General features: G+C 39.3%; 6 protein-coding genes and 1 long non-coding RNA gene across 37 annotated transcripts in view; 3 read left to right on the forward strand and 4 right to left on the reverse strand.

The window, feature by feature from the left end:
- Nucleotides 1-11,061: 11,061 nt before the first annotated feature.
- Nucleotides 11,062-61,109, reverse strand: MSANTD1 (Myb/SANT DNA binding domain containing 1). Of its 10 annotated transcripts, none has more exons than XM_080590604.1 (5): nucleotides 60,794-61,109; nucleotides 46,649-46,741; nucleotides 32,613-32,877; nucleotides 22,058-22,342; nucleotides 11,062-12,099 (listed from the first exon to the last, which is right to left on the reverse strand). In XM_080590604.1, exons 1-5 carry the CDS (start codon nucleotides 60,993-60,995, stop codon nucleotides 11,859-11,861), a joined length of 1,086 nt encoding a protein of 361 aa, XP_080446730.1. In that variant the 5' UTR covers nucleotides 60,996-61,109; the 3' UTR covers nucleotides 11,062-11,858. The 10 variants fall into 10 exon arrangements, with proteins under 10 accessions (XP_080446730.1, XP_080446735.1, XP_080446734.1 ...); XM_080590609.1 differs by lacking the exon at nucleotides 60,794-61,109 and adding an exon at nucleotides 57,806-59,991; XM_080590608.1 differs by lacking the exon at nucleotides 60,794-61,109 and adding an exon at nucleotides 51,176-51,256.
- Nucleotides 61,110-63,344: 2,235 nt separating this feature from the next.
- On the forward strand, nucleotides 63,345-69,888 carry LOC308194550. Its single transcript, XR_013950658.1, has 2 exons — nucleotides 63,345-64,010; nucleotides 64,320-69,888. It is a non-coding gene; the product is annotated as an uncharacterized lncRNA (long non-coding RNA).
- A 24-nt stretch (nucleotides 69,889-69,912) lies between these two features.
- Nucleotides 69,913-153,015, reverse strand: HTT (huntingtin). Of its 3 annotated transcripts, XM_080590564.1 has the most exons (67): nucleotides 152,751-153,014; nucleotides 147,140-147,223; nucleotides 146,556-146,676; nucleotides 143,030-143,089; nucleotides 141,909-141,988; nucleotides 141,348-141,486; nucleotides 140,998-141,139; nucleotides 139,372-139,550; nucleotides 138,680-138,884; nucleotides 137,796-137,843; nucleotides 134,571-134,651; nucleotides 133,769-134,133; nucleotides 131,836-131,959; nucleotides 131,439-131,557; nucleotides 130,403-130,514; nucleotides 129,880-130,020; nucleotides 128,902-129,060; nucleotides 128,717-128,814; nucleotides 127,050-127,189; nucleotides 126,226-126,289; nucleotides 125,732-125,832; nucleotides 124,160-124,306; nucleotides 123,112-123,232; nucleotides 122,843-122,919; nucleotides 120,527-120,678; nucleotides 118,503-118,705; nucleotides 117,224-117,350; nucleotides 116,376-116,503; nucleotides 115,439-115,549; nucleotides 114,795-114,872; nucleotides 113,937-114,160; nucleotides 113,273-113,351; nucleotides 112,978-113,139; nucleotides 111,983-112,038; nucleotides 111,073-111,221; nucleotides 110,387-110,523; nucleotides 108,298-108,414; nucleotides 105,835-105,957; nucleotides 105,002-105,240; nucleotides 102,771-102,913; nucleotides 98,959-99,166; nucleotides 97,621-97,762; nucleotides 96,484-96,663; nucleotides 95,320-95,496; nucleotides 95,006-95,082; nucleotides 93,657-93,795; nucleotides 93,019-93,141; nucleotides 90,082-90,295; nucleotides 89,733-89,878; nucleotides 89,017-89,194; nucleotides 88,643-88,738; nucleotides 87,622-87,809; nucleotides 86,310-86,436; nucleotides 85,067-85,167; nucleotides 84,226-84,380; nucleotides 83,729-83,868; nucleotides 83,466-83,548; nucleotides 82,458-82,588; nucleotides 82,131-82,260; nucleotides 81,248-81,403; nucleotides 79,569-79,759; nucleotides 78,668-78,782; nucleotides 78,219-78,432; nucleotides 77,975-78,080; nucleotides 76,496-76,658; nucleotides 75,673-75,833; nucleotides 69,913-74,934 (listed from the first exon to the last, which is right to left on the reverse strand). In XM_080590564.1, exons 1-67 carry the CDS (start codon nucleotides 152,849-152,851, stop codon nucleotides 74,721-74,723), a joined length of 9,291 nt encoding a protein of 3,096 aa, XP_080446690.1. In that variant the 5' UTR covers nucleotides 152,852-153,014; the 3' UTR covers nucleotides 69,913-74,720. The 3 variants fall into 3 exon arrangements, with proteins under 3 accessions (XP_080446690.1, XP_080446691.1, XP_080446692.1); XM_080590565.1 differs by lacking the exon at nucleotides 137,796-137,843; XM_080590566.1 differs by lacking the exons at nucleotides 69,913-74,934; nucleotides 75,673-75,833; nucleotides 76,496-76,658; ... (7 more) ...; nucleotides 83,466-83,548; nucleotides 83,729-83,868 and having other exon boundaries at nucleotides 84,286-84,396; nucleotides 152,751-153,015.
- Nucleotides 153,016-155,786: 2,771 nt separating this feature from the next.
- Nucleotides 155,787-193,156, reverse strand: GRK4 (G protein-coupled receptor kinase 4). Of its 2 annotated transcripts, none has more exons than XR_013950649.1 (16): nucleotides 192,825-193,156; nucleotides 182,656-182,742; nucleotides 181,887-181,999; nucleotides 177,817-177,894; nucleotides 176,804-176,904; nucleotides 175,362-175,454; nucleotides 173,943-174,006; nucleotides 173,071-173,211; nucleotides 171,878-172,068; nucleotides 168,383-168,420; nucleotides 165,599-165,688; nucleotides 164,975-165,183; nucleotides 163,916-164,061; nucleotides 163,175-163,312; nucleotides 162,165-162,287; nucleotides 155,787-160,507 (listed from the first exon to the last, which is right to left on the reverse strand). XR_013950649.1 is itself a non-coding variant. In XM_080590597.1 (16 exons), exons 1-16 carry the CDS (start codon nucleotides 192,874-192,876, stop codon nucleotides 160,454-160,456), a joined length of 1,710 nt encoding a protein of 569 aa, XP_080446723.1. In that variant the 5' UTR covers nucleotides 192,877-193,135; the 3' UTR covers nucleotides 155,787-160,453. The 2 variants fall into 2 exon arrangements, 1 of the variants encoding a protein (XP_080446723.1); XM_080590597.1 differs by having other exon boundaries at nucleotides 163,924-164,061; nucleotides 192,825-193,135.
- A 199-nt stretch (nucleotides 193,157-193,355) lies between these two features.
- Nucleotides 193,356-216,370, forward strand: NOP14 (NOP14 nucleolar protein). Its single transcript, XM_080590573.1, has 18 exons — nucleotides 193,356-193,837; nucleotides 195,939-196,073; nucleotides 197,324-197,465; nucleotides 198,037-198,179; nucleotides 198,594-198,731; nucleotides 200,268-200,390; nucleotides 201,616-201,747; nucleotides 203,047-203,383; nucleotides 204,684-204,814; nucleotides 205,069-205,154; nucleotides 206,641-206,776; nucleotides 208,584-208,685; nucleotides 209,309-209,462; nucleotides 212,194-212,353; nucleotides 213,068-213,215; nucleotides 214,187-214,305; nucleotides 215,561-215,716; nucleotides 216,064-216,370. Exons 1-18 carry the CDS (start codon nucleotides 193,640-193,642, stop codon nucleotides 216,161-216,163), a joined length of 2,640 nt encoding a protein of 879 aa, XP_080446699.1. The 5' UTR covers nucleotides 193,356-193,639; the 3' UTR covers nucleotides 216,164-216,370.
- Nucleotides 216,371-221,751: 5,381 nt separating this feature from the next.
- On the forward strand, nucleotides 221,752-246,331 carry MFSD10 (major facilitator superfamily domain containing 10). Of its 5 annotated transcripts, XM_080590602.1 has the most exons (14): nucleotides 222,215-222,353; nucleotides 222,628-222,729; nucleotides 224,887-225,076; nucleotides 226,826-226,922; nucleotides 229,244-229,347; nucleotides 230,304-230,462; nucleotides 232,352-232,540; nucleotides 236,814-236,922; nucleotides 237,906-238,017; nucleotides 239,315-239,423; nucleotides 241,139-241,229; nucleotides 242,922-242,969; nucleotides 244,068-244,157; nucleotides 245,457-246,331. In XM_080590602.1, exons 3-14 carry the CDS (start codon nucleotides 224,906-224,908, stop codon nucleotides 245,561-245,563), a joined length of 1,386 nt encoding a protein of 461 aa, XP_080446728.1. In that variant the 5' UTR covers nucleotides 222,215-222,353; nucleotides 222,628-222,729; nucleotides 224,887-224,905; the 3' UTR covers nucleotides 245,564-246,331. The 5 variants fall into 5 exon arrangements, with proteins under 5 accessions (XP_080446726.1, XP_080446725.1, XP_080446724.1 ...); XM_080590600.1 differs by lacking the exons at nucleotides 222,628-222,729; nucleotides 245,457-246,331 and adding an exon at nucleotides 244,745-245,438 and having other exon boundaries at nucleotides 221,752-222,353; XM_080590599.1 differs by lacking the exon at nucleotides 222,628-222,729 and having other exon boundaries at nucleotides 221,753-222,353; nucleotides 245,546-246,331.
- A 2,465-nt stretch (nucleotides 246,332-248,796) lies between these two features.
- ADD1 (adducin 1) overlaps nucleotides 248,797-264,407 on the reverse strand; it is a 59,555-nt gene continuing 43,944 nt past the window's right edge. For 4 of the 15 annotated variants that reach the window (XM_080590582.1, XM_080590574.1, XM_080590584.1 and 1 more), the window contains exons 11-16: nucleotides 263,561-263,662; nucleotides 261,906-261,995; nucleotides 260,970-261,062; nucleotides 255,200-255,356; nucleotides 253,096-253,191; nucleotides 248,797-249,269 (exon numbers count right to left, since the gene is read on the reverse strand). In XM_080590582.1, the coding sequence (XP_080446708.1) occupies nucleotides 248,917-249,269; nucleotides 253,096-253,191; nucleotides 255,200-255,356; nucleotides 260,970-261,062; nucleotides 261,906-261,995; nucleotides 263,561-263,662 (891 nt within the window). In that variant the 3' untranslated portion in view covers nucleotides 248,797-248,916. Of the gene's footprint in view, nucleotides 249,270-252,327; nucleotides 252,362-253,095; nucleotides 253,192-253,259; nucleotides 254,192-255,199; nucleotides 255,357-260,969; nucleotides 261,063-261,905; nucleotides 261,996-263,560; nucleotides 263,663-264,407 lie in introns of those variants that run through there. The other 11 variants (XM_080590576.1, XM_080590588.1, XM_080590578.1 and 8 more) reach the window with 7 other exon arrangements.

Raw genomic sequence — 264,407 nt, forward strand, 5'->3', positions numbered from 1 at the left:
TAATTTTCTAGGCTTTTGGAAACCATCCGAAGGGAGCAGGATACAGCTGGCAAGTTCTCAACGTGCACTGCCATCAGCTCTTCTTTTGGGAAAGACTGGAAAAGTGTTACTGAAACAGGGGAAATGGGAAGAGGGAAAGATGATACAAAGACAGGCGAACATCAGTTATGAGGCTCCCAAGGAATATAAGGTCTAGGAGAAGGGAAGAATTAACCAAATGTGATTGCCTTTCCTACAAAACCTGAGAAGTTTTTATTATCTTTATATGCTTTAGAAAAATTGTGATCTTAAATTGTGAAAAAGGACCTGTAGAAATACTTTGAACATAGGGGATTTATTCATTTCAATGGCTATCTCTAGGCAAAGAAATCTTGAAGTGGAGCTGAACCTATCAGTCACAAGGAGAAGGACAGCGCTCGTCTTTTCTTTCAGAGTTTTTTCCCCAGAACAGGACATATAACCTACAACTCAATGCCACTGGCTTGTCTGTAAGAAAACTTTTAAGTTTTAAAACTGTTGCTTGATGGTTTAACTTCAGTATTTTCTTTAATTTTTATCCAATCTAAGAAATTTTTTCTTAGTATCCCCTGCCATTTCTCAAATGATTACAGCGTACTGGAGATTTAGGGGAAAAATAAAACCACAGGCCAAAAGAAAAGGGAAAAATAAGGGATCCTGCTCTTCCAATCCTACCCCCATCTTCTCATTCTGCTGTTATTTTCCTTGTAAATCCATCCCAAACAGATTTCTACCAACAAGAAATATTTCAGTTCAAGCTAGATCCCAGTTTTGTTCTCACAACAAGTTTAATAAGAAAAGCTTCCAAAGAGGAAAATAATTGAATAAAATAAGCATTATTTCTTTTCTTCATCCTCTCAGAATACATTGCGGCAGGTTAGAGTAAAATTACATGACAGATCTGTTAACTTCTCCAGACTTACTATGTCATATAAAACTAATTATTCATCCTTTAGGGAAGCCAAAAACTCAAAACATAAAAAGGAAAATTAACTGATTTTAACGCTCAGATAAAGGCCGGTACAACAGTTTTCAAAATATTCTTTAGAGATCTAAAGTTGCCCAAATAAGTGATAGTTACTTATCCCGTTGACTAGGAAGATTTCACAAGGAAAACAGTTGCCTTCTAATTTTGTAAACCGTGCTGGTTTGTCATCCCTTAATAACTCAATTATTTCCAGCTTCCATGTGAGGTTGTCAAGTCTATATGTCTTTTGCAATTATTTCTGACTTTCATGCTACCTTAACAGATCTAGCATCGACTTAGCCCACCTGCTTCTCTGCAGAAGGGAAGATCAGTGACCCATGTAGTTCAGACTGACATTGGAAGCATTTGTAACAAATGAAAATGTGTTTGAAAGTGACAGCTAGAAATAAATGGGAATTGTAACTGTCTGCAGAGGTGTTTGCAGGTATCCCATTACGCTTTTGTTTCAGTTAATACAAAGAATCAAAATCTGCTTTATTTTTCAAAGAAGAGGGATACTAAGTGGTGTCACCCTTTACTAAGTATAAAGTAATTACTTCATGGCAGCATTGGATTACCTCCTCAGCAGGTACTGAAGTTGGTCTGTTCACAATAGCAAACAGAACCAATAGGACTTTGGTAGTAGCACAGACGTGTGTAATAAATCTGACTTTGTAGAAGGATTCTGTATCCGAGCAGAATTTCCTACATGAGTATTGCTCAGCAGGGAAGAAATGAACATCCAGACCGACAAGGAGACAGGTGTGCTCACACAGCCTGCCTGTGGTCAGGAGCACCCGACTCGTCGTGAATGAATTTAGTGATTTTCCTCAGCATGGGTGGAAATGATGAATAAGCTGAAAACAATTCTGTGTTAGAATGTAGAAAAAGGTGATTAATGGCCCCTCAAATGTCTGCACAAGGTCTTGGCTACAACTTGTCTTACTGCTTTTGCTGCTGTTGGAGACAATACAGGAAGGAGGAGTGTGAAACAAAGTAATAAGGATCTGTGCCTTAAAGACTTTGGCTTGTAAGCCTAAGTAGCTTACTGTTGGGTGTACAGATATCTCTGTCTAACCAAGGGTGGCTGTCACAAAACTACTTGTCAGATTTGCTTTGGAGAGATTTACGATGCATACTTTAATGAAGTATTCTTATTGCTGTTACATACACCAGATGAGAAGTCAGAAAATGAAAACTTAGTCCAGCATCTGATTAAAAGTCTATGAGTTTAATTACCATTGTTTAATTACCTTGGTTAAACGAACGAGTGTTGGTTATGCTGAAAATGTTTTATTTTAATCATACAGAAATATCCTTGCACAAATGTCAGTTTTCTTCATTTAATGTTTTCAACATGTTCAAAATAATAAAACTGGATATAAATGTCAGCATTAAATGTTCTTTCATTATATAAACTTCATTCTGATTTTCCTGGCTAAATTTTGTTCTTAACATCAGGGAAGATTGTATATCATGTACATTATAGTTAGCTTTGTGTTGACAAGTTAATATGCAGTTGGGAGCTAAATCTTCATTAAGAGCTGATTTTCTAAATTCAAAAAGCTAGTCCTTCTTCAGTCAACCTTCAGAGTCTGATTCAGAGGATCAGTGAAGATCGTGTTTCCCACACTGAGAATTGCAAGACAAATACAGCCATCAATATCTACCTTGTTTTACTAGTCAATCCAATCTTTAAAGATGACTTTTCCTTTCTTCTAAATAGTCTTCCCCCTAGCGGGAGACACTCCTGCCAGTGGGGAGATGAAGAAACTATTCTTATATAAATGCATTTTGGTTTGGATGATGGTGTTTCCCACCCTAGTATACTGATGTAAAAAAGTCTACTAGGAGCTGTGAAGACGTAGAACTAATCAGGGACACTGATCTTGTTAAATCTTGACTGGCCAGTAGAGGCTATATCCGCTCAAATCCTATTTAGATATAAAAGGATTGATCTATATACCGTGTGCATCTACTTGGCTTTGTAATTGTGTCCTTACCTAGAATGTTATTTAATGAAAGATTACAATACAGTTAAAATACAGCCATTTGTGGGTGGAAGATTCTTGTGTGTACTTACTCAGATATGTGAATGATACGATTTGCAAAACTGAAAGTTTACTAAGTAAACAGTCTGCAACATCTTCCTCTGTGTGAAAACAGGCACAGCAAGACCATGGTAATGAGGGCTCCTTTGGACAGCGCTGCAGTATAAATGAAGTCATTCGGTATTTTTAGAAAATGCATGTCACTACAATAGAACGTGCTGTGTTCGTTTTCCTAAATTTGTGAACATAAATCAAATTAAGCATTTTGTTGTAAACAAGAGTTGAAAATACAAATCATTTCTTGTTGAGCTCCAGTTTACCTCCTTCACCTACGACAAGGTATGAGTAAAGTTGATGTCACGTTAAAGCTGCAGTGCTGATGAGCAACCCTAGGATACACATAACCAAAACATCTACTGCAAGCAAACATACATAACATACTTCTGCCAAGAGCTGGAGACCCAGAAATTGGTTTTGGTACTACTGGTGTCAGTGGAAGCATACAAACCTCTATCCCACTGTTACCTGTGGGCAAATGGACAGCATGTCCTCAGCAGTCCCTGAGGAATACCTTGTTGAGCCAGAATGGTTTTAAACTCTTAATTTCATACTGCATCACAGACACTTTTTCTTCCAATATCAAAACACATACAAAAATAAAAAATCATTTTCAAGTATTTATTCTTTTTTCCAATGGGATATCTCTGAATACAGAAGATAAGAAATTTGTGTTTGATTGTTTTTTTCTTTAAGCCTTGGAGCTTTATTCTTACAATTCAGAATTAAGCTGCCATGGCCTTGCTGCTCCAGTTAAGCAGTGTCTTCTCTCCTCTTGGGCCAATTTAAGCAGAGTATCTTTTGTCCCATTGGGCTCAAAAATGTGTGTTATGCAGTGGCTAAGTTTACATGTTCTGAAGAGGCATTGTGTATTTTTATTTCTGTAAGGAAAATGGATATCTCAGGGAAGGATTCCTTGTGGTTTTAAGTACCATGACAAAGAAAAGGCAATATCATCTCAGACAACAACAGCTTCTCAAAAGAGTGAGCAGGGCTACATCATGACTATGCAGGTGACTTATCAGGACTCTGATGGCTAAATTTATTACTAAGCACGTTTTTCTAAGCAATGAGGCAGCACAAATCTCAGTATAAAAGTGTCACTTTTATCCCCAAAGCTCAGGAAAACATGCAAGTGTTCTCCAAGCTCTTACACGTTACCATGAAAAGAATCGAAAATGTGAGCCTAAGGCACTTGAAGAGGTGACATTAGTAATAAAGTCTCTTTGCACATTCCTGTTTAACATAACCCCCTGATAAAAGACCTTGACTCCACAAAAAAAAAAAAAAGACCCATGATGCAGCATCAAAGTGAGGAGGGATCCTCTCCTCCTCGTTAACCCTGGAATGAAAGAACACATTTAACCGTCTCTGCACTTGGAATGTGACAAAATCAAGTCCAGGAATTTTCCAATTTCTCATCCAAGCTTTTAATGTCCAAACTTGGAGGACCAACAGGAGGTCCCTTGGGACCAAGTTCACACCATCTGCAGAATCCTTGACAGAGGCACTGCTCCCCTTGTGGGGGTCTCTTCTCCTGAGGGTCAGGTGAAAAGGCATGACATGACTGGTGACACTTAGGGCTGCCCTGCCTCTCAGATCTGACTTACTTCAGGCTGACTTCAACCTTTCCCACCTCACAATTAGATTCTGAATAGTTTTTAAGATTAGAAGACATCTGTTCCTTCTGAGCAAAAATCATGATTATGAGTATAGAAACTCATTAAGATACATCTACATAAGGTAGAACAATTTCTTTTTGCTCCACCAGAACTTCGGTTTCATTTAATATTATCCTCCCAGTTAATGTAAGTGACTTTTTGGAGTTGACAGAAATTGATTTCACTGTTTGTTAAGAGATTTGGCCTTGATAGCAAGTGTGGTAGTCTCCTCGGTACCCGCAGCATGGCGTCTTAAGTTTCTTCTCAGAACTAGGTTAAGGTTTTCCCTCCTACAAAAATTTCTATTCCACTGTAAAACTTGATTACTATACTTATGTATCTGATGGATTCATTCTTTGAACCAGTGACATTCAACTTCCTCCTTCACCTTTTTAAAGGATACAACATTTGTGGTGGTCATCGCATGTCGATCCAGGTGGTTCGTGCTGAAATCGAGATTATAGTTTATCCTCCACAACCAGCCTTTCCTTGATAATTGGCTCACTCCAAGATCTCACTCTAGCATAACATCCTAATTTAATCTGAAATAGAAAATTGACCTATGCTTTTTTTTCTTTTTTCATAAACCGTATTTCTCCTAAGACTAATTCTGACCACACACCTGACACATCAAGTCAAAATCACCAGACCTAGCTATGTCTCCTGCTAAGAGATTCAGAGGCATTGCTATAGAGACAGACGATTGACTATAAGAACTATCAGAAAGGAATATTCTTCTAGCACTGAAGAACAGTGCACTGATGTTCAGGCAACTTAAACTTTCATCACACACCCTGCCATTCCTCTTGTTTCAGCACATTGGCTACCTGTCTTCAGCTGAAGACCAGTACACATCGGTAAACAAACTACAGAGCATATGGAATGTTGCATGGAGTCATTCTTTGCACAAACATACACACAGACAGACATTCAAAGAGAAGGAAAGTCTTCTTAAGAATAAAACTCTTCAAGGTATGTTGTACTTTTTTAAACCACCTTCCTATTCTGGTTTCCAAAGTTCCTGGGATTCTGAGTTAAGTCAATGAACTGGTGTAGGCGCAAACTGTCTAGGTAAATCAACACATGTGGGGAGCTGCATGCTTTTACAGGTATTACTGAGACAAAATTATTTGCTCTCCACTGCATATGTAGTATGACCATATGCACAGACAACACATCTCCAAGGAGTCCAGCAATTGTCCTGCTATATATTTAAATTAACGCATCTAAATTAAGTTCGTGGCTCATTCACATGAGAATGCGTAAACCAAATCACCAGAAGTTCCTGCCAGCAAAGACATGTGAGTGAAGTACAGGGTTTCTGGTGTAATCTGTATTATGCAGTTTCGCCTGTGGTGAAATTCAGTCATAGTTTTTACTGCCTGTTATCCAACATGAACCAGCCCTAAACAGGCTGACATCCCTGCATGCAGGTGGGATGTATGGATTTAAGCTCTGTGTGGACAGCTTTATTTTTTGTAATAGATTTACCAGTGGTGTATTTCATCTTCGTCTAGTGAAGTACCAAGTTAAGCTAACTGAAGAAGAAGTATTTAAAATCTACTCCTATCAGTTTAAAGAAAGTATACCATTAGGGTTAACACCTGGTTCACGTGAACAAGGTTTTATGTGTCGATAAAGGAAACTGTATTTGATTTAATTATATTGAAGTAAAGATAAATTAATTATCATTAAATGGGGAGGGGAGGCATGGGACATGGGACAAATGAGGATCATGGAGAGTTTTTGAAGTAGTTTTAATTAATTTTCTAAATATATTTACTTTCTAGTTCATAAAAAATTATATTCCTATAGCTTCCCTCCATGAAACAAGCCTACTTCAAGCTGTGATAAGTGCTTCTCAACATTTAAGTATGTAGAAAATTTTATACCTTTAATTTTATGCACCAACTCATTTTTTCTTACAATACACAGCAACTCAGAACTTACCCGAGATAAAAAGATATGATCAGAAAGTCAGACTTTCACTGAAAATCTTACAAATGCATTTAAAAATCCAAATTCAGATACATATTTTTTAGCATTTTAAACATTTTAAGAATTAGTTGCCAAATTCTTAGAACCTGACGTTAGAAGCAAAATTCGAGACAACAGAAGTTAAAGAGAATTAAAACAGTGATTGATTTCCAGATGACTGAAAGCAATTTCTTTAAAAGATATTTTGGCATGTGCTGCTTTCTATTTCTTTAAAAAATGTTTTAAAGCTGGACAACAGATTTGGAATGCAAGCAACACCTTTCTCTACATAGCAAACATTTGACAAAGATACAGCCTTCAAACCAGGATCAAACTGAAATCTCATTTGTAGTAATTAGGCAGCTCTAGATAACTGGATGGTGTTTGCTGCAGATAACCGGTCTGTTTTTCAAAGAAAATACCTGAAATTATTTATCCTCGTTTAAAATGTCTTTCAGTAAGACACTTTAAAATAACACATAGGAAAATGAAATACTTCCAACCTGAAAAATTATGCATAAAAACAGCATTTCACCCCAAAGTGGCAAAGTAATTTAAATGTTTCTGTTAAAACACTTTAAAAGATCAATACAAAAGTTTAATGATGTAGTCTCAAGCTTGCACACACAGGAAGTATGCTACCCATAAAATCAGGGGAAATAGATTAGCAATCTAGAGACCAGATGGTTAGTATTTACTTGCTGACATAACACCACCAAATGTTCCTAAATTTCTTTTTCAAATTTGCCTTCCACATTACATTATCAGCATAGGAACTGATCCTTGAAACATATACACACACAGTTCATTAAATTTATTCATATGAGTAGTGCCATTGACCTTACTACTAGAGACTTAGTAAGGACTAGTGACAGGCTGACAACTTAGGGTACGTCTTCATAGACACATAAGCTCTTTTTGCCTATATTGAATTGGGCAGACAGTCTGGAAAAATAATTTTAAAAATTCTGTGCATGTGTTTTTCTGCTGGTTTTGTACTTTGCAAAAGAGATAGCCATTTATGGAGAAAATGATAAAGACATTCCATGTCCATAAATATATTGCATGTTTTGGTGGAAAACTATTAAACTTGGCAAGGTCTGAAATAAACTGCCCCTCCAATGTGAAATCAAGGATTAAAAAATATTTCAGTTAATTACAAAATATTTTAAACAGCAAAAGTTTCTGCCAAAGTGTGAAAATACTGTTTAATTATAATGGAATCTTCTTACAAATAATTTAACCCCTCTGGTTTGTGAACAATATATTTGCTTCCAAATATTCATCCAGAGATCATGAGAAAAAAACGTCCATACTTACTGTATGCTATTTTTGAGTTGTCTAACTCATCTGTAGATGTCTACTCAAAATACACAGTTTCACCGTTAGCTCTGTTTTTAAATCGAGTGTTTAAATCTAGTGTTCCCTCTCTTCCTCATAATTAGTAGTTTTATTTGGAGGCATTTACTTTGCCCCTTTACCCGACATATTTCATCCATGATGAAACATTCCACCTTTCATCACATCCCCCTTCTACTCAATTCCTCGCATGCTTCCCAATGTCTCTTTTTCTCATCTGTCTCCTCAGGTTCCTCTTCATTCTATTTTTACATCACATACAAAGTAACCTGCCTCCAGGCAGTCTATTTCCTCCCCTATTTATTTTTTCTATTTACACCATCTGAATGTGTATATGTAACGCACGCGCTTCGTTTAGTGAAAGTGATATCGTACTGCGCTGACCCCAGTACTGCCCTAAAAATAACAAATTCATTTTCCATGTGCTACAGCTTACTTGTTGATCACACTTCTAGAAACCATGAGGGAGTTCCTTTAATGTCATAGTTACAATGCTAGACTTGAGTAACCCCTTATATGCTCTCCTTGAAAACTTTTTACACTCTCATCTCCCTACTCCCGACATACAGATCCAGAAGCAGTGTCTCGCTTTTGCAAAAGTGGGAATTCTAACAAGCTTTTTAATTCCAGGCAGGTCTTTCAAGTTATAATTGGTCTGAACTTCTCAAATATTCAGATATTTTTACCTGCAGCTAACTGTCCCATATATCCCATATAGATGAGAAGTCTGTGCCTACCTTCAAAAACAAAACCAGAGAAATTACATGGCCCAATTTTTCATGTAAATGTTCAGTCATAACTAAAATAAAACAAGCAGCAGCAAAAATAAACTATGTAAGTAGGGAATTCTTAACTTGCTATCAGAAAAAGCATTAGAAAAAATTTACTGTACATGAAACTAGTCAGATTTATGTGCAGCACCGCTATATTCACTCTCTGGACAGAAACAGGGCTAGAATACAGATAGTCTGCAAAAGATGGAAATAGAGTCTTTTGTTAAAAGATTAAAAAAAAAAAAATGATTAAAAATGGTGCTTTGTACAAAAATAAAACCTCACAGCCTCCAACAAATAACATTTCTTTTAGTTCAGTTAAGGTAGGACTCTTCAGAGTCTCATCTAGAATCCTGTATATCATTCAGGTCATTCATTTCCAAAAAGGATGACATCAAAGAGAAAAAAATAGCAAAACAGTCATCAAAATAATCCCTACCACACAAAAGAAAAGAGCATTATTCTTCTGAAGAAAGTCTGCATGTAATTTGACCGCTGTCTCTCAGGATTAATCACTGAAGAAGCAGCAAAATCTGTGTACATACAAGAATAGGTATAAATTGACCTGGAATAATCTTAGAAACAGTCTTCTAAATTGCAGTTTACCCATCTGTAAGGCAGTTCTTTCATAATTCTGGAGGCAAGACTCATTCTAAGATACAGCTCCACACATCTACAGAAGGGATTGTATGACATGGCTGCTCATGGTAGCAAGCAAAGAATCAGATTTCCCGCATTCCTGTGTTCCTACAGCTCTGGAATTGTAATTCTTATAGCATGCAGGGAGAGGGGCACAGTACAAAGTTCAAATATGCTGCCACTGGCATTGCTGATTAATTGGATTTAATGGTTATATGGTTAGTGTAAATAATATCAGTAAATACTATTATTTCCCATGGAGTCAAGGGAGAGTTTCTTTACATCATATTGTAAACCAGATAAAGTGTCAGAAAACACCACAGAATTCAGACTACCTGAGTCTACAACGTGTCTACATCTGGAATATGCAAAAGCACAAAACATATTTTCCCTCCATCTCACATTCATGTACTCTCGCTAGACTGATCATCCGTATGACACTAGGAACAGCCCTTCTTTTAGAAGTTGTGGAGGCAGATGCATAGTAAGGTTTCATGATTCTCTTTCAGAGCCAACTCATTCAATTTTAGGTACAAAAAAAATATTCGGAGTTTCACTTTTACTAAATGTAAGCTGTATAATTTCACCGTCTTAGCAGAATCAGGCCATGCACTTGCCCTTTTTTCTAGTCACCCAGTCACTGTAGTAGAGTGTGAAGGAGAATTATTTCATTTATCTTTGAGCAGCCACCATTTTCTGCAGGTTCTGTCTTCTACTATGTTTGCATTAGCCTTGTATGAATTAAACTCAGTAGAAATAGACTACGTTTATATACAATAATCATGTTTTAGAGCTGCATCATACTTATCTTCATACCTACAGCAGCCTTTAAGACATATTTCCATATATTATTAATTTTTTTGGTGAGTACAGCCTTTATCCTGTTCACCAAACAGAATTACAGATTAAAAATTTGGGTCTGAGTTTTAAAATAGTTTAGATAACATTAGGTTAGCTAACAATAAGTTAAAATATATAGAAAAATGCAAACGACTTCAAAAATAATGTTTCAAAAGAAGACATTATTTGATAGCGAAAATGGAAGATGGCCTTAGTTCCTAGCACTGACATTAATTTTATACTTCTATATCTGAATCTAACCTTAGGTATTCAGCCTTGCAAATACAGTGAAAGCAGAAGAAATATGCTTTTAAAGGAAAAAGCAAAAAGAAACATATATAGGAATTCAGCTGAAGAATTTTTGAAAGTATGTTAAATGTTATTTCAATATTACCTTTCACTAAAGGAACACTTTCTAGTACTTCATCTTAAAGACTTCAGTACAATCCTTTATGCCTTCAGCTCCCTCTTGTGGTGTATCAATGTTGATCTGCCTTACAGCCACACCTTAAACATCTACTTGTGTTACCAGATTTGCACCACCAGCAAATACTGGTGTAGAGGTGTTGAATGATCTTCATGACTTCCATCTATATATTTTGGGCACCAGCACAGGATATCTTTGTGCTGCGATTAATAATTAAAACCTTTGACTGTGATTATCTCTCCCAGTATTTTTCACTCTCCCAAAGCATACTGTCTAACCCAGCAATAATAAATGTTTCTTCTTTTCCTTTATTTCATTTGATATATATATATATATATGTATATACACACAGTACAATATTTTTTTTTGTGATAGAGAATAAATGAGAGTTTTCATTGCTGGTTGTTCATTAAGTCAACAGATTCCAGTTAATAATGAAAAAAATTAAACATTTAATATCAAAAGCAACTTCAAGTATCTTCTATACATTTTAGTATTCAGTATATAGTAAGGATTTGTTCGTTTGCTTATGAAAACTGTATTTGAATAGACTATTTTTACCCTCATACTTTAGAGTACTATTCATACCAGGCATGGAGTTTAAAAGGATGCATCTCGTCGTCCCAAGTAGCTCTTCACAAGAACCATAGGTCACTTGAACAATCACTGTCCATGTTTCAAAACAAGGTTTAATCATCAGCAAAGTGAAGATGCAATTAGCATTTCTAGGAACACATTACTCTGTTCCCCTACAACAGGTCAGGGTACAGTCCTTGATGTGAAGAAATATACAACACATCTGTTTTAAAACAACACCTGACCTAGGCATAATAGTACCAAAGTTCCCAGAGCTTCATCCCTTATCCTTTCTGTATAAAAATAATTCAACTTAGGCATATATTGCACTATTTTTTTTTCATGCCAGATAGCCCTCACACTGCATTCTTTTCTCTTTGCTTATCTAAGATTACACTAAGGTTTTATTTTCCATGGAAAACCAGGGAAAAGGGCAACAGACACACATAAGGTGTGTAGCAAGGGGATGTCTATAATATCAATAATAATCTCAGAGGCATTCACAAGGGGAAACTACACGTTGGATTTGGAAATCATTTTCTCCAGTAGATTCATCATTCTCTCCTGTAGCTGTAAGCTTTGAACTTGAATGATGTTTTGTTGATCCAGAATCCTGCGCACTTCTCTACAGGTTTCTTCCATAGCTCTGCTTAATTTCTTCTGTTCTTCCAGCATGGCCTCCATTAATTTTAGCTTCTTCTTTTGAAAGCTGCAGCTTTGCATTTTTCTTTTCTTAACTGGTCTTTCTTCAGTTCTGAAATAGGAGTATTTGTTAACAATTAAATTAGTATTTATGGAAAAAAACTATGTTAGGACATAAAATTCTGTACTACATTCTTGGTAAAGTTATACCTAAGTTCAGGGAGGGAGGGAGGGAGGAAGAAAGGAGGAAAGGAGGAGGGAAGGAAGGAAGGAAGGAAGGAAGGAAGGAAGGAAGGAAGGAAGGAAGGAAGGAAGGAAGGAAGGAAGGAAGGAAGGAAGGAAGGAAGGAAGGAAGGAAGGAAGGAAGGAAGGAAGGAAGGAAGGAAGGAAGGAAGGAAGGAAGGAAGGAAGGAAGGAAGGAAGGAAGGAAGGAAGGAAGGAAGGAAGGAAGGAAGGAAGGAAGGAAGGAAGGAAGGAAGGAAGGAAGGAAGGAAGGAAGGAAGGAAGGAAGGAAGGAAGGAAGGAAGGAAAAATTTCTCAAATATGTTTGCTCTCAGGTGCATGCCAAAACAGAAGTATTTACTACAGTATATTGCACAGTGCTATTGACTGTAAAAACATGTTTTAAAATCCCATTATTTTTAACAAGAATTTTCCCCACAGAAAACCAGTAATAGTACTTTGTTTTTGTCTTGATGTTTCTTACGTATCGAGTCTACAAGTTGTGCTGGGAGAGGGGTTTTGCCCATCTGGTCATTATATTTATTATACTTTAAACTTCAATTCTAAAGCTGCAATAAACATTCCACCCAGGGAAGGCACTGCACTGTACTGTTTTGTGTAGTGGTAAGTTACAATTCTAGTTTTTCAAAGCATCATATCAGCAGGACTGATACTGTTACTGCATGCTAGTCTCAGAATTTGTCCTTGCAGGGAGAGACAGCAGTTGCAGTGACTGCTTATTTATATACTACATCATAAAACATTATAAACAACGTGAAAGTTGAGCAGGATACAGCTTTCAAGACTCCTTCATTTCTTACAGGTCACAGATTGATGACATTTCATATTTACCTTTAGAGAAAATTGCCAATTGCAGTTCAAGATTTTTTTTATTCAAATGTATTTGTCACAAATACAAGACATTATGGGTACCTTCTTCTCATTCTTAGGTTAACTACAAGTTCTATCAGTTAGGATAGAACCATACCTCCCTTCAAACCCCTAGCATTTTAACAGGTATTTCAAGCACATTACAACTCCCTGCCTATAGTTTTCCCTTCATCATAATATACAGGCAAGACTTTGTATTCAACATAGCAATTAATTGATATTTGGAGTTTAAAAAAAAAAAAAAAAGAAAAAAAACAAGCAAATAAATGTTCTTCTGAAATTCAAAAAGTATATTGGTAGCCTTTGGAGAAAACCAGATTCCCAGACCCTAAGGCTGTCATGTTGATATTCCTCTAGCAAAATGTCTCTAAGCTATCTCAGGTGATAAAATTTAATACATGCTTGTCTACCTTTTATGTCCTTATCTGAAATCTGTAGAACTGCCACATGCAATTTGGTTCACATTAGGAGAATTTTCTCTATACTGCATCATACTGAGTTTCTGTTTTGGAAAATAGAGAGAAACCTAGCAATAAAGACTCTCAAGATGGATAGTTCACATGGCCATCCTAACTTGGGGTGACAGTGCAACAAAGGAATACAAAACCAGCCTACACGGCATGCACGTCAGAACACACACACAAAATCCATTTCTCTTAACATGTAAGGTAAGAAAGAAGCGTACTAGACTGTGAAAGGGGAAGAAAGGCAAATACAAGGCAAACATGCGAGTGAACTACACATCTGAAAAACTTTCAATTACTAATGGGTAGCTTCTTTTCTAACTTAGAGTGACAGTCCATGCATTCATTCACACTTTTTGTAACTCAAACTGGAGCCCCCAACGTCAAAGTTATCTGATGATGGGTCTCAAAGTCCCTTTACACAAACAGCAATCTCAGCTGTGTTCTGCCAAACACAGCATTCTTTCTAGGTGAAATCCAATAATTAGATAGCACAGTTGTGACTAGCATGCCATATCAATACCTTGCAGATTTCAAGGTAACCTTGACCAAGGACATCAGCCTAACTCTTGAGGAACGTGCTTTTACTACTGTGAAGAAGTGGAGTGAGGAAGGAGGTCACTCAGCTGTGGCAGATTTGTGTCATAATTTCCATGTAAGTTCTTACCCTGATTGACAGGCTTTGTACAACAGTGACAGTGACATTCAGATCTCTCAGCAAGAAAAAAATAAACAACCCTAAACACCTGAAAGACTTGATGCAAATATAACAAAACGACACTCTCCTTGACATTTAAGTGTGTAACGACCCCCAAACAGTGGAGTCTAAGGAAAGAAACAAGTGGATCAAATTAAATGCTATTAAAATCTTAGAGAAAAAAAAATAGAGTTGTTTTGAGGGAAACTGTTTCAATACTGTTTTGTGATTTTAATGTGATGTCCCTTTGTGCACAGGTAAGAAAGAGCAACAATCTTTCTTTACAAATGTACATTGACATGGTGACCAAAGACCATTGGCTTTCAGATTATCCAAGTATTCAAAGTTACTTGTACAACTCAAAGGGTTTTGTCACTATTACACTGCTACCACGGTCCTGAGGAAAAGGAGAAACCATCATCTTTATGTTTGTTAAACAATTTCAAAAGGTATACAAAGTGAACTCACCTCATATTTGATTTTGGGTATCAAATAAATGCATGCTGCTCTGCTCAAACTGTGGGCCAAGATGATCAATGAGGTTATCACAGTCAGACAATCCAGCAAGAATGGGTCTTGGCTAACAACAAATTGTTTGCTCCCATTAATCTAAAGGCCAAAATGATTTGAATTGTGCTTCTTAAGGAGGCTGAACTGGTAGAAAAGGTCTATGGCAGTGTGAGAACAACATTAAATCTGTTATTCCAAGGTTCCCATCACTGCTTTCACATTCACAAGCAATGCATACTTTTTGGCAGCTGGAGCAACAAACCAATCCACTTGCCAGAAAAGTCACCTTTTGAATTTTAAGTCCTCTGTGAAGAGAAGTTAATTACTGAAACCTGATGGGTCTCTCTATTCTCTTCCTTACACAGTATTACAAAGTAGTTGTGTTAAAACTTATCCATCTGAAACGGGTAAGAGCTGGCTTCCAGAGCCACAAGAGGGCTTGTGTCTTGTCAAAGCAAGCTTTCGTGAGAATGGTCCTTAATAAGGAATGAAAGAGAAAATCTGGGGCATGTAGAGGGTAATGGGCTGCACTGAGTATTGCATCGTCATTCTTGGTGGTTGTGACTGCCATTTTGTCTTTTTATTTCAATCAGCACAAGAAAGACAGAAAGACAGAGAAAGGCAAAGAAAGAGAAAGACAGAAAGACAAAGATAGAATGACAGAAACAAACAAACAAAAAAAAAAGATGGAATGTTTTGAATTGAAAGATTTAAAATACACTTTATTTTTAAGAGAAGAAAATAAAATCTTTGAAGGGTTGTCCTAGAGACTGTACAGTAATGCAGGATGTTTTATGATGACTCACAAGTCCCTAATAAGGACAAGGTTTATAATTCTCTCTCTTGCAGAATAGCTCTTGAAGGAGAGCTCTTGAGAATAGGGTCTCCAATAAATAAATAAGTAAATAAATAAAATATAAAAGGAAAGAAGGATCCAAAGAATCTAATTTACGAGCAAAGGACCCTCAGTGACATGAAACAACATAAAATGTGCAGTGATTCCTGAATATCTGAATCTTGAAAAGTTTCTTCAGATACCAAGCCATCTTTCTTGAGAAGTTCTAGGTCTCCTAGGTAGGGCCAGAGAGACCTCTCCAACTTTTTCTAACAGGAAGTCAAGAGGGAAGCAGGGATAGGAATATGACACACAGGGTTCAACAGTGAGTATCCCATCAACATCAATAACCTCGAGTAGTTTCATCTAGGAGTACATCTAGTTTGGTAGTCTCAAAGCACCAGCATAAGAAACAATCAATATTTCATGTAGCAAACATCAGTTGGTTGCTGATTCTCCACGTTGCATTCCTGTGCAACCAACACCTCCATGACGATGGGAATGCAACAGATCCTGACAGCATCCTTCTACCAAAGAAGCATCTCCACTCATTGCCAAGCCTTGAGAGACTTCTCAAGGCAGATTTTGATCTGAAGGGAAGAGTGGTCTGGGAAATCCAGGACCTCAAATACAACTTGGTGGTACTTTTGGACCTCCAGTGTTTATGACAGGGAGCCTCCAGAGAAAAGCTCTAGCATTAGGACTGTGTTCCAAGCTGAACCTTGCAAAGCTATTTCCACACTATGGCCTAAAACAAAAAGGCAGGATTCAAAGAAATGAAGGGAAGTAATGTTTTCCCTCTTGTCTATGAGGCTGAACAAGAAATGACAGTGTGTGTAGGGGACCATGAGGAACAAAGCAAAACATCCAGGTATAACTAGGCAAGACATTTCCAGTCTCAAATGCATGTACTGTATACATATCTAAAATCATTTTAATTCACTGTCCAATTACAAAGTTCCTTGATTGATTGCCTACACTCACCCAATGAGGCTCATTTCAGCAATATGTGCGAAAAAATAATGAAACAGCAGTTAAACACAAAGAATAATCAGTCTACTACATGTGTTAACTCTACACAACCACAATAACAACTCTTCTTTTCTGACTACTTCATGGCAAATGAACTACCATCAGTTTCTGAAATTTATGCATCTCTAGAACTAACTACTGTTTGTGACTTGGTTGTGGATTTTTGTTTGTTTGTTTTGTTGATGTTGAGTTTGTTTGTTTGTAGCTATGAACAAGTCTGAGTAGACCACCCTGCCCCCTATCTTTATGAAACTAACAGAACTAACAATTATCTGGAACTAAATATGAGATGACAGAAAGATCTTCAGAGTTTGAGGACTGAGAATCAGAGCAATCTGGATCTTCTGGTAGACTAGGCTCATTCAAATACAGCCAAATGCATTCAGGAATTTACAAGACTCGACCTTGAAGTGTAGATAACAACCACAAAAAATGGCTTGGAGGCTGGGCAAAGCATCGTAGTATGATAACAAGTCTGCATAATGAGTTAAGATGCACTATATAATGTGCATAGCCTAAAGCTCGAACTTCTTTGTAGAAGCTGCCCATTCAGTTTTTAAATAACTATGGCATGATTTTAGAAAGATTAAAGGACTTGACAAAACTGTTATTTCCTGAATTAGCATCCTTACCAAGTTTTAATGCACTTCAATTAAACAATACATATCCTGGTTAATTCCTGTTACCTATTCTTACTCTTTTGGTGTGTGTAAGCAATGTGTACCAATTTATTCAATTTACCTTTTAAAAATGAAAGAATAGCAAAGATGGTATCATGGTACATGACTACATCTAGATAGAAAGCAAAAAATACTAAAAAGATCTCAAATATAGTGGAAAGAAAGATAAATAGAAGTAACATCTGAAAGTTTATCTCACTATATTCAAATTAGAAAAAAAGACACTGTTTTAAGCAAGAGATAAATCTCTGGACCAGTTTATTACAGAGAAGAGTGAATTCTCCATCTTCTAAATATATCAGATCTGGACTGGATATCTCGTGAAAAATTTCCAAGAGTCAAACAAATCCTAGGAACAGAGAAGTGGAGGAGAGCAGAGACAGGGGCTTCAGAGTGCAGTAGTCCTCTGCTGAAGGGAACCATGCCACAGAATGCTCTCCGTAACATTCTGGGTTCCACATCAGAATAACTGAATTCAGATACATCGACGGTGTTCAACAGGAAGTCAGACTAGATGGCTTTGTGGTTTTATTATAGTCTATTAATCTACGGAAGTAACTTCTTTTCACCCCCATTTTCAGTTTGATAGAAATGGCAGAACTGATGAGGTCTGAACCACATTCACAATCTGCATAATTATGTTTTGTCATTATTTTAACAATGAAGAAACAAGACTATAAATTATTCCACAGGGTGAAAAAACCACTGTTTTCAATTAGATAAAAAGTCATTTATAGCATTGTTATGAATTCTGAATTTAAAAGTTTAAGCTGCAGTACAAGATTCCATCACATCACATTATATTATCCAACAATAACTCTACAATTGTCAGATGTTTTATGGACACTGCAATACAATATAAGCTTTCTTAAAGCCCAAGAGCGGTGTTCATGCAATACTGAACAAATAGCAGGCATCCCATTAAAGGAAATAGGAATTCCAAATGTTTTTCCTCATCTGTGAATTGCCACAGAAATAAGAATTAATTTGATCCCACATTAATTGTATTGTCACTAACTAGGAAAAACAAGTTTTTCTAAGAAGCTCCCAGACTCCAATAAAATGTAAAGGAACCTAGCTTCAGCTATTTTTAGCTTGAGAGTGTGTATGTATTGATAGAAGTGTAAATTTTGACATTTTTCTCTGTCATAAAGGCTAAATATTAAATCCAATATTTTTTTTTTAAGTTGTAACTTATACAGCCAAGAATCCTCCTGCTATGATCAAGGATACCATGGAAAAACAGAAAGCTCATGCTTAAAAGCTGTGTTCAAGAGTTCAAGGGAATAACAGTAAAATTTTCAGAAGCCTAAAAGTTGGCTTAAAAAATAAAACATACCCTTTGAGGTTTTTTCACTGATCTATTGTTGCCATAACATCACGATTTTTATTACTGGAGAAAAAAAATCCCACAGCATAAGCTTACTTTGCACACTTAACTGATCTGTGTATAGTCTGCTTCATAGACAAATAAGGACTAAATAGTCATAAAATATATAGATGAAAAACACACCGATATTTTACATATAGATATATGTGTATGTTTTTCAAACTGAGTGTTTTATATAGCCATAAAATAATAAAGTTGAGAGGGAGACTGGGGACCTGAAACATTCTTTTGATTTCAAATCCCAATGTTGTCTTTAGTAAATTTTTTGAATATGTTAGATCAACCATGTACTGTTTAGAGTCAAGGACATTTACAAAAAAAAAAAAGCCAAGAGGGACCCAAATTTTGTATGCAAATTCTTTTTGCTCTTGTTGGTTATTTCAAAGTGTTTTTCACATACGGGATGACATACTAATTGCTTAAGCTGAAAATTGCTTCTCATTTCATAATTTTCCATTAGTAACCCTAAAAGAATTATCTTCCCTGTCTTACAATGGCAGCTTTAAGTGATTTTAACCCATCTGATACCATTAGCAAGTGCTGTATTTCCTTCTGGCCAAAAAAAAAAGGAGTCCATATTCTTTTCTAATTCATCAGACTTAACTAAACAGGTCAAAGCTGTACAAGCTTTGTAAAACCCCCTGTGAATATTTTAATACCACTTTTCTTCCTCCCAGGTACATGTCCCATTAATATCACAAGTACCTGCACATTTTTAATCTGGTCACGATGTTCACCTGAAATGTTATACTAATCTCTCAAGTGGTATGTACGGCTCAACTTTTTTTTTCTTTAAACACAGCTCAACATTTTTTTCCTTAAACACGGAAGAGCTGAATTTTAACTTGTGAATATGTACATATCTTGTTTTTAAGTGATATGCACAGTATTCCATTGCACAAACAAATTTTATAGTAGAGAATAAGACTGTGAGAGCACAACTACATTAGCAAGTTAGGGAGCAACGTATTATGGAGGTCCTACCACAGTGATGGTCAACCTGTCCTTCCCTGCAGCTCATGAAGCCAGTTGTGCAGCCATCCTTACCAAGCATCAGCAGCACTGCAGCCTGAGCTACAGCAAGGACAGAGCATCATGACCTGCCATGTAGACTTGCAGCCAGCTGAAAACCTGTCTGCACCATTAAAAGCTAGATTTCAATGACCTATAGTTCCTAACTTGGCTAAGTTCAAATATTTTTCTTACTAAAAAAAAAAAAAGAACTAAAAAACAAACAAAAAAACCCACTGAACCCAAAGCTGGCTAAAACACATTATAGCCTAAATTTTCCAGATCTTATCACTTTTATCACTGCGGAGAGAAGGCAGAGTAGTTTAAGTCTGCTAAGATGAAAGCCCAACTGTAAATGAAAGCATCTACATGAGAGTGGGACTCTGCAAACTGTAAGCACAATGAATGCAGAGTTGTGGTTGATTAGCTTGACTTCTGAGATGGCTTGTCTACACTCTGTAATGAGACCTGGTGTGGTGACCTCTGCCTTCCCCTCACAGCCACCCACAGTACAAAACCGATGTTGTCTAGGAATTGTCCCTAACCTGAAGAAACTTAACATCTTGCAATTAAAAAAAAATACAACCTTATGTTATCAAATAATTGCCATCATTTTAGCTGGGATAGAGTTAACTTTCTTCACAGAGGCTTGTATGATGCCATGTTTGGGGTTTCTGATGCAAACAGCAGCAACAGCAGGGCGAAGGTCCAGTTGCTGCAGAGCAGGGCTCACCCCAAGCCAAAGCCTTCCCCACCCCTGAGCTGCCCCACCAGCAAGGGGCTGGGGGCAGCCCAGGGGCTGGGGGGGACACACCAGGGCAGCTGGCCCAGGCTGGCCCAAGGGTGTCCTGCACTGCAGGGTGACATGCTCGGCAATGGAGCCAGGGGAGAGGAGGGGAAGGGGGGATGCTCAGGGCAATGGTGTTTGTCTTCCCAAGGAGCTGTTCACTGTTAGGCCTGCTGGTGGGCAGCAGCCAACCAATTCCTTGGTTTGCTTGGTTCTGCTGTCCCTGGTAAGCTGCCTTCACCTCAAGCCATGAGCTCTCACGCTTGGACTTTTCTGATTTTCTCCCCCATCCCACCTGGGGACATGGAGCCAGCGGCTGGTGGTGCTCAGCTGCCTGCTGGGGCTAAACCACGATAACAGCCTAGTGAATAAAATATGCCCCATAGCTGTGAAAAAGCAACCTCTTAACTATTAAAAAAAAATATTGCTGGAAATCAAATTATGAATTGGGGGAGCAGAAAGTTCTTGCATAAGAAACATGATCTTGGCATTTGCAGATCCTAAATCATGAGAGATCATTTATCAGGGATATCAACCCCTTACAATGATCTATGACGAAAAAAATAAACTGTTGCTTGTGAACAAAAAAACTTCAACAGCTCAGAAATTACACACCATAATATATTTTCAATTGCCAAAAAAATAGTTTTAAAAATAATCAACCATTCAAAGACCACTGCTTAAATGACTGAATGCATTTATCCTAGTTTTACTCATCTAAGAGTAGGCCTGGAAACAATAATCCAGACTTGCTGGGTTGGTTCTTCTTCCAGCTTAACACCTTCTCAGTTGCATGACTGACAGATAATTTTACTGTTATAGTTAAAGGCTCACAGATTTATGAAAAAGATCTCCAGGATCAACTTTTTTGCTGCCATAAAACTGCAATCAACTCTTATTTCACACTACTCTGGATGAAAAATGAGACTAGTAAAATCTAAAGTTTGTATCCAGTGTACGACCCTGACTTTTGTTAAAATGCTGTCTTCCAAACTACTCCAATCTTATCAAAAAAGGCAACACGTTTGCACTCTCAAACTAGCATTTACTTTGAAAAAGTGACATTCTCAATTGTATTTAAAATGGTTGCATTTTGGTGTCCACAGCAATATTTAGTTTGCTACTTTTCTCCACTTTAACAATAGCTGAAGCCAGGGAAATTTCACTTACTCATACCAAAATAAAACTAGAGCAAGCCAAGAGTCATCTAAGCAGTATGTTATATCTCTTATTGCATTCTCAGTACTGTCTTGAACATGCCTGTACTCCTATTACAAACACTCTACCTCATGTGAGCAGTGACATGCATGCTGAATTTTGGCAATATTACATGACATGGCAGTCCTCCTACCGCCTTCCAATCTCTCACAAAGGAAGAAAGAAAATGCCCTAATTCAGCAGAAATGCTGACACTGGGAAATATATCTCACTTGTGATTTACAAGAAAGATACAACAGCCATTAGAGGAAAATGTTCCAGGATTTCCCGTTTAGATATCTGATCCGGGTTCATTCTCTGAAATACAAGAAAGGGGAAAAAATTAGATACTACCTCAGCTTGTAAGAAAGTAAGCTTGATGAGCTCTCTGAATGTTCATCTTCAAAGCACTCTTCCCTTCCTTCGTACGTAAACTGGTTATATGGCAAATACAGAGGCGTTGACTTAGCTGATGGAGACTGTGAGGCCTCCGTCTGTGATGTAGAAGGACCTGGTTGCTGATTTTCATGCATTTTCACATCGCTGTGGTCTGTCACTTTGGATAAAATCCTATCAATGGTTTTGTAGTAAGGCCAGTCAGGTGCAACGGTTTCACTGTCAGTCATGCATTTTAATTTCCTGTAAAAAAGGCATAAAACATTAGAGCTTGTTTTCCTTTAAAAGTAACTTTCATACAGATCTTCTATCTCAAAACATTTGTTCTGGTCATGTTTGGGAGTCGAACTGAATGTTTTTAATGAGAACAAAATCAGACACTTTTTTTCTTTTAATCTCCAAGGAAGCTGTTAAGTTTCTTTTCCTAGTTTTAACCTGTGATTAAAAGACGAATTTCGTTTGGGGTTTACATGCAACACAAATAAAGGACATGACAGCTTCTAATGAAAACAGCACTGCATTGATCATGGAATACTTTTTCTTCTCCTTGCAGAGTGCCAGAGTAACCGATCTGACAGCAGCCCCTGGCAGTGTACTAGGACAGCCAGGGCAGGGAACACAGCACAATCAAACTACGGTCAGCACTGGCCTTCCATGTGTTGAAGAATGAATATTTTCCATTAGGAATACAAATGTCTATAAATATCATTCATATTCTTTTCCTGACATTGTCTATAAGCTCTGGATTGGCCTTGTGAAGATTCTAGTAACAACCATAAGATGTAAATGTCTGCTCATCTGTTACAGGGTAAAGATCAGTATAGGAAGAAATATAGTTCCATTTATGTACACACACACACGGAAAAAAAAATAAAAAGCAGGCAGTTAATATTGCATTATAAACAGCATGCACAAAAACATTACAAGGAAGGACTATCAGCCATGACCTTGTCCTTCACTTGCACCTTATTATGAGATCTGTCATTCAGTCCTAACACAAAGTTCACCACTAACCCATTTGGCATCCATTGTTATTCTATTTGCTTTTACTGAAAAATACAAAACTAAGGTGAATAGATGCAACTCAGAAACACTCCTTTACCCAGCTAACATCCCAAACTTTATTCTCATTTGCCTTTCCTGGTTAGGGTCTTGTTACTCTAAATGAAAGTGCAGCAAAGAAAGAAAACAGGAACGTCAAGATCAATGACAACTGCTCCACTTTCATAAACCAGATTTCATTTAAATGAACAACAACAAAAGCCAAACAAACAAACAAATCTGATTCTCTTCACTAGGAAAAGGTTTCAATTTACAGGAAAAAAAAAAAAAAAGATAAAAACTATTCCTGGACACCTGGCCCATCCCTTTTTCTTGAAGCCTTCCAGGTTTTTCCTCCTTTGAATCCATCCTGCCCACACCGGTCCACACAAAAGATAGAATTAAATAACATGTAAACATGATAAAAATGGTGCCAAACTTAAAGGTGGGAACTTAAACTTCTTCCTTTTAAACACCTCCCAGCCCAGGGTAAGGGGAAATCCACTAGTGAGAAAAAAAGGCAGAAATATTTGCGTAGATTTTGAAGCTATTTAAGGATTCTTCTTTTTTTCTTGTCCTTGCAAGGTCTGATGAGCTTTGCCAGCTATTTGGGAAGGCACATCAGAGTCCTGCATAGCAAAACCTCCACAGCTGTCTGTATTTTTATGCCCTATATGCATTCAAAATTTTAATTTCATACATGTTTCACAACCTGCTGCTGCAATTTCATAGTCAGAGAATATCTAGTACAACCTACAAATACGTCTATATCCATCAAGCCCAGACATAAAATAGCTAAATTCAGGGCAGACAGCAACCATCACTTGATATTGATTATTTTTAGTTTAATTGTTTAGGCTATTCACATGAAGAGCAAATCAATTATACCACTATGAGCTACTAGCCAGGTCTACATTTCACATTTGTTTGTCCATGTTGTGAAACACTAAATATATTCAAACAATTTATTTTAAAACATTACCATCCCCAGCTGTTCATTGCAATGCATTCCCCATGGTCTTGCCCTATGGGCAAGACAGAAAACCATGTGTGAGCATTTCTCCACCATGTCAGAGCAAAGTCCAACAGCTGCATTAAGACTTCACCAGACAAGGTTTGAGCCTTCAGAACTGCAAAACATTGTGCCAAAAAAAGACAAGAAATGCTCAGGCATGGTATTCTGCCTACTTTGCTCTTGGGGCAGACAGATGTCTTGTGTTTAGCCTAGTGTCAGTCAGGTCCCCCATGTCCTCATCTGCAGAGCTGCTGCCCGGCCAGTCTGTGTTGAGTTTCATGAGGTCCGTGTCAGCCCATTTCTCCAGCTTACCTAGAAACCTCTGAAGGGCAGCCTTGCCCTTTCTTGTGAGGGCTGTACCCTGCAGTTTGATCATTTGCAAAACCATGAGCATGCATTCCAATATCTGTTCCTTCAGGCTGTTAAACAGGACATTTCCCAGCATAGACCTTTGTGATCCTCTACCTAGAATGAGCCTCTTGGTAGAATACAAGCCATTAACCATCACACTTTGAGCCCAGTGATCCAGTCAGATTGTCATCCAGGTAGTAGTCCACCCCTTTGGAGTACACTATGGAAGCCAAAAGGGCCAGCTGTACTCTGGGGTGCATCAGACATAGCACTGCTAGCCAGCTGAGGGAAGGGATTGTCCCACTCTGCACTGATGCATCCTCACCTCAAGCACTGTGTGCAGTTTAAGACCACCAGTATAAAAAGGATATAAACTATCAGAGAGCATCCAAAGGAGGGCTACAAAGGTGGTGAAGGGTCTAAAGGGGAGGATGTATGAGGAGCAGCTGAGGTCCCTTGGTTTGTTCAGCCCAGAGCAGAGCAGGCCGAGGGGAGGCCTCATGGCGGCCTGCAGCTCCCTCACGAGGGGAGCGGAGGGGCAGGCGCTGAGCTCTGCTCTCTGGGGACAGCGACAGGACCCGAGGGCACGGCATGGAGCTGGGACAGGGCAGGGTCAGGCTGGGTGTTAGGGAAAGGTTCTGCACCCAGAGGGTGGTCGGGCACTGGGACAGGCTCCACAGGGACGTGGTCACAGCACCAAGCTGATGGAGCTCAAGAAGCATTTGGACAATGCTGTCAGACATAGGATCTGATTTTAGGATGGTTCTGTGTGGAGACGGGAGATGGACTTGATGATCCTTGTGGGTCCCTTCCAACTCAGGATATTCTATGATTCTACAATCCCAGCTTGGTTACAAGGATGATCTTGAAAACTATGTCAAAAAGCTTACTCCTGTCAAGCTAAACAACATCCATTGCTCTACTATCATGCACAGATCTAGCCATTTAATCACAGAAGGCAAGTGAGTCAGTCAGATACAATTCACTCTGAGTAAATCCATCCTGGCTGTTTCCAGTCACCGCATTCTCCCTCGTGTGACTGTACATTGCTTCCAAGATGACTTGCTCTGTGATCTTCCCAGGAGTTGAAAAGAAGCTGATCAACTTTTAATTCCTCTTGCCCTTGCTGAAGATGGGTTCTACAGCAGCCTCTCTTCATCCACCATGCATCTCCCTCAATCTTCATAAATTTTCAGAGATGATCCCTGACTCAATAGTTTTCCACTAGTTGTATTTCCACTGCTCCTTGAACCCTGCTCCAGGCACAAGAGCCTGGGAGACCTGGGCAGTGAGGACCCAGCCAGAGGGTACTGAGCATCCTCAGCCTTAACACAGGCATCTGTGGTCAGTAGATAACCCACCCCTTTCAGCAGCAGGTCCACATCTTCCATGTTTATACTTTAACTGCTAATGAAGTAGTAGAAATGTACCAGTAAGCAACTTTTATTAAGAGAATATTTAGTCTAAACCCCAAATAAAGACAGCTCCATGTAGGATTATCTTACTATTAATTAGAGTGCCCTGATGACCATTCGGAATACGTTACATTTCAAGTATTAATTTATCACTAGAATGGCACTAAAAATAGTCTTCCATTATCATTATTATATCATCCTGAGCTAAATGCTGTCGTCTTTACTTTAGCAAAAGTTTTCAGGAACAAGTATTTTCCCAAATAGGACAATACCTTTTTTATGTTTGAGGTCAGCTGTGCACCTAGACCCCATTTTTGCTAACACTCTCATGATTTTGAAGGAAGAGCTGTAGTTTATCATCTGCCCGTACAGCTTTAGGGTTGGAGCTGTATAAAACTAGATATTTCTATGGCTCTGAATGAATTGTATGGATACAAATTCTTCCACTTCTGACAACTTACCATAGCTCTGGGCTAAAATAAATAAATAAGTGATCACCACCAGGAGATTGGCAGGGGAATTTTGTTAGCTTAAAAGCAGCACCAGCAGCAACCATCTACCTGTATGGAGTCTGGCTCATTCTTAAAGAAAAAAAGAAATGATTAAATAGATGGAGAGATGAGAAGATAATGAGAAAGGGAGTGTCTACTTTGGAAAAGAACTAGGAATGCTGCAGGTGGAGGAAAACAGTGAGAACATTCACTGCTACAGTAGTGATGTTTTAGCTTTCTGGTAAAAAACAAATAGATAACTTGGCAATATTAAGATTAAGTTTCAGGATTCACTGATTATTTTTAAATAAACAAGAAAACCTAGAGAAACAGTTGAGAGTTTCTGCCTGCATTAATGTAAGTAAAACCCTGGTAGAACTGAAGTCTAAGGCAAAGATGAGTTTACTGCTCTCAGTCAGTAATTACCATAAATCATCACAGCAGGTCTCAGTTGCATCCAAAACGTAAATTTGCTTTTCTCTTTGTTTTGGTGTTGGTTTGTTTTGTGTTTTTTTTGGTTTTGCTTTTTTTAATGAAAAATGAAGAAGCTAGAATGAAACAGGGCAAGAGTAAGGTTGGGACGCAAGATTTCGGAAATGAGAAAGGAAGACAAGCCAAACATTCAACTCTTTGAAAATATATACTGGGCAAATCGCTGCCTGAGTGAGCGAGCCAGGCAGAAAAATTAGGTAGGAAACAGGGGTAAGTGAGAAAGTCAACAGAGCTTGCAAAATAAATTCCTGCTGAGTTTATCTAGACCTGTCACTGTTTCACAAGGCTCTATTAAAATCCAACTGAGAGCAGAAGCAACTGAGAGCCCTCTCCAAAAACTCAGGCATCAAAGTTTCCAGTGGACAAATATCTGAAGTATGAAAAACAGTGTTGCTCAGTTAGTCTAAAAGGTGGTTGCACATCTTATCACAGAGAAGTGAATAAATTAATGTTTTTTGAAGTCCTACTGCTAAAATGAACGGTCTGAGACACCAGCTGAGTAATTTGTGCTGCCATTGACCTTTCTTCAGACTTTATTCTCTGTGCCTATTACCAACCTTCTAAAATAAAATTATTGTATTATATTCTAGAGAGTTTTTAAAAATCATTATTTCATCAGTAAAAAAAAGAAAATGTAATCTATAACTTGCCTTTTTTCTTCTTTTCGCTTTGCTCAACACAATACTGCTTTTTTATTATTACAGTATTTGATATTACTACTTGCCTTAAGGAATGGATATAAGATTCATCTCCTGGGGTTTCTGAGAAAAGCTTTCAAAATAAATAATAAATAACAACTGTTCATGAACCAATCAACGGGGAGGGAAAGAAAGATGTATGAAAGTACAGTACTTAAGTTATGCATCTGCTTTGAATTATTAAAATTAAAGAGAAAGCTGGTAAAATATTCAAATTTAACTTTCTGCAGTAATTTGGATGCACTTATATTTCATCGTCTGGTGTAGCAGAGGTCAAATATTCCACTTGCTTAATGTCATAGAGTATAGCAATGAATTACACAAGCAACAGTGTTTAATTGCTATCATGTACACATGAAAATAAAAAATTAGACTAATCTTTTATTCAAATCATGAGACTGATTCAAATTTACCAATCATTAACATTAATTGACTGTGATTCAAATCAAACAGAAACAGCTGCATCCTGTTTCCTAGGTTTTGGGGAGGGTGTTGTTTTTGAAAATAATAAATTGGCATTCACACTGTTCTTATTTTTAAACATCAGAGGGAATCGGTCAGAACTGAGGACCACTGTGTTAGCTTTGCAAACCCTGTTTTATTTTTGAAAGCCAGTGCATGTTATGTCAGTAGTAATATTACAACATATGCAGTGAATTAATATCACTATATTAGCAGAGACAGGAAAGTGCTTTCTTTCAGAAGAACTAATTACAGGGTTATGTGTACTGAATGCCCCAAGTATCCTACAAACCTAAAAAACTGAACTGCAAGAGATGGCATACTAATCTCAGCAAAACTTTTGATACCCAGCACATCAGAAAGATAACTTTGGATTGCAGCAGGTTTGACTCAGCTTTTCATTCTTCCACCAGAGATAAATAGGGATGTTCATGCAGCTCGTTACCCAGGCGTCTTTAAAACTGAACTTTAAAAACCTGGTGGCTGCTCTATCCACAGCAAATATTTCAGGTTCCAGTTCAGTTCCTAAATGCAGAATCTTACCCAAATGCACCTGCAACAAATTTTTTCCTTCCACCTGTGCAAAATTTTCCACTCAGACAAGTTAAGTAATTTCCACGGTGGATTAAATCGCCCTTTAACAGACTGAAACTGCAGTAGGAATTACTTCAGGATATGGTATATTTTTTCCTGAATAGTTTCTTCCAAATGCTCTTGGACCACGGCAATGAAAAGGAATACAGGAGCTGCTCCCAGATCATCATCCCGCTGCCTCACTTCTGACCAAAGTCAGTACTAAATACTTCAAAAACATGTTGATGGACAGGTTTTTTGGGTGACATAACGATATTTCCTTCTTTTTCCATTGACTGCTAGTAATATCCTGAAACCCACTGTCTTTTATGACCCTAATTTGAAGACAAACAATGTCTGTATTTTTATTTAATAAATCTAATCTTTAGTAAGAATAATAATAATAAAACAACCTACCACTCTTGGTCTCAGTGATTTTCAGTGGTAATGAGTTCCACATGCTTATTATGCAGTGTAATACAAATTTGTATGGCTTGAACTAGTTTTACATTTCTTGCCTTACAATTTCAACAAATAACTTCTTGTGTTATGGCAAAAGGAATATCTGCTTTACATTCTCAAAAATAGTGCAGTATGTTTTCATGCACCCCTAGAACTCCTCCTAGTTCTTTGCTTTCTTTTCCAAGTGAGTCACAGACTTTTCCATTTCTCTCAATAAAGAAAGCTTTCCACATCTTATCCTAATCATGTTTTCTAAACATCTTCTCATTCTCTTGTCACCTTGTTGAAATATAGGGCAGTCTGAAATAAACATGAGAATTCAGGGAGGAAATAATGACATAAAATAGATTTATATAAAGGCATTTGAACATTTTTACAATGTTTTTACCACAGATGTGGAGGAATGGGATATGATCATCCTAAAATTGCTTTTGTGACAGAAGCTCACATGCACTGAACTACACCTGAACTAACTTTATCTGGCAGCACAGCATTCCACATAGGATCAAAAAATGTACCCACAAACCCAGGAGAACACCTGGGCTACTAGCCCAGCCTGAGCTCCAGGCCACCATAACCATGAATAAATTTGCATTAGCTGCAGCAACTGCAGTAACTGCTGGATAAGAAATGCTCCTCCCCTGCCTATGTATATGTTTGTCTGGCTTTGACTTCTTCTGCACCATGAGTAATGGCTTTCATTGGGCAATATAAGCAAAACAATATAGAACTGGATTTCAAAATGCTATGGGATCCTCAGATAGGAAAGCACATTATAAATGTGTTCACCATTATAAATGTGTTCCTTATAAATGTGTTTACTATTTTAGATCCTTTAATATTTCAGATCATTAATACTTTTTTCAAGAGATGTTCCAGGATGTGACATGCCAGCAGCGACACTTACCACTGAACTTTGCTAACTGAACTAGGAAAAATATTCAAGCACTGCTTTTCCTTTTACAGCCAATATATACATATATGTGTATATGCTTATGTATGTGTTATGCATGTTTATGTTTATGTGCATATGTATGTATCATAGTTTGTAGGACAAAAAATTTATTTTCCCTTATGAAATCATGGCTCACCACTAACTAACACTATTACCTGATTAAATATTCTAATCTGGTTAATTTCTGACTATCAAAGTAGAGACCATAGCACCTTTGTGACACTACAGAATTGTGTAAAAAAGTAAGAGGTCCTGAAGGAGTGGGAAGAAATAATCACTTGGGTGCAGAACACCCCCTCAGCCCTGCTACTGGTGCTCACATGTCACACTTGATAAATCTACGTAATCATTACAAAATATTGTCCCGAAATAGATCATTTTACCCACTTTCAGGATTTTCTTTTTCGCTTTATGCCACAGCGCAGCAGTGATGCATGGAAATACACTAAGGTAAAGCATCTTCAAGTATCCTCCAGGCACCAAAATGTGGATTAAAACTCAGATGCTTCAAAGCAAAGCCAGCAGTCAGTGGCAACTAACATCATTTAGTTTCATCACGTTTCCTACCCTCACACGCCAACAAAAAGCCTCCAGAAAACTATGAGTTGTAAGTCACAGTTTGTGTTTGTCCCTATTCTTTCTATCACCTCGTCTTGAAAGCAAAGCACACAAGCGTGCTTTGGATGGGAACAAACAATAAGGAAGATGCATTTCAAATCCAAGAGTACAAAATGAAACAGCACAGGGATAGTGCAAGGCAGTTTTCTAACTCTCATAAATTTGCATCTTAATCAACAAGCAAGGAGCTGCAATGCACTGCACTGCACTATAGAAAAGCAGCATGACAACATGCAACAGAAGCAATCTCTGAAGTTCACAGAAACATCATAAGAATTTTTTAAAAGTGCTGTGTTTCCACACACACACACACACTGTATGGTTGTGAGTGATTTTATTTCTTCCCTTCCCCCACTGCAACTTTAAAGCAAAAACATTAATTAGAAAAACTGAGACAGTCTGACTGATGACAACATTGAAAATTTGGAACAAAGGCTGACAGAAATAACCTATTACACTTGGCAATTATGGCACTTAAATATTGTGCGGTGTTGCTAGACACCTGTAAAATCTCGGTGCTGTGAGATGTATTTCTCAGCAGGGAGGACTGCAGATTTAGCAGACTAAGCAAAGGCCTGGAAGCCAACAACTCAGGACTTCTAATTCTTCATCTGAGTGTGAATTGCTGGGTGATGCAGGGCAAAAATTTAACTTACTTCCAGCTTCCTCATTTACAGTCTGGGTGAAAAAAAAAACTGCAAGGACTGCAACAGGGTTAGCGAAACATTTTGGAGACATTTGCTACAAAACATGGATTTAATGTTATGGAAAATGATGTTAAAGATTACGCTTGTGGATCTTACAAATGTAGAAGAAGGACATTCAAAGTTAAGGGGTTTACAGGATTTTCCCTAGTTTTCTACATGATGAGCAGTCTCTGCATTAAATACAGGAGGGCTGCCTCAGAGAAAAAAGCAAGCAGTTTTAACATGGTTGCCTGCTGTAATAACCTTTTTTATTATTAATACGAGCTTTGAGGAGAGATTAAATAAAAGAGTCACATATTTGATTTTCTTGCATTACAAGCACATAGAAAAAATCACCACTCAGGATTTCCAGTACGAGGCAGTTTGTGCCTCACAGAGATAAGAAAGAAAAAAAAAAAAAAAAAGAAGAAGAAAAAAAAAAGAAAATTAAAATAGAGAGATGCAAATATTCCTGTTTAGTTCTGATTTCTTTTTCCCCTAGAAAAAAAAAAAAAAAAAAAAAGCATCTCGCATTTTTAAAGGCAACTTCCCCTCCTGAGTGACACTGCCTGCTCTTTATCATCTCCTTGTAGCCACCTCTGCCCTCCCCCCAACTCTTTGGGAGCGGTATTGACGGTGCACATCGATTCCCTCGCTGCAGATATGATCGTTCTTTCACTGGTGCTGCTTATAATTATAGCAATGTGTGCCACTCGGCAAGAAGGCATTCAATTATTCTTGGCCCCGTGAAGTGTAACCCTTCAACTCACAGTAACAAAATCCAGGAGCTTCATTCCCCCAAAAACATTATTTTGTATTAAAAAAAAAATAATAATAAAACACCAAAAAAAAGAAAACTTTGCCTTGCAATGCCGATCCTCACTGGTCACTTCAAACTGCAGGAGTTTCCCTGCAAGGAGCTGCTGCCAAGCTCACACAATCAGTCCCCTCAGCAAAGAGAAGAAAAAAAAAAAAAAAATCTGTTTTCCCACTAAATGCATTTCTATCCCTCTACACCATAACAATGCTAGTTAATTATAAAGAAACAAAGTTGTCCCGGAGTTTGAAATGAAATGGGGGAAAAATTAACAATGACGTAACAGCACTGGCAAGAGAGAATTTTAAAAGCGATATGAACAATCTTTAATCTTTTATCTACAGATTTCCTGAAGGATACTTCCTTCTGAAAAGCAAACACCACTGCGTTGCCCCTGCTAAAATCTCTTAAAATAAAAAGAATTAACTGAAGCTTACCTGTACTGGAATGTCATATTTGTAATTTTTATCTTTATTTCCTCTCCGTGGCGAATTTCTCCAGTCATTTCAAAGAGTTTGTTAGCCATTTTCTCATAAACTTTGGCATTCCTTTTAGTTTGTTTCAGTTCATCAAAAAATTCTTCCCAGACCAGCATTAAACCTCTCATTTCTGCATCAGTCCAGTTTCTGGCCCTTCTGTGTTTCTCAGTCTGAGAAGAGACAATGTAACTGGGAATTTCTGCTGCAGCCATTGCTGACTGACCTAAAAGGGTTTTAAAAGAGGACACTTAATATAGATTGAGTTTTTAGCTTAGGTTTTTGTAGTGCAAGACATGCATATGTGGATAAAGAATTTGAATGACAACAGAACATATGAAACCTTTTTGCAACAGCTTGAAGCTTGAGTGCACAAAATGGGGCCTACATCTGACAGGCAGGAATTTAGTTAAAAGCTTTTAAACAGAGAAACGTCATTTTGATGTCACGTTTCCATAGCAACAGAGCAACTGCATAAGCTACAACAACAAAAACCTTTTAACTGAAAGCCAAAGAATCAGGACAAAGTTGACAGGCCATCAATATTAAAGCTTTTAAACACTTTAGGTTTAACAAAAAAAAAAAAAAAAAAAAAAAAGGAAAAGATCTATGCAGCCTTTGAGAAGCCACTTTTAAGTTTCTACTTCTTTTTTAGCTTTCCCTTACCTTTTAGGCAGACAATCTGCTAGCAGGGGGTCATGGTCGCCTGAACGAGCTTTTAAGTTGCGCCTTGACAGACTCTCTAGGAGGTTGCAAGGGCTGAGGCCATGTACACAAAAAAAAAAAAAAAAAAAAAGCTTTTTTTTTTTTGCAAAGATATTCTGAAAAAAAAAAAAAAAAGCTTCAGCCAGCTTCATGGAAACTATACATCTCCAAGCTAATAAATGTTGAAGCAGGCAGCCTCATTAAAAAGGTGCCCGCATCTGTTTTTAAGCACATGCACAAAATGCTATTTAAGTGTTTAAATACGGAGGGAAATGCATGTGCAATTTTAACAGAAAGGCACTTTTTTTTTTTCCCTGAGATGTTTTGCTGCTGATAAGCACATACTGCAGTCCTGTCAGTATGAATTTGCCTTTGTAGGTATGTATTACTGTATGTGTATTTTGTATTCCTAGTAATTTAGATGCTATTTATGCAGCCTGTGTTCTGCCTTAGGACTGCAGCAGAAGCATTTCACCTGCTTTATGGAGAACCTAAAAGGATTATTCAATGAGTTAAAAAAAGGCTGCAGGATCCTGAGAACTGTGAATAAATTGCTTTGCTGTAAAACAAGCATTTTGAGCTGATTTTTATATAGGGCTACATTCTGCCAGCAGTTACACCAGAGGAGCACCACTTACTTATTCATCGTATTAAACATTGTGCAACACGAGCAGTGGGCCAAATCCTGCCCCCACTCACATTCGTGCAAGCTGACAATCCTTCACAAAGCGGTGAGATGCATGAAATGTATTAATTCGAGCAGTACGAGCAGCTAGAGAGAAAGATGTTAATTCCCTGCAGTCCAAATATAACTGCGTTACGTAAAATATAAATAAATAAAACACGGACCTTTCTTATTATTTTCTGTTTCAGCATATAACAGCAATAACGACCTCACTGCAGGGCACTTCCTGAAGATTAATGGCAGGCAGGGGTTAATGGCCTGAGGCTCACCCAGTCAGTCGTTAATCCCCAGGAAATGTTCTGTGCCTCAATCCTTAATGCTTAAGTATCCTATAAATTGTAAGTCTTCTCATAACCACATCCTTGATCTTAACAATAGTTTAAAAATGCACAGCTTGGTTTGCATCCTGGAGATGGCAAGGAGAGCACATAATGTTCCTAAAAGGTACACCGATAAAATTTGTAGTATCGTTGCCTTTCCTTTTTATTTATTCTGCTGTTTATCACAAAAAGGCACAAAAGCATACCACAGAACAAGGTGTGGGGGGGAACTGTGTACAGTTCACTGTACACGGGAACTTCCACTGATCCAACCCTGAACAAGTCTCCGTTAGAAATATACCTGCTGAGTCACTGGCTTCCTCAAAAAGAAAAAAAAAAAAAAGAAGAAAGAAAAAAGGAAAAAAAAAAAACCCTAGCTTCCAAATAACTACTTTTAACTAGTAATATGACAGCCTAGCAACTATTACCTTTAAAAATGTGTAAATAGCAGCATATGTTGTGTGGATGATCTTGCATGGTTTGTCTCTTGGGTGGCCAGCTGGGAGACATCACATGATCGGGGGACAGATGGTGGTCAGAAGAGGATCAGCTGGTGACACGTTCATTTTATTAATTTATTGTTTTGTTTTGAAATTCCCATCACTTAACCTTGGGCTCCATGCATCTATATTAATAAAAACACACCAAATTCTGTTGACTGCGTCTGCAGCCAGCGGCAGGGGATCACCAGGACAAGTTTAAGGAAGAAATAGGGTGTCTGAGAGAGAAACACCGCCGGCTTCTTGTTACAGAGCTGGGTCTGGTTTGGGACCGTTGTACACTATTTGCAAAGGCCTTTCAGCCTTTAGTAATCTAGTTTTGTTTGCCCCCTCTAGCTTTTAAACCCCATGGATTCCAAAAACATCGATTAACACTGCTGAAACCTATAGCATGTTATACATATTGGGAAGGAAAAAATAAAGATATGCACGGTCTCTGCTTTAAAGATTTTTTCAAATCCAGTTTCTAGCACAACCACCAGGACAGGGTGGGAGAGAACCTGCCCATCTGCAACGAGTTCTTCCCGTGATGGTCCACAAACATTCCTCTTCTCAGCCCCATGTGCCCAGCACATGTGCGACTGCTCCTTCCACACCTCCCCATCTGCCAGGGCCGTGCCCGGCCCCCAAACCCTGCAGAAATGAGGCCGCCGTTGCCCTCTCCAACAAGCATCTCCTGCTTCTCTATATGCTGGTTCCTATTACGGTAATTGACAGATTGATATAGTGGCATAGTGCTATTTAACATTTGTTAAATAAAAGAAATGCTTTCTAATAATGCCTCCCTTATTCCCCTCCCCTCAGCACCAGAAGGGGATCTAAGTTTCCAGGACTCAAGTTTTTACCCCCTCCTCTGAGAAAGTCATTGATATTAATTATAGAGACTCTGCATGCCTCCTCTGCCTCGCCGAAGCACACATGTTGAGGGGTTGATAAAGTGGCTGTTTGCATATGTGAAGCTGAAAGCAAGAAAAGCTTTATTTTTATCTTTTTTTATCCCCAAAATCATCCCTACAGGCCTCACCAGAGCCAGGAGGAGAAAAAATACCTCTCCAGACTGTGCCTGCCTGCTGATGTTCTGCAGATCTGCACGATCCCTGGGAGATGCTAACCTCCTATCCTGACCACCAAGTCAGGAGGAGCCCCAAGGCAGGACAGGCAAACATCTGGGAGAAGAGACCCCTGTGATGGGGGAGAGCTCTCTCCCTCCCCAGAACTGAGGGATTTGGAGGAGAAGCTCCACTAGCAAGTTTAACCCACCAGCCAGGTAAGATTAGTCATCTACCTCAAGATTGGCTGGTCACCAAATGCAGAAAACTGCTGGCAGGATGAGCTGCACCTCCGCCAAACCCAAGGCAGAGACGCACCGAGCGCCAGCACCCCTCACGTGCCCCACCTGGACGTCTCCGCTGATGGCAGAGTCCTCCAGCATCAGCCTCCTGGGGACTGAGGACCAGCCTGGCTTTAAGTGCCCTACAAACAGCTGAAGCTGTTACTGTTCTCCTCAGTAAGGATGTATTTCCTCTTGGAAGCCACTGAAATACGTACTGGAGTTCCTGAGTCCTCCTCTGTAGATAATTTCCATCTGTAGGAGAAAGCTTTCTTTACTCTCCTGCTCAGCCCAGTCCCTCCTCTGATGGGTGCTGCACTGACAAGTCTAGAAGATATTCCTACAAACACCCACCTCAGTGGACTTGAGGATGTCCCTCATGCCCCTCCTTTCAACACACTCCTGTTCCTAAGAACTCAGCAGAGCATGAATTTAATGATCCTCTCACAAACCTGTGCTTTATATCATCTCTCTAAACACCCTACCTTTTTTGCAATTATTATATATTAGCTTGAATAATAGCTCTCACAGCTCTCCCACCTTTCATGGTAATCTAAAAGACAACGTTGGAGAATATTGGGACTCCAAGCGTAAAGGTGCAAGTACAATCTGTGACAGGTCAGACAGACGCTTTGTTAACTGTGATCCTAGTGTGAGAGCACTCAGCCACCATCTCCCCCCTCTGCTCCCCTGTTTTCTGCTAAGTGATCACAAAAGCGTTTCAGAAAAAAAAAAAAAAAAAGGAAGAGGTGAGGAAGAACAATCTTTCCAGTGTGAACAAAGCCAGGTATCCATCCCTGGGAGGGATGGACTCAAGTAGCTAGCTGATTGCCACAATGCTAAGAAGAAATCAAACAGCGGACTTGTGACGATACGGAGAGGTGGCTCTTGGTAGAGCCTGTAGGAGCAGCACTTCCAGTAGTATCTTAGCTCAGAAGTAGGGGCTGAAAACAATCACAGACTGCTAACTCTTGGTCAAAAGCATCGTTCTTCTAGTTGGAATAAACCTCTTAGCCAGACCTCTCAAATCTTAGATAATTTTACCACCACATTAACAAACCGCAAGCAGGCAGAAGGGTTTCTAATTTGCAGATATAGATCTAATGAAGTTCTCCTATAGATGTTTCTATCACAGAGATCAGACAAACTCCTCTAATCCTAACATATCTGTTGACTATACTTCAAGTGATCTGTGCTAACTGACTGCATATACAGCCTTCAGCTTTGCAAGTGTGGACTAATGCATGCCAAATAAAACTTCCTTTCGCCAAGTTCTGGGGTAAGGGTTTTTTCCCTTGCATTTGCGGGGAGGTAACAGTTATAGTCAGTCAATTACCAGGGCTCAACCCACAAATTCTAAGTCATTAAACAGTGATTACACAAGAGCGTGTCTGATCCTGCTGTTAGGGATTGTGGTAGCAGAAGTCAGGCAGCACCCCGTGGCAAGTAAGAATTTATTCCATTACAGCCCAAGACATTTCTACAACTTATTTCTGAAATCCAGATGGATGGCTGCCTCTACAGAGGTGCTGACAAAGGTAGCTGCCTATCTGGGTTTCAGAAATGGAAGTACATTTCTTTGGGTTCACGTAAGTCCTTGGCCAAGACTGGTCCCGGTTTTAGCACCACTGGAAGAAAACACCATTTCAGGCCATTTAGGCTCAGAGCCTCTGAGCAGTGATGCTGGAAGGAGAAGATCCCTGTAAAAGGCCATCAGAAATGGATTGAATCTGTTTGCACCCTACTGAAAGCAAGGTTGCCCAAGGCACAGGCTCGTCCCTGCTCCATGCAACCCTCCAGTCCGGGCCAGCAGGAGAGCAACACACATGGGCAACAAAACCTTGAAGCAGGATGGTCACTGCAGAGCATATGTTCATCCTCTGGTTACTTCAGTGCAGACACACGATAACTGTTTAAAAGGGTATAAAAGTACGCATCTGTTTAAAAACAAAGGCATTTGGTGTTTGCATTGCAGTGGGATACTGCATTTTAAGCTCAAAAAAAGCTGTCTGCACATGTTGGGAGGGTGACGCCTTCCCCACATTTTGCCATTCTCAGGGCTAAAATGCCCATCTTTAGAGATGCTTACTGAAAATTATGTCCTTAGTGTCTCTGATCACTGCACACCGCAATTTGCAGAAAGGGATAAATGTAACGAGAGAAGAAATGCTCTTCCACTGCTTCTGCCAAGCTTGGCCAGAGGGGACAGGCAGGGACAGGCGATCACGGAGGATAAACTACCTTCTTTTCACCTCCATTAAAACAGCAGGTCCATGGAAGGAAAGCCATTGCTCTGGAGAGTGCTGGAAACCAGGTAGGGAAGAGCCTTGCAGGCAGCTGTGTGAGGTTTGGGATCTCACGAGGTCCATGCTCCCTTCACTCAGGCCTTGGGTTATGGTCACCTTGGGTTATGGAGTCATGTGGGTTTGTAAGGGATCAGAACCTTAAGAAAAACATAAGGCTTGTGAACACAAAGCCATTAGGTCGGTGTTGTAAAGCTACACACAAACCACAGCTTATGCTGTCCTAATACCTGTCAAGGAAGTTTAATAGGGGAACAACATGATGCTGTTTGTGAAGGAAGCAAAAAGCTATCCAAACTTCATGGGGTCACGTTACGAAGACAAAAATAATTTATTCAGACTGAGGAATTACAGTACATGTTTCACAGTCCCTTTCACCAGAGGGTCTACAAGCTAACTAGGACACACCACAAGGGAAACAAAAGAGTAGGAACAGGATAGACGAGGAGGGACAAGTGAGAGCAGTCTGTTACAGAGCAAAGGCCACCACATGGTTGAATAGCTTTTACGTACATCTGAAATAAATGTTTAACGCCCGCAAAGAAGTCTGACAACAGAAATGGAGAAAGCTGGCTGAGGGGAAGGCATACAGGGCTGAGGAATGCAAGCCTGCTTCACAGAGCAGACTTTGATGATTTAAAACTTACAACAAAAGAACAGGAAAAATGAACATTTCAAAGCAAATGCCTTTTGGCATTTGGGTCTGTGTGGCAGGTTTCCCTGATGGCAGTCCGGCAGGATCATGGTCTGAGAAGGTACAGAGGATGAGGAGGAAGCTGGAGAGGTCTCTGATTTTGTTTTGATAGGCCACATCTCGTTTGAATTTCTCTGCAATCAGAACATTTCCCAAAAACATTTTGATCTTGCTGAACTGGCAGATTCTGACCAAAAATAATCTCCTTTGCCTATTTTAGTTGTAACCATGGAAGCCAGCTTTGCACCGATCTTCAGTCAGAGACAGAAGGATGGAGCGAGGCAACAGAGGTGAACACAGAGAAGGTGGGAAATGGGGCTTCAGCAGGGCTTTTGCGGTGAGACCAGTCAGACCAGGAAGCATTAGCACAGACAAGGGGGAGAACTGGAATTACGTGGAGATTTAAAAGAAACAACTCAGACTGAAGGGAACCCAAGGATCTCACTGCTTGGGGAAACCATGGTATGTTGGTAGTAATTAGATGAAAAATTACATTACTAAAATTTTGTTTTCTTTTTAAAGTTTAGCAGGGACACAAACACATTTCAGACTCTATAAGGGAAAAAATTCCCATATATATATATATACACACACACACAGTGTACAACTGTATATATATATATATACACACATAGTACACAACCTGGAAAAATGTCCAGGTTGTATACTAAAAACAACTACTCCCAAAATACCTGTCACTGACAACATACAGAGGCAGATGCCAGACGAGATGGATTAACAGTCATGCATGTTCCTAAATTTTCATGCATAGAAGGAGAGACAGACAATATTCTTTAAAATTTAGTTATATAGTACAGGGAGCAAAGACATCAGTTCTGTGTGTGTGTCATACTCCCAGTTCAATTTATAGCAAGCAGAGCATTTCCAAGGTTTGCTTACTCTTAAAAAACCATTTGCAAGTTCTTAGCATATGGAGCAACCCTGCAATATGTAGTAACAGACACGCTCCTTTTCTGAAAAGGAAGCAACAAATCAGATTACAAAGAATAAAATCACATAGTTCCCAATTTCCTGAATCTCCCTTGAAAGAAAAGATGTTGGTCCTTCTTATATGCAAGGGTTAGTCAATAAGGCCTCCGGACCATGTTTGGTTTCTAGCACATTTTAGCAAGCTACGTGCTGGCAACTGTCTAGTGCATTAAAAACTGCTCCTAAAATACTATGCAAATATTTTTATTTCAGAAGTAAATTCCTATGAAAACTTGTTCTAAACAGTTCAACTTAGACGTAGACCTTAATCTACCTCAGTTTTGATCTGAGATGTTTTTCAGAGGGGAGAAAAAGAAAAAAAAAAAAAAAAAGCCCTGTTACACAGAAGTCTGTCCTCTGCCTTGTGCTGAGTGACATTTCTGCAGCTCAGCGGAAGAGCAGCCACGCCATGAAAAAGCAGACGATGGCAGTAGGTTTGATCGTGGCTCTGCTGCCCACAGCCTCTTATCTGCCCCAGCAAGACTTAATGCTGCAGTTGTAATCCCTTGTTAACAAGCACAAAAGGCAGCAATAGTTAAATAAATACTTTCGGAGGTTATCAGTCCCTTAGAGAGATGCTCATCCCCCGCCTTCAAACAGATGAGACTTGGCCAAGTGCGTTCGGGACTTGCACAGGATTCCAGCTAAGCAGGCTTTTGGTCGCGAGCACTACAGCTGTGTTGAATAAATGGGTTCTAGCTTGCTGCTCTTCCAGACAGGAGGGCGGTTTGGGCCCTTTTCCAGCAACCACTGGCCTTGGAGAAACTGCAGAGCAAGTTGCTGGCAATCTCCTGCCAGAAGCCCAGCCTCGCTGCTCAGGGCTTGCTACCGGCTTGGCAGCCTGCTGCATCCACCTAGCTGCCGTCTGCATCCCCTCGCCGTCCTCCTGACTCCCTGCCAAAGCCTGCGATGGGAGCGGAGCACAGGGAGGATCTCAGCCCCAGGTTCTGAAAATAAAAAGCATAAAATCACAGATGTATGCCAAGTTGAGGAACACAGGAGTGTCTCCAGCTCTCCTGTGTTGCTGCTTGGGGACCGCGGGCTATCCGTAGTTATTTTCCCCTCGCAAAGTTTTGCTCAGCTACCCAGCCCTGCAGAGGAAGGTTTATGGGATTAAAAAATAAAATCTTTCAGATAAAATATTTAGGGCACAGGAGATTTCCATATCAGCTCATAAAAGATTTAAATGCTAAAATGTAAGTGGTGTTTTGGGTATTATTGCAAGGCAGCTTCAGGAATGGAAATCCTAGGAAAATGTTTCAACCCATAAAGCTCAGACAATACTCATAAAATACGTTCTGATCCAAGAGCTGCCAAAAAGATAAGTAAAACCAAACTCACCAGCACCACCGTGATAGCCAAAGAGCTTGTTGGCTGAGGTGGCTGCTAGTGGAAGCGGAGATCTCACAAGAGTTAGCTGCCATTCCTGGGACAGACCGACAAGCAGTGCCAGTCATCTCAAAGGCTCATGCTGTCCTGGCACAGGGAATGCATCTGGATTTCAAGGGACCCAACTGGACGCATCGTGGGAAGGCCTTGACTTTACGCCCAGCACTACGCTCTGTTTCAGGAGAGTTTAGTTCCCCGTCAAGGAGCTACATGGAGAAGCTGTTATGCCTGGTGGAAACACCCGGGGTTTCCAGCAGGAGCACGTGTTTCCATGTCATCCCACAGGACATGCAGCCACATGGCCTGTGAAGTCAGCCCTGTACGGCCTGCATTTGCAAATGCCTCCCCCAGGGGTGACTTCTGCCTTATTTCAGATGATCTATGCAAATTCTTCAGCTCCCAACACAATGAGAAGCATCTCCAAGACAAACACAATACTGGGAACTTAAATACTAGCTCTGACATCGCGTGATAGGCAGGATGATGAGACATCTCAACGCAGAAATATTTATCACAATACGCATGTGATGGCCCTTTTAAGCAGCTTACCAGTGTTTAGAGTCTTATGAGCAGCTCCATTAGGAGAATACATTAAAATCAGTCAGATATTTTCTCTGGGGCATTCCAGTCTCACTCCCTGGACATCCTGGAGCAGTCACGTCACCCTTTTGCACCCAGCCGTGCCCTCCAGCCAACCTTCTGCCCAGGGACACCATGCCTCCTCTTGCTGCCTTCTCCGTAAGCCTGGACTGCAATTGCTTGCATGTTCCCCATTGACTCCTGGCTTTTTCCAGCTGTTTTCCTTCTTTGTGGCTCTCTGCTCTTTACCACATACGGCTCCATTCCAATCACTCTCCAGTCACCAGGGCTCAGTTTATATTCCAGTCTTAACATGCTCCTCCGATTTGTGTATCAGCTTCTATTGTTTCAGCTATCACTAAACAAAGGACGGCGCACTCACTTCCTCCCTTGGCCTCAGTGAAATGCTGCCAGCAAACCCATCAGCCCATGGATCAAAGAAATATTTTCTAGCAGTTGCACCCAGGAGTATTCTGGCCAGTCTTACCGCTTAGAGTCTGAGGACGTCATTCTGTCTCCTTCCATAACCCTCCTGAACAAACGCACACCCACAAACCGCTTCTGCATGCAAAGTTTTCTACCTCCTACACCAGCTGTCCAATGCCACCAGTGATTTTAAAATCCTCCCTGGTGGTTTTCAATCAACACAGTATTCACTGTTGTAAACTAGAGGATATGCCTTGAGTAAGTATAGATCTGCATGGGGAAAAAGAACACGATTCGCTTGCATATAAATACCCACTGTGATTTGGGTATTCAGAGGCAGAGGCAAGCAAAGCTGATACCGCTAAAAGCAGTGATGAAGGACCTACCACCACTCATTCCTCTGCTGAGCAGATCAAGCAAGTGAATCAGCAGGATTACTTTAAATTATGGACTAAATGGACGCTGTTGTCTGTATCAGATTAGTGAGCACTCGGATGACGTTCCAGGCAGCAAAGCTACTCCAAATACTATTGTGAACAGTAAAAAAACTGAGGTGCTAGAGCCAGCTTTCAGTAGTGCAAAGTCTCCCTATTTTCAGCCAGGCTCCACAGGAGTTGTTCACACCCAGCACAAATGAGAAGCCTCACCCAGATGTTTCAAGGGAGGGGAACCTAAACCGTATGGAACCCAAAACCGCACAGATGTAGGAGACATACAGTCTGAAGACGCAAGTGCAGACAAGTTGTCCGAAGGGATTCTGTGGCAGATGTGAATGGCACTGGGGGATTCTTATTTTGTTTCATCCCTAAACATTCAGTTGACAGATTTCTGCATAGCCAGAAGGAGCTCTTTTGGATCCTCATCTTCTAAGCAAATCTTCAATTGCTCAGAAGGCTGGGATTATTTGGTTATATAAAATAGCTTTAATGACTGTAGGGCCAGAGATACTTTTAACCAAAACAGTAACGAACCACCATCTGATAGCAGAGATGCAAGACTAAACAATTTAGAGAAAACCAATCCAACTCACAAGGCAATATCTCATTCTCTTAAATTATAAAAGTGGCCAGTGTTTTTCATTCACTGTGCAAACAGAAAAATAATAGCGCATTTCCCACGGGAGGCACTCTTGTGCAGCTGTTTACTAGAAGTAATCAGCCAGCTCAAAAGGACTTAAGGAAGTCAGTCTCCTTCTCCCCCCACCTCGCAGTAAAAGTGGATAGTAAAAACTACTTGGACTGTCTTTAGCTCCTATTTTGCTGGGGATTTAAAAAGAGCTCGACAGCCTGATCTGTAAACCTCCCCAACTAAGGGCAGGCCAAGCATGGACAGCTTCTTGTCAGCATCTCACAAGCCGTATAAATGAAAATATTCGTCTCTTCTAACTTACAGCAGCTTGAACCTAACAGTGATGGTTTTCATGCTTGAACATATTGCTTATGCTGTCTTTTTCCCCATACTGTCTTTAATGCTCCATAGCAATATTCCGGTGGCTGAAGCCTCTCAAGCAGACCAAAAATGCATAATAGGCAGCAATCTAAAATATTCAATCCAAATGTTGTGGTTTCCTCCAGTTGCAACATCTTCCCTTTCTGCACCCAGTGTTTCATGACACCTGGACAGGCAGATTATATTAAAGCTCATGCCTAACTTTTCAAATGATTTCTCATCAAGTCTCAGTGGGAAATAATTGAAGATTTAACTAATCATTCCTTGAGGCCTCTTAGAGAATATTTTATCATTTTTCGTGAATATATTACGAAGAACTTCAATGAAGTGCTCATCCAGCAGGACCACTGAAAACGAGCTGGAGTGGCTGGATGACCCATCACGCACCTAGATGAGGACTTGGGACATCCTTGGTACATGGGAAAACACAAACCCCATCTATTTCTTCCATCTGTAAAAACCAGTCCAGTAAAAACACAATAGTAAATGTTTTCCAAAATACTATGCTGCCTTTCTGAATCAAACCAGCAAGTCTGACACGAGCTGTTCTGTGTGACATGAAATACTCCTGACTAACTCTCTGATCTTCACTGTCACCTGAAACCTGGAGGACACCACATTGCCCTGCCAAAATGCAGCCACCATAACTCACGTTGATCCCTGCTATAACCTGCTGCCACAACAACCAAACTCTTTCATCAACCAATCTGCAGCTCCTTTCTTTCCTGACCTCTGATCCATACAGCGCCTCTCTGGGTATCGTACAGAGCTATCAGATAACTACAGCTGACGTCCAGACTCCCCCCAGCCCCCGGGTAAAAGCCATAACGCTGGGTCATGTCAGACCCCGAGACAAAAAAAAATTAACATGTTTTTTCTGCAGTGTCTAGTAGGGTTAAGGAATCGTTTAACCAGAGACAAAAGCCAAAAGAAAGGTCCAAAAAAGGTTTTGAAGTAACAGAAAATACCCCCAGGAATGTCAGAACCAGACGGTTTTTTCAGTAATATAATTCAGAGCCCTGAAAGCAGAATCAGATATAACCTTACTAGTGTTTCCTTTGGCAGAAATAAATATTTTCAGCTCCCTCCTGCAGATTCTTCTGGTGTGAGGTAAAAGAAAATCCGTAAGACTGGTCACGATCAATATTGGGAATATCTGGGGAGTATTTCATACATCTCATTACTATAAACATATTATAAACATTTTGCTCTATTCTACTCTGCCTCCATCCATCGCTTTTATCTCATGAATGAGAACTGCTGCAGGCAGGCAACACATGCAAGTTCCTGTCTCAGCATTTAAGATACTGCAGGTGTTATGAGTTACTGGTCTTAAAGTTTCTGGAGTCACTTCCACTTTTAAGATAATTCAGATATTTCCCACTACTTTTGACATGTTTCAATATGGGAAAGCAAAATCAGCTTCATTTTAGCTTACTAACAGGTCATAATATTGACATTGCAATGCACACAGAAATGTTCAAAATCAGTTCTCTTTCATTCCCAAATGCCCAACTCTGTATGAAACCATGGTAAAACAGTGAGTAAATTTCTGATTAAGGTTTTAGTTTACATTTGCCTAGCGTTAATTATCATCAGAGAGCCAACATCTGTGCCACTGCCTATTTATTTGTGGGCACACAAACATATACATATATACACACACACACATTTTGAGTGTATATACATCTAGACATAAATATATTATTTTACCTGGCTGCTTTCTAACTGGAAAACAAGTCATGGATGTGGAGAGAAGGGGACAGCTGAAGGAGGAACGGGCCATTGCCTCACAGCACAGCCCATGGAAAACATGCTACATGCAGAACAGCCCTCAGGAGGCAAAAGAGCATTATATTTTCCCTCCAAAAATTCAGAAGCATGTTGCATGTCCCTACAGACTCTGCACCATCTTAGGACAAATCTGAGACTGTCAAAAATCAAAAATATTTTTGTGTGCCACAAGTTGATCTTCTACATGGCGTAGTTTTGCATAAGAATCACTAAAACGAGAAAATATTTTATCTCTAAGTAATATTCTTGTCAGCAAATCTAGCACATAGAAGGTTGGGGAGACAAAGAGGCTGAGTTCCAATACCGGACTGTAGGAAGGCATGTCTACCACATGACACAAAAATGCTGGAATGTCAAGACCGTGAAGAAATGTTAAAAGCCAGTAGTTTTTAACTACTCACTCTACCAGCTAACATCTCTGATACAGTCCAGTCATGCAGCAACCTCAGAGCTAGTGTGTCAAAAGGAAGCAAACGGGGTTTAAGGACAAAACACCAGTCACTTAAACATTATAAAAACATGAATCAGCAATCACCACAGAAAGCAGTTATTAGGATGTGGACTCCCCTATTCGCAAAGTACAAGCCTGTGAAGCGACTCCTTGCAAGGGACTGCAACAGTGACAGCCTTGACCTCCTCCAGCTGAAGAGGAGGCAACACAGCAATTTCTCCACACTTGGAAATAATTGCCCAAAAAAATACTCTCCCCTGTTCCTTTGCCCTGCTTTTCAGAGGTGGAGCAGAGCAGAGGTACAGGCTCAGGGAAACAGGAGCGCACACCTGCACATTTATAGCTTGGAGGTTTTTATGTTATGGAAGAAAACCTTCAGTACCTGCTGTCCTAGGAACAGAAGATCCTCCATGAGCCTTGAAGTCAATGCAGGACTCCTCGCAGCAGATCACTGACCCGCAGCAGAACTTTGTATCTGGGGGAGAGAAAGTTTGGCAGAACAAGGTGCCATGTGGGGAGGGAAACGAGGAGCAGAGCGAGAAAACACTTCTGACCAACCAAGGAGGAAGGTCAGCCACACTTAGCCAAGGCTATTTTGTAAAGGTCTAGACGAGGAGGGTTCGGTTTAGTTTGCAAACACTAGCCTTTCAAACAGAGTGGACAAATATATTCCCTATACTATGTAGTCCCACCACAAATGACTTGAGTAGGGCCTTAAGCCTTCAACAACCTCATCCCTGCATGCTGAAAGCTACCCACCCACCTTAAGCCAAAATGATAGAACAAACATCATCATCTACACATCTTACTGCTGCCAGCAAAAGTTCTCTCTCTAAAATAGATCCCAACACCACCCAATCCACCAATGGACATAATTTTTCCTGACCTTTCTCTGATGTGCCAAACTCTTCCATTAGTGAGTTAATGTTCAATGGTCAGCATGTTGTCCTTCAAAGGATAACAAATCATTTTGTAAATGCGGTGGGTCCTGGAGGTACTGTTATCTCTAATTTACACAAGGAGAACCCAGAGACAGCAAGAGAAAAATTTTCAAAAGCTTTTAAATGACTGTGAAACTGAAGTAATTTTCAAAAGAGAATTGGGCACTCTAGATCTGAAGTCAACCTTGCACGTCCTTCAGTCACATCTCAAAATTAAACACATTCTTAATTCACTTTAAGGCAAGATCCTCAAAGCAACATAGGTACCTAAAGAGCATCATAACAGGAAATTATTTCCAAGTCTAAGATTCAGAATTAGCCGTGACTTCTCCCCTCCTCCAATAAAATAACTGATAAGGTGCCTAAGACTCCACAGGAACACAGACTTTTCAGCAACAGAAGGTATTTGGGTACCTCAAGTTTTCTTCCTCCTTGCTGAGATCCCACCATTTTGGCTGAGCTGAACCTCTTAGCACTTATGCACGTGGAAGCCCACTTGAGATTGGGAAGCCGTGAGCGTGGCTAACGCTCCTTACCACGTCTCCAGCATCGGTTCGAGAGAGCAGCTGCTCCGATTTTCATTTAAAGACATGGCTGGAGGAAGAGGGAGTGGTTGGGGTGGCATAAAAACAGCACCCGCCGCTATGGCAAGGTGGTTGCAACCTCTCCCTGCTGAGAGAGGCGCTGGGTTTGGACTCTGCCTCCAGGGCCGGTTTTGATTTTTATCCAGTGCTGTTTTAACGCAAAGTGTGTAGTAAGCAGCCCGTGGAATGGTGCCAGATACCTGCTCCCCACCTCCGTTCAGGGGAGGTCCCTAGCGGTAGGCCGCAGTCAGGCTCCCACTTGCTTCTCCTCTCTGGCTCTGCGAATCCTCTCAGCGCCATGGCACAACTTCAATAGGAAGGGCTGAGAGGTTGCCTACAGCCTGGGAAGGGACAGGTGGATTTGAATATCCCTTAGGAGAAGGAGGACCCAAACCCGAGTTCGACCACTTCTGAGAGAAGAATTAAAACCATTACTTTATTATACGAAAACCACCACACCAGTTATTTGTATCTTAAGCAGCGAGCACAAGGCTGTGAGCCGAGGCCTCAGCAACAGGGCAGGTTTGACTCCCCCGGCCGGGTTTGGAGCTCGCAGTGTGGGAGCTGCTCGCGGGATGCAGCATGAGAGCTGGCATGGGGAACTGGGGGAAGAAGGGCACCCCAGAGCCCTAGCAGGCACCAGTGCAGAGAATTCAAAGGAGAAGTAATGGGAACAAGCACGGGTGCACCAGGAACTCAGGGGGTACTGTCCGGAGGGTGGAAGCTGTTAGACAGCAACACGGAGACAAGATAGAGGTGCTGACTCAAGTGCCAACAGCCTGACAAATGGAAATCGGTGACTAAGGCAGTCAGTCTTGGCTGTACAGCTCCTGCAGGAGCTCCGAGGATGCCAAATCTTCTACATGAGGCAGGCAGATTTGGGCACGTTGAGGAGGTGAAGCTGGAGTTTTTGTCAAAGGAAAGGAGAGGGCACACCACAGCCTAAGACACATCGCACCAAGTTTTAGGGGGTGCATGGCAAGGCAGTGCTCTTAAAGCAAGGGAACACTGCTGGGCAGTCAGGTCGGACACCTCGTTTTTGTATTCTGAATTAAACTCAGGCTTTTCTCTTGCATAAACCTGGTGGGACAGATGTCCAAATGCTGTAAGTCAGTGTCACCCTCTTGAAATCACCAGAGTCCTAACCTATGATTTAGGATCAAAATATCAAACTAAAATCTCTTCTATCACCACCAAAGTACTTTTAACCCTGAATTTTCAAGTGTTTAAGATGAGGTTAAAAACAGCCTAAGCTCCCTGACTGTTAAGTAGATCAAAAGTCTGCAGTCCAATAAGCTGTTGAAAGTTTCTATAGTTTTACCCTAGTCTATCTTTCTGCACCCTCTTCAGCCTCCAACTAAAAGAGTTTTGCTGCAAAAAGTTAACTAAAGGATTTCTTACAGGAATTTTTAGAGTAGCTGTTAACCAATGTGTTTTTATCACAAACTAGCACTGTAAAGTAACAGCTCATTTTAAGTTTGATTGGTATAAAATAGTATGTTTGTAATTAAAGAGCATGTATATACTTGTGTTTTTAAATACTCTGACCATGTTTTTCTTCAATTTTGTTGTTTCTTCCAATTCTTTAAACACATATTTGAAAAAAGTGGAAGGACAAGTAGCACTTATTTAGAAGCTGCGAGTAAGCCATTTGAGAAAACATGCACATTGTAAACTCACTGAAATGTACTAACGATAAAAATAGAAGTTCTGTGGTAGAAAAGTGACACTTTTTGATGAAATAGGGGGTATTTTGCTCTAAATAAGGATAAATGAGCAGGCTCGGTAAATGGAAATATTTGCAATTCATTTTAGACATTTGTCAAGATAATTTTGTAGTTAGGTGTGCATAAGAGCTGCAGAATTGGTTTCAGCTCTCTTTCCTCCAGGAAAAGAAAGTCTGACACAAGATTTTGACTTAGATTTCATACTGACCTCCGCAATATAGTCATTAGTTTATCCAACAGCGTTTAAATTGAGCAGCAAGCGCCCCTAAACCTCCTCCCACAAAATAAGAAAGTGACAGCTAAAATTCTACATTGTTCCACACCAGTGATTTTTAGACAGAATTTCCCACTCACCTTAACAAGGTGATAATTTAAAAATCTCTACCAAAGAATACAACCTCCTCACTGGATTCCCACAAGGCTGAAGACACCTGCTGGTGGAATTTAATATCCTGTAATCTACAGCATCAGAAAATGTTCAGGAAACTTCTTTAGGCAAAAGTACACAGTTGTACAGAGATTAAATTCCTTGGAGATCATTTTTATTCTAAGAAAAAAAAAGTGGATCCTACATTTTAATAACACTGAGCACAAGGACACAAACATATGGTCCTTCCAGCCAAGCTCTGGATGGCTAGAGGAGAAATACCATATGGGCCATATCTTCACTGACTTGCTACAGCCATTTTTTTTTATTATTACTTTTTAACATTTACAATGGTTTGGAAGCCTTACAAAGTTTAGCCTTGCTTTTGCCATTTGGAGAGCAATGCTAGCCAATCCTGCTTGCACTACCCACATTATTTAATTAAATATCCAAAAATTAATTATACCACATGCCAATACACTGTGTGCTCTTCCAGCAGGCCCTACTATCCAGCCCCATAGATAGTACCACCATAGTACCACCACCACCGCCCCTTTATTTAATGCTAAACAAGGTATCCTTGGCCTATTTCCCTCCTTTTTCAGATCTCACAGTCAATATTCTTCATCTGTGGCACTGCATTAGCTGTTTTCTCAGATCCACTACCGTCATTCTCCTAAAGCAAAGAGTGAAGCAAAGATCACATAATAATATCTACACTCTTGAGTTGGACTGCTACAACAGCCATAAGCCTGTACCTTCACGACAGCCTACATCCTCAAACACTCAAGCTCCTTCTCTCAGGGGATATGTTCTTGGTGAGACATCTGTTCATTTCAGCAATGAGACTGTCAATTCTGTGGTAGTGAAATACAGCCAAAATCTGAAGAAATATCCCCTCTAGACTTCTGTCTAGTTCAGTCATCAAAGATGCTTCACACATGCACGAGATCTGGTGCTGGTTGCAGACCTCAATAGCCCTAAGGACCAGAAACTCCCAATTAAGGCTAAAAACAACAACAACAAACAACAAACAAACAAACAACAACACACAAAAAAAACACAGCACCTACTCAGTTTTAAAATATGCTGAAAGCCAGCACCCCCAGTCTCTAGTCAGAAAATAGAAAATAGGGTGGTTCATCAGGAGATGAGTCTGGCCTCTGAAACTAATGCATCAAACTCCAAATTTGATTTGATCTAAACAGACGACTTTTCTGGGACTGGGGATCCCTGAGATAAATCTCTGTGCTTACAGAAGAAACTCTATGATTCTATGAAATGCCAAACCTGACAAAGTCTTCTCCATGGATCAGGGCAGTATCTCAGCTCCTGTCTTCTGACATGTTCATAGCCTCACAGCTGGAGACTGATCTGAGCCTTCTCAACAGTTCCTCTGACTCCCAGAGGAGTCTCTGCAATGTGTTTATTTTAATAGTACAGACATAAAATGGTTATGTGAATCTCTGAAGGCATCTACCACTACTTTGTGATACATTTTGAGAAGCTGGCAAGCAAGAAAATAACATGCAGCAAGCAGACAAAATGAAGAAACTTTTTTTCCTTCATAGATTATGTTACAAATTTTGGCCAACTTAAAATAGACAGCCTCAATTAAAATTATATTCCACTTCAAAATGATAGTGGACTAGTTATGATCAAGTCATCTTTGTGCAGACTTGATTTTTACCATGGAAAATAAAATAATGTAGTCTGTAAGGAAAATTAATATAACAAAAGAAAGAACCCAATTATATCTAGATGAGGAATTTTGTCAGCAGTTATTTTGCTGTATAACAGAACTTAACCATGAATGATTTAATTCCTCTCTCCCAGTGATTACAGGTGGTATAAACAAGAGCAGCACAGCTAGCTACTGAAGCATGAGCAGAGTTTAACAAGTTTATTGCATTCAAATCAGACAGAAGAGACAGTTCTGTAGCAGCATTTGAGAAATATATGAAAATGTATGGCAGTGCCAGCAGCAGTAGAGGACTGAACACCGTGTCCACAGGTATCCTTTCCAATTCTATGTTTAAGTTCTCCTTGTACAGAAGCCACCAGGTATCTATAACCACTCTTCCAGCTCTTCTGTGTAACATTTCTGGTTCTGCTGTATTCAAGGCAGTTATCACACTGTGCAACACTTGAGTTTATCATGGATTTACACAATCTAATACTTCTTTTTTTTTTGTGAAATCTTTAACATCCTATTTATCTTCTTGATCACTACAAATGATTGAGTTGATATTTTCCAAGGACAATTCGCAACAAAAAAGTTATTTTTCCTGAGTGGTTTCATCTCCGTGGATGCATAGGTACAGTTCTTTTCCACTTATGCATTACTTTGCAGTAGTCTAGATTGGGTGAGAAAATGGAAAGGAATATTCAGTCATTTTCATGGACAGTTTTAATTTTGACTACCTTGAAATATTCTTGCAGGTAAGGCCTGTCATTTCTCCTTTTCTTCTAAAACATTAGTAGATAACTGAACAGTAAAGATACCGACAGAGACTGCTGTAGCTAGTGACTTCCCTGCATTTGGAAAACTGATGATTCAGTGCCTGCCCTCTGGTGTTGTTTTCTGTTGTTTTGTTTGTTTTTGTTTTTTAAACTTCTAACCAATTAGAACCATAACGAGTTCAAAACTGCAGGAACGTTCTCCCTTTTATTTTATTTTACCCTTGAGAACTTTGGGGTTTTGACAGCCATTAGTGAGGGACTTTGCAAGTCCAACTATACCTTATCAACTGAATCACCTCTACCCATGGGCTGCTGGGCTTCAAAATACACAGATTCATGACAGCTTCCTTCTAGAAAATCCATTTTGACATTTACCCAACATATCATATTTACTCCACAAATTCAAGTCTTCATTTTAGTTTTCATAAACTTGCCCAAGGAAGGTTAGATTCATCACTGTAAACAGCTCCTTAGACATCACATTTGCCACCTTCACTTGCCACAGCAATTATTTAATTCATATCAAACAAAACTGTTTGACAACTCCACATTTGGGACTCTTGGGTGGCTACCATGGATACCACCTATTTTTAGCTATAGCTTTATGCATTTTATCAGTTTGTTCTAAACCTGTTCTGCTGACACTTCAAATTAAAACAGTTCTTTAGACTCTTTCAGCTACCAAAATGCTCCAGAAGAGAACTCTCTCTAAGATCCTTTATAATGAACAGCAAAGCAAAGATTTATTTAGCCTTTCCATAACAACCCTATGTTCTTTGAGTGTTCTTATTACTCTGCAATCACTTATTAAGCCTACAGATTGACAGGCTTCCTACTCTTCATGTGTTTGAAAGGGGTTTCTTATTGTTTCTGAGAGTTTGGCAAGTTGTTCCTCAAAATTGATTTTATGGCCTTGTTTAACTTGCCTTTTTAACTTGACAGGATGTATGCTCTTTTCTATTTCTGCTGTTCAAACATGACCTCCAGTTTCTGAAAGATGTCTTTTGACTTCTGACATCTCTCTGCTCTTCCATGTAACAATACCAGCTTTTCAGAGAGTTCTGCTCAAGCCTTTTCTTAGAAGAAAGATACACACTTCCTTGTGCTCATATGATGTCTTCTTACTGGCTTCATGTTCTCTGCAAGTATCTCTCTGTTTTAGCTGTTCCTTTTAACTACAAACTGGTAAAGAAGCATTCCACACCTTAGAGTTAAATTTCATTGAGCAGATTTTTTCGTTTGCTGGAGCCAAGAAAATTGTGCTTGTCCTGGTCAAGTCATTACTCTGGGTTAAAACGAGTGCTTTTTCCTATTAAGCAAGCTGTTTCACTCTGATCCATCACTTTCACTGTTGTCCCTTACATCAAGTTCAGTCTCCTCCTCTTATAAAGCTACCATTACTTCCGTTGCTATTTCTCCTCTTTGTCTGCAGGCAAGAGCCTTCTTCCCTTGGAGTTCATTGAATACACTCTTGATAACAAGCGTCTCAGACAAATACAGTTCTCTCTTCCAAATAAAACTGTTCCATTTGCCAAGACAAGAGGAGCTTATATTTCCAAAACAGAGACCTCTGATTTTCTCAGCCTGTGTTCTGATATGGAGAATTTTCCAGGTGGTTTCAGGACCATGTTTCAGTCACCACACTGCAATAATGCTAATTATGAGCACACTCACCACCACCATCAACACACCCACCTCCACATCTCTCTGAGATAAGAAATGTATTCCCCTAACCTTATTTTTTCTCTGTTTCCCACAAAAGCACTGGAGTTCCCTGGAAGGACAATTTCTTGACTCCTCTGTTATAGTTTGGATGACAAGTCTAAGAAGATTAGATTCTGTAATTTTTTATTATTATAAAAAAAAAAAAAAGACACTGTAAGGAGAATCACTGACACAGATGACTGATTTTCATCCAGGAGATTCTAGCATTGTTCCACTATCTCATGCATTTATTAGGATTTCATTTCCTTCTGGAGCCTCAAGGGAAATTTCATAATCAGCACACCTGGTATGTATAGTATAAATAATTAAGGGGATGCCCTCTCTATGCAGAAAGGCTGTTCTGCTGTAAGAAATGGCCTGGATCACAGATTCATCAGAAAAAAAGAATCAGGGCTATGAGATACTCTCCATTTTCAGATTCAAAAGTCTCACAAACACTTACTGAACCGGAGAGCGGCAGGGCTCTACGCAATCTATAGAGGAACCTACTCAATCAGTGTATTTATGAGTTATTTCAACATTATTCTTTCTACACTGTCAGCATAGATGGTACTTTATCACCATTTATCTATCCCAAGGTATAATTTATTGCTTGCCTTAACAAAAAGATCATGACACCAATTTAGCTTACAGTCACATTAAGAAAAATACTTTATGTGACAAATTTGGCAATAACCCAGCACTACACAAACTGGTTTGATGACAAAAAACACTTAAGGCAAACCATGTTAAAGAAGACAGAGATAACAGCAAGCCCTCCGTACTTAGTTTTATTTATTTTAAAATTGGCAAAAGTTGCTGCTACAGCCCAAGCTCGAGTCTTCTTTGGAGCTTTTTACCCTGGACATAAAGAGCACTGAAGCCCTCAGACTGGGCCTTCTAAGAAGCACAAAATATATTACCCCAAGTGGACAAAGCAGTCAATACTTCTCTTACACTGCAGGACATGCAAATTCATGTCTGATGACTCCCAGTGACACGTTGGTGGCATCTGCTTAATTTTGATCTAAAAAGGGGTCAGTCTTTTTTTTCCTTTTTTGAGGGCAGAGTCCCTCAGTAGCTGGACAAGGATTTTATATCCACCAGCTTTCACTTAGGTGCTTTGCATCTTTCTCTGTTTTATTATCAGAACCCTTTGTTCTGAATTCTTTCTGCTCCCTTTGATTAATTCCTCTCTTTAATCTGTGTTTAATACTTAAACTGCAGGCCCACCCACTTAACTTTTTTTTCTCCGAACAAAAACTTAAGTTCTACTCTAAAGATTCTAAAAAGTTCTGTCATAAGAGTGTGCTTCACTTCAGGCTCCCATCTGCAACTAGCAATGTTAAAGTATGGCACAGTGAATGGCATACTTGTGATTTGGAATTCAGTTTTGCAGATAAAAGAGGTTAAATAGTTCACTTAAATATGCCTCTTTGATATGTAACTGAAATGCATTCAAACACTGAGATTTGCTCGCCATCATTACTTCCATTTTCCAACACATTAACTGGATGTTGGCAGTCAGAACAAGGAAATCAACTTCTCATAAAGGGCTCTGTTCTAAATTCTGATGACTTTTTCCAGCTTAAAAATTCTAATGACTAATTTTTGACCAGAAGATTAAATTTTAAATTAATAAAACCATGCAAACATGCAACTGTCATTATGTAAACATACTCCCACCCTTTCAAGTTGCTCAGGTACCTTAGGTCCACCTAAGTGCTTACACATTTTTCTAAAGCAATCGGATTTGAAAGACCTAGGGCTAATTAAATCCATTGCTATTAATGTGAGCAGGCCATGTTTCAATAGGTTACGAATCAAAGCACGTTCATTAGCAGAACTTCCACCTTTCTAAAATCCTGACACTGCGGTTAGATCTGACCAGGCAGCTCCTCACACTTATATGTTGCTTTAAGGGGACTCTGCTGGGCCGCAAGAATGCTCCTGCACAGGTCCTCTAGAACCAGAGTCATAAAACCTTTCAGTCATAGCTTGGGAAGCATCACAGGATTATATTAGCTCTCTTAAGACTACTAAAAAAACAACAACTCATCTTTATCTTCAAAGTTAGTGTGCATTAGTAACTTCAAGACCTTACCTGTCAACGTAGATAAAGAAAAACAGGAAGCAGTTATCGCATCCTGTGCTAAAATTCAGTATTTGATTTCAGTGCTGCCCTTTTCTTATCCTACCCAGAGCAGGTGAATACAAGTGATCAGATTACTTGACCCAGTTTCAGAACCCTGAGAAAAAGTGGATTTCAGCTGAGAAAAAAAGGGATAACAGAAGGGCTCTGGACATGTCTGAAGAAGAAGCCTGTTAGTGAAGCTTCACAAGCTGAGCAAAATGTTTTTCCCTCTTTGAGAAGCAAATGTGTGATTTGAAAGTCTGCATAGAACAGATTTATTTCCGTGGGACAAGAAATTGGCAGCTTCAGGTGTTTTGTGAAACCAGTAAGACCTTTCCTCATCTGCATGTTTCATCCCGCTCTAGCGGAAACTTGTACAACCATACCCTGCTCCAGTGAGTGAATCCGCCTTCCCTACAGAGCCACAGTGGTCTGGTTCCACTAACAGTAACAAGTGCTCTAAGTACTCCCTGGCTGCAGGGACTAAGGGGTTAATTCAACTCACAGGCATACATTAAGCCATGCTAAGAGCATTCCTCAGAAATACCATCCTGAAGCCAGCAGCTAGAAGGAATAGCTAACCTTACATACGCTCCGTCTGGGCAACAGACAAGTACACTTGCTTTTTAAACTCAGCTTCAATGGGGCACTGGCAAACACCTAGAAACCCATGGGCATGGAAAATAAGCAGTTGCGTGGACAGCTGCACCAAAGAATTGGAAAGCGATTCATGCAGCGTTAGCTGTGGAAGTCGTACTTTGCTTTAAGCAGACTCATTTCGAGATTGCACCACCTGTCTAAAAGAGAAAACATTTCCTCGTTTATTTCAAAAGCTGAGGCTCTGCCCCCTCTTCTTTGCATGAGCATACCATATAGACACACAGGAGAATAAAGAGCCCACAGTCCTAAGTATCCTAGATATTGATCTGCATCAGGCTATATAAAACAGCAGTATTAGCAGTCTCTAGGGAGTTTGCTGTAAAAGCAATTGGAACTGCAATTAACAACAGCACATCTTAGGATAGGGAAAGACTTATAACTAGAAGCTAATTAGGAGGGCAAACACTGAAGCTTGTTAGCTGAGATGCTAATGAGAATTATACTTGAGTGGCAGCAGCCTAGCTATTCAGAGTTAATTAGAAACCTCAGCTGATAGTATATTGCTCTTAAGAGCTTTCAAAACAAACAACTGGAAAAACTGTCCTGCAGCTAAGGATCCAGCATGCCACGTTGGGTAATTCATGGGCACGGGGAACAGCCAGGAAATTACACTCAGGCATCGTGGTAATTTAACAGCATGTGGAAAAGGCAAAGGGAAGGGGGTTTTGTCGGAGCCGCATGCCCTCGTGGCTTTGCTAGGACAGTTTTGTCAGCCCGTGGTGCTCGGGACGCGCTGCCATGTCCAGCGTCGCTCACAAAGCAGCGAAGGCCGCGGGTTGCTCTCCCCGTGCCTGCTGCCCCCCGGGCACGGGCGTGTTTGACTCTCTCCCCGCTTTGTGCAGCAAGGAGGTAAAAAAAAAAAAAATATTAATAAGAAGAGTAATAAATCAAGGCGCTTCGAGGGAAAAATCTGTTAAACGTAACATGGCAGCAATGCGGATCGTGAAGCGTGGCCTTACCTGGGCTGAGTTGCATGGCTGGTTCCTGCTCTGAGCAGAGCCAGGGAGGCAAGGCAGAGGGGCTGCGTGTTTAAATGTTTCCTCTGTGCCTGATTGGAAGCGCAGGAGCCAGTCAGGGGCAGGGGAGAGGCTGCTAAACTCAAAGTAGGTTGATTGTTTCAGGAAAAGAGTGGATACTGGAGAACCTGCAGACTGGTTTGCAGCGAGCTGCTATACGCGGAAAGGGTCGAGTGTCACACAGGAGGGAAAGGCAGAGGAACCGAGGGGATTTTCAATCTCACCCAGGCCCTGTTTGCATTAAAATTTGTGGTGATTTAAGCAAAATCTGGATTTAATTCTATTTATTGAAACCAATTGTAAACCCATGTGGACACTCTTGAACGAACTCAGCTTTCCAAAAGCATATCAATGAATTTCAGGCTTCGGTTAAAGCAGAGAGAAGAGCATCCACCAATGGTTTTGTACCAGTGTAATTAAACAGATTTCAAAGTACGACTTGAGCTAAACAAACGTGACTTTTAGCGCAGATGTGACCTGGCAGTCACTGGCTGATGGTGAGTGAGGAGAGAGAGCTTCACGTGCCGAAACCTCCCTGCAAGAGCCAGTATTTGTAAAGGCACCCTCACACGAGCTTTTCAGTGCCTGCAGCTGAAGGGTGTGAAGGTACAGAGCACTACGAGTGGACACTAAGATATACAATCCATAGAGCCATCCCCACCGTAACGCAAAAAATCCCATTGCGTAAGCAGTATTCCGAAGAGAAAAATTTACTTCACTGCAGCTTTGGGAACCATCCTCTTCACCTGCTGCTTTTGAAGCAGAGTCAGGGATTGCGGTTATTCAGGTTTAACAGGACTTGTGAACACTGGCTGCAGCTGGAGGCAAAATTCCCCAAACACCAAAGCAACATAGCTCTGGGATTGACCACACGCTTCATTCAAGAATCGTCCCAGTCACAAGCCCAGGCTCGGGACACAGGACATGAAGACCAGGGTAGGCCTGGCAAAGCTCTTGTGCAAACCTAGGCCCACCCATGGCCTACTGGTAGCCAGGCCCCTGGCTGGTGGATGACCAGGCGGGGGGGCTCCTTGCTCAGCTGCATGACCAGCTGCTACACGCACTACAAGTCTATAGCCATTTGGCGACTCAAATCAGGCTAAAAAAAAAAAAAATGATTGGAAGATTCACTTGTAGGGAACTAAGAGTGTAGATAGCGATACCTGGCAGGCAGTCCTAGCAAGCTGGCTCAGGTCCTAGATGCAATCCAGCCAGAGATCAAAGGGAGCTGCCTTCATCTCCTTCTCAGGGCTCATTCCCTCCACCACCACCCCCATCACTTAGTACTTCTGGTAGGTTTTCCCCATATCAAAGACTGCTCATATCAAAGAGTTTTATGAAAGCGGCCTTCCCAGAGCTGCAGCCCCAGCTGGAAACAAACTGGGGCAAGACTCTAGGTGCTGCCAGGGTTTGCCTTGCTGACTGCAAGCACGGATGGCCACAGGGATGGCCACAGGCCCGGCTTGGATTTGGCCATAGAGACATTTGTGTCTTCCCTCCCTCGGCTTATCTCATCCTCCCCCTGTGAGGGCCCCTGTGCCTGCGGAGGCAGGCTGAGGGTGTCTGTGCAGGACAGCAGTGTCAGGCTGCGTGGCTTGTAGGGCAAGGCATCTCCAAGGAGTGCTGGGCAGCAATTCCAGCGCCTGACATGACGATGAAAAACATGTAAGTATATTTTATCAAGGGTCGTCTTCACCGAACTGAGTAAGAGCCTGGAAATGATTTTGCAATTTACAGAATTTGCTTTAAGAGGACAAGACCTTCTGGTGAGCACCTGTTCGATTCCGCCACGCATTCGGAAGGTCAGTTTAGCTAAGACCAAGCCTTTCTCACAGATTAACAGGGTGATTTTCTCTCTGCTTGAGCACATTAATGCTTAGCTTGCTTTGCACCAGAAGACCACAACAGCTCCTGCCCTTTTGGTGCTGTGACTGGGCAAATGTACGCCAGCCCCCAGAAGCCTCACCAGCCGGGGCAGTCAGCCCTAATGCTGGCATCAGAAGGCACCTGCCCGTGTTGCCTTCGTCTGGCTCCAAAGCCGCTTATGTGTCATTTTTATATGCCATTTTATATTGGCTCACTGTACAGCGTCGGACTCTATAAGGGAATGCCAGGGTCACCAATTTCTGTGACATGAAAGCTACCTGCAAATGCTTTCTAAATGTTGCTTTCACCAACTTACCTTCAGCCTTTGGTTGCTTTACCAAACTCCTCTTTGGTTTCCCAAATTCCACCAGGAGTAACACCTTAAGTCGGTTGGACAGCAGTGCTCCTCAGACGACCATGGCACGAGTTAGGTTAGACAAGCAGCTCCCAACATCTTCGTTCCAATTTCTCCATTCTTCCTGTCTCTTGAGACAGGCATGTTGTGAGGCTGTCAACTTTAACGTACTGTGCTGAGACCTCACTGTACTGATTTTGGGTTAATTTGGGGGGAAAAAGAAATTGCACCAAAACTACTGCTGGATCATGCCTATAGCTATATTATTATATATGTATATGTATATACACAAAGCAAAACCCCTAACTCACAGCTCACACGAGCCTTAATCCCCTCCCTATCACCAGAAACTCCTCTGGCTAGAACCAGACCCCGGTGCCGTATCTTCCCCACGTGCTCGAGGACCACGCTCTCAGCCCCAAACGCTTTGCTTCCCAGAGCAGCAAGCCCACTGACCACATCTTTCAGCCTCTGGGGAAAATACAGCAAAATTGGGTTCCCTGGATACTTTTTGCTGCATTGCTGAGCAATCTCCTTTCTTCCCAACCACAGCAATCGTTTTGCTTTCCCATCAATTCAGGAGGGCGAGATACAGTCTTTTAAAGTCTTAACAACCATGTGCTATTCCCAACTTGTTACATACGCTGAGTTCACTTCTTCCCTCAGCAGGGATAAATGTACAGCTCTAACCCTGAATTTCGTCTGTTTACCTTCCCCTGGCTGTGATTCTCTTTCAGTATGCCCAGCTTCACACTGGCTCGCACGCAGCATCCGGCTCAACAGGAGCTCAATTCCCCTTTCAGGCTGATGATCCCCTGCTGCAGCGGTATCACCTCCCTCTGTGAAGGATTCCTCCACGCTGTCCCTCCTCTCCTGGCCCACACCACACACCTGCCTGCAAAATAGCATCATCTGTTACACATTTTTACCTCTTTTCTTCCCCCCTTCCAAACAGGGCTGCTGCCTGGCTTGCATTGCAGCTCCCCGGGGATCAGTCTTTTAGCTCCGCAGGACACACTGCCCCAGGTCTCTGGCTTGTAATGGTTTCAATTTTTTATCATGCTCGGAGCACTGCCTGCTGTCTCTACGTTTTCATACGCACTGGGGAATTTCTTTTGCTTGGCAAACGTTCATGGGTTTGTCAGGATTATTTCTGGGTTTTCTATTAATGGGTTTTCTAGTAATGCCTCTGAACTTAGTTATTTTGTTCTAATTCACAGGCTGATCTCTCACAACTGACATAATACCCTCAAATTGCAACACTGTACCTTTAATCTTAGATCACTCACCAGTCCTCTTATTCTTCTGGGAAGAAAAAACAAAAGAAAAAAGAAAAAGAAATAGTATCAGGAGCAGAAGTCTCTCCTTTGTTGAAGCCTTTCGCCTTGGCTCAAGGCAGCTTTCACAGGAAAGTCCTGGGGTTCCCTGGAGGACTTGCACCAAACCCCACTCACTGCTGCCACCTTGGCCCTGTGCCCTCCAAGCTGTATCTCGGTTTCTCTCTGCTGCTTCCTTCCCTCCGCATTTAAGTTTTTGGTAGCCAAGTACAGCTGTTGCATCCCATGGGTGAGGACTAAGGGAACTTTCAGCCTAAAGGAACTAGTGAGTCCATGATGCAGTTTTCCCTATTCTATTAATTATTTGGGTTTGGTTTGTTGGTGTATCTGTTACCTTAGCAATTTGTACACAGTTTTGTATGGGTAGGTTTCAGCTTTCACCTGCATTGAGTAGTTCTGTGCCTTCTGTGTGACCTGTAATCCAGGCATGCCGGCTTTTCCAAAACCCCTGCATGCCATTTTACTTTGTCCCTACTGTACCACAATCACGCCGTCGTTCATTTTTCATTTGGTGTGGCTTGCATTGAGCTTACTCTTTTCTGTCACATCACGTTGAGGAATCCTCCATAACCCCACGTGCTCATCACCGCATCCCTGAGGAGTGCTGGTTGCAGAAGTGTTGCTGCCAGCCGTACCTGCAAAACCTCATTGCGCAATTCACTGCTTGGGTCTCCATGCTGTGCTTAACATCTTCATGTGTTTTCCTTGTCTGCTGACTTTTCTGTGATTGCTTTTACTACAGGTATGCAGAACATGAAGCTTCTCATAGCTTTTTGTCTCCTCGTCTTTGCGCCTTGCCTCTGCACAAACATCGGTGGATTTTTCAATCTGTTTTTCATTAACATCTCTGAGCTAGTTCTCAAATTTTCCTCGCTTGCATACTTCCTTTACAGAAGCTTTACATATGTCCTGCAGGCTCTGGGAGATGGACAGGAGCATCTACGCATTATAACCTGGGCAGAAGAAAGCTGTCTGTGCCCATGCCCTACGAAAATAAGGAACAACTGCATTTGTGCCATGCTGAGGCAGAGCCAAGGACCCTGCTTCGCACTTGGTGGGCTCAGCACAGCAATGGCCGTGCTCACTGTGACCTCTGGGGCTCCCACCTGCCCAGGATACCCCTGTACGAACGCAACCAGGGTCTGCCAGGAAGCCCTGCAGAGGTGAGCCAGCTTACAACACGTTCAAGACCCCTCCAGCATCTTCATTCAGCTTCTTTTTGTTCCCGTTACTAAACATTACTGAGTCTGTCTTCAAAGACTGGTGAGCATCATCATTGTGCGCAGCTTGGCCATGTATCGAACTGTAATTTTTCCTGATTCTCGGTAACACTTGTCAATACTTTTCCTATTAAACCTCATTAGAGCAGTTTTTTCCTTCATTTTTCAAACATAGCACTTTGCCTTAGCTTGGCAAGCCTGTTCCTGTTCCTGTCCTAATCCTGCTAGAGAATGCGTATTGTTCATTACCCTTAATGTAATACCCATCCACTGTTATTTTGCTTTTCCTTTTTATTCATGTCTGGCAGTGTTGTAGTTTTCCTCCTGTAAGCTGAATAAAGCCCAGCTTCAGCACCCGTTTCTTTCCATACACGTCCAGCCAAGGCAGAGAGCCCAGGAGCCTTCGCCATCCCGTCTGCTCACAAAGTCGTTCTTAATTTCTGATGGCATCTACCTGCTGCAGCCAGCTCATGCCTGCCACTGGCACAAGCACAGAAAGGCATCAGCTGAGGAGCAGCCCTGCAGTTTTATTCTTCTGACTGAACACACTCCTCTCCTCAACCAAGCCCCAAAATGAGAGCCCTCCTTCTCCAGTGCGCAATCCAGTTGCAGCCCTCCCCATCAGTATTCTCACAAATATTTCTGCCTTTCTCCTGCAAGATATCCCACGCTGGGAAAACAAACAAACAAAAACAGCGCAGAACCTACATGGGCATCCATCACAATTAAAGGCTCTGTAAGCACCTAATAAAGAAACACCCATTTGGCATTTAAACCCAAACCAAAGGGCAGATAACAGCAGCTGATAACAGCTTGGGTATTGCTGCTTCAGCCCTTTAAGACCATGATTGCTTTTTTGCCCTGCTATTCTAAATATAAGTCTACATTTCAAGTAAAAAAAAAAAAATCACAAGGAGTTTTAGAATAATTGGGAAAGCTTTCAGGTCCCATCTGAAAGGAGTCCTCGAAACAGATTAGAAAAGGAAAACTTCAAGGAAGACATTAGGACTGTACCTCGCTCTTTCATCAGTATATATAGTACATAATGCACATCAGGTGCCACAGGAACCGCTGCTCAAGGTTAAAGCAAGGTCCTCATGAAAGCGACAATTACTCTCCAGCGACAGATAAGGAGAAGAAAGTCAAAGCTGAGCATCGGGAGGGGAAAGGAGTGCTCAAAGTCAAGTGAAAAAGCTACAAAAGCCTTTGCAAGGGGAAGAGATCACTTCAGAGCCTAGCTGCGAATCGAGGTTTTTCTCTGCCAGGAGGGGTCCCCCAGCAGCAGCAGCTCCCTCCCCACGTCTGAAAGGCAGCGGCTGCGCGAGCACTAGTGGGTGCCGGCGTGGAGGCAATGGAGAACCAAAGCTCAGGTAGGACCTAGTACCACGCTTGGTGGAGAAGGGATGGCTGCAAAATTATTCTAATAAAACACGTGTGAAGGCTCATGATAAAATCTTTACATTTTTTATTATTATTATTTTATTTTGACATAGCCTGACTTGCATTGCAATTGGTGTCTGGAGACTTCCCAGACACCAAAGTTCTTACATGACTGGGAAGACAGGAGGAAAAGGATGCTCATGGACGTGTCTCATCTTATTGTCCAGGAGCATTAGGTCAGCATACCAGTGAATACTTAAGGTAGCAGAGAAAACTTTTGTTCTGATCTTTTGTTTCAGGTTGTCATCAGACACACCGAGAGGATCCCAGTCCCTCCCAGGGGTTAACACTATGCCCAGTACTGTTCAACATCTTCAGTACGGACCTGCGTGATGGGCAGAGCACACCCTCGGCAAGTTTTCGGATGATACAAACTGGGTAAGGTGGCTGGTGCACCGGGTGGGCATGCTGCCATCCACTGGGGCCTCAGCAGGCCAGATAAACAGGTCAGCCGGTACCTCCTGAAGTTCAGCAATGTCGTCCAACTGCAGAGGATTCATCTCACACATGAGTACACACTGGGGCTGACTGGCTGGAAAGCAGCTTTGCAGGAGGAGAGCTGGGGCCCTGGCGAACAGGTTAACCGTGAGCCAGCAGCCTGCTCTTGTTGGTCTGCTTTAAGCAAAGAGCTGGACGGACTGTCTCCAGGGGTCCCTTTCGACCTCAACGATTCTGTGACCCAGTTTCAAACACAGCAGTTTGTGTCCCTGTCCTCTCCATCAGCTCCAAACTTGTCTTTCTCCACCACCTTGCCCTTTATCTTTCCCTCACCTTCACCAGGTGAAGCCTCTTCCTCCTTTTATGCTTCCAGGTCTCCTTAAATACCTGAAGATCCTCTGTTCTATGCTTTCTCTCACCTCAGCTGAAGTTCAGGGGTTGTCACCAATGTGGACACCAGCCAGAGGCTGCAACCCTCCTCCTCTTTCAGGTAGGCAGCATAAAAAAAAAAAGAGATAAAGGAGATGAATGGAGCTGTAAGAGTGCATGCTATGGAGGGAAGAGGGAAAAAGAGAGCACTGCATGGAGAAAACAGCTCTCAGGGCTGTGTTCAGCCCTTGGACAACTGTATTTACATGGGGCTGACAGATGAAAAGCTCAAGGACCAAGACCAAATCATATCACAGAACTAAGGAACTATCCCTTTCCCAAAAAGCACTTTGGACAGGAGCTGTCTTCATCCTATGAAAACTCTTTCATAATGATTTACCCGACAGCAAGGCTGCTAAGCACTACCCAACCTAAGCGTTTAGCTGTCCTATGCCAGTTTTTACAACTGATCTCCAGCCATACGTCCATACATACGTATATATAACATAGTAACAACAGGTCAGTGCACAAATCCAGAAACAACAAGTCTCTGATAAAACAACGTAGAGTACACTGAACATCACAGGGTTATAACTCAAAATAACAGCTTTTCAGGAAAGTGACTTTCTGGAACGTGATTGAGAAACAAAATAATCCAAGAATATTACCTCTGAAAACTCAAAACATCAAACTGTCCCTAGAGAAAGTGCAGCAATAAAAGTGGATGCAACCATTACTAGGAAAAAAAAAAAAAAAAGAGGAAAAAAAACCCAAAAATTTCACTTTCATGGTTGTCAGGAGGGAAAAAACCACACTTGCTTAACTTAGTTAGATGAAAGGCAGCAGTACAGAAAGAAGAAAGATGGTTCTGGCTGACTCTGGAGTAGTAATTTACAGGGAAAACTGTAGTTCAAAGCACAAATAAACTATTTATTCTTTTTATAATACAATATAAAGGAACAGAAGTTAAAGTCTAATTATAAGTGTAAAAAACACTATTCAGAAGCAGTTTCGGGTTCTGCAACCTTCCTTCGCGTTGCCGTCACAGCTCACTGATTTAAAAATGTTTTTCCTTTCCTTGCTGCTCTGTAAATACCCATCAGCCAGAGAAAACCAAATGGGAAAGCTGGGAGCAAAATGGAAAAACGCTCAGGAAACATCTTCAGGCAGAATACACAGCCAGAGAAGATGAAGAATAAGAAGATAGTAAGAAGCAGAACAAGCGGGGCCCAGCACATGCCTAATAACAAAGCTACTGAAGCACTCTGTGAGTCACCTCTCCCTGCCAGCCCTTTGTCCCTGGCTTGGAGCTTGCAGCTGGATAGCACAGAGCCATTTCCTGACCCCTCTTCACCTTGAGGGCTGCCAGCAGCCTAGGAGCTGTCAGCCTGGCTCTGTCCTGCCATGCCCCTGGCAGTGCCACCAGTGCCTCCCTGTCCTTGGGTGTCCCACAGCTGCTTGGGCTTGAGGACCGCTCATCTCCGAGGTCCACAAACTGCCCTGAACATTTCTATCCACACGAAAGCTGCATGCAGAAGTAATGACATCCAACAGACAGCAATTGACCATTTAATTACTTGAGGGTAGGGATTGGTTGTATATTTTTTTTCATTAAAAACTCATTGCTTTTCTCTAAAAGGTGTAAGAAAAAAAATAGCATGTCACACAATCCTCATCACCACCTCTTTTTCAGTCCTGCTAAAAACGTCGACTCTTCGATCATTCTCATTCGAATGAATGCCCACCTTTCATGACAAGCTTTGAAACTCTCTTCAAAATATCCCATTTAGGGGTAAACTCTTCTTTATGGCACTCGGCTTCCAAAATTACTCTGTGAGATTTTATAGTCACAAAAGCATGACGGACTACACATGAAGTAATAATCAAATTTGCTCTCCTTTTCTGGGATTTTTTTCATGAAATAAAGCTACAGAGAACAATACAGTTAACCATCATTAATTCAGGATTGGCACTTACGTTTCATCTAGAGTTAATGTAGTCAAACCGGGAACAAAAGCAGAGTATACAAAGGGGAGCCAGAACTCACCAAGAAGTTAATAATGAATAACTACTTTGATGGTATTCAGCCCATCAGAAAAATGCAAAAGAACCTTAAACGCCATAAATCTCACTGCAACAAATTGAGTTCCTCATATTTTCACCCCTACATATGGCCTAGCAATCTTTTCAAGTGCAACCCGATAGCTCAGCGTGACTTCTTGCAGCATTCCACCACCACCACCGTAATTCCTTTCAAAGGTACAATGCGCGGGTCGGATTTTTCTGATCCAAGAAACTCCGGTTTGCTTAAACCAGTCATCTGAGAGAAATCAACTCAAATCACTTCAAGTGTGCTGTACTTTTCCCATGAAGGGGTGCCCTCAAACCCCCCAGTAGGCCAATGGTAGAATTGGAAAAACAACCTGTCAGCATAACCTCAGCTTCTGCCGTACCGTTGATAACGTAACTCGGTCCCACACAATGTTTTCCGAAGCAGCAGCAGCTTCCTTTCACTTTCGCTGTTCGTGCTGCCTGCAGGTTTCCCAGCTGCCAGCTCACGTTTCTCACATTTCTGACGTTATCAGATCAGGCTGCAATGGAAACCGGCATCATCCACAAGCTCACATTTAAGTAACTCTGCAGTACATAAGCACACTGCTTTAGTGAGATTAGAGAGAGCTAAAAAAGCAGTAAGGAAGGAAAAATATAGATAGAAGTGTCACTCGTGAAAACATTTGATTTGTGTACCGATTAAGAAACATCTGAACAATCTTCTTAGGTTAACACAGTAAGCATTGAAAAGCTGCAGATTTATTCACCCCCCTTCCAGAGACTCGCTTCTTCAGGCCCCACAATTCCTTCATAACCTCTGGGTACATTGGATCACTCCTTATCTTCTGTTATTCGGTCATGTACCACTCTATTGATGACAAAACTTTTATTTTACAGCATTAGCCTGGTGAAATATTTATTCCAGGGGTCAAGGCAGAGGAAAGATGGGGGGAGGAGAAGGGCTGACCCTGAGCCCCATTGCCAAGAGCCGTAAGGATCAGATGCCTCAAAAGTGCTTAAAAAATACCTCCCGGTTCTCCGGGATCAACTTTCAGTTAAAACTGAAAATTGGTAGTTTGAAGCAGTTATAAAGGCAAAGAAAAATCTTCAGAGCATGAACAAAGTACAGTTAAAAGCCTATCTGTCCAAACTTGCCTGAAACAAAAGTTTAGAGATGAATTGTATTATTTTCACAGATGTTAACGCAAGTGCCAAAGGTGGTATTTGAAATGTCAACATTAACAAGATATATCAAGAAAAGAAAAAGTGTTCGCAAGCTTTCCACTTGCATTTCCATTGGATGACGAAGCACTTACTTCAATTTTAGAGCCAGTTGAAAGCAAGATAGCGATGAAAGCCCAGTTGGCTCCCCTTCCTCGAGGAGAAGAGATCCTCATTTGGGGACACATCAAATTAGGGAAACATCGAGTTGAAGTTTTATAGGGCACGTCATTCAAGCTGAGCTAGGTTAGCAAAAACACACTATTCAGAAGTTTTAACTAAACCTGGCACAACTCTGTAGGGAGGCTTCTGTGGCATAGTCAAACCCAGCCCTCGGGGATGCGTTTTGCTTGGAGCCCAAACGCCGCAGCCTGGCTGAAAGAACTCCAGAATGTAAATAATGAGGTGAAACCATCAGGTTGCACCCGATCGAAATCTACCCATGACATTTGCAATTTGAAGGATCTGAAAACAGCACCTGGGGTGAGGATTATGCTGCTGTAACTTGGATGTATATGCCATGGGAAAGAACAGAAACAAAATTAAGGCAGCATTATGGGTACAGCAGAAGAACAAGAGGTTTGGCTAAGAAGATATTCCATACACTGTATAAACTTATTCATGTTTCGCTCCCAACACTTTAACAATCCTAGAAGTTACAAATCTTTTCATCTCTTCAAACAGTTATGCAAAAGTCATGGTATAATTATGGTATAACTCTAAATGCAATCAAAGCTTTTGGGCTTATTACTGGGGCGGAGCCAAACCAATTCCAAAGCGATGGCTGCAATACTCCTATAGCTGTGCCGACTAAAAAGAGACAAACCTGGAGATAGATTGTGTGGGAGAGGTAGTGGGGAAAGGTTGGAAAGTTATAGTAAATGAAAGAGTTCTACTCTTCCAAGAAGTGCAATGCTTCATCTTCCTGCATATGGTAATTCATCTTTAGTTAGTCTTTTCAAAAATTAAACTGTTACTCTTCTCTGAGGGAAGAAAAAATACAAAAACAAAACAAAAACAAAAGAAAACCTTATCACAGTCCAGTTTTGTTTCTTGACTGCACAGCTAAAATAAGAGTTGACAAGAGCAGCCAATCATTTGCTACCAGGTACCAACACTGACAAGGAAAAAACACGTAAGAGTATTTTGACTAAGAACGAAACCAGCACGTGCTCTGTACATTAAGCTACTACTTTAAAGCTTATTCCAACATTTCCAAAGAACAGCCAAGCGCTGCGAAGTTAATCAAAACAAGATGCCTCTGAAGAGCTGAGTACTGTGAGGGATCCTCCAGCACGCAGCAGCAGGACCACCCAGAAATTGCCTCTAAGATGCAAGCCCAACAGAAAGCCTAACAGCTGGGAAACCAAGCTTCGGCAAGTTAAACCCTTCCTTCCCCTGTGTAACATTACCTCCCCCATAGGACTGCTGCAGATAAAAATAATGCTCATTCAGAAATACAGCTGTACACTTGAATTTTGCATTTTATGATCTCCAAGTCTTAGAGAAGTTTTGGCAAGCATGACTATCAGATACAATTAGAAGCTCGACTGTGATACTTTTCTGTTTATTGCAAACAGCTCGGTGATTGTGAAGCATACCTACAGCTGCAGATGGTTCAAGTATTCCTGCATACTTTTAAAATACTCCATATTTGATAGCTGCTGAAAAGGAGAGATACAGGGGAAAAGATACACAGTGAGAATACAAGAAGCTTTTTTTTTTCTTTTCAAATAAACAGAGAAAAATGTCTTACAGCAATAGTTATATTTTATTTTCTCTTTTAGTTTCAAATTGCAGTATTTTCATCATTTTTTTTTAAACATACATCTAAAATTATATGCTTTCTTTTTACTTTGAGTACAATTGCTTTTTGGGTTGGGGCTCCAAGCTTTTGCTTCTCATTGCCCTCAAGCTAAATAAGACAACACCACAGGGTGTTGCGCATCACATGCCTTTACCTTGTCCTCCGTCAGGTTGATCTGACTCGATGGTATGTACACACAGACTGATGTGAATGATAAGCTCACACAAAATGCACATGACAAAAAGCAGCGCATGCGTCACGAATGCTCTGCAGCATTTATACCCAGTTAACGTGAACACAGCTAAACTTGACATACTGTAGAAGCTCTCCTGGGTATGACTGTGGGATTCTCAAGATTTTCAATGGATACTTCAAGGTAGCATGCACAAAGAGTTCACCTGAAATCTCAGCGTTAGGTAAGATTAGCGTATTGAACTTCCCCGTAATTTTGCTACATTGCTTACTCTAGTTCTTACAGCAGCTTGCTTTTTTTTTTTTTTTTGACTTTAAAATGAGGAAGCTATCTAAAAACTACAAAAGTACTTTGCTCCTTTATAACTTGCACCAATTGCATCCTTTTAACCAAAGTTGTTTTAAAAATAAAAGAGCAAAGCACCTATCATTGTCACATCGTTGATTTCTATCGTTAGTGCAAAATTTAGTTGGGATTGTACATGAAAAAGTCTGCCTTATGCAATGGACATACTTGAACCAGTCCCCTTTTTACTCCCACCCCATCCCTTTCAACCACTGGGTAAGATCCTGAATGACCAAATTTAATTAGACTGCTTATTGCTACATTTATTGCTCATTATACCCTAAAGTTTTCTTTTATTTTAGGAAGCGTAAATGCTTAGCTATTACAGCTCCACAAAACTGTAAGACGAAAAAAAGAGGTCTGCTGCTCTTGGAGAACTGTCTTTGCAGTGTTTCTGACACAACCTCCTTATCTGCTATATAAAGTTAACAGCCATTTAAAAAGGGGAATGGCAAGACAGAATGCTCTTAAAGCAAAACTGCTACTAATTATTAACAAATTACTTTCAACCCAAAAGGTTACCCTCATTCCCCACTTCGTTTGATCAATATCCATTCATGTATTACTCAGTGCTTACGGATAGCTGATTTCTTTTAGGCAACAAGCAACTTCTTGGTACTGAGAAGCCATTCCTACCAAAGCAAAAGTAAAACACAATCATTTACTGAATGCTTTAGGGAAGAAATGACATCTGAGTGTATACTCAAGAGATTTAAATAAACTCACATTCAGTCTCAACTGGCAAAGAACATAAGCAGTAAAGAGACTACTTCAAATCCCCCCAGTAAGAACTGATTTATAATGTTTTGTAGTTTCCAGCTCCTCTTGCAGTCAGTGCAAGGGATGAGGCATGCTGAATAAAACCAAACTTTAATGGAATAGGGAGTAGCTGGCCCAAGAGCTTGTAGAAAGTGGGCTAGTATACAAAGCTCTTAAAGGAGGGACACACAATGGATTGAGTAGATTCTTTGATGACTCTTGTTGTAAATGACATTTTAAACATTCATCTGTCTTTTCAATGAGTCTTTTTCTCAAGTATGCTCCCATTTACACTGTATGTCTAATCGTGTAAGGGTGTAAAGAAGTCTGTTTCAGTGCAGAGCACACTGAAGGAATTCTTTGCTTTGGTTAGTCAGCACAGCAAATGCAAGTCTTAAGGCCAAACAAATGAAATACTGAACAGCCCAGTTTTCAGAAGTAGCTTGCTGTATACAGCAAGTTAAAAGCAGTCTGTGAAATAAAGCTTCACTTTAAATCAATCTCAAGGGACAAGCGCTTGTTTTTTTTGTTTTCCCTCTTTAAACCCAACACCAGTATTTCTTAGTGGCCCTTGTTCTGCTGTTTTGTTCTGCTGCTGCAGTCCCCATCACAGATCTATCGGCTCCTGTCACTAGAAGCAGGGAGGAGTGATTTTAAGTAGGATTTCACTCCAAGAAAAGGGACAGTAGGGAAAGCAACTAGAGGAAGTAGACAGAAAAGCGTGCCGCAGGTGAAATGCTAGATTTGAAGCACTACAGGTGTACGTTCCCCCACTAGGAAGACCCTTAAGTTACATTCCCTACAGGTCACTGGGAATTTCTAAAAGGAGGTGCTGTTCTTTAGACACTTTGGAAACACGGTTCAGGAGGTATACTACGACAAATCTCCAAGAGAGGTTAAAACAAAGGGAGTTATTACTAGCAGTGAATCCTTGCGAGGTTAGAACTGACTGCATCGGCTCTAAAGCTCATGTAGAACTGGGTAATGCAAGTACTTGCTTAAAGGCCATTTGAGGAAAAGGGGCTTTGTCACATCAGATGCTCAATGTACTCCTTTCAGTGGTTGGAAAGATTCTATGGCAAGTCCCAAATGGGTTGGTTTGGAACGTTTTATTCAGGGACTAGCTCCCGTTATGCCAAGGTAAAGTAACCAACTAGTCTGTGTTAATCATGAGGAGCTTAAAATTATGAAGAATTTAACAGTTTGTAACACAACATATACTGTTGGTGAGGATATGACTAACCTGATGCTTAAAAAATATATTAAAATCTATTTTAAATTTTGGAAAATAGCTTACAAAAATATCTTCACTTAAACTATATATCATACAAAAACTGACTGGTGTGGGGGTTTACAGTACAAAACGATTATTGGTGGTTACAAAAGGGAAGAGTGATCTATACTACCCTTCATGAAAGCACAGGGCATTATATCTCACTGCCTTGGATCAGTCTGCTATCAGAATTATGATAATTTCCAATGTAACTCAAAACTTTCAAACAGTATCTATTTATTAAACCTTTTTCTGAACTCGTGTTCAGTTTCTTTTAAAAATCACCACAGTGCTGTGGCCCAAGAAAGAAGAGTAACCCAACTAAGGGCAGAAATAATTGCTCCAGATAGTAAGATTTGTAGAGAGCTAAATACAGCAATGTCTACAGTTGTTTCTACTGCCCATGTTATCAGTTTTTGTCTACCTAAGAGGAAGTGACACCAGTGGACAATTCCTTTTAAATCAATTAATGGGCAGAAGCAACAATTTTTGGTCTAAATTGGAATTAGTTTAAATACATGGGTTTAATAAATACAAATATACACATCTGTATACATTAAATGTTGTCACGTGTATAATTTCAACATATACATTATATACAGAAATACATACAAGTACATGCTCCTCCTGACAACACTATCTTGTTTTTCCAAGTGTCACCAAAAGGTGTGATAATAAAATGAAGAGAGGTTAAATATAGGACGTGACTGAGAACCCAGCTATCATTTTTCTATAAGTCAAGAATTAAATACAACTAAAGACAAAGGCTATGCTAGATTTTCCCCATGTAATGCTTACGAATCAATGGGGTTCCCTGTGTGGTAAGCAAAAGGTAAATCTGGCCCTGTGGAGTGTTCTAAAATTCATGGATAGTTGTACTGTGTGTCTAAAGCATTATGTATACAACAAGTAATAAAAGAGGTTGTGTAATCTAACACCTTAGCCAGTCCCAAAGTAGACCACAGCAGCCTTCCGATTCTCAACTGCTAGCATAGATTTGTTTAAAGTAAGAGTGGTTTGAATCGAGATGACTCCATGGTCTCGTTTAGGAAATGTCAAATGGTTGTTGACTACTGGGGAGCTTGCACCGTTGTCTCTTAAAATCTTGTGCAGCAGATAAGAGCAGTTTCTTAACTATACAAAAGGCTGATCCGAAATAACTAGTCCTCTCTTTCACCATTACATCTGAAAATGAAGGAATTGAAAAGAAGCTACAAGTGGACCACAAGAACGCCTCCTTAATCCAGTCTCTGAAGACAAATTAAATCAACATATTCCAGTTTTAAAGCGCTTTAAGAAAAAAATGAGATGCAAAACAAGATGTAATCTGTACATTAAGATGGATTTTCAAAAGGAACATAAATTTGAGCACGAGGAAAAAAATGAGGACAGTACAGATGTCAAAACATTCAGTAGCGTGGCTTCTGTTCATCTCAAATTACAGCACAGCTCATGCATCACACATCTTACAATTTTACATACTGTACATGATATAGAAATAGAAATATTTTAAGTTAAAATTTCTTTTACTGATATACCGTACTCAAATTTTAAATCCTGAGAAGAAAAAAGAAAAAAAGTGTGGTTACGTATGTGCACTACAACTCCGATACCACCAACACATACACCACAGGGTATAAGAAAGTCCAGAGAGGAATTACATGCTGGAAGTGTAACTCATGAAAGCCATTTTCTCTTTTCCTTGTTTGGGAGAGACATTGGGAAACGATTTCTATTCTGTACTCCACAACAGTATATACATGTACATAAAACTATGAAGTTTTCTAATGACTGCAGCTTGCAATAATAGAGTGTTTCTGTCAGTTTCTTACCAGCTGCAACACAGTGACTTCAGCTGAACATTAGGAAGAAGAGTACTATCAGTTACTTTGCACATAGTACTTGCTCATATTTTATAGTTAGTAAATCTGCCTCAGGTTAGTCCCAAACATCCCTTAAATCTTCCCACCCACAGGTGCTTGGTGTCAACAACAACAACAAAAAGTACACTACGCTTTTCAGGTGATTTCCAGTGCTGCAGAGCACTTCTCCATGCATTCTGGAAGTAAAAACTGGCCATATTTATCACAAATGCAACCCCAGACATTTCTCGATCTTGCATTCCCCATAATTCGTATCAGATTCCAACACTAGTCATGCAACTCCAATACGCATCAGGACGTTCAACATGCTGTGACCTTGTGGACATTTTGCAAACAAGTTAGTAGGCGATGATACGGCGTTCCTGGTGATGCTACCACCTCAAACACTGACTGAAAGGCCCTCCGATCTAATTCTTCATCTATCTGATGTCGGTAGAAGTCTATGGCCACCAGACAGAAGATGTTGACATCCACTTGCTCCAGTTTTCCCATTCTGCTGATAATATGTGGAAGACTGAGATATAAGTTAAGGTCATAATGACAGAAATTGGTCATGGTCTACTAACTTAAACATTGTTCTCCAATGAAATGGTCTCTTTTTGAGTTCACCAAAAATGTGCAAAATATTATCATGTAGTAATCAAACCGCTACTACAGAAATCCTATTTCTACATTAGCTTCACACAATTTCTCATTCTCAAACTCCTTTTAACCTACCAGAGGTCTTACTTCTTTATCCAATGGGGGAAACAGTGCAGTCAGAACTGCAGTACCAACTGCCTGTAACCAAAGAGCACTGCTGAGATGAGGAGCCATCAGGAAATTTCAAATGATGTCACATGGCTACTCTTTTGCCTGGTCGTTATTACTTTTTTTTTTATATATATATTTTATCTTGTAGAAGGGACACAGGACAAAGCTTTTGAAGATATCCAAAGATATCCAGTGAAGTTTTTTCAAAGTCTCTTAAAGCATGGAACTTCCCAATCACCCTTGCATAGTCATAAGGAACAGAACTTCACACAGCAGTTTTAGGTAACTGCATTCTTACCACCTAATTAGAAGTTCTTTTTTTCCTGAAATCTCAGGCACCAAAAGCACAAAGTGATATATATCACTACTAGCTACAATAAGCCTGTTTGTTTTGGTGTATTAAAATATGTGCTTTTACTGCCCTCCAAGGCTACTGATGCGCTTTACAAAATCACTAAGTTTACCATAAAGTGGCACACATTCAGTCTGTTTAGGATACATCGCTGAAATCCATTGACTGGTGGAAGCACTGACAAAAAAACAGGAAAGACTCCACATGGCCATCGCCACTGGTGTTCTTTGTGTGAAATTAGACAGAGACAGCATCACCCAGTCACGGACCATTGAGGACTGTCCAGTGGTATGTAGTGTCTGGAATACCTGCAAAGAATATTTCACACAGGAATAAAGACATGGCAGACAGACATAGGAAAAAGTTCATTTTCTCTTGTAAAGGTTTTCCTCAGCTACAAAGCTCTGAGATTTACAAACTGCATGGCTGGAGACAACTCTGAATCTAAAGAATTAATGAACTCAATACACAGACAAAGTGAATCTGCAAAGAGTCAGCCAGGACCCAACTGGACTCATGACATCTGTGCCAAACTGAAGTGAGCATACAAAAACACACAAGACTTGCTTTGTGTCTCTATTTTTAATATATTGAATGTGGTGTGCACATGCGCTCGTAAGTGATGCATGAGTCCAGTAAGCAGGTGCTGAAGAGCAGAATACTCAGAAGCACAAGTCCACAGAAGCCTGGCTGAGTTCGTAAGCCCAGATGACCTAGGATGGCTCACTGAGATCTGAAGAACCTGAGCAGCAGAATCCCTACTATTACCTTTCTCTTTATTTTTCCTTACGAAGGTGATTCTAGCCCTCCATTTCCCCCAGAACACAAAGCTCATAGTAGCACACCTCAGTCACCACTGAACAGTTTATTAGATCTAACAAAAATTATAGTTGTGCCTCATATTCCACTACTGAAGGGCTGTCACTTATTTAGAAGTCCTCTGAAACATTTAAGGAAAAAAAAACATTACCTTATAAACTACTGTTGCCATAAATTGCGGGTAAGGCTGCTGATTGGATAAAAATTCTCCAATAACTTTATTCATTACATCTTGCGGGGGGAAAAAGTCATCAAGGAACTGTGGAAGGATCCGGGCCACTACTCTAGCTTCAAAAGGAAATCCCTTCCTGATCCTAAAAACAATAAACAACATTTTATGATTTAATTCCAGTAAATATCTTGTTATTTTTCAATTGAATTGCAATAATTCAAGACATCACCTAATCTTACACTAACAATATAGCAAAAGTAGTCTACCAAAGCTATTAGAAATAATTAGAAGTCATTCCCTCATCCGGACACCCTTTTTTGTTTTTCTCTTTCTCAAGTAGCACATACTTTTGAACCTCTCTAATTGCTTTACAGACACAATTTCACAACAGGAAAACTGAAAAGGCTAAACAAGAACAAAAATGACAGGGAGATCACTAATGCTACTTATCAGAGAAAAGACTATTCATAAGCAGAACCCTGCTCTCCATTCATAACACCTTCGCATCTCTTTCATTCAACACCAGAATGACCAATATATCACAGAGGAAAAGCAAGCTGCACCATACAGAGGAGGAAAGCTATTTCACTTTAAGGACAATTTTATCTAATGAACGCTGATTGGGAAATCTTCCTAATAATGGCTGCATCTGTTGATGTGTCACGATCAAGGTGGTAACTGTTGTAGGCAATAATCATATTTTCTGCTTCTAGTATTCATGTTTGTTTTGCTAACTCTTAGGAATGATATTTTCACAAGTACTCAGGCACAGTTCTAGCTCTGTTCTCACTGAGAGCAGAACTGAAACCCTCATCCAGTTTTATGGAAAAAACACTGAACACCTGAAAAAAATATAAATCATTGTCCTACAAACTACTATGCAAAATCTAACGTGCTATGCTCACTTAACACAGCATGAGATTGTCAGATCAGAACAGGGGGTTTGAAATACTTCCATTAAATGAGTTCCATGTGAATACAGAAATTTTACTGTACCCTTCCACTGCAATTACTTAACAGCCTTGGAAAGAGCAACACTTGGGGGGGGGGGGGGGAAGGGGAAAAGAGGTTTTAAACTCTTAAGACTGATTTCAAAGATTATTTCCTGTAAATTGGATTTATATCCTTGATTATGCAGAAGACATCCTGAAAAGCACTCAAGAGTTTGACCTGAAGGGAGCTGGAAATACATTTATAAAGTATTATGGTTTGTGCAACAGAGTATCAGTTAGAACACGTCTGTTTTCCATTTACATTCCTGTACATTTGTGCTGCATTCAGCAATTCCATCAGTGTTACCGCGTATACTAGAAGCATCAATTTTAAGCTATGGTAAGCAGAGAAATATCATTAATTAAATATTAGAACTGTCAAACAGAGAAGTGATGAGACAATGCCAAACAATCATTTCCCCACTGGTGCCCCATGGACACATTTTACCATGTTTTATCCTCTCACCTATCAAAAAGGACAGATACGCGTTCCATAGCCACAATCACAGATTCACTGTCAGGGGCTGCAGGATTTGCATCTGTGGAACGACTGGGGCTGATTTTTTCCTTTCCTAAACCAAGATAATTTGTTACAAAATGTGAATGCCAAAATAAGACCTTTTTATCCTTAGCAGCAAAAACAATTGAAAAAATAGCACTGCTAGTAAGCCAACAGTTCTCAGCACAAAGGTATGAAAATAAATAAATACCTGTGTACATGCAAGTCAGCATTAACCCAAGTGCTGCCATCGCTCTGTGGGGGCTCTGCACATTCACTCTGTCAACACTCAGTTTAACAAGAGTTTCACTATCCAGCCTAGAAAGTTGCTCTGAAAGGAGAAGTCGTTCCAATCCTCTCAGGACACAATGATAAATAATGGATGGCGTTGATTCGTCACTTCCAGACACCATGACTCCACACATCTGAAATAAATAAAAAAGCCATCTAGTTGTTTCTGAGGTGTATTTGTGTATTTAGATCATCTTCTAGCAACATAACATTATAGCTAGCATGTGAGGAACTGCATCAAAGACCACGGTATTAAGAAAGCCTGATGAAACAAAAACCTTTATCACAAAAAATAAAGTGTTAAATATCTCTATGTTATAAATGTCCTGGGTTACATGATCACCTTTGACTGGGGGCATTACCACATACCTGTATAATTCCTGCAGAGAATTCAGGACCTACATCAAGTGGATAATTCTCTATCAAATAGAATGCAGCTGCACACATTACTAAGATGTGCTGTTGGTTATGGACGTTCACACAACTGTAAATAAGCAAAAACAACTGTTGTCACATCAAAGTTGTCTAGGTCATAAACAGAGACAATACAAATAAGACTTAGAAACACCAAGTATTTTTTCCACGTGAAATTTATGCAGTTTTTAAATTACGAAGTATCAACAAGTGATTTGCACAAAATTGCCACATGCCGTATAAGAGCGCACTAGTTTTCATGGAAAGCTGGCCTAACACTCCCCCAATTTTTTTCAGCTATATAGTTACAAGCCAACATTGCTTGACTTGTCTAGAAGAAAAACACAGTTCATTACTGATCTTGCAAGTCTCATTCAAAGAGTATGCTTTTTAACAGAAGAGTAAGGTAAGGTTTAGGGAACACAATTTACCAAAAAATCTGAGCTTTCAAACTGTTTTCCTACCCTCAAATATGTTTTTACTTCTGTAAATCGAACATAAAAACAGCTACAATTCATTTGCAAGGTTTCAATGAAACTGACAAAACTTAAGCTGTTTTATGCAACAACCTGCTTTAAAATGTACTGACAACAGCAAGTCTTTTTGTTCACACAAACATGCAACAGTTCCAGTCAGAAGTAGAAACAGTAACACTGCAAGAGAAGCTAGTTTTTCAAGTTCCAACAAGGCAACCCTAAAAATCTTAATAAAGTTTTCTTTTTTTGTTAGTTTTTAAGCACCAGACTAAAATAAGCCAGTATATTTCTACACATGTATTTCTTTCACTTAATGTAAAACAGGGGAGGTTTTGTTTGTTTTAAATGAAGGAGATGGTGGGAAGGGAAAAAAAACTTACTGTGCTACTCCTCTCAAATTGGAGAGCAAATAATCGCTGATAATTGGAATGAGCTGCTTCGCCGTCTCATCAAGCAAGTCACACTCAAGGATATAAAGAATTCCATGCAGAGCTCCAATTCGACTTGGCATGTGGGTACTCCTTAGAGTGGATTCCAGCAGTCGACTTACTGGTTCAGCCACAGCTTTATCCTAATACACACAAAGAAAATTACTCATTAGAAGTCAATACCAGTGAGTCCTGCCACTTGGAAATTCTTGGGAAAAAATTGTTAAAAAATTACATTGCTAATTATTATTGCTAACAATTTATGCAAGATTGTCATGAAACAGATGCTAGCTTAAAACAGTACTTTGAATCAATCACACAAGATTAATATATCTGATAAAAGATGACTTGCAGATTTACTAATGAACTGATGCCACAAGATGATCAAGTTAACTTTTTACAGCTAAAACAAGCTATCCCATAATTTAAAACCAAAGACAAGATAAGCATTGTAAACTATATGTGATATTAGGGATCATTTACATACAGGACTTGGACAGATGGGATTTTCTGTCTTTCCAGCTACATTACAAAGGATGCTTCCGTACCGAACTGGCTGGTAGATGCCTACAGCCTGTGTACAAAAGAATACTCTGCCATCCACTCAACTAACAGTACAGTGCTCCATTTATTTGTTCTCCAAAACTACTGGCACTCAGATCTGCACACCTTTCTATCCATCACTCCGGCGTTTAATCTGCAAACATTAAGCTGGCATCAGATACTTTACCGCCCATTACCAAAGTTCAATAAACCTACAAGAACATGCAAAAACTATTCTAAAATGTGTTAGTTTTGAAAAGCAAAATCTTATTTTTCTTACAGTGTATTCTAAGTATTTAGGAGAAATTACCTTATTCTTGTACTCATGAATTATCTAAGACACAGGCCAGTTTTACAGCATGTGCTCTCCACCTGCTCTTTTTCTCTAGAGTTGCTCTCTTTAAGCAGATTTTCAACATGACTGACCACAGGACAACAAGCAACTCTTGATGGACTCAGCCCCCCTTTCATTTTTCTCCCACTAAGCAAGATATTCAGCTGTTTGCTTTTAGGCAAGTGCTACTAGTTACTGAGTGGGTAATTACAGCTTAGTCAGAACAAGCTGATCTCTGGAGCTGCTTTGGTAAGTTTGGCATCTCTTGCAAAGACTTTCCTTGTACTGGTGCTGCTGCAAAAGCTACTGCAAGTCCTACCCCTAAGTCTTTCAAAACCTTTCTTATCACTATTATCCATAGTTTTATGTTAGTCTCAATGTTTATAGAAATGTTAGGTTTTGTTTTTTTTTTCACAAATAGTCCCACTCTGAAATGTCCATTGGAAGCTACTACTCCTCTCTGATATACATAGTTAAAAAGAGCAATGCAAACTTGCATTAATGTCCTTTCCCTAAATACGGAGTGACACAATGGAGGTAAAACAAGAGCAAGGGAAAGAAAAGGGATACATGACTATCAAGTTAAGTATTCATTTTATGCACTGTTCCAGCCTCTTACACGGGAAAAAAAGACAACATAACTAACAGATTCTGCAGCAGAAATGAAGGACTAGTAACTTAGGATGTTCTATAGGCATCCTCTAATCCCTAGAGGCTCATGATTTTGCAATAAATTTCCACGAAAATTTCTTACCATTCCAAGAACAGCAGCAGCTTTACAAGTGGCTGGTATCAAATACTGTACAAGAATCTCATCTTCTGATGGATGCACCTTTCGCAATTCTGTCAATGTCGTGTACATCATCTCAAACTGATTCCTTTCTGTAAATAAGTCTGATACTGCCAGAAGCTATACACAAATTAAAATCAAATACAAAAAAGCCCATTAGTAGCTAGCAAAAATTGACTCTCTTACAGTTGTCAGCAAATACTCTTCAACTGACCTATTCAACACAAACATCAACTTAAACGTTTGGAACAACGATTGTTAACTTGTGCAGAGTTCCACCATCTATCCCACTCCTAGTGTTTTCTTCATCCAAAAGGTTTACAAAACCAAATCCACTATAATGATTCTGGAAAACGAATGAGCGTTGCTATTTACAATGTATTAAAACACCCCAAAACACACAGCACATACTCTTTCACAATGATAGTTTCATCCTTCAGTTGTTACTAGTGCATAATGCTTATCAAGACACATTTAGTCTTGCTTGTATGCTTCAATAGTCACTTTAGTCCTTTATACATCAATTGTTTTTGTCTTCATTTTCTTAGGAAGATAGGATAAGCAAAATCCTGAAATTTACTTTTTGCAAATAGTCAATTAAAGGACTGTCATGTGACAATAAAGTGTTTGTAATGTAGTAGCAGAATATGCAATCCAGATGTTTATATAGTTTAAATGCTATGCTATAGCTGTGCAAGTTATACTTCTGCACTACCCATACAATACCACTGCCAAGGAAGAAAAAACAGCGTTTCTTGCATATTAACAGATTTTTACAAACACTTCTTCACTCTGAACATTTGGTTACATATACTCAATTATTACTCAGAAAATATTTTAGACTTACTGATCGCACCACTTCACTAATCAAAATGACTGGTGTTCTCTTGCTAGGGTTTGACGGCAGTATCCATTGACTATATAGCTCAAGCAAGAACTGAGAACAAGAATGTATATCTACACCAGCCCGATGCTTCCTGCAAAGCACAAGAAGCAAGAGTTAAAATGGCTATTCTTAAGTCCTACCAAAACGCTTAGTTTGAAATAATTTTTACTGGTTATATTTTTTATCTCATTTATTTTCAACTAGCATCCAATTTATAAAGCTGCTTTACTGAAATTCAAACGAAGAGAGAAAAGCTGACTGATAAGTCAAAGGAGAGACATAAGACACCTGGTATTAATAGGAGAGGTTGGTGGTGAAGAAGGAGCAGGTATGTCATTCTCATCTTCTTCATCCTCACCCCACTCTTCTTCTCTCAATGGAGTGATATTATTTCCTAACCATATGGAGTGTATAGAGACCTTGCAACATGAAGAAAAAACAAAAGAAACCCATCATTCAACACCTTCGTAGTCAAATTAAAAAAATCCTAAAAGACCAATGCATTTTTCATTTAAATTACAGACAATGAACACACAGCCTCAAACATTCACATAAACTGCACAACACTATTATTTTTTTAAACCTTCATCAACATTTTAGTTGAACTAACTCATTGTACAGTAATACAGCTAAAAATGCTAAAAGTAGTGCGTGCTCATGGGATACAGCCAGATACTAAAAACATGCATGCGTTACCCAAAGTCAACATACTAGATCCAAAATCTAGAGCAAAGTGTAAAAATCATATTAAGCAAGAAAATAATTCAGAAAGAACTGTAATGACTGCAAATCATATCTAATTGCAATTTAACCTTTCTTCTGAAACCAGAAAAGAATAAGATGTTAAGTACCGTGACTCAGTCCCTATAAAGAAGAAAGAACCTTAGTTCAAATTTTTCTTTATGAAGTTTAAAAAACCCTACAGTGGATTCATTTAAGATTAAAACAACAATACTTATTTTACATGGGGTATTTTTTCATTTCCTAAGGACAACTGCATGCTTGCAATAGCAAAATAAAATCCAATAGTTGAAGTTGAATCTAATACTACACGGGCTCTTCAGCACGTAGGACTGAGGAGCAGAACAACTCAATAGCTACCTCATGGGTAGACCTCATACACAAAAGCAAAAGTTCTGAGAGGCAGATTAATGGGCTGAGAGGAATCGTGATTATGATCTACTCTGAATATCAGAGTCCTCCATTTAAATTTGATGCTAAGCAATGCCTCTGAAATGGATTTCCATAAATTAGAAGAAAATGTAACAAAAGCTCAAAGTTAAAGTTTCAACAAACCTGTCCCAGTTTATAGTCCATATCTCCTATTTCTCGTTCAGTATTGATCTGCAGTAAGAGTTTTTCATGGCTGATAAGAGCACCTATAAAAAACCAGAAGGCAAGCTTTTTTAAATATGCTTCTCTAAACAGATCTTAAAATGGCTTAATTTCCTGTAAATGGGGTGTCAAATTCCTAAAAGCTTATCCTAACAACTCCTAAAAGTCATGGCTACTTTTTAAATATAAGAGAAATCCGTCCCCACTCCTACAAAGGCACCTACCTGTAGTAGCAGGAGAAAGTGATGGAACGGGGTCCCAAGCTTGATATAAGTGATGAGTAGCAATATTATCTCTCTTAGATACCATTGCTTGGATTTCTTGTTCAACAATTCCCCTGATAACACTTAGCTTTCTCCCAAACCTGAAAGTCCAAAAGAAATTTATTTAAGCAGATTTTCCATTTAACATTTTTGTGCAAGTCTGACTAACTTGCTCTACAATGAAAATAAGTGTATGCTTATTTTCATTACCAAGGATGCTAAAACTGAGAAATGTTTAGAGATGCACTCTGTTGCCTAGATATTACTTTTATTGTCTTTTAACTCAGCAGGTTCATGAAGCTAAGTCCATGCGAATTCTGTGTAAACAGATCTACCTGTACATACACTTAGTTAAAAAACAAGTCTACACTTTTTTGCTATTGCTAGATTAAGCTAATCGTAACTACATATTAATCACAAGTATAAATTAACACATTTTAGAGTAAGTGAAAAATTACCTTGTGTCAAGAGCTTTTAAAGCTTTGTTGCGGGGCTGCTGTTCCAAACAGCTGACTGCTGGATTGCCTGCAACAGGTATTGTCATTGCACTCAGCACCAAGGAAGTTATGGCTTGTACTGCAAGAACATTAATTTGGGTCCTCTCTGTATCTTCCTGTAAAATGAACTTACTGTAATTTGAATTGGAAAAAAAAAAGAATCCTGAAAGCCCTGAGTATTAGTTTGTTACCTTCCACTAAAGTATAATCAGCAAGCCAGACAACTAAACTTCTTCCTATTCAGAAATTTGGCTGACATAAGAAACGCACAAAAAGCACTGCAACTAGCAGAAACACATCCTTCCATCTCAGAAATCCTACATGCATTCTCTAATCCCAACAGCATTAAAACCTCAAAACATCCATTTCAAAGCTTTAAAAGTGTAGTTTCCCTGTTTACATCTACCCAGTAGTTTACCTGTTGAAACAAATCATCAAATAAGACCAAATCTGAGCTGGATCCTTCTCTGAAGAGATTTTATGTTAACTGTTTTTATTAACATCTCTTTTAGGAATAAAACTCAACCTCATCGTGAATTTTCAACAGCATCATGGATATCATTATCTAGATGCATTTGTTACTCTAATGTTGCTTCTAAACCAAGATGCTACAGATTGAGTGTTTAGCACCACTGACAGAGGTGTCTGAACTCACGGGGACATAAAGACAAGGAACTGAAAACAGAAGTAATTTCTCAATTTTGGTCACTAATTTTCTGTTTGATAGGCTTATTAATAGAAGGATTTTTTTCTTAGTTATAATTAAAATTTAGTTTTAAAAACTTTCAGTGAATGACATTACCTCTTGTTGGCTCTCTTCTTGGTCCATTATGATAGGCTGAGTTACAAGTACACCGAGCAAAGTAGCCCATGTCTCCTCAAACTGGGTACGGCTGATCCATCCTAAGGAAACACTCAGAGATAGCCATTCATGTCTTAATACAAACTTAAACATGGAACAACATTAAAGAAACAGCACATCGTTTCTACAGATTTGTTTTCATACTTCTTCCTATTCAGTTTAGCATTTTTGTAATCACCACAGCTTGAATTTAAACTGTTCTGTTTTAGAAAGCGAAGAATTCTTTAGAAGGGTTCTGAACATTATTATCCACGTGGTCCTCTTCAGGTTATTTCTTACATATATTTAGATATTTTGACTGTCCAACTTTAAAAGCAATGAGATCTATCATGCTTTCACAATACAGAAAAGCATCCAAAAGCTGCACTTTCTTTCCTGTGAGGACTGGCACAGAAAATCCCATAATGATCCAAGAAATCTTCATGCCATAAAAGCAGAATGAATTGCCTAGAAATAGGCCAATAAAATTCAAGCACTTTTGAAAAGTTTTTCCAAACTGATTTCTAGCAATAGATTGTAGAGGATTTTGTAACAGTACTCCACAGTTTATATTTATGATACCTAAAGTACTAAAAAAGCAAATGTCATCTTAGGTCTTATAGTGTTCAAATAAAAAACAGTACTAGACCACAAGTCATTCAAAAATTAACCTGTAGATCAAGCAAAAAAACAGACTTGTAAGTATATGGAAAATTTGGTACATTGACAGCCTCATCTGTTAAGGAAGGCTTAAAATCTTAAGCCTCACACTGTTCCCCCTCAGTAAACCTTTATATACCCAGAAGCTTTAAAGTTACAGCATCTCACTTAAAATATTGAGTGTGGGACAGCAAATTCAATTTATATACTATGCATGAATAAAAAAGGCAGAGTACAGCAAAACATTGTTAGACATGCTATCAAGCATATGCTTCATAAAACAGGCAGCTATTCTTAGAACACACTAAAATGACTTCAGAGTTGGAACAGTTTTTTCTCTCTATTTCTGTAATTTCTCATTTTCACTCTACATTGAGAAAAATACAAGAATTATTACAGCACAATTACTGACCTGCTCTGAAATATTATTTCTCATCTAAATATGCAACAATAGTAAATAAATGGTACCAAACTCTGATGACTTTGCGACACAGGTAAATACTCAGTAAGTGCCATCTGTATTCATTTTTATGTTTGTACATACCAAGTGTATTAATACGATAGATGAACTCTTTAAAGATTTCTTTTTCTTGAAGAAACTCAACTGGGATTTCAGGAAAAACTGTGCCAAAGTCACCTGCAGGCTTTGGCGACCAGCCTAATTTCCAGACCTGATAAAATATAAAGACCATTACTATTCCGAAACAGTAATAGCATTAATATGACAACTATGTATGTAGCAACGTATAGCACCATTCAAATGCAATGAGACATGAATAACTAATTCTCCAAACACAAAAATCTTATAAAGATTAAATAACTAACATACAGCATATTTTACATTATTTCTTTTTTTTCTTTGCACATTTCTCATTATGAATTAGTTATTTAGTCCTAATGTCCAAGTAAATAATGTTCCCATCATACTTTTCAGTTTCAAAATGTTATGCTAAGTGCTAGCTGAATCCTCGGTTGAATGCAAAAAATACACTGAGATGAAATTCAGGGAAAACAGTTCACATAAAACAGATGGCTGAAAAAGCACAAAGATGCATCCAAGAGTGGTCAAAGTCTTAATCCCTAAAATTAGTACTTTTAGACATCCCTCACAAAGACAGTGCTGAGAAACTGTACATCTGGATCATAAAACCCCCTTCTGCTTTACTTCATAAGTACCTAAAAACATTTCTGGTAATTGTTTAGAAGTTTTTAAAAATCAGCTTAAAGTCATTTACTCACTAACACCACATTGAAAGTAATCACGAGGTGTTATTAAATCCACATTGTATCTGCCAAAAAGGAGAGGTTGAAATATTTTGTCCAAAGGATCCAAGATGAGTTAGGAAAGAAAGGTAACATACAATCCAGAAATATCTGCATAGCATGCCACTACGAAATATCTGAGTTAGTTCAGACACTAGGACTACCTCAGCATCTTTGTGCTACTTAGCATGGAGTAAAATGAGCTTGTGAATTCAGATATAAAAAAAGGTAGCAGTGTAGATTTTGCACTCTTTCCAGGGTTAAATCATTCTGCTGAGCAGAAGGAAATATTAGTCCTAATAAAGCACCCAAATCCCTATTTATTTTTTTTCTTTTAATTACTTCCTGGACATTCATTCACATAAGAACGTAAAGAACAACTACAATCCTTTTTAATTAGAATTCTCACCCCAAAATAACTCTTATTTGATATCTTTACAACATTTTGCTACTTCACGTTTAAAAAGCTAAACTATGTGATCAAAGTAGCAAAATATTGAAGTCCTACTGAAAAAAAAAAAATGCAGCCCCATGTTCGATTTTTCAAAAAGTTATTCATTTTTTTTTACATACTGAAAATAAAACAAACATACCAAGGGAGGTACTCTTGTGTAACTGTTCACTAGAGGCAGCCTTGCTAAACTGATGATGATATTCTTGAGGACAGGAGTCAGAAACGCTGGGATACTGCTGTTTCTTTGATGCCCTAAAGCCAGGACAGTCTGTAAACATTCCACCATCTCAGCTACCATTTCACAAGCTGCAGTAACGTGTTTATTTTCTTGAGAGAAAAAAAAAAAAAAATTCAGTTTCATGAATCTATTCAAAACACACCAGTTAAAATCATACAGAAAAAACCAAGAACGCTTAATTAAAGAATATGTTGACTAAGGACAAAGAGGATGTAGGACAAAAATGTTATACAAGACTTCATCTGGTTAAAGACTACTACTACCACCCTCTCTGCAAAATGTTGCTTGCCTGTCTCAATGCTGGAGAATACCGACAGCTGACATCTGCCAGCAGAGCAGATATGCCAGTTTCCTAACCCCAGCAAGCCACACTGAATAGTGCATTTCTTACAATTAAAATTGACCAAACTCATCTATCTTATAAAAAAGATTTTCATAACTGGCTCTATTCTAGATCTGATAAGCAGCGTCATTTCTGTAGGTGGAACTGGTCTCTTAATCTACACCAGCATAACTGAAAATAGAAAAAAAATACTGTCCACTCTTGTGGACTACGTTTGACATTTGCCCCAATACAGTACTCCTATACAGCAGAAAGGCAAATAACCAATTTGCCATTTATATCAGAAGCATTAGTAGATAGATTCTACGTCTCCACATGAAATTTAGAAATCCTACACCACTCTAAAAAGCTCAGTCTGCTGCATGCTGAACAGCTGACAGGACCCCCCAAAAAAAGAATCTCCTTTAATGTTTAGCTTTCAGGACAAAAATTATACATATTAAATATAAGTTGACATTTTAAATAAGCATTTATCAAAAAATAGTAAGCTCTCAGATAGACTCCTATTGTTAAAAAATTTAGTTATTGAAAGGGGAACTACAGTTTTTTCATCAAAAATAGAATTCACTGTGTACTTACTCTGTGTGTTTGAATCAACTTCATCCTCATTTAAGCCTTTTGAAGTATTCTTCTTTCTTTCAGGACTAAGAAGTTGATTTCCAGGTTCAACTGCAACTGAAGTAAGACAAAAATATTTAAAAGATAGGCATTATATATCTCATATAACATTTTTTCCTCCTCAAAACCACACAGTAGCATTGCATGTTTACATTTTCAAGGAATCTGCTAAGTTCAAAAGTGAACACAAAATTTTAAATGTGAAATTAAAATAGTAAAAATAAAGTTGTCAAAGAAATAACTAGAAAAGATTCACAAGAAACATTCCAGACACCTAGCAGTGATGAATGAATTTACTAAGGAATTTTTTTCATAGGTGTTCAAAGGGGACTCACCTGCTTCTATAATAAACCTAATGCAGTTAATTAAGGAGCAAGCATATGTTACATTAACTGCAGAAGCCAACAAATTCCAGAGGTTAGGCTGCTGTAATGTCAGACAGCAACAATCCAGAGCAGCTTGAAGATCTATACTTAGTGGAAGCTGGTCATGCATTAAACGCCATGATAATGCCTAAGGAAAAGTAAAAATTTCCCATTAAAATCAAATTCTCCCAATACATGAATTTAAAGCTGAAAGCTGGGTTTTTTTCTGCTTTATTTTCTTTTAAACAGGAATAAGTAAGGCTCTTATTAGCAAATAGTATAGAATATGTTTCTTTTCTAAGAAAGCAGAAAACTACAAAAAAATGAGTATTAAATGGGAAAAAAAAACAAAACAAACAACAAAATAAACAGGTCAAAAAAAAAAAAAGTAAAAAAGTCAAAGAAAAACCTTTTCTATTCAACGTCCAAAAAGTGCTGGGCATTTCTCCCAAATGCCAAGATCATTCCATCATTCAGTCAACCTCTTCTCGTAAAAAGCTACCCTTGCCCCATAAGCCAACTGAATTTTCTATCACAGGTCAAGTAAAATAACCACTGAATAAACTTCTACAGTAAGACAAGAAAGTTGTTCAGATCAAAAGTCACTCCACGGTGATCAATTTAAGTCAAAGTTGCTTCCTCTACCAATATTTCATCACATCTTTATTTATGGTTTAGTTTCTTACCTCTACTGACATAACCACAAATTTCAGGATATCATCCTCTTTATCAGGAGGAACACGAAGACCGGTTGGTAGTTTTGAGAGTAACAACAAATACTGAGCCAGAGCACGACAAAGTGTCATCACTGACCGATAGATCACCTCATCTCCTAGAAGACAAGACTGAATGAAATCTAACAGTTTGAATTTTTCCCATCAACAAATATTTTTCAGAATTATTTCATAGGCACTTTTATGCCAAGTATCTTGATTTTTTTTATTTTTTTTAAAAAAGTTCATGAACTGACTAGGTATCTGTAAACTACCTTTGCAGAGAAGAGAATACACTTAAGAAGACCACTATTTCTATTACCAAAGATATCGCTTAGCTTTTTCCAGTAGGCTGATGGCTCAGTTGGCAATACTGGTTGGAAAACCTGGTGGTTGGCAGGAAGGTTTAGTACAGTGGTAGACACATGATCCAGAGTTACCCTCCGAGATGTTTCGAAGAGGCTACTCTTCTGGTCTCTTGAGATTTCATTCATACCAAGGCTTAAACAAGGCGCTAACAAGCTTAGGTTGAATTCCTGAAATCAAACAGTAAATAAAAAGTAAAGAAATTGCTTTTAAAGAGAATCTAAGTAATTTGATGGAACTATTCTGGCAAATTAATATAGTGGTAAATTAATAGTTTATTAACTTAACTTATAAGACCGCCACTCTGTTATGTTATGTAACAACACCATAATTAAGGTTCTATTTAATTTCTAAACACCAATATGCTGGGGTGGAAAGGAAAAACAATATATTCAGTACATGTTTTCAGAATATGTGAATAAAGCTCTGATGACCTGTATATATGAAATCTTCAAGAATCGGTGCCAAACAAGTTTTTGCTATAATGGAAACAATGGTAAGGCATACGGAAAATAAGGCAATTGGTGACAGCCAACATGGCTTCACTAAGGGCAGAATTGTGCCTGACAAATCTGGTGACCTTCTATAACAGCATTTACAGCACTGGTGGATAGGGGAAAAGCAACTGACCCCATCTACCTGGACTGGTGCAGAGCATTTGACACTGTCCCCCATGATATCCTTGTCTCTAAATTGGAAACAAGGATTTGACAAATGGACAACTTGCTGGAAGTGGCTGGATGGTTGCACTCAAAGTGTTGCAGTCAACATCTCAATGTCCAAGTGGAGATCAGTGATGAGGGGTGTTCCTCAGGAGTCAGTATTGGGACCAGCGTTGTTTAACAACTTTGCCAGTGACATGGACAGTGTGATTGACACCACAGACAGTGCTGATGACACCAAGCTGCATGGCGCGGCTGCCCCGCTCTAAAGAAGAAATGCCATCCAGAGGGACCTTGACAGGCCTGAGCAGTGGGCATGTGCGAACCTCGTGAAATTCAACAAGGCCAAACACAAGGTCTCACACCTGGGCCAGGGAAATTCCAAGCACAAATACAGGCTGGATGGAGAATGAATTGAGAGCAGCCCCAATGAGAAGGACTTGGGCATGCTGGTTGATGAGAAGCTCAACATGAGCTGGCAATGTGAGTTTACCAACCATATCCTGGGCTGCATCAAAAGCAGCAGGTCAAGTGAGGTGATTCTCCTTCTCTACTCCGCTCTCGTGAGACCCCACCTGGAGCCCTGCATTCAGCTCTGGGGCCCTCCAACACAAGGAGGACATGGACCTATTAGAGAAGGCCACGAGGATGATAAAGGGGCTGGAGCACCTCTCTGATGAAGACAGGCTGAGAGAGTTGGAGTTGTTCAGCCTGGAGAAGAGAAGGCTCCAGGAGACCTTATAACAGTCTTCCAGTACCTTAAGGGGGCTACAGGAAAGCTGGGGAGGGACTCTTTGTCAGGGCGTGTGGTGATAGGACAATGAGTAATGGTTTTAAACAAAAAGAGGGTAGGTTTAGATTAGGTATATGGAAGAAATTCTTCATTCAGAGGGTTGTGAGGCAGTGGAACAGGTTGCCCAGAGAAGCTGTGGATGCCCCATCCCTGGAAGTGCTTTGGGCAACCTGATCTGGTGGGAGGTGTCCCTGCCCATGGCAGGCGGGTGGGAACTAGATGATCTTTAAGGTCCCTTCTAACCCAAACCATTCTGTGAGTCTATGAGATTGATTCTTCAGAAGATTTCATCATAAACAAACTGCAAATTCCTCAATGGGGACAAAAAGGGACCTTTTGCTGACAGTACGTCCCAGAGAATTTATATCTCTGATATGCAAAGTATAAAATAACCTACTGTCTTCTGCCTAAAAACTTAACCCATTTCCCTTTTTTCCCTTTTCCCCAACCTTATTCTCTGAAGTTCCCAAACCACTTTTGCTGGAACTTTCCAAACTATATCAAGGTAAACAGCTAGCAATTCAGCTCACAATATTAAAATTTGGCAGAAATATGAGTAGTTGAGCACAGGGCTGAAAAGTGCAAGCTCTATCAGTTATTTCACATACATGTTTGGACAAGTCACTGTCTGCCATACTTGACCTGGTAGAAGAACAACTACTATCATCAATTCACAAACATCACAGAAATCTTACATTTCCTCTTTAAAACAAATAGAAATAAATAAACTTGAAAATAAAATGGCAAGTCACAATTTAGTTTACAAGTTTTATTGTCTGCCCCTGGAATAACTCTAGTAAATTGAATTTTAAATTCTAAAAGAAGTTAGAAAGATAAACTACACCTTTCAAACTCCACACCATTGATATTTGAATACTAACCATGTTTCTTCTCAAAATGAGAAAGCGTAAAATCTATTCAAAAATGGCTTCCCACTATTATTTCTGCATACCAGCAGCAAATGTACTGGACAGAATTCAAGCAAAATATATTCTCAGAAAACCTAGTTGTACTTCATGACATATTTACTCTCTGTGGCCTGTTAGAGCCATATTACAAGTCAGCTAGCACAGATAAAGATTTCAGAAGCATCTGGCATTGTAAAAGACCGTATGACAAAATGAGAAAATTATGTAAAGTGATAAAACTGTGGATTTTTGTTATTGTAATATATAAACTAACCTTCATTTCCACTCTATACATCCAACCTGTAGTATTAGAAAACTAATATCAACAGCATTGCTAAAGACAATTGAAAAATATTCAGTGTTTAGTTTCCCAAATGAAATAAAATTAAGAATATCAACTACCAGTATCATATAAATTTGAAACGCTTATATTTAAAGAACCTAGTCTATTAATACTACCAATTAGAACATGAGACGTATTTTATTACAACATATTCATCTGATTCAGATCTATCTGACAAAAAAGTTACCTTGCAGGTCATGAAGGAGTTTAGGTCAGGCTGAGGAATCCTATTTACCAGTTCTGCACCTTCTAGTAGTGCTGAGTCTGACTTGATGCAACACTGCGACCTCACTAGTGACACATACCAGTCCTTTAATAATTGAAAAAATAAATTTAGTACGTATTTGTTTTCAGAAAATAACATTTTGAGGGGCGGGGGAAAATTGCATGCTGGCATTGAATTGTGGTCCTTTTAAGAGATAAATAGGCCACATTAATGTCAAGAAAAAGAAAAAAGCAAAGAAACTACAAAAACAGCAATAAGAAAAACATGAGAAAAAGCAAAACAGGTAACAGATGAATGAACCATCTTAAAACAGACAAATAGATATCCTTGGAAAATTGTCTATTTCCGTGGAGGCTGGACATCAAACAAGGTAAAATAAAGTTTAGCATATAGCACAGATATACCAGGATTGTAAAGCTGATGAAAGTGTCTAGAAAATAACCTAACCCCTGTTACACCTACTGATAACTTCTGTTGTGCAGTCAAACACGACAGTAATAGGAAAAAAAAATACTGTAATAAAGGAAGAATCGTTGGCCAAATATTTTGCAAGGAGCAAAAGATTCTTTACGCAAAGAAATTTCCAAATATAATCTTACCTTGTCTAGAACTACATTCTCTAAAGCTGGTTGGCCTTCTCCATCTAGTGGGTGTGAGGTAACCACAGGTGAAGGACTAGTTGTGTCTGGTGCTACCATAAGTCGAAACCTATCCAAGAGCGAGTAAAGTCTTTGGTGTCTGAAAACAGAAGAACATATCAAAGATCTAACTTAGTTTCATAAATCATCTAAAACTAGAAACAAATACAGTGAACTACTCCTAATTCTGTGAGAGAAAAGCACTAGGGTCATAAGTTCTTTGTTGGATACATGCACTTGCATAATGCGTAACTGCAAACTTCATCAGCTACCAGTACCAAAACAAATGAACTCCATACCACCAACAATAAAGAATTAAATTGATACAGATTTTGAACTTGTAAATGCTTATGCATAAAATACAAGTTGTTCAATTACTTTATGCAGTAAATATTTTTATTGAAAAAGAAGAATTAAATTTAATGTACAAATCTGACTGCAGATGAATATATTCTAAGAGATACCAAATAAGAATCCACTTCTGTAAGAAAATGGAGAATATAGTAAAATTTAATTTAAATACAAGATTAAGAATTTCACTTTGTGGATTTAAAAGCCACTGCCATCTAAAGGTTTTTGTTTATTTTTCTGATTCCAGTACTGCTATCAAAAGCATGTACCTCAAAGTCATTTGGAGACTTCGGATTTTTATTTTTTTATTTTTAAGCTAAATCTAATCTTACCTAGAAAGGTACTCTACTATCAATCTACTGCCATCTTGGGTTTTGAGCTTTATATTCTTTCCCTCTACTTTTATTTCCTATTTCAGCGAACAGATATTAACCGCAAACAGCAATGACATCAGGAAGATTCTATTACTCTCTCCAACATCAAATACGGTTTTTGCAAGAATTGTATCATTTACTCCATTTTGTAATAATATTTCACTTTTAAAAAGCTGAGAGGTTAAGTATTTTATCACAGTTGTCTGAAAAAAACTACAAACATCTTGGACTGACAAAATTCTGCAAAAGTCTGAGAAAGATAAAGTTGCTTTCAGTAATGTAACCTTTGCCAAAGAATTAATTTGGGGTGACTTTCTCTAAAAAGTTAAATTCTGAATGGGATGGGGTAGAGAAGAGAATTTGATGTCTGTGAGCCTTTGGCTTTCTTGATTTTGTGATATATTTAAGAATTAAACAACCAACACAACAGTCCTTGAGTCAAAATATGCATACCTCTCAAATGAGACTTTACTTCTGTTTTTACCTCCAAACAGAATTCACTATCTTACCTTACCAAAAAAAAATCGTATTTGCTACTAGAACATTGCTTAGCTTGACATCTAAACATGTACTGGTATTATTTACCTTGTTGCTAATCCACTGTTTTGAAGGTATTCCTGAATTCTATCCAGTTCTTCAACTGGTAACTGAGTAATGCTGTTCTATAGGAAAGAGTCACAAGAATTTTACAGGACAAAAATCAGTAAGCTACCCATATGTACTTTGAACAGATTAGGAAATTCAAATGCAGATAAAGTTAAATGCAATCATTCATATATTAGTGTTGTTTTCCACCGAAATCACTTAAATTAAAATACATCAAGACGTTTAAATATTACATTTGATTATATTACTATTACTACGCAAACTGATTTGCAAATGAATATATTTATCTTTACCTGTAAAGTTGCAGCCAAAAGCATTTCTACCCGACGGCAAGCCAGTGTGTCAACCATGCGAGCAAGCACACGGAATGGAGTACACAGAAGCTTATCAACATACAACGTTAAGACAGCCCCAGACTGGCTGAGATGTATCCCCTCTAAGCACTGTAAAGTCTTCTTCAGAGTTGTAGGCTAAATGATGAAAGAAGACAAAAAAGGTAAGTTACATATCTGACAATATCTAATATTAGTTACATATCTAACATATCTAATAATCCTACATATCTAGTAGGATTAAATAGAGTGTTGAAACAAAAAAATCAATTAGAATACAAAGCTGTTAACGCTAATGAGAAAGATATTTACAGAAAAGAACAGCAGCAGACAACTAGCTGACCAATATAACGACTGAATGAATCTCATCTAACTTTTAGGTATTTTACTCACATGCCTAAGGCACTAATGTAGTTACAGTAGACTTGTCCATAGACAACAGGAAGAGAGAAGCAACTTTACCAGGTTGTTCAAGAAACTCCCACCACTACCTCCTAGAGGAAGTCCAGGAAGTACTACTCCCACTGAGAGAGTTCCTAAGCTTAAGAGTGATGCATACAACCTTACATCCCTATAAATCATCATCAGCTCCTTTTAAATTGGAAACTAAAATAATAAACAGAAATCATACACTGAATTTCTGAAGCAATATGTCCCTCATCAAGAGACGCAGATCAGCTGGGGAAGGCATGAGCTTGTAATCATTTTCATGTCGTTAGGGCCTATGAAGATGAACTAGTTCCTGTTCCCAACTCTGTAGTTACTAGTAGTTATTCATGCAACCAAGGTACTGAAATCAAAGATGAAAGCTAGAGCTTTAATTTGCCCCTCATATTTATTATGCAGATTAATATATTTATTATGCAGAATAATATCCAAAAAGGAAGAAAAGCAGCTTAGCCAACTCTACTTGAATTTATAGATTTGATGGATAGGAACACATCTGACACTGAAATGGCTAATATATTCTAAGGTTCATTGTTTGTATTTTTTACAAATGACTTCAAAAATAAAATTATAAATTGATAAATGACCAAGAAATGTCAGAATTTGCATACTTATATTTCAATTTAACTTGAACTGATAAGTGGCTTTATTCTTAAAAAAAAGCAAAGTTAAACTCACAGCTGCAAGGTTCTCACACCGTGATTGAATGGCCTGGATAAAGAGACCACTGGCTGCTGAATTCCTGTGAACAGCGCTAATGAAGTCTTGTACTGGAGGCTCATGGGACAGATTAATCAAGTCTTGAACATGATTCACAATAAGCCAGGTCAAGTGTTCTGAATCATGTAGGTTTTGACACTAAAAGGGAAACAAAATTAAAATCTGATTCCAGTAATACGCAGGGTTAGTGTTTAATTACTAAAAATCTTACCTGACACATGAAGTTTTTCATACATAATTCCAGTAACTGTTTTAAAATAACAGTGTAAAGTGTCTATATTGTAATACTGCCATCATTATTTTTTACATGACAGTTTTTTTCAAATGCTTTTGAACTCATGGCAAATTAAGAGTGTCATGATGAACTTGTAATAATCTTTTCTAATATCATTACAATAAATGGGAATTTATTACGCTAAAAGGGAATGGCACGAAGTTGCATCAGGAGAGGTTTAGACTGGATATTAGGAAAAGGTTCTTCACTGATAGGGTGGCCAGGCACTAGCACAGGCTCCCCAGGGAAGTGGTTAGGGCACTGAGACTGCTGGAGTTCAAGAAGCATATGAACAATGCTCTCAAAAAATTAAAAAATTAATTTTTAAGTAGTCCTATATGGAGCTAGGAGTTGGACTCAATGATTCTCATGGGTCCCTTCCAACTCAAGACATTCTATGATTCTAAAAACCCAGGTTAGAAACAAGTAAATTGCGAAGGTCATTTCAGAGGTGCCCGTTCGTCAGAGGTTCAATGTCGTCTATCAGAAACTGTGCTGTTACTACTAATGTTGGGAAATCTAACATTTCTTAGTATGTTCCTAGCAACTCACAAGTAATCGATGCAATACCCAGCAGATTGTTCTATAACCTACTAAGCATCCTTAGACAAGCCCCATGAGAATTAGTTCAGAATAGAAAAAAATTCCAAACGAGATCATACCTGATCTTACAGAAGTGCCCCCTGAAAATGAAATCATTAGTTTCACAAGTCCTCAGTTTTCACTCGTGAACCAGACTCAGTTGATGCATACCAGTAATAAAAAACTGTCAGCCTAATAACTCACAACTGCAGTTACAAAATTCATAATTCAAAACTTACAACATAGTCACAGAAAAGAATGAGTGCTCCTCTTCTCACTATCTCTCGATTGCACATGCCGCGTTTAGATTCTGAATCTGATTCATCACTGTCTCCACATATCTGAGGGCTAAGTAATTTAGTAGTAGACAGACTGTGTCTCCTGCAAGAAGCACATTATATTTTATTACTATGGCTATTGAAACATTAAAAAAATTTGGAATAATCTACCAGTAAGAAGCCTTTATATAGTACTTATTTTCCCAGAAATTTCATTTTAACAATACTGCTTTGAAATAGACACCTTGCTTTTCATCACTCTTTACTTTCTAACAATTGTAGTACTACTTTTCGGTCAGTGTTCGTTGCTTCTTTGAACAGTCTGAAGAACTAAACAGTCTGAAGAACTAAACAGGTTATTTAAGAGAAAAATATGGTCTATTGCATCTCTGGTAGAGTAACACAACATAATTTTGTGTTTCTTCACACCATGAAGTCAGAATCTCACATTTGAGCACTTCTCTTTCAAAGTACTGATCCATTCATGTTGTAAATCAAAATTAAACTTCCCTAACATTCACTGCACAAACATCAGAAATTTCTCTCAGTTTTTAATCTCCCTCTACAGTTTATGGAGGGATACCCACCCACCTACATAGTGATCCCACCTTACACCCAAAGGAGGGATCATCCTCACATCAGAAGTGTCTGACGGGGGGTGACCCAACCTCACACCAAAAGTTCACAATTTTAGACAAGATTTCTGAATATCAGGCAACTCATGTTAAGTGACATTACTACTAATGTCACTTTATAATGAATCAGCACAGTGCTGACAGTATGTTTTAACATTTAGTGCTGGACCAACTGACAGAGATGACAGATGTACCTTGAACTTACTGATCAGACACACTTACATAAACACATCAGCGTATAATCAGCCAGTGCAGATGATATCTGCTAGAAGGTGAAATAAGAAGTCTCCATAGAGGCATGAAACCTGCTATATTGAATATTTTGTTACAGCTATTTCCATAATTAAAGTATACAGATAGGAATTTTACACAGATGGGAGTTTTATAGCCTTCAAAGCGTAGAGGTTCCCTGACGGATCTTTTGAGGAACAACTGAACACAGGATGCACTTCCTTAGTTCGAAAGACATACTGCCAGAACAGACAGTATGTAAATACACATATGTACAAAATAAACGCAGAACTACCTATCTCAGAATCTAGATAGTACTATTCAACAGTTGACAAGCTTAGCAGATTAAAAACTAGTTTGTGTTTTTTTTATACAGTTGTACCAAATACAACCAAGAGACATGCTACTATTTTTAGGGATCAAAAAATCTTACTTTGGAGTTTGATGCACTTCTGACCACCAGTTGTAGTTGGTGTAATTGACAAGAAGCAGGATCTGACACCAGAGAAGAACTAAGGAAGGATGTGTGGGAATCATGGACTGAACAAGGTCACTCAAGCTTTCAAGGGTGTAGAAACTACCATCGGATCCATCTCCTGTAAAAAGCCTGGTGGCTGCAGCTGTGATTCTTCTGAACATCCCTGAAAAGAATAAAAGCATATTAGAGTAACTATACTCTTGTCTGAATTCTGAAGTTTCAAAATTTTTAGGGTACCCTGAGAAGAGAAAAGCTGTTTCATAAGCCAGTACCATTCCTGAAAAGAAGGTGTACTCTGCATTGTTGTTGTTGATTTTGTTTTTTAAACAGAATTGTAAGGCAGGTCATGCAGTTTGCCCAAGGGCAGTGTGTGAACCAGCAGTAACCAACTCCCAGTCTGAAACAATGCTTTAGATAAGACTATAAATGTAGTGAAACGTATAGTCAACTTTTTATCTGTCATACATCAAAAGGTTTATCTAACACATACTTTTAAATTTGGTAAAGGTTTTCAATTACAGACCAGGATATTTTTTCTTTATAAAGTAAAACACAGAAATCCTAAATAAACACCATGCTAAAACTACTATTGCACACATTAAGGAAGATCACTTACAAGTTTCCTGCATCAGCTGAGGAGTTCCCAAATATATTTATTTGAAACTCAACTTTCAACCTTCCATCCAAATTCTGAAGTATAAAAAGTACTTCTTTTAAAGTGATGAAAAGTCACTGCCCTGCATACTGAACTCTTAACACAGAAGCTGAATTTTGCTTTCTGACTTGATACTTCTTTATTCATATACCAAATGAAGGAAGGGAAAAGAAGGAAAATGGAGACAAAGTTGTCTGAAGTTATATGACGACTTCACTTTATCCATACACTTTTTATTTCTATTGTACTTCAAAGTAGCACACTGGAAATTTTAATTTCTAATACGGTAGCTTCTTATAATTGCATATACAGCAGTCAGCAATGCTTACATTCTGAGAAAAACTATAATGAGTGAGAAGATAAGACAAGACATCCAAGTAGTGGATCCAATAGCAGTTAAAAATGAGAGAAGACCGTAGTCTATGTTCCCAAACACAAGTCACAATAAGGTGCAGCTGTAGTTAGCAGGATATAACTTAAAGAGAAATAAAATTAGAAAGTCTTTAACTGAACAACAGCCAAGTAGTACAAAATCAGGCACTTAATTAAACCTAAGCCTAAACCTGAAAGAAAATGCTAAGACATGAAGATACAGCTCATATGTCTGAACAACACTACTTCTACTCTGTAACACCGCATAAGGTAACCACAATACGATTAGTACTTAGAGTGGATTTGTAGTATTAGATTAAATCCATTTCTAATGATCATGCAACACACGTATCCTGGTGCTTTGCATAAATATTTTAATATTTAATTTTAATTTTGCATGAAAGTTTCTACATAATTTTTTGGCAAGAACTAGTGCAGCTTGGAAGCCAGTTTGTACAGAAGTAGCTGAGCCTTCCCTTTCCTTTATAGCCAGCTCCTACTGCTGAAGTACCCACTTCCCTGATTTCAATCACCAGCTTGATTTTCTAATTTCATTGGTCCTGGCTCATTCCCATTTAAACATTTACTCCAAATCACTTTGGCATAGGCTATTTGTTATAATCTGCATTTCAAATATTTCTCAGTTAACAGCAGTTAATGATACACATGTGCCTGTTACAGTACTTAAACAGTAACTACAATAGTAGCAAGCACATGGAAAAATAAGAGTGATCACTCACTACATTCAGAGCTGCAAGAAGCAGCTGGTAGCAATGACAGGACCAGAACAAAGCTTTTCACCAAGAAAGAAGTTTATAACTGAACTCCATGGGAGGAGCTTGGAAAGAAAAAATTAGAGGGCGTTGAAACATTTAACATGATTCTGTGTTTGTATTAACAGAGGTATTTAGTATTCCCTTTTTTGTTATTCACATCTAAGTAGGGAAGGATCGTAACTCCCATTTTACAGACGGGCCTGTAGAACGCAGTGATTTGTGCAACATCCAAGGAAGCCTATGAACGATCAGGGATTTGTGCCAACACCTTTTAAGTTGCAGCCAACTACTATAATCCAAGATCTGCAACAAAGTGATGATGTGAGCTGTATGGACAACGTGAAGAACTCAAACTTATATTCTCGACCAAGCAAAAGGTGCAAAGGCTTTCAAGGAATGTGGTCAGGAGAGATGCTTTATACCTTTTACCAACAAACAGAAAATTTAGCAAGAAATTTATGGTGCTAGAGTGGAAAATATGGCAACAGAAAGTACCAGTAATAAGCCACTGGAGAGATGATGAGGTTGTCTAGAGTGCCAGAGTTATCAAGAACAGTAGTTAGCAATACATTTGCCCTCCAGAATATTACCAGCCACTTTAAGGCAGAATATGTTTTGGAAACAAAAAGAAAAAGCATGCCACTGAAAGAGTTAAATGAAATAACACCACTATTATTTTAAGTGACACAGATTAGAAAATGCTCTCTTAAAAGACTTTAACCAAGAGAAAACATTTATCATGTTTAAATATAACCCTGCTCTTACAGTTTGGGAAAGATTGTAGACTATTTAGTAAATAGGATCTCTTTCCAAGGCATCCAAGTATACTCTAACTCTCTACTGCAGCACTCAAAATCTCTCAGAAGAGGACAAAAGAAAATTTATCCAAAGGTTTGAAAGGAAAATGGTGTAAGCTTTCTTCTCAGTGAAGATCTACTCATGTCAACAAGCTGAAGCAAGATACACAGAACTCCCTGTTTTTTCACCTTGCAAGTATATTAACAACAAAAGCACGTTTGTAGATATTTACGGAAGTATCAAGATCTGTGTACAACACTATTCAGAAGCTGTAACACAAAGCTGTGATTTCCTTCGACAGGGCATCAGGTGAACACTGTAAGTGTTGTAAGCTGTAAACTACGAAGAAAGAGCAAAAGGTCTCATCCTACAAGTCTCTTAGCTTCCACTCTGTATTAGGAATGAGGCCATCTAATTTCATCCAGGGAGGTACACAGGAGCAGCTGTTCTGGGATAACTATTCCTGACAGATCCTGGTCTACAGCAACTTTTGGAACAATTAGACAGAGCCGGACCTAACAGGAAAGTATAAAAGTCTGAGAGAAGCCTCAAGTCAAACAGCCAAAATAGGCACATTTAAAACTCTGAAAATTCCAACAGAACAAGGCAGACTCGTATGGTTCCTAACACTTTAAAAAGAGTATTTCATCAAGGAAGGGAGGTAAAGAACTTTCTGAGAATTAGAATACGGGAAGGAATATGTCACAGAATTTCAGCAACACAAGAAATTCTAGACTGAAAGATCTGCCTAACTTAGCGGGGAATGACATCATATTCCAGTTTGCTCCTTTAGAAGACCAGGCAGACTGGAAGGACTGACAGCCAGAAAATGGGGTGGTTCAGGCCACTTCATAAAGAAAAAAGGAGACGTAAGGAGAAGCCAGTGAATTAGGCTGATCTGTAATAGATGGCAACACTAGAAGTTCTGCTGCTACCTTCGGTCAAGGAAAAGATGAAAAGTCACCAGTTGCATTTTATTTGTATACAGAGAAGGAATATGAAAAATGGGACCTGCATTCATAAGCACAAAATTTTGGAGGTTCTTTATACTTTTGGAGGTTCTTTATATATGGAATGCCTTAAGCACCTACTCATTCAACAATTGTCTCAGAATTCAAAATTACCTCACTGCAAACAACAACACAAGGCATTGTTTCAAGTATTACCTGATTTGAAGATATGTATTAAGCACATAAGCAGCGTGCCCAACTCCTGGCAGTAGAAAGTATGCTGCTGCTCATTCATATCCACTTTCAACTGTTTGGTGACAATATCTTCCAGTAGAATACCAACCAGTTGTAATAAGAACCTTGAAAAAAGCATGCATACAATCAACAGGAAAACCATCACTGCAACATCTTTCAGAATAAGGTTCTGTTTGCCAACAAAACTCAGTACATTTAAAACCAAGATAAAAAATCCTTGTGCATTTATCCTAAAGAAAATGCTAAATTAAACACTGTATAACAGGTTGGCCCCAAACAAACAAGATGCTATTGCTATGGACAGATAAGAAATTCAATAATTACATAACAGAACCGTGTTACCTACTAATTAGCTGAAGTCATAAGTGATAGCATGCATACAACAGCCCACCTCACTCACACAGCAAACACTGAAAATGACATGGTGTCTTTATAGTGATTTGCAATCAGCTAAAAAAAAAATACACCCTGACAGTTACTGCAGCTCAGCTGAGGGTAGCTCGGTAAGTCACAGGAATCGAGCTGCTGGCAGCCTCATTTATCCACATTTACTCTCTACAACATGGATTCCGTTATCAAACCTCTAGCCGGGTTTATTGGGTTTATGGGGCAAGGGTTTGGTGGTGACAGGGGGCTACAGGAGTGGACTCTGTGAGAAGAGCTCAACAGCTGCCCTGTGGTAGAGAAAAGTCAGCTCCAGCCAGCTCCAAAGGGAACCCGCTGCTGACCAGAGCTAAGTCAATGAGCAACACTGGTTGTGCCTCTGTGAGAGCAGACTTAAAATGGAAAACCTGCTATGCAACAGCAGCTGGGAGAGAGGAGTGAGAACCTGCCCTGCAGCCCCCAAGGTCAGTGCACAAAGAGGGCAGTAGGGGCTCCAGGCACAGAGCAGAGGCTCCCCTGCAGCCTGTGGAGAGGCCCCTGGTGGAGCAGGCTGTCCCCCTGCAGCTCACAGGTCCCACACGGAGCAGATCTCCACGCTGCAGCCCGTGGAGGAGCCCCAGGTGGAGCAGGTGGATGTGGCCTGGAGAAGGCTGCGGGCCATGGGGAGCCCCCGCAGGAGCAGGCCCCGGGCCGGAGCTGCAGCCCAGGGAGAGGAGCCCACGCAGGAGCAGGGGGCCTGGGGGGAGCTGCTGCTCCTGGGGGACCCGTGCTGGAGCAGTTTGCTCCTCATGGATAACCCCATGGTATGGACCCATATTGGAGCAGTTCTTGAAGAGCTGCTGCCTGTGGGCAGCCCCTGCAGGATCAGTTTGGGAAGGACAGCATCCCGTGGGAGGGACTCCCTGTTAGAGCAAAAGAGTGGTCGTGATGGAACTTAGCTGCCCCGTAGGGTAAAACCACCACACCAAGTTTAAAAAAAAAAAAAACAGAACACCAAAAACGGGTGTCTGCAATAAGCAATGTTTGCTCCTGGCCATAATCATTCCTCGACCTACTCTGGTTGGACATAAGGTCATATTAAGGGAGTCCAGATGCCCTTTTTCCTTCTATCCATCACCCCCACCAGTAAGCTCAATAAGAACCAGAATTTCCTTTTTATCTGAAATTCCATACTTGAGTAAAAAGTTTTTAGTTTCTTAAACAAATAGCTATTTCAAATGCTTCCCACCACATTAAGACATAATTGTCTTAATGACAAACACTGTGTCAACAGAATACAATCACCATCTCTCCATCTTTCATTTTGCCTAACAGTCATTCTTGGAGAGCTTCAGCATGGGAAGCTAACTAGACAAAGCTAGTTCTTAAAAAGAAGAAAATAAAGAGCAGGACTAAATTAATTAATTTGTATCTATTTGCTGCCAAGATTCTAGTACAGAACACAGGCTTCTGCTGTGGGTATGATTCATCTTTCAGGCCCCACAGAGAGAGGATGGAAAGGATTAAAGTTAAAGCTTGGAGATGATTTTAATAACACCGGGATTCATCCATCGTAATGACTCCAGTAGGTCTTTCACTTGGCTTGAGAAGAGACACTGGAACAGTGCGAAGTCCCTACTAAAAACTCATCTCCTTTCTTTGCTGTTCAACTCGTTATTCCCTCCTCCACACACCCTCCTCCCGTATATCAACTTAAGAGACTTTATTTCTATCAGATATGCAATATATGTGCATGCACAGAACTGTTAATATATTTGTGACTTTTCAGAAATCTTAGTCTTACACTTAAGTTATTCAAGATAACATACCTAGAAAATGTCTCTTCAGGCAGATATTTAGCCTGTTTAACCTCAGCACGATCCTCTGGTGTGGATACATTATTTTCTCCACGTCTCAGTCTGTTAATTGCTTGACACGAAATCAAATATGGCGAGAAAGAAAGCTCCTGAATACGGGATAGAACTATGTCTTCTGTGGACTGTGAAATCAGAACTCTAAGGATAGCTAAAATTCCAGAAATCCATAGCTGAACAGTGCTCACTGATGCCTAACAAACAAACCAAACAATGCAGATGGTTAGAGTGAATAAGCTTGACCATTGCCATGAGAACAGCATTTTGAAGACCTGAACACAAGAGCTTTTTGCTGCTTGCTCCATTCTCATGTCTAATTTTATGCAACAGCTAATTAAAATGTTCAAAAGTATTCAACACAACATAGAAATATATTCAGCCTTCCTAAAGCAAGTCTCCAAAGACATTAACAATCTCATCTATCAAAATAGTACTAGTACTTGCATTAGAAAAATGTGATTTACCTAATAAATTGCAATCTAGAATTTAGCGTAACTGCATGTATTTTTAGGATCAGGAAGGTAGAGAAACAAAAAGAAGGTAAATAATCCAAAAGTAGAACAATTCTGTATAAAATGCTACAGACAGTAAATCTTGTTAATTCTAATGAATTCTTTCCTAAGTTCTGCTTCAGGTACTTCCAATACCACGTTGCAAAATAAGAAATAGAAATACATGCTCTTTCATTTGGCATGAAGGACACAAGATTCCCTCTTCTCTTGAAACAACCACTTTTACTACTACTCTAGAAAAACTTTACGTGTTTTAACAGGTTCCCACTTGCTTACCATTGTTTTAGGGGTAACAAACATACTCCTTAAAAGCATGTCCACAGGGCGAAGGGAAGAAGGAGCCAAAATTTCAAACAAAGTGTTCAATACTCCAAGGGCATCATGAGAATCTATATGCATCTGTAAAAGAAAACCACAAGACTAATTTATAACTACCACCACACGTAAATGCAACACAAAATTACCATTTCATGTTTTAAACATTTCTATAACAATCTGTACATGATAAGGCTGCCCTTTACAGCACAAAATTTAGAGCAATAAGATCTACGAAAAGTAAATGAAAGTTTCATCCCAGGCCTTCCTACATAGGAGGTTTGAGAACATGGACAAAAATCTATCCCACAAAATTCAACATACGTATCGCTTATTTATTTATTTTAGGAAAAATATGCCAGATTCAGAGAATGAGACAAGAAGACTGAGTGTCATAAAACTTAAAAACTTTTCTCTTCCCTGCACATCCTAGCAGGCGTATTATAGACAGCAGTGGTGACAAAGGAATAACTGAATGCTTTGGTCATGAATAAGCTTAAGGTGACAACCAGGAGGAAAAAAAAAGTCCTAATCAGAAAAGTGAATGGCTACAACTGAATTACACTGCAGCAACAGAGGCAGGATTAGTAAGGATCAAGCCTGACTTGATCAGTTTTTTAGTTAAATTATGAAACAATTGATTGCAAAAAGCTAAGGACTGGACTTTATCTGAATGACCCTATCTTGCCAGCCTAATTTGATAGTTGAGCACATGCACAGATTCATACAAAACAAAGGCAACTTCAGTTTGCCAGCATTTCAGCTTCCCTCAAAAACTGCTGTCTAATCCTCCATATAGCCTACTCTCGCCCACCATGCAACCTCCTCATAGGAGGGAAGAATCTGGCATCAAAGACTGAAGAACATATTAAGGGCACAATTTCATTAGTTTTACTTTGTGCCCTGGAATTAGAAATAATTACTTCGAACAAAGTTGTACAGTAAGACAAGCATTCTGTTGCTTAGGGAGCAGTACAGACAATCCTTTTCCTTAAGCAAGTAGACTCTTCTCCCCAGATACAAAGGGTCTATTCCCTATCCTCAATCTACAGTCCATTTCTGGGCTCCCCAGTAACACACACACACACACACACAAACACACACACTGGAACAAGCCCAGGAGAAAGCCACACAAATGATTAAGAGCTTGGAGCACCTGTCATACAAGTAGATGCTGAGACAGATAAGACCGTTCAGCCTGGAGAAGGCTCAGGGGGATGCTGAGCTGTTCAAATGGGTCCAGAGGATGGCCACAAAGATGATCAAGGGGCTGGAGCACCTCTCTTACAAAGAAAGAATGAGAGAGCTGGGGCTGTTCGGCCTAGAGAAGAGAAGGCTCCAGGGGGACCCCATTGCAGCCTTCCAGTACTTGAAGGAGGCTTATAAGAAACATGGAGAGCAACTCTTTGCTCAGTCAGATAATGACAGGAGAAGGGGGAATGGCTTTAAACTGAAAGAGGGGAGATTCAGATTAGAAATTAGGAGGAAATGCTTCACTCAGAGGGTGGTGAGACACTGGACCAGGTTGCCCAGAGAAGTTGTGGATGCCCCATCCCTGAGGGTGCTCAAGGCCAAGCTGGACGAGGCCTGGGCAACCTGATCTAGCAGGTAGCATCCCTGCCTACAGCAGGGGGCTGAAACTAGATAATCTTTGAGGTCCCTTCCAACCCGAGTCATTCTATAATTCTATGATCTTACCAGTGTGTACAAATATCTGGCCAGGGGCAGGAAGACAAGACAAAGCTAGACACTTGTCAGTAGTACTCAGTGCCAGGAGGAGAAGAAATGGGTAGAAGTTGAAATACAGGAAACCTCCATTTAAATACAACTCCCTCCCTTCCCCCCTGTATTTTTTTCTCCTTCCTGTGAGGATACTCAAACACTGGAAGAGATTGCCCAGACAGGTAATGGAGGCTCCATCCTTGGAGACTGTCAAAATTTGACTAGACGTGGTCATAAGCAGCCTGCTCCAGATGACCCTGCTTTGAGAAGACAATCTCTAGAAGTCCATTTTAGCCTCAACCATTCTGCAATTCTGTGATTTATAAACGCAGTTTTGGGTGATGTTATTTCATTCTCCTCACTAGAAAAAATGCAGTTAGACCCACTGCAGTTATGAAAAAAAACAGGAGAATCTTCACAACATTAGGAAGCGCTCTGAGCAAGACACAATTGTGTACATAAGAAAAATAGAATGAGCTTTATCTGGGAACAGCCTAGAAGATACCGCACATACTTTGTGTATTTAAAATATGACCTGCATCACTTCAAAGGCTTAGCTTATCCTACAGTAATTATTTTTCCAGATATGGTGGCTACACCTTAAAGAAAATATAGAAATCCCATTACCCAAAGCAATTATTACAATAATTTGTTATAGTAATTATTATAGGTGTTTATAAATTAAAAAATGCACATAGCAACCTGTTGTTTTGCAAGCATTGGGAGAATAATGTCAGCTATTTGCCGGGACAATCTTTTCCATTTGTCTTCATTTTCTTTATGACACTGCTGCAACACTAAGATGAACATTTCCAGCACCTGAGGAAAGTCCAAAAGAATGCAAGTAAACACCCATACTATCAGGAAACATTCAAGTAATACTGCAACGGGAAAAAAAAATAACCACTTCATGCATTTGCCAAAAAGCAACAAGAAAAGAAAATTCACATGAGAAGCCATACAATATTTTAAAATTCCATTTTCGGGTTAAAAGTTTGTTCTTAGTTGTGACTTTTTTTTTTATTATTGTTATTTCTTATTTTTGAAGATTTTTTCAGTTACTTTTAGAAACCAGAAATAAAATGCTTTCTTGGTCCTTCTTAAACTGCATTTGTCAAAACACTAGTCAACAGGAAAAAAGATAGAATATCTGAGTGCATTTTCCCATATGTATACTCTTTCTTATTAAGCTCATTCACCTGGGATACATCATTTTTTTTATACATCATGTAAAAGTTTATAAAAGAGTCTTTAATGGAGGACACCAACAGCAAGGATCATGTTCAGTAGCCGAACGTGTTACTGACTTGAGGGTTATGGAGACCGTACTTTCCAGGATAGTCAGGTCAAAGACATTAGCAGGCAGGAAGGTTAATATATGGACTGGGAAGTGGGAAAGAAGAAGCTGGTTCTGAAAACTAGTTAGATGGAGCACTTCTAAAGGAAAGTCAAGCAGTTCAGAATGAGAAACAGACAATCAAAAAATAAATAAAAAAAATCACCAGACGACTTTCTTCCCAAAGAGCTTTCTCATGAGAAAGGAGATAGAAGCAATTCTGGGTCGAATTACTTTAACTCTCCATTCTCCAGCTCCATAGATGGTAGCTACAGTTGTAAAAGGAAAAAATAAAAGATAAAGGTTGCAGTTCTTGGAGCTTCTCAAGTTACAGGAACACCACTGCAGAATGTCCCTGACATAGCGGAACAATAGAACTGCCTGGGGTTAGCTTATATACACTGCATGAGCAAAAAAGGACAGAATAAGAACTACAAAAGGGATGGTGTGGGATGAAGAGCATTGCATGGGTGGTCTTTAATAGGTTAAGTGTGTCAGAAGAGGATCTGCTAGCAATTACAGTACCTTATGTAACACAAAGTTATTCACTATTTTACATCATGTGTCTAGAGTGTCATTTCATATAGTTACATTAGTCATTTTATGATTATAAAACTACAAATTCAAAAGAAAATGTGGATACACAAAATGATTCCAATCTGAACATGCAGTTCTAACAAATTATTTTGACAAGATGTACTGTCTTTTTTCCAGCTATTCTCAGAAAATGCATTGCTTACATTAGCATACACTAGAATTGCATTTTCACATGATGAAAGGAAAAGCATGTTAAGTTTGTTAATCGCCTGAAAAAGCAATAAGCTCCCATGTTAATTATGTCACTTCTCTTAAAATTACCTTTATGTTTTTCTTTCAAACAAAGTGTGTTGATGAAAGTCATTCTTACACTCCTACATGATATAAACATGTTTTCCATATCTGTGAGATCTGGGGCAAAGGGGTAATTGATAACCGTGTAGCTACCATTCTCATTACCTTATTCAAATAGTTTTTTGAAATGTTATTGAAGTTATTGCTATTGCACAGCAACACTTAAATTATTTCTAAACAGCACGTTACCTCTTCCACTTCCCTCCAATTCTTTTGAGTTTCTTGGTTCCTAATTTACTACAACTCTTCTCTTAACCTTCTGTTTAGTCAATCTGCAACACAACCAGGATCATGATCCTTACTGAAGCTTTTCAGTACTTTTGTTACCTAGGCTTGCCTATAAGGTGCAACAGACATATTATTTAACTTGCAATAACTGATTTGTACTGCAGAAGCTTTCCTCTACCACCAAAATCTTTGAACTCTCTCCATATACAGAAAGATCACACACAGAGGCCAGATATTCAAGATTTGTGTAGAAAATTATTAATATTGCCTGAAGAATTTTTAGCAGTCAACATTACCCTTTTACAGAGCATAAACAGAAACACTGTCCTCTTTTACCTGATGGTACTGAATAAGTCTCAGCAGCATTGACACTACCACCTCCTTTTGTGTTTCCAACTCTTTTCCAGCATCAGCTTTATTCGTCCCTCTTAACACAAAGAGATCGTGAACGATGGGCTGCAGAGCTGGTATTGCTAAAACGACAAGTTTTTCTTTGTTTTAGCATGACACAAGTCATTCTTGAACACTATTTTATTGTTCTAACAATTCAGCTACTAAAAGAAAACTGCTCTTTTTGTTTAAATGTTTTTCCCATCCCTGGAAAGAAAAACTTCCCACACAGAGATGTCTATCTTTTTACTTCTAGTAGAACAAAGTTTATATTATGTACACACTTGTTCCTTCTCACAGAGCTAAGCAATACTTTCCAAAAAAGTTCCTCAGCAGAATCCCTAGCAAGTACAGGACAGATGCTTCTGCTTAAAGGCTCAAAGTGGAGAGAACAGAAAGGGGACTAAATGTCAACATCAAAGCCTTTAAAATACTGCTGCATTGTGGACTAATGTTAACAAGGTACAATAAACTTCATGGAAAAATTAAATGAAACTTATTTAAGGTATTAGAAATTTATAAGCTAGTGTTTTCTGGAACAATCGTTACGATGCCACTTTTCTATACCTTAGAACAGCAGTTATACTTTATTGCTGAACTATCCCTCTCACTTTTTTTTTTTTTTAAGTTACCATGTGTAACAGCTTTCCTCCCACTGGCCATGATTCCATCACACAGCTGAATGATCTTAGGAATTCCAATGATCTGTTTGGAATGATACCGCTCGTAAGACAGCAACACCAGAAAAAAAAAGATATTAGGAATAATTGCTTCAGACTCCCTGAAAACAGAAAAAAAACAAAAATGTCAAGTTTGAATTGCACAACTCTGTTCAGTAGAAATGAACCTGTTTCCACTATTTACTTTTTTAAAGAATGCATTCTTCTGCTTTCATACAGTGTTTTGTAATTTGTGCCCCATCCTTTACTACCATTTTCTGAAGGGATTTCATTTCTTTCAACTTCTGACCATTCCTCACAGTTACTAACATTATAACATATTATTTAATGTACATGATGCAAAGTAATATTTCTGTAGGAGACCCCACAGAGCAAAACAAAATTAACCTTTCATACAAATTCAAGAGTGAGAAAAACAGAAATAGCTGACAAAAATTCCATCGCATTGCTTATGATGCGTTAGGTACTATAAAATACATAGCAGTTGCTCAGAATACAAAATGGATTCACACTGAATCCACAATAGCTCTCCCTTCAGCAGCTGAATCCTAACAAGAGTTGATTCCTCAACGTAAACCTTTGGTGGATTTCCCAAAGAAATACTTTTAAAATACCAATTTGAGAAACAGCACAACACAGTTTAATTCTACTTATGTCCAACTTCCCAACTTGTTCAACCACAAGGAACCTAAATCTTCTGAAAGGGCTACCATTAGATCCAGAAAATATACAAACATGTTGTCTGATATGTAACACTCCCTTCCTCATGATTAAAAAAAATAGCAAAACTAATCCCTACATACTTCAGAATAAGACAGTAGTAAACTCTCACTTGTTCAAAGGATCTTTGCTAATTTCATACCTGAACTGTCCGACTTCAATGTATTCAAACTGCTTTAGCACAAATCCAATAAACACCTGAAGAGAGAATAAAGCATTAAAAAAAAGTACACAACAGAAACATTAATTACCATCCAAAATTGTTTTGACAGAATTACAAAAGTCAGTGTTTCAGAAGGTGACAAAGAAAAGACATGCACTGAAAATCATTTATACTTATAGCTCACTCTGATATGTTATGGAGCATTCCCTCTAGAGTTACAGAAGATCTTGAGAATCTTGATGTTGTAGCTTATTACAGTTTGCATGAATTTGTGTTGTATTTTAGCAGCAAATGTGTCTACATATTTAATAATATAACTTCCTTTCTTGCTCACGTAACATGCTATTTGAGGCATTACAGCCAAGAAGCCAGGAATCAATCAAAAAGCCTAACTCAGATCCAATATAAAATCCCCAGTATTCATGTGCTGAAAAGATTTACTGCGTATCAATTTACAGGAAAGTCAACAGTTGCACCTTGTGGTCTATAAACCTGAAAATACTGTAGTGAATAACACACTTAAGTTTTGTTACAGATTTACTTTTTATATGGACAACCACACAGACTACTGAATTTGCCACCAGCTTCCCCCTTGCCATTAAAATTGAATGCTTGTCTACCACAATGCTCACTACCAGTCATGCTTAAGTCCATACTCTTTAATCTAGAAGGGTATTTGTTTTCTGATTGTAAATACAATACTGGTTGTATTGTGCACATTATCTTATTCCTAAAGTCAATCTGATGAACAGTTGTTAAACAGTTGTTGCAGAGTTTAAGTAATTATATGCAACAGGAAACCAAGAATCCAAAGTTCCTTGTGTTTGGTGGGGGAACTGAGTCCCACCCTCCTTTTTGTCTTTGTTTTCAGCTATATTACAATGAGTGGATTGTGGTAAAAATATTTGCTGTAAATATTTAGCCTGCTAGTGAGACCTTGTATCACAAATTTGCAGAAATATCAAGGTACCAACCTGATCTGAATCCAGAAGACAGTAGTTAACTCGTAGCTGAACCAGTTGAGCAAGCAAGTCTAAAACTTGTCTCTGCAGCTGTACCGATGTTGTCGTAGTATATTGTTTCAATGCTTTTATGACAAGGGGTTCAAATAAACGAATGTGATTGTGAATAGCATTCTGTAACAGAAAGATTTTAAAGCAATCTAACATCTGAACAGGTCTCATTCAAAAAGAAATTACTTTTTAAAAGGAGGAAAAGTTTTAAATGTAACATGCAGGTCTTTTAAAAGGACTATAAAGATATGAGTACCTTATCAGCACGGTGTTTTGCTGCACTGCTAATGCTAGTTTTCAGCTGCGTAGAAACTTTCTGCAGCACATCAAACCATCTGTGATGTAAAACAACAAAAAAACATACTCTAAGAAAATGGAGGTATAAATAAGCAGTCTTAGAAGCATATTCTTTTACCTGATGCCAGTTTTCATCTACTTGACTGCTTCAAGCATCTTAGTAAAAGAAAAGAGCACTAGAAACAACCTACAATACACTTTGATCAGACAATGTTGATCTGTGGACAATAAACATCTTGTAAAGACAGAATTTCTGATGTAATTTGGTCATTATTCTGCCTTTCCTTTAAGGCTATTGACTATTTGCTACAATTAGCAAATTAATGAAATATTTGCATTCAAAACTATTTTTTTCAAAAAAGCATAATAATTTTAAGTGATATCCATTTTAATGCTTCAACTTTGATTTTGAAAACACAGTGGTGATTAATCAATAGTGCTACATTTGGGACTCTAATACCAAGAAAAATACTTTTCTCAAATCTACAATAAATAATACACAATACTGTAATTGCAAATTACTTAGCTCCGTTACGATACTTGCATTTAGGAAAAACAATAAAAAGATTTTATTCTAGTTCAAGTCAACATTATATCATAAGAGAATACATAAGAGAAGTTACCCTGAAGCATCGTGTTCCTGCTCAGCCTGAACCATGTTCCTCAGACTAGCATCAGCAAGCGCCTGTGTAAAATGTGTATACGGTGCCATGAAGCAATAGTGATAGAGACCAGGTCTCAGATTGGAAGAACCTAAGCGCTGAGCTTTGCCTTGAGCTTTGCTCGTGTTTGAAGACAAGCCATCGCACTGAGAAGCCAGATTTGTCCCAAATAATGTTTTCAGTAACTAGAGAAGAAAATTGGGAAAAAAAAAAAAATGTTTTAGGACTTAACAAAACTTGACTCCTCCTCCTCCCAAAGAACGAAAGAGGATAGGTCATCACAAACAAAGTATAAACTGAGGGTCATGTAGTCAAATACAAGACAACAGAAAAAAAGCTGGGAGAATTAAAGAAACAATCCACACTTCAGCCAAAAAGATATCATTTTTGCAACTGAAGCATTCCCATCTGTGACAACTCACAGCAGTCTACTAAAGCCGTCCTCCCACCAAAGCGAAACTTCGGTGTCTTGAAGACAGATGCTTAACCAGAAGCCTGCAAGAAACCTATCAGTAAAATAGCCCTTTGCTTTCCAAGTCTTATCATACAGTTAACTAGCTACAGAACAAATTTGGGAAGGTAGGAAACAAACGTTTTTTTAGCGTTCAAGTAATTATTTGAGTTGGAAGCAGTTCGAGAAACTAGTTATTCAGACAGTATCAAGTTTTAGAGTAAATGTTAAAAATTAAAGAAAACACACTGTTTGCTCCACAATTTCCTAACACTGCTTCCCTAAAAAGAATGGTCATAATCGGTATCTAATTGATATGCACAGGACATGAGGGTTAGTCTTACAACAAAAAAAAATTACCTCCTTACCTGCTGTACACAGACTGTGGCCATAGTTGGTTCTCTGTTGAAACATGATTTCAGATATCCCAAAATTTCTTCCACACACTAGAAAAGGAGAAAAATAAGTCACTTAATTGCATTTTTCTTAATTATATAAAAGCATTAATATGAAAACTGGACAATAGCACTTTTTTTATGTTTACTGTGTAAGAGCTACACTAATTTAAGGGATACGGTGAAAATAGGTAAAGAAATATGAACGCAAGATTTGCCTTGAATGCCTTGAAATAACACAATGCTTACCACCACAGTCGAGGAGAGAAAATACCAAGACACAAGAAAGGAAAGGAGAATGGCTGCTTTCTAACATCTTGCATATTTAACATGAGTATATTTAGATGTATTGATACAGTGAAAATGACTGAAGGGAAATCATTTTGGTGGGAAAAATCTTCACATGAAATATAAGCAGTAGAAAGTTACTCCTGTTTTCAAAAGCAGCAATGTAACCCTGAAAATCTGCTTTAGTATTTTACACCCAACCCGGCAACACAACTAGGACTACTGTCTCAACAATTTTTAAATTCATACTTGTTTTTTCCTGGTAAGGACCACAAATATCGGACAACTTAATGGCAAATAAACAAGCAAAAACCAAACACATCTTGTACCTTTCCAATGTCTTGAAGAGTTGCAAGTTCCAAGATTTGTGACAGAACATCTAAGGCAGACCTCAGGAAGCATCCAAACTTTTCATTACTGTTTTGGAGATCCAAAGTAACCTGGTCACAGAAGTAAAACAATCTTTTTCTTAATAGTTACTAGAAAAGGAGATAGAAATTGCAGAAAGAAACAGGTACTGAGACGAAATGGTCTTCTGTCTAAAATTTTGGTGTATTTCATCAACACCACTGACAAATTCCCTCGTGAATTGCTGGAATGGCAGGACTTCATTTTGACTGAAAATAAAAATGGATCTTCTAGCTTAAGACAGTTGCAGTAGGAAGGTCTAGGATATTGACAAGTAATGGACGAGAGATAATGTATTTCTCAGAAACACAGTAGGTGTTTAAGAATACATCCCTCCTAAAGTGTACAAATCAGAACACTAAGCCCTTATGGAATGCATCTTTTATTACCTGCGCTAATGAGGAAAAAAAACCAAAAACTTACCCATCCTGGAATAAACTGTTAAAAAAATAAGACATTGTGATCCATTTGGCACTACAAAGCCAGTGAAGGATCACTTAGTATGAGCAGTAGTGACAGCAGAGAACCAAGCAATATGGTGACAATGCCGATCAGGTTTTCGGATGTTTTTTGGTGGTAGGTTTTTTTAATTTGATTCTGTTTTAGGAGATGAATACACTGCTTACACAATCAGGCAAATGAGATCCTCAAAACAACACAAACTTTGGACAGTTTGAACTTCTCAGAGGTTAATCTCGTGCTACAGTTTAAGTCCATGGAAACATTCTACCTGTTGTTTTTTTTTTTTAAATTTACTAACAGAACAGGTAGGGTTACTGCCTCAGCAGAGTCATTTTTAAAGGAAACAAAGTGATTGCCCAACTACATTTTATTCAACCAAGTGATGTCATACAGTACCTTATAATTAGCATGAGTCGCTTTCAAGACATCGTATAACTTCAGATATGATGGAAGATGATAAAAGCTTCCTACTGAAGATGATTTACTTGTTGGAACAGGCCCACTAGCATCAGTTTGCCTAGTAGCTTAGAGATACGTAATATATTAACACATTTTTTCTACAGTGCTCATGACATGTAATTTTATTTTACATACCCAATTTTCAGATAAAAAGTCCAAATTAACAGCAGAAATTTTTGGATCTGAATGCACATTTTAAAATTGCAAAAACACACCGTACAACTAGAAAGTGTACTAGCATTCTAAAAAAACATCCTATGAGGCAATTTTACCCTGAAAGCTTATTGCTGAAGACCATGTACAATTTACAGAAGAGAATTAATACCTATTTCCTTCATTCATAAATAAGAAAGAAAAAATGTGAAAGCTTCATAATCTTGTTTCCAAGAGCAACATGAGCTGCTCCTGCCAAAAACCACAAAGCAACTTTAATTTCTTTAACTGTAACGCATGCAAAAATTACTTCACAGTCAATAGGTGAGTGGATTCAGAAAAAAAAAAAAGTGAGGAAAGATTCAGAACCAACCTGCTCTAAACAGTACAGCCACTTTTCATTTAAAAGCACACACAAAGATCTACCCCCACCATAGTTGCCTTTCCTGCAATTCAATACTGAAAAGAACTTGAACTTTGGGACAGTACTGACGTAACTGACAGTAAGCCAGTCAGCCTTTCGATCTAGGATTTCAAAAAACAAGTTACTTGATTCTTTCTACTCTCTATGGTGTAACTATACTCCTATTAACCCTCCCACCTCCCGTCCCCATGTAAGTACGTGTACCTACCTGGACTAGTTTCACCACCCTTCTTAGGGCTCATTGGCACAGAAGCCTGCTCTACAGGCTCCCTCTCTTTCCCCTTCCTCCGAATTGGACTAAGAGAAGGTGGGTTTGTGAGAGAAGGTAATGCTGCCTAGAATTAAAATAAGTTTTGTTAATTTTGTATGTAAAAGTAGCTTTTCTTCTATAGAAATACAAGCATATTCACTTTCTTTAAAGTCCTCTTTATTTGACTGTCAATTAAGTCAAAATGTCTCCACTTTTAAGTTTATGACATGGATTTCCTTGGTGAAAAGGAAGAATAATATATTCTCTAATTTTCTTCTCAACTTTAGCATAAGCCAGATAGAAATAGGGCTCAATGACTGAAGGTTCCTTTGATTCCAGATAAAGGAAGAGAGCAAGAGGTGCTCCAGGCATGCAGCAGAAGTTCCCCTGCGGCCTGTGGAGAGGCCCCTGGTGGAGCAGGCTGTCCCCCTGCAGCCCATGGGTCCCACACGGAGCAGATCTCCACGCTGCAGCCCGTGGAGGAGCCCCCGGTGGAGCACGTGGATGTGGCCTGGAGGAGGCTGCGGCCCATGGAGAGCCCCCGCAGGAACAGGCCCCGGGCCGGAGCTGCAGCCCGTGGAGAGGAGCCCACACAGGAGCAGGGGTCTGGGGGGAGCTGCCGCCCGTGGGGGACCCGTGCTGGAGCAGTTTGCTCCTGGGGGATGGACCCCGTGGTACGGAGCCGTGTGGGAGCAGTTCTTGAAGAGCTGCTGCCTGTGGGCAGCCCCTGCAGGATCAGTTTGGGAAGGACGGCATGCTGTGGGAGGGACTCCCTGTTAGAGCAAGGGCAGAGAGTAAATTTGAAGGAGCAGTAGAGATGAAGCATTATGGACTGGCTGCAGCCCCCATTCTCCACTTCCCTGCACTATGTGGGGGGAGGAAGTAGAAGAGGGTGGATAAGAAGGTGGTTTTCGTTTTCTTTTAGTTCTCATTGATCTACTATGTTATTAGGCAAAAAGATACTATGATCTCTCTATGCTGACTCTGTTTTGCCCATGACAGTTATTGGTGAGTGACCTCCCTGTCCTCATCTCAACTCTTGGGCTTTTTTACCCCTGTACTTTCGAGGAGGGGGAGTGAGCAACATGGTGGAGTTTAGCTGCCTACCGGTGTGAAACCATCACACGAGAAAGGCATTAGATAGCTGCCGGTATCAACTCTGAAATGCAGAGCCTTCAACTGATCTGTATCACAATGATATTTAAGTCATGCAATTTTATTTATTTTTAATACATACCTTTACTGCTGGGCCAGGAGCAACATCATCCATTACATGGGCACAAATATTAATGACCTTCAGCAGATGAGAGAAGAGCTGTTCTACCAAAGTAACAAGAGTTCGATCTGCCAGAGCCGGCCACGGTTCCTCCTGTTTTGTAGCACCTTGGTTTGAATCTTCTTCACCACTCCAGGGATTCTTTAAGCACTTGGGAGCGCTTGCTGCAATAGGAATCACATGAATTAAAGCAAAAGAAAATAAAGCTTGCAATTAAATATGGTTATAATCTCTATGAACAGTAATTCAAAAAGAAAAAGAAAGCCTAAGTTTTTAAAAATAGCAGTATGAGCATAGTTTTAAGTAACTACAAAAATATTAGTTCTTTTCACCCAGCCTGCAATAAGCATACTAGACATTCCCTCTGGCAATTAATGGAAATTTGCAACTTCAAGGTAGTATCTAAATGGCTTGATTTAGCCAAGAGTGATGAAACCTAAGAAAACAGAATTCCTCTTTATAAAAGATTCTTTCCTCTATCATAGAAGGAGAAGAGTAAGGTCAAGAGCCATGCAAACACTAGAACAACCAAAAAAGAAACCGACAAAAAAAAAAAGGTAGAACTACAGCTAGCTACAAGTAGCTTCCTATCTACTAGGAGTGATATTCTGAAGCAGTGTTTCATGAGAACAACAGAAGCAGCTGTTTCCAGGTGCACTTATATGATTATACACTGATACATTTCCATCCGGTCTCATAATAAATCTATCCAAAAGCAACAGAATTTGGGAACTAAATGTATAGCACATGTAGCAAAGCATGAAACTGAAGTATCAAAACTGCACTGGTTTAGTTTAGTAGCTCAAATCAAAAGAAACGGATTTATAAATCAATAAATAAGTGGCAAAACACTTGTCAGCTATGTGACCCCTGGATGAGTCTCTCCACAGAGAGCTTTCTTCTCCTTTCTCCTTGAGAAGGAGCCCAAGAAAAACCCAAGATGCATGTGTCAAATGTTAACTCATCTAACATGTGTAGGCCTTGCTTCCACACAGAACAACAAAAAACAGAAGGAACCACGAGGTCACCTGTTCATTCTGCTCAATAACACAGTCAACTACATCTGTACAAATCCAACATAGTTTGAAAGACTGCTTGAAATACTCTCAAAGACAGTTTCACCTCCACAACCTTCTACAGGGCTTCAATATTCTTACAAATAAAACAGGTTTCTGCAAGAACACTTGAGAATGCTTGGTAAGCAGCTGAAGTTCTATACCCTTAAGTGATTAATGCAGCAAAAATGTTTTCTTTGCTTTTATGTCTCTGCTTTCATACATGTGTGTGAAGAGATACGAAGCCATTTAATTTGTGTAACAGTACAATTTGTTATGCAGTACTAGTATTTAGCCAATTATTCCCTATTCTGTAGTAGCTCTAGGTCTGGGGAGTTGTCAACACATTTCTGAGTGCCCTTATTAGGAAACTGCATGTCTGTTTTCAGAAAACATTTCCAATTTGTTAAGATATTCTAAACATCCAAGTCTGTCACTTAAAATGCCAACAACAACTGCAAACTAGTACAGCCTACAAATTTGCTAAATACACACTATCCAATCACTATTAATAAAGCTATAAGCAATAGCAGTAGAGAACCCTGTGCAATTCTGATGTAACCTTGAAAAGATCATTCTAAACCTGAAAATACGTGAAGTTCTTGCAGTGCAGAAGGCTTTCATTTTTCTTTGCTACACCCTGATCTCCTGCCTTGAAGACCCTCAGAGCTTCTAAAAAACAGTGAAAAAAATTAAAGCCCTTACAAAACACAGCTAGAACTTTCAACTTACAGAAAAGCATACAGACAAATGGGAAGAGATGACAACATCCCAGTAGCTGTACTGGTTCTCAAGGAAACAGAAACCAATCTACATTTCTAGCTAGCAGCTGTGAATGAAACTTAGCTGTTCAGCCAAAACAAAGCCTCCTTTCCAAAAATGTTTCAAACTTCTAGACACAAGTCCCTATAAGTTTCTGCTCTGCCTTACCTGCAAGCAAATTTCCAGTCAAAATTAAAGCATCCTGATGGGCAGAAAGGTCCAGTGGGAACCATGCTGATGAAAGAAGAGAGAGAACCATGCCGGCCATTCCAATAGCGCAGCCCTTCTGAGATTCATCTGAAGGATTTGGCTGGGATACACTGGAAATATAATTTTGGAATGTTATGACCTCTTTGAGAAGTTTAAAGTCTCAAGAACACTAATAGTTAGACTAGTAATCTGAAAACAAAAATCAGTACTACAGAGCTATACATTTAACATATGAGTAGTTTAAAAAAAACACCTTTGCAGCAGAAATCTGACAACACTTTGTATTCTTGAAGAGCTATTGCTTTTTTTTTTTTTAAACCAAGTATCAAAGCTGCTAGTGACATCTACTGAAAAACAGAAGTTACTTGCAAACTGCTACGGGTCCTGAAACATCACCAGTTAAAGGACTTGCTAATATTCATAGTAGGGATGGGAGACAAACTGTAGCATTAAAATAGTATCTTGTTACTTTGCAAAGTGGCAAGAATATAATCAATGTAATCCATCAAATCATCTAGATTTATGGGCGGGCTCTATCCAAGTCTGTAATTTGCTGCTACCTTCCATATTTTTCTTTACGATAGTTTTAAAATCAGACTGCCCCACACAAACCAAGTTTCAAAAAGATCAGGCACAGTTCACCAAAATATGTTTGCCAGAATACTACGTGAATCATATACATGATTTCAAACATGTAAGACTTGCATAATGCTACTAACTTTCTCTCAGGAAAAGACTTTATGCAACTTCTGAAAAAAAGGTTTCTTTTAGATTTATTTTTTTTTAATTCCGAAGTCTTTTAATCTAGTGGCTCAAGTTTAATACAATTAGAACAATTTCATAAAATAAGAGGTACACTAAACTTAGCTATTCTTTTGACAAAGCTACCCTATCAGTTACAGTGCACTCCATTAAGAAATGTATTTTAATGTGCAAGTGTTGCTTACTTTACATACAGTTAGAAACCCATGAATTAATCCACGCTGAGTTGTACATAGGTGGAATGCAGCAGCTCCAATGGCTGCTTAACCACTGGAAAACCGATACTTCAAGAGAAAGGAATTTTGGTAGCATTCTCATGTCTCACATAAGGTAGCAGTTCAGGCTTCTAGTTATCTGGTACTATGAATGCTCACATCATGCAACAAAAATAAAATTATCATCCAAATTAATATGAATATGGGATCAAAATTTTTAAAGAAGGAATCAGAGGACAGGGCAAAGGCTATGTCTTTGTGACAGCTATGAATGCTAGTTGCATCTGATAGACAGCATTTTTTTAAGCTGCATAGAACAGAAGATATATTGCTGCTAATCTGCAATAAGAAAGGAATATTCGAAACAAAGCAAACTAGCTTAAAAGTTGAAAGGATAAAGGACATAGTTCTAAAGTTGGTGGTAAGTGGTTTGGATGAGAAACACTAACAAGACCCAGACAGACACACACTACTAAATAACCAGCACTGCTCCTAGAAGCACTGTGTATTAATTTTATTTTCCAGCTAAGCATTGCTCCCATACAAATTTACTTCACTTATAACTGACCTACGACCTAGTTATCTGTGACAAGACATCTTTTAGAATACATATATCGAGCATGCCATGCTTATGCCCAGAAAAGGAAGGAAAGACTTGATGACAAGCAAGGGGAGGGTTATTTAAAAAGATAACAGCGAAAGATTAAATTTTGCAATAAAGCTTCAGGACATTAGAAAGTAAAATAGAAGTAGATAACTCTTGAGACTCAGACAAAGAAATGGCAGAACATCTCTGAAAAGAATGCATATGAACAAATAATTGCATACATATGAAGATAGCATAAGCTAATGATGAAATACATAAGCTCTAAAAGGGCATGACCTGAACATTCTTGTAAAGGAAGATCACCAAATGGATACCTCTGCAAATCTGGCAAATATAGACACAAGTTTTACGAATTGCGGAGGCAGCAGATCTGGTAACGTTTAGTAATACCTCTTCAAAAGGTTAACCAAAACAATGACAGCAATGAAGAAAAATGAACACAAATGATGTTAAGTCTATTTTAAAAAACAGTCTACATATGTGCCCATCTTCAGCAGCTAGTCTTACAGCTCATGTGGCACAGCACGTTGATAGCCAAATGCAACACACTTTGGCATGAAGTTCTTTGATAACTCCTAAGATAAATTTAACATCAAATACCTAAGCCAGGACTTCTGATATCTGAATGAGTGTACTCTGCTTTTGTATGCACAAATTTCAGAAGCTTGAATACTGGATGAAGGAACATACCCACAGTGCCATCCCACAGTCCAGGTACAGACTGGAAACGTTGTGGAGAGAAGACACAGAGCTTCACAGCAGCCAAACTGAAAAGTCAACACCAATTATGAATCAATTTCATCACTGGTAGAGTTAACAACAACAACAAAACTTCCTAAGAGTGAGACTTAAATACATTACTATTGCCACAGTACCAAAGCTGCAGACGCATATACCCAGGAATTAAAAATAAAGATAGAAAAAAAAGGTCAGCCGCTATAGCAACTAAGAAAACTCACTGTAAGTGCTCTTGTAGTGGATATTGTCAATGCATGGGAAATTGCTGCAACAACCCTTGAAAGATTGTTTTCCATAGTGACATCTGTTGGACTTTGCAGCATATTGTAGCCTCTATATGTTCTGAAATTAAAATATTTATAGCACTAAAACATGTACTTAAAAAGCTAAAACATACCATAATAAAATGATTATGGCCTAAGTTACTACAGACAGCTTGTTCAAATGCAATGAGAAATAGAAAATATCATCATTCTACCATTTAATTACATTTTCATATTTTTGCTTCTGCACTAGCAAAAGCAAAATAGTTCATTAATCAAATTTCTGTGTTAGCAAACAGAAACGGTAGACCAACTCAATTTTTAACTAGGTTCTCCAGAAGTTGCAATCAGTATAGCATTAGTCTTTGCTTTTGATCATACTCATCTAACATTGCTGTATGTTCATCAACTTTAGATTGCTGTAGAAAAATAACTATTTTGTATATCTCCACAAAGCTTTGTTTCCAAAATACAGTACATAAACCTTGAGTTAAATCATCAAGTTCATGTATGGAAAATGTACATAGTCAAAAACTTGTATCTGATAGATATGGGGGCAAAGAGTCCCCATATATACACACAACTCAGACTGTCTTTAAGATGGAGAATTAAACAGGAAAGTTTAGGAAAGTACAGTTGGCAGCAAAATACAGCAACAAGACCACGCTACCAAAACCAGAATTTTTAATTATATACAGACTTCTGCAACCACAGTCACTAGATAAGATGTGCTATTTAATGGACATACAAGGTGACCTTGGGATGAAGAGAAATTTATCACAGAACAATGTCTCCATATAATTAATGAGTGAGCACATAACTTGCACACCAGTTTATCAATTAAATCAGAGTCCATTTCCATGGAGCCTAAAACTACCACACGTGCTACTACCAATTGGAAAGAGAATGCATAAGCACATGGATTTGCAGGATTGGAGTACGATTTTAGGCATCATGAACTGAAATGTCTCTGTTCCTTTAAAGCTAGACAAGTCACATAACATACCTGGTGATAGTGCTCACTGCAAAGTGAGATGGAGGCTGTGTTTCATGCATTAGTAGCTTCAGGTAGACACCACTTTGGTCTCTTGCTACCGCCACCACTGGATCAGCCTGTCCTTGATCACAGTTATAAAACAGCTTTGGAACAAGCCTTAACAACAATTGTCAAAAGGAAGAAATATTCAGAACTGAAATCACAATTCAGAAAGCTGCACATACCAATTGTAAACATCAAATTGGAAATAAAAATCATTACTAAAACTCATATTGTGCTAAGCATTACAATGAATTCATCTTGGTCTCTACAATTGGTCTCTACTGTGATCAAGCAGTTAAAAAAACTCCTATGCACACATGGTAGTTCAAAAAAATCTCTTAAATCTCTATATATACACATTACAACAACTACTTCTCGAGGGTATTTCTCTCAGTATTCCCCCTTCTCCTCAAATATTTTCTCCACAGTTATCTGTATCAACTGAAAAACAATTCTACCCCCAAAAAAGGATATTTTTCCATCATTTGATTTTCTATGCTGGAAAATTTAAACATACAATAAAATCAAGTTGTCAACATTTTTGACTTAGACAATACTAAATACTAAAAAAAACACAGTACACATTTATTTTTAAGTTCATTGACATTGCTTCCAATGAATGCGCATACTGGATGACTCAAGGGGGTTCTAGGAAGCTAGCAGCAGCTTTCTTGGGCAGGTACGTCTTTGACTTTAACACTGATGCTATCACTGAATCAGCATGAACCCATGGAAAACTGAGTGGTAAGAAGTTGGAGTTTAACAAAATAACTCAATTTCAAAATCAAGTCCCTGCATAAAAACAATGACTACTAACTATGATGCAACAGCTAATGATTTCTCCACTGAGATCTTTCTGCAATATGAATGCTCTTCAGTAGCACAAAAAGTTTCACTGTCATTTATTTGTTATCAGGAATGGACAGCAATTAATAATCTGAAGAACTACAAAAGAGACTCCTCTGACAAAAAAAATATTCCAGGAATTCAATATAAGATGCTCTTAACTTCTTTAAACATAAAACTTAAATTCTTGAATACAAATCAACTATCAACTAATTTTTACTGTTTGGTGCCTTTATATGGACAGAAATTTTAACTGTAGTAGGTTACAGCTAACAGCTGCTTTTTTAGCAAAATCAACCACCTTACTACAAATCAATGAGCATGAAAGTATACACTACTTATAAACACCTAGAAACAACAATGCTTACAGTTAGGACAACCCAGTAGAACTGCAACATTTTAAGTCCATCAGCTACTGCAAGGATACTGCACAAACCATTCATCATGAAGAAGACTAACTAGAAGTTTAAACTGAGAGTAACCCTCTGAAAGGAATACTTAAATATAATTGTAATTGTGCAAAGCACAGTTGTCTGTTCATTCAGAACGATGCATGCTCTAGATACCATAAAGCTGCATTAGTCTCCCTTCTTTAAATAAGAATACAAAAACAACACTAAGAGGTTTAGTTATTACATACACAATAAGCATACAAATAACTTTCTAAACTTTTTTTTTTAAATACATACACACCTCATTAATGAAGACGCAGCCACATGTCGCACTCTTGGATCTTCATCACCAAGCAGAGAGATTACAACATTATTGAGCACTCTTTCCTGCAGTTTTAGTAGCTAGAAAATAAATTAGTAAAGTTCATTGAAAATTTTCATTGTTGGACCAGATTGCTACAAGACTGTTAACAAGTGAGATTTCTTCTGTCATAAAATTCTGTAAAATAATTTTTACCCCAAACTGTTAAAAATACTATTTAGATACAGTAATGCTAAAAGGTTTTTAAGAACAGAAATTAAAACAAGACAAACACATTAGAGAACACTAAGATATTTATATCTCAGTAGTAAAGCATCTTTCCAATTGTAACAAGTGTCAGACAATGTACGTAGTTTATACAAAGCATACCTAAATTATCTATCAATGTTTAAATTTAAACTCCGTCAACACTACATGGCAAAATTGCCTTGGTACCTTAATCCAGACACACAGTATAATGACTGTTTACTTACACCAGTATAATGATGAACACCTCTGTGCAAGCTGTCAGTTTTTCCTTCCAAGAAGTTGACTAGCCTATGATAAAAAAGAATTTAGGATACATTAGCTAACATTATAAGTTATTTCTGCCTTCAGAGCTCTAAGTGCTATTTTTGTTTATATTTTAAGAACACCACTGCAGGGAAAACGTGAGAAGTAAACACCTTTGGCTGCCTTTAGGAAAGGCAAGCTTTTTGCTAAACCACTATCTGGCTTGCATAGCAGAAGGATTACTTTAATTTGAAAACATTTATACATTGTTTTTTTTTTTTAATGACAGTTTTGAAAAGCCTGTAACACATTCCAAATATCACCATTCAGATAGAGCCCAAGTTTATATGACTAAGGATAATGAGTTTTTGCATAAGCAACTTTTCTTTTTCAGCCCAGAAGAAACCATAGAAAATGAGGGAATGCAAGTCAAATCTAATTATTTCAGTATAACAAAACATGATAAACTGAAGAGAGCCCACAATATTGGAGAACAAGTCAGGGACTTTTTTGTTAAAAAACAAAACAAGACATACACACACAACTGGACATGAAATCCAAATTAACTCCCAGATTATATGTGCTCTCTTCCATCACAGATTTACAGAAGACTTGGTAAACAGACCATCAAACTAAAAATTTCTATACAATATTACTAGGCTCTGTAACTTCACAAAGAAATTCACATATTCCTTAAATGAGTGATTTTTTCAGAAGAGAAACCTCTCCGTTATGATTCCACCATCCTATACAGAACATCTTTTCATCACAGCTACAATGCTCATGGAAAAATATAAACACTTACCGAAAATCTACCTCTGCAAGTGTTTCCAGAAGTTCCGTCCTTACTAGCCAATATGAGCTATTCTTCAGCGTAAGGAGGTCAACAATTAATTGTAAACCTAGTTCACTGTAACTGCTACTACACAAGCTCATGATGCAATGCTAAAAAGAATAAACAACTTTCAGTTATATTACAGAAGAGGTTTTCTAAATCAAAGTATGTTTGACTATAACCATCTGTTTTATTTAAAATACTAATAAATAGTTACTGCTCACGAGAAAGTACTACTTCTCAAGGTCAGGACACCAACCCCATGTAAACTGCTAAAACCTTCTCCTCAGTTTAAACTCTGGAGAGGAATCCAAACTTCAGTGATCAGAGGACAACTGTCCAAAAAAAAAAAAGTGAGGGGGCATAATGAGCACAAGCACTATATTTTTATTTGTTCAAAAACTGCCTCACATAACTTCCACAGGATGTTTTTAAACACCTGGTTCCAATTTCTGGATTTTGAACAAGCCATACCTCCTTATTTCAACAACTGTTCAAAAATATGCAGAACGTGTGATTTTTAGAAAGAGATGCAGAACCTTAAAACCTTGACGTCTTATTTTACTACATGAAAACACGCTTTCTTGTTTGCAGATTAGCAACCCAAAATGTTTCTGAATATTTCTGCTGAAGGTATGAAGGCAAGCAACTTTATATATTTAGAGGGGAAAAAAGTCATACTTGACAGGTATATGTTATATGAACTATCTAGTGAAGTCTTCTTGAAAAAAAAAACTAAATCCTAAGTGAAACCGTTATAGATAGCTAATAAGATCATGGAACAGAAGTTTAAAGAAATAGCATCGTTTCACTAGCTGGATTTCCTTCCCCCAGCTGCATCACAGACTCCTCCTGCCATCACACGAAACCATAATTTAATCTATCAAATATATGCATTTTACACCTTGCCTCACTGACCCATGAGCTGTAATACAATCAGCCACACTGTGCCTGTCCCTGATGTATTCATTTCCCTTGGGCTTCATTTTGTCCTCTCTCCTACTTTTTTTTTTTTTTTTTGGAAAGTTTAGAAAATTGATCAAGGAAAAATCTCTCCTTTTGAAAAGGACAACTTCCACATATTTTTTTTATTACAGAAATAACATCACGTGCTCTAAGTTCCACTCACAAATTCAGCTATCGTCTTTTATTTTAACAGTTACCCAGTGGATCCTTCACCCAATTTACAACACTTGCTTTTCTGAGATTTGTGTATTTATTTAATTAACTCAGAAAACAATCAACATTTCACTTGTCATTTGTCACATTTCTTTTCTGATTTCTAAATACAGGCTATATCCGGGTGCTAAACGTTCAATCTTCCCTGTTTAGCTTAGATTTCCTTTCTACTTAGTTCACTCATCCTATTGTTGGTTAACAGAACATTACAGCTCATACCTGTACATTTATCACGACTGAAAATATCATCTTTATATTATACTGCTACATGATCTAACCAATATAATTATTTTCCATTTGTTTGTTCAACATTTCTGTGCCTGAATCTATGTACTTCACAATAAACTTTCTTGGGGAAAAAGTCTTTCGTGCTCCATATTCATACATAGTGGATCCTAGACAACGAATAATGCCCCTGTGGTCTTTGGTGGTGCAAGTAAATTATTACTTCTGCTTACCCTCACAGCTGTACAAGCCAGTTTGCATGTTACAGAGGACTCGTCTTTCAGCGTTTTCTGTAACAGAGGTATGCAGTCTACCAAGGAAAAGAGATTTCCTAACAAAAAAGGAATTTAGAACAATGAAACAAAAGAAAATTTTGGACACAGAAAAAAAAGAGAGACTCTTAAAAAAACTTCATTACCTGTTGAGCTTCTGATGTTTATTAGCCATTTTTCCACATCAAAGCGGGATTTAAGTAAAATAGAGTTGATGATTGTTCCACAGAGAATAGCAGTAGCTCCTCTAATCTGGGGATCTCCATGGTCAATGTAGTTCAGAATATCTGATACATACTGCTCCTCTAAGAAAACAAGTTGCAACTACTTTATTTTAAAGATACTACTCTTAGACTTAACTGATCCCTAAAAATGTTTCAGTGAAGGTACTGGTCGTACAAATCAAGAGCAGCATATTCACACAAAGTTTTTCTTTGTTCTACCTTACAAAGATCTCTTCCATGTAATACACACAATCACACCATTCATACTGAGAATTGCATATAAAACCACTAATGTTTTATTGTGATTGTGCACAAAATGCTCTGGTGAATCCAAGAAGAGGTTTTGGTCAACACTCCACCCTTTGCTGCTATCAGTATCAAACCAGTTGAATTCTCCAGGTCCCTGCTGATTATACTGTATCACTCATAAAATTATATTGTATTATTCATACGAATGAACCAAATGCCTTCAAAACCAGCTATAAAACGGCCTGAAATAAATTAGAAGAAGCTATAAGGGAAACAATCAACTTCTATATAGCAATTGTGCTAAAACAACTACTTGTCTGAAGACATAAGAGTTCTTCCACTAAAGCTTAACTCTTATTAGCAAAAATAAACAAAATCATCACCATACACACTATGTTCAATAACATTATTTCCACTGTCTCTGTAACTGACACCACTAGCACGTACAGTGTATTGTATATTGGTATAATATTTGGTATATTATATATACATATAATTATATATAAGTATATAATTATATATAAGTATATTGGTGCAATATTTGTTTGCAAATACTAAACTGGATTTAAAGCGTTTTCACTGTAAATGCTGCTTAACTTATTTGGAAGCCCAAAGACATTATTAAAAAGGAAGATTTGAACTACAACATACCATACTCTTCTCCCATTGCTTCAAGAGGTGTTTTATACAGTTTGCTGAAGAAAGACTCAGGGTGAAGGGCAATGGCTGCTCCAACACAACTGACTGCCAGGGCTTTTACACTGACTCTCACATCTCTATCTGGAACTAAAGCTGGGAAAAGGAAAATAAAATATTAAAAAGCTCCCTAAAGTATTAAAAGCTCTCTGAAAAAATATGGCCCAACAAAAGGGTTCGAATGTGCAAAAGCCCTAGAGGTTTATCTCACAAGAGTTTACAAATGGTAAGTGCAATTGAGCATCTGACAAGATGACAGTAACGTGTCAGATGCCAAATGGTTCAAAACTGGATTCATCACAAAAATTGCATAAATTTAACTAAGTTTCTCTGTATTCTGGTGTGATCACTTAAAACAGAACCGTCAAAAAAAAAGCACCCAGAATTCTTTAATAAAATGATCTTAGAAAATCAGAGTAAATTGATCACATTTACAACTTTGTAGCTTTGAACCAATGAGTGTTAAAGAGAAGCTTACCTCCTTTCTCCCCAGTAAGTAGAAAAGAGGCTGACAGAAGTCTAACGCAGTGCACTAGAGGAGCAGAATTTCCATCGGTATAGTGACCTATGTCTCCTTTTATCCTGGAGGGCTATTGAAGGCAAATCACAAGTCTTATATAAATAAAATTAATCTTCAATTTAAACAAAATATTAAGCATAACAAATTTTAGAAATCCTGCACATTCCCAAAACTTCAGAGGTTCAATATGAAGTGTGTTTAATACATATTCCAAATGAAGGTCTTAAAATGTTTTTGGAAAGTTTTGTAAAGTCTCCAGCATCAAATTTCAATCTGGTTTAATTTTCATCAGAGAAGCAACGATCATTCTGTATACTTTCTGAACTACCCAGACATGCTGTTTACATCAGGAGGAGTCTGATTAACTACTTTTTGTTACCAACCAATGATCTTTGGAAACTTTCTATGAGAAGCAATTCATTCTTGTTTTCAAAGAAGGCTGACAACGTTCTGCACTTTTAGCCCAAATTAATCTAACTTCTGTTTCCCACAAACCCAACATCTCTTGCCCCAGCTCAGAATAAGGTCCGATACTAAAGTCAAACACAAGAGGAAACAATTAGCCAGTGATCTGAACTGCATAAGCCCCTCTGCAGAAAGAGAGGCTCAAAGAGTAAGAAAGAAATAAGTAACTCCTGAGGAGATGGAAGTTACCTACACAGCTAGCAACCAGCACAAAGATATTTCAGGTAATAGTGTACACTGTTAACGCACAGACAAAAGGGGTGTGTGTTCTCAGAAGCTTAAAAATTTGATCTGTTTTCATTTTGCTAGTGATTGCATTCAGTATAAAAGTTCGTGTATTCACCTTATGTTAAATGAGATTCAGATGAGATTTACTAGTCAACATTAGTTATTTTGACCTACAACCAAGTACACTATGTATATATGCTACCCATGCTTATCACCGATTTACACTTCCACAGATGATTTTTAAAAAAACAAAACTTAATTATTTCAAACTTTGAACCAGACCACCGTGACCACTTCTCACCTTATTTTCATGATCACCAGGATCTGCTGTATCTTCTTTTGATGTAAACCTATCAACACTGCTATCAGAAGGCTGCCTACTATGGCTCGTGGTTTTCAACATGTGAGGCTGCTGAAGAGCTTTAGAAGAAGGCAATTCATTACACACCATTTTAGATGCAAATTAAAAGCACTTAGACTGAACTTAATTATAAACATGAAAAATAAATTAGCAGTGATCAAAACAAGTTATTCATTAGAAGTATTAAAATATATTATTTATTTTACATTTCAATCTAGTTATTTTTCACATCCATTAAAGTCTTCAGTCTCTTAGAATACAGCAGATTCACCTGTAACGTCTGCCCTAAAGGCGTCACCAGTTCTGTATTTTTTTCCTCCTTTATTTATCAACATACCCATAGAAGAATTTCTGAAAGACTCCGATGAATCATCCTGGAGAATATTTGCAGCTTCATCTTCCTCATCTTGCAGCTGCCCAATCTGCATTCCAGAATATTGTCCTTCAGCACCCTCCAAAACCTACAGAGTACAAAGACACTACTTAAAATAACTTAGCTTAACACACAGTAATAACGCTCAAACATGCAGTGTTAGTAATCTAGAAATACTTTGAAAGCAAATGTGAGCCTGACAGATTAGTGTACAGCTGCGTGCAGGCCCCAAAGCAGCTTCCCTCCCTCCTCCAGCATTTGAGCCGCAACAGGACATAGTCAGGATCTGACAGTCTCCCAGTTAAGCCATGAACTTGGATGTGAGCACTGAGAAAGCTGAGCATGTAGTGCAATACCTCCTCTACAACTCCCCATGCTTCCTTATTCCAAAGGAAATTATCTCACTAGTTACAAATCAAAACCAACAGCTTTATTGTCACATTTCGAACCTGTCCCTTGCTGTCAAACTCTCCCATAACCTCATTTGTCTTGAATATACAAAAATCAAACAAAACACTACACGTAGTATTTTTAAAAGCGAGAAGTGAGGTTGAGCTCATTTTAATCCCTTCATTCTAAATCAGTGCTGAAATGGACACACGTGGAAAGGATTTTGACCTGATTTTGACCAATACAGCATACAGACAGTAGATATTTGAGGAAAATAACCATAAAAGACTAAAAATTGGTAACCATAAAAAAGACAGTAAAAAAAACCTTAAGTTTATCAGGAAATACATGATACAAGTCAGGGAATAACTGAAGCAAGTGCCTTGAAATCTTTCATTAAAAAGCCTGCATGTGGATAAAGGGGATGCCACTTAGCCTGTCAGTTACGGGAAAAAATAATTTTATTTGTAATTACAGTTAATAAGTATTATGAAACTTGACACATGCAACAGTCTGACAAGAATTTGCAATATGCACCACTTGTTAATCTCTGTAACTTGCCTTTAAATGTCTGCTCACTTTGACCTCTGCACTGTCTACATTTTATTCAGACAATGCAGTTACCATCACTCCTTTAGTTCCTCTATCTTCATATTTGTAGGTGTATTTACTTGTCATAACTGTAAATTTATTATTTTCTGTAGGTGTAAAAGACTATTACTCTTTCAAACTATAAACTTCAGTCAAAAGTTCAACAACATTTGGAAAAAAATTAAATATTAAGTTTCTCCCCTTAAGTATTTGCTCTGGCTTCCAGAATTAATTTTTTCCCTTTGTTATTTTTTTAAATTACTGCCTCAGGATATACTTGCCTAAAAGAAATCTCATAGCTGTACTATATGCATACTTCATATGTTTATTAGATATCTGTTAGATTAGTAAATCATGCAATGTTTGCTGAGTATAGGAGAAATTTGTAAGATGGAATAAAAAGAACAAAAATGAGTTGTGCTGCCAAGTGAAAAAGCACAGGCAGAAGACAATGTGAAGTGTTAGGTTTCAAAAGTATTCCTCTAGCATTCCAAATAAGACTGTTCACCCTTTAACACTTCCATTAGTTCTTCTGCACCCAAAGAATTATTAATGGATCTATACAAACTGAAGGATACGTTATTCAGAGGATGTATTTATATCAAGCCTCTGATATTGGCATTCTTCCAATGAGTGACAAACTGTTGATGCTTGCCTTCACACGACCTACCCACTTGAACAGACTGATTAGAGCCTTGTAGTTTTTAATTATTGCTCAAGTGAAAGTGTTAAAAGGAGGTCAAGCTCTCCAATGGGGGTGTGAGCCGCTGACCTTTCCATTGTTACTAGCTGAGGATGGAAAAGTAGAAGACGAATAAGGAGAGGAATCCAAGTCTGGGCCCTCCATGGAAGAACTCTGAGATATGTCGGGCCCCTCAGTTGAAGGGGATCCCCCCTCTGCCCGTTGCACACTTACAATTTCAGAACTGTCCGAAGGGGTTACAGCTGAGTCTGGACCTTCTGTAGTAGTCTGAGAGCTATCACTAATTGGTGAGGAAGCCTGTGTACCGTCATTCAAGTCCATAGTGGGATCTGACTGGACAGCACTGATCTGACTGGAGCTTCGACTAAGCACATCATCATCTTCCCCTTCTGTAGCTGTACTTGTCAAATCACAGCTCGTCAGGTCTACAGAGTCTGACTGCAACGTATGTTGAGAGCGTGGCTGCTCAGTAATGATATCGTGTCCAGTAGGATCAGCAGCTGAACTCCCTGCTGACCCAGCTGTTGATACACCCGATGAAGAAGCCAGTTCACTGGTAATCTCGCCCTTCACAGAAGCTGCAAAAGACATTTATAGGTCAACCAAATGCTTAAATTTGTGTTTCACTCTTTACACGCACATCTTTAAATACTACATTAAACCAGGCTCTACATTAAACCAGGCTAAGGAAAATTCATGACTAAACACTTAAACTACAGTAAAGAAACAAATCACCTGTCAGATCTCTTAGAATACTTCCTCACCTTTATGCCATCCATCTATGCCAGTGACAGCCTGATCTTTTTAAAAAAATAGGCAGTCAACTTCATTACTTAAGTTTTATACCCAAGAGCATTTAAGGTTTCAGTTTTTCCTAACACATCCTTTGAGTGCCCATCTACGTTGTTGTCACTATAACACACACTTCTGTATTTTATGTACTGTCAGAAAAATAAAGGTTTTGTGATGTAAAGTAACATAGGTTGATTGCACTGCTAAAAGGAAAGCCAAGTACCTGCAAATGATGCAGCACTGACATCTGATCGGGTTTCAGAATCATCTTCCAAACCTTCTTCTTCACCAAGAAGTATTTTACCTGGTAAGCGTGATGTAAGAAAAAGCCTTACAGTTTACCCAAGGTAAAGCTGACTTGAAATGCTGAACAGTTGAAGTTATTACAAATAAATACATTTTGCATTTAAAAGTTTATCCAAACAACTTTTTAAAGCTATGGCAGGCAACAGATGGAAGAAGAGAAAGAAACGAAGAAACATCCAGACCCTCACTATCTGGTCAGGAAAGAAACAGCAATGAAGACACACAGTTAAGCAATTTTATTGAGTGGTATAACCATTCAATAAACAACTTACGTCCTCATTCATTCTAGTTTATTTTTGTGTACTGTGACCAAAATCCCACTAATTTCTTGAAGTATGTCCCATTACTAAGGCATCCACATGTCTGCCCCCAACTTGGAGGGACATTAAGCACCACAAATAATAAAATAACCTCTCTCTCCTTAAGGCTCTGAAAGTCATCAAATAAAGGCTACTCTTAGTTTGGGGCTTGGAACTCCAATGGTACAAGAAAGGAAAATGCTTAGGGGGAAGAGCAGCACAGACTAGAAGCACAAGACAACGTAAGTGGGAAAGAGTGATGAACCATGGACAAGAGACATGAAGATCCAGGTGCCACTAAGGCAAAACTTTTTAGGGAAGCTTTTGCCACAGGAAGAAAGAGAATCACTTATAACTTAACACAGTCATCTTAAAAGAGTTCACTTACTCACAGTTTAATGTCTATTTAAAATAAAGGCAGTGAAGAAAGACAGATACCTGCAGATACTCACTGCCTGGGAGCAAAACAAGGATACAACTGTACTGAAAAGAGGAGGAAATAATTAAGGCCATCCTTCTGGATCTTGTAAGCCATTTGCTCAGACAGAGGGATTCATGACAGCAAGCCTGTTTTGCACTTTAGATTAAACCTCACTGGTAGTCCAAGATTTACCATGTAAGATACCAGTGTTCTGACAACTCCACGTGAAATACCAGTGGAAGACAAGCATTAGCAGACTTTTGTATTCATTTCCTTATCATAACTGCTTCATATATATGCAGAAGAAACACTGTAAAACTGTCTCCTTCATAAAAGCATGTTTTATGCTATTCAAGCCTGTAAGTAAGGCAGAAAGGTAACCACATTTCCATGTATATTCTATATAAAACAGCAGCAGCTCATTGAGAACTACACATTCCCACAAGAGTGAGTAAACTGTGCTAAGAATTCCCAACCAAAAGCATGAAAAGATTGCTTATTTTTCTCTATTCTTTCCCCCATTTATGTCTATTTCCCTGAAACAAACTGGGGTATTCTACTTTCCACAGCTGATCACCTTTAAGTAAGTGAAAGAAGAGGAAGGACACTGAAAAACACTTAGTAGGCATATTAGGCTTTGAGTATTTACATAAGTTTATAAAACAAGCCACAGAATACTGTTCTTCTATTTTGAGGAACAGAAGTCAGTTAAGATGCAGAACATATTCCTTTATTTAGAAATGAGCTTTCAGCCTTGTTCGCAAATAATTTTCTGAAGCTGAAACAAACAAACTAGCATAGGCCAGCTGCGCCAAACTAAAGTCGGTCTGAAGCAAAATGATTGAAGAGACATAGAAAATCCAAGTTCTAACATAAGGGTCATAGCAAAAGAATGTTATAGCTAGAGAAGTTTCACCCATGGCTAACCACCGAAGCATACTACTCTATATGCCAAGAGACTGCAAGACTACTTTGAGTAGGAATTGGGAATAAGCTTAAGTTTCCCTCCTTTCTTCAATGGTGAGCAGTAGGAAATGAACAATTCAGAATTTGAGATTAAACCTGCATAAAATTCAAAATCATGAACAAATTTCCACAAATTTAGTTACACCATTTTTAGGCCACAAAATAATCTTTGTATCATGATCTTGAAAGAAGATATAAACTGACGGCTCTACACATGTTTTCCCATAAAGTGAAGGGAAGGTTAGTGTTTAACAAGTACTCTAATTGAATTTATACTATTATTAAATCTCCACTAAAGACCACTAACTATTATAAGTATCAGTGATAATTCTACCATTTTTCATTTAGAAGTGATATGCATTGTTATTCTGATTTGTTGCATTCTCTCACATTTGGATGCTGCAGCAGTACCTACTTCCAGAGCACCTTTTCATTCACACTTTTGTTTTTAAACTAGTGCTTATTGATGCAGTGCTAATTATTTTATTCAGCTCTACCCACTATTTCATGTTTAGGCATATTGTTACAGCAATAAAGCATAATGAGATTCTTTGCACAGAAAGATGGAAGGACATAGTTGGGAAAAAAAAAGTAAGCTAGGAGCTACAGCAGTCCTTTGAGTCTGAATAATCCTATTGAGTCTTAAGCTATCTTTCCTTGAGGTTTTCCTTTTTACAGTATTGCACATCTCTCTGCCTAGTATGCGTGCACTGACTGCACTACTCTCACACGTTGTTCCACTGCAGTAGTAGCATCTTCCTCAGCTAAAACAGATGAGGAATCTGTTGCCAGCTATATCTAGAATGATTCTTTTGTGAAATAACTTAAGCAAAGTATATAACTAGATACAAAGTACTTTCATGCACAAACTGGGAAAGAATACTTCACAGTAAATTTTATTATTTTTTTAAATCCTGCCAAATGAGTTACTTACTTCCTGAAATTAAATATACACAGTAAGACACGGAATTAATAATGCTGATCATCAACGACAGGGCATAAAAAAATAAGCAAAAAGCATCACATCAAAGCATGCAAACATACACATGCATTAGTGAAAGAGGAAGAAAACAGGACTCACAAAAACAGGAAGGTTAACTATTTAGTGAGTTATGTTAAAAGTTAAGTATTACTGTCAAAAGGAGGAATGCCCTGTTCAGACAGTATTTTTAAATATGCTCTTTAAAACTGAAAATTGCCTCAATACTCATCAGCGTAATTTTGCCAGTGCATTACAGCAAAAATAAGAACAATACTGCTTCGAATAATTTTAGAACATCTTGGTTGCAATATCACAAGTCACGGCAGAATTCTTTTAAGATTTACAGTGATGAAGCTCAGCTGGTAACAGGAAGGCATTTATGAATGAAGACCAGAGTTCAGCAAGACAATGAAGGGAGGGAGGGAGGGAATCTGAGGAGAACACAATTAAAAGACTGATTTTGGAAATAATCACCTTTATGCTTTCTTGCAAGAACAGGGCTGCATGAAGACCCCCCTCCAGCTGCAAATCACAGAAAGTAACATATCAGGGCAAAGACAGAGCTGCTGAAATCATGAAGGAATTCTAAAAGCCTCAAATGGGAAGGGAAAAAAAATGCCAGGAAGAAATAGCAAACTTGATGCTTTTGAAGTTCAAGGGTTTTTTGGGGGGGTCATTCGCCACCAAATGACTTTTTATTTTTCTGTGCAAGTTGTGTGAAGTTTGCTTTTAAAAAAAAAATCGGTGTTCTAAATTTCACTGGTATGGTTGCTCCTAGCTAATGAATTACGTCTAAGAGCAGCAATACTATAATGATCCATTAGTTCAATGCAGAAGTCCTTACGGAAAATCCGATCAGAGACTGATTCTTTTGAAACAGGTAAGTAGCAGTTAAGAGACAATTTTAAGAACATGCACTTCACAAACAGGAACATTAATTGCTGATTTTAAGTTATAGATAAAGTTAAGTCATGCTTTAATTTCATGCTGTTTTTGGTATTTAGCAAGGAGCTCTTAGTTAATATAAATTCTGATTAGATCAGCTTTCTATGAATCACAACTGTCAGATGCTTGGTGAGAACATTCATTTTGTGAACAGTATCAGTCACCATGGTTAACTTGCTCTGTGTAAACAAAGTCATCAACACAAAACAAAATACTCTGGAGTTCCACAATACTGAATGAATGTACACCCACTTAAAGGAAAATGAAGTGGGAGAGGATCTTTTCCTGTACCTGGAAAAATATCATGTATACCTTTACACTTTTTATTTTATCCTTCCTACTTAACGCTACCCAAAAGGAATTAGAGCCTGCAATCATTACCTTTAACACAAATTACCAAAAATATAGCTTACCTATGAGCTCCACTATGCTCCCACTCCGGTTCCTGCTGGTGGATTCATCTTTGGATACACTGACCTGTGCAATGCCACCTGTAGTGGTCAGGGCATGGAGAAGTTCAGGTGGTGGTGTTCTAAAGAGCTGCTGTAATAATTCTAAAGCTCCAGTCACAACGTTGTGGTCCTGATGCTGAGTGTAATGCAGAGTCAGTTCATAAACCTAAAAAACAAAGTACTAGAGTAAGCTTGTGAAGACACAACATACTACCTTTGTTCTCATATACCACATTAAATTTCAGTGGTGCATTCAAAATGACTGAGATATGCTGTATCTAATCATCATCATCCTTTACCAAGAGGAAAAGCTCATCTCAATGTAGCCATTTAACTGCCTTCTTGGTAGACGTCTCTTATGATGTTTGCTTATTGTTACAGGAGGAGGAATCACATCAAAGAACGCAGTAATTTTTATGAATTCCTTTAGGAACACCTAGCAAGCATTTTTCTGGGATTTCGTGTTATTAAAATTATTTATCAGGAATTCCAACCACTGGACCAACTGTCAGTTACCAAGTTGAAGAGTAGTTTGAGAAAAGAATCCAGAATGTTCTATACCAAACTAGTGTTGCATCATAATGTTTGAAATATTTTTCCCCCTCATAGCCCAAATAGTACTCTTCAGGTTAGGGTTATTATTTGTGTTTTACCTGTACAAGCTGATCTGGTGAAGGTGAAATCTCTGCTTCTTTCCTTGTTACACCGAAACTGCCTTTCAGGCTGGTATCCTTTACTTGTTGTTGCAATAAAGGTATGAGATACCTTAGTGTAAGTAAAACACCCAAAATTAAAAGAGTAGGATGATCATCATCTACAGGAACCAACAAGCCTGGGGGTAGAGCAGAACAAGCCAAACTGCTTACTAACAATGGTAAATATCACCACAAATGTACAAACATAACTACACAAATTGTGTAGTCAGTATAATAGTTTCTGTTAAAAAACAAAACAAACAAAAAACCACCATCTAGCAGCAACTAAAGAATGTTAAGTGTAGAAACACTTGAACATACGTATTCTTTAACACTCCTGGCAATGATTTAGGCCATGTGGGAGGATGATCGGAGGACCCTGTCTCCCTTCTCCTATTTCCTACCTCTTCTGCTCAATAACAGCACAACTGTGTTTTATTTTTTAAATAATCCCTGAGGCTCTTACTGAGTAACTTCCTCCCTCCACTCGGCTATTCAATTCAGGCCCAGCATAACTCCCCCCTCCGGAACACATACTACTGTCCTAATGAATAACATTTATACTTTTGCTGCCTCCTTCAACTGGAAATCTTACTCAATATATTTACCCACTAATCAAAGAAGCAAATTCAAAATACATGAAGAATTAATATAAGTTATGTTCCTATTAATACTACTGTCTAAATTCAGTACCATTGCTAGGACATTACAAAACAGCACCTTTGAGGCAGGAAAGGACGATGTGCGCACAGAGAAACAAGGACTGAGAAAGTAATACACCATTCTCAAGTCAGAATGAGAAAAGTCACTACATGGACGTGACATTTGCATTTTTCACCTCTTCTTTTAAGAAGCAAGGCTAACAGGGTAATACTTTACACATCTGCCTGTCTTCCTTCCCTCTCCATTTGCAATATAGTCTACATATGAAAGAACCCTTGCACAGTACCACAACTGAGACAAAAGTTTCCACTATGATTCAGGTGTTTCATCATCAGCTGCAGATCTCCCCAAAGACTGTAAAAACTTCCCAGATAAAGGAACGTGGAAGCAACTACCTCACATGAATTTGTGTGCTTTTAAAGCAAAAAAATCTTTTAGTAGAATTAAATACTTACAGTACTTAAGTTAGGTTTTCAAGAAAAGAATCAACTTGGTACCTCTTCTTTAGGAGGCTACAGGGTACATGATCACAACACTAAGAACAGCCATATCCTCCACCTCAGACCCTCTGCACTAACAACCAGGCTGCTAAACAGTAAAAGTCTTCACAGACTCTTGAGCAAGGTCTTGCAGAAGAATGCCTAGACTTCCTCATTTTTCCAATCGGCTACTTGCTTTCTTAGCTTTGGCTGTTTCTTTTCAACATAACTGAATTAACATTTCCAAACGCATGAGATACAAATAACATTAGTATCTATATCACCTAACTACATAAAATAAAGCAAGCACAAGCAGGACAACTGATAGTCTAAGTGTCCCTTCTTTGCCTGAAAACCATTCACATATTTAGCATCTTACATGAGAAATGAAATTCATATTACTTACACCTGAAGAAAATTAATTTTTTCCTCTGAATCTTACCTAAAAGTACATTCAATAACCAGGCATAAAAATACTGCATTCTTCGTGAATGTTGACAGATGCTTACTGCTGATCCTGCCGCAGTTCGACGGATAGTAGGGGAACTGGATTTGAGATTAGCTATGAAAGCCTTCAATAAAACCTAAAAACAAGATATGTTACTTAATTCACTTTTCTCTCTTTTTCTTTCTCATCAAAAGTTAAGAAGTCAAATGTCTTTTTCATCTATTCCAAGCATTACATCAAGCAAAGACAACTTTTGCCTTAATTCATACATGCAGCTATAATACCGCTTTGTGCAACGTGATTGATAATAGTGGTAACAGGGGGTACTACTAGGTTAAAGATACCTTAATCTCATTGTCGTTTGCAAAATTGCCAAATGCTGCCATGATTTTTGGTATTGCTGCAGCTAGTGTTTCTTGTACTGATTCTTCAGGTCTCTTACTTATTCGTGTTAAACAGGGCAAAAGGTTCACTAAGTATGGCCTAAGTATGACAAAGGAGAAACATTAATTTGAGGTAAGGACAACTGTACCCACCAAAACCTTTTTTAATTCATAAACAAATTCTTAGAACGACTAAATCATTCAAAATATTTCCATTAGCTACATATAACATAGAAAAACAAGGTGAATACAATTAGCAGACATTAAGAATTAAAAAGAATACATGAAAAAAATCAATGTCTTCACAAGTCTTCTTCCCCTTCTCACAGCTATGTACAGCACAGAACTAAAATTCTGCTAAAAGAAAACTAGCTACTCAAAGCTAATTCAGAGACAATGTGACAAGAATATAATTGGGGGGAGGGTGAGAAGAATATTTAAAATTTGAGAACAGTACAATTTTGTTAGCATCTGTATTTTGGTAAATGTTCCTTGGAAAGCTCACTACTAGGATGAATTTACCTGCATTTTTGAGGCCGAACTAGATGAGCAAGCTCAGCAAATCTCCAGAGGGCAGCACGTAGACTTCGGGAAGCACCATTCTAAATAGAGCATGCAACTGTTACATTTCATAAAGCAAAACCATTCCCTAATAGAATGTCTACAACTGCTTAAATCTTATACAATTTTACTTAGATAAAAAACAAGGTATCTGGAAGCCTTAAAATTTTTCTAGCTAAAAGGAAGGAAAGTCAGATCCACAACTGCCTTTATTTTTCTAGCTGGTATTAGGAATTTTCCAAGTGACCCAAAATGAGTAAGAGAGAACATGAAGAAAGAGAAGGAAATGTCTGAGATCTCCACTCTGCTGAAATCAGCTTAAAATACCACAGAGACAGTCATCAACCAACAAAGAGACACTGATGATATGAGAGTCTAAAAATCACTGGAACACTTGCAGAAATATAAATGCAGCATAAAATTGACAGCACTGGAAATATGCAAGTAAATAACCTTCAGCTCCAGTTAACAGCAAAAAATTCCATATAGCGACCTACATCATTTCTTAATGGCTTGCATTCTGAATTTAGTAACTATTAGTCTGTATTGACATCTTCAATAACGCACATGACCTGAGCTAGAGCGTGTTTAGACCCAGTGTCTGAAGATATAGTAAAGCTCCTCAATATTGTTGGAATGTGGAAAACTATGGAAGTTGATAGGTGTCATTTTCTCTAATCTCCCTACTTGGATAAATTGAATACTTTACTTAGCTTGAACCTAACCAAAATACTTCTCAAATCAAGCCTCCCTGAAAACTGAACTGAGGTGTTGAGAAACTTTTTTCTTATTTTCCTCAGCTAGCGTGTCAAAGGTTCATGGTGCCACTGTTAGCATTGCATACACACAACTAAAAAAAACACAACTGCATCTGAATTACAAATTGGGCGTTTTCAAATTCAGAGCAACGTTAACAGATTTTGACACGACACAGTGATCTAACTGATGCAAGAACCAAATTCTGTAAGCTTTCACTTTGACCTTAAAGAAACCACCACCATTTTCATGAATGCCACGTCCCGATATACTACAACACTTATTAAATACTATATTTCAGAAAGACAAAAGCAAGGTAAACTCACCTTTTTAATCTCTTTATACAGTTCTAATTGTAACCTAGGGAGACTGGAATCCATCAAAACCTGCAATAAAATGTATCATGAATATATTGTATCAGACTGGAGGGACTTTAAAGGTACAAAGTTGCTCTTGCAATAAAAAAAAGCAGAGCTATCTAACCCTACATACCATGCATAGAAGGAAAAAGCTTATCAGAAGACAGGAGATGCCTTTCTGTTTTACACAAAGACAAAACAGAAACACGGACAATTCCAAACACTAAGGTATTCGCAGTTGACATTAGCTACTTGTCCCATCTGCCTAGAAGAGGCCACGTGGCATCAGACCACAGTTACAGCCAAATTAATGTGCCTGCTGGCAATAGCCAGTAATAAATACCCAGCAATAGACTATTAAAACAAAATCATAGTACCCACAAGCAGCGAGAGCTATCCCCTGCTAGACACCTCCACTTTCAAGAAGCCTACTTTCAGGTATTTCTCAAGCTGAGGCTGTATTTGTACCATTACCTTTAGCAGCCCTTGAAAACCCCTTCTTCTACAAATTAGCCTGTTTTCAGCATCCCTTTGTTACCATGAGGTGTTTTGGACACCAGCAGTATCATGTTCCAGGATCTAATCACACAGAGCGTGCATTTTGGTTTGCTCTAACCTTGTAGTCCAATTAAGAATTAGAGAACATGAATGAAAGTAAGCACTGAGAAGTACCAATTTTCTGTTCAGCTCAATCATTCTACCTCCACCTTTCCAATGGCAGAAGGGGAAAAAAAGGAAATAGTTCCACAATGTATAATCCTTTCCTACAGAGCATTCTGTATACATATGATCACCCCTTCTCTTCCATTTGTTTTTTTCCTAGCACGTGGTAGAAATGTTCATGAATAGTGGCACAACTCCTTCAGCTGAAACAAGAACTTCATGCAATATGCAAGTATCTGGTTTATGAATTTATACAGTCCTTTAATGTTTTATATTTCATTCTTTATTCTTTGCACAATTATTCAGTAATTTCTAGCTTCCTATCTGCCTTCTTGACCATCAACCAGTAAGCTCACATCTTCACAGGACTACTCATGACAACTACAAAGTCTTACATGGCACATGCTGATGTGGAGGCCACAACTGCTTATGCACGGTCAGCGAAGAGCCTGCGACTCCTCCAGAGCACAATTTCCTTATTGTATGCCCAATAACTTTATGCCCCCAATTTACCAGTCATCATAACAAAATATTACCTTCCCAGAAAGTCTTATCTTGCTTGCATCTCTAAACTGTCATAAGCACCCCGACTATTAACTGCAAATGCCTAGACTATACCAGGTAAGGACACATTTCACTTCCGTAAAAATTAAGTCTTCACGAAGGTCACTGCCTCTGTGTGTAAGGATATCAATCAACACACACACACCAAAAAAAAAAAGCACCACCTACTATTCTGGCTTCAAGCATTACTTGTCCTTATACCACACTCAGCTGGAGCAACTTTAGTACTTTTGTTTGTTTGTTTACTTATATTTGTAGCAGGACAGAACCTAAAAATTCATCCTAGTCCGAAAAAAACATAAGCATAGTCAATTGTAAATTAATACAGCTAATAAATCCTAATTTCTGAGACCAACTGTACTACAACCTGCAAGAAGAGTCCCACCAGTGTCGTTAGGTCAGGCAGCACTACAACAGCTTTGTAGTTCAACTTCAAAAACGAGATTACTTCAGTAACAACTCACAAATACCAGCAAGTGAGTATTTGCATGGGTAATTCCCAACTTCCTTTTTTTTTTTTCTTTTATATAAAGGTTTCACCAAAGCTATTTAAACTTTAAGCCATTTATGCTCTCTGTGAGGTTCTGACAGGTAAGTGGAGCAGTATTCAAAGACCACCTACAGAGGTTTAACTAAATTTCATTTCAGTTTAAAGCCTTGTCTATACAAAAACATCAGTGTTTTAATTGCACTAATGAATATGGAATCCAGACATGGTTTCACAAATAACATCTAGATTCTCACTTCAAAAGAGAAAATATGAAACATCTTTCTAGCAAACAGAAGTAGCCCCTAAATTGCCTGAAGTCCCAAAAAGCTGAACATTAACTAATATGCAAGGTTAAGGGCCTGATGCCTCTACCCCATTTATCACAAGCATCACTGCTCCTTGAACAACCTGAAAACAAAACTGCATGTCTTTTTCCCCTCTGCATTTATCTACCAAACAGGTCTGCTTAAAGACTAAGTTGCTACCACAGAGCATAAAAACGGAAACAAAATACAAACTGTGACCAGCTTCAGTAACAGTCTGATAAATCCGTGTGGTTGGAATATCACAACTATCAACATTTCACAGCTGTGACCGAATTGCAAGCTTAATGACTGATGGGAGACTGTCATTTGAAAATCACCTTTATCTTTACAAGAAAACCATCTACCATACAAAGATTCAAAAAAATTTAAGTTTTTCAAGTTAACTTAAAATATGTCAGAAAGCAGTAACAGTATTAAATAGACAGGTGAACCTAAGAGATAAGCTTTACACCAAGCCTACAGAACAGTTTCACAGAAGGAAGGAAGCTTGCATTCTTTAAGAGAGTTTCAGAGCATCTAATCAACGAATTTTCTCCGTACTATTAATTCATACAGATACCAAACAACAGAATGTAACTTCGAGAAATCCCTACAGAAATAGGGATTTATTTGCTTGCTTCTAAAGCAAACCCCCTACACGCTAAAGAAAACTAGTTTCTGCACATTCATAAAGTACTTACAGTTTCATATCAATTAGATTAATTATGCAGATACATTACATAATTCAAGCATTACAGAAAACAGGGAAAAAAAAGAAAGGACAGATGAAGGTAAACCCATTATGGAAGCAGCAGCTTACATCAGTTATTCAGAAGGTTCATTTTGTGATTTGTTGAACTCAAATTTAGACCTTGCCTGACCTCCTATCAAAATCGGCCTGCTGTCTCCAGCAAGCCCTTCATTCTGGATCACAGTAAGGTAATAACAGCCTCCAGAACACTGCATTTATCCTAATTATGCCTACAAACTTCTCTGCCAAGTCTCAGCAAATCACTACCAGAATTACAACACACCAATCGTCTGGAATGAAGAGACATTACATCTTATAGACAGCTTTTTAATAATATTCTTTACCTTTCCTACATGTTAAGTAACTTCTTGTTTACAGAATAAAAGAGTATTCTTCCCATACCACAAAACGATGTTAGAAAAGCCCATATTCTTGTTTTGACTGACTTAAACAGAACCAAGTTAATGAATGACTGAAGTAAAAAACAGAACGATGAACTACAACAGACAGGTTAAAATACCCTTATCTGATATAAATTTTACATCCCCCTGTGCAACTCACCTTAGAGGACACACAATTTCCTAAAGCTTACTTGACCTCTTGCATTACAAGACATTATCAAGAACAAAAAGCAATTAAAAGAGCGTAAGTGTGAATTCACACAGGATGCTGCATCAAGAAGAGGTCAAATCTGGTAAGACAATAGATAAAAGTTCTTACTTTAATAACTTTATTAAGGCATTCATCAGCAACCATCCGGACATCAGATTCTGCATCCTCACTGCAGAGGAGAAAGACTTCCATAGCAATCCCCAGCAGTTTCTGAAATTCTGGAGAATTTCTAAACAAACAAACATTAGAAAATTACAATGGGCATTAGAAAAAGCAAACGTGAAAGCTACTTCTGATGGGGTTTCAGAATCCAACAACATATACGCAGTTATACAAGAGGAGAAAAGATCCAGCAGATAAGCACTTCCTTAGGAGTTGGGAAATCATTTACCTGCTCTTTACTACATAATCTGGCAAAGGTATTTGACCTCTGTGCCTCAGTTTCTCTGTCTGAAGTAGAAGGATAATACCTACTCTACCAATGCTTAAAGAAAATTACTTCTTAGATTTTGGCTTAGTTAAAAACAAAAACACAACCAAACATTTTATCATTTCAGTCTTAGACTGAAGTTGAATGTTTAAAATCAGCAATTATCAGGAAGCCTCCAAGTATCTACCACTGTGAAGAAGCTATTCATATTAATGCAACAAATTGTATTAACGCATTAAATTAAAAATAAACGTTGTCTTACCTTAAAGACTGAGCAACGATGTTTTCACATATTGTCAGGCAATGATTCACTCTATCTTTCTTGGTAGTTGAAAGCTCTTTCTTTCTAAAATGAAACAATGAAAATAAATCTGAGATAAGACTTGAAAACTGAGCGGTAACTATAGACACTACTCTAGCAAGTGTATTTATAATAATCACACACACAAAAAAAGAAACCACTTCTCTGGTTACGATATAAATATCCATATACCAATTATCTGTAATCCCAGGACTTTGCATACTAACTGCTGCTGAGAGCATGCAAGCACACAAGCAAAGGGAAGGATACAAACTTAGAAAAAGCATAAGCCTTTTAAGTAGGATTATCATATTAATCCTGTAACTGATAGAACAAAAACTCAGAATGAAAAAGGTTGGGGAAAATAAGCAAGGAGAACAAGTATTGCAGACTTAAAAATACCATATTGAAAAAAGATCTTTTTCATCATCAACTTTTTGTCTGATGACTTCTTGAAAAGTAAGAAGTTGTATTAAATGATTTTTCATCTGAATTAAAGGATGCTAATACAATCCTGACATATACCATATTCCTCCAAATGTTTTTTTAATTGTCAAAACAGCAAAGCTCTAGGCACAGCCTATACATATCAAAAATGCTGTCCCTATAGTAACACTTAGCATAGCCCAGGCAAGGATGAGCTTAGTTAACTTGCAGCAATTATGTGTAAAACAAAGAACAGAAGTCACAGAATGAAAGAATGTAGATCCACAATTGATGCAAAGCCCAGTCTGTAAAGCTTACAATTTGGAAAACTTCAGTGTTCACTTTCACCTGCTCTAAGCTCCTTTATGCCTGTGTCGAGAACAGAAGCTTCTTCCCTGCTCCACCCACAACCTTGCCAATAAACGAGCTGGAAAAAAGCACTAAGCCTGTGACATTTTATTTCCTCATACACACTGTCTCCTAGTTTCAGCTTCATTGACACAGAATCACTCCTAGCAAAACAGAAGTTACTTTTAAATAATTCACTAGTAGCAAGCCAGGAGCTGAGGAACACCTCTCATGTGTCCTGACAAGGAGGCTCCTGCTTGTTCCCTCAGATTCACAGAGCTGCTCTTTGCTTTTGCTTTCCAAGTGAAAAATAATCTTCTCTATGCTTAATATTTAACTGTCTTAGCAACACAATAGCAAAACTATCAAATAGCAAACAAGTGTTTCTAAATTAGAAGTTGGAAAATGATCACTGATCATTACTGTAGCCTTGAGCTACAATAACAGAGCTTAACACAGCATTAAGGACCAACAGTAATTAGCCAATAACCACATTAAAGTAACTGGAAATACAGTTAGACCAAAATTCAGAAGAACTAAGCTGTAATAATTAAGACCTTCTGCTCAAACACTACCAGAGGTTTTGAAATAACAGGCCTGTCCTTTTCCTTGTCATCCTGGAAGTGGGGGTTGTTTCCTCCCAACATTTCAGTTCTTCATCCAGAGATCCTCTCATCTCACTCCAGAAATACCTCCCCTTTCCAAAGTTCAAGGAATAGTTCTAAAAAAAACAACCCACAACTATTTTCTATTAGACATTTGACAGTATGTTGTTTAGGTAAGCTTCAGTGCTCCTCAAAGATCTATTCTTCAGCTAATACAGCCCTGGGCAAGGCAGGCAGCAGTGTTCAATAGCACGCAGAGCAGCACAGATCAATCTCTTTGGCAGATTTCTGTAAACAAAGAGCTCTCCCAACACTGAATAATAAAATAAGTAACTCAAGAAAATTAAGGTAATTTTTTTTTAAACGGCTTGAATACAGAAAATGTGAAGTGAAAACTCAGAAGCAGTGCTTACAGTCGAGAAGATGTTACCATTTAAATTGAAAGAAAAGAAACCAGAGGTGAAGAATAACTGTCAGTCACTGTTAAAAGGAAAAGAAGGAAAAAGCATTCGGCTGTGTTTGCTGTACTGAATCCTTCCTCTGCCATTTGGTTTCTCGCCTTCCTTAAAATCAGCTTCCAAAGGAGTAAAAGAAAAGGTGGAAAACAAACACACAATGTATGTCGCGTGCATGCACACATTTTCTATGTCTACAGAGGGAGAAAGATAACACAATGATATTTTCTGTCCCTGGAGACAGAATGTGGTTTTATTTTTTTGCTTTAAAAAAAAAATATGTATTCAGACGTATTATGAAGACCTCAGGCAATCTACTGTGCCCAAGGGGCACAACAGCATCACACATTTCTTAGGAGAGAGCCGAGGCAGCAAGCCTCTTGTGTAAGGTCAGACATCACTTGGTGTTTCCAGAATAACAGAAGGCAGGAGATATTGCAGCAGCAGGTATCTACAGGAGAGCCTCATCTCACCGACACAGGAGTTTAATCTTCTGCACACTTCTATGGGCAGCCTCTAGCCAAGAAGATTAACAAACAATGTAAGAAAAAACAGCAAGTCCTGATAATTCTGCACTCCAAGCCTGAGATGAGCTGCCTATGAAGAGATCCAACTCTCTGATGCTGATTTTTTTTTAAAAGCTTTGGAATTAAGGATGTGTAAATAGACGACAGAAGCATTAATGCTGAACCACTATTAAAAAAAGGCCAAGCCAAACAGCTTGACATTACCCTTGAGAAAAGTATTGGGAAAATTCAAAATTCTATTAGCATACAGAACTATCAGCGGGTCAAAAAATAAACAAATAAAGCTGAAGTCTGACATATGATTCAAACACGTGGTAATAGAGCCAATGACAGACAGTCGGACAGACTAGAACAGGAGCTGACCCCCCAGGAATTAACTCCAAAAACCCATCCAGGAAGCAGGTCAGCAGGTATTATCTGTGCGGTTCAGTCTTCAGTTCGGCAGAAAAGTCAAGATACGGCTACAGACAGAGCTGATAAAACCTACCTATGTCTATAGCTTCACTCAAACAAAAATCCAGAAAAAAAAATCAGTGAGGACTGAAAAATGCCCGTTGCTGGAGAGTTCTTGGGCTCTTGCAGCACTTTTTACTGCAAAGTTAATGGTTAGAGCCAAATGAAAACAAAATTGAAATTGTGACCTATTTCCGATTTCAATGTAAAGCAACTCTAATAATTAACTATTAGAGCAAGTTAACAGGAGAAAAGGTGAAGAACCACCATTGGAACAGCCAAACCAAAAGCCAGATACTCCCCCAGAAGAAACATTAGCACTTCATTCCACTCAGCTCAGTGACAAGAGGTAAAAATTAATAAAATATAGGATGCGGTTTGACAGTCCATCTGCTCTTCGGTTTCACTAAACTCTTAATTTCTACATCATACTGATCGAATTTTCAAGTTAGTATGAGCTCTGCAATCCAAAACGAAACGAACAACCCAACTCCAACCAAAATTTAAGAGTCCGGAAAAAATGAAAGTAGATATGAGAGACAATAAGGTGCCTCAGCAGAACCTTATAGAAACAATATAATGACAGAGCACAACCTAAGTTTTCACAGAAGGCAAAAAAATCAAGAGGAGATAAGAAGGGACCAGAAACTGACGTTTGTCTGTAGCATATAATAAAAGCTTAACACATGATTTCTGCTTATGAAATCTCTCAAAACAGAAAAAGCTCTTAAGTTCTTGGTAAAAGCCTGAATTCAATCAATATTTTAATAATAAAAGTAAAGCCAGGATATTACTTTTATCAAGATCTAAGAAGTCGTTATCTTTGTTGTTATATTTCTTAAGTCATATAGAGGTAATATTATGTTGCCATAATTCAAGGTATTAAAAAAAGAGAATAGGAAGTAGAGACGGGTACTTAGGTTTACTTTCACTATAGCATAAAAAGATCCAACAAAAAAAGTCTTAACAACACGTGTAAAAATATTACTCAATACTTCAAGGAATGACAGCGTCTCATTTATCTAACTTACACAACAAGACAGCTTTCATCTAATGGACAATGCCAAATGGATACCTAATTAAACAAATAATTGGCAAACCAGCAGCATTTATACTGCAAAACTCACCAATACCTTTACTCTCCCATTACTGGCAGGTAAGGTAGCATCTGTTTTACTACAGCAAACAAGGATAGGAAGTTACCACACAGAACTACAAAAAAAATTTAAGTGCTATTTGCATGGAACCACAATTAAGATGAACGTGTCTCCCCAGACACAACGAAAACACATAGGCATGTGTTTTCTAGTTCGTTGGACAGCAAATGCAAATAATACCACGAGTTACACTCAAGATGTCACCTGGTAATACACTAACAGTTTTGGAAACTTCACCAGAGACCGCCACAACATCCTTTCACAGGCTTTCACAAGGCTTAGTGCTGTTAGTGAATTCGTAAAGCTCCTAGGGGCATGCAATACTATCAGCTTTCTGAAAACATCCAGCCTATTTTTAAACACAACACAAAGTCAACTAGGGCAATTACAAGCCTGATTTGTTAGTTCTTTGAACACAGCACGTCTAAATGCAGACCCCCCCCCAAACCACCCATAACATCCCTCAGCAAGCACCACAAATAATTTTCAAGCCTTTCTTTTGAAATAAGATGAGCTATCCCATCAGGAACTTTTTAGATAGATTTTTCTGCTACATATAGGAAAGATCAGAAATAGCCGTCTACCCATCCTTCATGTCACGTGAAACAGTAACACAAAACTGCACAGAACAGAGCAATTCGTCCTTGCAAAACAGTAAGGCAACTAAAACCAATTAGATCACAAAGGACATCAGGTTCTTCACCTATTATGCCCCCAAAGCATCAACCACGCATTGGAACTGTTTGAGACAAGAGTCTCCAAACAGAATGAACCACAATAATTTAATTGGCATCCGTACCAAAATGTACTGCGGGAGCAGGTGGCCGAGAGCCCAGCTCCACCGCTTGTCATCTCTGCCAAAGCGGCCTGAAACTGCCAACTGAGAAGTTACCTGCTCCTCAGCCCTTCTGTTTCTCCTGTCTCCCTGATGTCTGGAGAAACAGCAATAATGTGACTCACGTATTCATCCAGTGTGAGTCCTAGTGCCTCTCCACCTGCTCAATAAGGGTTATTTTTAGACAGAGCAAACCCAACAGGCAGCACTGGGGCACTGAACAGCTCCTCGCCCTCGTTTGCTGGTCAGACACCTGAATATCCCACCGACAGAAGCAGATGCCTCTTCAGTGCATTCACCCCTGATATTTAAGGACACAAAAGGACACCACAAGTACTTAAACTACCTCGTCTTAGGCGTCAGCACAAGAAGTCACAGCACGAGACTTTAGATGAAGTTTGTCACAAAGATCAACAGCACGGAGGGGATAAGACCTAGACTTTAAGTTACACTTCGGGTTTTTCTCCCTTCTCCCCCAGCAGCACGTCATATGGAAGCGACGCTTTTTTCTTTCCAGAACCACGAAGCCCACACCGCACCCGTGCACCTCCCGCCCACCGCCCGGCCTGCTGCAACTCCCCGCTTCCCCACAAAGTTTCCAGCAGCCCGGAGGCGAAGCAGAGAGGTCCCAGGGGCCAGCCTCCAGCCGGGGCTGCCCCTGTGGGGACCCTCCTGGCTGCCGCCCGGCCCTGGGACCGCGGCAGGGTCCCGGACACCGCCGGGGCCGCCTCAGAACCCGTCCCGCCGCCCGGTGCCGGTCACTCACGGTCTCTGCAGCGGCTCCTCAGGGATGGCGGCCGGCCCCTGCTGCTGCTGGAAGGAGCGCAGCGACTCGAAGGCCTTCATCAGCTTCTCCATCGTGGCCATGGCCCCCGAGGGGCGCCCGGCGGTGCCCGCCTGCCTTCGCCCCCCGCCCCCGCCTCAGCCCGGGCCGCGCTGACTCAGGCGGCCGCCGCCGCCGCAGGGGGCCGCGCTCGTCGCCCCGCCGCCATCTTGGCGCCGTCCCGTCAGCCCCCGCGCCGACGCCACGCCCCCCGCCCCGCTCTGCCCGGTTTGCCCCGCCCGCCTCGGGGCGAGGCCTTTTTATGCTCGCCGTGGGTCGTGCGCAGGCGCAGAGTCTCCCCTTCCTAATCTGTGGTCAAATGAGGAGCCGGGAAGCAGGAAGAGCGACAGGCGCCGTGCCCAATCGGAAGGAGGAATCCGCCCCCTCCGGCTGAAGGCGGGAGCGCCCCGCGGCTGCTGGGTCTTAGCGCCCGCCCTCTTAAAATCGCCTCAGGAGCCCCAAGCACAGCCCAACCCCTCCATACGAGCGTGGCTAATGCGTGCCCCTCACAGCGAGCCCCATACGGCGAGGCGCTTGCCAAGGCTCCCGGCCCTTCATTTATATCTCAGTGCCCCCGGAGAGGGGAAAAACCCTTAAAGGAGGCGGCCTCACAGAGCTTGGCAAGGCCCCGTCACCCTCCTGGGGCAAAGGCTGGGGTTAGGACCGTTAACATACTGAGTTAAAGGTTACACCTCCCCTCGCAGGTCGTGTAAGGTGTTAAGCACTTAAAAAAATCCAATATGCTATTGCAAAACCAGGGGTCTCGACTAGAAAATTTAATCAAGGCATTAAGTGAGAGCTGATAAGAACTGGCCGTTCATCTGTTACCTCAGAAACACGTGAAATGGGTTCCAGTAATTCCAAATGGAGGAGCAGCTCCTGTCTTTGGCTACTCAGGCCAACAGAGGTGGTGACTGAGCCACTTCGTCAAGGACATTAGAGAAAAAAAAAAAAAGAGAATTGCTCCCACACACCCCCAAAAAGCTCCAGAACCCCAGCCCCCATGCACAGGTTTTCAACCTCCCCCATAAAACTCTGGTTCCACCGTCAATGTGAAAGCTGAAATACCCTGAACAGCCTTACTGGTCACGTTCTTGCCACTTACTCAGTGAAACAATGCTCTGTCAGTTCATTATTGGCATGCAAATAAATGATGCACCATTTGAAACTTTCCTCTGAAAGTAAATCTATGTATTCCTGAAAGCAATTCAAGCCATAAAAAGCCACCATTTCATTACAAAAGTGTAACAAAACATGAGCTCTTAAGGCAAAAAGAATAAAGTATCTTCCTGATCATTTTATAATAAAGCTTGCAGAGAGTTTTCTCTAGAACATATGGATGATCATGAATTTTTTATTTGGCAAATGACACATGAAAAAAGATGAGCGTGCGACTCGAGCGTCGCACGCACCATGTAGTAATTGCACACTGGGAAATAAATTTAAGCACATTAAAGAGAGCATAAGCTTTTATCAAAGATTAAACAAGCCACCGACCCAGTCAGCCTCTGCAAAATTGTTTTGAAGCTTTAGATCAAGATGTGCACCAGTCCCCTAAGGGTCGCTGACTCACCGGCAGAAAGGCAAAGGCAGTGCCTGCCCACAAGCGCGCTCCTCTTTGCTCTCCTTTTCTTCCCAGATCGTGTTGGCAGTGTCTGCCCTCTGGCTCCTTATCCAGGAGTTGGGGTGACTGGAAGAGAAGTCAGGGGTATCTTTGGTCGGTGGGGGGGGGGGTTCTTTGGCAAGTGCTTTATTAGGAGGCTCTCCCAGTTTAAGTTTACTGATAGAAAAACATGGAGCATGTCACCGATCCTATTCAAATAGCCCCACAAACAGCTGCACTGGCAAAAACAAAGCTGTGTACAACTGGCAAAAGGCAAGAAGCAGCAGAAAGGGCTGGAGAACGGGATTTTTTCTAAAGCCATTGTTACCACAAAGGAAAAAAAAAAAGTCAGTCTCAATGGAGTAACAGCCAATACCTAAAAGGTTATATATAATTCAGTGGATGACGATGAATTCATCTCCACTTCAAGGAGCAAAAAGAAGAAACACGCTTTTACCTTGTTTGTAAGAAAGGCACGAATGCTGCCAACGTTTCCTAACCATAGGCTACCAAGAGCATAGGCTTTAACAGGCTACCTCTTCATTTAATGATTAAAAACAGATTAGATGATCATGCCAAGAATATTTTTTTGCACTGTCCTGAAGCGGCTCTTAAGCCAACATTTCCAAACACAATTCAGCAGGTCTGTGGTTCTTCTCACATAGTCCAAACTTCACAGGACTACTGGCCTGCTTAGTTCAACATATGCACAGGTAATCTGCAATATGCCAATAGCATGGTTATATTACTGTTACAGACACTTAAATTGAAGCAGTTCTGTAAAACAATTAAATGCTTATCCCATCAACTCCTGTCAGAAAATTAAAGTGAAAGTCTTTACATAAATAGGGCAAAACACTAAAAATGCAAGCAACTTACTGTTGAAAAGTATTTGATACAAATAAAACACAAATCCAACTAATGCCAAGGTATAAATTCTTTCAAGGAGAGTTGTCTGGTTAGTCTGTTTTAGCAATAATGGAAAATTCAACATGGATGATAAGGCTGATGACGGGTTGAGGTACAGCTACTACTGGCTGATCTTACATCCACATCATAATGTTACCAGACTAAATGTGTTAACGAAAAGTAGCCCATCCCCATAAATCTGTTTGAAATTCATGTAGAAAATAAAATTGAGACCAAGAGATATGGTATCAGTTGAGCAAATACAACAGAGCCAGGGTACTTTTTCCTGGATCCAACAGACACACATTGGTAATAAATAAATAAACAAATAAATAAACAAGTAATGAAGAGCATGTAAAACACATTTGCTATTTCAACAAATTGTGATTTTTCTTTTATTACCATTTTTCCTTTATCTATCCCGGCTACCATGATAGACATGGTGAATAAATCACATTAGACAATAATACCTGTGGTTGAGATATGTGGCAGTGTTTTGCTTTTATTTCAGGAATAACAGTGATAGAACATCCAGGAAAACAGCTCATACAAGAACAATTCAGTGGTTTGGAGATTCTGAAACTAACACATCACATTTAACAGCCAACATCGTTATACTTGGAAGAATTCTGGTATTTTGGACACGTGTGGAACATGAGAGAAAGGCTACCTATGTGCGATGTGCAAAACGTGAGTTACACCATAAAAACAAGTATAAAATAAAAGAATTGTACACTCAGCAGAAGAGACATCATCATCACCAAAATAAGTCAAGCAGGTAAATCAAATCAAAGTAAACATAAATTTAGCTTAACATTACTTTCCTTTTTTTTTTTTAATCCCTTTTTAGTATGTCTTGAAGTATGTACTTTCTGAAAATCTACATAAAAAGGAAGGTGATAATTCCAATGTTAAATTAGTATAATATCAAGTAGTCAACCATAGTAAATATTATTTCCGTTGACTTATTTTATTAACTTGTTACAATTGAGTATATCGAATCTTCTGTGAAATAAGATCTCTTGCTTATCATGACTACAGATATGATCTGTATCAGATTTTGTCTGAGAATTGTGAAAGATACTTTCTGCCTTATTAAAATTCATCAGAGACGGCAGATAAATCAGAATTTTGCAACTGAACTAGTATTCTTCATTTGTACAAATGGCAATGAGAAATTTCTTACATCTGTATACTTGGAAAAATAATCAAAGTGCACTATAAAAATGGATTTTGGTTTTTAATAGCTTCTATCACTGATTTCTCAAATCAGACAATTTTATTCTGAGGTTGCTTTAAAATTAAAAAATGATATATCGTTTTAAAGATTATTTGAATGTGCAACATCTTCTAAAGGCTAAGATATACTAAGAACTATCTCTTTGTTATTGACACACCACAGTTTTCCTATTTATGATTATACAGTAATTATTTTTGTCCTCTTTTCTTCAACTGAGACTCTTTTGTTGGTATCCTCTCTAGATTATAACATCTTTATTATGAACATTACAACGAGGAAAAAAAGGTGACAATTTCTTTTAAAGAAAGAAATCAACCCTGAGGCATGAAGATTCTATTCTGTTGATCACAACATTTAAAAGCATTAAGAAAGCCAATAATATCCTGGTACATTGTTTCACAGTTTCAATTTTGAGCTCTCTATATAGATTGATGAGGTATGTGCAAGCAGACATTAAGACTTACATACACAAATGCTTGAAAACACAAGCCACAGAAAAGAGAGATTGAGCTCATGCAAATAACTCCATCAAATTCATAGATCTTTCCGTATCTTGCACCAATAGAACAAAGCACTTGGGCTGTGGGATTGTCTCACTGCGATTAGAACATTGTAACATGGATCTGGAACCTGAATTCATGGAGCTATAATGAAGGCATACAGAATGACAAGACTTTTTTTTTTTTTAATTACAGCCTCATGGAAATAAAAGGCTACATCATGAGTAATCACAGCCTGCTGCCTTCCCCCTTTTTTGTCTCAGTTGCATCCACAAAAAAATCAAGAGCAAACTTCATATTACGTTTATCAAACCACAATATTTCACTTCCATGTGCTCTCCCTTCTCCTTACCCCTTTCTGCACTTTCAAAATGAATTTCCAAGCTAATAATACTCTAGTAAAGACATTTAAACAATATTAATCGCCTTAGATTACACAGCATAACATCTTAATCTCTATGTACCGTATAAAGAGAATGATGTTGATTTTACTTTCTTGTCCTTTCTAATTCATCAGGGGATTCACATTAGACAATATTTAGTCATCATGTGCTTGTACGTCTCTTCTAATTGATTATATTTTAATACTTTGATACTTGCACAGATGGCAACAGCTTTAATGTGTTTATTATTATTACATAAGGTTAGTTGGTTGTGCCAAGAGTAAGGTCATTTGAATGACAAAAAGGAACAAACTTTTATGTTGCAAAATGCCATCTTGACCCTACTGGCAAAAAAAAAAATAGGTCTTAACCCTGCAAACATGTAGTTACCCTCAAAAACAAACCAACCAATCAATAGTATTATTCATAACACAAGGGAAAACTTGTGAAATGAAAGTGTCATAAAAACACACACACAAAAAAACACTTTGTTGCGTGGTCAGAGTACCTTGTCCAGAACAGCAGATGTATAAATAATTGAAGGAACCAGCTCTTAGGAATGACTTGCCTTTTCTCTTCATCTAGTCTCTTTTCTTCACAGATCCCTGGAGAATAAGTGTTAAGCCTCAGCACTCCAAAATGGAGGGCTGATTCCCCACACACATGCCCTTTTTTTTCTTTAATCCATCTCTCTCCAAAACGAAAAGAAGGTTTGAAATGCACATTAAACTTAATTTCAGATTTTCTATATTTGTTAAAGCCAATTCCTATATTTTCCTCATAAAAATTACCCAGCTTGTGTCCTTGGTATTCTTGACCTAATTTCATGTTGCTCTAAGCAAGCATTAAATGCAGACTGTCACTCCGTATGTGTAGTGTCAATACACCGTCACCTTTGCCTCAAAACGGTAAACCTAAGATCTTAAAAAATAAAGCCTGTTGAAAAGAGAAACATGATCAATAGCCCAACTAGGCAGGTATTTATAAAACACTTTTGTTACTTCTCTATTTCTCCATTCCCATCTTTTTAGATTCCTTCTATTACTGTGGTACATAATAAAGAGGGTCAGGTCTTTTTGTGGTACATAATAAGGAGGGTCAGGTCAGACCATGGCAACTCACTGTCTCACACATAATGGTTCTAGCCAACACCCTTACTGCAGATATTTCTTTTTGTGAAGTCTCCCATCCTTCCACTATTGCATCAGACTTGTCATCCAGTAATTCATTCAAACTCCCCTCCCAACAATTCCTCTTTGTACTTTCCATAGTAGTCATTTTGCTGTCCTCTGTGCCATTTTAGACATCAGGAAACACGCACCAAAAACACATGAGAAGAGTCACTCTGCATTTCTGGGCCACAATATCCAAGAGGAATAATTTCAGATAGATACCAGCTCAATCCCAGCAGAATTCCATAAAGCACTGGTTTTCCAACTTATTTCAAATTGTAACAAACTAAAACATTTGTCACTAGAGACAAAATACTGTGAATTTACACCTGACAATAGGCTTAACGATCAAATATATCATCAGAGCCTTTCAGAAGTAGCTTAAGTTTCTCCCAATGGATCAGTGGATCACAAGCAAAAACCTATTGAGGTAGAGAGATATTCAGTTGGTCTGTGCATATAAAACATATGCAGTCTGATCGCAGCCCTAGAGACAGGAAAAAAATGCCTGCTCAGTGGAGACAATCTTCAGAATATAGAACATAATATATAACAAAAGTCCTATCTCCAACTCCAAGAACATTCCATTAGATTTCAATACTCTAATTGAAATTTTGAAAACAGACGAGGCTCTTATATGTGTTCCCTGAATTTATTCTCATACACAGATAAACTGCTTTACTCAAAGTCTTACAAAATAAAGTCTGGCATGCTTTGAGCCCAAAAGAATGGATGTTTGACAAGTTTCCAAGAGAATGGAAACAGTTTTACTAATGAACGTAAGGTAATCTTAACTAAAACTTCAATACCAGCTCCACATCTCTGTTAAGTTACCATAAAAGCAGGTTTAATGTGTAAGTTTTCAAAGGTTATAAGTAAAGATTATTTACATGATTAAATTCTATACTTAACACTACCTTGTCCTTCCCTCAGTGGCAGTGATTACTGTCAATGCTACAACATTGCACATTACAACGTAATAAGCAGGGAAGAAGGTATTAAAGAAGAGCCTATGCTTTGTTTTTTAACCCATCATAAAACCATAACATCCTACATGGAGTTGTAAACAGTTTCATTTGCAGGAAAAAATAAAAATGAGTCCCCACAGGTAAAAAGAAATCCTTTTAGTAAGGGCAAAGTACTAAAAAATATAAAAATGTTGGCATAGGTCTACTTGCATGTAGAGAGTAAACGTATGGAGAGAATGTGTAAGACAGGTAGAAAGGAGAAGAATGGGGTAAGTACAGTTTGTTACAAGATTAAGCTAAATGCCCAGAATTCTATAAAAAAGTAAGTACAGACCAAGGCAATTATCAGATCCAAAAAGTGAAGAGCATTTCATAATAGCTGGCCACAGTGCACTGAATTCCTTTTTTTCCCTTAGCAGTTTCTTCAGAGATGCATTAGATTATAGCACTGCCATGACGCCAGATAACAACAGAATTACAAAATTTATCAGTACAGTAACTTTGCTGTTAAGAAAAACAGCTAATAAAGGTCCTAATGAACAAGAAGAGTTTTAGCAGAAGCATAAAGTCAAGTTAAATTTATGCCATGGGTATTATCTCTGTACTTTAAAATCCTTTTAGTATTTCTAGATTCATTCCACTGGGGAGAGAAAAAAAAAAAAGAAATGAAATACATACAGAAACACACTCACTCAAATGGCACTCGTTTTTTGTACAATTAAGCTTTAGTGAAAATATACATCTTAAAACAAATGAAGTACAAATGTACAAAAATTCTTGAACTCAGATAAAAAATATATATAATACACTTTGCTACAGAGATATAAAACATTTAAAGTTTGCTCATCCTTTCTGATGACAGTAAAATGACTTAAAGTCTGGAGGACTCCTGTTCATCATCACTGCAATCAGATTTAAAGCAGACCTGTAAGAAAAGACAAGGACATTTTAGCTGCAGAGCTAACACTGTTGTTGGTTTGTATGTGTTATGGGGCACAAAGGCTGGGTGGCAGGGAGGGGGTTGGATCTTTTTCCAGAACATTTTGCTCCATACTGACTAAATGCTTTGGGAGTATCAAAGGAAACCACAGCCCAGCCCCAAAGCTCAAGTCATTAAAGTTTCATTTAACCTTAGGTTCTGTACTTCTCTTAACTTCACAGGACAAATAACTGCAGTCTTTTTACTTTAAGAGCTCTCAACATATATTTTTAGGACTCTTTCTCAGTACAAAGAACAATATCTTGGGACAGTACAAACCCTGCTGATTCCGTTTGATATGACCACAGGTAAGACACAAGCTTTAACTTTAGCTATGTGAGTTGGACTCTATCCTTGTGGGTCCCTTCCAACTCTGATACTCTATGATTCTACACTTAATCGTTCCTTCTATTCTCTTACTATGAAAGTGGATGAAGTGAATTTGGAAACATGAACTAGAAACGGCAGTATTATTATACATGCCATTAGCATCGTACCATTTTACAGGGGTGAATTACCAGCTGATGACAAAAATCATCATCATGCAATTTTAATACACGGCCCTGTTGTGGCTACTTAATGATACGCTCCTAGCAAATTTAAAATTCCATTTCCGCTTGAAAGCAAAAGTAGTTTCTAGAGAAGTGTTCTCTACTGGAATACACTCATGCTTCTCAAAATAATTCCACTCTAAGTGCAGGCATACTGAGCAAGCAGAATTCTGAGAAACATCTACAGAAAGACTTTTGAAACAGCCTATTTCTCACCACCTATAAGCAAGCACACCGTCCTATCTTTTAGATGGTAAACATTTGGGGATTCAATTCATGTACATCTAAATGTTTATTAAAGAGGAGAATTCATGTCTGTAAGAAAGGCTGTGCATTATCAAAAGCTATGTAAACATTTATGTTGTTGTTTTGGTGATAGCATTAAACTTTCTGAAGTTTTTTAATGTTTGTTTCATAACACTTCTTCACACTCATTCATTTAGGGGTTTTCTTTGCTTAGCTTAATACACTAGAATGATTCAGTACTAGGTTGAAAGTTGGACTAGATGATCTTAGAGGTCTTTTCCAACCTGAATGATTCTGTGGTTCATTGGGAGTACTTACTCCTTTCTAAAGTAATTCTAAAGGAGCAGGTACTACGAGTTGCACTGCCCAAACACACTCACTTCTGAATACATTAGCCAGCTCTATTTAAGATTTTACACAGGGGGCCCTCAATTATCTCTCAAATCACCTACTCTTCTACAAAAAACTGTCAAAATAGGTAAGGAACAAGATCCGAGTTAATACCTTCAGAAAGAAAAGCTCTACAAGACAGTTGTTAGCAGTATACACTACCTTTTCCCCACAGTCAACAGCTAGCAGATACTAGAGGAACACAGAATGGTGAGGGAGGAAAAACTCCTGGAGTTATAGACTGCTATAGTTTCTGAAATGCAGTGAGGGGCAAAGTCACAATAAGCCAGGTTTCATTAGTTTCAGTATTCAGGGAAAACCTGTTTTTCCTATCACATTGGTTTTTTTAAATGCTATAGGTGAATAGATGTTAAGGTCTCACTGGTAATTTTATCAAAGAAAAGAAATACCCTTACCTCTCCACTAAAAAGTCTGTGAAAGAAGCCTCTCTTTGGTTTAGGAGACCTCTCTCTGTCTGGTGACACAGTACCATCAGTTTCAAATGCATTAATATCTTCAAAGCATCCTGTTTCAATCATCTTTGAAAGACATGAAATAAATTAGGTATCCATACAAGCCTCTCAGACACGTCCCATTTATCATCTATTTGCTCTGACTGGGTACTCCTAGCTACTTGCTACCAAAACACCATTTGCAGACCTACAGGAAGGAAGGCGCAGTCTACAATCACCTTGAGCACCCAGAAAACTAAAACCCCACCAATATGCAGGTAAACATCGTGATGCTCCTTCACTTTGGGAAGGCACTTCTCCTGCCTATGGTGCAATAAGCAGTTTTTAGGACGAGAAGTGGAGTTGCTTTCTGTATTGTTACGTACCTGGTTTTCTTTCTGTCTGTTCAGCTCATTTCAGAGCAACCAAGCCTAACAAATAGCATATCTTTATAGCATGAACTGAACGTTATTAATAAACTTGACTGAGTAGGAGAAATTATCTACGCAGAATCCCAGACTGCTCATTCATTAATCAGATCAAAGAACCTTAATAGAAAGTCTGAGTTGACTGATGCTGAATAGTTTGTTTTGAAACCTTATAAAAGGTAAACCTGCAGTTCTATATTACTATGCCACTTGGATACTCTAGTGACATTTGGGCATGAACTGCAATACTCCATAACATGTGACAGAACAAGGAAGGTATGGTGATGCTGATGCTGAATACTGTTCCGTAGGCTGCAAGCATGATGACAAGATGCCAGACTTTATTTTATGCAAATTTATGTCAGTCCTTCCATTTTTAGTAATTTATTAATGTTTTGGGAAGAAACTTTTTCCAAAATCTCTAAGCAAACAAGTCTAAAGGAAAAACTTCTTCATATTCCACAAAAGTAAATATCATGATTATATCCCTTACTAAGTCTTCAAATTTTCTGTGCTAAAGAAAATTTTCTATGAAATATACAATACCTCATTTTGCCAAGGGATTGAGACACAACCCGTAACAAACTTGGAATAGAAGTCATCATCTGTAGTATCCAGGTTCACTCCTTTTACTGTTGAGAACTGCTCTATGTCCAGAACATCTTTACAATACACGGCGCGTGGCTGCAGTACAAGACAAGATTGCTTCATTAAGTATTTTTTTTCTTTCCCCCCCGCCCAGGAGAGCAGAGAGGGGCATGAAATATCTGCAATTTTATATTTTATTTTATTAACATTGGTGATCACCAAACTACACTATACACTTAATGGAAATGCAGAAACTTAAATAATCTCCATCATAATGCACCTCAGAAGTTCTATCCATCCTGCAAATAACAGAACAGGAATATTGAAAACAGAAAGAGGATGCAGCATCTCTGACTTTCTTACTGGTTGTCATAATTCACTTGTCCTCTGTTACCTTCCTTTCAACTCCAGAGTAATTTCCTCAAAGCTAATCTTTATTTATTCAGCATCTGATATAGGAAAGTAGAGTTTTCAGGGCTAAGAAATCAGCTACAAAGCTCCACATTGCCATAGAAAACAATTTACAGTAGTGGTAATCTCAGATAAAATGCCACAAAACAACTAGCCATCAACAGCTACACAATGACATTCTTCTGCCAATGTAAGTAACTTTAAAGGTTTCGCTGGAGTTCACATGATTACTGACACAGAATTATGACAGTTCATGCCTTTTTTAGATACTAATCAAATCTGTCTCACCTACTTACATCTGGCAAGAATGGAGGCTCCAACATGTTAGCTTCCAGTCTCTTGAAGTTAATATTCTTGAAAATAGGGTGTTGTTTCACAACAGCAGCTCCATTTTCAGTGCAGCCCAGTCGTTCACCTGGATTTTTCGCAAGTAACTGCAAAGATATGAATAAAAAAAGCTGATCTAGTGATATAATCTCAAAATTTAAAGAAAAAAATCTGTTTTTTTTTTTTTTTTTTTTTTTAACTTGGCCTTTTACAAGATGAACCTTATTGTGGTATCAAAATGAACTGGAAATCCATTGCGGTATCAAAATGAACTGGAAATCCAAACTACAACATTCCAGGAGCAAAAAGATTTTCAGAAGACAAAAAAAAAAAAAAAAAGAAAAAAAGACTCACTTTCAAGATATAATCAAGATTAGACCCAAAGTTTATATATATATATATATATTTATTTATTATTATTATTATTTTTTTTTAAATTGATGCCAGGCTTTTGTAGTTGATGTTACTTTCAGAAAATACATATTTACATTTTTTTTTTTCAATGGGCTAAGTAATTTACCCATTTTGCATAAACTAGTAAAGAAAACTTTTGAAGCTTTCTGCATAGGAGATTCTTACTAAATTTAAGAACACAGAAGACTAAAAAAAAGCTGCTGTCTTGCAGGGACTCTTTGTAGGCAAGGAAACTAGTATACTACTCTGCCATTTCTCCCCATACAGTATCAAAGTTGAAGATGTTATTGTGCTCTGTCACATAATCGTGTGGTCTAAGAGGTGCTGCATTTTTTCATGCACATGAATGAGGAATCCATTCACGCAGTCTCCCTTTGTCTTGAAAAAAAAAAGTTCTGAATTCTCAAAGTCTGATAAACAAGCAACTCACAGAGCATCAGAAATGTCCATCTGAACCAGAGAAAGATTTAAGAACTCTTATTCCACACTAACCCAGCTTTAAAAAAAAATAAAGTCTTCTTCAATAGAAGACCTTAAAATAAAGCAGTTCATCTCTTAAAAAGGATTAGAAATTTAATTTTCAAACCTCTATATCTCTTCACCCACCATCCTGCAGATGGACTTTGCCTCCTCAGAGAACTTGTCTGAATATGTTTCTTGGTCTTCCTTTACTCTCCGGTCAATCTCATCCCGTTTGACCCTTTCCTTATGCTTCCTAAATGGCGACTGTCCTTCAATCATTTCATAAATCAAGCACCCAAGACCCCACCAATCTGGACTGAATGTATACTTTTCGTTTTTGAGCACTTCTGGAGCTACAAAACAAAACAAACAAAAACCATGACAATTTACTTTAATTGGTTAAATACTGAAAAATCCTCAGGTACTCTTTTGGCTCTGTGGAAAAAGTTTCTAAGCAACTCCTTTGTACTCTGAAGAAATATTAATTTCTATGGTGAGGACTCTGTGTATCCAAAAGAAGCATCTAAGTTTTTTAATGCTTAAGTTCAGAAGAAATTAAGTGCTTTCTTTGACCTAAAGCTAGAATTTCCAAAGTTAATCCTTCAAGTTTACTGGAAGGCTTATAACTGACTACTAACATTTTCCACCATGTACTATCACCTTTCTTCCCAGTTACAATATAGTTCTTCGTACAAGTCATTCATATATTTGCAGAAGTTTAACCCAACTTGCTGGTAAAACATAACTAGCAAAGGATATTTCACGTACCCATGTAACCAACAGTCCCAACCCGTCCTCGGACCGTTTCTCCTTCTGGAATCTGCACAGCTAATCCAAGATCTGAAATTCTAATGTGTCCTGTTCATGTTAAAAGACATTAAATATGGTCAGCAAATAATAAAATATAATCGTGTTTAAAAACAAATTTCTCTTGCATACCTCATAAAAAGATACCCAAAATATCAAAACTTTCATATATCTCATAGCATTAAGTTTCTTTAACTAGAAAGGACTGATTTATTTGTCCCTCCCACATGCCTTTTTTTTTTTTTTTTTTAATTAAAAACACGTAAAGGAAGAGAGGTAGAGATCTAACTCATTTCCTGAAGGTCATATACACACACACACACACACAAAGATATTGTCAAGTACTCTGTTCCTAGTTTTGGCGTAGGCTGCAACTCTAGTATCAAAGAAATTATTACTGCTTATTTTGAGTTCTGTATCTACGTAATAGATACTTGTATTTTTCCATGCTGTATTCCCACACACAAACACCTAGCTTTCTCACTTCCTAACAAAACATCAGAATTTTCTCCATTTATTCCTAATATAACAAAGCTATAGCCTCTACTGAAACATCAGGTTTTCCTCTAACAAAGTACCCTAGTAATGCTGAGTGCAAGAAATTGGGATTGCTATCCCCACTCCTACCCAAAAAGAAAAGTAGCCCAACCAAATCTACTTAGAATTACTTATAACATGCCAGTTCATTATTAGGATTTCCCCTTCTCATGACTCAGTCTAATGCAGAAAACTTCAGCGTTTATTTCAATTTATCAGCCAAATATAAGCCAACTCAAGTTAACCGCCTCTCCTATTATGCGTGACATTTACACTAGTACCTCTAATGTAAAAGCAAACTTATGGAGAACTGTGATTTGTCATGAACAATATTGCTCAGATGGGGAAAGAGTCCAAGAAGGGCAAAGGAAACAAGTTCATCCCACTCTCCCTCACATCTCCATGAACAGATACAGCTCTTTACTGGACAGACTCAACAGAAAATGATTTAAGGCGATTCAAAGCAAGAATTGTATTGATATTGTTCTAATTTCAAAATACAAAACCTATTTTCTTACTAAAAACACAAAAGGCTAGATAGAAAAAAGGACAAGTTCGTTGCCCACTGAATCTTCAAACTGAAAATTGCTCTTCAACTGTAGTAGAAAGATTTAGGGGTGAAAGCAACAACAAAAATCCCAACACATTTCTAATACTACATATGTTGTCAGGGACAGTGTTATTCACAGAACCATCACAGATTCACAGAATAATTCAGGATGAAAAGGACTTCAGGTCTCTAGCACACCCTCCTCCAGATAAAGCAGAGTCTGCTCCAAATTTTGTTAAGAAAATCTGTTTCAAAAAAAAAAGCCTTCTAAAGTGGATACTGCATCACCTCTCTGGGTAGCCTATTCAAATATTTGACACAGTCCTTTGCAAATATTTTGTCATTCAAAAAGCTCAGCAGCATCTGTGCTAGATATTAGCATATCCATTTCTTATTTACATGTGCAAGATAATCAAGGGGTGAGGGGAGAGGGAGAGGGGGAGAGACGGGGGGAGAGAGAGAGAGAGAGAGAGAGGGAAAAGTTAAGTGTCACTTTTTATGTTGGTTAGAAATAACTACATGCTCTTGAGCAGCAAATGCTATTTTAAATACATGCAGATGCTCTTCTTTTCCCTGACATCTGATGAACCCCTTGTCAAGTGCACTATCTGAGCTCCTGAAGTGATTTTCTAATTAGTCCCCTCTGCTCTCTGGAACAAGATCAGAATATCCCTGGCACAGAGAAAACATTCTCGTGAAGTACTGTAAGGCTACATTTTTCCTCAAAGAAACCTGCTTTTGCAAGACATTGCTGGAGAGAAAAATTAAAGAATGCATTTGATGTCTAGCAAAGCTTTAGCTCTTGCAAAGTGACTTCTCATAAGCTTTTTTTTTTTAAATAAGAATTTTATCAGTCAGAACATGCTGACTTTAAAAAAAGTAAGTTAAGCTTTGTGCTAGTGACTCCAAAAGCAAAGTTTCCTTTAATACTCAGCAATTACAAGAACAAACTGGTAATATTCACCCATAGCTTAGAAGAAGGTGATTGCTGCACGTGTTCTACAGTGAATTCAAAAGATTCTGATAGATTTAATACAAAGCCATTATAGAAAATTAATTTGGCTTTTGGAAGAAAAATTAAAAAAAAAAACATTTCTTCATATTTTTCTTTACTTCCTTTATTCTCCTGAGCCAAATCTACACCAGTAACCACCAAACCCTCTGTTTTAGTTAAGTATTAAAACAAACACTCATGCCTCAGGATTTTTCCTCTTTACTACTTAATATTATATTTTACTTATTAAGTGTAATTCTGGCACTGCTTCTAACAATTTACATTTTCATAGGAAAAGATGAAAAGACAAACAAAGAACAAATCCATGCAAAAGTTTAAGCCAAATTACATAAAGAGGGAGGGAGAAGGAGGAGTAAAAGGGAAACAAAGTCATTCTGAGGTACGAAACTGACCCCTACAACATTATGTGTTGTTCTCCTCTTCCGCAGCCACATTATTTTCTCATACTCTCTAAAAAGCATGGACAGTTTTTTTTGTTGTTTTTATTTATTTATTTATTTACTAATTAAAACACGTTAGAATATTAACATTTGTCAGTCAGGTCCCTCCTGTTATGAAGATGTCATTTAATTCCTTTGATTTCTGGCACAGTGTTAATTAGTTTTGTAATTCCTGATTTCCAATTTTAAAATTTTTTACTTACCACAGTCATCAAGGAGTATATTCTCAGGTTTCAGGTCTCTACAAATTAAACAGAAAAAAATATGAATTATATAGAGGTAAAATTATTGGCCATCATGAACGGTAACTGAGGCAATACAGGACTTCTTATAATGGCTCTGATAAAAGGTATTTTTCCAGCTTTCACCTGTATACAAAAAAGTTGTAACATTGAGGACCTGTAATACAAACAGTTTAACCACAGAACTGTTGAGTTTCCCACCTCTTTATTCCATTTATGCTAAAAAATAAATAAAAAAAAATTCACAGATGAGAGACACACAACACTAAAATCCTGATATGAAAAACCACCATCTTACAACCAAGCTTGTGCTCACAAGTGGAAGGCCTTTCTCCTGAGCAATTAGCCATGCAAACCCACACCAGCAAGACAAGTCAGTACTTGCTGCAGTTTGGTGCTCCATTTCATCCCATGCTGGCAGAACATCAACAAAGAGAACTAAAAGCATACACTTAAGCATCATCCATTCAAACTCAATTCCTTTATTTTGGACATACAGCTTCTAAAGCTTGCTAGGCACTTGCATCTAGATAGGATTGTTTGCAATCAACTTTCTCCTAAGAGTCTCTGCTACTTCTTTTCCTGAGAACAGAAGTTTCACATGAAACATTCCTTAGCTATTAAGTGTTAGCAAGACTCAAGAAAGAGTAAAAGAGCAATTAATTTGCTGTGTTGCAATTGTGCAATTTATAGAACAAAAGAAAAAAACAAACATGTTATGGGATATTCAAATCTCTACCCCCCCCCCCCCCAAATTAAGAGGTTCATTTAAAAAATAGATTTAAAAATATATCCTTTTTTAATTGGACTAGGCATGCAGTGGTCTATTTTTGCTATAGCTTACAGCAGCCCTCCTGCACTGAAAATTTCTTGATACAAAGATGTGAAATAAATGTAATACTCTCAAGATTATCTGGAATTGTTACCATCGTCTGCTAACTCAGGGGTTCTCTGATGAAGAAGTGCTTCACGTAGGGTCTGGAACTCAGTGCAGTCACTGAACAGCACTGAATGAAATCCTTCAAGGGCTTTCAGTGTAAAGGTGTCTGCTCTGAAGCAAAAGCAGGAGATGGGCAAGGAGCTATTTCGTTTATACACTGTGTATTCAACAGGCAATCTTGGCCTTGCAGGCACATTGAGCAGTGGAGCTTTGGCCACCTACATGAGTTTGAGAGCCAAATCTAGATCTCACAACAGCTTATGTGATAAAAAAAAAAAAAAACACTACCACCCTTGCAGAGACAGGTAACTCCAGCAGTAAAACTGCAGCACCGAAGTCCCTTTAAGAAAGGAGGTAGTATTTGTTCCCCACCCTGTTCCATGCGAATCCTGATTTTGATCTACATATCAAACGGTTTCTGTAGCAGACGGAAGAACAACTCTACTACTCGTTCCTGTCTGTTTGCTTGTTTTTTCTAATGTCAGCAACATACGGCAAGTTACAGATAGTTTCACAAGCTGCTACTGAACACGTAACCTGGCTCAGTCCCTTCCACCGGGAAGAGATTTAATAGTTCTTGGGATAGGGCAACAATAAGAAGAACTAGCTTTGGTTTTGGAAATTCAGTGGTCCTTTCAGTATTGACTACTTTTTAAATGACAGCAAGAGACAAAGAACCTTCCTTCTGTATCTTCTTGCTCCAGAAAATGAAAAATATTAGTTATCACAATTAGGAAAAATAAATGGCAGAAATAGTGAAAACATACTTCAGATTGTTCTGTCCCCCACAAAAACATTACTACTGGAGGTTGCCAACAAAACTTCTTTGGTGAGAGTAAAATAATTATGGACAATTCTTCCAGTCTTTCTGGTTCATTAATCATACATTTTCTATGTATTGATTCCTAAATGCACTTCCTTTAAGATGCCTGGCAGAGAATTTTGATCATGTAACATATCACTGCAAGTAGTGACATCCTGAATACTTCTTTGACCACCTTTTTTGGCTTCTTGACTGTAAAAATGGAAAATGTAAAACTATGGTCCTAAATACATTGTACAAGAAGAAATACATATGGAAAAAAAATCAGATCATCAGGAAAAAAAACTACTTTTAGCAAAGGAGAAAAAAACAAGACTTTTTCTTGCATGGAATTGGTCATTCTTTATTAATAAGAGCAGGGCCAAAAGTAATTCTACTGAGATCATAGAATTATCCAAACGTTTTCTGGTTTTAGTCCTCAAGTGTGGCTGAGTTGACATGGTATAATTGGAGTCTCCTTTCACCCATTTATTTAGAGGGCAGTAACTCCCTTAGTATGAAGGAGTTACTTTAAAGGACATACTCCCTTAGTATGTCCTATACTGAGTTGTTTAAATAATGTCATAAGGTCTTCAGGTATTATGATTATATTTAAGCTCTTTCTTTTTCACCCTGAGCATACAGATTATTCTGGTACTAGCACATGCACTGACTCTTGGTCCATCATTTCATTATGAACACAGAACTAAAAATAATTCCCATTTTTTCATTAAGATGCAATTTTACCCACGAGTTGGTTGTGAAACTACTTTTTTCCTTGCTCACAAACCGCGTTTTCGTAGCAGGCCATAAAAACTCCCAATAATTGGAAATTGATGAAAAACAGAACAAAAAAAGGACAGATTAGACACCATGACCACTCTGAAGTCTGAAATTACAGATGACACCAGGATTTAACATATGTGCTTGAAGATCTAGCATGCAAATAGCTAACAAGTTGAACTTGAACACAAGGGCTGTGGGTTTTGTTTTTGTTTTTAAACAATCACATTTGTTTTCACTTGGGAAGCAAGAAATTACATACTTGTAGCTGATCCACGTGAGAATAATGAGTGAAAACATGCCTCTTCAATTTATCCTTGCTTCCCTCCTACACACACACGAAAATGCACTGCATATCATCACAAGATTAGCCAAACTCTTTAGGGAACAATGTGTAAGTCCAATTTACTCTGTGGTTCTGCTAATGTCTGAGACTGACTGCTGTGTGGGTATGTTAGACTTCCACACAGAGGATGGAAAAAGTCTAAGACTCACTATACGGAAGCTATGCAAGATTATGACTGACATGGGTGTAATGAGCAACGCAGCAAAGGACTTCAGTCTTCTGTGAACATCTACTTCAGAGTGGACAGGAATGCAAATACATTTTCCTAAAGCTTACTTATTTATTTGAATTGCTAATCAATTTGCTTTGCAAATCATGATTTTCTATCAGTTTGCAAACAAATCTTGAAACTTTTTTTTAAAATGTTTTAGAATTCAGCAAGTACCTAGACAGAATAAACAGTAAGAAGACAAGTAAGATCAATAATTTTAAGGGACACATGGTGAAAAAACAACTACATTTTTTTTGCTTCTTTCACTATAAGTTTGAATACAAGTATGCTTTAATAGAAAACAATTCATATGTTTAATGCCAAAAAGACATGGAAATATCAAGGTATGAGCTGGTACTAAAGATGGTACTCACCTGTAAACAATTCTCTCCTTCTGTAAATCCTCCAGACCACAGCACAGTTCTGCAGCATAGAAAATAGCCCTTTCTTCATCAAAGCCAGGATTTCCCATGTTATATATGTGAAATTTCAAATCCCCTCCATTCATTATGGTTAGTACTAAACACAGGGCATCTTTCGTCTCATATGTATAGGATAAACTAACCTGAAAAGGGGACGGAGGAGAAGATGACCATTATTTGCTCATAAACTCCAATACAATTCATAGCTCCTCTTTCCAACATAAGCAATATATGAATTCATTGGAGGAAAAAAAAAAGAGAGAGAAACCAGCAAATCGGAGAATTTTTTCTTGTCCAGTAAGGTTACACCTTGAGCAACCCTATCATGTTAATCTTCCTGGAGTAAAGTACTTCAAGACAAAGGAATCCAGACTAGCTTGCATGTATAAACAAACTCTGTATCACCACATGCAGCAGTTTAGGAACATATCTGTTTAGATACCCATAGAGCCCCATCCAGACAACAGATTTATTGACGAGAACCCTCAGCTGCATGTTATCTATACTACACTTTATAAAACAACATACATGTATACCTTATTTTATTAATACCTCAGCAGTTACGCATTGCTAAAACATCTTCCTGAGCTTACACAAGACTCAAAGCTGCCCTACGCTACAGAAACTAAAAAAAAATATTTAAGAACAAATGTGTAATTTCTATTCCATTTCTTTCAAATAACTGCTTATTTGCCTGGCTTAGAATTTGCCAGCAGTAAAGATTTAGTACAGCTCCTTAAAGTCTTTCTTCTTGCTGTATTTGGAATGAAGTGGTGATAGGGCTGGAAGAACACCACAGTTTTATTTCCTTCAGTTTCAGGTAAATGCTTTAAAAGTGCATTTGAAGTTTTAAAGCAGAATTCAAAGCACATTCAAGGAAAACAATTTTAAGACAATGTAATATAATGCTAAATTTAACAGGCAGACTAAAACTAATTCAATACTGGGTATAAAAACTTTCTGCACTGAACTACTAATAATCACATAAAGCATACTAGTTACTCTATCAATCATTTATTTTAGCTGTCACACATTCTCTAAATCAATTAGAAAATATCTTATGCCAAAAGCTCCCGGAAAAGACTGAAATGAAGCAAACAATGCAGGACAAACTCACGAGAACAAGATCAGAACTAGATACTTACTACAAACCTACTATTCACTTTTTCCAGAATTCTTTTTTCATTTAGAGCCATTGATTCACCTTTCCTCTTCTTTATTCTCTTTTTTTCTAGCTTCTTACATGCATACATTTTTCCTGTTGCCCGTACTTGACAGGCACACACCTAAAAAGAGAGAAGGTGTGTCAGAGACACTAGTTTTACATAAAGTTTTGTTTTTCTTAAAATATATGTATCTTCCTTTTTTTTTCCCCAAACTCTTGAATGATCTCAGAAAATGAAGGCCTGTAAGTATCAAAACAGCACTTTCACCCACAGAACAACTTAAGAGTGTCACAAAAGCTATAACAGAAGTGAAACAACACTATATAGGAGCCAAGGCACGTTTGCTGGGATTGAATAGTTCAGTAAAACTGCAGGTCTTGTATTGGTGAAATACCCAACTGTGATAACAGTATATATCTAGAAAAGCAGGACAGAGGACTAACGTCTTATGTAATTTTGTAACCTTCCTTTCCCTTCGATACAGGGATACAGTTGAAAGATTTAAAAAACAGAACAGTGAATTATAAAGGGAATGAAATAAATATAGAGATTTTCACATAAAATTTATGAATACACTATGTAATTACTAAGTAGAAACAAAACTATGTTCTCAATGCCAAGTAAAAATTCTAAACAGAAGCAACTATTGTCATAGTCAGGGGAAGTTTTCTCCAATTTTGTGCATGATCTACCATAATAAGACATTAAAAGAAAGCAGTTTGGGCTGATGACAAAATGTAGATTGTTAGAGCCAAGAGTAAAAAAGTAAATAAACAAACAAACCTGCGTTTCCTCTGTATTAAAGTTCAAGGTTAATGCAGTACCTTACAGTAAGATACCTCTGTACTCACCTCTCCAAATCCACCTTTGCCTAGTACTCGGTAATGCCTAAATGTGTGCTTGGTTACTGGCTGCCTGATTAACAGAAAGAAACAATTACTGTAACAAGAATTATAAGAGTTTGTAATCCCTCCCCACCCCGAGGTCTGTCCTCATTTTGTCCTTCCTGTTCAATGGCATCTGGCTTAATAACAGTTGCTTTGACCTCATGAAGACAGCATTATAACAAGCTGAACTTAAAATGAGAGGGATGCACTGATTAGAACCATGGGTCCCTTCATGTGGTCACCAGATATTCAAAATAGCATGAAAAAAAAAATAAAGCTGTGTCATTTAGGGTTAGAGCCTTATCTGATCTCATCAGCAGTCAAGTTATTACCTCCAGTTTTCTTCCTTAGTTGCAGTACGCTGACATGTAGGCTGCTTTTCAGCGAGATCATGCTTACAATGCAGCATTAAAAAAGGTAAACTGTTCTTTGCTTTGCTGTTTCACTTTTTCAGAAAAAAAGAGAGTTGTGATATGCAACAGTGATTCAAGAGCAATTTAAGAAATTGTTTAGGTTTTGATGTAGTGGAAGAGGAAGAGATAACTGGAAGCAGTAAATACGTCAGCCATTCTATGCTAAAATACTGCTAAACATGCATCAGGGCAGGGCTATTTCATGGTGGTGAGCAGGTTTTTTTTTTTTAAGGAGCATTCACTGTTAATGCAGCTTTGTTCTCAATACAGCAAATGGATGTTCATTTGGTTTAATTGTTTGAGTAACTTCCCTAGTTCTCTTCCTGGCTTTTGCTACTAATTCAGTCAGAGACACAGGGTAATTAGAATTTACTATAAAATTCATGCTCAAAACACCTTAATGCTTGAATAGGCGATCACAATTCCCAAAAGCGCTGAATAAGAATGAATTTGTACCAATTTCAACCTTGTGAAAAAGTCTAGACATTCATTTAGTACTGATTCAAAAGACTATTTTCTGGTAAAGAAAAATCTTGCTGTCTTAATTACTAGATCTGTCTCTACCACCTTGAAAAAAATGATTAGTTACCCAGTCACATAACAGATTAATCTACTTTTATAACGTTAACTACTAATTAGACTACATTTAAAACTAGACTGACAGAATTCCCAAGAAAGATTTTTATCCCACTGCACACTTGGCAGCCAAACATACAGAAATATAATAAATTTGCATTTACGTAATACAAATTCACTACATAAAGACTCCTGAACAGATACTTCAGTTAGAGTAGTGGCTCTCTCACTGTCCCATGAACATGATCATTTACACCTTGTCTTTCCGATCATAATTTCTCAAATAAGCAATGGTATCCATTAGGGCTCTACAGCATTTATAGCCTAACAAGCAGAACTGGTCACAAAGCAAAGCAAAATTATCCTACAAACATTATAAAAAAAATACACTTACTTTTCCAGCCATTTCCACTGTAAAAAACGGGAAAAAAACACACTTTCTTGGTAAGCTTCAAAAGGTCTCCTGCTTAGGTATTCATGGACAATTCTAGCAACAGGAAAATAAACTCAGTCAGAATTATACTGAGAAACTGATGAAGCAGCAGACCAATCTATTAAAATCAACATAATCAATGAAATTGTAGGCAGAAAAACCCAGTCATTGTGCTTTACAATGGTTTTAACCTAGATATCTCACAGAGTGGCTGCCACAGAAAACTGTTCCTGCCGAAACACTAGTGAATGCCAAACTACTGTTACTTACAGCAACTAGAAAGTTTGACCATTGTATTCTCACTGTCTTCGAGCCTCCCTAAACACTGGCCTATCAGCAGTTATGCAATGTAACTATGGCCCCACAAATATGACCTCTGAAAGGTATTTACAAGAAAGGATCTATAAGCTTTTATACATTCTCTGGAAGCTGGTAGGTGAAGTTTTATTCTAGGATTTGAAATTGGAATGCTAAATAACACATCCAAACCTGAACTCCATGCATCTTTATCATTCTCCTTAAAGTAAACACAACGAGGTGAAACAAAACAAGGAAGTCAATCAAACTGTACTCAGGTATTTGTTGGACGGAGGAAAGGGCATGACTACAAGACAGATCTTCTTCCATTTGAGACATGTTTTATTAGGTGTTCTCACACATCCCTTTCAATCTTCTAATCTCAGGTGGTTATAAACTATGCTGATTTTTGTTGCCAGGGAGATGACCCAAGCAGTGACAAAACATATTGTAAGCCTTCCGACATGACCAAGCATGCCTTGAAAAACCAGTAGTATTAGACGCATGAAGGCTTTAGAAAGACATGCAACACTTGTAAACAGGTACAGTCCCTCCAAGAAAAGCCTTCCCTGCTGCAGCTGTGTGAAATATCACTGCGTGACTTCTGAACAGAACGAGTTTGTGTTAATTACCACGATCAATCTTCTAACCGGCCACCTTAGTGGAATATAACTGTTGGCCTCAGTTCAACCCATTATCAAGAACCACAAATTGTGTAACAGCATTCACAAGCCTTTCAAGTCCCGATCCTTAACTTAATTTTAGATTTTGTACGTACCTTTATCACAGAGGAGAACTCCCTCAAAAGTTAAAAATATAATAAAGAAATACCATTCTAATGTAAAGAATATTTGGTAGCAGCTAAACCACCTGAAGATAATGCAATTTTCAGCAAAAACAGCATTAAAGAAAAAGTTCTGCAGAAGTTAAGCATAGTTTCTGAAGGAAAAACCTAGTCTTTTCAATTAATCTTTTCCAAATATCTTACCTACACTCAGGTCAGACACCAAATATTTCTTGGTGTAATAACTTCACCTTTCATTTGTCTCAAATGCATAAATTTCTCTTGAGATACATAAACACAGCAGTATGCATTTTTAACTTACCTGGTACAGTCCACAAAAAGGTCTTTAGAAGGGTTCTTTTCCAGTCTTGCTTTACATTCATTTACTGTTTCCTGAGGTATTTCTGGCAAGTGTGCTGCAGACTTCACATTATTTAAAACAAACAAACAAAAGACAACAATGAAAACAATTTTGTAAATTAATAGAGTGAAAGTTCTAAATTGAAAATAAAACTGGCTACTATGGGAAAAGGAAAAGAATGGTTTGGCTAATGAGAAAACTACAGAAGTCAGATTCAGACAAATTTTCTATTTGTTCCCCAAAAAGAACATTCAATGCATTTCTATTTCAATATCCTGGGAAACAGATTTGGCAATAATACAACCTTCTTTTTCTTTCGATAGGTCTACTACCACAAGAGCATGTTATCTACTTGCTTTGGCAGGATTGAAGGGAGGAGAAAAACACCCACACAGTTTGGGAAATTATTTCAAACCAGCCCAAACAAATCTGTTTTTCGCCAAAAGGGCATATGACTTATGGTAGTTCCAAAGAGACTATCTGAGAAGATGTTCCAAACTTGGAGTCTATCTGCTTTTAAGGCTGCTGAAAGACATTCATATGGGGTAAAGCCTTTTTCAGGGTGACTGACGTAAGAGACGCAGGAGAGTCTGTTCATACAAAGCAGATATGTAATTACATATTCACTGAAAAGCTTCTGTCAGACATCAAAGAACAGACTGAGTTTCTTTGTTAATAAGTCTTTCCTTGGAGGCTAAACAAATTTGTTTAAAAATATATCTTTACCTAAGACCAGTATTTTAATTTGAAAGCATAGGAGAGTAAGTCACAATTACAATAGTTTTAACAGCAAAATATCTGCTTAAGCAGGTAACTTTCACAATTTTAGAAGGCAGTACACATTTCAGAAAGCCAAAAATTGGACTAACAAAGTTTGAACATCAATTTTCTAAAAACATCGTGACAACTTGAATGTCTAGCGTATCTGAAATTTACAACACATTTGACAATATCTTACAGTACAACGTAATTACCCCATTAGTGAAGTAGGTCTCTAAGACTTTCAGGCCACAGTCTATACGCTTTTCATCTGAAGATACCTCATATTCGGCCTAGGGGAATAGAATTGAAAATTAAATTATGGTAGAGATATTTAATACTCCAGTCTTTCACATGATGCTAAGTAAATCATCCCCCCCCCCTTTTTTATTACAGTTTTAGGTAAGATTGGAATAAAATTACTACTTTCTATAAGGCCGTGTTAACTGGAAAAGAAATGATATCTAAAACTGACCCTTCTTCATTCCTTGAGATAATAAAACTGAGTAGATAGAACATCTTGTGAAGTTTTTGACTTAGTAAAATATGGACTGAGATGTAGAAAAAGAACACTGTGACATTTGGTGTTTTTCAGATAAAAAAACTGGCAGTTTGATAGAGCTCCAGAGGTAACTATGTTTGGAAAGAAAACATCAAACACACTGGTACTGAAAAGCTCCAAGGACTGGTTACTATTAATAATTTTAAGGAATAATCTAGAAGCAGACATCAGAAGTTATGACGCTTAAAGATAACACAGGAGCTGAGGAAAGATTAATTGGAAAAGAACAATCTCCAACAGCAACCTGTGTTAACTTGGTAAGCTGGGCCAACTCAACCAAAGTTTATTTCATATCTCAAAATGTAAATGCATGCACCCAGGAACAAAGAATATAGGGCAGACCTCCAGAACGGAGGACTGCATCACCCATAATAACACTGGCATATTAGGACAACAATCATTAAAAACCTCAGAGGAAGTTCCAAGTAATCGATCTAATCAGTAGAGAAGAAGTTGTATACCTTTATAAAGCAAGACATTAAATAAAAATGACAGCTCAAGAGCCAAACAAACATACAATACTGGAAATTACAGAAACCTTCATCTCGAGTCCTGCAATCAATCAGCTAAGCCACAGTGACTCACTGCAACGTCATCAACATCTTCTGCTGAAACATTATGGTATCAACCACTTCAACACAGTGCTCAAATCCATAAACAATTCCAAGCCATTGGTTTTGCTACTTTAATTCCACAACAACCAGTCTAATGGCACACAACTCTTCTTCATCTACCAAACAACCTTACCAAGTCAGAAAAGTTAATCAACCACAGCAGTGCACTTAACGCTTTTTAACATTTTCAACTCTGCCAATGCCGTTGGCATACCGTTTTACACAGATACTGTATTTAAAAGGAAGTTTAAGAGACAGTCTTGTCAGCTAAGCTCTGTTACTCACTGAGGTTTAGAGGGAAGTTTGAGTTGCCACCCATTCTTTTTCATACTTGAGTAACCTTGTCCCCAGCTAGTGAAATGAGTCACTGGATGATTGGATAACTTTAATTCTTCGCTTTAATTTTTCTGTTAGTTTTATTCAACGATTTCACAACTCTTCTTTTCTGTAAAGCCACAAGCTGACTCCAGACTTTAAGGTCACACCTTCGCAAGAGTTAAAACTTACCAGTCTTACTGCTCAAAACATGTAGACAGAAGTAGCATTGTAACACCTTGATTTTGGCCTCCTAACATAATCATGACGCTGAAACCACATTGCTTCATATAAGAGAATCAGAAAACTCTTAAAGTTAATATGCCAGGCTCTTAAGACACTCTATGGTCATTCTATGCCAGAAAGTTTATTCTCAGAAGGATTAAGTCTACAATTTAAAAGAAAAACAAATCAAAAATAAACAAACAAAAAAAGCCAACGTGATCTGGCACAACCTGATATAAAGACTCCACAGCCACAGCCTTCCCCTTCACATCACCACCTTACAGAAAAAGTAAAAAGAACAAATGGGAAAAAAAAACCTTGAACAAGCTTGCTGAAGTTCAGTCCAGAAAGGAGAATCAGGCTAGCTCACAAATCATTTGGAAGAGATAGCAGATATTTTATCTCACTTCCTTGATCAAGGGAGCATGCTAGCTTTTGGATCATGAGACTCAGATTAGAGTTATCTTAGCTTTTCAGAGTCTTCTCATTTCAGTGATTCCCAAGTGTGCTTCTTCACCAAGATTTTTCAAATGGAAGTTTAAAAAAAAGTAAATCATGAAATCATCTCTTATGTCGGATTATCTCAACTATGACAGACTTCTTAGAACTCATACAAGTGTTGCAACCCACAAAACATTATAGGTTGCATATTTTAAAACAATTCAATATATTCAGTTAGTGTAAGACAGTAGCTTCTTAGAAACAATTTCACTTGAAAAATAACATCTGCAAAGACACCCATGTCTTACAGTCACGCACATGATTTTTTTTCTCTTTTGCGCTGTTTAAGATTCTACTACTTTTTATACAAGCTCTTAGGGAATAAAAACGTACAGAAATTGTAAACAATGATGTTACATCTGCCGTTGTCAGTGGTCTCCCCGCTGTGTCTGGCTCAGCAAAAACTCGTTTGCATTCACCTCAGGCTATTTAACTCTACCAAATGGATTTCCATTCAATTCATTCTACATATACCATTGCCAAATTGGTCTGTGAAATTTGGTATTAGAAAAAGCTCCTACATGTCAGAAGAGTATGATGAAGTGCACCTGGAGAGTAAGCCTAATTACACAAAGATTCATTGACCACAGAAAAACGGTCACCACTGTTGCTTCTTCTGAGCTGCAACACCATGCAGAATGAAGACGAGATATGTTTATTCCAATGAAGTAAAAATATTGTTCTGGATTCCCAAAATTAAAACAGGTACCACATGACCACAAACAGAAGGCGATTCTACTTTCCATTTCACACCAAAAGTTCCTTTTAGCTGATGGAGTGTCTCACTTTATATGCTGATGGGGGGAATGGAGAAATGGTGGAGAGACAGCAATAAACCCATGTACTTTCTTACACCCTGCACCTTTCAGAAGCATCCCACATTCTAAGATTGTACTTTAGCATGCGTGTAAGCAGCACTAATACCTTGCTTCTCTCTTCTTTGTTCATTTGAACATAAATTAGAACAAAAAATGGGTGGGATGAGAAAAAAAATGTTGTTCTGGCAGCAGTCTCAGCTTCAGACTATCTTACTGGTCTTGAATTAACTATGAGAGAGAAGGACGAAATAAATGCCCTGAGCTCTTATTCTCTTCTCCTAAGGCCTGGTGTGTGCCTGCCTACTCTTCCCATCACTCTTCCCCTCCCCTTGTGGGCTTAGTTTACGGATTTTTACCAAACATGGCTGTGGGGGCACTTCCTCCTTCCCCTCATTCTTTAGAGTTAGATACCAAAATGCAAACATATCAAAACACTTCCTTTTCCCTTGCTCTCTAGAATCTGTTTTCCCTCCTTCCATAGTTCCCTAAATTTCCATCTCCACTGTAGTTTTTAAATAGCACACTGTGACTAGCCTAGGGCCAGTTAGCCTAGGGCTAGACTAGCCTGCATGCCAGTTGCAGCATTTTGAAATCTGTTTATAACATTTTCAAGTCCGAGTAACGTAATACTCCTTGTAAACACATCCTTTTAGGCTCCAGAAGACAAATGGCATGGTCTCTCTAGAATTATTTCTCTTATTCCCATCATGCCATTTTTATACTTCTGTCCATGCCAAGATGGCACAGATTTTAGAATAAACATCTTCCTTTAAGAAGCAGAGCCAGAATTTATTGACGTCCATCAAAAGTTACAGTTTTATAGCTGGCAAGTACAAACCTGCTAATACAAGAAAAAGAAAAGAGTGGTTTAGCTAAAGAGGAAACCAAGAAAGTCAGATTCAGATGTTGTATGGAATATAGCTTTTGCCAGCTGGCATCAGCCATCCGAGCTGTGTCCCCTCTCAGCTTCTTGTGCCCCCCAGCCTGCTCACTGGCGGTGCAGAGTGAGAAACGAGAAGGCCTTGATGCTGTGTAAGCACTATTCAGCGATAGCTAACACAGTGGTGTTATCAGCAATGCTTTGGTCACAAATCCAAAACACAGCACCATACAAGCTACTCTGAAAATTCATCAACTCCATCTCAGCCAAAACTAATATGAAAATTCAAACTTTTTTTCAAAAAACAAAAACAAAAAAAGAGGATAAGCTATTGCCTACGGATATCCATGTCCCATTTCTCACTGCTTACCACTGCGTCCAGAAATTCAATGCATCTTTTCAAGTCTGGTCTGGAGTCACAGAACTGCCTGAAGAGAAGTCTTCCTATTGGCTGTTTGTCGCAAAGCTGGTTATAATCTCTTTCTGAGAAACAGATGAGAAGTAAATATCTCTATTTTTATCTTTGCCACAGCAAGATCCTTATTCCCATTTGAGAATGGGACAGAAAAAACCACTAAAGCGTCAAGATTTTACGTTAACATGTTTAACAAAGACATCATCGAAATCATCCTGATAAATAGTGAAACACACTCTTCCAGCCACATTTGTCTCTGATAGACTATCACATTTACAAAAACCAAAAGCACATTGAATGATTTAGTTAAGTTTCACTTAGGATGAGGCTGGAAATCAACAATACTGTGAAATAGCAACACCAGTGCAAACATGACTCTTTGCAAAGAAGGAATATAGACTAAAACCAGAAAAGACTAAAAAATGATTACAAGACTAAGAAAAAGAAAAGGAAATTTATTTCCATGCCATTCAAATTACAATACGATTCCCTTTTCCAGTTCATAGTTTTGCAAATTTATCTTTCAGAAGCAGTTTCCTTTAATAAATAAGGAGCTACGATGCAGCTTCTATCTTCTTGTAAATTTACTTTCCCATAAATTCTCCGTCATGTTAAAGGTCCAAATGCTCTGCATTCGGAGCAGGTAGAAGTCTTCCATTTAACACCACCAAACTTACCCTCTTCCTTCTCAAGGATCAGACAGACTGCTCTAGAGGATACCTACCGATTGAGCATCTAATGCTTTCACAATGACTAACAGGCGGCAACTTCAGCATTTCTTTCCATTTTTTGCTACGCCCACTTCGTTTGCCTAGAGGAAAAACAAAAAAGCAATGTAAAACACAACATCACGTCAAAATAAACTCTGATTCCAAGCAGCATAAAATTAAGTCACTTCTGCACAGATCTGTCAGGTTGCTTTTCACGTCTAAAAAGAAATCCATCGACAAGGATATCCAAATCAGTAACAAACTTTATGTAGAGAAACTTTTATACAAAACACTACAAATGCAGAAAGTTTCTTTGCAACACAAACATTGGCTCTGGCTGTGCATACAGAATCTGTCTGCAAAGAAAAGGCAAATAGCTAGGAATTCTGAAAATTGCAAACAAAACTGAAACATCAGCAAAGTCAGAAACCAAAAAAATCTGGGAGTTACATCTCAACCAGTGAAGAATGGAAGGCATTACAGTCAAGTAACAAAACACTTCAAGTTTTTAAATGCATTTTTTGAATAGTCAAGTTGTTTATTTGTTTTTAAAAGCTGTAGAGATAATAGTAGTAGACCCCTAGGGATAAATGAGTGGGCACTGATCAAATACATGCTATTTATTCTAGGCTATGTTAAGATACATAACAGTAGACAGAACTTAATTGTTGTCGAGTCCAGATCTTTTCAATGCTTCAGTTTTTAGTTCTTGTATTGAAGCAATTAAAAGAAGCTACAATATTTTTAGATTGGTTTGCAAAAATTCACTAGTGCTCCGTTTTCTATGTTAAAAATGGAATTTTAGCGCATCACTTTGACCTGAGGAAGCCAGTTGCATTTGCAGAAGACCTGCGTACTTATCAAAAAAGCAGAGACGGATGGACACACAGGAACACATTTCTTTTTCATTGCAAAACATTTCAGCGGAAGAGAAATTTCTGTGCTGCGGAATATTTTAAAAGATTTTACTAAGTGATACGGCCAGATGCGTTTCCACATGACAGAATAGCAGCAAAAGTGCACAGAGACTTTCTAACTGTATCAAAGCACTGCATACTGTTAACCACAATGGGAGAGGGAGGAAGGGAGTTACCCTATGTAACCCGAATAGAAACCAAGCAGCAAACAGTGCTCTTAGGTCTTTCAGAACAAAATTGTTAGGGAGAAAGGAACTAACACCTTCAGAATAATAAAACAGATCTAAATGAACACTTCACTCAAACTTGTATCTTGAAGGGTTCCACCGCTGCTGCCAGAGCAGCTCCAGCTCAGCGTATCTTAGCTCTAATCAAATTTAAATGATCTTTGCTAATGGGAACACTGATGTCTCACTGTGCTGCTGCAACAAAACTCTCAACTCTAGTTATCAGCAGAAAAGTAAACAAATACGAAATACAAAACCTTAAAGAGCTGGCTTGCAGAGACTCTTTGAACTGATACATACTCCCTAAAAGCCTTCTACAGCAATCCTTCCTCACGTTGCTTTGTAGGTCATCCACCTTCCAAAATACTTTAGAACAGAAATGCCTACTTTATGCAATAGCAGAACTATATGTGAAGCTTTAACATTACCAGCATCATTAAAGCAAACTTCCAATAGATTGACAAAATATTTTTGATGTTTAAGAAAGAGTTGAATATATACTTGAAAAAAAAAAAAAAAAAAAAACAAACCACACACAGCCAAGAGATGTATTTCTTATAGAGCTGAACACCGACAAAATCAAGGAATACTAAACATTGACAGCCTGTACATGTGCACTGAGTAGAAAAGGACTGAGAATAGATTGTTACATGAAGAAAAACATTGGACGGAAGCATCAACCTTATTTTTAACCATGCCACTGAAACTTACACTAAGCAGCAAGGTCCACTGAAGTTAAATTTCTTCCTTCAGAAACTGCTCAGAACGACTCTTGTGCACGACCCAGCACAACGAGCATAGACCACGAACGACAAACTGACCCAAATTTACACCACAATGCTGCATGAAAAAAGTAAAACCAAACTGCGATATATATCTTCTAAAGCACAGCAAAAGAAAAAATTAGCACTAAAAATGAGGATTTGTACATCATACTTCAAGTCCAGCTCAAGGCAGCCTGCTGTATTTTGCTGCAAATATTTGGCAAGTTGGTTCCTGTGCGACCTTTGTGAACTTCATTCTACAAGAGACCACACACTCTAATACAGTTGCATTTCTCATCTCAGAGAATTCAATAAAGGCTACATAATTTATTAATGATACGCAAGAATCAAATGCTCATAAGCATCAACTAAATCATCAAGCTTTCTTTTTCTCTGAACTGCCTGTTCTTAGATTCCAAGAGAAGGCACAGAAGGTCTTTATGTCCCAATAATGTGAAGAGGATGTATGAGCTCCATAATTTACAGATAAATTAGCCATTTCTGGTAAAAGTTATGGAGGAGAACAATTCATTTGTCATATTATTCCCTAACAGCAGAAAAGCGTATTTTTCCATTTCTGAGGCAGTTCAAAACAAGTATGAAATTAAATTGTAACAGCTGTGGTTTGTGAGAGTGTCTTAATATTGATTTCAGAGCTTCTGTTCTGGATCTCATTCTAAAATACTTGAGCTAAAATTCTTGTAGAAAGACCAATGGCTTACTTTCCAACACGGCAGCAACAAAGCCATTAGACTAGTCTGCTTTATGGTTGACCTGTGCGTTTCAGATGAATTACCACTCTCACCTCTTTCAGATGTAATTGTTGGCTAGAACGATGTGCAAGTTGAAGCGACTCATCTTTTATAAAAAGAAGGGTGGATGCAGCAATCCACCATGACAATGGGGAAACGCTGCAATTACAGTTTCAAGTACATAAGAACCTTCTCCTCCTTCCCAAATTACCTTCTCAGAGTTAGAATCTCAGCATTTGCCTCTTTACGTGTTTTTGCCTCTTAAAAGAATACGTTCTAAAATCAGGTATGTGGAAGTTAAGATGCTTTCATTTTCCAACTTGAAAAAAAAAAAGTCTTCAAAGCACCATTTGTAAACACGTAAAGTGGCTGGCTTATTCATCAGTAGAAACAAAAATAATTGCAAAAAAAGAAACTACTGCGGTAAAACGAAGCAATCTGGCGTGGAAACAGATTTACACAAATTGCAATATTTTTCAAACCAGCAGACAGACTGCCCAGTGCCACAGTGACCTCCCTTATGGACAAGAAGCACGATGTTCATTTCGTTGAGCACAACGTTGAAGGATCATTGCTAGCCAGTCTTCCTCAAGGTGGACAGAGAGAGAAAACTTGGTTTCTGTCCTACAGAATGAAAATACTGAGAAGTATCATCCTGTCTTTGGTTAATCAAGTGCACAGATTCAGGGGCTGATACTGTCACTGACATTCTGCTCCTGAGCTGCTCGGTGACCTCCGAGCCCCAGCTTCCCTGCCGGTGCACCCCTGTGGTTGAGAAGCACGCAGCTGCGCAGGGGTGCACGATTGCTACAACATCACTCTTGCAAAACAGAGTCCACAAAGCAGATCATCAGATACCGGCTGAGAAATTCATACCAGACCACACCCAGACGAGCTCTGAGAGCGCCCAACTGCATCAAGACAAGGACCTACCACATGCCCCTTCCTGCACAAGTCGTTCGAGTGGTTCACTTCAAAATGCAAAAGGATTGATTCAGGAGCTCTACATCACCTACACGGAGAGGCAAAAGGATAATCCAGGTACATACACTGTCTTGGAATAAACCTATCCTACAGCAGAAAAAGTTGCAGACAAGTTTCCTAAAAAAATTTAAACTCACATGAGCTCCTCCTACTCGCAGCCACATTTTCCTTCAATCCACTCATGAAAAGGATTGAAACCTTTCACCAAGAAATCAAAATATTCAAGCTCGGTGATGGCCTTACAGTACAAAGATGTTTGTAAGCATTGTCCACTAAGCAATGACCTGCCATGGTAAGCCTTGACCATGCAAAATCCACCTTCAAGGCACACAGCACCACAGAATTAACTCCTCAGGTCCACAGATCATAACAGTAAACTCCGAAGTGGTGAAAGACTACTGCTAACTTCAGGCCAGGAGACGAGTTCACACCCAACGTCGCTTTACTCATGATGCTTACAATTCCAGACAGCTCGCAGTAGCACTTTGCGGGGTGCCTGCACCCTTCTCCATGGCACCAGTGAGATGTTCTCCTGGGAACTGAGGTGTCAAGAAACACAAGCCTGGTCACAGCTTCACAACTAGGTTGAACAGAGTGCCATTCTCCTTCTGAATTTTAGATGCACCACACATATATAGAGACGGGGAGCTGAAAGTTCAGGTTTCAGCACAAGGTAGGCGCCTAACCCTTCAGCATTAAAAAGGCCAAGGAGCTTCTGAACACCAGCAGAAGCAAAAGTGCAAGAGGTCAGTACACAAACACCTAGAAGACTACAACAGATTACAGACTTTCATGGCATTTTAAAGATAATATTGCTCACATGCCAGTATTCAGATGCCTAGAGTGGGCCTTCAGCAAGGTAAACCTGGAGTCAACTCATCTGATAGAGCAGCAGCACTGGAAGCGGTTAAAAACCACACGTGTCTCTGTGTGCACTTTTGCAGGTTGTGTACGTGCCCCACCACGTAGTGTTCCCACTGCTACAACCATTTGAGCTACTGGTTCTTCCCCTCAGCTCTACATCCAATTCCAGTAAATATGTGTAAGGACATGGTCTAGTGGGCGATACTGGTGGCTGGGGGGTCGTTGGACCAGATGATCTTGGAGATCTTTTCCAGCCTTAATGAATCTGTGATTTTATGCTGAACAGCTTCTGCACTTCTTCAGCAACGAGGTATCAAAGTCTTGTATCGACTCAAGTAACTGCTGATCTGACCTAGATTTTATTAAACTAACCCTGAAGTCAAACAGTGCAACATCCATAACACGTCTTTCACAACAGCTTAATATGCAGGGTTTACCAAGGAAAGAAACAACAGAAAAAAGCAAGAAATCTCCAAGTTTACAGATAGCTCCTTGACGAACAAGGGTTCTTTATCACGACGGCACGCACTGACTGTAGAAGACATGGAAGAACCGTTAACTCCTTAAAGTACATCGTGAAGCCTCTGGCTCTAATTGCCGCATTAGAAAGCAGCAAAGCAGCAATGTATATCAATAACTAGGCCTCTCATGTTGTGTTTATTTAGTAAATGTAATTATTTAGATTCCAACATGCCCGCATGCATTCTTCTTACAGTTCATTAAATAAAGGACAAAAAGGCAGACATCGTGCATAATTCTGTACAAACACAGGAAGACATGTTTCCTGCCACAATGAGTTTACAGCAATTTAAAACACAATGCAATAAGGGAGCGCAACAGAACAGAGGAGGCAAATAAGGGAAGAACAGACAAAAATAACAGCAACTGCAAAAACTCGCAGCGCTCTCACGTTAAAATTTATATCTGCTGCCGGTGAATGGACTGTGAAGAGTGCAGTTCTGGGTATGAGTGTGCCTTGGTTTCCCACTTACTCATACTCCTTAAGTAATTATCAATTTTAGTTCAGTTTGATAGCCAAGCTGCAGTGAATTGAGCACTCTCCTTCGGATTTTGTTCCTAATTACAACCACACTCATTACAGGATATTTGCCCATGTATCATCACCAATACCATATGGAGTTGTTACCTTTTACTGCAAGCAAAAGTAGGGTTAATTTTGCTTGCAGAATTATTTCAGTTACTTTTAGACCCAGACAGATCAAACACACCATTTGAGTGGGCTGCTTATTTTTTGTGAGGTGTTACCCCAATAAAGTTTCAATTCTGAAGCAGGTATCTTTCGAGATTAGCTGAAACCAAACTGTGATCGCATTCTGTTACCAAAAGGTTCCTGCTAACTCCATCCTTGGGTTGCACTGAACAATTACCAAACGCACAGGAGCTCGCTGATCCATCTGAAATCTAATTTTGGAATTAAAAAAAAACCACCACCCAACAACACAGGGGAAAAAAAACACCTTAACAACCCACGTACCCGTGATTACTTTCCAATTGGACCTATAAACCATCGGACCCCTTCGGCAACCACAGGCTTGAACCAACACAACCAAGAGCTTGGGGGAAACTCCGCTTCCGATTGAGGCATGATCTTAATTCAGCTTAACCTAATCGCGGCACGCAGCACGTTGTATGCCTACCAGCAGACTCCGTTCTCATTTGCAATCTGCTCCTGCCAGGGCAGTAGGAATGCATTTGCAAGTGGATGCAAATGGACCAGGTATGTTTGAAATGTGCTCTTGGCATGGGTCCCCAGTTGGAGCGAACTGCCACTGACTTCAAAGGACCTCCAGATCTACCCCTTGGTAGTATTTCTGGAGAATATTACTTTAGGCAATGAAAAAAGGAAGGCTCTTAAGCAGTTTAAAATATCCAGAGATGAACTTCTTTCAAAACCTCACCGATTACATGTGGGATGCTAAAGTGAACTTGGAGCTTACATCTACTCAAAGGATTTACTGAGTGATTGAAATGGCTATGAAAAACAGAAGCTACCAATATAAAGAGAAAAGCAAGTATAAAACACAAAATGCAGTTTTGTTCCTGAACTTTTAGATTTCTTTCAGAATAACCTAGCTTATATTTATTATTTGGTCATATGTCTGGGTTAAATTCTTCAATATTTTTAAGAGATACTAATTTCAAAGATGTTTCTGCTAGGAAAAAATGAATTTGTTAATTCCTCTGCTCTTGTACAAAACTAAAATTTATATTGCTATATTCTTTTACACATAAAAATCCCTGTATGTGAGAATTCTGAGTAAGGAGATCATGAAACTGCAAGGCTGTTCACTGTCTGTCTCCCAGTTCACACATCACTATCACTTAGCCGTTTTTATATCTCAGTTCCTGCACTACAGCGCTCACAAAATCAACTTCAGGTTTGCTTTATAATCTCTTGTTTTTCTACTGAGTCACTTGTGCTGTTCCTCCATCGGGCTGACCTATAGAGGAAGTTTTCTTTCCCAGAGATTACCCTTAAAAAGCAAAGTATGCAGAAGAGGAAGGGTGCTGGATTAGCGCAGGCCACTTATCCCAAGGAACTGGGGCAGGGAATGCCAGAGCACCTTGCACTACAATTTTCACCTGGAGGCAAATCCCACTGCGGACAAGCAGCACAGTCTCTCAGCACAAGCAGGTCAACTGGAAAAGTGGAAGAAAGAGAAAACTCCCACTACAGCTCCCGACTCTTCCATCTTTCAGCTGTAAAGCACCACAGGGTACTTACTCTATGTTATCACAGCATTTTCTGGCACTAGGTACCTACAAAAGTCATTGCTAGCCACCACCAACACCCATGTGTGATGATCTGATTGTTTACAAAGTCACGTTAAAAGGAGCTAAGTAATTCTCACAGCTTTCCTCCTTCGCATAAAGAAGTGTTGTAGCTGCTGCAGAGATATTATTACAAGCCATTATTGGAAAGTGCGAGGCTTCTATTAAAATAACTCATTTTATGAAAACATTTTTAAAATCCTCTCAGAGAACAGCAACAAAACAGCGTTGGAAGTTTGGAGGCTGGGGGAAAGCAGGGGGTTGATCTGACCTCAAAACTGGGACTAGCAAACTTGTATAAACCAACCTTATCATCACACCAAGTGAACTAGATGATTCGTGCCTCTACCGAAACAAATTATCAGCAAGACTGTTAACTTGAAGGCAGACAGCCATACCACTTGGGTTTTATTCTGTAGCAGAGAAAGTAGCAGAAAAACTACATTCTGTCTAAGAACACTTATTTGTTCCTGGCTCTCCAGTTACATGCAGCAAGCTTTATATGTGTAAGATCAGCTTTAGACACTAGACATGCACCTAGCTGTCCAAGGTGTGCTAATTCTGTGCATCTACAAATGCAAAACCCCAATGATGTGCACACGCAAACAGCATTCACATGCAAAAACATTACTGCCTAAAATTAGAGGAAACTGAGGAACACAAATTTGGGATCACAATTTTGAATGTCAGGTCTGGTTTATGTGCCCAGTTATAATTTTCTTTAGAAGTGACACTATTTACCAGGCATTTCTGAATTCTGATTAAGCCTCTGCCATACCAGATAAGGGCAAGGACACAACATCATTCATTCACATTCTGTGTTTGTAAAATGAAGCTAAGTTACCTCTAGGGCTAAAAGACTTAGCAAGATGCTTTCAAGAATACGATTTTCTCTTACCATCATCTTCATCATGAAGGCACCTCAAGTTAGACAGGGAACCATGCAAACCATAATTAAGCCTAAACTAATTTCTTTCAGCATGTTCCTGGTAACTATAAAACAAGAGCTCAGTACTTCCCACCTCACTGCTTTTGCTTATACAACTGATATATTTATACAGGTAAACACTTTTCTCATCTGCAATACACTGAGAAACTGGAGAAAGAATTACTGATATGCCTCAAGCCTGCACATGAAAATCAGGTAAGCTGTTATTCCATGCTAGTTTAGGATTTCACCTTCTTCCATGAGCAACAGTAGTCCTGCACTCTTCCACTCCCTCGCACCTCTCCATACACTATACAGTAAGACTAAATGGAAGCGGTAAGAAAAAAGAATTGTAAATCTGCTTTTCTGTCCCAGTTGTGAGGCCCTTTCAGTGATGAATACATTACACTGAAATAAACTACTTCACATATTGTCTTTACAAATTTCGTTCCTTTAAAGCACACCAGGCACATAAGAAGAGGGCTGGGACAGGGATTTTATGGGATGGTCCCAACAGGAGTAAGCCAGACAGATCAGCAAAGACAATGCAACAGACAGAAACTACTTTCATTTTAGGGAGCATTCTGAAAAACATGATGCGCTAACTACCCCAAGCACAGGGGCACAGACTTGAAAAGGTACAAGTCCCTCCCCCAGTGGAGTTTTAAAGCCAGAAATGGCATTATTGGGCATGCTTACACTAAAAAAGCCCAGGCCATCTGAAGGTACAAAAGAGTAACAGTTTATTACCACTACTTTTTAAAGCTTCACATCAGGTAGAGCTGATCTTCTCCTGTCAGACTTTCATTTAGTTCATTAAAATATCTTGTTTGGTCAGTTCTACCACTGTAATTTATTTTAAACATAGTGAAACCTTAACTAAAGAGGCAACCTGACATTAAGCAGCCACTTAAAAGCTTTTCCAGACTACCACTCCACTCTTTGTGGTAAGCGTTTGGGCACAGTAAAGTTTTGAGCCAGATTCCACTTTCCCTTCATTTCTCAGATCACTTCAATGCAAACTCCAAATCCAGGCAGCACCACAGACATGTACTGTCAGTGAAACCAGCCAAAACATGTCCTACGGTTTGAGGTGGTCTTTTCAGCTGAAGTTGGGAAATAGCCCAAATTGTGATCGCTGCTCTGGTTTTTAAACCCCACTTCAAAGCCAGAAAGTTGATTTTCCTCTCTTGCTGCTTAAGGCAAACTTAACTGGATACACATATGGCGTAAGTGCCAAACCCATTTAGAGTTGGAGGAACTTGCAAAACATACAGGAGAAGATTCTGTTGTTCTTACTCACTTTAAACAGCTCAACTAAACTAATGGGACTTCTCAAGGCAATTAAGAAAAGCAGGATCCAATCCAAGAAGAATCTGCGCATTTCGTCGCTGAAAAACAGACTCCACACAGAGCGCAGTGGTAATCTGGAGAGGCTTTCAAGTGGCCGTTTAATGGAAAGCTATATATGTGAAAAAGGAGTAGTATAATCTTATTTCAGGAGGTTTTTGTAAACAATGATCGTTTGCTATGTGAAGTTTTGTATCTACTAAAATGGTTGCAGTAAGTGGAATTTTGCATCTATTAAAGACGTTTGTTAGGTGGGAGAGGAATCTTCAGGTCCAGGTGCTCTGGGGAATAAACCGGCAGGTTTGACCCCATGGAAATAACCCACAACGTGACGAAAAACTCATCTGCACGGTGCAGGCGGCCGCTTCCCTGAGGCGGCCGTTGCGGGCAGACGAAGGGTCGGGGTCTTCCACAGAAGCCTGGGGTCCCTCGGCCCTTTTGCAGGCACAGGCGGACGAGTCTCTCCGAAGCAGCCCGACAGCAGAAGGGTCCTAAAACCTCCGTGGTGCGAAGCAGGGCTCGGCCCCTCTCCCTCCCCTCACCCCGGCCCCCTTCCTCCCTCAGCCCTCCCCTCCTCTTCCTCCCTCCCCCCCTCAGCTCTCACCCTCCCGGGCTTTCAGCAGCACCGTGTTGGCCACGATGTTCTCGATCTCCATGGTCGGGGGGGCTCCTTCCCCTCAGGGCAGCCTCCGTCGCCCCCTCTTCTCCTCCTTCTCCTTCTCCGTCTTCTTCTTCCTCCTCCTCCCGCCCCGCCAGCGCCGCGCCGCCGCTCATCCGGCCCCGCGGCCCCTCAGCGCTGCGCTCGCCTCTTCCCCATCATCACCCGCTGCTCGGCCCGGCACCGGCCTCCCCCTCCCCGAGGGCGGAGGCAAGGAGCAGGCAGCGCCCGCCCGCCCCGACCATAGCTCGCCGCCCTTCTCCTCCTCCTCCTCCGGCAACTCCGCCTCTGCCTTCCCCCCCCCCGCCGAAACTACAACTCCCAGCAGCCCCCGCGCGGCACAGCTCGGCAACTCCCGTGCGCCCCGCCGCGCTTTGCATGCTGGGATTCGTAGTGCGCGCGGGGGCTCTCTCCCGGCCTCCCCGTGGGTCATCGCAAAGCGGGAGGGGAGAAGGGCGGCAAGTCTCGCGACGCTTGGGGGAAGCTCTCGCGAGACTCGCGGGGCCGCCGCCGGTGCGTGGCTGGCGCTGGGGGCACGCGGGGTGCGGGAGCGCGGTCACCGCGCGGCTCCCTCCGCAGCGCCGCGCCGCACCGGGCATCTCGCGGGATTTCCGGGGGAAGTCTCGCGCGATTTGGTCGGGGCGGGGGGCGGCTGGGAGGGCTGAGGGGGGTTTTGCCCCGCCGCCATTTTGGTTGCTGGGTCTGTCCGCCCGTCTGTCAGCCCATCTGTTTGTCCCCTCTGAGCCCCCTCCTGCCCGGGAATGGGGAAGGCAGCGAAAAGGAGGCCTAAGGCCTCCGCGCCCTCCCGGGGCAAGGGTTCCGCGGAGTCAGCCATGGCCATGGTCAGGAGCAACCCCTTCGAGGTGAAGGTCAACAGGCAGAAGTTCGACATCCTGGGCAGGAAGACCAAGAACGACGTGGGGCTGCCCGGCGTCTCGCGCTCCAAGGCCATCAAGAAGGTAAGAGGGGGTCAAAACTGGGGAGGAAGGACAGCAGCTGTGATGGAGAGGCAATAGGCCTGGAGGTGAGAGGTAAATCCGCCCTGCGTGGCACAAATGGTTCCTCACCTTGCCTCATCTCTGCTCACGTTGCTCTGATGGCGATGGAGAGCCTGACAAAATGTCCCTCCCCAGTGCACTGCACGTGGTTCATCGATGCCAGCCCTCATCACGTGTGTGGGAATGAGCCTCTTCTCAAATGTCCCTGGACCAGAACACAGCAGCACGTGTGGTCAGGATGCAAACAGTGGACTAGGGAACAGATAGTTATAACTGTTTGTTATCTCAGTCAGATTTAGATGCTGCAGGATTTTAAGTTTCTTAATGGTGCAATATTATTGTAATAGTGAAAGCCTGGAAGAGGAGTAGGGCCTTACTGCAGTGGGAACTGCGTAGACATGCAAAAACTACCAGTGATTTGGAAAACTTGATTGCTTTTTGGGCAGTGGTTAAATAGTTATGTTATGGAAGGACGTTAGGATGCAAAATAATGCTGTGTCCTCATTGATCTCAACAGAGTGTTCATACAACTTCAGAAGATTAAATCTTTTGTCTTCCACCCATGATCCCTTTAAAACTCTCCCCTTCTTTCTCTATTGGCATCACTAGCTACCTGACCAAAATCCATGCTGCGCAAGGGGAAATATTGTCTTATACGAGGCATCTGCGATTCCAGCCATCTGCCCTATCCTTTAGTGAAGCACTGAAACTGTTTCTGATCTGTCTCTGCAAACAGAACAGGAAAGAAGTAACATTTTCTGTAGATTCTGTTAACACTGAAACACTGTAGTATAAAAGTTTGTCCCTGAGATTCTCTCTGATATGGATATGGAATCTGGATATGAAAACAAAACGGAATTTGAAGCGTGTACTGAAAAGAGAAGTTCTTTTAAAAAATAGTGCAGCAGAAAGAAACTGTCATTTTACATGCATTGTGGGAGGTGATGCATTAAATAAAGTTTTATGAAGAAAAGTAATCAATGAGAGAGGATATCAAATAATTGATAAACAAAGGTGCTTTTCCATATCCAAGGTATTAAGATACATTAATGGACTTGATCATGCAACTTTAACGCTGCTCATTTAAGTATTCTGTGTAGGAAGTAAACAGAAGGTAGAACTGTCATAGTGAAGCCTGGCTTCTGCTGTCAGTTACGGGGGTGTGTGCGAGTTCGGGACACTCAGTGGGGCTGCAGAAACCTGTTGCAGGAAACTCAGCCTTTTCACTGCAGTAGCTTGCAATTCATTGCACTATCAGTAGCAAAGATACCTGTCCATCAGATTCAGTTAACATGTTCTAAATGAACATGGATTTTTTGAATCTAAGCACAGCCAGTATTTTCTTCCTTCAGGAACTATGTACTAATTTCAGCATGAAATTATATTTTAGGTTTCAGTCCTCATTACCGTTTGTCTAGATTTGAGACAATTTAATAGCATTTAATGTCACGTTTGAAGGTCTTCGGGTTTCAATAGTGGGGTAAATCAAATGTTTGTAATGAATTAGATCACTGGCACTGAAAAGTAAACCTGTCTTCATGCTTGTGCCAGAAGTGCGGCACATGCAAGCTCATATAGGTCTGCTAACTTCCTTTTACTTCTCTGATGCATAACCTCCCTGTGCTCAACACTAAAGCAGAGAACTAGATGTATGCACCCTCTTGTTTTTTCTTCATTTTTTATGTCTTAGATGACAAGACCAGAAGAGGTTCAGCTGGCACTGGGGTTTTGTTACTTTCTTTAATATGTTATTCTCTTATACTAAGCTTCAGATTGAAATTAGAATTCTTCAGAAGCAAAGCTCAGTTTTTATATGTGACAAAATGAAGTACAGTGAACAGTGTTTTGTTTTCTTCTAGGCAGCTTGTAAGGGTAGTTATTGACTCTTGAGTATGTCGTATGAACTTCTCATCTCTTTTCATTGTTCAGTTTTCACTTCTCTTTCACTGCATTCTTATCATCTAGATGATATTGCCAGGATACTATAGAGCCTTTCTTGCCTTGGTTTTGGAAGTATTTATTCTCTTCATTTTTTAATTTAATCTCCTTTTTTTTATTTTAGCGTACCCAAACATTACTGAAAGAATATAAAGAAAAAGAAAAGACGAATGTGTTTAAAGATAAACGTTTTGGTGAATATAACACTAAAATAAGTCCAGAGGAAAAGATGATAAGACGATTCACTTTGGAAAGACAGGTAAAGTATAGCAATGGGAATTTGGAAAAAAAAAAATCAGGTTGGTAGGGTTGCCCGTAACAGAGAGTTTTGCAGGCTAATGCTTTCTATTTTATAATTTATATGTTAGGAGCTCTTAAGAGGGAAAAAAAAAAAAAAAGAACATGTTTGTGGGAATACAGAATTTTCCATTAAATCTCTCTGGTTTTGCAAGACAACTTTCTAAAGCAGAAATGTATTTGAGGACATTTGAGCACTGATGTGCAAGAATTTCTCCTACGAAGACCAGCTGGGGGAGTTGGGGTTGTTCAGCCTGGAGAGAAGGCTCTGGGGAGACCTTAGAGCAGCCTTCCAATACCTAAAAGGGGCTACAGGAAAGCTGGGGAGGGATTCTTTGTCAGGGGGTACAGTGATTGGATAAGGGGGAATGGCTTTAAAAGAGGGGAGATTTAGATTAGATATAAGGAGGAAAATCTTCACTCAGAGGGTGGTGAGGCCCTGGCACAGGCTGCCCAGAGAAGCTGTGGATGCCCCATCCCTGGAAGTGCCCAAGGCCAGGCTGGATGGGGCTTTGGGCAGCCTGGGCTAGAGGCAGGTGTCCCTGCCCATGGCAGGGGGGTGGGAACTGGGTGGCCTTCAAGGTCCCTTTCAACCCAAACCATTCTACAGTTCTACGAAGAAAGCCAGTTCTAATTTGATCGATTGGTTTTCTTTGTTCTAGACTTGTTATGATTCGGGAATTGATTTAGAAAAAGGCAACCACCATCAAGTACAATTTGAGATTCCACTATAACTGCTGGAGAACGGCCATTTCATTTGCTGACTAGAGGAACTCTGTAACCTGCTGTCATTCTGTAACGTGAAGTGTATGTGCAGTACCAGCATTTCCACCTCATTATACTCAGTCTCCAGAGTTGAACATCGAGCAGTGCAATATCATTGTCTAGTCGTGCTCTCTGTAGGTTATAGTCAGGTTCATTAGGTCAGAAATGTGATACTGAATCGTTGATGTTAATGGTATACAGATAAAACTTAAGCTTCCTTAAGTTTTCTGAGTTACTTCATTTCTACATTAGTATGAGATGCATCGTGCTCCCTCGGTTAAGGTTTAAGGTATTTGAATGAAAAGATTGATCTGGTAGTGTTCTTAAAACAGCGGAGAACTGGAGTAAGAATCTCGTCAGTTAGCGTTGAAAGTACTGTCTTTATTGATTTGTTGCCTGAAGCTAGAAATCTTTTGTTATTTAATTGGTTTGTTTTACTATTCTTAGCAAAATTATGGAAAGAAAAATATCTATAACCTTAATGAAGATGAAGAATTGACTCACTATGGCCAGTCTTTGGCAGAAATTGAAAAACTGAATGATATTGTGGATAGTGATAGTGACACAGAAGAAAGAGGAACGTTGTCAGGTAGGACATGTCGGCTAATATCCCACTGCTCTATGTTTTTTTCATTGTTGTTTTTGTTGGTGGTACGTGTTCATCATTTGTTCTGTACTGTCCTTCACTGAGGAAGAGTGTTATGTAATCGGCTGGGAAGTTTAAGCCAGTTTTGATTACTTCTTAACCACACATGGAACAGCTGTCTGGATCTTAGCAGAGGTTGAGCTGGAACGACCTTCCTGGCAAGCTTCTTTAATCTGTGGGCTTTTCAGCATTAACCAATACCAATTTTTACCAATATTTAGAGGGTGTTGGGTAGCATCTGAAGTTTAAGTTGCTTTCTTACATCTCTGCACCTAAATACTAGTTGGATGTTGAAAAAACACATATTCCTATCTCACACAAGATGTTTGTCAGCCTGAGGTATGTGGCCAGCATCTCTGTCTTGGTATGGCTGTTTATAGGGATGAGAATAGTACATGGATGATTAAATTCTTTCAATTGCTCCCATTCTCAAGTAATAGGGAGATATTGTCCCAGCAGCATCAGCACTGATGTATGGATTTGAAAAGGATTCACAATTTATTTTCTCTTCTAGCTGAGTTAACCGCTGCTCACTTTGGAGGGGGTGGAGGCCTGCTTCGTAAAAAAGCATCAAGTGGGCAGGAAGATGAGGAGGAAAAACCTAAATCTAGAAAGGAACTCATAGAAGAGTTGATAGCCAAATCTAAACAAGAAAAGGTGAGTTTTTAGCCCTAACGTATAAATTATGCATGGTTAAGAAGGCATTGTGATCTCTGTCTTTGCAGAGTAAAATAGTGGCTTGGAAAGCAAGGTAGATAGCTGTTGAGGAAAAGAGTCTGAGATCCTTGCATAAAGTCCATCTGCCCTTGAAGAAGTTTTAGGAAATGCGTTGGATATCTACCATTCTTTTGTATCTCTAAATCTCTCCTCTTGACTTACATAACTTGTTTTCTGTATACAGCCCGTGTGGCATTCAGTATAACTGTACTGCTTCTGCCACAGAGAGTTTTTACCTTTAAAATATTAAGTATTTGAAATTATTTGCTAGAGACAGCATTTTGGTTTTGTGCTATAAATGCTTTGTCATGTTCAGCTGAACGTAACTGCTGCGTTTGTGTTTTATTTTTCTAGCAAGTGAGGCAAAGTCAGAGAGAAAGTGCATTAGAACTCACAGAAAAGCTTGACAATGACTGGAAAGAAATCCAAACCCTTATGGCTCGCAAAACGCCCAAGTCAGAAAGAAAGGACAAAGAGGTAGAAAAACCCAAGGTAAGGTTTTGGCTAGATTACTGTCTGTTGTTCTAATAACTTGTAGTTTTGACTGTCCTAGTGTCTGATGTGTAAGGCCAAGTTCATAACTTCACAAAATAAAATGTTGCCTGCTGTTCACACTAAGGGAATTTACGGTTTTAAGACAGTTTGGTTAACTGGAAGAATGTAGGGATTTATATGATTTATCTTTTTGCAATTACCAGTTGCTTTTTATTATATATTAAATGTGAGAGAGGTTGCAGGTTGAACAACAAACACTGTTAGCTGAAGGTTATATTTAAGACAAATATATTTTCCTGAAGAATAAAAAGTGTTGAGAATGTTGACTTAGTCTGAATGCCTTTGCGGTGTTTATTGGATAAAACAACTTTGATTTGACAACAAAATTTTCCTTGTTGTGATTTGGGTACTGCCTTTACAAAAAAGGAATTTAAATATTAACCTAAGGAATAAATTTGTTATGGCCTCAAAACTTTTTCTGTTAGTGATAAATTATCCTAAGAGAAATAAACTTTTAAATTTAAGAATAGGCACTGTAATGTGTTGCACTGTTTTTTTTTTTTCTTGTCCACATTTTGTATTATATTTTATTAGTTCCCTGGCAGTAGAATTCATTTTTCAGAAGATTGAACTCCTGAACTGATCTTACGTTAAAATTGATTGTAAATAATGAACAGAATATACTGGATCAAAAGGTTGTATTTTGATGTATTGATTTTTGAGATGCTTCGTAATATGCTGAATACTCCAGTATGTTGGTAATGTGATATCCTAGACAAAAAAATTTGTCAGTGTACTTTGCTGAAAAGGAAAATTAGATTCCCTTGCTTCATATGAATCTCAATTTGACATTGAGAGATGCAGAGTGTGAATTGGTAATGCTCTATAATATTAACGTTGAATAGAAGAAAGTCATCTAGAGGCACATAGGAAGAAAAATTAGTAGAACTGAATTTTAGTGTATACCACTGTATGGTTTAGAGATTTAAACATCTGTCAGGACGTCTGTATTCATAAGTCCAGTACGATCTCTGCTAGTAACTGTTCTGCCATGTACGCTGCTTAAGCGTTACTGAGTATCAGCATCCCTTTTTGTCTTCTTTGAGGTAGACATCTGTGTAACTAATAAGATGGCAGAGACTTAGCTCATGTCTGACAGTATTTATAAAGAGAAATGTAAACTATGAATTTATTAATTTGAGTTGCTCTTTGAGAAAATGGTGTTTTATTAATAAAGATATTTGAAGTTTTTCATTTAATAAGTAAACCAGTTGTCATTTATGATACTATTTGTACATTTTTCAGTTGTGAGTAACTTAAATGGAGGGGAATTCAGGGAGAGTTTCTGTCCAATCATTCGTTCTGTTCCTTATGTTAATACTGAGTTGAATGTTCTTGTGGCTTTCTCTGGACATGGTCTTTGCCTTATTTCTTAAAGGTCTTACTTTTTAGTTGTTATGTCTGGCAGAGGGGTGGCTGCAAAGCAGAATAATAAAACTAAGATAATAAACAACTATATAAATATTTCTTTAGCCTGATGAATATGATATGATTGTTCGAGAACTTGGATTCGAGATGAAAGCAAAACCTTCAGAAAGGATGAAGACAGAAGAAGAATTGGCAAAAGAGGAGCAGGCGCGACTCCAGAAGCTTGAGGTACACCATTTATGGCTTTAGATTGTTTTGTAACCTGTCTTTTGGGAGTGCCCACTTACATTCATTGCTTGACCTTAGATTGAAAGCGGCTGTACTAAACTGCAATTCGTCAGAGGGCGAATTCAGGAAATCTCTGTTTGTGTTTCGTTTGCAATCTGATATAAAAGAAAAAAAACATAGAACTTAGTACATGACTAGTGAGGTTTATGAAATGAGTTGACATTTCTTCAATAAAAATACAGTATCACTTTGCCTATAAATGTTTTAAATTATTCAGAGTTGAGGTGCACTTCAGAAAGGGGAAATATCTTGTTGCACAGAAGTTGAATTACTGCACGGCCAAGTCACTTTCTGCTTTCTTCTGGTGTCGCAAGTCTCCCAGTGGTAGCATGTGTACAGCTTTGCTTTGCATAGGAATAGGGTTCTCTTGGGAAATGCTGCATGCTGCTTCTGCCACGTGGAGCTCTGAGTCCTTTAGAAAGAGTGAATTAGTCAAGAAACGTTTCTTTCCTTTTTCTTTTGGGATCCTAGGGACACATTTAAAACTGTAGGCATGTGATACCTTCATGTTACCTCAGAAAGCTCAGTAGCTAACAGCAGAACAGGAAGATTTTTTTCTTTTCTGTTCTTGTCTTGTTGTTTGACGGACAGTCTAGCTGTCCGTCAGACAGAAGGCAGATTCTGTAGCAGACAGAAGGCAGGTTCTGTAGGCAGAAATGCTTTTGAAAATCGATGTTTCAGATACTGCCCATTGAGTCTATTTACAAATTCAGTGTAACGTTAAAATCCTAAGACATGATTGTGTTTACTGCAAACTTGTTGCACATAGGGGAAACAGATAAACACTGCAGAATCATAAACTGCTTTTAGAAGCTTATGTAGTAATGATGCATTGTCTCATAAACCAAGCAGATAAAGAATAAATAAAATGTGAGAACATAATGCTTTTGTAAACCCAATTTAAACCCTTCCAAGTGTGTGTTATCACTTACATTATTGGATTAGGCTATGAGATCGTACTCTGCAACAAAAATAAGGTATCATCAGCTTTTGCCCGTAGTATGTCAAGTCACTGCTTTTTCTTTTCATTGGGTAGTTGGAGAATGCTAGTTTTCTTCCTCTGATTTTCTTAGCTGTAGAATTTGAGGGAGCTTCCCTTCTGGTGTAATGACATGATTCATGTAGATGGCTCACATCTGTGTATTGTATTTCTTTTAAAACACAGGCAGATCGGCTACGTCGAATGCGTGGAATAGATGAACAAGAGACTAAAAAGAAACCCAGCCACGTGTCAGCTGATGATCTAGCTGATGGGTTTATCCTGGACAAAGATGACAGACGTTTATTGTCTTACAAGGTAAGATTTGAAATTTCGTTTTTTTCAGAATTCTGAAATGAAGGTAGCAAAATTAGTTTGGAAGTGACCTCTGGAGATCTCTGGTCCAACTTCCTGCTCAAAGCAGGGTCAGCTATGAAATCACCAGGTTGCTCAGGGCTTTACCCAGTCTTGTCTTGAAAATCTCCAGGAACAGAGGCTGCATGATCTTTGTGGACAGCCTGATGGTCCTTACTGTGAAAAAGTTTCTCTTTGTATCATCAGTTTGAACCTTTCTTGTTTCTGTTGCTTCTCCTTCTTCCACCATGTACTGCAGTGAAGGCCTCTGGTCTGCCTTTTCAGTGACCTCCCTTGTAGGAACTGGAAGACTGTTGTTTGGTTCCAGGCTGAACAAGCCTGGGTTCCTCAGCCTCTCCTCAAAGTGTGGGTTCTCCAGCCCCGTGATGATCTTGGTGGCTTTTTGCTGAACTTGCAGAAGTTTATAAATACCTTTCTTGTATTTGAAGGCCGAAAAACTGGACGCTGTATTCTATATGGTTATAGAAGTGCTGAGTAGAGGGGAGGAGAGGGGAGTAGTCGTTTCCCTCTATACTGCTGTTATCAAAGTACCCTTCAACACTGTTAGAAGGCTTCTGGGCTGAAGAGAGGGCCTTAGTCCTTGTAGGCCCTTCTAGCCTTTTTTTATTTTTTAATTTGCACTATATTCAGTGCAGTTTTCACAGAATTTCAGCCTGAGAATGAGTGAGTTTCTGAAAGAACCCTTTCCTTGTGAAGTTGCTCTGATAAAGGTGGCAGAGCAAATACAACCTTAAAGCTGATGTAAGAGTCACCCTGGCTGTGGTGTACATGTGCACATACTGATCCTTTTCTTACATGTGAGTAGCAAGGGAATTGCTGTTGTCCTCAAAGCACAGAACGCAAATTGTGGACGTGAATTTAAATTGATAATTAAGAAAATCAGGATGAGAACAATTATTTATCTGATATACTATTTTAATACATAGAAGTAATTTTAAAAATATATTTTCTAACCAAGAATGCTTCAAAAATTTTTTATATCATCTGCTAGTGTTCTTTACTTTCCTGCTGATTATTTTAGTCCTCAGATATTACCTCTTCAAGTTTCTTTAAGCTCCTTGGAAATACCCCACTGTTCTTATACCTGTATGCACATTTTCTCCTTAAAATCCCTTCTTGGCTGGCACGGCTGCCATTCGCTGCTCGGTCAGGGTAGCCTTTAATGAAAGTTTTCCATGGTGATTCTGGCAAAGTGCTGTTACTTTATCAGTGTTTTAACTGGCTTATTTTCTCTACTGGCAGGATGGAAAAATCAATATTGAAAATGAAGAGGAAGAGGAGGACAAAGAACAGGAGGAGGAGGGGGGGGAGGAAGAGGAGGAGGAAGGGGAAGAAGAGGAAGGTGGGAAGGAGGATAATGAGAATGACCAAAGTGAGGAAGAGTCTGCTGCTGAAGATGAGGAGGATGTTGCTGCAGACAACCACTCTGATCTTGAATCTGACCTTGAGAGTGAAGAAGAAGCTGCAGGAAGTAAAGAAGAGAAGAAGGACGAGACAACTGGAGATGAGTCACAGAATATGGAGGGACTGGATCCAAAAATGGAAGCTGCGAAAGCAGAGCTTCCTTATACATTTGCTGGTAAGCAAAGGACGGACCCAGAGATCCATATTGTCTTTAAGGGGTTTATAACCAGTCTCTTTCTCTCTCCTGCAGGATCTTAAATATTCCTGCTCATCTATGACATTTTGCTTTGTAACCGTCTCCTACTATTCCAAGAGGAGTCAGTAGCTCCTGTTCTTAGTGATTAGCACTGATCATGCTGTGAGCAGTGGAGAACGGATCTGTTTTGCCCCAGAGCTGTTTCTGCTGCTTCTAGCAGCCATAGGATTGACAAATACGTATTGGGGGTTAAAGCAGAAAGATCTGTGCTCATTTCTGAAGGCCAGCAATGCATCCAATTCAAAATGCTAGTGTTTTGCATAAGGGAATCTTAAATAGTATTCTGTTATCTATATTTGCATGAGGAGAGGTTTCCTTCTCTAGTGTTTGGACTGGCATTTTTGTCAGAGAAGATGCTTAGAGAAGCGGGACTCTCAGGTGTAATCCTTGTGATATAACATTGCAGTATTTTTAAATGGAGACACTTGAAATTTGACTCTTTTTGGGTCTGTGCCTAGGAGGAAGGAGGTAGGGTTGTTCCAAGCACTACACAAAACATTCATTAACATTAAGTAGCTAATACAACTAGCTCTTGTCCTAGTCTAGGTTTCTCTAACAAAATGAGCCATTACAAGATTGAACAATCTTTCAAACAGCTTCCATAAATGCATGGTTTTTTTCATCAAAAGGAGATAATACATTACACAAACCCTTTAAATAGCATTCAGATTTTGTCTTAGTCAGAAAATAGTCACATTAAAATAACTCAAACAACGGAACCAGTTAGGATGCTTTATAGCACGTTAACTTATGCAGAAGACTGGAAATAGGTCTTTTTTTTTTTTTGTACAATTATTTTCCATCAGTGGCAAGTTTCTTACTTTTTTAATATCCTTTCACACCAAAGTTAGTTAGATGTGAATTAACCATGGAGCTAATTGCATTATGGCAAATTTATGGTTGAATGTATGCTTAAGTTTAATTCTGATGCATTGTGTGGGTGTCAGCATTGTTATGCTCAGCCTAAGCAGCAAATACAGGATGAATTGAATCTTAATTGTTGATAAATGTTTACCTTATTTTCTAACTTATGTTCATAAGTTATGTTACATACATATTGATAGGTTATTAGTGTTTAAAATGTTACTATTTAAAGACTGTATGGTATCTTTTTTTGTAAAAGTAACACTTTCAAATTGGAAACTTTTTAGATGATCACTTTAATTAAATATCCTAAGTTTGAGGTTTCGTCTGGTCAATTTTTGTTTTTACATTGTAGTTCCCGAATCCTATGAGAAATTTAAGTCTTTATTGGCTGGAAGAACAATAGAGCAACAGCTTATTATTCTGGAAAGGATTCAGAAATGCAATCATCCAAGCCTTGCAGTGGGAAACAAAACAAAGTTGGAAGTATGTTTTTTGTTTGTTTGTTTTGTTTTGTCTTGCATTTTAAGGTTTGAAATTAACTTTGAATTCCTGCGTAAGTTTTAGTAAGTATTCGGGAAGCAGTATAAAATATATATGCTCCTGTGTTGTGGATAGCAGTAGAATCAATGTACCGTGTGTTTCTTTTCTGACTTTGGTATCACTGTTTTTCTATGCTGTTAAAAAATACCTGCAGTGAAAGAACATTGATAATTTGTAACATGCTGTGCTTCTTGCAGAAACTGTTTGGCTTCCTTTTGGACTATACTGGGGAGTTAGCAAACCTGGATTTACCAGACCTCAAAGCAATTGACAAACTCATCCTGTAAGTAGTAAATCCTGTTGACTTTTGCTACATTATGGCTTTAGGAGAAAAGCTGCATAGGGTGAGGCATTTTGAATGTAGTTTTTTTCAAATAGTTCTCTTGGGATTGTAGGCAGCTGGCGATTCTCTGGCTTTTTAGTGTTTTAACTCTGCTTCACGTATTCTTTGAGCTATTAATTGTACCAAGGCATTTTCAAATTCTTGATTTTTATTAATTTTTGATCTGTAAAATGTTTTTCACAGTTAGTGAATAAATGATATACCATGTGTGCATGCAAACTTCTGTATATGGAGTTATTTATACTGCTGATCAAGGACTTGAAGCTTTGCAATGACAGTCGCTGTTGCCCGTGCAACCTTACATGGGTTTCCATTCTGTAATTCACTCAGGTTTGGAACTAGATGAAAATGGAAATAAAGAGTGTTAAAGCAAGCCCATGTAAATGTTCCAAAGAAGCATTTTGCAGGAATTAGTCAATTTGGCATTGTTGTCTTCAAACATGTAATGGACAAAGAGACTCAAATTTGTCTCAGGGGTATTCAGCAAAGTATGAGGGTCAATGGACACAAGTTGCAACAAGGGAAATTCCAATTAGATGGAAGGAAAAATCCTTCACAACAAGGGTGTTGGATGTCAGAACAGGTTTCCCAGAGAGGCTGTAGAATCTCCACCCTTGAAGATTCACAAAACTCAACAAAACTGCAAGCAACCTGGGGCAGCTTTGAAGTTAGCCATGCTTGGAGCAGGGGTTTCCTCAAGATGATCTCCAAAGTTCCCTTCCACCCAAAACTAGTCTGTTATTCCTAGCTAGACTTTGCAGGCTAGACAACTTTCTTTCAATGAATTATTTGTACACAGCATGAAATAAAAAACGTGTATTATATGTGTGTTATATATCTATATGAAATAGTTTTTAAAAATCTGTTTTGTGCAGCTTTAACATGCATTGCTCTGTTGCAATCATCAGCAAGAGCACTAACCTGCTGATAGTCACACATGCTGTGCCTTTGTAAAAATGTCTAAACACATTTTGATTGCTTTATAGAATAGGGATTTATTAATATCACTACAATCATTTTAAATGAAAATACTGAAAAGCAGATGCAGGCTCCTGCCTGCATCTCCCTGTAGGCAGTGTCCACGGGCCAGCAACTGGCCTAACTTTGTGGGTATTTTTTTTCTCATTTTAAGTAACAATTTTGTTAATTACATTGCTGCCTTTTTAAGTGCTTTTCATTGTCTGAGAGTATTTTGAGTAGAGAGCTGCCTAGTATTATGTGCCAGTTTACCTTTGTACAGTAAAATGAAGAGTTAGGCGATTCAGAAAGATACGCTTTGATCGTATCAAATGATTTGAGAGTGTATTTTAAAGTTTTTAATTTCTTAATTTTTTATTTAAGATTTAGAAACCACCAAATCAGAGATCAGATTTTTAGTTAAGATCAGTGGTGTAACTTGATCATGACTTAGATTTCTTGTTAATAGGCCGTTATACAATCTCTGCCAGATGTTTCCTGAGGCAGCCGGTGGCAGTATGAAGTTTGTCCTTCGAGACGCCGCGCATGACATGGAAGAAGCAATTGAAGTCAAAGGCCGTGCAACGTTTCCAGGTTTAGACACGGTAACAAACACCTACTGCTAAGAAAATCTCTTGCTCTTTACATGAGTACAGAAATGCTAATAAATGCCAGATGATAGGAAATGTAATTTTGCATTTCAAAGCATATAATAAGTTATTAGCATCTATGCCTTTTTAGGTTTCTTACATTTTAAATTGCCTCTCTGCAGATAACAAAACGTTCTGCAGAGTGGAAATGTGACTTAGCAATGTTAATAAAGGGAAAAGATCTTAAAATTGCTGCTCCGGTTTACGTAGCAGAATATTCTTTGTTTTCCTGATGGCATTTCAATGGGTTTTTCTAGGAAAAAGTGATGTCAGTTATGTCCTGATTTCTTTAATTATGTTAAGTGCAAATATTTAAAAAGTGTTCCATAGGAGTTCACTGTCTCCTAGGTTCACAAGAATAACAGGGAAATAATGTTTGGATATAAAATACGACGTTTAGTACTATTGATATGAGTGATGCTAAATTGATGACTCCAAGCGAAAGGACTGACCTTTCCATCTTGTATTAGTAATACTTCAAAATTTCAGTGGCCATGCTAAATTTGAACACACTCCTTTTTCAGTGTCTAGGTAAACGGCTGTTAGGGAATTGACAAGTGGAGCATATGGAAAATGAGTATTTGATTATTAAAATGTTTCAAAGACCCACCATAAGTTAGTAATCCTAAGGAAGTTACTTGGTTTTGTTTCATCAAGCTGGGAGAGAAATGCTGCCTAATGGAATATTAGGGTATTGAAAGAAAATAGACTGAAGGATTTGCTTGGCTGACTTGGTTCTTACAGCTTGGACAACATTTATATTGAGTTCTTTTTTGAAGAGTCTTTATTCAGGATGTTTTACATTTTGCAGGAAACGTGTTGTAGAGAGCTTGTAATTTTTTATTTTGTCACTGTCACCCTTCAGACACCATTGGCACTGTTGAGTTTCATCCCATTCAGTGGCCTTTTGAGGTTTCGAGCCATCTTTGAGTTTTAGGGTAGAGTTACATCACTGTCTTGTTGCCAAAGCACTTGTTTGAATGAAGGTTCCTTAGACCAGTTGCCTTAGTAGACTTTACACATGGCTACAGTTAATCTAATTTGATCAGGGGTGTTCAGTAACTAAACAGTTCAGGAGAATATTTATTTACAACAGAAACTTCATAGAGGAAAACAGAGCTGAAACAATAAAACTTGACTTGTGTCTAGCTTACTGTGTAAATGTCCACTTAGATCCATTTATAGAATTACCCTGCAGCTGATGTTTAAGATTCTTGTAGTCACGACAGGTGCAGTCACTCACAGCTCTCTGACATTCCCTTTAGTAGGAGTGTACATAATTGCTGGTTAGTTCTCTTGGATGTGTTTGTTACTTGTTACCTGCTAGTGCCTGAGGATCCTGGTTGCTTAATTGTCTGTGCTGAGGACCTGTTGAAATTTGTCACAGGTCTTCTGTGGCCACTGGTTCGTTTCTTTATGTGAGATGAGAGTGTGTGGTTGTGGTGGGCAGAACTTTATCACATTTCCTCATGGAATAAATGGTCAGCGTGGTGGGCATAGTTCTTGGTTGCTCCTCCAGCTGCCTCATTGAACTAACGCAGTGTTAGGCATATAATGGATAGTCCATTTTCTCATGAAACTTAAACAGTCGTCTCAGTAAGTAGGTTGTATATCATATCAGGTTTCTCAATGATGTATGTCTTAGTGTTTTTAGACTACTACATGACAGTTACTTACACATCACAGTTAGATATGTGTAAAATCAATTGGGAATTGTGTCTTACTATATTTTGCCTTTTTACTCTGTTTTATATACCGTCAGCTTATTTATTTGAAAATTACATCTCTACTGTTTCCAACATCTGACTTCTGGCATCCAGTTGTAACTCCTGCTTTTATATACATGAGTCAGCTACTTACTAAGGTATGTTTGTGATGTTGAATCTCAGCATATTGTTCCTTGTTTCTTCCTAGGACCCCAACTATAAGTTATAAGTTATATTGCAATTGGTCCTACTTAAGAGAGATCTGTACTTAAAAATCGTCAGCGTTCATTTTCCTTAAAATCTTATCTAGCACAGTGCATTGCAGTGCAGTTAAAATACGTCCTAATTTTTCTATTCAAATGTCCTGTTTATATGCTTTGAAAGTCTTGAGCTAGTTCTGTTACTGTCACAGACCCAAGTTGCTTTCAGCCAGATGTTTCTTTTTTTCACTTCTGAAATGGATATCGCGCGTAAGTAGGACTGAAATATATGAACAGGTCAGATAGCAGAAACAAACAAGTAAAAAGAACTTATTGTTTGTGATTTAGCACCTTCTAGTGGCTAAACCTCTTCTGACAGACTTTCTGCTCATTTCTGCACATACTTTTTCATGTGTGAAAGGGAAAGCCAGTATGTTTTCATTTAAGTCCAAAGGGTGTCATTTTACAGATCTTAAATGTGTACAACTTATTAAATATTTCTACTTTGCGGGAGATGCTATATTTGTGATGGATAGACATTTACTAATTAACATGATGTGCTTTTTTCTTCTTTTTTATAGTGTCGCATCACAACGCTGCAAGATGTTATTAAAGGTTTATTTATATGCTGTTTGTTCCTGGAATACATCTCTCTCTCCAGAAGATTTGTACCAGAACTCATCAATTTTCTTGTTGGAATACTTCACATATCGCTCCCTAAAAAGCAAGCCCAGGGTGAGTTTGTTTAGAATAAATGACTAATTATTTTTTATATTAGTTTTTTTTTTTTTTAATTTAAATAATTATCTTTCACACTGAGTTTAGTATTTTGAACAAAAGACCAAAATCATCTGCTAGGTTGGCCATCCACAACTTTGATTCTCAGACATATTGTTATGAATGAGATTCTCTAATGTTGGTAGGAAAGAAAGAACTGAAGTTAGTATGGGAAATAAAGTAGCATTGCCCAGAGTGCAGTATTTTGGCAATATTGTTGTTCTAAGTAGTCTGTGTGATTGGACTGCACTTAAAATTCGCAGTTCCTATGGGATTCCCAGTGAGTACCCTGCAAATAGCCTCCCTTATCCACTAATAGCCTTATCACACAGATAAATGAGAGAAATATAACACTGAGTTGGTATTTTTCCTTTTTATGTGTTTGACGAGGATTTGTTGTAGTTTAACAGAAGGCAGCTATCCCCCCAAGCAGAGGATTAGGCTGTGCTGTAACATAACTGCAAACTTAGCAGTCTGTGCAGACAACAGTGAGAATGAAGCTGTCTTTTCAATGGGATCCATATGCTAGCGAATTATTTTAATTGCCAGTCTTTGTCTTTCTATGATTTTTTTTCCTGTGGCGACTCATTTCAAGCTTTAAAGTTATTCTAGATCTGACGCTTCTTACTGAAAAGGTTAGTGACAAAAATTCACTTAGAAAAGCTTTGTCAGAGCGTAGTAACTAATTCATGTGCTAGTATCCCTGGGTCACTCTTGAGCGTCAGCATGCATGAGGAGACTGTAGGCAGGATATTCTCAAGTGAAAAATTCAATGATTTGTCGGCAAATCCTCGCAGAAGACATCTGGGATTTAATGAACTACAGGCAAAATATTACTGTGCTCATCACCTGAAATCTTTGTGCTTAGGGTAGTCATCAGTTAGGTGAGGAAGGTTCAGCTTCTGTTGCTGCAGCATTCCAGTATGTCTTCAGTGGTACTAAGCTGTCTTGCAGCTCCCTTTTTTTCTGCTTTAGGATTTTCATGCCCTTCCATGCTGACAGTCTTTTCTTTTTGTGAATTCTTGAGCTACTAACAATCAGTTTCTCAAGAAGCTTAGTGCTGCAGTTTCACCTTTATTATCTTGTGTGGCTGTACCCTGCAGACTCACCCAGCTCTTTCTCACAGCTTAGCCGTTTCCTCTGAAGTGTGAGCCAAAGTTACACAGCTGGGCTGCATCAGAGCTAAAGCCCTGGATTCTCAGAACACCGACAGCTGAACTCTCAGAAAGAGGTGGGAAGAGGTTACAGAGTGGGTGCATTACACAGCACTTAAAGTATTTTATCCTTTGTTTACCCTCTTAGGAATATATGCTCTATAAAGGTTTTGGGTGCAGTTAAAATACAGCATTTTCTAAGTCAGATGAACTACTTAAAAATATTTAGGGGTGGTTGATGATTTAACTATTTTTTGTTAACTTCTTTTGTATTTCTGCTAATGTTTTTGCACTACTTAAATTTGCATGGTGTTGGTTTCTGTTAGCAGTGAGGAAAAGCACAATAAAAGATATGCTAGAGGCATAGCATTCTCTTTCTGAGAGTTTTTCAATCAATATTGATGTTTTAAAGTTACTAAATATCCAATCGTGTTTTTAAGTATCTGTGGTGGAACTGTTGCTGATAAATGTGATGGTTTTGCCGTCGTCACAGACTATTTTAAAATGAGCTGACAGCTAGTTCTCTGGAATGCTGATATACTATCACACCACAAATTTCTTTGGGTTCAATTTTGACAATAAGTAACATTAGCAAATAGAACTCTTTCTGATTTCATTTTGCAAGTTTGGCCATTTCTCACATGGAGAATTTCTCACATGGAGAAACGATAGAGAATACAACTTCGTAAAAGACTGAAGTACAGGTTTTGACCTGGTTTAGACTTAAAAAAAAGAAAGTAGAAAAGCTGAAGGGGGAGGGAGTGGGAAAGAATTGTCTTTGTTGATAGCCTCAGCTAATGGAAGTGTTAATGAAAGATGCTGTCCTCTCACAAATAAAGCTGATAATAAATTTTTGAAATAATTTCAACCGTAAGCTTGCTGGACTTAAGGGAAAAAAAAACCTCCAGCACAGGGACTGCAAATTATTCTCTACCTTAAACATGAAACTCCACAAATGCTTCTTTCACATCAGTCTGCAAGTGCCATTTGCACAGATCAGCTTATTTAGCACAATGATTCTGAAGTCTTTTCTGTATTGCCAGCCCCAGTGTGTATTGTGCATTTACTTCACATCTTAAAACTGCTTAGCTGGAGTGGGAGGGGACTTTACAGCATGCATCTGAGGGTCCCTGCCGAGAGGTCACTGGAGAGGCTCAGTGCTGTGCAGTAACTGGGAGCTTTCCCTTCTCATGCTCGCTCTGCTGCTTGCCCACTTTCTGGTCAAAGCCTTCTACTCGTAACTCCAATGGGAAGTCCTGTTCCCTTGCCTTTTCCTCTTAAGCATATCCAGTGCTTCACCCTCACTGGCAGTTTAACTGTCCATCCTGTTCCCCACAGGGCAGGCATCTTCTCTAGTCTTCTCTCTCCCCGTACGTACTTGGGATTGTGCCTGTGGTCCATTATTTTAGAAAAGCCTTGTCTGATAAAGGTGGTTTTTGTTTGTTTGTTTTGTTTTAAGGCAGCATGATTAAAAAACGTCTTCAGACGTAATGCTGAGAATTGATTTGTTTATGATTATTATTCTTGGTTTTTAGGCTATACTGTAGTGCATCCGTTCACACCAATGGGGAAAAATTTAGAACTGCTTTTGGTGTGTGATAAGAAGGATTTGGAAAGTTGGCAGAAGCAAAATTTGCCGTTGAGTATTGTGAATAGATTAAAGGAAGCCAGCAGAACAGAAATGAATCATATCAGGTATGTAAGAGTAAGAGCAGTGAGATGTTCTGCTTTATTTTTATGCATAGGAAATATTAATCTTCTGTCAGAACATTACGCAGAGCATTCGTTGGAGTGCTCAGCCCTTCCATTCCTTTTCTGTACAGCTGTGGACTGATGAAATGATGCAGAGACAGAGGACATGCTCAGTACTTTGAACCGTCATGCTCTTCTGAAGCAAATACTGTATTTACATACAAATATCATGTTAGAAGAGACACTGAAGTAATCAAATCCTAAAGTTAGAAAAGACTACAATTAAATATGTTCATTAAGCACATCTGACTTTTTTTTTTAATTTGTGCATCTGTTATACCATAACTTACTTCAGGGATAAGTAAGGATTTTGTTGCAAAGTTTAAAAAGAAAAATTACTAATTCTGTTTTGAAGTGTGACACTTCTAGAACCAGTATAAAAACCTGTTACTCAAGCAGCAGACACAGCATTGGCTGTGCTCTGTGCGCTGACATAAAGATTTGTTGCTAATGGATTTCTTGGGTATTTGCTTGCAGTAAAAGTGAAATTTTAGTCTGAATTGACAACCAGAAACAGCCTTGTAACTGGCTGGGTCAGGCAGTCTTAATAGTAGACACTGATAATGCTGCCAAGTTTAATTGCTTTGATTAATTTTATTGGAAAATCCAGTGCAATTTTTACAAGTGAAATGTTTGTATTCTTTTGTACATCAACAGGTTATCGTGTCTAGCCCTGTGTTTTGATCTCATTAAAAGATGTGCAGTTCTGTATGAGTCTTTACCATCATTCCATGAAATAATGCATCCTGTCAAAATACTTCTTACACAACATGTGCCAGTGAATGAATATCCTGAAAAAATGCAGGTATGTGTTCCTTAAGAATGAAATTAAGAATGACATAATTGGTTTGATTGGTTCATTAATAAATTCAGTGATCTTCATCTGTGGTTAAACGACAACAACAAAAAGTATAAGCATCAGTGAGATGTTCACAAGGGTCAAGCATTTGCCTTAATTGTTCTTCAGAAATCATAATGATGTTTCTTTGGAGAAACCAAAGAAGAGTGGAGAATATTAAGAAAGTATCTTTTTCATTGTATATCTTATCCCTCTAATTGAGGAGAACAGCACCTTGAGCTGTAATAATGTAGCATTCTGTGGCTTAATTTATAAGACTAGTAGTCTGGTCATCCAGTTGCTCCTGTACTTTTGTAATGAGGATGTAAGACCTTACTACAACCAATACATGTACCAAGATGATGAGATAGTATTTGTAACTGTCTCAGAAAAAATAAACTAAATATACCTGGTCAGCTACCTCACTTAAGTGAGGTCAGTTTTTATTTGTCTAACAATGAGTTTGAAGTATACTTTTTAATCTGTCTTTTCTGGATATAACAGAATTGGCCTCTCCTCAAAGAGGCATCATGAAATGTCCTTAGAGAACAAGATTTTGTAATATAGGTGATGCAAAATGGCCTATTTTTTTATCATCAAAATAAAATTAACAGTCATCCTTAGAATGACTCTGAAAGGCAGGCACTTGAATTTAACTGGCTTTAGTCTTGCTTATTCCTCTGTTAGGTGAAACTGTTTGCAGACCTTTCTTATTGTCCATGTTACCATCTTAATAGAATTGCTGAAGTGTTTAAAAATTATCCAGCCTGGAAGGATTACAGCATTTCAGTGTTAGCAATGTCCTAAAGAAAAGCAATAATTTTACTTGGAAAAAGAACGTGTGGGGAGGACATTACTTTTAATTAAATTTACCATAAGTTGTGAATTATGGTGTCTCTGAAACACTTTCAAAGTTGTAAATTGATTTGCGTTTTCAGGAATGGTATCACGGTGCTCTGAAAGAGCTAGAGAACAAAGCAAAGCACTATACTCCATTGGTCTGTGAGAAAAAGAAGCCAGTGCCATTGAAACAGTATACGCCTAAGATCGTGAAAGTGTAAGTAAAGCAATGCTTAGTGCAAAAGAAAAAGTGTATGCGAAAGAAAAAGTGTATGTAAACATTGAGATTTTCAGTAGACTAAACAGATTTGGAAAACAGGACATAAACCAGCTAACTGTTTCTTTGTTGCATTTTATGCACAAACTGCAAAGGACCAGCTACTTGGGTGGTAGGAAGGGAAAGAAGAAGAAAGGAGGAATTCTAAGAAATAGAGCAAAGATTATCTTGAGAGGAAAAACTAGCACTGGAAATCAGCTCTTGCCCATATAATCAGTTAAAAATTAATAAATTTCCAGTTGAGAAGGGGTTGTTATTATCTGATGTTTTACCATGTGCTCTGTAAAAGCATTTCAGTCTCAAGAACAATAGTGAGTTGTTCATAAAAATCATGCTGAAGTATATAAAGGTAAAGATGGGTGGTGAAATTTTGAGGGCTGTTTCACTGGTGCAGTAGATCAGGCAAAATATTCCTGTACTCTGTATCATGGAACATAACAAATAATGTGTCAGATTAAGCATTCCTTTAGGCATACTCGATTGCCCCATTCCTCATTCAGGAGCAATTTTCTACCTTTCAACAGTAGCAATGACAAAAAACATGGAGCTTTTTTCTTTTTATAGACCTTACAGTGATCGTGTGCACTTTTCTATTCTGGTTTGGAATTAAATTTAAATAACACTAATTTCCTTTTGTAGATAATAGAACTGTGTTCTGATTCAGGAAGTCTGCCTTATATTGGCTGCTGACTCATTTAGGCCTGTTTGTTATCTACAAGGGCATAACTGCGTCTTACTTATTCTGCTAATTGAAGAGGACAGCTTTCCTCTGCCATACACATTTATCACCAAGTTAACTGATGAGACCGTTTCTTCAGAATTCATCTGTAGAGGAAGTCTGCAAAAACTTAAGATACATTGGGAGATTCCATCTTTCTCCAGACATCTTTTATTTATCTGCGTTAGCTTTTCAGTCTTAACAAAATGCAGGCTACATATGGGGGGGATTGAAGCGTATCTGTTTTCTGGAAAATGTTATCTGCTCGTCATCTGCGTGATGATGACATGCGGTTAGAAAGTCTGGTGAGCGTTTTTCCAGTATGTTCACTGAGGCAGCTCCTTATTTTGCAAGTCGATTACATAATACGCAGGAATAAAAATACCGTTAGTGTTTGGACAAAAATTCACTCCTTATATACATGAAGTCCTTTTTGGTAAGGTGTTCTGTGCTCACATACACACATTTTCATTTCAGTTTAGAGTTTGGAAGAAAGCAGGGAGGCAACAAGAAGGAGCAAGAAAGAAAGCGGTTGATTCACAAGCATAAACGTGAATTTAAGGGAGCTGTTCGTGAGATTCGGAAGGATAACCAGTTCCTGGCTAGAATGCAACTTTCAGAAATCATGGAGAGGTAATGTAACCTTTTCTTCAGCACCAGTTTAAGAGTTGTTCTTCTGTCCATTTCTTTGCTGTGTGATGAGACCGACAAGAACGATCAATACAAAACTTTAAATAAATAAAAGTTGACAATTTAGGGAAAACAGGTATTTTTGTTAGAGATTATATTAACTTTCAACTTCGCAGTTTCATTTCGCTAGTTAAGAATATGCAGAAAGTTGTTATGTAAAGTGTATGTCAGTGAAATTTAAGATTTGTGGGGCTTTTTATAAATTAATGATTACAGTCTAAATGTACTTACTTATTTTCCCTAATATAATCTCCCTGAAATATTTAACATGTTTATTGTTTGCTTTACAGAGATTCAGCCAGAAAGAGAAAAGTGAAAGAGCTTCTTAGTAGCCTTGCTACACAGGAGGGTGAATGGAAAGCAATGAGAAGGAAAAAAATGAAGAATTAATTGGGACTATCTAAGGACAGAAAGTTTGGTTTTACTGATGTATAAAATGACCCAATTCTATGGCTTTTGCACAGATTTTAATTGCATTTGTTGGACGTATTCCTTTTGAGGAAAACAACATCATCAGATCTGTCTGAAAAAGTGAACCTGCTTATTGGATAAATCCACAGGTTTTCGTAAGAAAAAAAATAAAATAACATTTTTGTATGTGGTATGCTTCTGTTTATTTTAGCAACAGTATATTTGGATAAATAATTAGAATTCTCAAGAGTGTGTAAACAAGTTTTAGACTATTTTGAACAAAAAAGAAATGTACAGCAAAAATCCTTGGTATTTCTTTAATAATAACTGCAAGCAGCTCAGGTACTGGTAGTATACCTGTAACTTCAGCGGTAACATTTTAATTAGTCTGTAGCATTGGGATATTCTAATTCTTGGTGTTGGTGGACTAATGGCATTGGTTTTCAAGCAGAAGTCCTTTGTTGAAGTTGTACATCAATTTTTTGTCTTCAGTAATTTTGGGATCACGTTTAGCTCTGAAATTCTCAATGATCTAGGGCAGTTCACTGTTTCAGCATAAACATAACAGTCTGATTTAAGATGACAGTGGCATCTTTAATTCTCTTCCACTTATTTTATCACTTATGTCTAATTACTGAGAATTACTGAGAATCGTGAGCCCAGCACGACTGTGGAAAACATCTGCTCTTTGGGTAGAGCCAATAAATACTTGTAATGTTCTTTTTTCAATTCAAAGGTGCTGGTGTAAACTAGGTTAAGATTGAGGCATCCGTTGAGAAACGGTAATCCATTTGATAGACTCAGTGACAGCTTTTATGCAATGAAGAAAATTATAGTATTTTCTTGCAAAGCTTACAAAAATGAAACACCATTTCACATTAACGTTCCAGGTTCAGTGTAAAGAACAAACTATGAAGAAAATCTTAGAACGAATGAAATAATTGGCCAAGGTTCTTTGCAAACAAACAAAAACAAAAATATCCTTCCATTTTCAAACACTCTTCTGAGATCTGATCTCCTATGTTTTGGCCAATGCGTAACTCAGAAATGGCAACACTTACCCTACTGTTCATGAAGAAAGACACAAACACTGGCAGTAAATCTGATTTAACAGATAGGACTGCTTGTTTCAGGCTGGCTTAGAACATGGTGTTTGTGGTGTGGTTTTTGTTTTTTTTTTTTTTTTTCAAATGAGACTTGGAAGCAGGACTAAAACTAGGATGGGAGGAGTTGAAACAGTCCAGCTTTGCATTAAACTAATGACAAAACTCTCTTTGCAAGACAAGACTTGTCAAAGGTTTTCCTGTGTATGTTCCTTAAAAAGAAAAAGGCACTTTACGTGAAGAAAATGCAGTACAACTGTAACAAGGTAATTAATGTGTGAATATCATCAGATTTTTTGGCTTACAAAACCAGTTGTATTAAGTGTTAAAACAGTCTGAATACTAAGTACCAGTGGGGGAGCTAGTCGTGTCACATAAAAGTAAAATTTCTACGTTTGAAATCCATTCACTCTTCTGAAAACAAAATATATTTTCAGTTAGCCTTTCCAACATCAGTAAAGCTAAACTTCAAAGAGATCTCAGAAGATTAGTGTGCCTCCTGTTTTATTTCCATTTGGCACAGTATGGAGCTTTTCTTTCCTCCTTTGCAAAAAATAATAATAAAAAAGTAGATAATCTTTAAAAACAAAACTTCTTGGCTCAAGCCAAGAACTTAAGACTGAAACAATGAGAAAGGAACTAACTTCTTATTTCATACTATAAATCAGCGTTTTCAGTCCGCAGTTTTAGTCCTAGTATATTTGTCCTTTGCAAAAATAAACTGACAGAAAAGTATTACAGTTTATCTGACTATTTTTCCAACAGTAAGTAGCTTCAGAGGATTTGCCCAGCAGGGTATTAGAATCACAGAGAGGCTGACAGCTGCATTTTGATCCCAGGGCGGTGATTTTTTGATGCCACTTGCAGCTGCTTATTCCTCAGTAAGGGAGGGAAGAAAGAAATATGGGAGAGACACAAGATGGGATGATGGTGTTTGTGGAAGAGGACATTTATTGGGACAAGGAGCAGGAATATTTTAGGATGCTGAGGAAAAAAGATAAAGGACAAAGAAACCTCAGCTGATAAATTTACAGGACAGCTATGGAATGCCAGATATGTTTGAGTTGCTGAATGAAAATCACAGCATGCACTTTTACTAATGGCTGTCAATATTTACTCACAGGTTTATGATATATTAAAACTGATACTGGTGCATAACATGTAGTGTTTTACATGAACAGGAATGCAGGATTAGCTTGTCTTGCCTCTGTAATGATCAGTAAGGTCTGATAGTTACCATGGCTGGGCAGATGTGGTGCCCTGGTACCACAGAAGGTGGTAAGAAGGTCTGGGCTTTTGGACAACAAAGCCAAACCCTTTCTCATCAAGTTTCTTGAGCACAATTGCATTCATCATTACATTCTTGTCGCAATGTTGCTCTTAAAGCAGGAATTGTCATTAGAGGCCCTTTGTGACACATCTGTTATGAATTATAAATCTGTTACTAATTAGCTCAAAAAAAGAAAGTATTCTGTAACTACAATCAAGTCATGAGACACAAAAAAAGGAAAATTACCATTCTGCCTTTAGTTCAGCTGACTGTTCAAGGTAATTTGTCTGTCAACATCAGCTGTCCCAGAGAACAGCTACCTTGAAACTGAATACTGTAAAGAACAGGGTGAGAATAAAACCAACCTGCATAAATTACCGTACTTACGACAGTATGAAAGGCTTCCTTATCAAAAGTTCGGTCTTTTGGTTGTCAGCTGGAAGTTAGTGTGGTTTTTGATGTTCTCAGTCATGTCTTACAGAAGTTATCTACCTTGCTATAACCATATTCTGTGTAAGCCATCAATCACTCTTTGCCATCAGCTTCTGCTGTACGGAGTTAGCGGGGCTGCACTAAGCTCAGCACGTATTTTTTTACTGTGAAACAAAACCTGAGCTCCTACAGCCCTACTGGACAGAGGCCGATGTCTTCAGCAGTGCAGCCTGTTCAGCCATAGGAACTGCTGGGGCTGCTTTCCTCTTTCTGGGCATTTGGGAAAAATAAAAACAACATTTGGCAACTTAACCATAATAGTATTACTCATAGTCTGAGACTGTGAGGTGCTATTTACTTACAGGGCCAAAATTTTCACAACAGACTTGCTCCTTTTGTTCTCTGATGTTCGTCGCCTAAGCCAAACAGATATATTCTACGTTTATTTATCATAATGTGAGAAATCGTTTAGCAGTCCCCTGAGAATGCAGTGTTAAGAAGGGTGTTATTCATCGACATGATAATCACGTGTCTACTTCTGATCATCCTCATTTTGTCAGTTGTTCTAAGACAAAAGACTAATGAAGTTTTCCAATCCTAAACCTACTGGCTATTCCATCTTACATAGTTAAAATGACTAGTTAGTTGTAAGGATTGGGGGATGCAGGGGGGTTGTTTGTTTTGTTTTGAGGTATTTGTTTGTTTTTATCCAGTAAATTAGGTCTGGGGTAGATAACTAAAATTTTCCATGCAATCTGAACATTGCCTGAGTATAAAATATTAACTAAGATGAAGACTTCAATTTTAAAAAACTAAACCCCATATGGCATTAAATCCTTTTAAGTTGTTAATGTTTATGTTAATACTATTGCTCTTTAGTGACAGAGAAGTAAAATCCACAGTGAAAGAGGCATTACTTGAGAAAAAATTAAAAAAATAAAAATAAGACTGACATAAGAAAAAAATCAACATTAATAAATGAAATCTGAAAACTAAAATTGAGTTCTTATCTAGTAGACTTGCAAGGTTTTGGAATGGCCTTCCAATGAGATAGGGCTGTCCAATGACCTGTCTTGTTCTAGAAACAGCTTCCTTTGTGTGCTTGCATGCAGGATTGTGCGACATGGCTGACTGCAGTAATGCAGCTGGACTCGGTGCTCAGAAATTCTTCAGGTTGTTAGGTTTAGAAACAGGAGCAGTTGTGGTTTTTTCATTTGCTTTGCTTTTGTTCTTTGAAATATATCTGAATTCAGGTGGTTCCTTCTCAGTTATATGCAGAGGTTCAGAGCCAGAATAATATATCTACGTGTATTTTCTAGACATCAAATGATAATTCATACTTACCCCAGAGCACCTTAAAACAGAATCTTGAATCAGCAGTGATCCTTACAGAATCCTTAAATTTACAGCTTATGTGCTATACGTACCAAATTCCTTTCCTCCCACCAAACTGGGTACATAAATACTCACATACACAAGGGAATGGCAGCTCACTATTTGACCTAATTAGCATGATAATCCTGGTGGTACATTTAGATAAGCTCCTCCAAATCTAACCTGTTAGGGAATCCGTGGCAGACACATCATCAAACATGAGGTCCTCACGCGTGTGTTAATAAGTCCACACCACCATCCAGACTATATTACCTGGAAGAGAACAAGAAGGCCATTCAAAACCTGTACTAATTTGCTTTAAATCATTAAGTACTTAAAACTATGAAGGTGGATGCTTTCAGTCCGCTTGTAACCATATACACACATTCTATTTAGGCAGGTTGGACACCAGATGCAGCATTAGACAGAAGTATTAATACCAAGTTTGTTCACATTCTCTGTGTTCAAAACCTCATATTTCAAAGGAGCAGTTTGTTTGAGGAACATCTCTTTTCAAAAAGGAACTGAACTTTGCAGCTACCTTTTTCTGTTATTCAGATACCAGAAAATTTGGGTTTATCAAAGCCACGATAACTGTTGCTGTGCAACATGGCTATGTAGCAACTAATGAAATAACGTTCCTCTCTTCTTAGAATGAGTGTGTTCTCTTTAATATCTCCATTGATGATTTGGATGAGGGAATTGAGTGCACCCTCAGTAAGTCTGGAGATGACACCAAGTTGAGGGGAAATGTCGATCTGCCAGAGGGTAGGAAGGTCCTGCAGAGGGACCCGGACAGGATGGGTTGTTGGGCAGAGGCCAATGGGATGAGGTTCAACACGACTAAGCGCTGGGTCCTGCACTTTGGCCACAACAACGCCTTGCAGCGCTATGCCATGCAGCCGACCACCAGCCGGCAGTGTGCGCAGGTGGTCAAGAAGGCCAACGGCATCCTGGCTTGTATCAGGAATAGTGTAGCCAGCAGGACCATGGAGGTGATCATCCCCTTGTACTAAACTCTGGTAAGGCCACACCTCGAGTGCTGTGTTCAGTTCTGGGCTTCTCAGTACCAGAAGGACATCAAGACCCTAAAACATGTCCAGAGAAGGGCTACAAAGCTGGTGAAGGGCCTGGAACACAAGTCCTGTGAGGAGCGGCTGAGGGAACTGGGGTTGTTGTGTCTGGAGAAGGGGGAGGAGGCTCAGGGGAGACCCCATTGCTCTCTACAGCTACCTGAGAGGAAGGTGTGGGGAGGGGGGGGGGGTCAGCCTCTTCTCACAGGTAACTAGTGATACGACTAGAGGGAATGGCCTCAAATTGCACCAGGGGAGGTTCAGGTTGGAAATTAGGAGACATTTCTTCTCAGAAAGAGCAGTCAGGCATTGGAACAGGTTGCCTAGGGAGGTGGTGGTGTCACCATCCCTGGGGGTGTTCAAGGAAAGGTTGGACCTGGTGCTTAGGGACATGGTTTAATGGGTGATACTGGTGGCAGGGGGATGGTTGGACAAGATGATTTTGGAGGTCTATTCCAACCTTAATGATTCTATGATTCTCACTAAACAAAATATCTCTGATACGAGAAAGAACTGCTACAGTGTGTAGTACAAGACGCCCCTAAGTGCAAAACCCATAATTTACTAGAGCTGGGGCAGTCTTTTATTATTCTGGGTCTCTCAAAGAGCCTCTTGAAGTGCTGCTCCTCAGCACCACCGCGGCCAGGCGCCCTCCTCGCCGTTGGCAGGCAGCCCCCCTCGCCTCCCCTCAGCGCTGCGAGGGAGATGGCGGCGGCCCCTCGGGCTCCCCTCAGCGGGGCGGCGGGAGGCGGGCGGCCGGAGGCGGGCTCCCTCCTCGGCGGCGCCCGCTGCGGGGCCTCGGGAGCGGCTCCAACCCCTGCCGGAAGAGGAAGGCCGCCGGGGCGAGCCCGGCAGGAGCCGCAGCCCCGCAGCATCCCCAGGGGACGGCTCCGGGAGGGCTCCCCCCGTGAGGAGCGGTAGGTGGCCCGGCGCCGGGCCGGCCCTGCCGGCGGCACGGGAGGGAAGGGCGGAGGGAGGAGGGCAGGGGGGCGGGCAGAGCCCGGCACGGCTTCGCCTCAGCGGGGTGCGGGTCCCAGGGGCTCCGCCGAGGAGGAGGAGGGGAGGGACGGCGGGTCCTCGCCCTCCGCCGCCGCGGCCCTGCCCGGCCGCCCCTTTCTCTCTCGCAGGCCCCTCTTTCCTCTCTGATCTGAGATTTGATTTAATATTTTTTTTTCCTGGTTGAAAATCCAGCTCTTAACCCGATTCAAGACTTTGTTAAGGAGACAGAGACGCCTTCCCACGGCTTAAGCAGGTGAAGCCAGACCTAGGCGATTTCAGAAGGAGGAAGCGGCGGTAAGAAAACACCAGAAGGATGGAGCTCGCCCTGCTGCCAGAGCCCACATCCCTGCTCGTGGGGCAGGGCAGGGCCGCTCAGCGCTTCCCGAGAGGCGCAGAGAGGCACAGCGATGCCGGGCGTCATCACAGGGCCAGGGCAGGAGCCAGCGGGACACGGGCCTGGAATCACTGAGAGGCAGAGCCGAGGGGGTCAGGGACACTTCGTGTCCAAAGGAACAACTTCCCCAAGCCCCAGAACTTCCCCCCGCTTAAACCGCGTCCCACGGAACTCAGATGTCGTGGTGGAGGTGAAGCGTTTTGTTTTTGCTGACAGGGTGCCAGGGTCTATAAAATGTTTCGTGGTTTCCTGCCTAACAAAAAAATATAGAGAGGTTTGAACAACAAGACCAATGGAGCACAAAGGCAGAAACATGTAGTGCTTTGGGATGTTGCATAAGGGAAACTGCAACCACATTGCCAAAACTGGAGCTAGCTGAAAGGTCAGTGCTAGCATCAAGAGGTTCAAGCCACACGCTAGCTGAAACGGCAGCAGGAGTGAGGTATAAAGGATGTTGCCCTGCGTAAGTAATCCTGGAATAAAGTTTACCTTGGTACAAAACCCAAATTGTGAGAGAAACAGGATAGAAACTTCCATAATGAACCCATCCCTAAACGTGTGGCTAGGTAGACCCAGGGCCAGGGACTTCTTGTCTAAACAAATGGCTGCTCTGGGTTCCAGATACTCATATCCTTTGGGTAAACAAAAAACGCTAAATATTTGTAGTGGTGAGGACACACCATTTTAAATAAAAGGCTCCTCAACATAACCAAACCCTTCTGTTCTCTGGCAGATTTAAAAGCATAATGCCAACAGCTTAATAAATGGATTGCAGGTGGCCCCCTTCCATGGTTACCTCATCGTGTTTGAACTTTCATGCTGCTTCAGCACTAGTAAACTTAATCCACAAGTAGAGAAATGTCATGAAAATATTTATAGCTTGGCATAACAAAGCAATTTGTAGCTTAGCATAACAAAGTGTTATGATCTTCAGTTTGTCTGGCATGATTTTACATGCACAGTGCCTTGTATATGTAATATGGTATGTCATACCTAGTACAGAATTTATATTAAAAAAAAATCTAGTCCTGTTTTCAGTCCTGATTTATTAAAGTCAATGAATATTTTGGTATTGAATGCCTTTCAGTTGGATGAAATTCTGTTTCCCTTTTTTACTCTTTTAGTGTAACAAATGTTCAGGGATTTTTGCAGTGGAAAGGATTTCATTGTTTTATGGCTGAGATAAAATGTTTTACAAACCTGAAGTTTGCAGATCCATGGTTTGTGTTTTGCTCCTTGTTTTTAATATCTGTTGAAATGGAAGTTTTGCAGAGTGTTGACTGACTTCGTCGTTTGTTAAATACCGAGTGTGATGTGGCCTGCATCCTTGTTAAGGTCTTTAAGACAGTTTTGGAATATTATCAAAGAAAGCATCCCTCTTAGTAGTTCTGATATTTCAGACAAACTAAAATGCTGCCTCAGTCATTTGATTCCTCAACTCATAAACCCTATTGGTGGCTGTCAGCCAGAAATTGAAAAAAAAAAAAATAAAAATCAAGTTTCAGAATTTTGTTCTGGAGTTGTTGTTGCCCTCCAGGATTTATCTTGAGGGCAGCATTCCTGCAATAGTTAAGTAGTTTACCTTTTTTTTTTTTTAAAAAAAAAAAAAAGTGATATTGCTGTAGTTGTTTGCAGTATACATTGAAGGTACTCACATTCAAGTAGTTACTTGAATGTGGATAATCAAAATGAGCACTCTCTCTTATCTGTTTTACTGTAATACTGGATTGAACATTTTGGGGAAGTTTACTTGCATGTTAACAAACTTTGAAGGCCTCTTAGTTCTTTGCTTTATTTGGGATGCCCCTGTAATAGAGTTTGTAATCTTATTGCCCTCATTGTCTGTTTTTTATGAGAGCAAACTTGGTGTTGAGCTAAGAACCAAGAACAGATAGTTGAGGCCCTCTTCCCTTTGAAAATGAGGTAACTTAATAAAGCCACAGCTTACATTTATTGCTCTGAGTTCTGCAGTGAGAAGTGAGAAGAATCAGCAAGATACCCTTATGAAAGGCCTGCAAAATTCTTCCTGTTAACTGGCTATAAATGTCATTTTTTAGAATCAAAGCACTTGTGAACATGGCTCTGAGAGAGGGAGAAACCAGCAGCAGCTCCGTCGATGACAAGCCAGAGCAGAACAGCAATCGTGTTATTGCAATCGTCTTCCTGGCACTGTTCATCGACTTGTTGGGATTCGCTCTCATCTTGCCGCTGTTTCCTTCCATCCTTGATTATTACAGCCGGACTGAGGTACGTCACAGAGGAGGTCAGCCTGCTGGAAATGCTAGGTACGAGGTGTTTAGGGGAGGGTGGAAGAAAACTCCCTTGTCTCGGGGCAACTCAAATAGTTGTAGGCAGAATAACATCTAGCCCATTTAAACTGTTTGAAAAGTGATTTTTTTTGTGAACTTGTATAAGGTTCCTCCCTCTTGCTATTTCATTAAAGGGAGGGATTTGTTCTGGGGGAAAATTCAGTTATTTCCTAGGGGCTGTTCCTTGTACTTACCTTCTGCTGGCCCTGTCTCTTCCTTTTTATTTGATCATGTGTTGCAGTTGCTTTCATCTCTAAAAGATGCTTTCGTGTATGATGTGTGTGTTGCTTTGTGAAGCTGAGGTTTAGTTCTGAAAACTGGGATACAGAAGATCTGGCTGAAGAAAAATATGTGTTTGTATCTAGCTGAGAACTTAAGATTCCCCCAGTCTTGATAAACAAAGAACTAGACACTGATGCCTAAATGCATTTTGTGCTCTAAATGGAAATTGTGTGCAAAATCTATCCCTTGTCATCTGGCTGCTGAGGGCAGTGGTACCAGCAAAAAATCCCTAAGGGTTTTTTATAGTTCGTTCACCAGAGATAGCTAAGGGCTGGATTTGTTGGACAGGCTGCAGGGGGAGCTGACAAGGATCTCAAGAAGTTCAGCAAGGAGAGGTGCAAAGTCCCGTACCTGGGGAGGAACAACCCCAGGCACCAGGACGTGCTGGGGGCCACTGGGCACAAACTGGAGCACAGGAGGTTCCCTCTGCCCCTCAGGAAGCCCTTCTGTGCTGTGCAGGTGATGGAGCCCTGGCACAAGCTTTGCAGAGAGGTTGTGGGGCCTCCCTCCTGGGAAATCCTGTTTGCTCCCACCCCCAGCATCACGTTCACCAGCTTTCAACTTCCATCCTTAGCGGGGAGGTGGCTGCTGCTCTGGGAACTCGGGGCAGAAGGTCGTGGTGGTTCCCAGCTGTGCAGCTGCTCACAGTTGCCATTCTCAGGTGTTACCAGACAAGATGAAGAAGTTGTCGGGGAGAATTATTTTTTCAGCCCACACCTCTGTATCAGAACCCAGGCCGCCTCCAGCTGCAGCTGTAGGCTTTGTCTTTTCTCCTACTCTGTCTCTAACCCTAACCACGGACTCTGACCTCCAGAATCTTTTACTTCCAAAGTATTTCCTATCACCAGGATCTTCTTCACCCTTTTTTTAGGGCCCCCTTCTTTTCAAGTCCCCCTCCTCTTCTCTGGAACCATTCTTTTTTCTCACCACCTCTTTTTTTCTGGAGCTACAGGCCCCTGGCTCTCCCAGTCTAAATTATCTATACACAGAGGGATAGAGTGTCTCTCAGGTTGCTTTATTAAGTGAAGGATGCGGGACGTGCCACTGTTGTTTACTCTTGGTTTTAGCAAGTAGCAGGCCTGATAGTTTTAAAAAGATCTAATCCAGACATCCACCCACCCAAACACATACACCCAATTACCTGTTGCTTGTTAGCATTCCCAATTTAAGCTATTTTTAGCCTAACTGGTCAACCAGGAAATGGTGGGGGGCTTGGAACTAGATGATCTTTAAGGTTCCTTCCAACCCAAAGCATTCTGTGATTCTATGAAATTTTTGATGGGGGAATAAGGAGAGAAGGAATCATCTTACATCACGTCTAGTTCGTGAAGCTCTGGTGCTGTCTTTGAAAATAAAGCAGAGCAACTTTCTTCCTGCTTCTGTTTCCCATCTCTCTGTTTTGCAGGATGGATTGTATTTGTCGTTGCAACGTGGCGTGGACTGGTTTGCGGTGATGGTTGGGATGCCTCCCGAGCGGAAATACAACAGTGTCTTGTTTGGAGGTACGGAATTTAAACAGCTGAAACAAAATCTGCGTTGCTTTCAAGTTATTTGCAATGTTGTGAGAATGATGAGGAAATTGACAAAAAATAAAAAACATACAAAGAGCATAAGAGGTTTTGTAGTCTCCGTTCTCAGAGGTTTTCAGCCTCTGACCGGATGAAACCCTGACCGTTTTCTGGTCTGACCTCAGAGCTGACCCTGTGAGCAGGAGGTTGGAGTAGGTGCCTTCCAGAGGTCCATTTTAACCTGAATTATCCTAATTTGTTCTTCAGAAATGCAGGCCTGCTGCTCCTTATTGTCAGACTGCCAGCTGAGGCTCAGGAGCCTGCTGTGCTCTACCCTGCCCGGTCACAGAAATTCTTCTCCCCTCACAATTGCTCTGTACGTGACTGGAGACCAGTCAGTAGGGAACACTGGAATTAGGAGCTCGTGAGTTCAATTCCCACCTCCCCCTGGGCAGCTAGAGTGCAGCACTGCTTCTAAATCTCATTAGTCCTATTAAACGCGGTAGAGCTGCTGACTTGTAGGGTCAAGAAGCATTTGCTGTCACTAGAACACTCTGGTGTGGGTGAGCTCCAGTAGGAGCAGTGCAGGAAATCCAGTGCTCGTTTTCAGTCGGATTACTGGCTTTGAATGGTAGGAAACAGTTTTCCTTAATCCCTCAGAAATCACTTTCTGTCTCCTCTGGGACCTGGCTCCTGGCTCCTCACAGTCTCAGAATTTGTTCAAACAAGGGGTAGGGAGCTCCCAGTCGTGTCCAATTCATTGCCTTTCCTTTTTCTTGCTGTGTCCTGTACCCCTGGGAGCACTGTATCCCTTGGTTTGGCTCAGTTGCTTTCAAGGGGAAGGAGAAATCTCCTTGTTCCTTCCACAGGGGCCCACCTGACCCTTTTGCTCTTCAAAGAAAATATAATATGTAACTGGGAACTTGCAAACAAACTGGCTCGGGAAGGAAGCTGGGGTCCCTTGCTGCTTTCTCTCTTGGAGAAAAGCGTTTAGGAGCAGTACAGAGCAATGATGGGATGTTCACTAATTACCTGACATCCACAGGCAGTGAGGGTGTAGACGAGGTGGCTGCATTGACCTGGTATCTGCCACGTTTGACTCCATCTCTTCTGCTGGCTCTGATGACAGCTCCTCTTAGTGATCCGCCTGATTTCCTAAACCAGCAGAACACTTTTTCCTAGATTAGCTTGCTGCCAGGTTGAGTGGAGTTCACTCACCGGAGAGCTGACCAGGGCTGCAGGAGCCCGGGAGGATTGACAAACCATCTTATTTGTAGGCAACTGCTGCCTCAGCCCATCTTTTCTGGTTGCACCTTAAATGGTTACAGTGGAAAGGTTCGTTACACTTGGGATGTTAAGCAGAGGCCAGGGCAGGATATTTTCTGCTGTCCTTCATCTTTGCTTAGACTGCCGCCTGTGCAGGGCAGAAACCTGCCCGTTCATGCTGAGGCCCTGAGGACACCAATGTTTAACTGGACCGGCTTTTGTGGGCTTTTGAGCTATCACGAGGAACTTTTCTCCCCAAGGTGTTTGGTATCAATATTCTGCCTCCCTTAAAGTCGATGGGAGCAGTGCTTCTGGTCTCTGTCTCCTCAGCCTTTTTTAGCTTTGATAACTGAATGATCTGAGATGTATAACCCAGTTTTTCCTTTAGAGGAAAAACTATGGCAGCAAGACATTTTTCTGCCTGCTTGTTGAGAGTGTAGTGCAAATTAATGAGCGTGTGAAGCTAGAGATGGCAAGAGAAAAGAGGAATTAAACATCACAGAAGCTGGAGGCAGATTTCAAAAGACTCTCGGAGTCTGTTGGAATCACTCCTACCTCTTAGTGCGCCTCGCTAACAGCAGTGCTCGTGTCCTTCTTTCCATGATAAGAAGGAAAGAAAAGCTAATTATATTTGACAGAATCAGGTTCAAACAATCAAAAAATTCTTAAAAGAACTGTGACTATTCCCTCTGCTTTAGGAACAGAAAACATTTGCAGATTCTCCAATGTTTCCCAAACTGACTACATACCATTATAACCAGTGAGTTTCAAACAGCTTCTCACCAGTGAAGTCACCAGCGACCCATCCAGCTTATCTCTTTTGCTCTGGCCTGTCTGTGCCTTTGCCTCCTCAGTCAAATAACCACGGAAGATCGGTGTTTTGAGGGTGGTTTGGTTCCAGAGACAAGCTGTTGTTTATAGCTGTTGTTTTACGTTTCATTGTGTGTTTTTAACAGACCTAACAGACTGGTAGGTCTGGAACAGGTTGGCTTTGTATCTAAGATTAAAGTAGCAAGTGCAATGATATCTATGTGTGTTTTTTTTTTTAGGTCTGATTGGCTCAATGTTTTCCATCCTGCAGTTTTTCTCCTCTCCCCTCACTGGTGCTGTGTCAGACTGCTGGGGCAGAAGGCCCGTCATCTTGCTGACAGTGGTATGTCTCATGCTGGCTTCAGTCATGTCACCTCACTGCACAGTTGTAGGCACTACGGTCTTGTGGTTGGCACAAAGGGTAGGGAAATTGAGTGTTCCAGGCGCGATGGTTGTGGGCTTCTTCTTGCCAAGTCACTTGGCTACACTTCCGAAATTGAGTGCTTAAGCTGAGGTTCCATAATTGTACGCAGAAGGCACCAAAATACCTATCTGGGATTTTCCAAAGTCCCTCACCCCTGTGAAGGAGAGTCCGACTTCAGATGCACAGTTCACAAATGACAGATTCACTCCCTGTAAATTTTAATTCCCCAAGCGTCTAATGAGTGCTGATCGCTTCATGACCTATTTCACAGAGCCTGGCGTTGGTTAGACATTGCTATGTGGCAGTGAAAAAAGGACGGATTTCTTATGAAAATGAACATTCCCCAAGAAGTTTTCTCTGTTGCTAGTCAGAGTATGGGGTTCTAATTACAGAAGCAGTGAAAGTATGGTGGAACTTGGCAGTGAATGATGTACAAAGCCTGCTATTCTGTTGGGCTGTGGAAAGTGAACTAAATATATGTGTGCTTATGATTGATTATGAAATTAAAGGGCTAGAAGTGTGAATTCTTCTTATTTTGAACTCAAAATTCTGTTGGAAACAAATGGAGCAGGATGTACAAAAGTGGTTTTGTGCCCAGGGCTGATTTAGCTCCCTTTGAGCTTTTCTTACACTTTTTATTTTATTAAGTCTCCCTACTTCATTTATATGAAGTTCTTACGGATTTGGTTCTACTTTTTTTTATATCACTGTCCAGGACACAGCACAGTATCAGCATATTCAGGCATTTCTGTTGTATAGTTTTTGGAGCAGCTGTTGAAGAATGGAAAAAGAAACTCAAATGTTTAGCAGCGAAATGAGCAGAAATAAGAAAAACTTTCCCGCCCCTTATAAAGAACCCTTTCTTTCTTCTGCAGATGGGTTTGATGGCATCTTACGCGCTATGGGCTGCCTCTAGGTCCTTCGGCGTTTTTCTCCTCTCCAGGATCATAGGTGGAATAAGCAAAGGGAACGTCAGCCTCTCCACAGCTGTAATTGCTGACTTGCACTCTCCAAAAGCACGGAGCAAGGGCATGGTGAGTTATACCTGTAGGGTAGATGTTTGGGTTTACTGGCTAACTTTTAATTGATTTCAGGTGCTCCGAATATTTTCCTCAGCAGCGTGTGCATTGATCGAGTGAAAACAGGACCTTCTATACTGCCTTGCTTTTGAAAATGTGCCAGACGGCTTTGCTGGCGAGCTCTCACACTTTCCTTGTCAGTGGCTTTCACCTCCAAGTGAAATGCAGATGTCCTAGAGGTTGAAAAGCTACCTGCCTAACTGGTAAAACCATTCCTCCTGCTGCTAACTTTAATCCTGATGATAACAGCTGAGAAACTGAAAGATCTTTTATCTCAGAATGGCCCAGTTTTGGTAACTGGAGCTCGCTTGTAGGACAATTGTTTTTTCTCACCTTTCCAAGCTGTGGCAGCGCAGCAGCAGTGCCCAGCATGCCCCTGCCTTCCTTGGATGATGCAGTGCCTTCAGGATCTGAGCTCAGCAGGTGATGGATGTGGCTTTGGCTGACTGAGCAGCGAGTGGGCTGAACAGCTGCCCTTTCCTCTTCCAAAAGGCAGCGGACCAGATGGAAACACCCTGCAGGCTGAGCTTTGCCTGTGGATTGCCAGTTAGATCTTTTATCTTAAAAAAGCCTCGGGGGCCCAAACTTCTATTAGCAGAGAGTTATAAACCACCGTGCGGGGCAGCTGCGTCTTGGGAGGGGATTTCACAGTGATAGCTAATGAATTTTCCAAACAATTTATTACAATCCTGGTGAGACAAGATATATTTCTGGAGGAGGATAGCCATACAGCAGTAGGAAATAAAATGGGTCATAGCTTATTTTTAGGGCTTGAGAGCAAGTAGCTTGGGCTCACATCCGTATGGCTTAACTCCCTCTTCTTTTCCAAAGCAGTGTGGGCATGTTCATTCTGCTTTCTGGGAAGGGTCCTGACTGATGCCGTTCCCAAAGTGTGCTGGGGCGTTGTCTGAGAGAATGCTGCTTGGGCAGGCTGAAACAGGGCTGAAGATGGGGGGCAGTCGGGACACCTGAGTGTGCCCTGGCCTCCTTTAGTTTAGTGCTACAGGTAAAGGCAAATAGACTGAAAAGCAGGAGGATTGGGTTCTGGGATGGCACAGTTTTGGGTCCTGCATGTGTGAGTATATGTCTTTGAATGTTTCTTAAAGAAAATGATCCAAATCCTGCACTGTTGTATTGTTAACCAACCAAACTGAGACAAATGATTCAAATCCATGTTCTCTCTGTTAAACTCCCATCTCCTATGTGCAGGTTCTACCTCTTTTCCTGTGTGCTGGTTTCACAGCGAGTTAATAAATCCTCTTTAGTACCTGTACTGCATTCAGGTTGTTCTGGGAAGCCTCTCAGCCTCTATCAGAAATATATTGCTCTATATTTTTTTTTTGCTCTATATTTTTTTCTATATTTTTTTTTGCTCTATATTTTTTTTTTATATTGCTCTAAATATATTCCTTAATACTGAAATTACCAAAGCAATTTAGAAGCTATAGACATCACTATGAATTCCTACCATGGTGCTGTCCTGTCTTCCCCAAACAGTTTTACACTACAGAAGTTTATTCTATGGCTGAAGGATCTGCTGGCTGAACAATCCCTGAGGTGAAACTTATTCCCTTTCCCAACTTCCTTTCACTCATCATTGTGTAAGGAATAGTATCCCTTCACCACGTTGCAGTTTGTCACTGCTGCTTTGCTGGATAGGCAGAAAATGAAATGGGATATTTGGAAATAACAGGTTTTTCACACTCAGTGCTCTTTGGTTATGTTGTGTATGTGTCTGCATTTCTTTAAGGCAAATGCCAGGAATCCAAACTGCTTTAGAACTGAGCTACCTGAACAGACTGGTGACTAAAACTACGTGTCGATGTGCATTTGTATCGTTGCAGGCAATGATTGGTGTTGCCTTCTCCCTTGGTTTTACCCTGGGTCCCATGATTGGAGCTTACCTAGCCATGGAGCCAGAGAAAGGAGAAGTCTTCTATCGTCGTTCCGCATTGTTAGCACTCACATTTGCTGTGGCTGATTTAATTTTCATCTTCTTCCTGCTTCCGGAGACACTTCCCAAAGAAAAACGGGTAAATGAGCTCTCAATCTGAAGGTCTGTCTTCCTTGCAAAAACAGGATTTGAGAACTGTTGAAATACTGGAAGTATTGAAGGGGCTGAGCCAATATCTCAAGAATTTAGCTCATTCCTGGGACCAGGATTTCATACTATTCAGGCTGATATCAAGGTGGTTGTATGATGGCCCCACCTCCTAGCCCAGCGTAACGTGAGAACTGTTTATAGCTAGCGTGATGATGAATTGCTGCCTTTGGTGTGTTAAGTGAATTTCCCCAAAACTATTGGAAACCTGGGAGGGAGCTATGGTCATTTTGACTCCCCAGAGAGGAATTTTAGCTAATCATAAAAGCACATCCATCAGAGGCTGTGGATTTTCTTCCAGTTGCCCAGTACGTTAGATTTTTTTTAACTGTTATTTTATCTGTGCTTGATTATTGTGAACACTAAAGTAGCCATGACTCTTAGGTCTGTGAAAGACAGCACAGCTCAGAGAGAAAATGTCTAAAATCCTCTTAGGATTTGTGGGGCAGCACATGTATTAGCATCATGATTTAATACCGTGTGATCAGACACTGTCCAAGATATTTCTATCTGATAAAAAGTCTCTTGGAAGACTGGTGGTGTGGGAGAGCCTGAATTCAGTCCTACGTGTCTGGATGAAACACTTGATTTCGGGTTGTCAGCTGGACTGGATCTTCCTTGTCGTCCTTTGCCTCTAAGCAGCACTCAGACGTTGAATCATGCTCAGTCTCTGGACAGCCAAACCTAGCTGATACAGAGAAATGCTGTTCAGGAAACTTGTCTGCGACGCTCCTGGCCGGGCAAAGCTTCAGACCTTCCTTGAGTGTTTCCCAGCAGGGTGTGTCAGATGTGAAATTGGTTGCTTATGTGTGTTCCCAAACACTACAGCTTTATTTTTTTATTTTTTTACAGCTCTTGCATGTGTCATCTGTTCCTCTTTCCTATTTGGCTGCTTCTAAGCATTCCAGATAAAATCCTGTCCCTGGTTAGAGCTGCACTCTGGGGTGACGGCAACGTGTTTATGTAAGGAAGTGCTGCAGGGTGAATCTGTATTCTGAAAACAATTCCACCTTCACTGTGGAGGGATAAATGGTTTTGGGGCCTTCCTGTACGATCCCTGACCAATACCCTCCCCCTTTCATTATCCTCTTGGGAGTTCTGCCAATAAGCTAGATAAGCTAATCTGTGCTCCTCAACGTGACTGAACTGTGATAAGAAAATGAGCGCTCTCTCCCTGCTCTGGGGGACTCTGCCTCCCTGCAGCAGTAGGTGTTGCATGAGGCAGGTTTATAGGTGCCTCTCGAGGTCATGTTAAGTAGACAAGTTGTTTAATTCCTGAGGAGATGGTGATTTTTCTGGCATTGGAGCTTATGATTGGGATCAGCATCAGTGCTTTTGTGCTGTTTCCTTCCAGCTTGCCTTTGGGTAGCGGACCCATGCAGTTCGTGTGGTCTAGGGTATTTTTAATTGCTCTTGTTAGGCTGCTTTGCTTGGTTTTTGGGTAATCGCTCCCACTTGGAGTGGAAGAGGAGCGGTTTCCCTGGCCTCCAGACAACTGGGTAAGGGCAGGTGTGCTGGCTGCCTCTCTGGCTCCTGGCTGGGCTGAGCTGGAGCAGGGGCTGCTGCAGTATCGCGGTGGAAAATGTTGGAAGGACGTAACTGTGAGAAGGGGAAATGGTAACGATAACTGGTAGGAAGGTGTGTCAGCGGGATCGGACATCTGGTTCTTTGAAATATGCTGTGTTCTCATGATATTCGTGTTTCTTTATCAGTCTTCCTTTTCACTGGAGAGCCGTAGAATATTCCAAGTTGGAAGGGACCCACAGGGATCATTGAGTCCAAGAGACTCGAGAGAAGTGCAAGTATTTCATTCATTTATGTTGGAATTGACTTGTAGAAAAGGGAAGGTGAAGGAGGCCAGGGGGAGCAAGGATGAGTTTTCATCCAAAGATAACAGAGTTTTTGCTACCCTTTTTGCCCTTTTTTCAACTCTTCCCTAAGTTTTTCAGGTGAAGAGTGGCGGGAGCGTTTTTATCTTTTACCTGCCAGAGACGCTGGTCTTATGTGAGTTGCCAAAACAGCTCCTGCTGTGACCTGCTTGGTAGAAGGGAGGAATAGAAGCACGTCTAGTAGAGTCTAGCCCCCTTAAGATTTTTTGAGTCAATTTTTAGCTGAGCTGCTATGATCAAGGCTGGCTTCCTGAAGGGAGGGTCTTACAACTTTGTTCTCTGGTGTCTGGTTTGAGTGCTGGTGCTGGAGCTTGGAAGGCCCAGGCTGCATTCCTGGTTTGGACAGACTCCGTGACTTCAAGGCTTGTTACTTAATCTCTCTGCATTAGAGGAAAACAGGAAACAGACACTGTGAGAAATGTTTGATGTTTGAGGTGCTTTGGGTGATTATGAAGTGAAATCGAGCGATTTTTCAATAATAAGTCATAAGCACGAAGATTAAACACGACATTGTAGATTTTGAACCTGAAGAGGTTCTAAACTCCACGTAGCTGGTGACATTCCCTGAAATGGGCAGTGTGTGCTTTGCTATTTGGGGCTGGCGAAATGCTTTTATCAGTTCTACTATGTTTTTTTCATCAATCAGTGGGTGAAGTCATTTCTAGATCATTGCGTCTAGGGCAAAGGTAGGAGAAGTTTAAAAGAAAAGAAATTAATATATATTTCTATATAAATAAAATCAGCCTTTTAGTACAAAAGCAGCTTGGCACCCTGTCTGACATGAATAATAACTCAAAACAGGTACAAACTGCAGATTTTTTTATTACTCGCAGACATTCATGAAGAGAGTTGCTTGTTACCAGTGTCTGTGTGCTGCACTACAAACACCATCATGCCAACAAACACAGGAACTGAGGATTGCTATGAGCCAGCTTCAGGAAATCCTCTAACAGACCTCATAAAAGCACGAGGAAACTTCTTCTAAGGGAGTGTCTTTTTACCCTCTGTAATACATGCAGTGGAAGGGGAAACAAATAGCCCAGTTTGTTTTATGTGGATCAGCAGCCTCGTGGCTTTATGTAAAACAGCCTGGTATATTGATCTGACTGATGGTGGGAGACCAACGGACTCCAGAGCTGGGCTGTTGGATGCTCAGAAGACTGTCAAAACAAGCCAGGTTGTGTTAATACCATTCTAAAGGTGGATTTGTTTACAGCTTTTTTTAAACCCAGTCCATACATATCCTCGAGGCACGCGCTGAAGTTAAGTTCTGCTGGTAATTTACCCTTTAATCTCAGCATCGAAGGAGACAGCAGCTTCCTCCCTCCCCAGCTGGGATGAGGAGGAAGTGCATCAGATGAAGCCTGTGCAGTGCTTTGAGGGCATTAAATGCTAAATGCGATTATTTAGGATTCTTGAGTCCCTCTTATATCTTCCTGTGACTGTCTTGCAAAGTAACAGCCTTAATTCTCCTACTTTGAAAGGAAACGTTTCCTTAAGAATTTACACAGTGTATATATATATATATATATATATATATATATATATATTTGCTTTTCATGTTTTAGAATAATAATAATAGTAAACAACTTTAAAAAATTTAATTCCCTGCAGATGTATGAAAAAACATCTCCTAAGCTCCTGGTGATGAAGAGCAGGGATGGTGTCACTAGATGCATAATTAGGTTGAGAAGTGTGGAGTAGGAGGACCAGAAGTGCTACAAAATAAATTTTCCCCTTAAAAAAGCCACACAATGTGGGTGTGTAGAATCTCTCTAGAAATCTCTCTAAGGAATCTCTCTAGAAATGGTATTTTCCGTTGCTTCCCCAGGAGGTGTCACTGGCTGGCTAAAAGAACCACCGGTACCACACCAGGCTGTCACCTGATGTGCTGCTGCACCTACTGCTCTCAGACCTGTAGCACACACAAATCCCCAGCTTTCCACGAGGCTGCAGGCAGGTGTGCCATTCCCTACCCAGTAAATGTTCGTTGGACAGGAGGGGTGATGCAAAAAGGGAGCCAAACCGAGCCACCTTCAGTCTGTGCAGAATGAGCTGCTTCTGCTTTTTAAGCAACCCAGGAACGAATCTGTTTTCAGTGCAAACTGCTTTCAGTGCTTTACCTTCTAGTTACAGTCTTGGAGCCAGTTCAGGAAGTCTGGGATGTTACTGGGGGTTGCTCAGACCCCAATACCAGTGGTCTTGTTTCATCTCAGGTAATGCTTGTAGGTATTGAAGCGCTTCTGACTGTTGCTGTCATTTTCTTGCAGTAGTAATTACATGAGTTTTTTTAAATAAACCTCTTTCTGTCATTAGGTCTCCTCTGTGACATCTGGATTTCAGGCAGCCGTTGACTTGCTCAGTCCTTTGGCTTTATTTCAGTTCTCTGCAGTCACCCGAGGAAAGGAATCCCCTTCAGAGAAGAGTAAGTGTTAATTTGCTTTCTGTATTACATTATGTCTTTTGTATGTGGGGATGGTTTCTAAGTGCAGATTTTAGTCACGCCCTTTTGGAAGCAGTACTTTTTAAAAAGTGCTCATTTAAAATCCACCCTATTAATTTATAAACTTATGCTGACCCTCATATTCCCCAAAAAAACAGGTTTTAGACATTAGTGTTTTGAGGATTTCTGACTTGCTACTCGCTTATTCTTCAGGCACTGGCTGCAGGAAGTGAAGTGATTTAAAGAGACAGCTCAAGGCATAAGTAAGGGACATGTTAATATACGGGTCCAAGCTGCAAAACAAGAAATTTTAGACGGGAATTTTATTTCTTGTTTCAGGATTTGGAGATGTAGGGTTTGAGCTGGACATTTCACTACATTAAATTACTTAAGCCATAGAAAATGAATCAACATTTGCTAGGTCCACCAACTAATCATCCTTGCTGTTGCATCAGGAAAGGGGTAATACTTGCCTCGTGAGAAAACATGTTAAACACTGCATTCACAGGAAAACAAGTAAGACTATCTATCAAAGACCATAGATGGCTTAGAAGAAGGGATGCTGTATTTTAGCCAATATAGTCCTGAAAGCAATATTGCAAGGTATTAGACTGAATACAGGAACTGATTGAAAATAAAGAAATCAGAGGGTACAAATGTGAGGAATAGGGACTGGACTGGATGAGTGAGAGCACAGAGACACAGGGAGAGATCAGTCTTTCGGGCTCTTTTCTCACCAGAGGGAAGGTAATGAGCAGAATCCATTTCATGGCATGTCTTGCCATGTCTCTATTTAAAATGAGCATCTGAGGAAAGACCTTTTCCCTGTACAGTTATTTGATGTCAACTATAACTACTGCTATTATATAACTGTTGCTGTTATATTTTAAAGCAATGCTTGAAAAAGTCCACCATATTTCTCTCTTCCCCACCCCCTTTTTTTTTGTGGTGTTTTCTTTGTTTAGATCTTCAGAATCTGAAAATGCTGGGCGTGGTTTATTTCCTGTACCTCTTCCTGTTTTCTGGTTTGGAGTATACACTGAGTTTTCTTACTCACCAGAGATTCCAGTTCAGCAGGTACAGCATGCTTAAAAGATACATGTCATGTATTTCATCTAGGCTATTTTCCAAAAGCTTGATTTAAGGTCTTTTATTTTCAAGAAAGAGGCTTGAAGACTATTACTAACATCAGTTGGTAAGAGTCAAAAAACAGCCACTGCATTCATTTGCACTTGGGCTTTGTGGGAAGAATTTAAGAAAAAATAGGCACACCGCTTCTAACCACAGGAAATACTCATTGAATGCACGCCTTCTAAGACCTAAAGAAAATCAATGCACAAGATTAAACTAAAGCTTCTGAAATATCTGTAGCTGGGCTAGTTGTATTGATTGACTAGCATAAAATCTTTTCTCTTCTTCTCCAGAAGAGTTTTTCAGTATCAGGACAAATCTTGAGGCTCAAAAAAAAAGGCAAAGGATTGAGGGATAGCCATGTGATTGCATTGCATACGATGCACAGTCATTACATCTGAGAGTTTGATTTCCCCTAGTCAACCACTAGAGCAGAAAGAACAGAATCCACTAAAAGAAGCTCAGCTTGAAATATTTTTCCTGCCAGCTCATAGGAAGATTCCCAGCCAGGAACATGATCTTGCAGCTTGATTCCGTATGTGCGTCCTTTCCTTTCAGTGATTCTCAGGATTTTGTCTCATCTCTTTGTGTCTGTCTTTCATTACAGTTTGTGGCTTAATTAATGTGTGCACAACAAGGAAAGGTCTTCTGGTGCATTAAGCCTGCTTCTGCACAGTCCTTTCAGGATAGCCACATAGTGAGATACTTGACTTTATGCCGACAGTACAGGCTGTGTGTCAAACACGCTTGTTACAGAGGTGAGAACTTCTAGCTGAGAACATCCACATAGTACAGTAGATAAGAGAGGTGAAAGGGACACTTGAAATATTTCAGGGTGGAAGGAGTGCAAGCTTCCCAGGGCAGTGCCTCATCACCACCGTGCCTGTGCCAGTTCCTCGGAAACCAACAGCTCCTGCATGTAGGGCAGAGATTTGCCATGGCACGAGGTAACGTGTGGGCTCTTTGTGGGCCACCCTAGGAACAACTCAGCTACATCGCAGCAGTCTAGAGACCACTGCAGTATTTGCCAGCAGCCACCCTGTCTCTGAGTAACGGGTTCATCTTCTTTCTGTTTGCCTGTCGTGGAAATTAATGTCCACGTATTAAGAACTTGCACTGCTCACGTGAGCATCTAAAGGCATTTTCTCTCTTGCTCAGGAAAGGGTCTACACTGGACCTGCGCATCCCAGGGTGGAACGCTCTGTGCATGACTTTGTAACCTGTGTTTTTGCCTCCCTTATAGCATGCAGCAGGGCAAGATGTTTTTCTTTATTGGAATAACAATGGCAGTCATCCAGGGAGGTTATGCTCGCCGAATCAAGCCAGGAAATGAAATCAGAGCTGTAAAAAGGGTAAAAAAAAATATATAAAAATCTTTGTTTTCTTTCCCCCCCTAAATCTGATGTATTCAGTCTAAAGAGCAATAAGCGGTGGTTGGAGGCTATAGCTGTACTTGTCGGATCAAAAGAAAATTCTGTCTCATTTCAGTGGTGGGCAGGGGTAAACAGAATTCTTCCTCTAGTCTACAACTTGTGGTCTTCCATATTACAACAGCATTTACCGACATACAGGCAGCAGTTTCTCTGACAGAAGTGTGCATTTCTTTGCTTTGTTTGCCTCTTTCATCGTAGAGATGATGGTACTGCACTGAGATGACAGGGAATAGCTCACGCAGCTTATATGGCTGTGGGACAAGTAGATGTGTCTTGTCACTTACATTTGTGTGTGGAACTAAAGACAGCAGGTTTCCAGCATTTCTGAACTTCTCTTGCTGCTTGGTAACATGTCTGCTTGGACAGCTAAAGCCTCCATCAATTTATTATGCATTATTTTGAGGCCAGTGTGATTTCAACAGTGGCAAATCACACTGCAGCCTGGTGAACTGACCCGGCTTTTCTTGAAAGTTATTTCTGCTAGGGAAATCATCTCCACCCCGCTCCCTGGCAGGCAAAAGCTAACGATGTGTTTGTTGTGTCACAGGGGAAGCATTTCCCTAAGAAAACTCACACTGCTGCACTAGTGCTGCTCTATCCTCTGCATCATCTTCCTCTGTGTTCGCTGTCACTGCACTGCAGTTTATGCAAACTGTGGTTCACCCTGTGAATCTCTATATTCTTTCCTCTTTCCTGCACAGGGAAGTGTAGTTACTGTGAAATACTCATTTAGTTTAACTGGCCAGTTGCTTCTCGTACACACCCACGTGCTCCCTGCCGAAACCTGCAGGCCCCTGGGCATGTTTTCTGCAGATGCGTGTGGCTCGAGTGGCTTTTGTGGGAATTCTTCCTTTCGCTGTGGTGATTCTGGCGATTTGTTTATGGATCTGGATTGTATGGCAAATGTGGCTTCTCTTAGCACAGTGGTTACAGTATGTCATTAATCACCGAGTTTTCAAAATGAGGCATTTTGTGGGAGTGGAATTAAAACCGTGCAGCAGGTCTTAACTGATCGGTTTTCACAGAAAAAAAAAATGTGTGTGAGGGAGAGATCACAGGGGAGCTGAAATCCAGGCCCTTTGAATAGAGGAATACCCTTTTCTTTTTTTCCTAGTGAATTCCCCCATTTTTTCTTCTTGGCTCCAAAAACACAGGCTCCAAAAGCTCAAGAGGGTTTGACACAACCCTTCGAATCAGGCAGTGCTGCTGTGAAAAATTAAAGGAGCTGTAGCACACAAGCTTTTTGATCTCTTGTGCTAGCTCACAAGATGAAGAGATGAAACTAAATTTCTAGACAGTTCCACACACAATGAGGCAGAAAAGAATGCAGATCATGTGAGAGAACTGCGAAAACAATGTTTTCCTCAACTGGGAGATGAGCTGTGGAACTATCACCTGTGTTATAGGTGACTCCAGTGCGTATGTGGTCTGCAATCATGTGGCACGGAGAGAACAGAGAAGTGAATTGTGCTTATGTGTGGCCGTCCAGATGAATTTGCAATGTCTGCTTGGGAGGAAAGGTTGCCCTGGTTTAAGCGTAATTCCATCAGGGGAAAAGACCTGGTAGGACACCTGGAGTGAGGCTTTAACAAGTCTGGCTTAAATGTAACAGTGTGACTCATTCATTTTTGCAGGCTATTATGCTGCTGATTCCAGCTTTCCTGTTAATTGGATGGGCTGCAAATGTGACCCTGCTGAGTGTTGGACTGTTGCTGTACTCCTTTGGTGAGCTAGTCAAAACGCCTGAATTCTAAGCACACGTAATTTTTCTTTGCATATTTATTCATTAATTAAGAAAGGCACACTTCTAATTTCAAGGTATTAGTAGCAGAAGTTGATGTTTCTGTTTATACAAACTGGAAGGAATAGTGTCTGTTGCTTCCTCGTGTTGTTTGTATCCAAGGAAGTTGCCATGGTGATATTTGGAAGCATCCCCAGTGCTCCTGTTGGCCCATCTCACTGCGGAGCTCGTGTTTTGTTTTTTTTTCCCCCCATCACCAGGCCTTAGAAGCAAAATATTCACTAAATAGCTCATCTCAGGAAAAGAAGAGAGCATTTCTTTGTATTCCAAAAGTGGCTGCGTTATTTCTTAGGCAACAGGCTGACGAGAGCTGCACCATGTTAAGGTGAGGGCTGGAGCAAGATTCAGGCTGAGCATGAGCGAGGGCAAATCAGCTTTGTCCTGAACGTCGGGGCTCGGGGCTGTGCTGGCTGGACACTGCCCTGCTCTCTTGCATTGCAAGCTCCTCGTTCAGGGAGGGAGCTAAACTCCCCGTTGCTTTTGATGAGTGCAGATGGTTTTCAAAGATGCATAACTGCTTACATAAACGGTACTCTGACAACTTAAGCCATTATTCTGGGAAACAATTCTGAATGAACTTGGATTCATCAGTGACGGGGCAATACCAAAGTGTCTATCTGAGAAAAGATTTACTGCTATCGTTGAGAAGCTTCAAATAAGGCTAATTATGAAAGGAGCCTTCTCTTTTGCACGATGCAGACTGATTTAGGAGTAAACTCCCAACCACAAACTGCATCTGTTTAGTAGCTTGCTTGCCTAGGAACAGCCGTGTGTTGGACAGGTTTCAAACTCTAGCTCTTACCTACAGCTTGCCTTGCTTTTGAAAGCCACTTGTTGAGGAGGCGTGAGAGGTGGTATTCAGTTTGTTCGACTGTGCTTCTAAGTTAAAAGTTCCCAGTCCGTGTACCTGGGTGGAAGACACTGGCTCTTCCCTAGCTAAGCCATCTAGAAATGCCTCAGGAGGGACCTCTTTTCCCACTCTCTCTCCCTCCCCAAGGAATTAGGGCGCCTGCAGTTAAGGCAACAAATCCATCGTTCCTGCTCTCCAATCGTCCTTCCCTTCCCAGAAAAGATTCTGCTTTGCATGCTGAAAGCACTTCCCTCTTGGCAGAAAAGGTCTCTGTTGCAGTAAGAGGGCAGTGATTGCTGAGCAGCTCTTGGCTTTTTTGTTTAAAAAATGTTGTAACCTCTTGCTGAACTTAACTGTCTTATTTCTCAAGCTGCCTCTTTCATCTCTGAGTAAAGCCTTGTGCATGGGGACAGCAGGGTTCTGTGTACGGCAGCTCATTGCCTGGTGGAAATGGGAGCGATTCCCTTCCCCTTCCTCTGGAAAGCTGCCCCTGAGCTGATCTGCCCCACCCACCCCTCTCCCTTGGGCTCCTGGAACGAGTGGCACTAATGGGAAACACCTGCTCAGAGCACATGGCTCTTCGTGCAGGTTGGCTTTGAGGGGGTGTTTTTGTTATTGGACTGGATTAAATGGTATGATTCAGTGCCCCGGAGCTCAGCATACTTCTCTGCAGTAGTAACAAGTTCAGGCCACATGTTTTTCGCGATTGCTCTTCTAGCTGAACTCTCTGTTGGTCATTGACAGTCTCTTTTGTGTGTTTTTCCAGCTGCTGCCATTGTTATCCCATGTTTGTCTGCGGTGGTATCAGGCTATGGTGAGTGTCCTTGCTTGGAGGGGCAGCCCCTGGGCAAAGTGTCTTTGTATGCACTTGGCTCAAATGCGGGAGTGACCTCAAGTTTGGTGATGCATCAGGAGGAACAGCTGGGTCTTTGGGCTGCCTTAGGGCTGAATGCTGGACTAGGCACTGTGGCTGCGGCTTGTCCATAATGCCTCTTTCTTTTTACCAAAAGAAAGCTAGATAGGACCCTAGGTACGACCGCTGGGGCTGGGAAGACAATATCCCAACCCCGAGAACATCTAAAACATCCCACAATGAAGTACAGGAAAGTACTCTGGAACCTGGTTTGTTCCAATGCGCTGGGTCAACTTGAAGCAACCACCGTGCTGGTCATGATGAAGAGGATCAAGACTAGGAGGTAAAAAATGAGGCTCCTGGGCAAAGAGCACAAACACCACCGAGCAAGGAAGAGCCTGGGTCTCTGAAGGAGCCACCAGCCATCTGCCAGCAGTGAAGTCATTTCTTCCTGATTCCTTGGAAAAGAGCTGGATGTGGTGCTGGTTGCTACGGAACCCTGTAAGGCAGATGTAGCTGAGCTGCCATCCGTGGAAGCCAGCTCCTTCTTTAGCTTTGGTTCATTACCAAGGCCGCCAGCACTACAGTGCTTGCTGAGGGGAAAAAGTAGGGCTTTCCTTTTATGTGGCCTTTACTTAAACTTGCAACCATGCACCTATATTTTACATGCCTGTGCCACAGCAGAAAAAAAATTAACTACTTTAAAATCTAGGGAAGCAGATTTAGCTCTTCTATATATGGTAAAGTTTTAGCCTTTTTCTGCGTCTGTTTTGGTCTTTGTTAAGTGTTCTTTGGTGTGTGTGTGGGGGGTGAGCTATGTTGTCCATGCACGCGCATGCTTGACAAGTTCTGAAGAGTGTTTAATGATGCAGTCACATTTACCTTGTTGTGGGACAAAAAGTGCAGTGAGTGTGAAATGAGAGGAGGGGCAGATACATGGGCAGATACAGGGCGTAAAGAACCAGCTCAAAGAGCCCCAGCAGTGCCCTGCCCTTCAGGCTGTCCCTGCCCCAGGCAGAACAACGCTGCAGCCTGGTTAACGACTCTCTGCCTTCACAGGTTCTGCCGGCCAAAAAGGAAGAGTGATGGGGATCCTGAGGAGCCTGGGGGCTCTGGCCAGGGCCCTGGGCCCGATCCTGTCAGCCACAGGTGAGCAGGGCCCTTCCTCCTTTTGCCAAGGTCCCTGGGGGAGCCTACAGCCTGGGTGGGGGGGAGGAGATCAGGAAGGGAAACCCCAGTCCCCAGCTCCGAGCCCTACAGCTGCCTTTGCAGAAGGAGATGTCCCCGAGAGCTGCAGGGAAAGGGCCAGGGCAGGGCGAGGGCCCCGTTAGCATCAACAGGAGCCTCGTGGATGAACTGAAAGGTTCATACGAGCAGAGGTAACGCTAAGCCAAAGGTAGTGCCTGATTCTTTAGGCATCTCAGCAGCATCAAACTAACCCATCCCAGCACATGGCTGCACAGGCAGAGGAACACCCCGGCATGCAGCAGGAGCCAGCAGCTGACCAGCAGCTCTTACCCTTTCTGGGCTTAGTTTCAGCCTTTTTGGCAAGAAACCCAGCCTGCTGCATGGGGCTACCTCAGTGCCAGGGCTGGCTCTGGGAAAACCAGTCAGTGAGATCAATCAAGGGCTCCTTTGCTCTAACAGCTCACGAAGCTCCATCCCCATGTTGTACAAATTAGGCAGGGACGGTCAATAATCTGCAATACATGAAAAGAACTCTCCTGCGTTAAAAGCTCCTGCAACTCCTAAACCAGATTAAAGCAGGCACACAAGGCCAATGCTGCTGGTGTTCGGGGCAGTGACCAGTGGCCCTCAGGGGAAGCAGCCATGCAGCACACCAGAGCCTGAACTCTGAGCAAAGTTAACTCTGAGCACAGCCAGCACCGGTTCCTCACTGCACCCAAAGGCCAAACTGGCTCACGCTGGCACAAACGACTGCCCTGTGCCTCAGCAAGGGTACTGCGTGCAGGGAACGGCCAGGAAGGAAGAGACTAGCTTTGGACTTAACAGCAAAACCAAAATGGCAGAACAGCTCCACAGTGCAGCACTCGTACTGCCCTTCGTGCCTCCCAGCATTAGATTTACATGCGTTTCGTATGAGCAGCCATGGAGGAAGTGCTGGGGCAGAGTTAAGAGTTTCCAAGTGACTAAAGTGGGATAAGTGAATAGGAACTCCCCCAGTTTCTACACTGGCAGGAATGAACATATCCCACGTAAAATAACCACCTTTAACATGCTGTTCCCTTGGAAGAGAACTATTACCAGTGATACTATTAGCCACCTCCTGCTTGTAACATGTGCAAGGATATACAGTAAAAAGTCAGTGATTTTAGCTGTACTGCCACCTGTGTTCTCCCTTTGTTATTGAGAGCAGGAGCTATGAATGCCTGCTCACTTATATGCATGGACAACTGTGCTAAAGAACCAAATTTGTTTCCTTTTCAGTCTACTGGCTGGCAGGGGCAGAGGTTTGCTTCACTGTCTGTGGAGCTTTCTTCCTCATCCCCTTCATTTTACTTGGTTCTATAAAACAGCAGACAAAGGAGGAGTAGACAAAGGTAGCAAGTAACCACAGAACTGTCACCAGCTTCTAAGATCTCCCCAAGACCTGATTCTCGCTACCTGACTCCAGTAGCCAAAGCGGAAGATCCTCTGGAAGGCCAGATGCAAAGATGCAGCAACAGCAAATTTCAGATTTCTTGCAGCCTCCACAACGAATTCTGTCGGCCGTGGCCTCCCAGCTGGCTTGGCTAGTTCTGCAAACAGAAAAAAAGAAAAAAAACAAGAACATGCAGCTCAGTAAAGTATTCAGATCATGGGACAAAGCTGGGCCAGCTGAGAGTGGCAGTACAGCAGCACTGTGCTGCGCGGCATAGCCCGAAGTTAGAGTTCAGCACCCAGTGCTGTTAACTGCCCCCCTGCAGTGCATACAGCGCTGCCCTTTGTTCATCTGCTTTGGTCATGAGCATGAGCCAGAGCAACCCCACTGCCAAAGCCACCACAAAATGGAGTTCTGCCTGGTTTTCGCTACCAGACAACAAATTTACAAGAGCTGTCTAACGGGAAGTTTCTATACACCTCATGAGATCTGCACAAGTTCTCAGCGGACCTCATAAAAGCTGCATCAACTGCCTTAAAGCCCGACAATCAAACCCAAAACAAGCAGCACACTACAGGCTTCCTGAGCCTGACTGGTACTTTGGCACAGGTGGACTGTTTTTAATACACAACTGAGATGTTTTGTACTTCTAATACTGTACGGTATGTTTTTGATGACCAACCACTGTCCTTTTGCATTACAAATAAACCGTTACGTTGTACACACGTAGTCACTGCTTCATCCAAGCCTAACATCACTGCTGCTACTTGGCTGAGCAAGATTGGAGTCCGGAGTTCCACAGCAGGAACCAGAAGCCTCCCCAAGGAGCCGACCGCTGCTGACAGGGTGAGAACTCCCAGGCAGGGCTGCGGAGGCTTCTCGGCAGAGGGGGCAGGAGGGGCTGGCGGGGAAGGACCCTGCCACCTTCCCCCAGGCAGACCTTCAGCCTAAACCCAGTTGTTGCTGCTTTTTGGTGTCCCTCCTGCCTACTGCTCAGGTGGAATGGCTAGGAAGGAAGTCCTATAGAAGCCAACTGAAGTATTTTTCTGAGAATACACGAAATCAGTTATTAATCAACATACTAATCGTTAACAGAAAACAGCTAATTAAACACTGTAGAATAAAACTAGAAAGCAGAAGGGGAAGAGACTTTTTTTTAAAGAGTTTTATTTGTGAGTAGAACTTAATGATACAAGAAAAAGAAAAATACAGGACTTTATTTTGCCCCAAAGTGTGTAACCATACCATACATGACTACATTTCATATTGTAATACAAAGAATTAAAAGAACAAACTACAAAATTAGAAATTAAGAGTCATTGCATATGTGGTCAAGATAAATGGAGGGACTCCATTAATGAACTGAAACATAGAGCAATTAGTAATTTAATTACGACCCTGCAATAAAACACAATTTAGCAAAATAAGTATTGTATGCTTCCTAGTGTACAGAGGACATACAAGGTTAAAGTACAAGCTCAAAGCCATTAGTGCCATGCAGTCCTGACTAAACAGTACTGTTCAGGGGGCTCGCGCACAGTGATTCCTGCTGCTCCTACTCCCGCCCTACCTCTCCCCATCCCAGAACAGGTGAAGTTACACTTCTCGTGGTACTCGATACTACCTCCAAACCTCTTCCCTCACTTGAAGCCTTACAGCTCTGCCATTTCAGCTGTTTTCCCTTCACTGTCTGAAACCAGTCCAAGGCATCACCACGCCTCAGGCCTAATGTAGGCCTTTCTAATCCGAAGCTGCACCCAGCTGCTGAACCCACCTCTTACTCGATGCTTCTACTGCATGAATTAATTGTAAGGCATTAATTTCCTGCTATTTTACCAATCACAATGGTTAATAATACATTATCCTACAAGGTAACATCCACGTTCTGTTACTGACCCTTACTGCACGTCAAAGCATCTCCCTCTCCCGCACACGAAGGAGTTTTCAGTGGTTTCTGCTGTTACAACCAGAAATGCTAATACTGGAAACCGCACACGATTCACAGCCTTCCCCACCTGGGGCTGGGGTAAGTTACGTACGGTTTCTGGAGAATTCTTGCAAGCTTTACCTATCAGATTTGGAAACTACTTTTACAATTAGTGATAGACAGAAGCATGGCAATAACTGGAAAATAGGTAATTCAGTAGTGAAAGTGATTTTCTTTACCATGCTACATATTAAACAAACATTTATAGCAAACATCTGTGAAAATACATCATTAAGAAGGTTAGCTGGGATTTCTGTACTTTACTGCTGGCAACAACAACAACAAAAATAAAGAAATGCCAGTGTGTGGTTTTTTTTTTTTTTAAGTGAAAATAATATCAAAAGAAGGTTCAATAGTGTAACACATTTACATTTTTATCATGGTAAGGGATAAACACAAAAGGCCGCGAATAGGGTTTATATGCAACAGGTTTGCATGTGCACCCAAGGTATTTTTAAGAAGGTGCAATAAACCCGTACTAAGGCCTAAAATACAGCTGCCCAGGCTTCACATCACCAGCTGGAAAGCTTCTGGCAGAGTCACTTTAACCTTTTCTAACAGCCCAATTACCATATGACTGATTCCTAGGGAGGCAAGAACTGAAAGACAGATTTCCCCCAAGCTGTACTCACTGGAAAGGCTGGGCTCCTTCAACGCACACGAGCGGAACACGCCAGTTATTTCAGTCCTCCTAGACAAAGATGATTTCAAGTGCCAGACGTAAAATAAAGTGAAACACACCTTCATTTCGTTACAATAGTCAGAAGAGAGGAGGAAGAGAGGAGGAATGGATAGTCTTAAAGCTTTACTAAAACATGATCTGTAATCACAAGATTGCAGAAGCCTACGTGTCAGTTCAAGACATCCCCTTGAAAACACCACTGCAAAAGCATCCTCTCTAGAAGTCAACATTTAAGAAGAAATTTACTTGGGACTCTGAGCAGAATATTTAAAGAGAAAGCTTCTTGTGGTAAGCAATTTGTGTTGCATTTTTAATTGTGAAAACTTTTTCTCCTGTAAAGCGGTGGGGGCTTTGAAGTATAAATAGTGATTCAATGACTTCTGCGTGGAAATCATTGGTATTTGATTAGAAAGTAGGGATCAGATCTGCGGTAGCTGCTGAAAACACAGGATTAGCACCTTTTCAGATGTTAATTTCTGGTTATAACCTTAAACAATCAAGCCATAACTCGAGGGGCTGGTTGGATTACTTGTTGCATTCATTTACATAATAAGACAAAACACTCAGTACAATCTGGTACATTCTAGTGGTTAATGAATTTTAAAATATGACAGTGTTTCTGCAGTGTGTTTGGCCTTTAGGAGTCACTCTTCTTTTTACTCTTCTTCAGGAAGGAAGGAGTGCGAAACTTCTTTTTCTTTTTTGATGGGGACTTTCCTGGAGATTCATCACTACCTGCATCAGCTGCTGTCCCCTCCTCAGCTGTCGGTGTTATGGGCTCTTCAGCAGGTTGAGACTGGGGTTCCTTATTTTCCACTGCAGGTGATTCCGTTTGGCTTTTGGGCACTTCCTCATCACATCTCCCTTCCTCCTTTCCTAAGGGAGGGAAGCTGAGTGCTTCTGAAGGCTCGTCAGGGGTGAGATCTGGGAGGGTTTGCTTGAAAGTTGCAGCATCACTGTCATCTTTGTAAGTCTGGTCCTGCTGTGTCTCTAATGGACGGACAGATAATGACCCAGTTAGTTTACTCGTGTCCCTCGGGCAGGGAGAGCCAAGCAAGTCGATGGTAAGTGCACTCTATAAAATAAACTAACATATTTACTTTGCATAAAAGCCTTTGTAATAGGTCTATCCTTCTTTAGCTTTCAGCAGAGATAGAAATAAGATATTCAGAAGTTTTGTTTGTTTTTGGGATTCTTACCACAGAAGAGAGAAAGCTCAATTCCATTCTGTGGGTGTAAGCCAGCGAGAAAGCAACTGTTTAGATTTCTCTTATGTTTAGTGTGTATCACTTGCAGGCAACGTGAGATCTTAGTAGAGTAAGCAGGAATTAAACCTACAGTTTTCATTGGCATTGAAGAGAGCACCATGGCATTCAGAATCTTGATTAATTTTTCAGTTTTATCCCAGCAGGTTTAAAAGAAGGTGCTGATTTGTAGCTGATATATGCAAATCCATTCATTTCTAAACCATTGGCTTGCCAATTTTTAATTGCAAAACATGGATTTCCATAATGTTCTTGCATGAGGTCTAACACACGTGGTTTCTGAATATCATTTCCCATCACAAAGGCTTCACTTCTTTTGCAAGATATATGAATATATATTACGGATTCTTATAAGTAAAATCAATGTAGTTTATCAAATTAAATAAGCTCAGCAGGTTATGCAATACAGCAAATCTCACCCCAGAAAAATGGACCATCAAAAATTCAGTGGCAACTTAATGTCCAAAGGTGAATTTTACCACTACTCTCAAATTGTAACACCCTTCTCATTCACCACTATGCTTTAGAGATGTTCTGTTGAAAGCTCTTTTGTGCATACATACACAACAACGATCACTTTTCAAGTTCCCCGCATTTTTCAACACTGCACTGAAGCTGAGAAGTATCTCCTTAGCTGTGTCAAATACATCTCCACTGATGTTACGTAAGGAGGAATTTAGAACAAAATCCAGGCCATACTCACTGTTAGGCACAAAAGAAAGGCATCTATGTTTGGCATCTATGTTTTCCCCTTTTAAAAGTTAAAATCTTTTTTTTTCCTCCAAAACACTGACGGCTTTCACAAGAACTTAGAGAAAATACTGGATACTTCCCAATTTTTCTTACAGAGAGGACAGTGACTTTATTTCTGCCACATGGGACTTACTATCCTGTAATATCTTTACAGGGCTGTTCTGTGAATACCTGGTAGGAAACCAACATGTTCTGCCTAGAGCACCACAAACATCTAATATGTTAAATAAACAAAACACACTAGTATTCAGTTCCAAACACACAGAATGCACAAGTTAGAAGTTTTAAAGTTATAATGCAGGCAGGATTTAAAACAGTAAAAAAGAGAAAGCAATTATATACATTACGAGCTGCCTCCTGAAGCTCTAGATTAACCAGTACAAATGTCCATCATATATATACACATAACAAGTACTACCTACAGCTCTTCACTACCACTACACTCTTTTTGGTTTGGATTTTACTTTTTCAGGAATTAATTGAGAACATTAGCAGGGTTGGTTTTAGAACAGGCACCGTATTTGTCTGTTGGTCAGATTTATTACTATTATTTTAAAACAAGTTTATTTTAAACTTACTGTAACCCTTCCCAGTTTGTCAAATTACCTTCTTCTCTACTAAAGAGATTAACATTAAGACAGAATGGAACAAAAGTCTGTTTATCTAGCTCACAAAGAGCAGTATTTTACAGAGTTAGGGAGATTAATGAACTCTATATTAGACTAAAAAGCATACAATATGTAAAAGGCTTGTTATTTTACTTGATGGAATTCCGTAATGTAGCCCAGAAGGTTTCAAATTATATCTTGCTGCAAAAAAAACTATTTACAGTTTAAGAATTCAACAGTACCTCAGACAGTTTCATGCTGTTTTTTTTCCTCCCTTCAGAATAATCAAGTCTACATCCATGCTCTCCCTTCATATATATGTATATAAAACATATTGTGGCATAAGAGAGCTTTGAAAAGTAACATTAATACTTGTGTTTACAATTAACATTATTTACGAAAATAAAGGTTTATATTTTTTTTACTTGCTTGTTTTTTAAACAAACATATGGACAAACATACAAACTAGGCTATAACTCAAACATAAAACACTTCTGACTTAGCTACACTTTAACAGAAAGAATATGAGGAAAAAAACTGAGAGGTGGTTGTATACAGAGAACAGTCATTCAGCAGAACTCCTGCCAGTCAGAGTTGTCATGATGTGCATTTTCAACTACTCAAGTCTCTAAGGTAAGCATTGTATGTTTGTCCTGTCAAGTTTATACCCATATGAGTTTGTGGAACAGAGTTTTCAGCATAGAAGAATTTTCAGATTTTAGAACCTTATTAGTATTATCACAGTTGTTTATGACGTAATCTGATGTTTATATCTACGACAAAAACACTGGCTTTCGGATACAACAGGACGTACAAATGGAGTGGGCCAAACATCCTTATTACTTTAAAGTATAATCTGATGTAGCCCTGCAGATCTGGCTGAAACAGCTGCGGAAGTTGCTGCCACCAAGTACTCGCTGTCACTCCTTGGCTGGAATTTGAGTTTCCCTACAGCTTACATGTAACAGGATTAATTCCATTTCCACTTCCGTGTAGGTGTGTGCTGGATTAGTTCAGATCTACATCACTGGTACCATTTTTGAACTGGAATAGATTAGGAACTTTCATCACCAAGTATAAACCATGCAGGCAGCGGCAAACTGTTGGGGCAGAAACTCCCAGACCTGTTTCAGCTATAGCTGAAGGACAACTTCAGACTATTCCTTTTGAAACTATAAGGAGTCAGACACAGATATGGAAACACACAATGTCACTTCTGCAGTCTCTTTCAAAGGGGGAGGGCATTTTAACATATAATCTGTAACTACCTAGAGTTTCATGAAATCAAGAACTACGGGAATCAGTGTCTCAACTGAAAAAGCCTGCCTTTTAAAAAGCGCAATACAACAGAAAAATTAGTAAACAAAGAAGCAAGAGTGAAGCAAAGCACATAAGCAGGTCAGAGTATGGAATGATACTTACTATGGTAACAGGTACTCTTTAGCATATCCATCTCCTGTTTGTAACGCAGCCACAAGAAGAAAAAAGCACAAATAGAGAATCTATGCATTCATCACAGCCATTGTGTTAAATTAGAAGAATGGTTGCAACCATTCTTATAGAAACAGAATGAGATGAAGTAGTGAATGGAAGACTAACAGACGAGTGATAATCCAATGTACGAGGTAAAGGAAACAAGACAAAAATTAGATTACACCTGTTCAAGATTTTTTTTTTCTTTTGAGGAAATCATAGACTCTCCCAGCCCTGTCTCATTTCAGTCAAAATTACCATGTCAGGTTAGCAAACAATGAAACTAAGATTGAAATTGAGTTGGTAAACATTTACTGAGGTGTAATCCAAGTACAATAATGTTTAAGAAATGTGCAATCAGTGAAGGAGATTTACCAAAGCAACTAATTAGTATGTTTCACCATCAGACATTTCATTTCATAAGGGCAAGTCTTTCTTGCATAAAGTGCACAAACAAGTAAATCAGTTGAGAAACACCAAGAGATGACAAGGCAATTCTGAAGAGATGAAAATTTGTCTTTATATTAATGCACACTTCTTTATTATTGTAAACAGAACTCCTATCACGCAGTTCAGAGTGGTATATTTTAGGTAGTATAAAAATAGAATACAAGAAATAATTTACCTTTATTAGATACTAGTACATATATTTTCATGCGTCAGTCACTAATGATGCAGTTACTGGCTTCCCCTGGCCCCCAAATCAGAAGAACATACCTTCCTCTACTTTAATTGGTGTGCTGGGAGGAGTGCGCGCTGAAGTGTGATCAGGGGGACTTCGCTCTTTCTGTTGTCTGCCATCTTCTGAAGGTTCTGCAGATGTAGACAAACAGAAATTAAAGAGGCGGACAAAATGCTTCAGCATGGGAAAAGACAAGTGTCCTTTTGCTTCAAACACAAGAAATCTAAACACATTTTTCTGAATCAAAAGTCTGCCAGGGTATTAAATAATATCAAAACAAGCAAAAGAAATTTAAGTGACAGCTTGGTATTAACAACACCGTTCAAGTCACAGTTGTGCTGTTCTGTATTTTTTGTTTTTATAACTAAAAGTATATGAATAATATAATGGTTTATGAGCTAGGACAGAATATAGTCCTAAGAAAAGTTGAGAGAAAAAATCAAAAGGAAGATACAAATAAATGGGGGGAGGGGTGTGTGCTATCAGACCAACACAAGCTAATGCTCTTTTGCTTGCTTTGAATTGTTTTACTGAAATTCAGGGTAAATAAAATTGCATACAAAAAGAAAAGAATGAAAGACTGCACAGCTGATCAGAGAAACATGCAGTAATTGAATGATTCAAAACAGATTTCACAGTGGTTTGCATATTTGCTATTAGTAAGGAGGGTCCCCCTTGCTTCCAGGTTTAAATAGCCCTAGATGCAAAGGAATAATTAATAGGGTACACCATACATCAGGAACAACACAGAATCATTGTTCCAGACAGTTCACCTAGACAATTAAACAGTGAAATCAGTCCCACAGATAGGAGTCAACTGACAGAATCTCCAAACGATGAAGACAGAGTTTGTTCCTTAGATCGCAAGTGCAACTGTACCATATTCTGAGGCCTCAGTCAAAAGGTCGGGATTGGACCTTAACGCTTTGATCACTGCAGTATGAAATTCCTTTTGGGAGGACTTCTGCCCAGCTGGCTCTTCTTGGTTAAGATGTGTGATGACTGGCTGCATGGTCTGACAAGAAACCCGTGCAGCAGCAAACTGAGTGTTATCTAAAGATTTAGACACTGATGATGCGTCACGATCCTGTAAAGTCTTCATATCTGTTCCTTGAAAGGTTTTTGACCTGCCTTTCAAATCCAGAGATTTTTTATGAGAAGTGTTTTGCTCACTGATGTTCTGATTTCTAAGCAAAGCACTCTGTTCCCCAGCTGGAGTCTGTCTCACTAACACAGTCTCTCCATTTTTTGCTATCTTATCTAAGAAGGATGTAGCAATGTTACCGAGAGAATAACGGTATGCAGTTATACAGGCATGACAGCACAGTATCCCAGTCCCCCAGACACTCCAATACTTGTGTAACTGAACATATACAGTCTCCAGTGGTTCCTACATTGGCTTATCAAGAAGCAGCAGCAGGGAGCACACAGTGCAAAAGAAACTGCACTTCTAGTTCCAGCATCATACAGTTCCCGCACCATTCAATTCAAACCTTAACCACAGATGAATTAGAAGTGTAGGAAGTATTATCCTGTAAAACTTTACAGAAGTAGGGCAGGATAACTACTTCAGATGCAGTCATCTCATTTTACAGAGATTCTCTCCTAATTCTATGATAATTTAGAAAGTCTTTTTCTTGGGAAGTCTCCCTGATGTGCCATTTCCAAGTAGCAATCAAATTTTGTTATCTTCCCAAAGTTCTCAAATCCAGAGGTTTCAGTGAGTTAGAAAACTGCAGTTTTGTTACTAAAAAGCAACATCTCTCTCTTACCCTAGATGATCTCTAGTGCTAAGGGAAACACAGCAGAACAACCTGGGATACTCTGCAGTACCTAAACACTTTTATGACTGAAGCTTTAAGCTTTCAGCTTCCTAATAGGAGCATTAACTGGCCACACTGAACACCTCAGGATATTTTTTTCAAATTAACTCAATGCATTTTACAGAATACTCTACAGCACTTGGATTGCCCTCCCTATCTCCAACATTCCTGTCAAATTCCTAATTCACATTGGAAGAAACTGGAACACAAGCAAAATAACCTACGGCCTTTGCAGGTAACCCACATTCCAATTTAGTAACATGCTTGCTTTTATTGAAGTCTATTACAGAAAAAAACAATGCACAGACAAACCAACCTTCTGGTCCCTTCTGCTTTCTTTCTACTTCTTTGCGGTATTCTTCCAGTTCTCGATCAGTGAGTTTATTGAAGGGATTTGGTCCTGTTGTGCTCACTATGACTTTTGGTTGATATTCTTTCTCAATTATTGCCTTTGATGCAGTCACCAGTTCGCCCTGACAAAAGAAAATTAAGATACATCTGCAACTCAGCAGTAATTCGCGGAACCCTGAGAAGTACAGCGGCTACAAAGCAACTGAAAACAAAACAAAAAGATATCCTGAAAAATGTTACACTTATTTTCTTTTAGATTAGTAATTAAAAAAACTCCTATAGTAGAATTTAGTTTTAAATCTACATCAGGTTAATATTAAGGAGAAAATAGGTCTCATCAATTACTCTTACAGACACATCAGTGTTTCCACCAGGGACTATCCACCATTAAAGCAGTAAATCAAACAGCAGCCAGTCTAGCTGAATTCACAGAAGTATCGTGTTTCTTTTTCTCCCCACAAAAGAAGCAGGATACTAGGCCCAATTGCATGGCAATCTGGGTACAAAATACCTGTAGAAGTTAACAGGACTCAGCTCATAGGTTGGTTTTTATTTTTTAAATAAGAGAAAAGCCATTTCTGCTAGCTACTACATAACATCTAACAGATGTTAGAGTAAAAAGCCATCTTGTAAGTGTTCTGCGTACACCAGATTAACTTAACTACAAGCAATTTTTAAGTAACTAAGCTTAACTGTCATTTTTATGAGTTAGCATATTTACATCTATAACATTGGTCATAAAAGCCACATAAAATGTTATACCAACGAAAATAAAATGTTAGCAATTCTATGTACAATAAATTATAATGGACAAAAGCAGCTGCATCAGAGATTCTCTAATAGAACGGTTTTACATTTGTCTTCTCTAACCATACAGCAAAGACTAAAGCCATTGGCTTTTCGTCATCTCAGGTACAGAAGATGCTTGCCTGGGTAGCTGTTGTATCTTTCAGGTGACTTGTTTTGCGTATATCCACTGAAAAGACAAATGCTTAGTCTCGTTTATTTGGTACTAGTTTGGAAATGACTGACATGCGGTCTGTGCCTCCTGTCCTTGTGAAGCCTGAATCGTCTTTGTTATTGAAAAGAGGTACCTGAATTCCATTACCAAAGAAGCATGGGCTGATTTGCTTAAGTCACTTTCACATTCAAATGTTATTTGTATCAATACTTAAATCATTAGAACGCAGAGTTCAAAACTAAATAGCACCTGAAAGAAGAAACGCGCATTCCATGTCCACACTTAATGGACAAGCACGAGATCTTTACTGCAGAACTGAAGGTGAAATGAGGCAGAGAACTCCTCAGGATGCTAACCGCACTTAGGACAAACTGTCAGTACCAAAAAGGTGCTAGACAAGAACAGCTAGGTATTTCTGAAAGCCTCGTGGAGAGCTCCAGAAATGTGGTGTGGTACAACCCAGGGAAATAAGCACAGCTGGTTGGCAGAATTCATGCTTCTCTTCAGAAAGCAAATGTCAGCCAGTAAGAAGTATGGAAGAACAAACAGCATAACAACTCTCCGCTGTAAGATCCTGAAGGTAACAGCAGGAGAGAAACAAAATATTACAAATTGCCTCCCTTACTCCATAAAATGAGGGGAAGAACTCTTGTCTCAGACACACAGTATTAGTAGAATGTCAAAAGCCTGTTCTCAACGCATTTCATTAAGCACCAGCTCTCTTAATACCAGGGGAAAAAAAAAACATACTTGATAGCTATGGCTTTTATCACAGGGTAACACATTAAAGTCACAGAACATCATCATCTGTACAAATCTTAACTGTTTTGTCAAAATCATAAAGCATCCCTCAAAACAGGTCTGAGCTTTCAATAGCGGCTGAAAATTGGTGCCCATGGTAATTTTAGATTTCCCCCCTTATTTCTTGCCCACCCTCCAAACTACGTACATAGATTTAACCATGACACTCAGTGGTAAGTAATGGGCTTGTAAAGCACCGATCTCAGGCATTAAGTTTCTAGAGCTTTCTAAGATTAAAAAAGCCAACAGAGAAGGAACAAGACACACAGTGCACGCTGGTATCCCTCAAACATTCAAAAGTCTTTGAATCTAGTCTGCAAGATAAACCCAAACCCAAAATGACTGGGTAGAAGAAGCTCTCACATGAAACCAAGTTTTACTGCATGCCTATTGATTGAGTAGTAACAACAAACAGCAAGATGTGCACCTTGCTGCAAGATGATCAATACACTGGTATTGTCTATTCTTCTTTAAATGCTTTTTTTTTTTTTTTTTAACTGCTGGGAATAAAAGCAGCACATTGAGTTTGTCACTTTCGCTTAAAAAAAATACAATGCCAACAGTATTTGTACTAACTGAGTAACCAAGAGAAATAATACTGGAAAAGATCAGGCAACAACAGAAATTAGATAACGCATGGTGAAGGAAGAGCACTTGTGGTTTTGGATTCTAAAAGCAGAATTAGGTAAGACACCAGGAAAGGCATCATCTGCTAAAATGTTTTCAGATTAACTCATCCAGTTTTGATCAGTTATCAACAATATATGATCAGTTCAAATGCCAGAAATGAAAATTGAAAGAGTAGAGAACTCAATTTAATAGAGAAAGTAAATCCGTGCAGTAACTTAGTAAGTTTTGCAATGCACATCACTAAATCCAAGTAGAAGGGATGCATTACTTCACGAATTGGCTACAGAGCAGTCTTCCAAGAATATTAATAAAAACATACAACAGAAAGCTAAGAGACCAACAAGAGAGAAGGAAAGGGAATACAAAGGACTATCTGATAACAGAAGACATATTTTAGATCTTCAAATGTGACACTGAAGTAGACAGACTTTGCAGAGCTATCAGCCTGTCCATGTTATTTGGAGATTCCTATGAACATTCAGAAAAACTGAACAAGAAAATTGGTCTGGAGTTGCTTCCAACATTAGAAGAGCCTGTAGAGAAGGAATAGATTTCCATATAGAGGGCCTGGAACTCTTTCACATCAAGCAAGGCAACAAAGGATGACATGCAGAAAATTAGTGTTGTAGTGAATTAATCTGAATTATGCTGATTCGAGTATTATTTTCCATGACAGAAGTTTGATTGCTCGTGTAAAGATTTGAATATCAACATTTTCTCCTCCAGAAGAAACAGCAGATAAATTATATCCAAGAACAGAATGTTTTCACTCCTAAGAATTCTGTAGGAGCACACTCTCCCAGAAAGATCCAAGAAATCCAAGAAAGGAAAGTCGATTATGGCTAAAGATATACAATATACCTTCATTCCAGCCTTGGAAGTTCACATAGCCTACCTGGAAGTTTTAGATTACCAAGTCTTTTTGCAATTTCTCCACCAAATCTTGCTTTCAAAGACAAAATCAAACCTACTCTGAGGTGGCTATTATGCAACAGGCAAGCACTTCATCTTGTTCTCAGCAACAGAGCAGAATTAGCACTTTATACATGCCAATTTCTCTCGATCAGACAGCATGTTCATAGCTGTCTAACTTCAAAGTTAACAAATCACACTTAATACAATCTGATGTTAATGCAGTGCCTTTCTCCAAAAAGCCAAGATTCTTAAAGGCCTGTTCATGTAAAAGTCACCACTAAAACACAGTGCCACCTCCCTCTGGGGCAGAACTTGGAGACTTTTCATGAAGAGCAAAGCCACAGAATTTTCATTTTGAAGGAATAGACACGAAACGGGCAATCCCCTGCACTTGATGAAAATTTACACACATTTTAATCAGATTGCGGAATTGTTATTAGTAAAAATAACAAGCATTCCCTCTTGGTTCAGCAAAGAATCTTACTTAACCAAGTCTGTAACATGAATAGAGTTTCATGATGCACAAGGAGTTTGTGTTGCAACATGGCCAGGACTTCTCAGAACATGGAAAAAGCAAATGACAAGGCAAAACGGAGAATTTACTAATGCAGCATAGGCACAAGAAACTCAAAGCATTACATGCATACAAAACACAAATAGGATTTTTTCCATCTGAAATAGTGTGAATTAGTATTTAATAACAATCTCAATGTTAGTTGAAAACATAATACATTTTAAGACTTACTGCAATTAGATGGAACTTTTTTACTTTAATTGTAATTGAGTGTCTAAGAAATTGTCAACTGAAGACTTCTAATTATCTGGTACCTAGAAGTCCTTAAGTCCTTGGTGTATAGGTCTCCTTACAGCTTCATTCCTTGTGAGGTTTACATGGGCATCGTAACTTTGCTTATACTTCCTTTGTTCTACAATATGCAACTAAATTTCAGCATCATCTTTCTAAATCCCACCCCCACCAGGAAATTCTTTATTAAACATTCAGGTCGTAATACATACATAGATAAGAAAGAATGAAATTGGCCGCTTCTACTGTAACTGACATTCTGATATAATTTTAGATGGTATTTCAGGAGGAAAGCACTTTAATGACACCCCAAAGCAGAAAGACATCCAAATGATGTCTAAACCCTGCCATTACACTACTAGGCAGTATCATAACCTTTAGGCCTTTCGTTGGTTCCTTGACACGTACAAAAATCCATTTAAAATATTTGACTAGTTTTATAGAAAGATGATGCCATTTTTCAAAAGTAATACCGGAAAGATATCACGCATGTCCCTGATGAAACAAACTGTTGTGATAACCAATGGATGCCTATCATAAAAATAATTTTCACTTCAAAAGGTATTGTTATCAAGCAGAGAAGCTGCCCGAATAAGGGGCAGGCACTACCATGAAGATTTTTTGTTTTACTTTTGCTCTTAGACCTGGAAATAATACTGTTGTTTTATCAATATTCTGAGAGGAAAAAAAACTGTAATCTGAAAAACAACTTAATCGAATTCTCGGTATGATGCATCTACCAATAATACAAACCGACTGATTACACTAGAAAATGTTATAAAGTCATGAGTTTTGCAGCAATGATGTAAATCAAATTATTCTGTTTTTTGATGGGAAAACTATTCTGATAAGATGTTAGGCATAGAGATTTAAGAATCTGTTAGATAAAACATTGCAGCAGATCAGACAGTGATGCTTATCAAGCACAGCTTGCACTGTGCTTGTGTTAGATCACCTCTAAGAAACTCCTCCAAAACCTGGGAGACAAAACCAACTAAGGACAGAGTGTTTCCACTATGCAAACTGTACCTGTTTACTCAGCTTCAAAGGACAACCATACAAGCATTTCTTGAGTTTATTCTATATTTAAGGTATATTGCATTAAGCACAAGTATGCCGATGCATTTTAGATGTGTGGGGCATTACTCAGTCATCTTGTAGATCAACCTTTATTGGAGGAAGTTTTAAGGAAACAAAATGCAGGATCAAAGCTTAACAGTGTGACATGGCACACGCTGAGCATGTGGATATCTTCGGAATTACACTGATGTAATTAAATTGACATTAAGCTAACTCCAGATGGATCTCAAATTAGAGTAATTTAATATTAATAGCATACGAAAACAAACCCACTACATGCAGAACCTAATCAACAGCTTAATATCAAAAGCGTTTCCTCATCAGCTTCTACAGACAAGGTAAAAGATAAAATCCTTACAATATACTTTAACGGGGTAATTTAACTGCTTGTATAATCACAAATACATAGTTCGGAGATCCATCTATTTTTTTCTTTCTTTTATAGCCAAATCATTAACTAACAGAGGGAAGAGGTCACAGGGTAAGGAAGAGGTAAAATGAAGGGTGAACAACAGTATTTAGAGCAGTATGACAGGGCAGTACCTTTCTAACAGACAGAGATTTAGCGGGACTAAAGGCCTGCTCTGTGAGATCGAGCCCTTCAATAGATTCCGTACAGTCTGAGAGGGGAGCATCCTGCAACAGTAAATTGAGTAAACAGAGCAAACCGAGCCCGGGCTTTAAAACATCAACCAAGAGCATTATGCACTTGCTAAAAACATGCAGAGAAACAGTAACTGGTAGATAAAATTGCAATGACAATGAATCGACATGCACACAATATGACCCCCAACATAAGTAATGCTATGGTCACGATAAAACTTGTTAAACTTTTCAAAGTGTATCATAAAATGCATATCAGAGGCAGTTAAAGCACTCGGATATATAGAGCTTTAAAGTCTTTCAGGTGTGTTTAACAGAATAACTGCATAGCTCTAAGTCGTACTTTATTTTGAGCTATGATTCATAGCTGGTATCTGTAGTATATCCAGATATACTGCTCTGAAGTTTTATTGATGTATAATAGGTTTTTCTTCTGCAAACTCCTCCTCAAATGTATTATCATAATATTTAACACACAACACCACTGCCCCACAGTGAGCCTGCTGTGGCCAGTATTCATACTTAAACAGATACATAAACTTGGAAAACAAACAAACAAAAAAAGCTATCACAAAGCCCAACTACTTATGAAAAAGAATCTAAATCCATATAAATAAGCCTTCTGAATTTCATGCATTACATTCAGACAAAAAAAGAAAAGGAGCATCCTCCACAGACATGCTTAAGCTACATGACTGAAGCCTCTTAAATTTCTGATCCTGAGCACTCTTGCAAAGACAATAGTGTTACCTCTAAGACTTACCTTATAAACAGTTACCCTCTGCCAATTAAAGAATAATTTTATAGGAACACATTAGGTGAAAGCAGAGGACATCACAGATTAAGCTAATGGTTTTAGACATTTTATACTCTCACCTGTACAAGACTCCTGTCCACAACTACACCAGAAAGAACCTGTGACTGAGGGCCTGCAGTTTTAATATCTTGTAAGTTTTGCTCCCGGATCTGTAAAGGAAAGCAGCAGAATACAGTCACATAAACAACACACACAAAAAATTTAAAATGTAGTTAATTTTTCATTTTTTTTTTTTAATTTGAAAGGGTGAGTGAACCAGTCTGTACTGTCCCTCACTTTTTGGTACTGGCTTATAGTAAAACTGTAGAGATCAGGTAGCAGACAAATCCAATTTGTGGAAAAAAGCAAGGAAAGAAGAGAATTGCAGAGCTGATTTTTATGTCTGTTGTACCCAATCTGTCCTTTATAGGTTTCTGTCACTAGTCTGTTATAACACAATCTCATCTTCCTACCGAGCTTACTGTAACATTGTATAACATTCCATTTTTGCATCCAATCAGGCCCATATTTTTAGAAGGGCATAAAAACATTTACCTACACATAAACTGACACTCTTCTGAGAGTATTCAAACTTCTTTTTTTGCATTCTAAATACCCCCAGATCTTCGAAAACTGAAGACAGGAACAGAAAATGGGTATTTAAATCTAGGTATTATCTATTTAAATTAGATATCCTGCAGTGGCAAAAAATTCCTAACAACTAATTCAAAATATATTTGTTGTCATTTACTGCCCTTATTGTCATGAGAAAAGCAAAAAGTTGTAAAGTTTTACTTCTCTCCTTTTAGCCACTTCATTCATTTTTAATACAGCAATATTTGTGTTTCAAACACCAAGAAAGTGCTCAGCAATTTCACCAGACTGCTCATTTCAAGTGACCATTAATTTACACTGCTGAGTCAGGAAAAGCAAAAGCTCTGTCAGCTTTATACAAGTTTTTAGCACAAATTAGTATTCCTGTCAGTAACGCTACACAGACTTTCCTGTGACATAGCATTATGGCTAACTCCCGTGTTCCATATGGCCATGAGTTAGAAGTCAGCAAAAAAAACAAGAACAAGTTAAGCATTAACAAGATGCTGGTGCTTATTTTACACTTTAAAAGAAATGAAGTGGAAAAAAAAATCTATGTATTCAAGGCTTTCTCATTGGAAGACTGGTGACGAGAAGATCTGAAATTTGGAGACTGGAAAATTACTTGCTAGGTCATTTCGAAGAGAATGACATGCAGTTCCAGAGGACAAAAAAGTTTTTGCAACAATCACAGCATATCGTAATATAATAAAATACAATACAGAGATAGGTTGGTAGACTTCATCTATGCCACAATTTCAACTCATGAAGTCAAAACAGATCACTCATGTAAAAGGGTGGCTTTAGAGAATAAAATGACTACCATAAACACTGTGGTGGTTGTTTCAGAGGCATCCAGCAACTGGTCTGACAGTAACAAAACATATGACAAAGGAAGTCTTCACATAGTGGACAAGCAATACCAGCTTTTTCCAAGATGAGTTCAGAAAATTTAGGAACTGTTTCAGTATCTAGTTATAAAGGGGGAGGCAATACCAAAGTTGTCTTATCTAATCCCCCAAATTCCATTACAGAGAAGTAAGTTAGTTCATTAGAAGTATGCTATTTCAGAAGTATGTTACTTCATGTAACGATGACCAAAACAAATAAATAAATTTTAAAAAATACTGCTATTACAAACCTTGTTCCTCATTTCTTGGACCTCCTTTGGATTAGTGTTCAATGGAACAAACAGGTTAGGGACAGCAGAGGTGGCAGTTCTATGTCCATCCTCTTTAGTCCACTGTAACGTCAAGAACAGTTGAACAGTCAGAATTGCTGTAATGGCTACGGACACTGACAGCAGCAAATTCACGTCAGAGTAGATCATGCATTATACATAACAGAGAACTGAACCAATGATTGCATTCTTCCATTTGTTTCTAAAACTACTTAAGTTGCTTCTTCAATAATATAAACTGTACCTTCAGATACATCTATAAATATCAGTGGTTCCCTTAAGCGAAGCTAGCAGCAACAACAACAAAAAGTAAAGAGCCAGTCAACTTGCAAATAACTTCCACCCAACGCAATGTAATAACTACAGCTAGGGGCAGTTCAGAGGTTATGAAGGCTAAAAAAGGCTTAAAGCTTTTTCTGTGCACTTGGCCACACTGACAACTGCAGTGTTCCATGTTTCTAACAACAGTACACTTCTCACTTTATGAATAGATTTCCATTAATACAGGAGTAGGAAAACTCCAGTATGATTAGTCATTTCTGATAAAAGTGGCCTTAAAATTTTCAAAGTGAGTTCATGTTTGTTTAAAAAGGACACTATACCTTACCCAGACAGAAGTAGAGCAAGATCTAAGTCACGAGTTCTAAAACCCTGTTTACTGCCATGTTCATTTGCTGCATTTGGTGTTTTTTTTTTTTTACAAAATAGCACAAGAGAGACAGAGAGATCATTGATTCAATCCTCCGATACTCAGCAAACATCAAAGCGAACTTAAAGCATAAGATGACAGAAGTATGAAAAGCAATGT

The sequence above is a fragment of the Anser brachyrhynchus genome (genome assembly GCF_964034855.1).
Source record: "Anser brachyrhynchus genome assembly, chromosome: 4".
NCBI classification, from domain to species: Eukaryota; Metazoa; Chordata; class Aves; order Anseriformes; family Anatidae; genus Anser; species Anser brachyrhynchus.

Coding starts and splice junctions, on each gene's coding strand:
- MSANTD1 (XM_080590604.1), bottom strand. CDS start 60,995: ATGATGCTATTTTGCAGGCAGGTGTGTGGTGTGGGCCAGGAGAGGAGG. Junction 32,878..46,648: donor TTCTGTTCCTAGGACAGCAG/GTACTGAAGGTT, acceptor AAACCCTTTTAG/GTCAGTCAGCAATGGCTGCA. Junction 12,100..22,057: donor TTACTTTCTTACAAGCTGAG/GTAGTATCTAAT, acceptor CTCCTATTTCAG/AACTGAAGAAAGACCAGTTA.
- HTT (XM_080590564.1), bottom strand. CDS start 152,851: ATGGCCACGATGGAGAAGCTGATGAAGGCCTTCGAGTCGCTGCGCTCC. Junction 113,352..113,936: donor CAGGAACACGATGCTTCAGG/GTAACTTCTCTT, acceptor TTTACATCACAG/ATGGTTTGATGTGCTGCAGA. Junction 88,739..89,016: donor TAGGTTTATTATAGAAGCAG/GTGAGTCCCCTT, acceptor GTCTTACTTCAG/TTGCAGTTGAACCTGGAAAT.
- GRK4 (XM_080590597.1), bottom strand. CDS start 192,876: ATGGAGATCGAGAACATCGTGGCCAACACGGTGCTGCTGAAAGCCCGG. Junction 176,905..177,816: donor AGACCTACTTCACTAATGGG/GTAATTACGTTG, acceptor AATAATGTGAAG/TCTGCAGCACACTTGCCAGA. Junction 163,313..163,923: donor AGCCTCCATTCTTGCCAGAT/GTAAGTAGGTGA, acceptor CTTGTACTGCAG/CCACGCGCCGTGTATTGTAA.
- NOP14 (XM_080590573.1), top strand. CDS start 193,640: ATGGGGAAGGCAGCGAAAAGGAGGCCTAAGGCCTCCGCGCCCTCCCGG. Junction 200,391..201,615: donor CGCGACTCCAGAAGCTTGAG/GTACACCATTTA, acceptor TTTAAAACACAG/GCAGATCGGCTACGTCGAAT. Junction 208,686..209,308: donor TGAGTCAGCTACTTACTAAG/GTATGTTTGTGA, acceptor TCTTTTTTATAG/TGTCGCATCACAACGCTGCA.
- MFSD10 (XM_080590598.1), top strand. CDS start 222,142: ATGGCGGCGGCCCCTCGGGCTCCCCTCAGCGGGGCGGCGGGAGGCGGG. Junction 225,077..226,825: donor ATTATTACAGCCGGACTGAG/GTACGTCACAGA, acceptor TCTGTTTTGCAG/GATGGATTGTATTTGTCGTT. Junction 229,348..230,303: donor CCGTCATCTTGCTGACAGTG/GTATGTCTCATG, acceptor TTTCTTCTGCAG/ATGGGTTTGATGGCATCTTA.